The 203,737-nt window shown below is 43.2% G+C and overlaps 1 protein-coding gene, 2 long non-coding RNA genes, 1 other non-coding gene and 2 pseudogenes across 11 annotated transcripts; 2 read left to right on the top strand and 4 right to left on the bottom strand.

Annotated features, from left to right (window-relative positions):
- Positions 1-10,382: 10,382 nt before the first annotated feature.
- Positions 10,383-175,707, bottom strand: B3GNT2 (UDP-GlcNAc:betaGal beta-1,3-N-acetylglucosaminyltransferase 2). 5 transcript variants are annotated; one of them, XR_009357244.1, is made up of 4 exons: positions 175,433-175,707; positions 172,488-172,546; positions 14,978-15,220; positions 10,383-11,345 (listed from the first exon to the last, which is right to left on the bottom strand). XR_009357244.1 is itself a non-coding variant. In XM_059187785.1 (3 exons), exon 3 carries the CDS (start codon positions 150,445-150,447, stop codon positions 149,254-149,256), a length of 1,194 nt encoding a protein of 397 aa, XP_059043768.1. In that variant the 5' UTR covers positions 150,448-150,456; positions 172,488-172,546; positions 175,433-175,707; the 3' UTR covers positions 147,917-149,253. The 5 variants fall into 5 exon arrangements, 3 of the variants coding, with proteins under 3 accessions (XP_059043768.1, XP_059043766.1, XP_059043767.1); XR_009357243.1 differs by lacking the exon at positions 172,488-172,546 and adding an exon at positions 14,278-14,415 and having other exon boundaries at positions 10,388-11,345; XM_059187785.1 differs by lacking the exons at positions 10,383-11,345; positions 14,978-15,220 and adding an exon at positions 147,917-150,456.
- TRNAK-UUU (transfer RNA lysine (anticodon UUU)) lies at positions 59,814-59,886 on the bottom strand. The gene has a single exon. It is a non-coding gene; the product is annotated as a tRNA-Lys (tRNA).
- LOC131840186 (uncharacterized) lies at positions 118,496-123,312 on the top strand. The gene is made up of 3 exons (XR_009357249.1): positions 118,496-118,726; positions 121,636-121,751; positions 122,683-123,312. It is a non-coding gene; the product is annotated as an uncharacterized LOC131840186 (long non-coding RNA).
- LOC131808641 (U4 spliceosomal RNA) lies at positions 123,351-123,468 on the bottom strand (annotated as a pseudogene).
- LOC131840185 (uncharacterized) lies at positions 174,769-177,513 on the top strand. Of its 4 annotated transcripts, none has more exons than XR_009357246.1 (5): positions 174,769-174,791; positions 175,183-175,352; positions 176,031-176,165; positions 176,416-176,673; positions 176,860-177,513. It is a non-coding gene; the product is annotated as an uncharacterized LOC131840185 (long non-coding RNA). The 4 variants fall into 4 exon arrangements; XR_009357247.1 differs by lacking the exon at positions 174,769-174,791 and adding an exon at positions 174,806-175,001 and having other exon boundaries at positions 175,183-175,262; XR_009357245.1 differs by lacking the exon at positions 174,769-174,791 and adding an exon at positions 174,806-175,001.
- An 18,754-nt stretch (positions 177,514-196,267) lies between these two features.
- Positions 196,268-200,769, bottom strand: LOC131840184 (phosphatidylinositol N-acetylglucosaminyltransferase subunit P-like; annotated as a pseudogene).
- Between the last annotated feature and the right edge of the window lie 2,968 nt (positions 200,770-203,737).

The following is a 203,737-nucleotide window of genomic DNA, read 5'->3' as shown; positions in this document are numbered from 1 at the left end:
TGTGAGCCAATACCTGCTTCTGGCACCCTGGGGGACTGGGAGCTCGAAAGGTCTCCCTCCTACAAAACTGGACCATGGGTCGTGCATACACCAAATTTCTCCTTTGCGAGGAGGAGGGCTCTATGCGCCCCTTCCCTGCCTGACTCTCTGAAGACAACCAGGAGGGAGTTCGAACAGCAAGAATTTGCTTGAGACATGTTGACCTGAGACACGAAGACCTATGGACACGAAGGCCTGGAACAGCAGCAAGAGGGGAATATGAGTCTGGGACTCCTGCCATGAGGAGAGCCCTGGGGCAGCTGGTGCCTATCAGCCTACAGACCAAAGCGCGTCTTCTTTGAAAGGAAGCATTCCAGTTTAGGCCTAGAGCAGGGGCCCACAAACTAGCCATGTTCCTTCAGGGTCTCCCCAGAGGAGGCCACTGCCCAGTTGGTTTGCTGCTCTGAGACTGACTAAGCAGTTACAGTAGCAAATGCCTTTGGTCCTGAGGGAGCTTCACTTCCAGGTCATGGAAGAACCAGAGAGCATGAAACCCAGAACCTGGGAATAATTCAGAAACAAAAGGGTGCAACGGACTGTCCAGTCTTCTTCCCTCAAGCAGGTTTGTTATTTCTGTGTTCTCTCTGCCATAGGAGAAGGTTGAAAATAAGTTCCCACTTCACCTTACATAGTGTGGACCAGGCATTGCCACACTAGAAACTGTGTCCTTGGGCTCAGGTCAGTAAGTACTCACTAAACTTCCAGAAGCTAGCTTTGTTCCAGCCAGATTTGGAAAGCGGCGACAAGCCAGCGAGCTCTGCAGAAAGTTTGGATGGCAGCTCCGGGGAATTCAGCATAGAGACCAGCAGCCACTCTGCTCTTTCCATGGCTGGCTAAACCCTGAGAGCCAGGCCCCATGTGGGACCGGACAGGAAACCTGACTGTGGATGTAAGCCCTGGGGAACTTCATTCCAGCCATCAGGCCAGAGAGAGAAACCAAGGAGAATAAGGGTGGGGTGGGGGTAGGGGCCCTATTCTGACCAGAGCTGCCCTCCCTCTCCAAGCAGCAGGGGCCTCCAAGACCTTTTGGGCCTCCTTGGCCCGAGGGGTGGCTAACGAGGCATCCGTTCTGCATCACACAGTAAAGGGCAGGGCGCTGCACAACAACTGGATGTAATCAGTACCTTTGGGGGGGGCGGTGTGTGTGTGCCATAGCTGGTAGAGTCCCTTCTTCCCACTCCCACCCTGCCAGCCCTCACCAGAGCCTGAGGGCAGAGGAGACCAGCCTCCAGACTCCTCCTCTCTGACTTCTCAGCAATTTCGTCACCCGGACTGGGCAGGGCTAAGGCTGGGGATTCCTCTGGAGTGACAACGAGAGGGATCTACAGATTGACCAGAGAGGCACTTGCGCCCCTTCCTCCCTGCCCAGGGCCCACGAGCTCTCCTCCAGAGACATCTGGATACTCTCCTTTCCCTCAGGAACCTGTTCACAGGAAACCAGGGGCATCGGTTGTTGGCACCTTGGTGTGATTTCAGCCTTTCAGCCTTAGGTCACTTCTCCCACAATAATGGCCTGGGCCTCTTGTTGGGACAGCATGACCTGAGCTGACTGAGCCCCACAGGCGTCCCGCATGGTCACACTTTTCCTGAGTTGAAGAGGTCCAGGCACGGGGAAACTCTAGAGGAGATATGGGGATGGGAACGGGCTGCGGGATGCAAAGGCATCCAAAGGCGCTGAAACTGTATCATCTAACAGGATCTTGTCAGCTCAGGCTCTGACCCCCTGGTAGGATAGGCACTCCTCAGAGCCCTGTCCTCGGTCAAGGTTGCTCCTCCCCCCACGCTTCTCTCAGGGTCACCTCTACAGCCTACAGTGCTTCTATCACCATCCATGTTCTATATTCTCAAATCCTTAGCTCCCCACTGAGGTCCCTGAATGCCGTGCCTGAGTAGCAGGCTGGTTTCTACCTGACACGTAGCTTCCAGTCCCCATGGCTCTGCTCCTTCTTCCAGAGCTTGATCAATAGTACCCCCATCCTCCTCGGTTTTACCACAACTAATGCCACGAGCCATCCTGGCCTCCTGGGACTCTCCCTTGCTTCCCACAGCTGCGCCCCTGCCTGAAACCTGCTGTCTATACCCTCCTCCTCTCCATCCATTCTGCCATTGCCTTAGTTAGAGCCCTGGAACACTCACGTGTCTATGGGAATATTGAATGTTCCTATTGACTTTGGGGAGCCCTTGTGCATGGTTTCCCTGCTTAGAAAAGATTATTCCAAATAAGTTTAGTTTGGGTTTTTTTTTTTTTTTTAAGATTTTATTTATTTGATGGACAGAGATCACAAGTAGGTGGGAGGCAGTCAGAGAGGGGGGGGGAGGCAGGCTCCCCGCCAAGCAGGGAGCCCGACGCGGGGGCCTGATCCCAGGACCCCGAGACCGCGACTCAAGCTGAAGGCAGAGGCTCAATCCACTGAGCCACCCAGGTGCCCCAGTTTTTAGCTTTTTAAACATGAATTTAATATAAAGAATCAGTAACGAGGCCTCAATTTGTTGACTATCACCAATAATTATCACGCTGAGAAACTCTATTGGGCAACATTTTCAGCAAGGAGAGCTTTTAACGTCCCTGTACTCCTGGGTGCCATTTTCATATATGTCCTATCTTAACCATGTTTAAGTGGCACATTGTTCATTCAGGAGCATGAAGTGCTTCACGTTGTTGGGCAATCACCACCACAACCACCCACAGAATTCTTTTCATCTTGCAAAGCTGAAACTCTGTACCCGTGAAACCCTAATTCCCCATTTCCTCCATGTCTCTGCCTTGGGCAACCTTCCTTCTATGCTCTGTCTCTATGAGTCTGACTGTTTTAGTTACTTCCCATAAGTGGAATCACCTGAAGCCTGCTTAAAATTAAGCATCTCGAGTTTTGACCTTGACCTCTCCTTTGTCTGCAATGCCTCCTCCTGACTTTCGGGCTCCCACTCATCTTTTAAGACCCAGTGTGTTTCCTCCTTTGAAGCATTCCTTAACTATCAAAGTCAAGTTCATAACCTCCCTCCCACCCATTGGCATTCCCACTGACCTAGCAAATACTTTAGTTTGCACATACCTGCAATGATTTACTTACTGAGACAGAGCTCCATGAGGCCAGGGACCCCCTGTGCCTTTTGTTCCTCACCAAAGCCTTCACACCCCACAGAGCTGGGCTAATTAACTGAATGATGTCCCCATCTCTCCTTCAGCCCCACCAGTCAAAGATCCACAAATGTCCTGGGATCCCCCTGACCACTTAGAATCTCTCTAGGCCCTGGGCTCAAAACCTTTTTCATTTCGTTACATTGGAAAAGAACAGTTCAGCTGCCTCCCAGGGATCCCTGAGATGTCCCCAAGTGGCCTACATGGCTTCTCCTCCGGCAAGCACAACTGGTGAATTAGGTGTGGCCACCGGCCAAGATCCTGTGTTCTGTAGGGGAAGCGCAGTCAGGATGCCCACAATCCACTGATGCTGCCAAAGACGGGCGGTGCTTATGGCCTCTCCCCGCCTGGCCGAGATGGAGAGCAGGCAAATGTCTGAGTGAGGCCTAGAGCGGATCAGGCCAGCCGGTACCTGCTGGCTCTGGGGTGGCCTGTGGGCTCTGCTCATGCCCTGCTGTTGTTACCACTGTCCAGGTCGTGACCCAGCCCCGTGGATTCCTGGTGTCAGGCCAGTGGCTGAGGCATCTCATGCGTGAGCAGCAAACCTTGACCACATCTTCCAGCTTTCTAGTTGGAAATGCAGCAATGGGACACTGAACATTGGACAGAGGCAGCGAGTTTCCTATTACCAGTTCTGGAGCCTGACCTTTCTCTCAGAGGGAACAGTCCTTGCCAGAACTTCAAGCCTCAGTGAAGATTTCTACTCAGGCCCCATGTTGAAAGCCTAGGCGACTGGCCTTCACTGACTGTCTGGTTGAGAAAAATGCTCAGAGGGGCGCCTGGGTGGCTCAGTGGGTTAAAGCCTCTGCCTTTGGCTCAGGTCATGATCTCAGGGTCCTGGGACCGAGCTCCGCATCGGGCTTTCTGCTTGGCAGGGAATCTACTTCCCTCTCTCTCTCTCTCTCTCTGCCTGCCTCTCTGCTTGCTTGTGATCTCTCTCTCTGTGTCAAATAAATAAAATCTTTAAAAAAAAAAAAAAAAAAAGAAAAGAAAAGAAAAATGCTCAGAGGTTGATGGTATTTCAAGTCAAGTGCTCCTGATTCTGGCTGGGGCAGAGGTTCCTTCTTGCGAAGAGTAGTCAAAGACAGTCAGCTTCACACTTGCTGGGCGAAGAGGGGCTTGTCTGCTGACACACAGATTCCGGGGCCCCACTGGATAATCCCATCATCTGGTTCTGAACCTCTGGAGAATGGGGGCCCATAAATCCCCCTAATTAACAAGCTCCCATCCAGCCCCCGCAGGTAATTCTTGTGCTCGCTAAAGTTGGCAAAGCATTGCCTGCCCAGTCCAATAGCAGTAAATTCAACATGCTTCCCTTTCCTAGAACAGGAAGAGAAAACTCATTTCTGTCCCACAGTTCATATTTCAGCACAAGTGTCATAATCATTAAACCACCTTCCCACGAGAACCGTGGTCGTGTATTTGTCTCCAGAAATCCTATGCAGGGGTGCGTGGGTGGGCGTGGTGGAGGGTGGTCTTTGCCCTTGAAGGAGGTTATGAAGGAAGAGGCAAAGGAGAACACAAGAGGAAGGTAATGAGAAAAGAAAGGGGTTTGTCTTTCAGGCAAACCGAGAGCCCAAGACCCGTTAGCCTGTGGGGTCACAGGAAAGATGAAGACTGACAAGGGGCCTGACGGCAATATAAAATCTCATGCCACAGAAGGGCTGGATCTCAAAACATTATACTGAGTGAAAGAAAGCATCACAGAAAAAACACACAGTAAGTTCCATTTATATGTGAATTTTTGAAAACTAGCAGAAGCAAATAGCAAATTGCATAGGAAGGTATACATTGTAAAAAGCAATAAAAGAATGATGGTCCTGGAATCCAGGCGGGTCCCCTAAGCTACCTCAGTTGAGACCGGGGACGACAAGGAACCTAAAGGTACTGATCCATTTCCAGTTCTTAAGCAGGTGGTGGGTGGGCACTCAGATGTGGTGACAGGTACCTAATGTAGATGGTTTTGCATAGATGACATATGAAGGTTTTTAAACATACATATGAAATAATGAGCAACATGAATATGAACATGACTTGTTCATCAAATTCTGAAACACTAGGAAAAGGAAGCCCCTTGTGGAATTTGTGGCTGGTACTTCTTGAGTGAATAAAAGGAAGTCCCTTTCACCAGGGGACTGTGGGTGTCCTGTACTTGCTACTGACTAATCTTGCCTCTGGGACAGGGATGTGTAGGTAAATGAGGTCTTGGGCACCTGATCAGGAGAGGAAATACAGTGTCCAGGACCACAGGGTTTGGGCTGAGAGCCAGGTAGCAGAGCCATGTCTTGGAGGGAGAGGGGACAAGCCAGGGTCAGTAAATCCAAAGAAGCCAAAATGGGACAGAGGAACTCAGACTAGAAACCAAGCAAGTGGACCAGAGGAGCGGGAGTGAGAGAGGGTAATCCAGTCTGTAAGGGGCCAGCCTGTAAGAATTCTCTGAGCTGGATATGGGCTCCCTCTGGGACTAAGGGCGACCTGGTCTGTGGCAACCTTCTGGAAGCAGACCTGACACGAAGGTGGATGTCTGCCCCAAAGGTGACATTAGTAGACAGAGCCACAGATGGCCAAGAGCAGCCCCCCAGAGCAGAACCTGAGCTGGCCCCATTAATCACACCCCTGCTCCCTTCAGGGACAGAAGCAGCCTTAGAAGCAACCTGTCCACTTTGTGGCTCAGTGTAGAAATCCCTTCCCCAACTGTCACATACTTCCCAGCTCTATTTCAGAGGTTCAGGACCTCTGGAGGGTTCTGTCCCATTGCAAATATTCATGCTCTCTTATCTAATCCTTCGTTCAGAGCTGAATTTCAGCCTCCTTGGCATATTTCCCCACTTGAGTCATCTCTGCTTTCAGGAGCTATGCAAAATTAGCCAAATCCCTTCTGGACCCACCAGGTTAGCAGGGCTATGGGTTCCAGCCAATAAGTAGAACAAGGTCTGATAGGGGGATGGTTCAGTTGAACCAAAGATGTGCCAACCTGATGGCATCTCAAAGAAGGACTTCCTGCTGTCAACACACAGCCTCCAGCTGGTCAGGGCTGGCCAAGAGCTGCCTCACGGAAACCAGTGACCACGGGCAGGATGTCTAAAAGCCGCCCATAGTATCCCCCCACCAGCCACTCTAATGGACCGCATCTGCCCGTTTGTCAGGCCTGCATCTCAGCATCACCACCCTCTGTGGCCAGTCCTGCTTCGGCTCCCTGACCTTCACAGGTGTTTATCGCTAATGAATGTCCCGCTCACCAAGCCCCAGCTCAGCACCTGCTTCCAGAGAGCCCTGTCTGCTACAGAAAGGGAGTCTCTACTACAGATTAAATGAAAGAAGAGATGGTTTTGGACCCTCTAGCAAAGAAAAAAAAATAGTGTTTCCATTTTTGGATACTTTATTCTCTGTAGCCTTTGCTAAGAATCTGGGGTTTCCCTAAGAGCTCTTTCAAAGCAAACAGGCAAGGATTTTATTTAAGAAAGAATCCTCTGCAACTCTCCAACCTGAGCAGGTGGTTCCAGTGAACAGTTCAGAATGGGCCAAACTCAAACACACTCAGCTCCCTGCCCCTTGGGGGGGGGGGTTGGAAAAGCCATCATCCTCTTCTATTTATTGATGCCAGTATGGGATTTGCTAGCACAAACCAGCAGAACAACCTGGCAGTTTCCACTTACTTGGAAAGTGTTTCCTTTCAAGTTCAATTCCATTCCCAGTCCCAGAATTCTCAAAAGCCATAGCTCCCCGGTTCTCTCTCCTCTAGACCCCACAGTACTGATTGTTCTTGCCTCGTTTTATGTAATTAATTATATACCGCTATAGGACAATTTCTCAGGCTACTAGCTAGTCAGCTCATTTACTTTTCCCTTGATTATTATTTTCTACTAATAACGAAACAGCAACCAGCTAGGATCCTGGAATTTTTAAAAATTTTTATTTATTGTTTATTTATTTATTTTTTGGTAGGAAGAAGACTGTACCAGTCTTCCTCCTAGCATGGCTGTTGGCTTAAATTACAAGGAATGATTTCTTTGATTTCTAATCCTTTCCTTTTGTTTTTTCCTTAAGATTTTTTAAATTAATTAATTAATTCATTTATTTGACAGAGAGGGAGAGAGAAAGAGAGAGTACAAGCAGGGAGAGCATACAAGCAGGGGGAGAAGCAGGCTTCCTGAGTTGCAGGGAGCCCAAAGTGGGGCTCAATCCCAGGACCCTGGGATCACGCCCCAAGCGGAAGGCAGATGCCCAACCAACTGAGCCGCCTATGTGGCTTTCTAACCCTTTCTTTTTAAGTGACTTTTGTTATCACCATCTCTTTATTATTACTTAAAAAGAAGTTCATTATATTAGTTTCCTATTGCTGCTGTAACAAATTACCATGACCTCAGTGGGTTAAAACAAACCCAAATTTATCATCTTCTAGTTCTGTAGGTCAGAAGTCCAAAGTGGCTCTCACTGGCCTAAAACCAAGGTGTCAGGAAGGACCCATTCCATTTTTGGAGGCTCTAGGAGAGAATCCATTTTCTTACCTTTTCCAGCATTTCTGGCTCCTGGCTCCCTTCCATCTTCAATGTCTGGTGGAGTCTTTCTCGGAGGCACCAATCTTCTGTGCCTGCCCCACCCCCTCCACATTTAAAGATCGCTGTGACTACATTGGGTCCACCTGGATAATCTCCCTTTCTCCAGGTCAGTTGTTTAACAACATCAATTTCAGCTCAAGCCCTTTTTGTCATGTAAGCTTACATATTCACAGGACTCAGAGGCAGACATCTTTGGGAGGTCATTATTCTGCCTACAACATACATGTTCACTGTAGGAAATTTAGAAATAAGAAAAGGTATAAAGGAGAATATATAAACCACTGCCAATCCCACTGCCCAGAGATAACCAAAAGTTTAGTGGATATTCATCCAGTCCTTTGTTCCGTGTGTGGTTTATTTTTTCCTTTCTGAACTAGATTTGGATAATACTATGGTGTTTAATAGTTTTCCTTAATAATATACATATATTTCCATGCTATTTAGTATTTTGCTACATTCCATTTCTTAATGGCTATCTAGGGTTCTACTGCGTGGATGTCCTCTAATTTAACTTAGCGAATCTTCTGTTGCAAGACACATAATTTATCTCTAACTTTTCCTTATTCCTAATAGCCCTGTGGTAAACACCCCTAGAGCTACATCTTTAAACACATTCTTAGGATCCATTCCCTAAAGGCTGAGTACCAGTCATATCATTTGTCCCGCAAAGTGGGATGTTTCTGAGAATGGAAAGGGGTGATCTTAAAAATTAACAGTCATTAATAATTAACAATAAGCCAGGACTGAAGGGGGGCAAAATACGTATTCCCCACCTGGCCTCCTGAAATGTTGCAAGGATTCATCTTCCCACCAGCAGCCCCCAAGAATCCTTGCTCTAAACCCTAACCAAAACTGACTGTCCTCCTCCTGCCCCCCGGTTGCATCTTCCTAAAACTGAGAACCACACAGGGGCGAATGCCACTATAACTCTCACTGGAGCGGTGGCAGTCGCAGGCCTGTTTCTTGTGGCAGGGAGAGGACAGCCAAGTCATTCTAGGCCCTCATTCCCATTGATTTTACTTAAGGTGAGTCTATCCTGGCTCCCAATGGAGCATAGGCTGGATCAGCTTCAAGGCAGTGGTGACCGACCTCCCCTCCCTACACAAGGGTGCAGGTGTGGGCTCAGCTAGAAGAGACACCTTCCCACAAAGCTCCCCCAGGCCCGGGACGGTGTTCCCGGGGAGCCCTACAACAGGACAGTATTCTCTGAGCAAATTCAACCAACAAACTTGCCTAAGCAAGAAATACGGAGCCTGGCCAGCCAGGAGCAAGAGCCTGAAGCTGCCGTCTGTTTCCTACATGGAGAGTGTTTCAAGGACCAAGTTACACTTTCTCATCAGAGGACTTCCTTTCAGACAGAACCCTCGGAAACCATCAACTGTCTAGAACACACTGAAATAAGGCGGCTGCTGAAACCACAAAAACTAAAAGCCTAAATTCATTGTGAAGATGTTTCTTAACATTCATATGGGGACTTTTTTCCTTCTTTTTTGTATTTGCTTGTTTTGTTTTGTTTTGTTTTTTTAATTGTAGTAGAGGTTCTTTGAATCAGGCCGCCAAGATGACCAAATGCTCTCTGGGCAAAGACCCAGGCTGATGCACCAGGGTGCCTCGCTCGGCTTCTAGAGACTGAAAAACGGGCATTGTGAATGCAGACACGGAGATGAGAGAGCAAGTCCTCAGACTTCTCGCCACAGACATTTCTGACCCTCTGAGTCCAGTAACCCAGAGGCCACGCGGGTGACATTTGACTCATTCTTGTTGATTCATGGGCTGGAAAAGAAACCCAGGTGGGCCCTGGTAGCAATCTAGTTCTGGAGCAGTTTTACTTGCAAGCAACTGGCTGGCTGCCTAGAGAGAATGTAAGCCTTTGGCAACAAAGGAAAACGTTCCCGGTGACATTTTGTAAGCATACCTGCAAACTGGGCTCTGTTTGTCAAGCTGGAAAATGGCAAACTGGGCTCTGTTTGTGAAATGAGCAAGAGGCAGAGCCGGCTAGCCTGGAGCACGGACTGGCCGGTCCCCAGATGTCTAAAGCTGGGGCATTACCTCTGAAATAACTGTTCTGCTTAAATTTCCACTTTGATGTCTTAGCGCAGATGTTCTTTTGGAGATCTAGTAGGCTGTTTGATACAAGCAAAGGCAGAGTTGGGGGATCACCACCAGCCTCAAAAGAGAGCCCCAGCAATTTGGAAGAAGAAAACACTGACCTGGAAGGTGAAGTGTTTTGGAATCCTTGCAACAAAAATCAGCTTCTGTATTCAGAAGGATGGGAGCCAGAAGGTCCTGAATCCAGACCTATAGCAAGGCTTCCCACATGCTCTGTGGGCCTTGGGCACGTGGATTTCTTTTTTTCTCTCTCTCTCTCTCTTTTTTTTTTTTTTTTAAGGATTTTTATTTATTTATTTGACAGACAGAGATCACAAGCAGGCAGGCAGAGAGAGAAGGAGGGGAAGCAAGCTCCCCACTGAGCAGAAAGCCTGATGTGGGGCTCAATCCCAGGGACCCTTAGATCATGACCTGAGCTGAAGGCAGAGACTTAACCTACTGAGCCAGCCAGACACCCCTTGTTTTTTCTTTTTTTAAAAAAACCAATTTATTAAAAAACAACAACAACAAAAAACTTTATCTAAAAATAAGACCCAAATAAATGAAGAGAACAACAACAAAAAAATTATTTATTTATTATTTTAGAGAGACAGTGCTCACCCATGTGCACGCACAAATGCCAGCACCGGGAGGGAGAGGGAGAGAGAGGATCCCAAGCAGACCCTGACTACTGAGCCTGACTCAGGGCTAGATCCTAAGACCTTGAGATCATGACCTGAGCCGAAATCAAGAGTTGGTCACCTGACAGAGTTACCCAGGTGCCCCTTCCAGTGAATTTCTATAAAGATATCTTTGGATGCTAAAGACAGGGTTAGGTAGAGAAGGGATAAATGTTTAATCTATTCTTATCTCCTAGGCCCTAGACCCCTAAATTCCCAAATGTGTGTCATCTGTTATAGGTTCTGACCCTGGTGAGAAGACCGACACAGCTGGCTTCAGGCCTTTGCATCCTGTGCGTTTGCAATTCCTTATCCACTGACCTACTCTGTCTCCTCACTCAGGTCTCTGCATGAATATCACCTGCTTATAAAATTTTGCCTGATGAATTACCTTATCAGAAGTAGCCCTACCATCCCCCTGCCTGACTTCTCTTTGTCACACTTAATTAGTACTCTCCTTTATGTGATATATTTAAGTGCCTAATACCTCATCTCCCCAGTTGAAATATAAGGTGCAGAATGGAGACATTTGTATTTACAGCCAGGTCCCCAAGTCTAAGGACAGTGCCTGGCACCTAATAAGAGTGCAATAAATATTTGTTGAATGAGTGAATGGATCTTAAAGTTAAGGTAGAGGCAAGCACCAAACAGCCGGTCTTTCACCAGACAGATAGGGACTCACCTGAGAGGTATGCGGGAGAGGAGCAGGGTTTGAAGTGGCTTTGGGGATAAGATGGGGTGGGGAGAGTGCCAAGATCCATGGCTAGTGGCCCCACAGTTGTAGACAGCACAGGTGGACACAGCCCAGGGGCTGTGTTTGGCAGCAGCTCTGGTCAAACCCTGGCAGAGAACAGCCTGGTTAGAACTAGAAAAGTCTAGAGGAATTATTTGACTACTGAGCAAACTGATGTCCAGAGAGGCTTACGTGGCAGAGCTGGGAATCACGCTCAGGTCTATCGGACACCAAGTCAACTCTTCTCTCTAAAAGGCAACATGGCCACTCCAACAGTGGGAGGAGAGAATCTCAGGAAAACTGCTCTGTAAACCTTTAACCAGGGGCTACTCTAAAGGTAGAAAGCAGCCTCTAAACAATATTTCCTCTGAATTTTTACAATTCTCTATCAAACAACAACTCTGAACTTTTCTATAACAGCATTGTTCAACAGAACTTTCTACAACAATAGAAATATTCTATTTCTGTGCTGTCCAGTACAGAAACCCCGCGTCACATGGAGCTAGTGAGCATGTGTGACTGAGGAAGTGAATTTTAAATTTTAAATTGGAGAGCGGGGGGGGGGGGGGGGGGGAGAGGGAGGGGGAGAGGGAAAGAGAAAGAGGGAGAGAGGGAGGGAGACAGTGTGTTCGGGTGTGTCCTGGTTGTAATGTCTCCTCAGAGGCACAAGATGGCACCATTGCTCAGCCTCTGCTCTGAAAAGCCAATCCAGGGGTTTAGGATTCCCATCTCCTCCCTCTCTTCCTGTCTCTGCCCATCTGCCTGCTTTAGGTCTTTCTTCTTCCCCACCTCCTCTCCCCCACAACGCTCTTCTTCAGTCCTGACTTCATGACTCTCTGGTGGCCCAATATGACAGCAGAGTAACTTGTGCAAAGCTAGGAGCAACAAGGGTCCCTGAGATTGGTATTTGGCTACAGGAAGCACAGTGCTTGGCTCATTGGCCATGACTGGAAAGGCACTCCGGATCCTGCTGTGACTGCCCTGGAACCCGTCTGTGCCTTGGGAGGCCTTCAGGGACAATCTTGTTCACTCACTCTTCCCCTTACTGCATTCTCCCTATCAAGACCCCCCGCCCCAATAAAATGTCCCCCACTTAACGCCACCACGCACACACACAAATCTTGGAAGCTCCTGCCCTGGGATCCTGTCCCAGAGGTCATCACCAGAATGTCTCTGGAGAAACTATAAACGCAGAGAGAATATCCCCTGATGAGGGTTCTGTGGTCTCCTTTGTTATTTTAGCCTAAGGACAAAGCCTCCAGCTTGGGGATGGTGGGTGGAGCTTGCAATATTTTTCTAAGATTTTTGCAGTTGGGGAATCAATCCCCAGGGACAGGGCAGGGCTGCAGGCTAATTCCAGTACAGTAGGATCAGGACTCTGAAAACACAGAGGAAACTTCAAAGCTTTTCCGGGAATCTGAATGGGAAGGGGCCCTGCGGAAGGTGGCTGTCAGCTTTGCAGGAACTGCCTACTTGCTTTGAGCTGGGCCTGCTGCTCTTCAAACACATTCAGACAGTCCCTGCTCAGCTCAGCGGACTCAGGATTCACCAAGGCCCTGAAGGCAAACACAGGGAGGGCAGGGCCCCCTAGAGCTGGGGTCTGGTTCTAAAAGTTCTCTGGCCTTAAGAGTTGAGGCCGGTTTGATCTCTGCAGAGTAAGCCTGTCGCCACAGAAACTCACCCACACCTGTCCTGCCTCCTTCCCAAACCTGGTCAAACTCTGACACAGCTGCTTTGCAGGGAGTGATCAGAATTACGAATGCCAGAAGGTCATTTGAGGTAATAATTAGGACAGTCATTAATTTCTAAGGCCTAAGTGACTCATTTATCACTGATATGCACAGAAATCAAAGGAGGGTATTTATAGCTTAGAAACAAATCTCCCATTCTTTCCCTTGTTATAATAAAAAATAAAAGGCTCCAGGGCCTTCTTCCTTACCCATCTCTTTCCTGCTGGTCCTGTCTTAACTGTCCTCCTACAAAAACCAGCCTACCTCTTCCTTCTCTCTACTCTTGTTCTTTCCTCTTGAACAACCACGCCAGGTCCAGTTGCTGTCTGCCCGGCTCTGAGGGTCTTGGCTCCGGAGTCAATGAGGCTGATGCCTCTATCCCCTGGGGGGCATCAGGTGGGCTCTCCTTGGAAACTTACCTCATCTTTACTTTGCCTCGGTATATAGATCAGTGCTAGTGTCAGACTGCCTGGGCAGGTTACAAACCTGGCCCTGTCACTTATTAGCTGTGTGACCTTGGGCAACTTACTTAAATTCAGTTTCCCAATCTGTGAAATAGGGATGGTAATTGCATCTAAGTCTGGCTTATGAGAATGACAGAAGACAAAATATGTAAAATGCTTAGTGCAGAGCCTGAGACAAAATAATTTGTCAGTATTTCAAAATCCGTATTTTGTTTTCAAGAACTTGTAGCAGCTGTGCAAACTATATCTTTCATGTTCTGTTGTGGCCTCTAGGAGATGATGTAGGATGCATGGAGCCCCTTGGGGGACCCCGTACTGCCCAATTGTAATAGGAAGCAGACCATCATATGTCTGTATGCTGGGGTTAGGGTGGAGAGATGGGGTCTTCAGCCTTAAGGAGGCTGTGAGATGGGCCCAGGTGAGTTTCTCAACCTCTGCACCATTTTGGTCCAGGTAATTCTCTGTGGGGAGGTGTCATCCTAGGCATTTTAGAATGTTTAGCAGCATCTCGGGCCTCTTCTCACTAGGTGCCAGTAGCAGTCTTCTAGTCGTGACAGAATGTCTCTAGACATCACCACAGGTCCCCTGGGAGGCAAAATTGCCCTTGGTTGAGAACCACTGGTCTATGCAGGTGGGCAAGTGTGGACGCCTCCCCCCGGTGGAGCTAAGGTGAGGGGGCAGGAAGGCGCGCCATCAGAAAAGAGACTCTCCTGCCCAAGGCAGTGCACAGGCAGACTTCAGAGTTGAGGACAAAGGTTAGCCTTGGAAGATGAACAGCCCCACGGTTTTCTCTATTCAGAACAGGCCCAGTTGTTCGGGACACAGTGCCCTGCTTCGATGCGTACCTCTAGGTGGCCCATAGCCAGAGCTCAGACACATAATCCTGTCCAGCCGCAGCAGCCCTGGCGAAGGACCCCAGAGGCCCAGAATGCTCGCTGACCTTGGGCAAACTGCTCGACATCTCTGGGCCTTAGGAGCGGTATCTGTAAAATGACGACAAGAAGAGCATTTACCTCATAGGCTCATTAGGAGGCTTCAACAATGTATTATTTGTAAAGTTCTTAGAACAGAGTCGGGCACATGGCAAGTACTCAGGGTCTGTTAAATAAGTCCGAGCCCAAAAGGGAACCGCTACAGACCAGGAGACACAGGCTTCTCTGTAAGTCAGAATTTGCCCCTGCTATGACGTCAGGCCCAGCAGTTGCATTTCCTGTGGGCCCCTGGGCATCTGCTCCATGGCTGAAGGGGTCATGAATCCCTGGGGGACGCCCCTCCCCAACAGAGGTGGTTGCTCTTAAAATAAAGTTCCTTTAGACGGAAAACTCAGTGTGGACAGCTTCACAACTTCTCATTTGACAGCCCCTGGGGATTTCTTTGATTTGAGAGTGTTGGGAGGACAACCTTTCCCTCTGCCAACTTAGGTGGGAGGGATGGGGGTCCGGAGAAGATTAATAGGAGAAAAGACGGCGTGTGTGCATACACTGAGTGCGGGAGCACCGAGGCATGGGTAACTTACTGAAAAACCAGAGGTAAGGGTGTACATACCAATTTAACAAGGCGGGGAGGGGCTTAGAACTTCAAAGGACGGATGGTTCTGATGAGGCTGGTTTATACAATTTCTCTGGGAATGTCCCTGTGCCATCAGTGCCTCCCTGACTGAGGCCCCCCTGGAGGGGTGGGGGCGAGGGTTGTTGGGGTGGCAGTTGGTGCTAGTCAGATAAGGGCAGTCCAGGTGAGGCTTCTGTGCATCTGCTGTCGCGTTGTTGGTCCCTTCAACAACAGAAGAACCTGGGGAGGAAGAAGAAGTGAGGGGAGGAATCAGGATAAGTGGATGTGGCCTTTTGGGAGCCCTAACACTTCTGCCTATCAGAGGAAGCAAAACCCTAGTCAGGAAGCCTCCCAAAACCCAATCAGGAAAAGCCACTCAGAGTTGCCAACTGCTCTGCGTTAGTTGTCCATCACTAGGTAACAAATCACCTTAAAACATCACAGCTTACACAATGAATGTTTATCGTCTCCAACAGTATCCAAGAGTTAGGAACTTGGAAGTAGCTTAGCTGGATGGTCCTGGCTCAAGGTCTCTCGGGAGGTTGTAATCAGTATGTCAAATGGGGCTGCTGTCATTTGAAGGCTTGGCTGGGGTTATAGGATCCGCATCTAAGATGCCTCCTATCACCGCTATTGGCAGGAGACCTCAGTTACTCCCTGCATGAACCTGTGATATGGCTGCGTGTGTGTCTTTAGGGCATGGCACTAGCTTCCTCTGGAGTGAGCAGCCCCAGACAGGAAGGAACGCAGAAGTCATAATGTCTTTATTGAGCTGGGCTTAAAGGCATGTACTGTCACTTTCCTTGTTCTGTTGATCACCCAGATCAACCCTGGTACAAGGTGGGACACTATACCAGGCCACAAAAACCAGGAGATGGGGATCGCTGGACACTGTCTTAGAGGGTATCTACCCCACCGCCCCAAAAGAATGTTCACCTTGCCACTGGTCCAGATGTCAGCCCAGCTTAGGTACAGCCTTACAGAAGCCTCTCAGATGAAAATCCAGGGCACTAGGGTGGGATTTGGTGCTGCTGACCCCTGCCTTAGTCTGCCTCCTCACTGAAAAGCATACCCACTCAGAATTGGGTTGTGAGTCATCCCTGTGGTGGAGTAAAGACTACATGCAAGGCACTGTGTGGAAGAAGCACAGGAGGAGGGGGAGGGGGGAGGGGAGGAGGGAGGAGAGGAGAGGAGGAGGAGGGGGAAGTGGGGGGAAGGAGGAAAAGGAGGAAGAAGAGGAGGAGGAGGGTGAAAGCCATGCGGTTTTTTAATTGTAAGATGTTGGCCCAAGATCATAGAGGAGGGGACATGATGGGACTGAGGCAGTTCTGCAGGCTTCAGGGAGGAGATAGGACATGAATTAAGTCCTATCACCCAAGACCCTTCCTGAGTCCCAAGTCCAGATATGGGGAACTAGGGACAGCTTCCCACCGCTTCCTGCTGCTTCATGCCTCCCAGCCATTGCATATGCTCTTCCCTTCAGCAGCAATCCCTTTCCCCCATTCTTCCCCGTCTTGTTCACCCCATTTCTCCTTTCAGACCAGCTCAAGGAGCACTGCCTCCAATAAGCCATCCCTGATACCCTCTCATCTGATGTAGCTGCCCTCCACTATGGTCCCAAAGCATGCTTACCTCCCACAGATCTCTACCATACTTGACTCCACTCACCACCTGCTCACCATTAGACTTGAATCTTCTTGAGGGGAGGCAACAAGGTCCGATTCATACCATATGGTGCCTAGCACAGTGCCTGGTACATACTCACACTGAATATAGGTTTATAAAAGAAAAGGAGAATGCACAAGAGGAAGAGAGAGAAGGAGGATAGGCTCAGGAGATAGCAATAATGCATCATCTTTCCTCCCCTTCATTCCCAAGAGTAGGGCTTCAAGCAATATCAGAGCCGTTGGCCAGAACAACTCTCCTCTATCCCTCCACTGCCCAACCAACGTAAGCTGGACTGTTCTAGTCTAGTCATTCAACACATTGTTTGAGATAGCATGCAGAAAAGAGGAGCTGCAGCAGTATTTGTTCCCAGAATATCTTGACTTTACTGGAGGAGCTCGAGACTACCCACAGGTGGAAAGCACCCCATGGTGACAATACCTGGTGACCCACCAGGTTCCCTGAAAGCAGCCAACAGTGCTGACTGGTGAATGTCTATGATTAAGTGACTGAAGGGCATAACAGGGTGACCCCAGAATAAGCTCAACTGTTGGAGGGAATCACAGGGGACTGAAGGTTTGGGGACACCTGATGTCCCCTGGAGTAGCCCAAGGCCACTCTCTGGCTCCACTCTGCCTAGACCCCTAAGTGATAGTTCTCTCTGCCAGCCCTGGGCACATGTTAGCCTTCTGGTTATTCATAGCCACTCACTCACATGCTCTTTCCACATGCATCAGGTTAATATTCTAACTATTAACTGGTGGCATGTTTTGGTTTGCTTTGGTTTTTTGTTTGTTGAAACCTTGTGTGCTGAGAGTGAATTAGCTATACTCCTTGGTTCAAGGCACACCATCTTCATTAGCATACGTGGGGCTCTTTTTATTTCACTTTTTTTTCCTTCCCTTTGTCCCATCCCCAGCCTCATTTTTTCCTTTTACCATTGCTGTGCTTCTGTGTCCTGCCAATCCATATTCCTATTTATATCGAGACCCAGTATTGGTATTATTGGTATTCGTATTATTGGTATTGTTTTGTGTGTACTTTTTTAAAGATTTATTTATGTACCTCTACATAAGAATGAATAAAGAAGATACGGTACATATATACAATGGGATATTATGCAGCCATCAGAAAGGACAAATACCCAACTTTTGTACCAACATGGATGAGATCAAAGGAGATTATGCTGAGTGAAATAAGTCAAGCAGAGAAAGTCAATTATCATATGGTTTCACTTACTTGTGGAGCATAAGGAATAATATGGAGGACATTAGGAGAAGGAAAGGAAAAGTGAATTGGGGTAAATCGGAGGGGGAGATGAACCATGAGAGACTATAGCCTCTGAGAAAAAAACCTGAGGGTTTTGGAGGGGAGGAAGTGGGGGGGATGGTTGAGACTGGTGGTGGGTATTGAGGAGGGCACGGATTGCATGGAGCACTCGGTGTGGCGCATAAACAATGAATCTTGGAACACCAAGAAAATGAAATACAAAAATAATTATAAATAAATAAATAAATAATTTATGTATTTATTTGTTTGTTTATTTATTGACAGACAGACACAGTGAGAGGGGGAACATGAGCAGGGGGCGTGGGAGAGGGAGAGGGAGAGGGAGAAGCAGGCTTCCTGCTCCAGGAAGCCCGTTGTGGGGCTCCATTCTAGGATCCTGGGATCATGACCTGAGCCAAAGGCAAACACTTAATGACTGAGCCACCCAGATGCCCCTTGTGTGTATTTTTTAAAACTATGCTGGAGCAGTCTTTAGGGGGATATATATATATATATATATATATATAGAGAGAGAGAGAGAGAGAGAGAAATATATATATATATATATATATATTTCTCTTCTCACTCTTGTCCAGTCAGCATGATGAGATTTTGAGATGGCACCAAGTTGATTTGAATAAACATGGACCAGAGCCTTTCTTTTATCTGCTGAATAGTACTTATCATTTCATAGAACATTTATCTGCTTTCCTCTTAATGAATTTCTAGGTGTTATGGTTTTTTTCTTTTTCATTTTAATTGGCTCTCTGGTGTAAATAAATTTCTAGGTGTTTCCAAACCCTCACTATTACAAATGATTCTACAAGAACTTATTCACCTGTGTTTCTATGGGGGCTTGGGCAAGACTTTCTCTGGGTTCAGCGTCCAGGAGAGCCCAGCTGTAGGATCGACCTGTATTGTTTCACTTAATACTTCCAAACCGCTTCCCAGAAAGTTATACCTGTTAACATTCCCATGAGACTTTGTTTTCCTTCGCCTTCGGCAGCACTTGATATTACCCAACTTTTTAATATTTGCCAATCTGATGTGCATAAGACCTATACATCATAACCGAATTTTCCCCAATTTTTCCTTCCATCCCCATCTGTTGTTTCCCCGTTTAGTGTCAGATTGTTCTCGCGCCTGTGGGGAAGGGGTGCAATGGCCAAAAGCAGAAAAAGGGATTTCGCGGGGAGGGACATCATGAAAAGGAGAAGGAAAAGCAGGCATCCCCTTTGTCCCAGCCCTGCTTGACCAACAGGGAGCGAGCTGGGTGAGGAGAGCATTGGAAGGAAAGTTCCTACGGTTTCAGTCTCATAGCAAAACAGTGATGGCTGAATCAGGTGCCATAAATACGGACATGAGCCAGGTTTAAGGTCAATGGGGAGTGGCAGGGACCGTGTTTCCCTGGATGCGACCTTCCTCTAACACTTCTCAGCTCTGGCTGCAATATGGAGGTCTACCCCCGCGTTGCCAGATCTTTCCTTTTTTTTTTTTCCAAGAGAATCTAAAACCAGATTTTTTATGTGGAAGCTCCCCTTTAAAAAGTTACTGTGGAAAGCTTCAAACACATTTAAAAATAAATAAATTAGTTTAATTAACTTCCTTGTACTCCTCCCCGAGTTTCCATAAAGGCCAATTTTGTTTCCTCTATTACCCCACCCGCTTCCCCCTTACCTTCAATTATTTTGCAGTAAATCCCAAACACACCATTTTCTTTGTATCGATAAGGACTCATGTTTCTAACTATGACACAATATCGTAACTAAACAAAACCCCAATAATTTCACATCAAATAGCCTGTCAGTGTGAAACGTTACAATTTTCTCATGAAGCTCATAAATATTTATTTTCTATTGCTTTGTTTTTTACAGTTTGTTTAAAACAGGATGCAAAGTACATGCATTGCAAGTGATTGGTGATTCTAAGTGTCTTTTCATCTACAGGGTTGATCCCCATGTTTTTGTCCCTTGCAATGTATTTGTTAAAGAAGCAAGGTTTTTTGTCATATAATCTCCTACAGTCTGGGTTTTGCTGGGGTCATTTAACATGCTTCTCTGTTTTCTACATTTCCTGATAACCGGTAGTTGGATCGAAAAGCCAAAGCTCTACTTTAAAAAAAAAAAAAAAAAAAAAAAAAAAAAGTGCGTCATCTTTTGAAAAGAATCTTTAAATACTCTCTGGGCCAGACAAAATACCTGCTGGACTTGATTTGACCTACGTGCTACTGATTTGCTTCCTCTGGCTTAGATGTTGGTAATGATGGACAAAAGGCTTCAGGAACCTCCGTCCTGAGCTGAGCCCCAAGGAGAGAGCAACAACCCAAAAGAACATGTAGGATCTGAGAGCAGGAGGCCCTGCGCCTCACTTTTCAGAGAGAATCGTAGTCAGAGAGGTGGCAAAACCCCAGAGAAGGGAGGAGGATGTGCACTTGTTGAGGTCAGGCGGAGGGATTTTGCCGGCCCTCATGTGGGGGCATACAGGGCTAGAGAGATGCCCTGTGCTGAGAAAGCCTGCATCTCCATAGCAACCAAGGAGCATCTGCCTGGCTCCACCCCCATGCCATGGGAAGTCCTCCAGACCTGGACAACCCAGGGAAAAGGAGGAAGATTCCAAATGGCTAGGCTGAAGATCAGAACTTCTTGTTTGGAAAGGAAGCCTGGGTGGCTCAGTGGGTTAAAGCCTCTGCCTTCGGCTCAGGTCATGATCCCAGAGTCCTGGGATCGAGCCCTACATTGGGCTCTCTGCTCAGCAGGGAGCCTGCTTCCTCCTCTCTCTCTCTCTCTCTCTCTGCCTGCCTCTCTGCCTACTTGTGATCTCTGTCTGTCAAATAAATAAATATAATCTTAAAAAAAAAAAAAAGTCCAGTTGTAGTAAGGCAAACAGAGTAGTTTAGGTTTCTTCGACACCTGACTTTGCAGACTGAGTCTTGTACCCATCACACACGGAAGCTCCTGGGGACCCCTTAACCCCCCTGCACCACACCTCAGAGCCGAGCATTGGGGGGCAGTGGTCTCTTTCCTGTCAGAAAACGTGACAGAGGAGAAGTTCACTCAGAGACCACTACTGATCCTGGAAATTCTCCTTCTGCTTGATTTTGATGGAAATATTCATCTAACTTTCTGGATTTTGTCTTTTTAAAAAACATTTGAGTGTACTTCAGAATTAATTTACTAATGGATTTTTTTTTTTCAATCTGAACTGAGGCTCTTGTTTTTAGTAGAAGAATTATGACTACATTCATTTACCATTATGTTTAGTCATTTTCTGGGTTCATATTTCGTTTCAATTTTTGTATTTCCTTGTCTCTTTTCCATTAAATATTTTGTTTATTTGTACTCTGCAAGTAAGTATGTATGGTAAGTCATTTTTTTTTTTTTCAGCAGTCATGGGCAACTAACTTCATGAAAAAAGTCAACTTATAGAAAGTGAGATCAGGCCTGTAGTTACCAGAGGTGGGATGTGGGGGCAGGGAAGTTGGAGGAAGGTGATCAAAGGGTATCAACTTCTAGTCATAAGAGAAATAAGCACCAGGGATGTAACGTACAACACAATGACTAGAGCTAACAGTGCTATATAACACATATAAGAAAGTTATTAAGAGGGTAAATCCTAAGAGTTCTCATTATCAGGAGAAAATTGTTTTCCTATTTTTCCTTTCTTACTTTTTATTGTATTTATATGAGAGGAGGAGAGATGGTAGCTGAACCCATTGTGGCAATCATTTCATCAAGCCATCATGCTATATACCTTAAGCTTATAGTGATGGATATCGATTATTTCTCAATAAAACTAGGAAAAAAAGAAATAAGGGGAAAAATTCCATTTCTTTATGGATAATTTTTTTTAAAGATTTTATTTCTTTGAGAGAGAGAAAACAGGAGGGAGAGGGAGAGAATCCAAAGTAGACTCCATACTGAGCACAGAGCCCAATATGGGGCACAATCTCACAGTCGTGAGATCATGACCTAAGCCAAAACCAAGAGTGGGACCCTCAATCAACTGAACCACCCAGGCACTCCCTTTATGGCTAATTTCGTAGGTTAGTTGACTGATGCTTGCTTTGATCACTCTTTAAGTGTGTTTTATACTCTACTTTTCAAGTGTATGTACAACACATCCTTTCCTCTAGTAACTGATTTCTCTGAAAGGGCAGTTATTGAATGTCTTAATATTTGTGGCAGATTAAGTTTGGATCCAGGATCATAGGAAGTTCATGCATCCCGGGCAGATAAAGATATGAAGTTAGAAATTTTGTTTCCCAGAAATCCATATTGTCCAGAACTATCTAGGAAATCAGCTGAATATGCATGAAAGCACATGATCATATGGTTTACATTCTTCCATCTGGTCCAAAGAATAGTATCTGTCCAATCTCTTGCTAAACCACAATAAATCGTAATTTGCTATTCTCTGTATCTACTGGTTTAGTAATTCTGTTTAAATAGAAATCTGGCTAGTTAGGTATCCATTTATTTCTTCATTCAATTATAATTTCTAAAGATAGATAATAAGAAAAACAAACAAAAAATCCTTTCTTTTCTATATTTAGTCCTAATAACACTCAGAACTTTAAACTCTCTTCTATGGAAAAACTTTTTTTTTTTTTGGCTTTACACTCCTTACCAAAAAAAAAAAAAAAAAAAGGAAGAACTATTCAAAAGAATGAGTAAGATCATCATATAACGGAAAAGATATGTTTAACAATGAAGTGTCAGGGACTCTGAGTATATATGATCCCAATGTATAGTTATAAAACAAGCAAAGCAAAAATGGGCATAAAAACAAGGAAATTTCATTCCAGAAAACACAATTGTAGGAAGAGATCTTGCTGTGCTATCCTCAGTTATGCTTGAATTCAGTTGCACAATAACAGAAATGTAAACATGGCAGCTGAACCGAATGGAATATTTCCCCCAAGAAACAAGAAGTCTAGCATGAGGCCTCCAGGGCCAATGCAGAGGCAGTGGAAGTTATCAAGTATCCAGGCTCCTCTTAACTTCATACTTTGCTACAGCGTGCTGTTCTTGACCTTCAAGTGTAGCAGAATAGGCCTCTCTGACATAAAGATTATTTTGAGCTAAAGGCAATTGAGAAGTAAATACAAGAAAAGTCCCTTGCCCTCCCCATTTGCCTAAAAACAGGACATAAATTTGCAAAGGTGTCCCCCCCTCCACCACAAGTACAGAAGTTAATCACTGGAAACAACTTAAACCCTTATCTGCCTGAAGACAGCCCCAGAGGAATCTATATGACACCCCGACTCACTAGCTCTTATCTTCCATTACTTTCCTCAGACATTTACCTTCACAGTTTGCGGTCCTAGAAACTCACAGTCCTCTTCCTTCCTCTTGTCACTTCTCTAAAAATGTATTGTTCTTTTCTTGAGATGTTATATAAGACCAAGTTGTAACTACCTCTTTGAATTACTCCCATGTGTATGCATGAAGCAAGGGCTAAGAGACTTCTGATGGTGTTTCCCTTGTGACTCTGTCTTTTGCCAAATTTATCGGGTGCCACCTGGAGAACCTAGGAGGTAGGAGGAAGAAGAAAGTTTTTTTCCTCCTCTACAAGCTCAGTATGTAAGATGGCCCCCGTGCCTCCAACCATTGATTCCGCCTTCCAGGCAGGAAGATGGGGAAAGATTGAGGGTGGAAGTCATGTGACAGCCAAATTAGTCCCTCTTAATTAGGAAAGCAACAGCTTTCCTGGAAATTCCAAATAGCCTCTCATTTGCGGCTCACTGGGCCTCAACTAGTTCACCTGGCCACTACTCGCTGCAAGTGAGGTAGGATTTTTACCAGGGTGCATTGCCATCCTGAACAAAAGTAGTTATCTTAATAAGGAAAATGGAGAAAATGTATATCAGATAAGATATCAAGTAGCAGCATCTGCCCCACATGTATCAACCAAGAGTTCGAATGTTTGTGTTTCCCCCCACCCCAAAATTCATGTGCTGAAGCTCCAGCCCCCAGTCGGATGGTATTTGGACATGGGGCCTTTGGGAGGTTATCAGGTTGAGATGAGATCACGAGAGTGGAATCCTCAGGTTGGGATTAGTGCCCTCACAGAAAGAGGAACAGAGTGATCTCTCTTTCCATGAGCACTCACCAGGGAAACGCCATGTGAACACGGTGAGCTGTGTCTGCAAGCCGGAAAGCAGTCCTCACCAGACGCTGAAATCTGCTGTCCCCTTGATCTTGGACTTTGCAGCCTCAAGAATTGTGAATATTGCGCATCTGTTATTCAAACCACCCAGTCTATGGTATTTAATTACAGTAACCTGAGCTAAGACAACCAGCAAAAGCAAATGAGGAAAGGCAGTACAGTGGAGACATTCAGAATAAAGAAGCAGAAAAACCTAGTCTAGCCCCAGCTCCACCACTTGTTCACTGAGGGACTCTGGGAAAGTTTGCCCAAATTCCAACCCTTGTATTTCCAGAGTATGCCAGGACAACATTAGTGAGGTCTACTTCATAGGACTGTTGCAAAGGTTATATTGGTTGCCCCAGTCCACTGCCTTATACAGAGTTTGAGCTCAGTTCATAGTCGGTATGTATGTCTACTCAGGATTGTATGGCTCTCAGGAGCTGTGTCTGCTCTACTCAAAATGAATTCAGACTTAACTTTCTAAAGCACTCCAGTCTATTCAATACATATTTACAAAAGGCCCACAGTGTGCCTGGAATTGGGGAAGCCCAGGTAGACCAGGCATGGTTTCCACCTTGGGGAATATGGCAGAGACCAAGGCTACCCACCCACTATCTAGTCTCCTCTTCTTTCTTAGGAGCAGATGACTTCGATTTTGTTCAGGGTACTAGTGCACCCAGCTAAAGGATGGCATGCCCCAGCTTTTCTTGCAGTTAGGTCTGCTCATCTACGGCCAAAGAAAGGAAATGTGAAACTTGCAGAAGGACTTCTGCAGGGAGCTGATTCAGCTGGAAGGAGAGCTTTTTGTCCTTTTTGTCTTTATCTTCCTATTCCAGGAAAGCAGATATGGGAGCTGAGCTCAAACAGTCAATTCTGAGACTGGCAGAGAAGAAAGAGAGAAGCAATGTAGGTGCCCGGTGACTCTGGGAGCCACTGTTCCAGCCCTAGGCTGCTAGATGTCTTAGAGAGACAGAACCCTTATCTTTGTAAGTTACTGTTATTAGAATTTTCTGCTGTATGCAGCCAACCCAAATCCTACATAGTGTAAGGATTTTCAGTGAGATCCATACCTCTCTCTATTCCCTCTTCGACTTCTCTGCTTGCTTAGGGTTAGACTCCTGACTCATTGTGCAGGAGATGCACTATTTCTCCTTATCTCTGGCCTGTCATACCAGCTATTATCTTAACTATTTTAGTAACTTACAAGTTGTTTGAGTGGTGCCCTTCTTCACTTTTCCCGGAACCAGTGTCCTCCAAGTAAGTGTACTCAGAGATGTTATTCAACCTTTAGTTTGGACCTCCAGGCTGTCCCAGCTGAGAAAAAGTATCTTGAGATAGAGTTAATGGATAGTGTATACTCTGTATGATTTCCAACTGTCCACAGCAAAATTGCCCATATGGTCTCATATATCACATACCAGGCCACAGACATCATCTCAACTAGTTCAAAAAGATCAGAGATGATACATGCTAAGTTCTCTGGCCACAATAAAATGAAATACAAAGCAACAACCAAAACAAATAAAAAGAAACCAACTACTTGGACATCTAAAAATTCTTCCTGAATCGATAATTGAATTGGAAAGGAACTCAAGAACACCAAAGAAGTTTATTCAGAAAATAATAGTGATTAAAATACACCACAGTGATCTCCATGGAATGTGTTCAAAGCAGTACTTTCAGGAAACTTTATAATTTAAAGTGCTCTTTTTGGTGGTTGATAAAAAGAGAACATTTTATAAATAATTCAACTGAAGATATTAGAAAGGAATAGGAACACAAGCCAAACTAAAGAGGAAAAAATTAGGGACACCTAGGTTGTTCATTCAGTTAAGTGTCTGACCCTTAGTTTCAGCTCAGGTCATGATCTCAGGGTTGTGGTATTAAGTCCTACGCTGGGCCCCCAGTCCAGCCCCCACATGCTGTCCCATCTCAGGCTCCAGTTCTGCACTTAGCGCAGAATCTACTTGGGATTTTCTCCCTTTCTGTCTTCTTCCCTCTCTGCCCCTCTCCCTGCTCCCACACACATGTGCATCCTCTCTGTCTAAAATAAATGAAAATCTTAAAAAAAAAAAAAAGAGGGAAGATATGATAAAAACAAGAGATCATTTTGAAAGTGAAAAATAATTTCAATGGGCTCAATAAATAAACCAAAAGCCAAGTATTAAAAGCTATAATTCAATGACATTTAAAAGCTGTAATTCAATGGCATTTGAAATGAGAAAGGAGACACCAACCACTATATAAAAATTTAAATATAGGGGCTCCTGGGTGGCTCAATTGGTTAAGCAGCTTAGGTTGTGATCCCCAGTTCCTGGAATTGAGCCCCGCATCACACTGGGCTCTCTGTTCAGCAGGGAATTGGCTTCTCCCTCTCCCACTCCTTGTCCCTCTCCCTCTGCTGCTCCCTCTGCTATTCCCCCTATTTGTGCTCTCTCATTCTCTCAAATAAACAAGATCTTTTAAAAAATTCTCAAATATAAATTAGAACATAAAAATACAAGCTCATAACATTTGAGCATACAGACGAAAAGAATTTTTTGTAATATAAACCTCCAAAGTTAATCTAATATATGTATATATTTATATATATTTTTTAAGATTTTATTTATTTATCAGAGAGAGAGGGGGGGAGAGAGCGAGCACAGGCAGACAGAGAGGCAGGCAGAGGCAGAGGGAGAGGCAGGCTCCCTGCTGAGCAAGGAGCCCGATGTGGGACTTGATCCCAGGACCCTGGGATCATGACCTGTGCCGAAGGCAGCTGCTTAACCAACTGTGCCACCCAGGCGTCCCATAATATATATTAAAATAATAACTTGAGAAGGGGGAAGACATGTGGAAAGTTATTCAACTAGAAGTGTCCAGGTACATATAAACACGTGTTAGTTTTTTATTGCTGTGTAATTATCACAAACTTATTGGCTTAAAACAATACAGAGTTATTATCTTATAGTTTTCCTGGCTCAGGAGTCTGGGTACATTAGCTGGGCCCATGGCTCAGAGTTTCCCAGGTGATGTTCAAAGTGTTGGCGCCATCATGTTCTCATCTGGAGGCCTGACTGAGGAAAAATCAACTTCTAAGCTTGTTGGTTGTTGGCAGAATTCATTTCCTGGCGGCTATATGATTAGGGCCCTGCTTCTCATGGACTGTTGGCTATCTTCATGTCCTGTGGCCACCTGCAGTTCATTCCATGTGGTCCTCTCCATAGGTAGTTCACAACATGACAATTTGCTTCTGTCAGGCCAGCAAGAGAATCTTGCCAGTCCACCTAGACTGTCTTATATGATGAATGTGATCAAATACGGATATCTCATCACCTTAGCCATGGCGTATTGGTTAGAAGCAAATCACAGGTTCCACTGGCATTTAATGGGAGAGGATTGATTGATTATCCAAGAACATTACTCATCAGAAGTTACCTTTGATGCATCCACCACAATACGGGTGAAGGCTAAACCCTCCTACACTTTCAAAGGCTCATTTCCGACCTTGAAAAGTGGCAAGCAAGAGTTCTGTCTCTTAAGACAAGGCTGAAGATCTCAAAGAGGCGTGTGCGGCAGGCAAAATAAACCTTTAAGACCAAAGCCTCAGACTCTCATCCTTAGGCACTCATCCCAGACTGGCTATATCCCAGTCTATAGTCACTCCGACCTTGGCCCTCCACTTCTTTTCCTTCAATTTAAACCCAGCTACTATACTGTCAGTCCTTGGCTTTAGTCTTGGTTTGACAAGGAGTTGTCAAGTCCTTGGGTTGACAAGGAGCTACCTCAATGGAGATCTGCTCTCTCCCCGGCTGTCTCGCTCTCCCGTGAAGGCTGTAGGTACAATACATTCAGCTTTAGGGATCTAGTGACTTTTTAAGCCCTTGCCCTTTGGTCTCCTTTCCTGTCTTATAAGCTGTCCTTGCAAAACTGTTACAGATATTCTGAGTCACATGCAGAAGGGGCTGTCCAATGATGCTGTGAAAAATGGGATTGTGGGCTACACTTGATCAAGTCTTGCTTGGCAGAAGCTCTCTAGGGATGGACTGAGCTGGAGCTGGAAAGGTCTGAGGCTGATTTTTGTTAGTGCTGACAAAGATCAGGTGTAATTCTTGGTCTGTTTTTATGGGATGGTAAGAGAGTTGCTGAGGAACAGACTTGGTATTTACTAAAATGTAATGGGCCTTAAAGCATCTCTGCTCTACCTCATTTTGGAACCTTGAAAAATATGTCCTTGAACTATGCATAGTTCACGCTAGGTTGTAAACCTCCGTATGACTTGATCCCAAAATTTAGTAAATAAAATGCACAAATAAAGAATAGGTTTGTGTGGCCATGTGTTCTCAGTGCAGCAATAGCACCGTGCATTCCAATGGAGTCATTTGGTTCTTGAATGGGCTAAAAAAAAAAAAAAAAAAAAAAAAAAAAAACTTCCTTTTTTTTTTATGTAGAAAGTGCAGATATAGAGTATATATAGTAGATATATTGATATATATAGCTTTTTGTGGCATTGAAATTACATGGATGCACAGTTAAGAAAAAAAATGCTTAAAAGTTCTCTTTAGGTGGGAAATAATAGGAAATTTGAGCAGCACTGCTCCAGGAAATATTCACCTATAGATAGATGCCATCCACAAATTTTACATTAAAATATACAAGACATTTTATCAAGGGCATTATGCTAAGTGAAATAAATCAGACAGAGAAAGACAAATGCCATATGCTCTCTCTTATATGTGAATCAATTGATCAATAATCAAGCTCACAGACACAGAGAAGGGATCAGTGGTTGCCAGGGGCAGGGAGAGGAGGTAGGGAAAAGGGGTAAACTGTTTTTGTTTAAATAAATTCAATTAAAAAAATGTATACATAAAATGTTTCTTATGAACATGTTATGGGAAACATTATACCATGACCAAAGGGACTTTATCTTAAGAATGATGGGAATATTTGACACAAAGGCAAGTATTAATAATACCTACATTACAGGTAGTAATTAATACCACCTACATCACTGGATTAAATAATGAAAAATACAATGATTTCAACAGATGCTGAAAAAACCTTTGATAAAATTCAGTAGGTACTTCTCATTTAAAAAAGGGGGGGAATAGAAATATATTACAATAGCAAAATATAGAGCTATTTAAGACAGAGCTGGTTTATCTTTCATGCAAAGCAGAAGCATTGTTATTAAAAAGAGGAATAAAACAGAAACCTTGACCCCAGCCACCTAAAAGATCATCCGGGAAGGCTTCCTCCTACCTACAAGTCTTCCTGTAGCTATTTGGCTACTGTCCTTCATCTGGAGGGCCTGGAGGTCAACATTAACCTCCAAACTAGGAATATTTTCTTATGGCAGCTTTCTGAATCTCTGGCACCTGGGCATATCTATCTTTCTGGGTGCTTGAATCCTTGGGAAGTCTGACTTCTCTTGTTATAGTCTTACCAAGCTCATTGGCTTAACCCTGTTTCCATCCTTACATATCTTCAAGCGTCATCTAGTTTCCTCGGAATTACAGATCTTCACACCAGGCCTCAGACAGATGGCAACCCTGATCAGGGCTTTGGTCCCCCTCATCCACCCTGTTGTTCCCATCTGCTGTAGATTTTTCACTCCCTCTTGGACCTCAACAAGATTGTACTACTCTTGAAGATTGTTCATGCAGATTCTTTCCCTTACACCTTCTGTTTATTTGTACGTACTTCCATAACTGGTGATTTGCCAACACCCTTTGGGAGCTTGTACTAGTCATGGATCTTAGTTGCAAACAACAAAAACTAACTTAAGCAGAAATGAAATTAACATAGGGTATCACATTAGTTTGCTAGGGCTGTCATAATAAGCACCCACAAAGTAGCTTAAGCAACAGAAATTGTCTCAATTCTGGAAGCTAGAAGTCTGAAATTAGGGTGTTGGCAGAGTTGGTTCCTTTAGAAGACTGTGAGAGAATTAGTTTCATGCCTCTCCCTTAGTTTCCAGTGGTCTGCTAGCAATCTTTGGATTCCTTGGCTTGTACATCTTTGCCTTCATCTTCATAGGGCACTTTCTCTGTGTATGTATCTGTGTCTAAATTTCCTCTTCTTATAGGGACAAGAGTCATATAGGATTAGAGGCCTATTCTACTTTAGTACAACCTCATCTTAACTAATTACTTCCACAAAAAACCCATCTGCAAGTGAGATCACTTATTTATTTATTTATTTGACAGGCAGAGATCACAAGTAGGCAGAGGCAGTCAGAGAGAGAGGTGGAAGCAGGCTCCCTGCTGAGCAGAGAGCCGGAATTGGGGCTTGATCCCAGGACTCTGGGATCATGACCTGAGCCAAAGGCAGAGGCTTTAACCCAGTGAGCCACCCAGGTGCCTAAGATCACATTCTTAAGTACTAAGGGTTAGGACTTCAACATATGAATTTCTAGGGGACACAACTCAACTCTTAACAGATATACTATTAGTAGCTCATAGGATCAGCACCAGGGCCAGAGTACCAGGTTTGAACAGGAGCAAAGGAGGAGATGGTCAAGATGATGCATCAGGAGCAGACAGTCTAGAACTCTGGGACTCACCAAGAGGGCACATCTGCCATGACTGCTGCTAACCTCTTGCAGCTAGTCATTACAGCTGCTCTGCTAGGTCAGGTCCTTAGGAAGCCCTGCTGGGGTCTCGGGCTTGAGATTCCTATACAGCCACTTATAATGCCAGTCCAAGAGAGGCATCTGACTGGCCAAGTCTGGGCCACAAGCTCACACTCTAGCTGCTAAGGGGCAAGAAAAAGCAGACTGAGCTCTCTCTTTCTGTCGTGAGAAACAGTCTTGGCTCCATTGTATATAAAGAGTCTCTCACAGCAACAAGGGTTTTGAGATGGACAGATGTTCTGGATTTCTTTCCAGAGAAATAGAACCAAGAGATGAGTGATGATAATAGATTGATTAGACAGATAGATAAATAGAAGATATTTATTGTAGGAATTGGCTCACACAATTATGGAGACCAAGAAGTCCCAATCTGCCATCTGCAAGCTAAAAAACAAAAACAAAAACAAAAAACAAACCATAAAAAAGGCTGTGATGTAATTCAGTCTAAGTCTGAAGGCCTGAGAACCAGGGGAGTTGATAAGTCTGAATCCAAAGACCCATGAATTGGAGAACCAATGAAGAAGTCCCAGTCTAAGTCCTAAGAACCAGGAGTGCCAATGTCTGAAGTCAGGAGAAGATGGATGTCCCAGCTTAAACAAAAAGAACAAATTCACCCTTCCTCTACCTTTTGGTCCTATTTTGTCCCTCAGTGGATTGGATGATGCCTACCTCATTGGTCTTTACTCAGTCTACTGATTCAAATGCTAATCTGTTCCAGAAACGACTTCATAGGCACACTCAGAAATAATGTGTTAACAACTGTCTGGGCATCCCTTGCCCAATCTAGCTAATGCATAAAACTATCATGGCAAACAAAACAAATGTTTACAAGCTGTTTGCCAAATCCAGTTCACAGTGGTCTTCAAAGTATGGAACACCAGTGGTCTTCAAAGTATGGAACACCAGTCATGGGTATTTCCTGGGAACTTAGAAATGTAAATTCTTGGTCCTTCTCCAGATATACTGAATCAGAAATACTAGGGTGGGGCCTAGCAAACTTTTTAACAAGTCTTCCAGGAGATTCTTTCCTTTCTTCCTTTTTATTTTTTTTATAGCTCAATTGAGGTGTAATTGACATACAATAAATTAACCTTGAAGTTCACACTTCAGTGAGTTTAACATATGTATATACCCATAAAACCATCACCACAATCAAGATAATGCACATATTCATCACCCCTGATGTTTCTTCAACCCCCATTGTCCTCTCCTTCCCCTTTCCACACACACTCCCAACATCCTAAAGCAACCTCTGATCTTGTGTTGCTCTAGATTAGTTTGCAATGTTTATAATTTTACACATATAGAAGTATTATTCCTGTCTTTTATTTTTGAGATTTTATTTTTTTAGGGGTACCTGGGTGGCTCAGTCATGATCTAAGTCTTTGGCTCAGGATCCTGGGATCCAGGACAAATCAGGCTCTCTGCTCAGAGGGGAGCCTGTTTCTCCCTCTGCCTGCTGCTCCCTCTGCTTGTGCTGTCTGTCAAATAAATAAAATCTTTTTTTTTTTTTAAAGGTATTTTTTTAAGTAATCACTGCATCCAACATGGGACTCAAACTCACAACCCCAAGATCAAGAGTCACACACTTTACCTACTGAGCCAGCCAGGTGCTCCTTTGTCTTCTTTTATTCAGCATAATAAATTTCAGTTCATCCATGTTGTATTTTGTGTCAATTCCATTCCTTTTTGAAGCTGAGTAGTGTTCCTTTATGTGGATATACTTAATTTGTTTAACCATTAACCTCTTTATAAACACTTGGATTGTTTCCAGTTTGGGGCTGTTATAAATAAAGCCACTATAACATTCATGCACAAGTCTTTGTATGGACATAGGCTTTCATTTCTTCTGTGTAAATACCTAGAAGTGGAATGACTGGATTATATGGTAGGAGTATGTTTATCTTTTAAAGAAACTGCCAAACTTTATTCCAAAGTAGTTGTTCTTTTTTGCATTCCTATCACTAGCTTCCAGTTCCTCCATACTTGGTAAGATCATCACTCTTTTAAAATCTTAACCGTTCTGAAAAGTGTGTAGTGGTATCTCATTGGAGTTTTTGTTTCTTTGTTTATTTGTTTAAATTTTTACAGTACTTTTTTTTAAGATTTTATTTATTTATTTATCAGGCAGAGATCACAAGTAGGCAGAGAGGCAGGCAGAGAGAGAGAAGAAGGGAAGCAGGCTCCCTGCTGAGCAGAGAGCCCAATGCGATGAGGGGTTCGATCCCAAGACCCTGAGACCCTGAGACCCTGAGACCATGACCTGAGCTGAAGGCGCAGGCTTAACCCACTGAGCCACCCAGGCACCCCTCTCATTGGAGTTTTTATTTCCATTTCCCTAACGCCTAACAATGTTAAGCTTCTTCATGTGGTTATTTGCCATCTGTTTATCTTCTTTGGTGAACTATCTATTCAAATCTTTCACCTATTTTTTTTTATTGGATTGTTTGTCTCATTGAGTTACAAGAGTTTTTCATATATTCTAGATAAATGTCTTTTGTCCAACAGTATTTTGCAAATATTTTCTCCCAGTCTGTGGCTTTTCTTTTTTTTTCATTTGGTAACAGTGCTTTTTTGAAGAGCAAAAGTCTTAAATTTTCATGATATCTAATTTATCAATATTTTTCTTTTATAGTTTGTACTTTCTGTGTTATATTTAAGAAATTTTGCTAAACCCAAGCCTACTAAGATTTCCTACTAAATTTTCTTCTATAGATTTTAGCTCTTAAATTTAGGTCTATGATCCATTTAAAGCTAATTTTTAAAGAAACTTTATTTTGATATAGGTCAGAAGAGCTGCAAAAATAGTACATGCTTCACCCAGTTAACAACTTACATAAGCCATAGTGCAATTACCAAATGAGAGAAATTAACATTTATTAACTAAACTATTGATTTTATTTAAATTTCACCCATTTTACCCCTACTATTCTTTTTTTGTTCTAGCCTAGTTGCAACTCCTTAGTCTCTTCCAATCTATGATGATTCTTCAATCTTTCCTTGGCCTTCAACTTAATTTTTATATAAGATATAAGTCAAGGTTCATCTCTTTGCATAGGGCTCTTTAATTATTCCATACCATCTCTTGAAAAAGATTATTCTTTCCCTCACTGAATGGCCTTGAAAGTTTTGTTGAAGATCAATTGATCACATATGTGTGGGTCTATTTCTGGACTCTTTGTTCTGTTCTACTGAGATCTTTATTTGTCTGCCTTTATACCAATACAATATTGTCTTGATTTTTGTAGCTTTATAATTCTGAAAACAAGTGAAATTAGTCCTCCAACTTTGTTCTTCCTCTTTCAAAGTTGTCTTGGCTATTCCAGGTCCTTTAGATCTCCTGATGAATTATAGAACTGGCTTTTAAATTTCTGCAAAGAACCTTCTGGGATTTTGATTGGGATTGCATTGAATCTACAGATCAATTTGGGGGAGAATTGACACATAACAATATTGAGTCTTCTAATCCTTGAATTTAGAATTCCTCTCCACTTATTTAGGTCTTCTTTAATTTCTGTCAGGAATATTTTGTAATTATCTGATTCTATAGTGTACAGATCCTACACATCTTTTGTCTAATTTATCCCTAATAAGCATTCCAGGTGAGTCTGATGCACAATAAAGTCTTAGAAACATTTCTCTACATCAGCACTATTGCTGAAACATAATATTGGAAAAAATAAGTATTCAAACAGAATATGCAAAAAATGGAATATGCAAACAGAAATGGGAACTTAGGAGAGTCATGGGTTCTAATTCATATGAATTAATAAAACAGCTGAATAAAGTAGATGAATATAAGATACACTATAATTCAAAACACAGTATAATTCCCTTAAACTGATTAGAAATTTTAATTAAAAATGAGATCCCACTCACAATAGTAACAAAAAATAAAATAATGAATGAGAATTTTAATTGTATTCAGTATAATTTATATTTTCAAAAATCATATATGCTCATATGTTTATGTATATGTATGTAAATGTATTTTAAAAGGCCTAGAAATCTGAGACAAAGAGGGGAAGAAGATGGAGAAAAAGTAAGAAAGGGCTTCTCTGTTCCCTGTGAATTTCTTCCAGTGGTAAGATATTAATACAGTACTTATATAATTTTTTATTTTATTTATTATTTAAAGATTTTATTTATTTGACAGAGAGAGCGAGCACAGGGAGAGTGGCAGGCAGAAGGAGAGAGAGAAGCAGGCTCCCCACAGAGCAGGTAGCCAAAGTGAGTCTTGATCACAGGACCCTGGGATCATGACCTTAGCCAACTGAGCCATTCAGGTGCCTTTGTGCTTACATAGTTGTTTGTTTTGTTTTGTTTTGTTTTAAGTTTTTTTTATTTTTTATTTTTTAAATAATTTTGCATTTTAAAGATTTTATGTATTTATTTGACAGAGAGAAATCACAAGTAGATGGAGAGGCAGGCAGAGAGAGAGAGGGAAGCAGGCTCCCTGCTGGGACTTGATCCCAGGATCCTGAGATCATGACCTGAGCCGAAGGCAGCGGCTTAACCCACTGAGTCACCCAGGTGCCCCTGTGCTTACATAGTTTTAAAAACCTTTCCTAAGCAGCATATATGATCCCACTTTATCAATTATAGATACATTGTGTACATATTTATGTCTCAAAAGATGATTACACAAACTTAATAGCAGTTATAGTTACAGTATAGATAGTGGAATTTCAGATGATTTTCACTGTGATTTTTCTTTTTTTCTTTTTTTTTTTTTTTAAAGATTTTATTTATTTGACAGACAGAAATCACAAGTAGACAGAGAGGCAGGCAGAGAGAGAGGAGGAAGCAGGCTCCCCGCTGAGCAGAGAGCCCAATGCGGGACTCGATCCCAAGACGCTGGGATCATGACCTGAGCCGAAGGCAGCGGCTTAACCCACTGAGCCACCCAGGCGCCCCACTGTGATTTTTCTTTTTAGTGTTATTTAATGTTTTACAATAAGCATGTGCTATTTTTATAACAAAAAGTAATGAAGGTATCACTTTGGGAAAGAAAAAACAAAACCTAAAGAGTGCTGTTCATGACGTATACAAGGACACTTAAAACTAAGAAGAATATAAACAAATATAGAAAAATAGATCATGTTTCTATTTCTTTTTTTCTTAAGTAAGCTCCACACCCAATATGGAGCCCAACATGAGGCCTGAATCCATGACACTGAGACCAAGACTGAGCTGAGATCGAGTAAAACACTCAACCAAGTGAGCCACCCAGGTACCCCAGATCATGTTCCTATTTCTAATTCATATTCACATATAAATATAATAAAGACAAACTTTCCCAAGTTATAAATGGATTTATTATACTACAGTTAGCATTTTAAAATAAGAAATTTCCTGTTAGAATTTTTATTCCACTCTTCTCTTATGAAAGCAACTGAACATATCAAAAGAAATGGGAGAGAAAAAAAAAAAAGGAGGAGGAAGGCTGGAGCTCCATTTTCAATGAGGCAAGGAAACACCAAAGCAGAAACCATGAAGCTGGTTACTATAGGATAAGAACTAGAAAAGGAAAGGAGATGCCACGTGCCTCCTTGGACCCACAGTAGGACCCAGATCTCTCCAAAGGTCCATGGTGGAAGTTTAGCTGATGACACCTTTACTCCATGTACAAGGTGTAGTAGCATGGGCTACCTCTGAAGACTGGGGAATGTCCCATAGAGAGTAGGACTCATAGTACAGAGTGTCCTGGGTTGTGGGGCTACAGGAAGCACCTTACCAAACTTACCTCTGGAGAGGGAGATATGTGGGGAAGAAACAGGGAAGGAGGAAGTGGAGGCAGGAACCACAAGATTGCATCACATTGAGTCTAGAAGACTGAGCCACATGGATTTCCAAAACACCTAAAGTTGAGGGGAGATGGTCCCCACAGAAAAGGAAATAACAGAAAGGGTGTTTGAGATAACAAAACCTATAAAATTTAAGGCTCCTAGATGCTCTTCAATCTCACCAACTTCTTTACTTGTCATACCATTAGTCAGCAAGTAGTGGTCCCCATTCAAACCATGATGGGATTCACACATAGAAATTATAGGGGAAGGGAATATTACCTAAATGGCTGATTGAAGAAGAAGAAGAAGGAGGAGGAGGAGGAGGAGGAGGAGGAGGAGGAAGAGGAGAAGGAGGAGGAGAAGAAGAAGAAACCACAAGAGGAATTACCCAAGGCACGGTATTACTCAAAGATGTTCAGATAAAGTCTCCAAATTCTCAGAGAAATTTCAGTCAACACTATCTAGAAAAAGACTCCAAAGATGTAAGAATTCAAAAAAGAGATTTAAAAAATGAAAAAAGAAGACTAAAAGGCAAGCTAGTAGATTCTGGATAAAAAATGGAAGCATAAACCATGATAGAGATAGAACATACATCAGAAGCAACAAAAAATGGATACAAATAACTATGTAATTCAGACCACAGTGGAAAGATTCAGGGAAATCACATGAAAAGAACAACAAAAGATTTTTACATAATTCTAGAGAAAATTGCTATTGTTATAGAAAATCATTAATAGGGATCCTTGGCATTTCTGAAGGAGATTAGTAATTTCTGAAGAAGAATAAAAGGAATTAAATATATATTATTTTCAAAAATAGCAGAGGACTTTCTTAAAGTAAGGACGACTTGAATCTATAGATCAAAAGGAGGTATACACCCCAAGAAAAATTAATATAGACTGTTCAACATCAACATATAGCCTAATGAAGTTATACAACACCAAGGATAAAGAAAATTTCACACATGGATGGCTATATAGTTAATAAACCATGTACAGAAAGAAAAATCAAGTTTCTTTAGACTTCACCTCAATGTCAAAAAAAAAGCAGACCAACATATAAAAAGGTGTAAAGGAAAGAAAACATGATTTAAGGATTGTGTACATGCCAAATTACCTTCAAGCATAAAGGCAACAGACATGCATTCTCAGACATGTGAAATCATAGGGACCAAAGCACCCAGAAAACCATCTTGGAAAAACAACTTATGAATGAAATCTATCTAACCACGGGATGAGTCGAAATAAATTCTAGAATAGAAAACCTAAGTGTATCATTTCCTAGGTCCGCCACAACAAAGAACCACAAACTGGGTGGCTTAGAACAACAGAAATTTATTGTGTCACAGTTCTAGAGTCTAGAGGCCTACGGTCAAGTTGTCAGTAGGGCCATATTCCCTCCGGAAAAGCTAGAGATGGATCCAAGCCTTTTCCAGCATTTTAAAGCCCCACACATTCATTGGCCTATGGCAGCACAATTTCCATTTTCATGTAGCATTTTTCCTATGTCTTTTCATACAGTCTTTTCTCTGTGCTTGTCCATGTCCAGATTTCCCCTTTGGAAGGACACCAGAAGTCTTGGATTAAGGCCCACTCTAATGACCTCATTTTAACTTGATTACCTCTGTAAACATTCTTTCCAATAAGGTCACATTCTGAGATACTAGGAATTATGATTCCAACATACATTTTTTAGGGGGAAGATAAAATTGAGCCTGTATCACTGGGGTAAAACAAAGGGGTGAGCACTGGGTTTGTTTTAAATATAGAGCTAAAAGTAAACAGCAGTAAGAAGTATGGTTAGAAAACAAAATGAAAGGAGGCAAACAAGGATGACAGAACATAATAAAAATCAAGAGACAGAGTAGGGGAGTGGGATAAAGTGCAAGCGTGAGTAATTTCTTAATAGTTAGCAGGAAGTCAAGAGAAACTTGTCTTATTTTTTAAGCTTAAATTTTACTAAAAAAATTTTTGTGTGTATTGTTGACACACAAACTTCATTTTAAAAAAAAAGGCCTAGCAAATTCAGTTTCTTACTGGTTTTCTTTTCTCTTAATTCTAAAACAATTCATCTGAAAACTTGTGAATAACCCATTTAGTCATTTCCAAGTTTGTCTTCATTTTTTCTGAAAATAAATTCAACTGATTATTAATTTTTCATTTAAAATAGTCTACAGAGTGAGATCCTATCTCACAAAATTTTATTGTTGTTCTATCTTTCCACATATTGATAGAATCTTTAAGGACGTTTTATAGGTGTTGGGAATGGCTGTCTCTGAGCAGTAGTATTTATGCTGAGTTTTTTCTTTTTTTTAAACTTTGTTATACTTCTCTGTATTTCTTGAATTTTTATAATAAATAGATGTTATTTTGAACAAAAACAATAAAAATTTTCACATTTTTCTCCTAAAAGCTTTCTTTGCAGGTAATGTGGGGTGGGATTCAATTTCAGCTTCTAGGAGGTGGTGGGTCTGGGAGGCAAAAGCTGGGGTCCAAGGAAGCTGTGACAGCCAACACAAGGTTCCTGGGCTGTTAAGGGCTCCTTCTGGGGCTGGGGGTCCTGTTTTTTGCAGTTGCTGTGGCATAAAACTCCCCAATTTGAATGCCACCACATGTGTTAACGATTTTCCACAGTCAGACCCAGCTCCCAAAGAAGCCACACGTTCTTTAAGGTCAGCAACATGAGTCAGAGCTGCCTTCTAACTTTTGAGAAAGTCCAAAATTCGCTTTACTGTGACATCAGGGAAGCCAATGCTTCCAGAAACCAAGCTGGAGGTGGGCTCCATCCTTCTCAACCCCCAAGCATCAGAGTTGCCTGTGTGAATGGTCTTGAGCTCACAGCTGTGTGATCAAGGTCCCCACTCCATCCTGAAAGCTGGACTTTTTCAACAGGAAAGGCATCTGGGCACATAATGATCATCATCATATTCATATTTTATTGTTCCTCTTCTTATATCTGGTTGCCCCCAAATGCTTGGCAGGAAATTTATCTTTTATTACTTCTCTTCCTGTATTTTAATGGAAACGCCGGAGGTTTCTGTGAATACAGCAAGCAGGCAGCTGGGGCTTTGTAAGGCTGAGGACATCCCAAAAAAAGTCATTGGCTTTTGGCCTGATTTCCTGAAAGTTGATGCTGGTCCTCACATTGGAGCTTTCTAGCCTCTAAAATGTGACAGGTGTCCCACTGGGAGATACCAGCTCTGCAGCAGGGGGTACAAAGACAAGCCCTGGGGTGGTGGTAGGCCATCTACAGAATGAATGGGGTCCCAGCCTAGGCAAGCACTCCTTGTGGGGTCTGAGACCCCAAGATGGTCATCTAAACCTCAACCCTGACCTAAGGCACTGGTGGCACATAGGACTTGCACACTGGACTCTGCCAAAAGTCTAAGGATCTCATGTAGCCAGGGTCTCCGAGGGACAGAATCCCCAGAGAGGCTGGCCCAGTAACACAGATAGAGAGGTGGGTAGAGGTCTTCGGTGAACACCGAGCAAAGAAAAACCCAAGAGCTATGAGGACAACACCCACCAGCAGCCCAGAAAACTTCTTGGAAAATGTTGTCTATACTCACTTTTTTTAATTAGAAAGATCATCAACAGACAGAAAATTACTTGTTAAAACATCCAGGAAATCAATGTATTTCAAATAACAATACTACAAGTCTTCCCTTATCTGTTGTTCAGAATCTCGGTCCTAGAATTGTCTGTTGTGATCTTTTCACCTCCTCTTTGCTCCCTATGGACATCTAAGGCTTGTGTTAATCATTCAGAGAGGTGGAGTGTCTCAGAGCTTATAACCACTTAGACAAAGCAGCAGAGACCACCTTCTCACCTGCCACTGTGACCTCTGGGTCTCCTCTCACACCCTTCCCCGTGGAGATCTTGGATTCATCACCAGCTTCTCATGTGTGTCCCTGTGCCTGGCAAGGCTCTTCTCTGTTAGTTGTAATTTGGGCAGATGGCTTATGCTCTATTTACTTCTGCTCAGTGAGCTGCATTTTCTCCACATCAAAGTTTACATCTCTAGAGAGCTACAGAGTTTATTAAAAATATAATTGTAGTCATTCACTGAAAGTCAGTTATGAACAAGCAGCAAAATAAATCTGCTTTCACCACAGCCTTCCTGCAGCCTTTCAGAACCACTGCCCCCCATGGGGGCTGACGTCTCTGCCTTATCTGATGTCTGATTTTGGGTGACTATGTTTAGTCTTTTTCTGTTGAACCACTCTTTCAGCTCATTCAGGCCTCAGCCTGCTTCATCAGGCTTCTGCCCCCTCTGCTCTACTGCGAAGGAGCTTTCCTAGACCACCAGTGCGTCCCTACTCAAGCCAGCCAGGAGCAACAGGATTCACCTGTTATTTGCCTAGTCCCTCTGCTCACATATGAAACCACTCCACATTTTTTCCATCTTTAAACTCCCATTCCACTGATTCCTCTCACACCTTTCTCTCCCAGTTCTTTCTGCAAGCCAACCCATAGTTCCTCTCACCCTTTAAAGGGCATCTCTTCCTCCTCCACCCATAAGGGTTCAGGGTTCTATATTCAGTGAGTGAGCTCGTCCATCCTCAGGTTTTTTTTTAAAGATTTTATTTATTTATTTGTCAGAGAGAGAGGAGCGAGAGTAAGCACAGGGAGACAAAGATGCAGGCAGAGGCAGAGGAAGAAGCAGGCTCCCTGCCAAGCAAGGAGCCCGATGTGGGACTTGATCCCAGAATGCTGGGATCATGACCTGAGCTGAAGGCAGCTGCTTAACCAACTGAGCCACCCAGGCGTCCCCCATCCTCAGGTTTTAACTACCAGAGGTCTCCAAACACAGCTCTCTCCAGGTTTCCATTCCCATTTATCCAACTCTTAGAGGAGCTCTTAATTCGCCCTGAGTTAATGCATGATCATGCTCCAAACTCTCTCTTCCTAGATTATATACACTACAATACATTATATTTCTGCAGCCCAGGGGAATATGCTCTAAATGGAAGTGAGAACCACTCTTGGGTTCCCAAAGCAGAAGTCACTCTGCGAGCTTCAATTACTGCACTTGGTTTGATCAGGAAGCATGACCTCAAGGGATTTAGCAGATACTGACCTCAGAGAGGAAGTCTGACTGCTCCCCCTCCTATATCTGTGTCCCCTTCAAGTTCTTTATCTCCCCAGGTAGAAAATGTGGAGGAATAACTCTGCATCTCCCTTGCACTGGTAATGTCAATCTAGAAATGCGTATATGTGAACACAAGGATGGAGGAGCTCAAGTGGACGAAGAATGAATGGAATAGGATTTCCCCCCAATTCTCCCATGTGTCCTGAAAATACAACTCAAGCCAACTCACATAGCTCTGAATGCTGGAGCTTTAATCTTTCAAAAACACACTTCCTTCCCGTATTTCTAGTAATTACTGTTTCTGGAAATCCCTCCTGTCATCCTCTCTCCTCCAAAAGAATTGAGGCATAAAAATAGAACCATGAGAAAAGCTAATGTGACCCCTTTGCTCCCTGAAATGTGCTGGGTAGAAAGAGCCTGGGGCAATGGGCTGAGAGTTGGGGGGAGCTCTTCTTCAACTGGTTCTTCCATCTCAAGGAAAAATAAACTAAAGGAAAGCATAAATGTTTTATGTTATTCACCCACAGGAAAGAGATTTTTGTGGGGGGGGATTCACACTTGGACTAGTCTAGTATTTATAGAAAGTGTATTGAACGTGAGGTCCATAAATGGGCTTTATCAAAATATATGATTCTCCAGAAACTGTGAGCAATGTGTTTTTGTGTCTATATATTCTTTTTTTTTTTAAGATTTTATTTATTTATTGGACAGACAGAGATCGCAAGTAGGCAGAGAAGCAGACAGAGAGAGAGGGAAGCAGTCTCCCTGCTGAGCAGAGAGCCCGATGCTGGGCTCGATCCCAGGACCCTGGGATCATGACCTGAGCCGAAGGCAGAGGCCCAACCCACTGAGCCACCCAGGCGTCCCAGGTGTCTGTATATTCTTCTAAGGAGAGGATCCATAGCTTTTATCAGATTCTCAGAAGGGTCTGTGAAAACCTCCAAATTAGAATTCCTCCCTTTGAGGTTAATTTAGTTTATCTACTGTTATATAAACAAATTACCCCAAAACTTTACAGTGTAAAAAGCTAACATTAGCTCCCAGGTTGTGTGGGACAGGAACGGAGTGGCTTAGTGGCTTAGCTGAGTGACTCACAGGGTCTGCTGTGATGTTGTAGTCAAGAAGTCAGCTGGGGGTGCAAAAGGCCTCAGTTCCTTACTGGCTATTAGTAGGAGGGCTCCACTCCTTGCCACATGGGCCTCCTGTTTGGCTACGTGTATGTCCTTAAAACACAGCAGCTGCCTCCCCCAGACTGAGAGAACAGTCACTCCTTTTAGGACTTAGTCTCAGGAGTCATACATTGTCACTCCTGTCACATGCTATTCTATAAGCAAGACAGCTCACTCTCAAGGTGAGGTAATTAGGCTCCATTTTTTGAAAGGCGGGGGTGGAGTATTAAAGAATTTGTAAATACATGTTTAAGTTACCCAACTAGTAAAGAGGCCTTACTTATAGTTTTGCTGAAAAGCATTTCTCTCTCCCTACATAACCCTTCCCATTCTTCCATCAGATCATTTTGCAGAATTCGGGACTCCTCCAGGGTAGGGCTCCCCTATGACCTTGAACAAATTATTAAGCTTCTTTTGGGTCTCTATCTCTTCATTGGTAACTGGGGATAATAACATCACCTACTTCAGAGGATCATTATAGGAGGATTAAATGAAATTCTGGTTTAATAAATGCTAAAAACATGTTAACTATAATAATGGTGACCCGACTCCCAACCTAGAGTTCCATTTACTTTAGATAGAAGTGTATGTGTTTGGATTATAAATCTTCTAAGGAAGGATAGTGCCAGACACTTGCTTCTCAAAATATTTTAGAAATGAATAGCAAGTTGCAGAAGAAAACATACATTAGGATGTCATGTATATAAAATAGTATGCAAAGCAATATGACATATTGTTTGGTGACAGGTATAAAAAATGTATGAGATTAATAAATACCAAATTTTGGATACTTATTGCCTCTGGAAGACAGGGAAGTGAAATCCAGGATGGGTCTGCAAGAGGCTTCAGCTCTATTAGAACTACTTCATTTCTTGGGACATCTAGGTGGCTCAGTCGGCTTAGGTCCTGATTCCAGGATCCTGGAGTGGAGTCCCACCTTGGGCTCCTTGTTTGGCTGGGAGCCTGCTTCTCCCTCTGCCTGCAGCTGCCCCTGACTGTTTCCACTCTCTCTCTCTCTCTGACAAATAAATAAAATCTTTAAAAAAAAGGGGGGGGGGCGCCTGGGTGGCTCAGTGGGTTAAGCCGCTGCCTTCGGCTCAGGTCATGATCTCAGGGTCCTGGGATCGAGTCCCACATCGGGCTCTCTGCTCAGCGAGGAGCCTGCTTCCTCCTCTCACTCTCTGCCTGCCTCTCTGCCTACCTGTGATCTCTCTCTGTCAAATAAATAAATAAAATCTTTAAAAAACCAAAAAAAAAACCAAAACTAATTCATTTCTTGAGTTGGGTGGATAATACTTGGTTGTATATTGTGTTGGTCTTTGTATCTTTTTGTGTATATTAAATATTATAAAACAAATATTAAAATAAATGACATTTATTAGTTTCTGTTTTGCAGTTTTCCTCTGTTATTTCAGAGTTAACTAAAATTTTTCCAGGCCCAGGGCACCTGATTGCCTCAGTCAGTAGAGCACGTGACTTGATCTTGATGTTGTGAGTTTGAGCCCCACATTAGGGTTAGAGTTTACCTAAAAACAAAAACGAAAACACAAGAAAGTTTTTTTAGTTACTCATTGGATTAGTTTTCTGTTGCTATTTCGGCCTGTTGCTATTTAGTGGCACAGAAATTTATTATTTTGTACTCCAGGTCTCATCCGCCATCTTCAAAGCCAAAGCATGGCATCTTCAAATCTCTCTTTCTCTATCTGTCTGTCTCTCTCTATCTCTCACTCTGGCCTCTGTTTCTGTCACCAAATCTCCTCTGAATCTGACCTCCCGTCTCCCTTTTTATAAGGGCCCTGTGATTACACTGACCCATTACACTGCCCATTCTCCTGGACAATCCAGGAGAATTTTCCCATGTCAAGTTCCTTAGCTTAATCACATCTATAAAATCCCTCTGCCAATATTCACAGGTTTAGAGGATTAGGACATGGACATCTTGGAGGGCCATTTTCTGCCTGCCATACTGGCCTTAAACATTTTGTAGGCCCTAGTGTGGTGCTTTTATACCCAGTAGAAACCACACCGCAGCCTGCCTAAGCTCTTACTATGCCTCTGAATTGCTTTTCCTGCCCTAATAGATACCTAAACGGCCACAAAATTGTTAAAGGAAAGCACCTGGGGCGGGGTCGGCGGGAGGTTGGAGGGGGGATCATAGAGGCTACAAATTCCCAAGCTGGAGAATGGTCCAGAACTACTAAAACAGTTGCCCAAGACTGGAACAGCTAGACCTTAAAATATCTTCTAAGCAGCTAGACTTACCACTATGGAATAGAAATCTGTTGCTCTCCTGTGTAAAACCCCGTCATGGTTTCCCTTGGCTTTAGAATAAGGAACAAAGTCTTCCAAGTGGTCCTGGTGGACCTAGATGAGGGTTTCCCAACCTTAGCACTAGAAACATCCTGGCAGGCTAACCCTTTTGTTCTGGGGGCTGTCTTGTGCACTGCAGGGTGTTTGGCCGCCTCTTTCCTGCTGGATGCCAGTAATACCCCTACCCTCCACACCCAACCCCCCACACTCTTGTGATGACCAAGTTGTGACACCTTTCCAGATGTCCCTGAAAGAGGAAATTGTCCTTTGTCAAGGACTCCTGTGTCCGAGGAAGCCCTGCAGTATCTGGGTCCTGACCATCTTCCCACCCCGCTCTCTCTTCTTTAACCACTTCAAGGACACCTCTCATTGGAGCCAGCAGAGTTCTAACCTCCGGATTTCTGCACACACTGCTCCCTCATCCAGCATCACTCTACATCCCCTCACCTGGCAAACTCTTTCCATCTCCATCTAAATGTTTATCCTGCAGACACCCCGCCTGCCCCCTCTCAGAGACCACTACTATGTGCTGCAGCAGCCCCTCTCCTGCACTACAAACCGTCTTCACACCTGCCTCATTCATTGGCCTGCTTCTTCAGATGGCTACCTTCAGGAGAGCAGGGCCTGTGACTGTCTGGCCCCCCTGATTTCAGTGCCTACTGATGAGGGGCTACAGGTCTGTATTATCTCACGATTGGAAGACACCATCAGCCCAAACTGTTGATCCCATAATCAGATACCCAGAACAGGAATCAGACCATAAAGCCAGATAAATTCCCAAGGAAGTTCTGGGATTAATTGTCTGCTCCTTGTTGTGTCTGGAAAATGTTGGCTCCACTAAAGATTAAACAGTAACTTGGGGTGTGATCTGACAAAGAGCCTTTTCCTGAGGGCAGTAAATTCCTAGGGCTACACATCAGGAATGTTTGCCTGAGGGACTCCTAGTCAATCCTGCCCTCCTCCCCAGAGGAAGGCCAGCACCATGAACTGGCACGAACTGCCAGGACTCTTCGGGAAGAGAACCAGATGGTGGGTACTCTGCAGGCAGGGAACAGTCCAGCAGGGAGAAGGCTATCATCTGTCAGCTCTGGACAGCAGACCATTCACAGGGCAGCACTCACAAATCTGAGCCATCTAGACTTTGGCCGGGTTCCCTTTGCCCACGCCCACCTGTGGTATATAAATGCAGGCCAGGCAAAGATCTAACACACCACAGAAACTGGGTCCCATCCCACCAGAAAGGATCAGTGCTTTACCTGATTCCAAAATTGTAACTGAGACTCTGAAATGGAGCCTTCTGAACAATACTGAAAGGACAAAGAGCAGCCTCTGAGAGCCAGGCACCTAATTTCCCATGACAGGAAAGCCGTCCTTGGTCTTAGCCTGGGTTCAGCCAGCTCCTCTTTCCTCACAGTCTCCCAGAATGAGCCCTACATCAGGCGAAGTCAATATATAAATATATAGTTAAATCCACATATTCCTTGTATTATTATGTATACGTTATTACATATATGTACATTATGCATAATATATATAGAATATACACCTTCATCCATAACAAAAATAGTTATTTTCTGATTATGTAAATAACATATGCTGATTATGAAAAATGCAAACAACACACACAAAAACGAGGAAAACAAAAACCACTGTAACATAACCACCATCAACATTTTGGTGACTCCTACATCTCTTTATCCAAATGCACACATCCATATGACTTTATATACATAAAGTGAACTTCTTTGCTCAAATGCATGTATTAAAATGGAACTTTCTGGGATGGCTGGGTAGCTCAGTCAGCCAAACCTCTGCCTTCAGCTCAGGTCATGATCCCAGGGCCCTGAGATTGAGCCCCACATTGGGCTCTGGGGCTCTCTGCTCTGTGGGGAGCCTGCTTCTCCATCTGCCTGCTGCCACCACCCCCCCCCCCACTTGTGTGCTCTCTATCTTTCTCACTCTCTCTATTTCTCTCTGCGTCAAATAAATAAAATCTTTAAAATAAATAAATAAATAAGAACTTTCTGGAGCACCTGAGTGACTCAGTTGGTTAAGCATCTGACTCTCGATCTCACCTCAGATCTTGATCTCAGAGTCATGAGTTCAAGCCCCACACTGGGCTCCACACTGGGCATGGAGCCTACTTTAAACTTAATTAATTAATTAATTAGTTAATAGGAACTTGCCATTAGCACCACTAATAGCAAACTGCCATCACTTGACAGAATAGAAGGCAATCCTCCAAAAATGAATACAATGAAAATAAAACAACGTGATAAAATATTTAGTCAGATACCATAGCCCCCAAGGCTTCAAAGCCTAAAGCCCAACCTCTAGGAGTTAAAAAGGAGGTGAGCAAGTGTTAGAGAAGTTTGACCAGTTACACCAAAGGGAGTCTTTCTCAGAGACACAATTAGAAAGACTGAAAGAGAATTAAAAGAAATAAATCTTTGTCCACTTATAATATTCCCTGTCCCATACCTATATAGTAGCTTAAACTGTCTGGGGTGCCCTCAAGAACTTCCCACATTCTCTAAAGAATGCAAGGGGCAGAATCCACAATTGCCAGACCCTTCAGGGTCCACTCAAGACAGTGTGGAGGGGATAGTTCCTGTTGCACCAGCCCCTTGCCCCCAGAAGTTTCAGAAAACCATAAAAGGCTCTAATAGCACATCAAGGGCAATAGATCTATTTATCCCTCCTCCTCCAGACCCAGGCATCCCTCCTTCCTCAGCCTGGAGCAGATAGAAGATTCAAGCTTCCTTTTCCTTCTTCATGAAGACTCTCCTGTCTCAAAGAAGGACACTATGGGAAAAATCCAACAAGAAGATATAATAATTATCACTATGAATCCAACATAGGAGCACCCAAATATATAAAGCAGCTAATAATAAACATAAAGTCATCAATAGTAATATAACAATAGTAGGGGACTTTAACATCCTATATACATCAATGGATAGATCATCCAAAATCAACAGTAGTTGATTCAAATAGTAGCTTTGAATTATACCTTGGACCAGATGGATTTAACAGATATATTCAGAACATTCCATCCTAAAACAGAATACACATTCTTCAAATGTACATGAAACATTCTCCAGAAGAGATCACGTATTAGACCACAAAACAAATCTCAACAAATTAAAAAACCCTGGAGTCATATCATGCATCTTTTCTGACCACAACACTATGAAACTAGAAATCAAGAAGAAATCATCTGATTTCTCAAGAATCCACATGAAGGGGTTCCAGGGTGGCTCAGTGGGTTAAAGCCTCTGCCTTCGGCTCAGGTCATGATTCCAGGATTCTGGGATCGAGCCCCACATCGGGCTCTCTGCTCCACAGGGAGCCTGCTTCTTCCTCTCTCTCTGCCTGCCTCTCTGCCTACTTGTGATCTCTGTCTGTCAAATAAATAAATAAAATCTTAAAGAAATAATAAAAAAAAGAATCAACATGAAAAAAAATTTGGAAAGAGCACAAATATATGGACATTAAATAATATGCTACTAAACAATGAATGGGTCAACTGAGAAATCAAAGAGGAAATCCAAAAATACACAGAGGCAAATGAAAACGAAAATACAACTGCCCAAAATTTTGGGGAAGCAGCAAAAGTGGTTTTAAGAAGGGAGTTTATAGCAATTCAGTCCTACCGAAGGAAGCAAAAAAAAAAAAATCTCAAATAAAAAACCTGACTCTACAGTTAAGGGAGCTAGGAAAAGAAGAACCAGTAAAACCCCAGACCAGTAGAAGGAAGGAAATAATAAAGATTAGAGCAGGGGAAAAAAAAAAAGATTAGAGCAGAAACAAACAAAATGGAAACCAAAAAAGTGATAGAACTGATCAATGAAACCAGGAGCTGGTTCTTTGAAAAGAACAACAAATTTGATAAATTTTAAGCCAGACTCATCAGAAAAGAGAGAGAGAACTCAAAATCAGAAATTAAAGAGGAAATAATCACCAACATTATAGAAATACAGAGAATTATGAGGATATTATAAAAAATTATCCACCCACAAATTGGACAACCGGGAAGAAATGGATAAATTCCTAGAAACATATAACCTACCAAAACTGAAACAGGAAGAAATAGAATATATGAACAGATTGGATACCAGCAATGAAATTGAATCAGAAAAAAAAAAAAAAAAAAAAAAAACAAACCTCACAACAAACAAAAGTCTAAGACCATATGGCTTCATAGGCAAATTCTACCAGACATTTAAAGAGTTCATACCTATTCTTCTCAAAGTATGCCACAAAACATAAGAGAAAGAAAAGCTTCCAAATTCATCCTATGAGGCCAGTGTTACTCTGCTACCCTATAAAGGTAACCTCTATTAACCTTATAAAAACACTACCAAAAAAGAAAGGAAGGAAGGAAGGAAGAGAAAACTAAACTATAGGCCAATATCTTTGATGAATATAGATGTAAAAAGCCTCAGCAGGATATTAGCAAATTGAATCCAACAATACATTAAAAAAAAAATCATTCACCACAATCACATGGGATTTATTCCTGGGATGCAAGTGTGGCTCAGTATCTGCAAATTAATCAATGTGATACATCACATCAATATAAGAGAAAGGACAGGAGCCATATAACCATTTCACTAGATGCAGAAAAAGCATTTGACATAGTAAAACATCCATTCATGATAAAGACCTTCAACAAAGTAGGGTTAGAGTGAATATACCTCCATATAATAAAGGCCATCTATGAAAAACCCATAGCAAACATCATACTCAATGATGAAAAACAGAGTTTTTCCCCTAAGATCAGGAACAAGATAAAGAGGTCCACTTTCACCACTTTTATTCAAAATAGTATTAGTCCTAGCCACAGCAGTCAGACAAAAAAAGAAATAAAAGGCAGCCAAATTGTAAGGAAAAAATAAAACTTCCACTATTTGTGGATGATATGGATATTATAGATAGAAAATCCTAAAGACTCCACCGAAAAACTACTAGAACTGATAAATGAATTCAGTAAGTTCACAGGATACAAAATCAATATACAGAAATCTGTTGCATTTGTATAGACTAATAATGAAGTAACAAAATGAGAAATTAAGAAAACCCACTTACAACTGCACCAAAAATACTAAAATACCTAGGAATAAACTTAACAAAGGAGATGAAAGATCTATACTCTGAAAACTATAGAGTATTGATGAAAGAAATTAAAGACAACAGAAACAAATGGAAAGACGTTCCATGCTCATGGATTGGAAGAACAAATATTGTTAAAAATGTCTATACTACCCAAAGCAATCTACAGATTCCATGCAATCCCTATCAAAGAACCAACAGCATTTTTCACAGAACTAGAACAAGTAACCTTAAAATTTGTATGGACCCACAAAAGACCCTGAAAAGCCAAAGAAATCTTGAAAAATAACAAAACTGGAAGTCCCACAGATTTCAAGATATACTACAAAGCCATAATAATCAAAACAGTATGGTACTGATATAAAAATAGACACCTATGTGATCTCAGTAGAATAGAGAGCCCAGAAATAAACCCACATTTATATGGCCAGTTAATCTATAACAAAGGAGGTAAGAATATGCAGTGGGGAAAAAAACAGTCTCTTCCACAAATGGTGTTGAGAAAATTGGAAAGCTACATGCAAAACTATGAAAATGGACCCCTTTCTTATACTACACACAAAAGTAAACTTAAAGTGGATTAAGGAGCTAAATGTGAGACCTGAAGCCATAAAAATCCTAAAGAGAGCACAAGCAGTAATTTCTTTGATATCAGCCATACAAATATTTTTCTAGATAGGTCTCCTGAGGCAAGGAAAACAAAAGCAAACTTAATTATTGGAACTACATCAAAATAAAAAGCTTCTGCACAGCAAAGGAAATAATCAACAGAGCCAAAAACAAAAACAAAAACAAAAAAAAAACAAAAACAACCTACTGAATGGGAAAGGACATTTGCAAATGATATACACAATAAAGGGTTAGTAGCCAAGATATATAAAGAATTTTATGGGACTCAATATATAAACAAAAAAATAATCCACTTTATAAATGGGCAGAAGCCCTGAACAGACATTTCTTCGAAGAAGACAATACAGATGGCCAAGAGACATATGAAGAGATGCTCAACATCACTCATCATCAGAGAAATGCAAACCAAAACCACAGTATCATTTCACATCTGTCAGAATGGCTAAAATAAAAAACACAGCAAACAACAAGTGTTTGTGGGGATATGGAAAAAAGGGAACACTCATGACTGTTGGTGGGACTATAAATCAGTCCAACCACTGGAGAATAGAACGGAGTTTCTTAAAAAAAATTGAAAATAAAACTACCATATGATCCACTATTGGTATTTACCCATAGAATATGAAAACATGAATTTGAAAAGATATATGTACCCTTATGTTTATTGCAGCATTATTTACAATAGCCAAATTATGAAAGCAACCCAAGTGTCCATCAATAGATGAATGGATAAAGAAGATGCAGTATATATATATATGATACTCAGCCATAAAAAAGGATGAAATCATGCCCTGTGCAACAACATGGATGGATCTAGAGGATATAATGCTGAGGGAAATAGGTCAGAGAAAGACCAATATCAAATGACCTCATTCGTATGTGGAATTTCAGGAAGAAAGCAAATGAACAAAGAAAGAAAGACAAACCAAAAACTAGACTCTGAACTGTAGAGAGCAAACTGACGGTTACCAGAGGGGAGGTGGGGGGAATGGGAGAAATAGGTGAGGGGGATTAAGTGATAAGCACTGAGCAGTGTATAGAACTGTGGAATCACTATATTGTACACCTGAAACTAATATAACATTGTGTGTTAATTGTACTGAAATTAACATGAAGTGGGGGGCGGAGACTCGTCTGTCTCAGGAACCTAAAATCCTAAACAGGAGATCCAGAGTTTCATGTGTGTTAGAATCAGGACAAACATTTTTGCCACGGGCTGGGTTCCCTGGAAGGACAGAATGACAGCAAGGCAAGGATAAACTGAGGCAAATACGGTGCCCAAGGTACAAAAATGAAGGTGCTCACTTCAGCTTCAGTTGCTTGCAACCCTGGGAGTTGGCCCTTGGCTGCTCCCACCCTTTTCCTGGCTGAAGTGAACCAACCGTTCAGTATGCAATGCTGGGACAACTGGGTATCCACATGGAAAAAGATAAAATTATATCCAATCTGATCTTTTCTTGTCCTATACTATATACAAACCTAAGTTCAATGTGCAAAGGCTTAAAAATGAAAAATAAAACATTAAATTTTTTAGATAATACAGGAGAAATAAAAAAAACAGCTTTAGGACTTCAGAGAAGGATTTCTTTAAAAGATATCAAAGAATGAACTAAAAATGTCAATAAATTCAACTATTGCAATGATCTGATTGCTTTTCTAAAGCCACTACAAACTGAGAAAATACATTCATATTGCTTGTAGCTGACCAAAGATTAGTATCCAGAATCAATAAGGGAGGGGGAATTTTAAAAGAACATAGAGGGGGACGCCTGGGTGGCTCAGTGGGTTAAGCCTCTGCCTTCGGCTCTGGTCATGATCTCAGGATCTTGGGATCGAGTCCCACATCAGGCTCTCTGCTCAGCAGGGAGCCTGCTTCCTCCTCTCTCTCTGCCTGCCTCTCTGCCTACTTGTGATCTCTCTCTGTCAAATAAATAAATAAAATCTTTAAAAAAAAAAAAAAAAGAACATAGAGAAAAACAGACAAAAGACTGAATAGGAAACTCATAGAAGAGGAAGCCTAAATATCTGGTAAATATGGGGTTGGTAAAGCCTGCAATTCCTGATATTGGGGTCATTAGTTCAAGCCCCACACTGGGTACAGAAATTACTTTTTAAAAATCCTACAAACCCACAGGGGCACCTGAGTGGCTCAGTTAGTTAAGCGTCTGCCTTCAGCTCAGGCCCTAATCTCTGGGTCCTGGGCTCCAGCCTGCTTCTCCCTCTCCCTCTGACACTCTCCCTGTTTATGTTCTCTCTCTCTTTCAAACAAATAAAATCAAGAAGGAGAAGGAGAAGGAGAAGAAGGAAGGAAGGAAGGAAGGAAGGAAGGAAGGAAGGAAGGAAAAGAAAAATCACAATGAAATGCCAATTCACACCTGTTAGTTGGTAAAAATGTAGAGGTCTGATATTGTCAAAAACAATGAGTTTGTACGGAAATAAAAACTCTCTTAGTCTGCTGGGGAGGAGTGTAAATTTGGACAGCCCTCAGGAAGGCAATTTGATACTGTCTGGTAAGGACAAACACCTGTGCATAGCCCCTTAACTAACTTCTTTTAATCCTCAATTCCTCTGAAACTTGGCCTTCTACTTCATCAGCTCTGAAGATATCCCTTTCCCTCTTTATATGCCTTCAATGGTCTCCCCTTGCCTACAAAAGAAGCATCAAGTTCTTTAATGACATTTTAGTCTTTCCCGATGTAACCAACCCACCTTACAGTTTCTATCTCACTTTGCCCTATGTTCTTCACACCCTTCCTATAAAATTAACTGCACAGACTGAAATACATCTTTTAAATCCTTAACCAGATGATATGTTAAATAAGGGAGAGGCAGAGCTGGGAAATAATCTGAGTATCTTTATGTTACAGATGAGAATACTGAGGCCCAGGGAGGCTGAAAGTCTACCAAGGTCACTCTGTGAGATAGAACAGGAAGAGACCTCAGTTTTTCCGAGTCCCTGATGAGGGCTCTCCCCACTGTACATCCTCTCCTGGGCTGATGTAGCTCAGGCCCAGCTATGGGGGTACAAGGAGCCTGAACCCTTTGGCTCCCTTCACACCACCCTACTTGACACAGCCCAGGAGTGACAGCCACCATTTGTCACGAAGTAAAAATATGCCAAGGAGCTGGACGGGAAAGTACTTTCTGTGCTGGCAGCTCGCTGGTCCAGAAGCACTAGGTCCCTGAACTGGGATGCCCTTGGGTTGACCTTGCCAACAGGGAGCAGCCAGATCTCTCTTTTACTGTAATTGGGTTAGTCTTGTGGGTTTGCCCTCCTCCTGGCTGTCAAAAGAGATTATACAGAAATGTACTGCTGTATCAACCACAGTTCAGGTGCAGGCTCAGGACAAAGCAGAAGGAAATTTCCAAATGCATTCATTAATCACCCCAAGTACCAGGTTGCTGCTAGCTGCTCTGCTTTCTCCCAGCAGCAATCACTTTTGCTTCAACCAGAGCTCAGAGGTCACCTGCAAACTGCAAGGCCCACAGCAAGGGCCTGAGTGCAAACCCAGGGAGGGTGGGGGCTGGACCTACACTCACCCTGCAAGTGCCCCCATGCCTGAAGGGCCATGACATGAAATAGCAAATTTTAAAACACATGAAAAGTCAAGAGGGAGACAGCAGAAGCAAGAAAAAAAGCTTTTCTCCTGTTTTTTCAACAAGGGCCCTTGTATTTTCATTTTGCACTGGGCCCCACAAATTATATAGCCAACCCCACCCCCAAGGCAGCAGTGTCTTAGTCCTTTCAGGCGGATATAGCAAAGTAGTGCACACTGGGTGCCTTAAGAACAACAGAAATTTCTACCTCACAGTTCTGGAAGCCAGAAGTCCGGGATTAGGATACCAGCATGGTCAGGTGAGGGCCCTATGCTGCTGAGTTGCCAGCTTCCCATTGCAACCTCTCATGACAAAGCAGGTAGGGAGTTCTCCGGGGCCTCTTTTCCAAAGGCACGAATCCCATTTGTGAGGGCTCTACCCTCAAGACTAAAGCCCCCGCCAAAAGCCCACCTCCTCCTAATATCACCTTCAGGGGTTTGAATGTCAAGTTACAAACTGGGAAGCACAAACATTCAGACTGTAACAAGCAGTTTCTAAACTCTACTGAGTGGAAGCACAGCACCTGTTTCCTTAGGACCCCACAGGTGTCTGTGAAAGCGTAGTCTCTGGTGGAGACCAGTACAGGTCAGGCTTGGCGCCAGGAAGCCCAGCCCATTGGGCTTCCTGCATCAGTGCCCAGAGGGGTCTGCCAAGCCAGGTCTGTGAAGACCTCTGATAGTCCTCCAATTTCAGTGAGCAAAAAATTACCAAGAGGGTGTGTTAGAAATGCAAATTCTCAGGCCTTGGCCCCAGAGATTCTGCGTCAAACGGTCCAGGTAGAGCCTGAGATTTTGCCCTTCTAGCAGGCTCCAGGTGATGTCGAGGCTGCAGGTCTGTGGTCCACACTTGAAGGCACACTGATAACCCCTTTACTTCACAGATGGGAAAACAGAGCCCAGGTGCCTTGCCCAAGGACACACAGTTGTTAAAGACAGAAACCACAGGACCCTTATCTCCTCACTCCAGCAGCACTTTCCCCCCGTTGTGACCGTCATGGAGTTTGAGGCAGGAAGGTGTGAGTTAGGACCAATGTCGAAAGTTCCCATCATTGAGGAGGAAGAATTTCTTATATCCTTCAAGGTCCTTCTAGGTGGACTAAGAAGCAAATTGACATGAGACAGACTAACAGTAGAAAATCAAATTTAATAGCATATGTACAGGAATCCACACAGTCATGGAAATTCAAAAGATAGTGAGGCAACCTGATGCTTATATGAACTAAGGAGAGGGGTAGAGTCTGAAGATACAAAGGGGAGAAAGATCATTAGCAGATGTCTGGACAATAAAAGTTGCCATATTATGCAGTTAAGTTTCTTAGGTAAAATGAAATCTCTATTAATAGCTCTCTTCCTGGTACAAGCAGGCAGTTGAGGGGGAGGTAAAAATCTTTTCCTGAATCTGCTGGGTTTAGATTGCTTTTAACTCAAAATAATGTTGACACCAAAGTGGTCCATCTTGAAGGCCAGTTCCCCGGCCCCCACTATAAATGCTTCTTACACAAATGAATAAAACTGAATAAAACCCTCTTTGCTTCTCTCTCTAACCTCTGAAGCAAGGCAAATAGCACTGAGGAGCAGAAAGACAATCTTTCATCTGCTTTAAGCCTCAGTTTCCTTAACAATAGCCAATATTCATGAAGCATTTACCAGGCATTTTACCTGTATTGGTCCTCTCTGCAAACTTAAGGGATAGATACTATTATTATCCCCATTTTGCAGTTGAGGAAGCTGATATCCAGAGAGTTTAGGTAATTTGACTAATGTCACACAGCCAGGGTGCAGAGGCAGGATTTGAACAGATGCACTCTGACTCTATAGTCCAAACTCCTCATCACTCTGCCCTAAAGAAACCACATCACTGGGAGGCAACAATTCAGTTCTGGCGGCTCTTTTGGAGACCTTCCCATTTCTCCTGATCCCTAAGCTCTCCCACTTACATGGTTCTGCTCAACCAACAGCTCCCTTTAAAGATTTCCCTCAGATGTGCTGCAGTCTGCTCATTTATGCTCCTCAGGCAGCTCTCCGAGTCGGATCCAGTCCACCTGGGCCCAGCCAGTGCTTCTCAGGAGTGCAGTGCTGGCCTTAGAGTGGGCAGGAAGGGTCCCTGGCCTTGGCCTGTGCTTTGGTAAGCCTTGCTTTGTTCTTTCTCTAGCCATGCCTTTTCCAGTGGGGGTAGAGAGTCTGGGTGGGGTGGGGGGCAAGGACCTGAAGTCCCTCTCCTAGGATGTTCTGAGTACTTAGGACCCTGGAATTCCCTGCACAAAGGACCTTGAGCCATTCTCAGGGCTTGATAGAAACTGCCCTCTGGTCTGTATTCCCAAGGGCAGCACTGCTCCCATGGGTAGCACTAGCTGAGTATGTGCGTACCTCTGGGCTTAAAGGTTATCTAGGAGTGGAGAACGGGGATGACAGAACTGACATGAAAGCCAGGATATCTACAGAAATGAACATGAGGCCCCTCAAGATTTAAGATGAAGAGGGGCTGGGAAGAGAAAATGAGTAAGTGACTACCTGAGAGCCATGGCCGAAGGCCAACTCTTCCATCAGAGCCATTATATTAATTTTCTATTGTGTAACAAATTATGATAAACTTATCAACTTAAAACAGCATATTTATTGTCTCACAGTTTCTGTGGGTTAGGAATCTGGGCAGGGCTTAGATGGGTCCTCAGTTTTAGGATCTATCACAAGGTGTTGTCCAGGACTGGAGTCTCATCTGTAGACTTGACTGGGGAAGGATATGCTTCTAAATTCTTTTTTTTTTTTATTCTTAAATTTATTTTTTTTTTCTTAAAGATTTTATTTGAGGGAGCGAGCACGAGTGGGGTGAGGGGCAGAGGGAGAAGCAGGCTCTCCACTGACCAGAAAGCCCCTGTGGGACTCAATCCCGGGACTTCAGGATCATGACCTGAATTGAAGACAGATGCTTAACCAACTGAGCCATGCAAGAGCCCCATGCTTCTAAGTTGGGACAACTGTTGGCAGAATTTCTATTCCTCAAGGGTCACTGGACTGCAGGACTTGGTTCCTTGCTGGCTATTATGTGGAGGCTACCCACATTTCCTTGTTATATAGGCCTCTCCCGCCTGGCAACTTGCTTCATCAAAGCCAGAAGGGGACAGTCTGCTAATGAGAAGCCACTATTTTATTTAACCTAAACATGGAAGTGAAATTCCAACCTACTTGCCACATTCTGTTAGTTAGAAGCACTGACAGATCTTGCCCATACTTGAGAGGAGGGGATTACACAAGGGTGTAGATATCAAGAGGTTGGGGGTGGGGGACTGGATATAAGAAGATACCCACCACAGCTATGTCCACACACAGAACCCCATGGAATAAGAGGAAATTCTACACTCAAACCTGGTCTTCTCAGGTCAGTTGAAGTCATATTTATCAAAGAAATAAAACAGATAATATGTCAGTCAAAAGTGTGTTCACTTGAGTGACAGCTTTCCAATATTTAGATATATGGAATGTGAGCTTCCACTGATACTCTCATCCTGGCCCCATAAATTAGGACAAACCTGTTTATGTGCACATGTTCAGGACACCACCTCTGACAGGCAAGGTCTTGCTGGGAAAGTCCTGTCTGCTGACCTTTTGCCCCCCAACACAGCTGAGCACAGTGTTCACTGTGTGGGAAGCAATGAGGAAAGTTTACCTGGCATCGACTGGTGGCTGCCCAGCTCCAGGGCTAGCCCTTCCCCAGGTGCTGCCATGAGGCAGTTGGGCTGATTTTGAAGCCTCAGCAGTTGGGCTTCCTCTCTGGTGAGAAAGGATCCCACGTGGCACAGGAAGGAAGGAAGAAGAACTAAAGGTGCTACCCCAGCAAGATAAAGCTGACTCCTTCCAGGGGAGCCAAAGCCCTGCCTTTAGATAAAAACATGATTATTACGTTTCTATTTTTTATTTGTATTATAAAAATAATGAAGATGGCTTCTACGTTTTAAAAAGATACAAGAAATAAAAGTCATAGTTTTACCACTGAGACACGCTTTGTTGGATGTGTTTGTGTGTGTATATGTATGTGTATTTGCATATATGTATGTTTTTAAATTTTGTAATGTGATATATTCATGTAATTTTGGAGTAATGTATTTTAAACTTCCTTCCTTAGAAAACGTTTTCTATGCATAGCTCTTTGCTGGGCTGTAGTTCAATTTGTATGTGTTGGGAGCATTAAAAAAAAATGAAAGATCCTACAGTCTATTTAATTATATATCTACTTTTTCGGGACAGTAAATGCTTTTTCCAGATTAAAGAGGTAGAACTTTAAAATAACAGTTAAAAATAGATAACAGATTCACAAGGTCAAAAAGTAGGCAGTGAGAAGTCTTCCCAATGCCCAGCTGACATCCCTGGCAGTAACTAATGTTAACAATTCCTTCCAAAGATAGTTTATGCATCCTTCCAAAGATAGTATATGCATACTAATATACAGAAATATTTTCTTCTTCTATTCCATCTTCTACATGCTGGTGGCATACCACATACATTGTTCTGCACTTAGTACATCTTGCAGAAAGTTCCATATCTTTACATACCAGCAGTTCCCAGTCTCTGATTCTAAACATGAGAATTACCTCAGTAGCTTTTAAAACTCCCAGATGTACAAGCCACATCCCAGACTGATTAAATGAGAATCTATGGGGGGATGAGGCCCAGGCATCGGGATCTTTAAAAGCTTTTTCAAGAGTAGTCAAGGCTGCTTACCACCAAGACAGAAAGAGCTTCCTCAGCAAAGAAGAGGAAATAGAATAATTCCCTCATTGCTTGTAGTAGAAAATTAGGATGACCCTCTGTCCCGGTTTTCCCAGGACATGGGACTTACAGTGCTGAAGCCAGGATGAACTGCTCAACCTATAAAAAATGGGTACATATGTCTAAAGAAATAGAGGATTAAAAGGGTATCATATAATTTTAAGCCTATAAAAAGAAATGTTGTACTTAAGTCAAGAGCTGTGGGTCCTCTTCAGCCCACCCTCCTGGCTGTTCCCCAGGAGATTCAGACTCATTCTCTTTGAGCAGTTCTGCACTTCTTGTAAACTGCAGGTAAATGATAGCTATGCAAATCTGTATTGTTTGGTCCTTTCCTTGGACTTCCTTCCCCCGCTGGAAAAACCAGGGGACTTCATGTTTGTTTTGTTTTCATTTAGAAACTTGAGGTTAATTTAGGTCCTCAGAAGACTTAACTGTATTTTTTTTTTCAATAAAGATTTTATTTATTTATTTGACGGAGAAAGACACAGCAAAAGAGGGAACACAAGCAGGGGGAGTAGGAGAGGGAGAAGCAGGCTCACTGCTGAGCAGGGATCCCGATGCGGGGCTTGATCCCAGGATCCTGGGATCATGGCCTAAGCCGAAGGCAGACACTTAACGAGTGAGCCCCCCAGGTGCCCCTACTTATGTGTTTTTAAGTAGGCTTCACACCTGACATAGGGTTTGAACTCATGACCCTGAGATTAAAAGTCCCATGCCCTACCGACTGAGCCAGCCAGGCGTCCCTGTAAAAAAATAGTTCTGCCTCCAATTATAATTCAATCCCTTTATTTCATTTAAATTTGTGTTCCTTTGACTTTTCCCCTGAACCTGTTCTAACACCTGTCTGGTTCTCCAGCTAATTGAGGAGTAAAATAAAATCTTTAGCACACACCCATTCTTGTATCTGAGCAACAGTCAAGCTTTTCTTTTTTTCTGAAAATTATTTTTCAAGAAGTCTATAAAGGTATTCTAGTAGTTACCTTCCAAATATCACTAAACCTTCCAAATTATCACTAAAAACACAAACACAGGAATAAAACAAATACAACAGATCCAAACATAACGTCATACCAAGAGGTCTAAATAGGCCAAATTCACCTGTTTTGAGAGACTCAGATCACAAACTAAAACCTAATGATAAAACAAGATGATTAAGAAGGATTGAAAAGGATGAGAAAAGGTGTTTTTACAAAGTAAGTATAAAGTTTAGCAGACATCATGATCTTTTATTTTTCATTTTTTTTTGTGGGGCTTGAGTTTTTTTTTTTAAAGATTTTAATTATTTATTTGATAGAGAGAGAGAGAGTAGAAGCAGGGAGAGAGCAGAAGGAAAGGGAGGAGAAGGCTCCCCGCTGAGCAAGGAGCCTAACGCAGGGCTTGATCCCAGGACCCTGAGATCATGACCTGAGTCAAAAGCAGACGCTTTGGGGAGTGCTGTGAAGTGTGTAAACCTGGCCATTCACAGACCTGTACTCCCGGGGATAAAAATATATGTTTATAAAAAATTAAAAATTAAAAAAAAAAAAAAAAAGCAGACGCTCAACTCATGCTCCACTCAGATGCCCCAGACATCATGATCTCAATAGAAATAGAAATAGAATTCTAGAATGAATTCTGGAAAAAAATTATTAAATGAGATGAGAGTTATTCAAATAGTAAGATTATGAGAGTCCCCAAAAATATAACTTTTATGAATATCTATGTAACAATTAATATACATTAACAAAGTGAAAGCTAGAGGAAATACAAGGAGAAACAGAGACACATAAGTAAGGGAGATTAATTTACCTCTCTTTAAGGTTATAGTCATAAGGTAAGACCTTAAATAACATAGTTTTAAAAATAGAGCTGCTGGGGTGCCGGGGTGGCTCAGTGGGTGGCTCAGTGGGTTAAGCCTCTGCCTTCAGCTCGGGTCATGATCTCAGGGTCCTGGGATCGAACCCCGAATCGGGTTCTCTGCTCAGCAGGGAGCCTGCTTCCCTTCCTCTCTCTCTGCCTGTCTCTCTGCCTACTTGTGATCTCCGTCAAATAAATAAATAAAATCTTCAAAAAAAATAGAGCTGCTGATATATCAAGCTTATAATCTGAAAATTAAAAATCTATTTTATTCTCATGTATCTCCAGAACATTTTCAAAATTAGTGGACTCTGCCATCATTATTAGGTCACAAGAAACTTCAATAAACTCCAAAAATAACGTAATCAAAGGGGAGGAAAACATCTCTTCCCTTCCCCACTACTAGTTGCAATGCATGGAAATGTCACAAAGATATGTGACCCAGGGAGGTGGCCATATGATTGAGATTTATATACAACCTTAGGCCAAAAAAGGTGTCACCAACAAAACTCCAAGACCTGACCTTTACTGCCCACTGCTTGTACTTACTAACCTTTGTCTTACATTTTTCCTTAAGCTCTTCTTTCTGGCTTACCTCTAAACTCAGGCAGATGAAACCCCAGATCCCCACCCGCCACCACCTGCACACCACCCAGACCATTTCAGCTAAAACCCTGAACTGTGCCTGTGCAGATGGGCTGTGGAATGACCGGCAATTATTTCTCCTCATTATAATACTAACCTCTCCAGCTGGAGGAGGAGAATAAGCCTCATTTACATAACATGTATAGGCATATTTCCTTAAGGCACCTGTATGACCTTATGCCTGCCTCTACTTAGGATGACAAAACTTCCCTATCTTAATATTCATCCTAATATTCACCTTCTTTGGGGAGTCATGGTTTTGGAAGCTATATCCCACCATCTCCTTATTTGCTACAGATAAAGTTTACTCAATGCAACAACCCCAACAGGTGTATCCGTGACTCACCAAGGAGTGAATTTACATTGGTTTGGTTACAAGGGGAAAAAAGGTTTGAAGATTTGGGGTAGGGGAAGAGTTTAGGGAAAGTAAGCGATATAGTAGATAAGATTGTTGTGTTGTGTGGTTAAGGGTCTCCCAGGTCCTAAGAGATGTCTCCAGCAGTAGCTCTCTTAAATGGAAATTTTCTTTATGAATGTAAATTTCCTTCACGAAAGGAGAAATTTATAGTTTATTTTTAGGTACCTGGGGGAGGTAAAGAGCTTTTCCCCTCCAAGTCTCCTGGTTCTCAATTATCTTTAGCTCAAAATGATCTTTATATGCTAAAGTGGCATATTCTGGGGTGGCATATTCTGGTACTGTTTATAATTCTTCAAAAAGAATTCATCGAGGGTGCCTGGGTGGCTCAGTTAAGTGGCTGCCTTCGGCTCAGGTCATGATCTCAGGGTCCTGAGATTGAGCCCCACATCTGGCTCTCTGCTCTGAGAGGAGCCTGCTGCTCCCCCTACTTGTACTCTCTCTCTCTAATAAATAAATAAAATCTTTTAAAAAAATTCATTGAAAATTTCAATAAATTCTAAAAAAGAATAGTAGACGATGTAGTTTTTGAATGTTGGCGAGGCCCAGAGCCGGTGGCCAAGAAATAATTCTTGAGATGTCTTTGGTGCAAAAAAGTGAATTTATTAAAGCACTGGGACAGGACCCCTGGGCAGAAAGAGCCACTGAGCAGGGGTTGTGAGGGATGGCTGATTATACACTTGGGAGCTGGAGGAGGTAGGGACAAAGGGAGGTGTCCAAAAGGACCTTCATATGCCAAAGAAAACACAGGATTGTGGAGGCCTTGCTATCGTCAAGCTAAGGTTGAGTAAGGCATTAACATTAAGACAGTTGGGAGCTTCCTGGGGGAATATTATATCTCAAGTCCTCGTCAATGGGCTGCAGGTCATAAAGAAACATAATTTTGTTTACTTTCCCTTCTGCCTTGGTTTCCCACATCACTCATGGAAGAGAGTGTGGTGGTAGGGCTCCAGGAAATTGAGTTATGGGTCTCTGGAAGGTAGGGTATTGACAAGGATGCTTTTTCCTTGTAAATCACTAAGACACTGATTGGTACACTATGGAGACTCATGTCTTGTAGAACTGTGTTCTCTATCAGTTAACCATTTGTTTTTCCCTTCCCTTGGTTTTAGGGCAGTCAGGAGTTTCTGAGGAATGTCAAATATTTCCCATAGAGTTGGGAATAGGGTACAGGGTGTCAGCTTGTGCTTTGTCCTCAGCTTGCCTTCTACTCCCTCATCAACAGACACCATTTTCTAATCACAATGTAATAAAACTAGAAATTAATAATAGAACCAGGAAATAAGATCTTACTGCTTGAATACTTATAACTCTCCCTTGGTTCAAAAAAAGGAAAAGAAGGAAGAAGGGGGAAAAAAGAAGAAACTGTAGACTATTTAGACAATAATGTTAATGAAAACTATATATATATATATATATATATATATATATATATATATATATATAAAGCTACAGGATATAGCTAAACCAGTTCTCAGAGGGAAAAATATATTTAAAAATACTTCTTAGAAGGGAGAAAATAAGTAAATTAAAAACTTAAAACCCAAGGAAGTTGAGAAATGGGGAATTACTCCTAAGAAAGCAAAAGGAAGAAAGTAATAAAGGAGAAATAAATGAATTAGAACACACAAAAATTACATCACTAATAAATTGATTAGCTGATTCTTTGGGGCACCTGGGTGGCTCAGTCAGTTAAACATCTGCCTGCCTTCAGCTCAGGCCATGATCCCAGGGTCTTGGGATTGTGCCCCCCATCATATCAGGTTCCCTGCTCAGCAGGGAGTCAGGTTCTCCCTCTGCTCCTCACCCCACACTCTCTCTCTTACTCTCTCACTCTCTCAAATAAATAAATAAAATCTTTTTTAAAAAATTGGTTAGCTGATTCTTTGAAAAGGCCAAGCAAGAAAGGAAGAAAGGAAATAAGAAAGAAAGAAGAAAAAATCATCCCCAAAGAGAAACAAAGGACATAAACAATTCACAGAAAAGAACATATAGGGGTACCTGGGTGGCTCAGTCAGTTAATTAACCATTGATTTTAGTTCAGGTATTGATTTCAGGGTCCTGAGATCGAGTCCTCCCCACTTCAGCTCCATGTTCAGTGGGGAGTCTGCTTGAGATTATCTTTCTTGGCAACCCCCTCCACTCATGTGTGCTCTCTCTCTCTCTCTCTCTCAAACCTTTAAGAAGAACATATAGAAAGTTCTTAAACATACAGAAGGGTGTCTAACCTTACTCTTAAGAAGACTGACACAATTTGAAACTATATTGAGATAAGTAAGTACAGAAAAAGAAGCTCAGCATCACTAGCCATCAGGGAAATGCCACTCTGAACCACCAGACCCTATCATGCCCACTAGGATAGCTGTAATAAAAAAAAACAAAAACAAAAACAAAAACAAAAACTAAAAAACAAGTGTTGGCCAGGATGTCAAAAAAATGGAACCTTCCTAAACTGCTGGTTGAAATGTAAACTGGCCCAATCACTGTGGAAAACAGCCTGGCAGATCCTCAAAAGATTAAACCTAGAGTTACCATCAGATTCAGCAATTCTACTCCTAGGTCTATAGCCAAAAGAATGGAAGACACATGTTCACACAAAAACTTGTACTTGAATGTTCATAGCAGCATTATTCATAATAGCCAAAAAGTGGAACGACTTAAATGTCCACCAACTGATGAATGGATAAATACAATGTGTTATACAATAAAATATTATTTGGGGATAAAAAGGAATGAAGTACTTATATTCAACATGGATGAACTTGGAAACTATGCTAAATGCAAGTAGCAGAAAGGCAGAAAGTAAAGTAGAAGTCGCCTAGGAACCAGGCAACAAAAAATGGGGGAGTGACTGCTAAGGGGTTTAAAGGATTTTTAGAGGTGATAAAAAAGGTTCTAAAATTGATCACGATGATGGTTATACCACTACGTGAAATACCGAAAACCAGTAAACCATATACTTTAAATGAGTTAATAGTATGGTAGGTAAATTATATCTCAAGCTGTTATTTAAAGAAATAGAACTATGTGAGATAGCATTTTTTGAATGGTTCAGAAATCCCCCACCTTTCTGTGTTCAGAAAAAAGGCTAACACGTGCTCATTTCAACAGCACTGATGCTAAAACTGAAACAATACAGAGAAAAGGCTAACCACAAAGGACCACCTCACAATCACATATCCAAGATAAGACCTGCCTCTACTCTTCCGTAATGACTCTTGTTTCAGCAAAGTTCAAGTTCTCTTCCTCTTCCTTGAGACTTGCCTCATTAATCTATGATCTCCCCTTTGCCCAAATAAAACAATCTTCTTGACTGCTGGGTACATTTTGCCCTAGATGGTGTTTAGACATGGGGTGTTCTTTGCTCTAATCTCTTTGGTTAGATTTTGTAAACTAGATAATTAACAGAAGTGTCCGTGGTCTTACCTTGGAACTATGAATCTGAGCCAAGTGATGTACTTATCGAGTATTGCTAGTGTATGAAGCACATCATATTTTAGTCTGGTGCAGTTTACCTGTTTTGTGAGTCAAGATATCCTTGACAAATTGTGGTTTCTGTTTCAGTTCTCAATCTTCAGCATTTACCTGGTCCCTGGTAGGTACTCCATAAATTTGTGTTGAATTACCAAAAAAGACCCCACAACATAATGTAGGCAGGGGGCAGAAACAGTACAACTTCCTTGTTGGCTTTAGTCTGGCAAAATCTATAAAACATACAAATACACATTCCCTTGACCTAGAAATCCCACTTTTAGGAATTAGTCCTGCAGATAACTTGTACATGTGCAAAGGGTCACCTGATAGAATTATTAATTTTAATCACAAGAGACTACAAGTCTCCTGAATTTCCATCAGTAAGCTGAATTAAACTGGTACATACAGAACAAGAGGCAGATGTTGAAGAAAATTAAGAGAGTTCTCATGATACAGAATATCTCTGAGAGAGATATACACAGTTCCAGCTTTAGTGGCTGCCTTGTTGCTCCTCATGAAGTGCACCATGTGGTCTCAGGGCCTTAGGGCAGGATGTCTCCTCCACTTTGCAGGTTCAACTCCAGATTATACACAGGGCTCACTCCCTCATGTTCTTCAGCCCTCGCCTGAAATATCACCTAATCAGCAAGGCTTTCCCTGACCTCTCTATGTAAAATAGCAACAACCCTCCCGCCCAACACACACATACACACACATACTCCTTAGTCCTTTGTCCTGCTTTTCTCCATAGCGTAGCCCTTATTACTATATAGTTAGTTGCTTATTTATTTCCCACAGAAATGTAAGCTCCAAGAGGGCAAAGAACGCGTCGCTTTTGTTCACTGCCAAATTCCAAACACCTAAGAGTGACTGACATATGGTAGGTACTCACTAAATATTTGCTGAATAAATGAATATATTAAGTGAAGAAAGCAAGATGCTGGGAAGTGATTTTTAACATGCTTCTTCTTCTTCTTTTTTTTTTAACTATCCATGTAACTGGTCCTATGGGCATGACATAGCTTTAAAAGGTTACAGAAGAAATAGGTCGGGCTGGTTGCCTGGCTGTGACTGGCAGACAGTGGGAGGGAGGCTTGGCTCTAGACCTGTAGATTATTAACTACCTGAAACTCCAATTTAGAAGTGAAAAGGAAAGGTCTCATGTCATTTCTCTTTTATAGCTTCACAGTGTGCTGCTGCATTTCATCAGCCCTCTTTTGGTGGATGATTATTTCCAAATTTCTGCTTTTAAACATGAGGGAGTCTGGTTACTTACCTTTCACATGTCCTAACAAAGAGGGTGCTGAGGTCTTTTAAAGACGCTCGAACTTTGGTTCTAAAGATTTGCAGTTGAAAATGTCATCCGCACCCCAGACTAAACAAAAGTTTCCTACAGGATTTGATGGCTGGAAGTGGGGCCGCCTCAGGAAGCAGAGGGTCCTGGGAAAGGGAGAATGTAATTATCTTCATTAAACATTTTGTATCCTCATTGATAAACTCGCCCGATCCCTGAGCCTGAAGACATTCCACTAACTTACTGAGATAGGGCTGTCTTACAAAAGAGAGGGGGACAACAGAATAAGAAGCTCCTACCAAGGTGGGAAGACAGCTCAGTATTCCTAATTCACACAGTGGAGAAAGTCCCAACTGGCAATTGAGAGTTCTGATTCCGGTACGGAGGAGCCGTACGCCTGGAGAAGTCGTACGCCTGGAGAAGTCGTACGCCTGGAGAAGTCACGTCCCTCTCCCTTGGCCTCCACCACCTCATTCCCTGATGGCTCTGCCCCTCCAGACAAGGCCTCATTTTACTCCCTCCCATTGCACTGATTCTCTAACACTACCCTGGGTGACTTGGGGCAGCCCTCAGATGTAGCGGGTGTGGTGGGCTGGCACTTTGTGGTGGTCTCTCTAGGCAAACCGGGCACTGGGTGGCTGGGAATTCATGCACTGCATTGAGAGGGAAAAGCAAACAGAAAAGCAGCTGTATCTGTTTCCAGAAGTGGTCCTGAACCTAATCAGATGGACAGGTGAGCAGAGGCCCAGCTAAGTCCGAGGTATGGGGGTAGAGGGTGGGAACATCAGAAATGGGGCATCAGGGCCCAGCCCCTTGGGGGTGGCTCTGGCAGGAGCCAGGGAGGCTGTCTTGATTGAGTGTCCTTCGTGGCTCTTTCTCCACTCGGGGAGCCCAGAGGGAGGTGGGAGGCCCTCCCTCCTGAAGAATCTGACAAGGCAGCAGCTTCCCAGAATGTCTCCTCCCAGTTCTGCCCAATCTGAAAACAGACTCTGGGAGAGAAGTTGATGGGCATATTTTCACCACCGCAACCACGGGAAGTACAAGAGGAGGACGTGTACATTCTTAGTCCGTGGATCTGTACTGAAATCTGCATTCAGCAAAAACTGTGAAGTTGCAGGCATTTCATTCAACCTGTTCATGTCATGAATTTGAGGAGAAAAATGTTCCTGCTCATTTTCAGTTTTTATCAGTAATTAAAAGTTCACTAACAACAACCTGTAAAGTTCTCTGCTTGTAAATTTTATGAGAAACTTGCTCAATGGAAGATTGCTCACTTTCAGTGTTTCTGATTTTTAAGAACTTACGCAGATCAACTTTCTTGAATATTTTTCTTTTTTTGCCTTTTTTTCTTTTCTGAGCATCAAGGTCATATTTTCTTTCTTTCTTTCTTTCTTTCTTTTTTTTTTTTTTTAAGATTTTATTTATTTATCTGACAGAGATCACAAGGAGGCAGAGAGGCAAGCAGAGAGAGAGGGGGAAGCAGGCTCCCCACTGAGCAGAGAGCCCGATGTGGGGCTCAATCCCAGGACCCTGAGATCATGACCTGAGCTGAAGGCAGAGGCTTAACCCACTGAGCCACCCAGGTGCCCCAAGGTGATATTTTCTAAATCAATCCCAGCCTGATTTGTATTCATTCCCAATAGGCTGAGTTTACAAAATCAAGTTGTCTTTCTTCTAAAGCATTCAAAATTATTAATATTACAAAGAAAAACACACAAAATTTAATTAATAAATATAAAATTTTTAAGTGTACTTAAATAAAGCTGAATTTTCTATTTTTTTACTTTTTAATTAAATATTGCTATAAAAATAAAACTTCATAATATTAGAGTTTTAATGTCCACTTAATAAGCAAGGCAAAGAATCTGTACCACACTTCAAATATTTTATGACTATAATTACATGCACACAAATGTAAGAAAAATATGAATTCTTTAGTAGGGCAAAAAGTTTCTGAGACACAGTGGTACATTGTTATATAATTGTCTCCAATGTATTATGCCTCCATGTCCAGCTCCTTTGCAATACGATTTTTGCCATGCCTCTCTTCAAGAGATACACTCTTCCTCCCAGCTCACCCACTGGTTCTAGGTGTCCCTCAAGGCTTCATTTGGTCAATAGAATGAGACAGAAGGAACACTGAGCTGCTCCCAAGGCCAGGCCTTATGAAGCCTTGTAGTTTCTACTTCTGTCCTTTAGGAACACTTACACCATTATGTAAAGAAGCCCATGCTAGCCTAGAGAGTACAGGACTAGTTGGAGGAGGACTGAGGCATCCCAGCCAACAGCAAGCACACCTGCCAAACATTTGAATAAAGCCATCCTAGACCATCCAGGCCCAGTAGAGATGCTGGTGGATTGCAGCCACATATGTGACTCCAATGGAAAGCAGCAGAAAAATGGCCCAGCTGGCCTAGCCCAGAATTGTGAGCAAACTGCTGTTTTAAGCCACCAGCTAAGTTTCAATGTGGTTGGTTACACAGCAAAAGATAACTGACATTGATAGGGTATGCAACTATTGTGAATATCAGCTAATCCCAGAATGCCTCTAGAATCACAAATGAGAACCAAAAAAAGAAAAGAAAATGGACCCTTGACAATGTTGAGAAATAATATTTAGTTACACAAGGACCCACTGGATTCATGCTCTCTGAGAGGAGGAGTGTAGGGCACTGGAAGGTTTTAAACTGAGGAACAAATTGATTTGTCCTTTCTCTTATTTACCCACATCAGCCGATTAAATTTTTTCTCCCTCCAAAGCAGTGACTATCTCTAAGGTCAGCAGGTGCACAACCTTCACAGCATTTGGACTCAGCAGTGCTTTGTTTTGAGAATTATAGGAGGAAATGTGGAGACTTTGGGTGTTAGTTATAAGCTTTTACATTCAGGGTCATAGGTCACACGGTACCAGCCCAGCATTGAATGCAGAATCCCATGGGAGAAAAGCTCCCATGTGATCTTTAGTACATTTAATTTTTTTAAAGATTTTATTTATTTATTTGACGGACAGAGATCACAAGTAAGCAGAAACGCAGGCAGAGAGAGAGAGAGGAGGAAGCAGGCTCCCTGCTGAGCAGAGAGCCCGATGCATGGCTCTATCCCAGGACACTGGGATCACGACCGGAGCCGAAGGCAGAGGCTTTAACCCAATGAGCCACCCAGGCACCCCTACATTTAAATTTTTGTGTTTGTGACACACAGGGCCCTCTAAAGTGTGGAGGCACAGGATGGAGGCCCCCTTGACTGATCTAAAGGCAATATTACTCCAGCCCCAGTTTAGGAAAATGGTTAAGACCTTGTTTCAGGATTTGCCTGTGAACAGTGACTAAGGAAAATTGGTAAAGGCTATTAAAATTTTAAGTATGCTAGGGACGTCTGGGTTGCTCATTGGGTTAGGCCTCTGCCTTCAGCTCAGGTCATGATCTTGGGGTCCTGGGATCGAGCCCCGCATCGGGCTCTCTGCTCAGTGGGGAGCCTGCTTCCCCCTCTCTCTCTGCCTGCCTCTCTGCCTACTTGTGATCTCTCTGTCAAATAAATAAATACAATCTTTAAAAAAAAATTTTAAGAATGCCAATCTCTTCATACATCAACCCAGCTTTAGGGGAAATATCCTATAGAAATAAAAGGACCAATGTCTTAGTGTAGCTGTACAAAAGTGTTGAGCACAAGAATTGTTTAACGTAGGAAGAAGTGGAAACAATTTAAACTTCATTAATAGGGGGATGGTTAAGTGAACTGTGGTCCATCCACATCAGCAGATGTTACGCAACTGTTGAAAAGGCTGTTGTATCCTGACATATCTGACTTGTACTTAGATCTCACTTAGTGAGATTTATGCATTATTTCATTCATTGAACACTTACTGAGCATCAGCTATGAACCTGGTACTGCTCTAAGTACTAGGGCTACAGCAGGGAGTAAGACAAGGTTTGTTGTTCATGGAATTCACATCTTAATGGAGAAAGACTACAGACAAGCAAATAAGTACGTAGAACATCAGATGGTAGTAAGTAGGTGCTGTGAAGAAAAATGAAGGTGAGCCAGAAGATAAAGTCTGGAAGGGAGTGAGGGAAAGAACTTTGTGGCATTTAGGAGGAAGGGCAGTCTATACAGGAACAGCAACCACAAGGGCCATGACTTGGAAGCATGGTTGATGAGATCTGAGAGCATCAAGGAGGCCAGGGTGGCAGGGGACAGGGGCTGTGAGGTCAGGAGGAGAGCTATAGAGTTGTGTGTGTGTGTGTGTATGTGTGTGTGTGTGTGTGTGTGTGTGTGTGTGTTTATAGGGTCTTGTAGTTTCTGGCTAGGACTCTGGGTTTTTCTCTGTGTAGGACAGGAAGCCACCAGAAGGTTCTGAACTGAGAAGCACCATTACCTGACTTAGATTTTTGGAGAATCCCTCCAGCTGCCATGACAACTGACTCAAGGGGGTAGAGGGGTAGAGGAGAGAGTGAAGAGGCTGTTGCCATGACAGAGAGGAGAGCTTACCCCATGGTGGAGCAGCAAGTGGTCAGATTCTGCACAGATTTTGAAGGGGGGTCCTGCAGGATTTCCTAATGGAGTTGGATGTGGGGTGTGAGCAAGAAGCCAGGTGGCCATTAAGCGCTGTTAATGAGAAGAGCAAGCTTTAGAGCAATGTGAGCATGGCATGATCCCATTTTTGCTCAAATAAACAACAAATAAAGCACCCTCTCCACCCTATGCACGAATCTTTGTGTGGCAGTTATATGAGTGTATTTGTCAGCTAGGGCCGCAGTAACAAAATACCCAGACCAGGTGGCTTCAATAATGGAAATGTATTTTCTCACAATTCTGGAGGCCAGAAGTCCAAGGTGAAGATGCCAGCAGTGTTATTTCTGGTGAGACCTCTTTGCCTGGCTTGAAGACCTCTGTCTTCTTGCTGTATTCTCGACAGGGCTCTTCTCTGTAAGGTCCCACCCTTATGACCTCACTTAACCCTTGCTATCTCCTCACAGGCCCTATCTCCAAATATAAACAGTGGGGGTGGAGGTGGGTTGGGGCTCTAACATCTGAACTGGGTCAGTGCAGGGGACACAATTCAGTCCATAACAATAAGTACAGAAAAAGTTGTGAAAGGTCACCCACAAGCAGTTAGCACTGATCTCCTGAGGGGCTAGGGCCAGAGGAGGGTGTTCATTTTTTTCCTTCAATGGCTTCATTGGTTACAGTGAGTACATGTCAATTTAAAAATTGTTGATGAGGCATTTAATATGGAAACATTTTAAGTAAGAAAAAAAAGCCGCCTTGGCTCAGAATCCTGCACTTAGCTGTAAGGCCATCACTTAGCAGTGATCCCACTGGAGATCCCATTCCTAGCTGCTGGTTCCCTCATGGCCTTGGCAAGGAAGCATGGATGCTTAGGGAAGCCCAGCATTTGGCGGGGGGCTAAGGGGCCAAGGAGAAAAGATATGGGCACACCTGAGCCTAAGAAGTGCCTGTCCCCTGGATGTGCAGACCCATGGACAGGCATTGCTTTGTCCCTTTTGGGAAGCACCTAGGACAGTCTGTAGCCTCTAAAAACCCTGGCAGGACAGCCTCCCTGTTCCAGTCAGGGCCCTTTTAGCCAGAAGGGCCAAAGATATACTGAAGTTAATTCCTTCCCCCACTCAAAAGGTAAATAAGTAAAAGGGAGTGTATTGAAATTATTCCAATGTACTAGAACCCAAGAGAACCTGAGTTCTGTAACCAAGGCCTGTCCTAGAGTTCTCAGAGAACTGTTCTCAGTTCTTCAGATGCTCATATCTAAATTTCCAAATTCCCTTATCCTCTCAGGTGAGGCCTCAAGACCCAAGTGCTGACTGGCTGGGTCAGGAGTCTAGGCCTTGGTGCTGTCAGTCTACTCCTGGCATGTGCTGTAAAATAAGGCCCGTTGGCCAGATAAGATACTCCCAGAAGAGGAATTAGTTAGATGGGGTGACCAACCTTTGTCCGGGACTGAGAGATGTCACTAGAAGTGTGACTTGTAGGGCTAAAACCAGAAAAGTCGCAACCAAACCCAGGGGAGTTAATCATCAGTGTCACCAACAGCCACATCTGTCTCATGTCCCTCTTGCTTTAATTCTGAGGAGCATATTTCTTTGTGTGCAGTCAGGATGTGTCTTAAAATCAGCAGTGTCCTGCTGTGGCTGTTAGCCAGGATTGTAGCTGAGTTGTTTGGGACAGAGTATGTGTCTGCTAGTCACTTCTGGGACAGCAGCAACCTGAGATCACCCTACATTCATTTTCTGTTCGACATTTTTAGACTACACAGACAGTGCAAATTCAAACCTCTCTGAATTTGCGGTCTGACTTCTCAGGAGAGAATTGTTTTTCTCACTCCACATGGTGTCAAGACTAAGACATTCACATTTCCAGCCAGTCTCATCTTTGGGAAGATTTCCTTATCTCTGGTGTCCCAGCTTTTACGCAGAACCTACCTCTCTAGAACTTCCCCTCTTGCTCAGTGATACACAGAAGAATGGCGCAGCATACGGGTCATGGTGCTTCAGATTGGGTGAAACACAGGTAATGAAGGCCCAACAGCCCACATAGGGCTGAGGGGCATTGTTGGTGCTTGAAGGAGGCACAATGCTCAATGCATCAGGCACTCAGGACTGGATCCAGGGAAAAGAGAAACAATTCTCCCCATCCAGGCCTCTTAGCCTTCATGGGCCTCTCTCTGAGCTCAGGGGTCACCTCACAGACCTATGCAGCCCAACAGTTCACTTAGAAACCTTTTCTTTACCAGTTTCTCTGGACAGGTCACTATTTAAAAATATTGATAGCAGGGCGTCTAGATGGCTCAGTGTGTTAACCTTCTGCCTTCGGCTCAGGTCATGATCTCAGGGTCCTGGGATTAAGCCCTGCTTGGCAAGGACCCTTCTTCTCCCTCTGCCCCTGCCCCCTGCCCTGTGCTTGCTTGCCATCTCTCTCTCTACAATAAATTAAAAAAACAAAACAAAACAAAACAAAACAAAACAAAAAAACAAAGAAAGAAAAGAAAGGAAACATTGATAGCTTTCCATATAAACAAAGAGCCCATATGTTTGAAAGTTGATAAGCCAGGGAGCCTGGGTGGCTCAGTGGGTTAAGCCTCTGCCTTTGGCCTAGGTCATGATCTCAGGGAGCCTGCTTCTCCCATCTCTCTGCCTGCCTCTCTGCCTGCTTGTGATAACTCTCTGTCAAATAAATAAATAAAGTCTTTAAAAAAAAAAAAAAAAAGGTTTATAAGCCCCTTCTAACAACTGCCTTATATAGAAAATCCAAGGAAACAGAACTGTCAAAGAGAAAGAGGGAGAAGCAGTGTCTGAACTTGGAAACTAGCATCCATGTTTTCCTAACCCCAGATTTTCTTTCTTTTTTTTTTTTTTTAGATTTTATTTATTTCATTGAGACTGAGATAGTACACAAGCAGGGGTAGGGGCCAAGGGAGAGGGATAAGAAGACTCCCTGCTGAGCAGAGAGCCCGAGAGACAGGGCTCAATCTCAGCACCCTGGGATCATGACCTGAACTGAAGGCAGATGCTTAACCAACTGAGCCGCTCAGGTGTCCCAAACCCCAGATTTTCCTTCAGTTACCTGCTAGCATTTTCTAGATGTATGATGCCTAGTTCCTTTTATCCATTGATATCCCTGAAGGAAACCCTCAGCCCATAGCTCCTTGTCCTCAGGGCCAGATCATCCCTCCTCAGGGCTTTCTAGGTCCATAGGTCGTCTTTCCTGGTTCTAATCTCTCAGCTTCCTGGGGTAAGGTCCTTCTAGGGCCAGGGCAGGGACTGAACCCTCCTGCTGCACTCAGAGGCATCCTTTGGTCTGAAGGCCAGCCGCAGTGAAGGTCAAGCCACGTGCTAGGGCCTCTTGCCCTAGGAGCAGGTACACCTGGGCTGGGGGAAGGGGGGAGGGCAGGTATGCCAACTTTAGGCTGACAAAGCAGATTTTTTTTTTTAAGATTTTTATTTATTTATTTGACAGAGATTACAAGCAGGCAGAGAGCCAGGCAGAGAGAGGAGGAAGCCGGTTCCCTGCTGAGCAGAGAGCCCAATGCAGGGCTCGATCCCAGGACCCTGAGATCACAACCTGGGCCAAAAGCAGAGGCTTTAACCCACTGAACCACCCAGGCGCCCCCAAAGCAAAAGATTTTAAGATCACTTAGGATCTAGCATATGCAAAAAGGGGTTTACATTGCCCAATTTAACTTAACCATATCATGAGTGAAAGTTGTTTAAAAAAAGAGGCCCAAAGTAGAGTCATTTGTGCAAAGCCCACATCACCAAACCAAGACTTGATACCTAATCTAATTGTAGTTTCAACATTCCCCAGGACTGTTATCTTAACTGGTCAGTCTGGAATTTTCTGGTCAGCATTAGTGAGGTAATCTGGGTAGTCTGCCTAAAAAACCTTTTTGTCCCCCCAAATGAAGGTCACCTAGCCCCAAATAATCCTTTTTTTCATTTATGATTTCCTTGTCCCACTTCATCTCTGCCTTTAAAAACCTTTCCTTTTCTGTAGCTCTTTGGAGCTCCTTTCTATTTGCTAGATGGGAAGCTGCCTAATTCATGAATCATTGAATAAAGCCCATTATATCTTCACATTTACTCAGAGTTTTCTTATTTAAAAAGGGTGTATAAAATGAAACTGGGAGTCTGGTCTTGGTGAAGAGAATACTGGGTTTAGATTCAGAGATCTGCATCCACACTCTTTGCTTTCTGGCTTCCTGACTTTGGACGAACTGTTTCATCAGACCTCAGTTTCCCCACCTATCAAAACGGAGTTATAGCCATTTTTAGCATTGCATGAGTAAATGGAATAATGTGAACTTTCAGACCCACTTTGTAGGCATTAAAACATTATACCAATACTTATCGTAGGCCTGGGAGGTAAGAGAAGGAGCTATTATGTTTTAGTGCGATGTTTTTCAAAGAACAGGTTGTGAGCCATCAGCAGATTGTGAAAAAAATTTACTAAGTTCTGATCAACATTTAAAAACATGAATAGAATAGAAAATATCAATGTATATCCCAAGTAATAAGGATAGGTATTGCTTTTTTTATTACATTGTATGTGTGCATGTGTGTGTGTGTTTGTGTGTGTGTGTTAGTATGTGTGTTGTAAGGTAAAACAGATTTTATATCACAACACACATACTAACACTTTATCTCTATGGTAAATAATGAAACTAGAAATAAAGGGAGCTGTTTTTGCCTTGCTGTATTTTTTAACTGCAGCATTTTCACATTCCAAGAGTGGGAGAAGAATTCATCTAGGCAAAGAATTTATCTTTTGTTTGGGAAAACACTTTAATGGGCTCTTTGGTTACACAAAGGTATGAGGCCAGGTTGAAGTGGCTAAACTCTGCTTGATAAAGTCAATATTCAAGGGTTTCTGTTTCCTTTGATGGTCCTATTAGAAGCAACATTGGGCCTAGGGTTTCAGAAGAAGGGGGTCTTAGGGGAGCCCAAGGAGGGAAACCCTCAGTAAATACCTCTCTTAAGCACTGGAGGCTGTCTACACTAAGGTCTCAGAGAAGTTCTCCTTGCCTGCATGTTAAGCTCTTATAAGGATCTTCAAATCTTAAATGGAATTGATGAAGTATCCTATCCTAGTTCTCTCCAGACAGCCTTGCTTCAGGAATGATGGGCAGGTCCCTGTCTGGGAGCAAAGTGTGGGCATTGTGTAGAACCTGTGCTGGGGGAACTGGAAAGATCCAGAAGTCAGGAGCAGTATGGAGTGAGGGGATACAAACCGCAAGGGTGAACACACATCCAGGAATTCTTGGCAACATTTAAGAGGGCATCACCCTGGCCTCAGTGCATGAGTAATTTTCTTTAAATATTTAAGTAAAGGGTAATGCTGGAAGCTTGGAAAATATGGGCTCACCAAACAAAATAAGGGCTGAGGCTCAACCACAGTTGAAAATTAGAAAGGCACTAACCTGTCGCTTCAAGTGAGGCTCAGCTGAACTATGACCGGTGCCATTATTACCACCATCTCCTAGGTAGGACATTGGTTCATGACCCTGATAGGAAGGCTAATGACTCTCCAAACATCTTCACATATAATACCCAGAAACTATGATATGTTAGGGTATATAGCAAGAGGGAATTAAGGTTGCAGGTGTAATTAAAGTTGCTAAACAGCTGAACTTAAAATAGGGAGAATTTGTGCACCCAAATGCAATCGCAAGAGCCCTTAAAATGTGGGAGCAAAGAGGCAGAAGAACGAGTTTCAAAATGATGTGATGAGAAAAAACTTGACTAGCCACTGTGAGCTTTGAGGATGGAAGGTAGCCACGACCCAAAGAGTGAGGGAAGCCTCTAGAAGCTGCAACAGACAAGAAAACCTATTCTTCCCTATGAACCTCCAGTCCAATGAATCTCTGACCCCACAACTGGTAGATAATAATTGTTTTAAGACTTTAGTTTTAAGATAAGTGTTAGGTTCAAAGCAAAACTGATGGGAAAGTATAGAGATTTCCCACATACCTCTGCCCTCACACAGGAAGAGTCTTGCTCATTACCAGCATTCCATACAAGAGTGATACATTTGTTACAATTGATGAACCTGCATTGACATACCATAGTCACCCAAAGTCCATAATTCACATTAGGATTCACTCTTGGTGTTGTACTTTCTACAGATTTTGACAAATGTATAAGGACATATACCCATCATTATAGTCTCATAGAGACTATTTTCACTGCCCTAAAAATCCTCTGTGCTCCTCCTGTTCACCACCTTCCCAACCGTTGGCAACCATTGATCTTTTTACTGTTTCCAATGTTTTGCCTTTTCTACAGGGTCATATAGCTGGAATCAGAGAGTATGTAGCCTTTCCTGATTGGCTTCACTCGTTTCCTAACATGTATTTAAGGTTCTTCCATGTCTTTTCATGGCTTGCTAGCTCATTTCTTTATAGTGCTAATACTCTATTGACTGGATGTACCAGAGTTTATTTATTCATTCACCTACTGAAAAGCATTGTGGTTGCTTCCAAGTTTGGCAATTATGAATAAAGCTGCTATAAACATCCATGTGTGGATTTTTGTACAGACATAAATTTTCAACTCATTTGGGTAGACACCAAGGAGGACCATTGCTGGATCATATGATAAGAGTACATTTTGTTTTGTTAGAAATGCCAAACTGTCTTCCAAAGAGCCTATACACCAGCAATGAACAAGAGTTCCTGTTGCTCCACATCCTCACCAGCATTTGGTGTTGGCAGTGTTCTGAATTTTGGCCTTTCTAATAGGTATGTAGTAGTATCACATTATCTTATTGTTGTCTTAATTACTTTGTGTTGTTTTAAGTCACTAAACTTGTGGTTATTTGTTATGGCAGCAATAGAAAACAGTGACAATGACAATCTGCAAGGAGACACAGGGAACCAGGAGATAGGAGACCTGACCAGGAGCTACCACCAGCTCACTGTGGTAAATTATCTGATTCTTTTGGGTTTCAGACATCTTGAAAACCACACATGATAATTCCTTCCCTGACTATAGCAGGAAGCAATGAGTCAATTTGGGATATAATGGCTATAGTAACAACACAGGAAACTCCCCGTGATGAAAGGTAAACTGGCCAAGGGGATAGTTTTGTGGTTCTGTCAGTATAGGTGCTTTTTGTGAGTTCTGTCTCCCAGAGATACCATCAGCCCAAGTCATGATTCAACCAATGATGACTCAGCAAGACCACAGGCCTGCCTAGAGGAGCAAGAAGAGGCAGGAGCTGGCCTTGCTGAGATGCTCAGGAAGGGGATGAGACAGACACGGTGTGTACATGCATGAGGCTGGGCAAAGCTCCCACCCAGACTTCCTTTCTAGAGTAGCAACAGCCAAGGGTGAAGATTTGGCACAACTGCCCTTGAGTTTCCTGTAGGCTGTGCCCATTCACTGAAGATATTTAATGCTCAGCAGGACTTAAGCCAGACATAGACTAATAGAAAGTATCATTTAATAATAATGGCCTCTGGGTGTTCTCCACTCATGGTTGCTAATCTTCCCAAGAAATCTGCTTTGGTGTTCACCTTTGACATAGGTTTTAGAACTGGCATAAGGGCATGCAATTAGTAAGAGGTAGGGCCAGGATATAAACCCAGATCTGTCTGACCACAAAATGGCCTGCCCCTTGTGCACCTAGCTTAAAGGAAGCTTGAGGCCTGTCCCTCACTTTGCAAATGAAGAAGACAAGTGATTTGTCTAGGTTTACTCAGCTAGTTACAGCCAGGCATAGTTAGGACTCAGTTTCTTGACTCCTGGCTCATTATTCTTTCTAATAACCCCTGGGGTTCATAGACTTCTTTGGGAAGCTGATATAAACTGTGGATCCTCTCTCTCCCAAAATGAACATCTATACACATATATTTTCCCTTTAATTTGGGGGTGAATTTGTGAAACATCCTCCTCTATCTATAGACCCCAAGTTTAGAGGCCTTGCATGGTACCCTCTGCAGGTACCTCTCATGTGCAGGGCTATGAATAGAGTGGGAACATCCTTGCAGGATGTCATTAATGATTGTATATTAACCAAGCTTGTAAAAGAGAGAGTTTATTCTCCCTATAAGTCATACACTCAACCTCAACTTTCACCCACTTTTAATTTTTTATAACAGCTTGAAGGGGAGCGGATTTTACTACCGCCAAATATGTCTCTCTGGCATAAAGATTATTTTGAGCTAAAGACAAACAAAACCTAGCAGATTCAGGGAAAGTTCTTTACCACCCCCTCACTGCCTAAATTTACATTGGAAAGTGGGCCTGTACCAGAAGGAGAGCTATTACCAGAGATACTTTTTTACCTAAGAAACTTATCTGCATAACAGGGCAGCCTTTGTTTCACAAATGTCTCCTCTCACCTTTCTGTGAGTGGTCTACCTTCCCTTTGTATTCCCAAACCCCTACCTTTTTCCTTAACTAGGGGTGCTATAAAAACTTCAATTACCTGGTTGTCCCTTGGTGTCATGTTTTTATGGGGCTCCTGTCTGTGTGAAATTTGTTTTTCTCCTGTCAATCTGTCTTATATCAATTTAATTATTAGACAAACTAAAGAAACTAGAAAGGAAAAGTGAAAAGTTTTCCACCCCTACAATCTTCATTGAGACATAAAATCACACACCATGTAACAGGCTCTTTTGTCATTTCTGCCTTTTCCATACTTCTGGAAAATGAGAATAATTTCACAACTCCTTCCATCACGGGATTGTTAAGAAAAACCAGGCCATTTATATGTGGTAATTTTCAGTGCTATTGCCAAATAGTCATTTTCAACTGATCCCCGTCTAGACAGGTTAGCTTATACTTCTTGGTGTTGGGAAGGAAAAATTTTCCACTACTTTTCTGAATTCTATTGGCTGCTCTAAGAATCAGATTGACATGAGCCAAAGTAACAGGAGAAAAGCAAATTAATAATGTACATGAGAGGAGTCCATATAAATATGAGAGATTCCCCAAACAGGAAGAATTATGTACATATGCCATTCTGAGCAAAAGAGAAGGGTGTAGGGTTCTGGGGACGTCAAAGAGAAAGAAGAAATTCACAGGAATATGAAAAAGAGTAAATGTTCGGCAAAGAGATGTTTGCTGGTTGCACGGAAACTGTGGGACAGAGAGAAGAATTTTAACAGATTATGCTAATTTTCTCCCTGTCCACCACCCCTACCTCATATTAGCCATAGTCATTATAGCAATAGCTTCCTTCCTGGAACAGGTCCTCTATCTAAAACCCTTTAGGCAGTAAGGGGGAAGGTCACTTTCTTCCTGAGTCTTTTGGGCCTTGATTATTTTTCAGCTCAAAATAATTCACATGCCAAAGTGGCACATCTTAGGGTTTTTGTTCTGAAATCCTTCACTGGTGTCCTTGTGGTTGGGTAGAGCCATGTGGGCAGTTACAGCCAATGATTTTCTTTGGCTAATAAATTTTGAGCAGAAGTGATTCATGGCACTTTGGGGCCAAATGTTTAATTTCTGAGTGATACTTACTGTGGCATTGCCATGACCACTAACAATGTTCTGAATAGTGGCTGCTCCATTGCCCTGGGTCTTAGAATGAGGAGGCAAAAAGCATGGGAATAGAGTACCTAATACTTCTGTAATGAACCTGTAGTGTGAGTGAGAAATAAATCTTTTTTTCTTTTCTTTTTTTGCACCCAAACCCAACCTATCTGACTGATAAAATACGTGGATATGCTTTAAAAGCTACAGAACATTTATAAATATAAGGGATTGTCATTAACCCAGTTATACTCTTACTGCAGCTTTTCCTGACATTGCCAGTGTCTTCACATTGGTACAATTATATTCTGTCTAAATGGATGATTGCTCATCAATGTCTCAATGATCAACCGTAGGAATCTGATCATTTGCACAGTCCCCAGAGTATAAGTCCCCAGAGTAAAAGAGAGAGATTTTGGATTCCTTTGGGAGTGGCAGCAAAACTGACCAGCCACTATTGAAATATCTTGATTTGAAGAATATTTGAGTGGTTTCATCCCACAAATAAAGCCCCCAAGGAGTTTTGAATAGTTGTGCTGTTCATTTTACCTGATATCTTCCTGTTAACTCGGCAAAGCCACTCTTAATGCTGTCAGCAGTCTGGCAAAAGTTAAGAGGCCATCCTAGAGACAGTATTTGATATGCTATACTATAGAAATAGAGTAGCCAAACACAAGAAATAGAATGATAAAGAAAAAGAGTTTGGGGGTCAGACAGACCTCTTAGGTTCAAATCTCAATTTTGGGCACATTATATAGTCTTGGGCACATTACATAATCCATCAGGCCCTCAATTTCCTCACCTCCAGAAGCTAGTCTGCAAAGATGCCCTCCATTCAACATTGAACCCTGTCTCATATTCTTCTGTAGACCCACATTGACCTTGGCTGCTAAGTCATAAGAAGCCTTGGTCTCTTGGAATATAGCTCTGGGGAAGCCAGTGGTCATGTAAGAAGTCCAGCTGGCCTAATACTGTGATGCTGTGAGGAAGCCCAATAGGGAGAGACTTGGGAAATACAGATATTTAGCCAGCCTCCAGCTGTCCTGTCATCTGAGCTGACACAACAGACACATGAGTAAAGAAGCCACCTTAGATGTCCAGTCTAAGGTATCCAGTCTAAGATGTGCAGTCTAAGATATCCAATCTCAAGGACTCTAGTCCTAGCCTCCATCACATCTTTCACATGTGAAAGTCCAAGAGAGAACCAGCCAGCTGACCATCCCAACCATGAAGTCTAAGCATTTAATTATAAGCAGTTATTTTAATCCACCAAAGTTTTATGATTATTACACAACAATGGATAACCAAAATGTCATCTGTGAAATGGGAATAACAATACCAAGTTTACATGGTTGCATGAGAATAGAGATAATGTGTATAAAATGGCTAATGCTTTTGCACTTTATAGTAAATATTTGTAATAAAAATGATATGTCTGTATAATCGCACCCAAATGGAGCAATTTTTATAACTGAAAAATAACTGACACCTACAATGAGGTCATTTTTGTAATTTGTACAAATGTGGCAAGGAAAAAAGGCAAAAAAAGGGACAACTGGTTGAACACTGGAGCTACTGAAGGTCACAGCAGAGCTACTGAAGGAACAAGATGCATTTGGAGCTGTAGGTTTGAGGACCTGAGAGAACTCTCAAGTCTGTGTTCTTGCATATCAATAATAACAGGTGGAGATTAATACAAGCAAGAAGACCAATACAATATTTCCCTGGATTCTCCAGAAACTATGACCACTTAAGCTTAAAGTTGTTTCTCTGAATTAATGAGAAAAAGCCCTTATATTCAAACTGAATCTTGTGCTACTGTGTAACTGAAAAACAGAAATGAGAAATAGCTATGGTGGGGTTGAAATGGCTTAAATTCAATAAGGAAATAAGGTCTATCAGCCTGCAAAGGGCTGCTCCAGATAAGGTTCACACTTCCAAAGATCAAGAAGACTGCTTGCCCAGGAGCTCCCCAGTGTAACTGTTCAGGGCTAAAAGTCACATTTAATTATGCTCTGAGCTTGAGAAATTCCATGAGTAGCAGTTGCTTCTCTCAGGAATTAGGCTGAAAGAAAGAGAAATAGTGAGGCGCAGGGTGTCTCTGTCAGTTTAGCATCTGTCTGTGGCTCAGGTCACGATCCCAGGGTCTTGGGATTGAGCTCGCACAGGGCTCCCTGCCCAGCCAGGAGTCTGCTTCTCCCTGTGCCTCTGCTTGCTTATGCACATAGCATGCTCGTTCTCCATCTCTCTCCCTCAAATAAATATTTTAAAAAAGAAAAAGAAATGCTCTGTCCCATTACCCATGTTGCTAACAATTTCAATGCTGTTGTGAAAAAATGATGGCAAAGGACAGAAAGAAAGGAGAGGAAGGGAAAGTCTAGGAGTTGGTACCCTGATGTGTGAGGCAGATCGGTAGGCTTGACGTGCAGTGGAACTACCTCCTTGCATTCCTTCCATGTCTTTGGCCCACCTCTCTTAAAAGTCTCATGCATCCTTTGCTGGAATTCATGCTCTGTCCTGTAAATTCCTTGCTAAAGTTCTTCTCAGGATAAAATTTAATAAGCAAACTTCTGCTGAGGGGCAATGATTGCTATCATTTAAAATAAAGACATTCCTAAGTCGTAGGAAATCTCTGAGCAGAGAACAACGTCTCAAAGCAAAGAACTCCTTTCTCATCTTGCCTGAAAGGACAGCGAGCAGACAGGAGAAGAATGTTTGCAGAGACAGGCATCCGGTGTCCCTGAAATGATGGGGTTCTATTCTACCTGCAAAGAGCTGCTCTTTTCCTTGCTCCCTCTCTGGAATCACAGGGTGCCTCGTTACATTACTGCACTGCAATTTGTTAAAGAAATAATCCATTTCTAGGATTTCAATTTTCTTTTTCCTGCTAGACCTGTCTGATTAAGAAGCAGTGTCTTTAAATCTCCATCATAATTATCAATACAAACTTAGGGGATAAATTGCTAGTTGCTCTGTCATTACTCATTTAGATTTAGGTGTATAAATGTATATTATATATTAGCCTTCTTTCTTTTTTTTTTTTAAAGATTTATTTATTTATTTGACAGGCAGAGCTCACAAGTAGGCAGAGAGGCAGCCAGAGGGGTGGGGGTGGGGGAAGCAGGCTCCCTGCTGAGCAGAGAGCCCAGATGTGGGGCTCTATCCCAGGACCCTGGGATCATGACCTGAGCCGAAGGCAGAGGCTTTAACCCACTGAGCCACCCAGGTGCCCCTAGCCTTATTTCTAACCATTACTGTTTCCTTGCTCTTCATCTTCTCCTCTCCTGAGATTTTTCACTTTGATTCATCTGTTGCTTAGAAAGAGGCTCTTCTTTTGAATAAATTCCTTAAATGGAGTATGTGGGTGATCTACTTTCTTCACGATATCAAATCCACAAATAACTTTCACCCTGACGGGTGAGACTTGTCAGGTGGGATTGCAGAATTCCTAGGCCAAGGTCACTTACTTTCAGTTGTCATTAGATGTTATTCACAGTCTTCTAGCTTCCAGTGTTGTAAATGGAAAGTCCAATGAACAGTCTGAGGCTGCTTTATAAGTTTCTTATTCTTTTTGTCTGGTAGCTTATACAAATTCTCTTAATCCTGGGAACTGAGGAATTTTATAGGATGTTACTTAATGTGTGTCTTCATTTTCAATCTCATCCTGGAACTCAGTGAGCCTTTTGAAATTACAAGTCTTTCTTAAAGTTGGAGGCATTTTCTTTTAACATTTATTAAATTCCTGTATCAACTAAGAAATTCCTTTTCTCCTTTGTCAGTTCCTATTTCTCACATTAGGTGTTCTAGATCTATCCTACAAGTCTTATCATGGCAAAATAGATGGCCATTAAGAATGAAAAAATGTGGGCACCTGGGTGGCTCAGTGGGTTAAGCCGCTGCCTTCGGCTCAGGTCATGATCTCAGGGTCCTGGGATCGAGTCCCGCATCAGGCTCTCTGCTTGGCGGGGAGCCTGCTTCCCTCTCTCTCTCTCTCTGCCTGCCTCTCCATCTGCTTGTGATTTCTCTCTGTCAAATAAATAAATAAAATCTTAAAAAAAAAAAAAAGAATGAAAAAATGTGGGGCACCTGGATGGCTCAGTCGATTGACTGAGATCTCAGATCAGATCTTGATCTCAGGGCTGTGAGTTCAAGCCTTGTGTTGGGCTCCATGTTGGGTGTGGAGCCTACTTTTAAAAAAAGGGCAGAAAATGTGGTTAACAACAGTACTTCACAGCACGGTAACAGAAACTAGACAACGTGGGGCTGAATACCACCAGCTCTGCCCACAGCTGTGTGATCTTGGGATGGTATCTTATTTCCTGAGCCTCAGTTTCTTCAGCTGTAATATGGGTTGAAAAACAATAGTACTTAATGCCCAGGTTTTAGTAGAAACTATATGTGTTAATATATGTAAGTTTTTGATAATAATACAATTATTGTTTTCCCTCATCTCTTTGTAGTCCTATGCTAGGGTTTGAGGTTTCCTTCCACTTGATATTCCAGACCATTAATTCATTTTTCCAGTTTGCCATTATGCTCTTTGATTAATCTACTGTTATTAATTAGAACATCATGTTTTTAGTTATAGAGAATTTTAATGCTATATCTCTGTCTTCTTAAATGCTCATGGGGTAGAGTGGATCACTGGTCCCAATTATTCACTGCTCCTTTCTGCAAGGTGTTAACATTTTTTACTCCATTGACATCACACTTGAAAGATGACTTGTTTTAGCCAGTGAAATGTGAGTAGGACCCACATAGGCCGCTTCTGAAAACAAGTTTTTAAGAGTCTTCATGTAGTTCTGTCATCCCTTTTCCCCCCCTTGCATGAACTGGAAACTTCTAGACAGGGGATTATTCCTTTAGTGTGAATCCGAAATGGCAAAGGCTGGGGCAGTTTTCTTCATCCTAAGTGGAAACATAACTCACTCTTTTCTTTATTTATTTCTCGCTTTCTAGATTTATTTATTTATTTTAGATAGAGATAAAGAGAGCAGGAGTCGGGAGAGCCGCAGAGGGAGAAAATCTCACGCAGACCCCCTGGCTGAGTGTGGGTCTGACACAGGGCTGGATCTCATGACTCATGAGATCATAACCTGAGCTGAGATCACGAGTCAGATACCCAACCGAGTCACCAAGATACCCTGAAACATATAACTCTTTCTGTTAGAATTTATTGGGGCATTGAGGGGAGGCAAGAATGTGTCTGGGGACAGATTTCCTGCCAGGGGGTAAGTCAGTAGTGGACAACTGTAGTTCTAGATTAGTTCTGTGACTCTTTTTCCCTCCTTTTTATTTGGCTCTATTTTCCCAAATTATTTTTACAGTGAGCAATCACTACTTGATGGAAACAACTAGAACACTAAACTTTGAAGAATTTCCTTTAAATAATTCTTTTAAATGACAGTGTGATGATTCCTGAGAGACCCTTTTCTAGACTCAAAGAGGAAACAGCATGGCAGGGGCACTGGGGAATACCGTCTGGAAGGTTCACACAACAAATGAAAATAGCTCTGCTACCCGAAGGACACAGTTTCTTCAGCCCTGGCCTTTGGCTTAGGTGGCAGGAAGGCCATTCTCTAGATATTTCCTTTCAGAGCCACCACTTCCTCCCAGCTGCAGAGGACCAGGATGTAGCCCCTGTTCCTCTGTTTCCATTCTGCCTTAGTGGGAAAGGGCCAGGTGCCAGCTGAAGGGGGAGGTGGCCACTCCCTGCTGAGATGACATGCTTTCCTACCTTTCCTTCTGGGAACTGCAAAGATCTTAGTGAAAAAGAAACAACATGTTATAAGAATACTGGACAGGGAGTCAGAGGTCTTACTTTCAGCTCTGCCACTAAATCCGTGACCTCCAACAAGTCACTGTGCTTCTCTGAGCCTTGGCAAAATAAAGGTAACAGCCACAACCACCTCACAGGGTTGTTGGGTTTTTTGGTCTTTTCTTTTAAGGAGGACCCAATGTGATGATGGTCTACAGAGCATTTTGCAAATTGTAAAGAACCATCATCATTCATCTTGTTAAGCCTATTAGGTCTGGGAGTGGCATGGGGAGGGGAAAAAGTAGGGCCCCAGAGTCACTTGTAAATCTCATATTTTGGGGAAAAGTCTGGAGATAATAGCAATACTTTTCTGTTCTCTTGTCTCTTCATCACCACATCCTCCACCCCTTCCATGCAATCTCAGTGTGTGGGTGTGGCCACAGGTGCAAGTCACAGTGCTGTAATCACAGCACTCAGGGGGCCTCCTTCCTGTTCCCTTCTGCCCTGGCTCAGCAGGCGTGTGTGTTGTGGGAAAGCCTTACTATGTAAGATCAAGTGATTAAGTAGCTGGCAAGTGTTTCTCTGCTGGCCCACCACAAATCCTTTAATTGAAAAGGAGGCACCCCTGAATGACAACAGCTATGACATCTTCTCTGTCATTGTGTGCAGTATTTTGACACCAGAATTGACCTCGTGTGTGGCGTTAAATGGGGATCCTGTTTCATTTTTATTCATATGTATGTTTTTTCTAGTTATTGAATCGTTCAATAACTAGAACCGTTGAATCGTTCAATCTAGTTATTGAATCTAGTTATTTTCTAGTTATTGAATCGTTCCTCTTTTCCCCATTAATATGACATAGCTATTAATATTGTACTTCACACTGATTCTTCATAGGAGAACATTTTTCACTCTTAGTCTTAATAAAACATTATTTAGCATATTACTTGTAAAACATTATGTCAACATATTACCTTTTCAAAAAACTCTTGAAAAGTCATCACTTGTGGAAAATGGATTCCTCATTGGCTATGCCTCTGGTCCTTTTCCTCCTCAGCTTTCCTTATAGCATCAGGCAAGCACCTGATTGGTCTACCAGAGGTTGGAGCTAGGGAGAAGATCTGCTATTGGCCAGTTGAGGACTCACAGGTTCATCTGGATTAAAGTCAGAGACAACCTCAAACATCTGGGGGAACCAGTTCTGGGAATGCTAGTCTGGGAAGGGGCTAGCTCAGAATTAGTCTGAACAATAGGGCACTGTCATGGGTTGGGTTGAATCTGGGAATATGACCTTATTGGGTAATAGGGTCTTTGCTGATGTAACTGGGTTAAGATGAGGTCATATTGGATTAAAGTGGGACTTAATCCAACAATTGGTATTCTGGAAAAGAGGGAAATTTGAACACAGGAACAGAGGGGAGAAGGCCATGTGAAGGTGGAGTTAGTTAGTGGTTGGAGTGATGTATATACAAGCCAAAGGTTGCCGACAACCATGAGAAACTAGAAAGAGGCCAGGAAGGATCCTCTTCAGAACCTTCAGACAGACCACCACCCTGCTACCAACTTGATTTCTGACTTCTAGCCCTTACTGAACAATAGCAATGGTTAGTGCGAGCAGATAACAATGATGAACAAGTTGTCAGACTTTCTCATCCCCCTGAGGGTCTGGGCTCCATTCTCCCTAGTATTTCCTAGACCCCTCCTCTGAGGGAAGGAGCCTGCCTCTGTCAGCCATTCTTGAGATAAAAAGCATCGGAAGGGAGGAGGGACTGGAAAGAGCCAGGGCCAGGAGGGTCTGAGAGCCTGCAGAGAGCAGAAGCACCTGTGACAAGTAAGAGCAATGGTGGGAGCAGGAGAAAGGGAAGTGTGAGAAGTGCTGAGAATCTCGCACTGCCACTGGGAGAAATCAGAAGTATTGCTGAGGACTATGTGCTCACTTAGTGATGAGAAATGCAAGTGAAAGACGAGTTATTTTTAAATTACTTTTGGTTTCATGGTCTCTTGGCAGCATGGGAGCTCAGCAGGAAACTGAGCCATGTGGACTGAGGCCCCGTGAGCTTTGCTGCCTCCTCATCAAATGCTTTCTACCCACCAGCCCTGCTAAGTGCTTGGCAGAAATCTCTCCTCTCCTCCTCACAACAACCCTTTGAAGAGAGGCTGATTTAAACGACAAAACTGAGACGTTGGTGAGCCTTAGCAAAATGGCCATGTTCAAAAAGAAAGTGCCTTCTGCCTAGCTCAGAACCAGAAGCAGGCAGGAGCTCAGGGGAGCACCTGCAGCTGGTCAGCACCCTTAGCACAGCCTGGCCTCGTAGGATAATGGCAGCTCTGTCTCCCTCAAGGAGATTATGTGAGTGTGTATTTCTGACATGAAGCCTAGCTAGGCAAGGGGGGCAGAGGTGGTGGCTACAGAATGGGCACTGGATCTTAATGGCCAGAATTCCTCCCAGTTGTGCCTCTTTCCAGCTGTAAGAGCTGTTAACTAACTCTCTAGGTCTTGGTTCCTTAGCTGTAAAATGGGCATAATGGCTCCCACCTCAGAGGGTCATTGTGAGGATTAAGTGAGTTAATGCAGTAACACACTGGCAACAGCTCTAGCACCAAACTCTCAATAAAAGCTAGCTCTCATGATTATTAAAAATACGATATCCTCATCAGACCTGACAAAACCTTAGCTACAAAAAGTAAAAATCATCCTGAAGGAGACTCTAATGGTAGATTTCAGTCAGTGTAAGAATCTGTCTTGAGGCAGAGTCAAGATGGTGGGGCAGAGAGATCGTGAGGTCACCTCTTCCCACAGACTTACCATAAGTATAACTACACACAGAACAGTGATCTCTGAGAATGAACTGCAGACCAGCAGGACAGATCTGACATAACAGAGGAGATAAAGAAAAAGCCACACAGTGTGGGATAGGAAGGGCAGAGACATGGTCTAGTCAGGATCCACAGCCCCGGTACTGAGACCCACAAGCAGGAGCAGGTATCACGATAGCAGTGTGCCTCCCTGAGTAATGAGGTGTCTGAGCCCCCCACATCAGACTCCCCAGCCCAGGGGACCTGTGCCAGGAAGATGAACCCCCGTATAGTGTGGCTTTGAAAAACCACAGAGCTCATGTCTGGGAGAGCCAGAGTGTGGTGGGCAGCGAAAACTCTGTTCTTGAGGGGCACATACAACCTCATTTGCTGGGAGTACCAGCATAAAGGCAGCAGACTGAAAAGCACCTGGGTTGTACATAAAGGAGATTTAGTTACTAATTTTAGGACGTGCGCTGGAGAAGCAGGGATCTGTTGGCAAAACCTCTGGGGACAGAAGCACTGGTAGGCACTATTATTTTTTCTCTCCCTTCTACCTAGCCGGGCCAGCACAGGCGGGAGCCAGTTCCACCACCATCTATCTACCTTGCTAGCAACAATTACCCTGCTCCGGTGCAGGGAAAGCTGGCCCTGCACACTGGGGCACCTGCAGCAGGTGCAGCCACCAGGCCTGCCAGCCAGCTGCACTGAAGAACTGCCCCACCTGCCAACACCCTGGTGGCGGTCACAGTTAATCTTTATAGACAGCTGAGCTGGGGAACAGCCCCTGGCATCAGCCAGCTGGCACCAATCTCAGCCTGGCTACAACCCACACAGGGGATATCCACCCCCCAGCACCCTGCTCCAGTGATAAAGGGGGGTTTTCACTACTCAGCATCACAGGACACCCTCTACATAAAGCTAGCCCCTCAAGACCAGGGGACACAACTGACACAAGGTTTCTAATACATAGAAACAGAGTTAGGCAAAATAGGGACAGAGAGGAATAAAGTCCAAACAAAAGAACAAGACAAAACCTCAAAAAAAGAACTAAATGAAATGGAGATAAGCAATCTACCAGATAAAGACTTCAAAATAATGGACATAGAGATACTACCCAAGTTGGGAGAATAACAGATGAACACAGTGAGAACTTGAACAGAGACAGAAAATATAAGAGAGAACCAATCAGAGCTAAAGAAAGCAATACGTGAAATGAAAAATATAGTAGAGGGAATCAACAGTACATTATATGATTCAGAGAAATGACAAAGATCAAAGATATATTTATTATTATAAACCACAGTATCACAGGACTATGTGGCCCTCACCTGTAAAATGGGGGAAATAGAGCCTACCCTACCAAGCTCTTGTGAGGATTACAGGAGGTAGTCCTTGGGAAAACATCTAGTAAAAAACCAGTTAAATCTGAGGTTCCTAACCCAGGTTGTTGCTCCTTGGTTTCCCAGTCTGTAAAATGAAGACAATAGAACAGTACCACCTCCCAGTCTTACTGTGAGGAGTCAGAGTTTTGATAGCTCTCTGATCACAAGATAAAAGTTCTCTCAAACTAATCTCAGAGACCATTCCTACAAGAACGACCTAAATGCTCTGGTTTCTCTTCAGATCGTATTAATCTTTCGCCTTTTACTACAAGAACGACCTACAAGAACGAGCAGTGGGAACTGCTCCCTTCTCTTTAGGAGTACCTGGCTAGGAAAGATCAGAAACTCCCCCATAGCCTCCATACATGTCAGTCTGAGAGGCCCCACCTGATTCCCTGTCAGAGCTCCAGGACTCCTCCCCTCCTCAGGCTCAGCAGGCTGCTGGTCTACCTACCCCTCAAGAAAACCTACATGTACAGAGGATTCTGGTTCAAAACTTTTTTTTATAATGCCCCATAGATAAATACACAGGCTTTTTTTGTTTTATGGGTTTCACAGCTAATGATTATAGGAAACACGGGATGATAAAAACAGCAGCTCTGGGGAAGTTACAAAGCCCTGTCAGGCTGGTCCCTGACTTTCTGGGAATAGTTACTCCTAAAAAGACTGTAGTGACATCTGGGACTTTTTGCACTGAATATGGGTCTCAGACACACAGAAGTGAGTCACCAGTGAAGAGATTTCAGCCAGTGCCAGTGGCCTGGAAGGAAAGTCAGAAAGGAGACAGGTGGTTTCCTCTTTTCACAGAGGACACCCAGTGAGTGAATTTTACTGCTGCAGGCATACCCAAATCCCTTCCAGTCCCCACTGAAGATAATCCAGGCGACTGGTGATCTCAGGCAGCATGGCCTGTTTTCTGGGGAGGGTGGACGTGGAAGGAAGATGGGTCAGCCTGTTGCAGAGGAAACAGAGGAAGAGAAAACTGAGCCAAGAAGTATCTTCACCACAAGTGTTTTACCTGAAATACCCCCAAAAATGAGTCATGAAAAGCAAGCAGAAAAACCAGTGAGATGTGTAACCAGATTCTCTTTTCTGTTCCACAAAGCAGGGAGAAGTTGTGGCAAGCAGTGCCAGTGGAGGGAGCTCAGTTCGCTTGAGCAGTCTGCACTCCCCCGCCACACTTGCAGCTCTTGGCAGGAGTGCAGAGGGGAAACTGAAACTGTGCACAGGTAGGAAAGCCACTGCAGGAAGCCAGCCCTTGGTACAGGTTACCAGGGCAACCAGCAGATGCTCTTCTCCCTTGAGAGGGGATGGAATTCAAGATATACCCTGCCTGTTGGCCCAAATAAGAGAACTTTACTTATGACAGCATCAAAGAACAGCACTTCCTGTGCATCTCCACTTAATCCACCTCTTGAGGGAATCAGCGCCTGGGTGATTTTACTCATTTGACAGATGAAGAAACTAAGGCCTTGTGGCATTAAGTAACTTGCCTAAATTTACATGGCTAAGAAGTCGCTCAGATCTGACCTGAGTCTTTAAACCGTAAGTTCAGGGTATATTCCCCTACACAGCCTGTCTGTCAAGTCACTGGCATGTGGTCTTTTCAAGGGCTCTCACTTCTGGGAGTGCAGGCACCCCAGCTGAGACACACCAGGCACGACTCATTCCCCTCGCCATCTCCCCATGGCCTAGGAGAGCTGGCAGTGGGAGAGGACAGGACTCGTAGCAGTCGCCCTCCGTGGTTAGTCAACGCTCCAACAAAGACTCGAATCCAGCACTTTCCCCATGACACCGGCTGGCTGCTTTCCCTTCAAGGTGTCTGGAAAAAATGACTCAGGTGACAGTGGGCTACTCGTGTCATCCTCATTTATGGAAGATGCCACATCATTTATGTAGCACTGCGAAGTGCGGACATTTGCCCTGGCTTTCTCCCAGGGCTTTATTAAGTAAAGGTCATGATGTTTGTTAAAGTTTGAATGCAGGGGTGCCTGGCTCATAGGAAAGGTCAGGATGAGGTTGATTTCTGGAGGCTTCTTCACAGGTAGGCATGAATCCCACCCACACCACACACCCACAACCTCCACCTGTGGTAGGATAACAAGACTCAGGAGCTCCAGATCTCTCCTTCCTGTCTGGCTTTTGTGAGCCCCGTTTCTGATGGGGCTGTCATGTTTCTCACCTGTCTGAGATCAGTGCAGAAATGCCAACCACTGAAGACAGGCAGGAACAGAGAGGTTCAGGCCCAAAGACGATTTCCAGTTTCCTCTGGAATGCCAATTTTTCTGGTTATAAAGAGAAGTTTCTGGTCCTAACTCCAAAGAGGACCCACAACTGTTCCTCGTGCTCTGTGGCTCTTGAGTCCAGATTCAAGACCCTGAGGGGGCCTGAAGCCCCTCGCCTGGTCAGTGTACCAAGATCTGGCTCAGATATTTGGCTTCTTTCTCTGCCCAGGACAAAGTTAGCGACAACCACAGCAGTCTCTCCAAGGCAGCCATAGGAAACCTAAGCCAACCCCTTCCTGCCCACCTCTCTCCCAGCAGGTGATATTTGTAGAGGTGGTAATGGATCAGGTGGTGAGGAGCTGGGTTGAAACTTTAATTGGCCTTGAATCATCCATTGTTCCTACATTTCTTAAGTGGTTAAAATGTTCTGAGAGGGACGCCTGGGTGGCTCAGTTGGTTAAGCAGCTGCCTTCGGCTCAGGTCATGATCCCAGCGTCCTGGGATCGAGTCCCACATCGGGCTCCTTGCTCGGCAGGGAGCCTGCTTCTCCCTCTGCCTCTGCCTGCCATTCTGTCTGCCTGTGCTTGCTCTCGCCCTCTCTCTCTCTGATAAATAAATAAAATCTTAAAAAAAAAAAAATGTTCTGAGAGACCCCAGATCGGTGAGAAAAGGGGCAGTCTTTGCTCTTCTCTAGTAGGACACTGCCCCTAACAGAAAGGGGTATTCTCACTATTTGTCATCCTGTGGCCAGCAAAGAAGGGAGGGAGGGAAGGATTTCCTCCTCTCTCTGGGGAGTAAGCAGGCTTGGGGATTGCCCTTGCTGGGGGCTGATGTGGCCCCTGCCAGATGAGGCCTGTGGTATCAGTCACTTCTCCTCTGAGGCAGATGGAAATTACTCTCCTCAGCCTGCTTTCTTTCCTCCCCAGTCAGTGGAGCCTGGCTTCAGATGGGCTGAGGGGGTAAGAAGGCCCCACCCTCTTCCTGAGGCCTGGCAGCCACCAAATCACTAGTCTCATGAGCTACAGAGGCAGAATGATGGCAGTAAGATGAGAAGGCTGGAGTAGAAGAGACTTCTAGAGTTTGTACCAGGCTGTGCCCCAGAAACTTGTGTGGGAAGGAAGTTTAATTTCATTTTAGAGAGAGAGAGTTTCAACATAGGTTACTGGCATATTACAACAGACTCATTTCACAGATGAAGAAACTGAGAGTTGGAGGACTTGAGAGAAAAAGAGAGACAGACAGACAGATAGACTATGAGAAGATCTGCTGCTGGAGGGGCACGTACCACCCTCTGATAGTAGCAGTGACCCGGGATACCCTGGGAGCTTGTGAGTTCTTGAGAGCTGCACCAGCTGAGACTTTGGGGAAAGGTGGTACACAACCTCTTCCTAGCCCACACTCCTCAAAGTAATCAATAATTTAGGAAAAAAAAAAAAAAAAAGAAGAAGAAGAAGAAGCCAAAAGTTAGCCAGAGGCAACCAAATATAGAGAATAGTACAACCACACAAGACTTAAAAAGTGTCAAGAGGAAAGAAACAGAGGATCCCAGAATGGAATGTTAGTTGTCTCTCCCCCCATACACATCTGGAGCTGAACGAGAGGAGGAGGTTAAAAACTAAGATCCCAAGAAGTGTCACCAATACGTCAATCTCAGCACAAGAAGGGCTGAGAGGCTACACAGGCAATTTGAAAAAAGTCAAAGAGAAATCCTGAAGAGAAGGAGTCCCTGGTCCTGTCTGGGGGCCCTGTGATAGAATGTCCTTTCATCTCCTGGTTCAGAGAGAGTACCTCTCACATGGGAGATTCATTTACTGCTTTCTGGAAACAAAGGTAGGGGAAGTCTGAGTGTTCTTCTTACACTGGCTGTTTCTTAAGTAACTTTAATTCAAAATAATCAATATGCCAAAAGTGGCATATTTGGGGATATCCTGCCCTAGAGCTCCATCAAGGAAATCAGCAGGGTCTGGAAGAGCAGCTAGACTTGCCTTTGGGCCAAATGGTCAAAGAATCAAAGAATCAAAAGTTGTGTGGCCAAACACAAGCCATCTTCCCAGAACTGTGCAGAAATGGTGTCAATAGTTTAGGTCCACTAGCCTAAGCCATGGTCTGGAGGCAGGGTCACACCCCATGGGACAACACCAAAACCTCCCTTAAGGAAGTCCTTCCTCCATAACCCAGAGCACACGGAGAAGTCCCAAGAAAGATGATGCTCATGGAAGATGAGCCATGAGCAAGAATTATGAAATCTGTAAGAAAGTCTAAGAACACTAAATGTACTTTTTAGGCCCTCCTAATCAAGAAAAATTCATATTTTAGGAACTAGAAATAATAGACAATCTTGAAGAAATGTTATTTTTTTAAAAGATTTTATTTATTTATTTGACAGACAGAGATCACAAGTGGGCAGAGAGGCAGGCAGAGGGGGTAAGAAGGCTCCCTACTGAGCAAGGAGCCCTATATGGGGCTCGGTCCCAGGACCCTGGGATCATGATCTGAGCTGAAGGCAGAGGCTTTAACCCTCTTAGCCACCCAGGCACCCTCTTGAAGAGATTTTAAATAAAAATGTATATAAAACTTTAGAGAACTAGGGGCGCCTGGGTGGCTCAGTGGGTTAAAGTCTCTGCCTTCGACTCAGGTCATGATCTCAGGGTCCTGGGATTGAGCCCCACATTGGGCTCTCTGCTCAGCAGGAAGTCTGCTTCCCTCTCTCTGCCTGCCTCTCTGCCTACTTGTGATCTCTCTCTCTCTGTCAAATAAATAAATAAAATCTTAAAAAAAAAAAAAACTTTAGAGAACTAAATGAAAGCATAGCTACCATAAATAAGAACAGGTACTTATGAAATAAAAACAGGTAAATATTCTACAAAGTAGAAATATCAGAAATGAATAATGTAGTTATTAACTGGACAAAGCCTTATTTGTGTTTTCCAAGTGTATGAGTTGTTTTCTACTCAAGCATTCACATGTACAAACACAGAAGAGGATTTGGAAGAATATATATCAAGTTATGAATAGCAGTTAACTCTTCAAACTCTGCAAACTCTGCTATCTATGTCTCCTTTTTTTTTTTTTACAGTGAATATGTAAAAAAATGATTTTTTCTACCAAAAAAATCAACAAAAGACATATTTTAATTTAGTTTTTAAAATTTTTTAAAGATTTATTTATTTATTTATTTTAGTGAGAGAGTGAGAGACTACATGAGCAGGGCGAGAGGCAGAGGAAGACAGAGAGAGAGAATCCCAAGTGGATTCCCCGCACTGAGCATGGAGCCTGATGTGGGGCTCAATCCCATGATCCTGAACTGAAATCAAGAGTAGCCACTCAACTGACTGAGGCACCCAGAAGCCCTGAAACATTTTAATTTTAAAATAATAGGGTGTGTTGGCAGGGTATCTGGTTTAACCTATGTCACTAAATATAAGATAATCATGAATTAAACCATGAGAAATTAATAAAATTTTATCACATGAAAATAGTTAAATAAATATGGGGCAAATGTTTAGAATATATTTGGGATAGTCTGCCTTTATATAGACTAAATGTCATACCCAAGATAATTCACTTCGAAGATAGTATAATATTGTGATTTATAATAAGAATATGTACAGTTGAGCAATGCAGGGGTTTGGGGCACCAACATCCACATAGCTGAAAATCCATGTATACATTTTGACTCCCTGGTTATCTGGGAGATAGGATTTGGATTTTTCACCAAAAACTTTACCAATAGCCTACCATTGACACAAACTTTTACCAGTAACACAAACAGTTGATTATATATTTTGAATGTTAAATGTATTATATAAATGTATTATATACTATATTGCTATAATAAAGCAAGCTAGAAAAAAGAAAATGCCATTAAGAAGTCAATAAGGGGGTGCCTGGGTGGCTCAGTGGGTTAAAGCCTCTGCCTTTGGCTCAGGTCATGATCCCAGGGTCCTGGGATCGAGCCCCGCATCGGGCTCTCTGCTCAGCGGGGAGCCTGCTTCCTCCTCTCTCTCTGCCTGCCTCTCTGCCTACTTGTGATCTCTGTCTCTGTCAAATAAATAAATAAAATCTTAAAAAAAAAAAAAAGAAAAGAAATCAATAAGGAAGAGAAAATACATTTACAGCACCGTGCTATATTTATTGAAAAAAATCCCCAAGTGCAGTTCAAAACTGTGTTGTTCAAGGGTCAACTGTAGTAGTTCTGATGATGAGTCGCACATCAAAAGTCAGAGAGGCAGGTGACCAAAACTCCAAGCCCTCAGTAGGGCTCAACATGGGTGTCTTGTGGGTGAGGAGAAACAAAGTTTATTCAATGATGACTAATGAGCAACATCAGATAAGGCCACTAGTAGTAAATCAAAATGACTTAAAGAACATAACCTAAACAAATGCTTTCCAACCCCAGTATACTGTGTTTTCCCTGGACACAGCATCCTAAGGGAATGAGTCACAACTGCAGTGTGACAGAAAAATCTACTCCAGGCCCCAGCCCATGGTTCTCTCCTTCTCCTGGCAGGACTCTGGTATCTCATCAATAGCACCTCAGCTGATAAAACCTTTTTATACTTCTCTTTGGGGCCATTTTCCTCTGTGCTTCAACGGGACCAGCAGAGGGCTTTGCTATGAGAGTTATGAGTGCCAGCCTGGCTGTTTCCCAGAGCAATGCTGTTAACTCCACATGTCACTGGGACATTGGCTATGAGCAGCACAACTCCCAGTTTTTTGTAGTTGCCATCACTGCCCAGTGAGCACATCACCACATATTCTGACCATGGCCTCCATTACCCCATATTGTGCTTTTGTGCCAATTAGACCAAAGAGTACCCTTCCTCAAGACACTGGACTTCCTCTATCAGAAACCATCATGATATTCTGATTTTATTAGGATGCAACACTTGGCTGCCATTTGCTGTAAAGACTCGTCTCTAGTGTCTGTTATGTGAATGTGCTTCCTTGGACGTAGTGGAGCACAACCAGCAGTTCTCTGACCACCCTCTGGGGAGCTCTCTTAAGCAGTATCCACAGCTTGTTTATATGACTCCAAAAGGAACAGCTTTGCTCCTTCCATTTTCTTAAGACTTCTTGCTTCTTTCACCCAGGGCTGGGTCACAGCTTATCAGCAGTCAACCACCGTCCAGGGGAACATTCAGAAGATTCCGGTCCACAATTTCAAACCATAGCCTTCTAAATTGAAGGGAACATTTTGCCCACCAGGCATACTGTTAAGGAGTCAAAGTCACCTTTGTTGTTGTTGTTTTTTCCCCCTAGAGATGTAAACCTGCTCTCCCAGGGTCCAGCAGTGAATCCTTAAAATTCTTTTCATTTCTTCTGGCAGTCCTAGCACATTCTTCTGCAAAGCAGATAGCTGAAATCCTATTTGGGTCTGCCAACACACATCCCTTCCCTTGCATACAGCTGTGGTCCCAGGAGCCTCTGCCACATGACTGGGACATGTCAGACATACCCTACCCTCAGCAGTATAATCCTGATCTGCTCTGAAATGGTCCCCTTCTAACCATGGGCTACTTCTATTCACAATGGATGCTATTTAACAACCAAAGCCAACCCAACCTTACAATAAGATGTTTACACTAAACCAAGAAGGCTTTCCCTCCCCATTTGCACTGGTGTAGATTTGTTGGGAAAAGAGCATCTTTTTTTTTTTTTATTTATTTGACAGAGAGAGATCACAAGTAGACAGAGAGGCAGACAGAGAGAAAGAGAGGAGGGAAGCAGGCTCCCTGCTGAGCAGAGAGCCCGATGAGGGGCTCGATCCCAGGAACCTGGAATCATGACCTGAGCCAAAAGCAGAGGCTTTAACCCACTGAGCTCCCCAGGCGCCCCTGGGAAAAGAGCATCATAAGAAGACATCAGTGTTCATCACTGGGCATCTTCACGTGCTCTAGGATAGGCACAGAGGGGGACCTAAGGTGGATAGTCAAGGCCTATTCATGGAAGAAGCTTTCCAGTTTAATCTGGAAGATGAGAAGAGTCACCATACTGGGGTGCCTGGGTGGTTCAGTCAGTTGAGCATCCAACTTTTAATTTCAGTTCAGGTTTCGATCTCAGGGTTGTGACATTGAGCCCTGCATCGGGCTCTGTGCCCAGCATGGAGTCTGTTGGAGATTCTCTCCCTCTACCCCTCATCTGCCCTGCTTTACTCTCTCTCAAATAAATAAATAAATAAATAAATAAATCTTTTTTTTTAAAAAGGAAAGAATAGTCACCATACTTTGCTATTTGTCACCATCCCAGTTTACCCATCATGCCCCAATGTAATTAGTATTTTTATTGCTTTTCACTCTTAAAATGCCCGCGGTTTGGAGGCTAAGAATTATACAGTCACCTGGAGATAAGACATAGTTACATGAAAAAAAGAGCTTAGAAATCCAGGGTGGAACGGCTATCAAGTGCAAAAAAGGGCTTATCTCAAGGCTTCTTAGGGAGGAAACAGAGGCTCTAAGTGTTTGCGTGGCTTCCCAGACCAGGAGGCCTGTCGGGAACGGCTGGAACAAGTATCTAAGGCTACTTCTTACCAAGCCCTCCGTACACCCTTCCCAGCAGAGAAAATGGGGCTTCTGGAGGATGGGGGTGGGGAACATGGGGACAGAAACAGTGAACCCCAAGAAAGTCTGCTTCCATTGCTTATAAAGACAAATAAAAGGTTTTTAAATTTTTAAGGGTGCACTAGAGAGAGTGATGGATTTTAAAGCAAGAGGACTAGTTGGCATTTACACATACCACAGATTTGGATGCTGAGTGAAAAGGTTCTTATGGTCTCTGTGTATGTGAGAAGGAGACTGAGAGGGAGAAGGAGAGAGGATGTACATGTCGATCTGACTGCATTTTAGAGGCCCAAGTAAATTACTTAGTTTTGTCCAGGGACACCTACCTCCAGTTCCCCACTGCCATTGCTATGCACGTACTCACTCCCCAGGGTTCGCCCAGCTCCTCCCACGTGCCACATTCCCAGTTCTTAAACTACAAAGGCAACCGGGAGGGAAAAGGCTCTGTTGCCCCCAGGGTCTGTCTTTGTCTGAAATAAGAGCTAATGGGGCATCTGGCTTGGATGCCCATATTCAATTCAGTTATTTACCCTTCTCGTGGTTAGCCCCACTCATATCTTGACATGTCCCCCAAGCACCCTGCTGATTATAGGGCTTTCCTGTGTGTTCTCAAGTCTAATTCTAGTGGGTCATGGAAGGCTTGCGCAGAAGAGCGGGCGATAGTGGTGGCAGGGCAGAGCCAAATTCTGAGACCCCAAGCCTTTCCCTGCGACAGGGGCAGATAGACAGATTCCCCATAGGAAGGAAGATAGGCAGGCCGGCAACACCGTAGTCACTGACATCCTTCGGCAATTGCCAGAGAAGAATTTTCAAAAAAGTCAAAAACATGGCACAACATAGATGAACATTGAGGATATGATGCCAGGGGAGCTAAGCCTGTCATAAAAGGACAAATCCTGTATCATTCCACTTACGTGATGTATCTAAAATAGTCAAGTTCATAGAAGCAGAGAGTACAGCTTTCTGTTCTGCAAGACGAGAAAGTACAACAGTGTAAATATGACTCTGCAGGGATGGCACAAGGGAGTTTTACAGGCTGACCTCTAAGTGCAGGCGGATCCCTGGGACTAGCCCCACAGAATCCAAGGCTCTGGAAACTAGGGTCCCTGGGCAGCTGCAGGGTCTCCCTCTGTGGGGGAAGGGAAGGAGCAAAGCTGCTTTGCAGGAAGGGGAACGCAGAAAATGTGTGTGGCAGGGGAGCCCAGAACAGTCAAGGGGAGGCAGGCTGGAGAACCTAAACAAATGCCCTGATAACTCCAGGATTTACGACTGGGGACGGCCCAGGCCGGGGTTCCTCCGAGGGCAGTCAGATGCCCTGTTTACACACTGGTCACACCGGGGCAGCCAGAACTGGAAGCTGAATTCTTCACCTCCCAGGCAACAGTGAAGAGAACATGAGAGAGGGGATCAGATCCCCCTTGGCATGCAGGCCTGCCAGCCTCCTTCCTGGGCCTTAATAATTCAGGTCTGTCAACCTAGTGGGCCCCAGGCTTGCAGCAGAGCTGTGAGCTGAGGCCTGTGGTTTCTGTTTCCCTCGCTGCCTCCTGCACGAACTCCCGGGGTCTGCCTCCCCACACTGAACTATGGGACCTGGGGTGGTGGGGAGGTCTCAGGCTAAGGCTGTCCCTGAAAAGACCCTCCCTGAGCACAGCCACCAGCCTGGGGTAGCCCCGGCTAGCCTTCTGCCCTGGTTTCAGCCTGCTTTCCAGGCCCGCCCCTAGGATGCTGTCCCACAGCTCTGGTTGCTGTTCTCTGGCGGCCACTCACTCCTGGCCCAACCCCTAGGGATGCTGGAGTCACACCTCACTGGATGCAGTTCAAGGAAGGGAAGTTCTCATGACTCACCCCTCTTCCTCTCCTCCTCAGGCTCCCCTTCAACTCACCTCCCCCACCCCCCAGCCTCCTCAATTCCCAGACCTGAGCTCACTGCTATATGCCTGCGAGGCAGAGGGCAGGCCTCCAGTCCCTCCTCTCACTTGAGACTCCAGACTCCGTTCTGCAACTGTCAGGAGAGCCCCAGACTCCTGATGTGATGGGGGTGAGGGGGGGTGGCGATGGTCCTGGGGCCTGAGAGTGTGGGCCTAGCTGAGAAGGATCCCCGTGGGACCTCATACCCTCTAGGGAGGGCCACAGAAGGAGGGGGCGGGGGTGGGTTCCTTTAGTTCCTATTAAGGGCTGAGCCAGGAAAAGTAGCCATTGAAAGTGTTTCTACCCCAGACACAGGCTGGGGCGGAGGGTCAGTTGCTGACCTGGGTTCTGGGCCCCCCACCATGCACCATACTGGGGACAAGCAGGGGTCTGAACAGAGCAGAAGGAGAGGATCCCTGGCTGGTGGAATTCTTCACAGGGAGCCGAAACAAAGCTGTTGCTGTAGCAACAACAAAAACAAACAGCTCCGCGGAACAGGTAAGAAGCCTTCTGCCTTGGCACGCAGAGTTGCCAGCAGAGGCCTGGTAGACGGCAACTCAGGCCTACAGAGGAATCAGAAGAGGCCTGGGCAACAGTCAGCAGAAATGTGGGAATGTAGAGGAGACAGGGGTCCCCAGAGCATCTCCTCTCTCTTGGGCAGCAGGAGCTACCTCAAGGGGACTGAACATTTCTGGGCCTCTGCTACAAGAAAGAGCCTAGAGCCCAGCTTTGCTGACTTTGGCACCCAGACAGAACCTCCTGGGTAGGAGGCAGGGGAAATACCTCTTACATAACTTAGTTTAAGATTTAACTTTTTGAAAGCCACAGCAGACCACTAATTCATAAGATTACTTTATCTGAGGCTGCTCTACAGTTGGTCTTATATCACCTGGCCTCCTTCTCACTAGAGAGGTCCCTCTCTGCTGAGCAGCTGGGGGCCAGGCCTGGGCCAGGCCTTCATATCCAGACCACAGCCTTGGGAGGTAGGAATTGGAGCCTGAGGCAATGCAGGCTCCAAGGTTAAGCAATGACTTCTAAGTTATCTCTCTCCAACTCGGGTTTCTGCTCACTACGTTTTGGGTCCAAAATGTAGATTGTCATATTCTCCTGATAAGAGGTAATTTTGAAGCCTATCACACAAGACCACTTCTAATGTGATTCCATTGTTATGAAATGTCCAGAATAGGCAGATCTATAAAGACAGAAAGTAGGCTGGTAGTTGCCTAGGGTTGGAGAAGGGTTGGGGGAGTTGAGGGTCTAAAGGGTACAGGGTTTCATTTTTGGATGAAACTATTAGGAAATTGATTGGGAAGATGGTTGTACAACTCTGACTATACTAAAAACCATTGAACTATATGCTTTTTTTTTTAAGTTTGAATTTACTTATTTAAATAATCTTTACAACCAACATGGGGCTCGAATTCATGATCCCCAAATCAAGAGTGACGTGCTCTTTCAACTGAGCCAGTCAGGCACCCCTCTCTTGTATACTTTAGATGGGTGAATTTAGATAGATATGAGTTATATTTCAATAAAGCTGTCAGGAAATAAATAATTTTGACAGATTTTGATTCACAAGATGATTTGCCATTTGAGGTATGGGCTCTGCATCCACTCTCAGGCCAGATGTTGCTCTGACCAGCATGTCCTCCTCCTCGGATGCATTTTACTTTTTTTTTTTTTTTTTTAAAGATTTATTTATTTATTTGAGAGAGAGAGAGCGAGAGAGAGCATGTGCAAGGCAGGGAGGGGCAGAGGGAGACACTCCAGACTTTCCACCTGAGCGGGGAGTCGGACACAGAGTTCAATCTCAGGACCCATGAGATCAGGACCTAAGCCAAAATCACCAGTTGGATGCTTAACCAACTGAGCCATGCGAGTGCCCCCTCCTTGGACGCATTTTAAAAGCTCCTGGTGTGAAGGTTTGCTGTCATCTACCCTCACCCTGGTTCCTTGCCCTTACTCCAGGCAGGTATAGTAGCCTCAGGGGCAGCAGGGCCCCACAGAGTTCCATCTGACACTCCTATGTCCACTCATGTGGAAAAGATCACAAGGGCCAAAATGGCATCTCGCTGGCCTGCTCTGCCTGTGAGGATGGAAGAGAAAGGAGCTCTCCTGGATTGTCAAGAATGTGACGGGAAATCAACAGAGGTTCCCAGGGGAGGGAAGGAAGGAATTAAGGAAGACTACCTTGCATCCTATCCCAGACTTGGCCACCCAGAGCTCTGGGCTTGCGCTGGGCTAATGGTAAAATGAGACCTTCATTTCCTAAGAGAAGTCAACAGAAGATCTCTCAAAACTGCTAGTCCTCCTACCTCAGCGTGGGTGCCAAGACATTTGGCTGGTACCCCTGGACATCAGTGTGGCCTAACATATTGATGTCCTTTGTTCTGTGGGGCCTGGAAGGGCCACAGCTCTTAGGTTGGTAACCTCGGGCTGATTGCCTGGGATTCCAAATTTCCTCCAGTTTCCCCAAATAAGCCATGTTGTGCCAAGAGGTAAAAATATTTGGGTGAAAGTTGCCTGGGCGGCATCTGACTCTTGGTTTTGGCTCAGGTCATTATCTCATGGGTCAAGTGATCAAGCCCCAAGTAGGGCTCCCCACTCAGCAGGGAGTCTGCATAAAGATCCTCTCTCCCTTTGCCCCCCACCAAGAAATACATTTTTAAAAATAGTAGTTGGGTGAAATGATTGACTAGACCAGTGGTTTTTCAAAGGGTGGTCCCAAGACCAGCAGCATCAAAATCACATGGGAACTTCTTAGAAATGCAAATGCTTAGGCCACCCCAGATCTACTGAATTGGAAACTCCAGGGATAGGGCCTAGCAATCTGTGTTTTCAGCCATCTAGGGGAATCCGGAGCACATTAAAGTTTGAGAATGATGGCAAAGATCCTAAGGTCCCTGAGGTATAGGGACATTTGCCTTGTTCCAATGTGTATCCTCAGCTGGTAGTTGTACCTGCCTGGTATATAGCAAGAAATCATGAAAATTGTATTGAATGAATGAATGGTCCAGCTCCATTAGTTAATGACTGCTTCTCTCCAACCAGGGGCCAAGGAGGACATTTACAAGCTGATAAAAAGGGAAGAGTGTGGGTATATCTAATCATTCATTTCAGCTTCTAGTTGGCTCAATTTGGTGCCTGAATTATTAAGCAGGACTTAGAGCACATTTACGTTTTCTTTTTAGAGATGAGGACTTGGCTCTGAAACAAAACAAAAACAGAAACAAAAGCACTTTCTATTTGATTTCTGAACCAAGCTCTCCCCCTACACTATTCTGGCCCTGGAAGGAAAAGGAGGATGCAGCTGGAAGGATGTGTTTGCATTTTCAGGTTAAAATGTACCCAAATTATTATACATCTGGCTCCCAGGAGAACCAAGAAATACAGGCCAAGCATTTATTAGAAATCCTGGGGGCAGGCAGGTTACATACAACAAGGAGTACACCTGCTTCCCCTTCCCGTCCAGTTGGTGCCTTCCCTCATCTGATTCTGAATCACGGGCCACCTTCTTGATTCATTGCTACTGCCTCTTCCCCCAAATGCTTCCCCCAAATCCAAGCTGGGATTCCCATGGACTCAACTTCCCAAAGCCATCTACTCAGTCACCGAACCCCATTGCCTTTCTCCTGTCACCACACACATGTCAGGCAGCAAGATGCTGGCCTTGGGCCAGGCACAGTGCCAGGACACTGAGGTGGCTTCAGTTTCTGGAGCTCAGGCTGCCTCCCACTGGCCCTACCCTCACAAAGCCACCCCCTTCACTGATATGCACTGACCATGCTCTGGGGCCCTTCACCCCTCCAGACATCCAGCACCTTCTCTCTTTCTCTCCTTTTTGTTTTAGAAGAGGTCCTCCACAGCAGTATGATAGAAAAACCAGGCTGAGAAACTCACCTATCCCTTGTTTTCTGGGCTATAGGTTCGTCATAAGAAATAAAGCATCCCTTTTCCTTCTAATGGATCAGCAGGGCTTACTCCTATGGGCTTAGGTCTCCCTGTCTCAGAGGGGCAAGCCTGTATTATTTTTATCAAGTAGATAAAAGGGCTGGTGGGAAGGCTTAGAAGCATCCAGAGAGGGGGAGCTCCCCCTGGTACAGGAAAGGAAGGGGGCTTCACAGGTCCCATGATGCACGGGGATCTGCATCTCAGGAGTAGAGGTGCCTTGAGGGTGAAAGACAGAGGCACCAGACTGGTGACCTGAGTAGCCCCGCAAAGCCGTGTCCTAGCCTACTTTGAAAGAGCAGGAGTCACAGCCTGGGAGAGATCACCGGGCTGGGGACTAAGGGCACTGGGAGACCAGCCCACGCAGCATTAGAAATGGCTCTTCCCAAGCCTGTGCACCTGGAGTCCTGCGGGGGGTGGGAGGGTGAGGAGGGTTGTGGGGTCATGTGGGAGAGGAAGGACTGAACCCTAACAAACCACAGACTCTTTCCTTCCAATCCCAGTGGGCGGGACCAGATGAGATTTGCTTTGTCATTCCTCACACTTTGGGTAATCTTGAAGAAAATTTCACTTCTCCATAAGCTCCGATAGACAGGAGACAGGTCTTGAACTTTTATATTCCTGCCCCAGCACTTAACAGTGACAGGCACAGAGTAGATGATGGCTTGATGGGAATATCATCATTTCTGAGTATTAACTGTCTTCCTCCCGCTCCTCATCCACCCGCCCCGCCCTTTCTTCTCTTTCTTCTCCTTCTTCCCTCCTACTCCTTCTCCTTCTTTCTATTCTTCTTCTGCCATTTCTTTTAAAAAGTAACTTTTTTGGGTGTCATTTACACCAAATGAAATGCACATTTTTAATTTTTATTTAATTATTTTTAAATATTTTATTTATTTGACACAAGTAGGCAGAGAGGCAGGAAGAGAGAGAGGCGGAAGCAGGCTCCCTGCTGAGCAGAGAGCCCAACTCAGGGCTTGATCCCAGGACCCTGAGATCATGACCTGAGCTGAAGGCAGAGGCTTTAGCCCACTGAGCCACCCAGGCGCCCCTGGTATAGATTTTTATAGCATTTTTAAACAGCTGAATAATCACCTCTGGACTGTTATTCATAATTAGGGTATTTCAAATATTAGTGCATCTCTCTATAATCAGGACCCACCTCTGATGAGTGTATTTTCCTCCTGATAACATGTCCCTTAGCCAGGGCCAGAGGGGCCTCTGCTCCCCCAGGAGAGTCACCCCTGACTAAGTGAGGACTCCTGCCAGGATGCCTAGGACCAAACTAGTCACTCTGCCTTCAAGGGGAAAGGCCACTGTGCGGCCACATCAGACTTTATCCTGAGGCTTTCATTCATTATTACACAAGAAAGTCGTCATTGCCTATAAATCAGAAATGTGGAAAAACAGAAAGAAAACAACCTAAATCCCACCAGTGGTAAAGGATTCGAACAGACATTTTTCTGAAGAAGATACCAATAAGCACAAGAAAAGACACTCAACATCACTGGTTATTAGAGAAATGCAATTCAAAGCCACGGTGAGCTACAACTTCACACCAATTAAAATGGCTTAAAAAACAAAAGCAAAACAAAAACAAGTGCTGGCGAGGATGAGGATGTCGAGAAATTGGAAACCCATATTCCTGATGGGAATGTGAATTGGTGCGACTGCCATGGAAAACAATTTGGTCATTACTTATAAAGTTAAAGACAGAATCATCATATGATGTAGCAGTACCACTCCTAAGCATATCCCCCAAAAGAACTGAAAAATTATGTTACACAAAATTTGTCTTCGAATGTTCATAGCAGCATTCTTCACGATAGCCAAAAAAGGGGACTTGACCCCCATGTCCAGGAACTCATGAATGGAAATAATATGTGGCATATGAAATATTACCATATAATATTCAGCAGTGAAAAGGAGGAAAGCACTGACCAGTGCTATAATAAGGGTGAATCTTCAAGATATTATGCTAAATGAAGGCAGACACAAAAGGCCACATACTGTAAGATTTCATTTATATGAAATGTCTAGGATATGCAAATCCATAGAGACAGAAAAGATTAGTGGTTGCCAAGGACTGGGGAGAAGAGTGACCACTAATGGAAATGGATGATGAAACATTCAGGTGAGGAAAATATTGTGGAATTAGGTAGTGAAGATTGTGCATGATTCTGAATATGCTAAAAACTACTGAACTGTACACTTTAAAATGGTGAAGTTTATGTTATATGAATTCTATTTCAGTCACATCCAATTAACCAACCAATCACAGGCACTTAACATTTAGATAGAGATCTTTCCAGGTCTGTGTTATATAAATACTATGCTCTTTAAAAAGGGAGATTATGCCAAACTATATGCAGATGTCCAACGACAGATGAATGGATAGAGAAGATGTGGTACACACACACCACACTGGAATACTACTTAGCCATCAAAAATGATATCTTACTATTTGCAATGAGGTGGATGAAACTAGAAGGTATTAGACTAAATGAAATAAGTCAATTAGGAAAGACAATTATCATATGATCTCACTCATGTGTGGAATTTAAGAAACAAAACAGGATCATAGGGGAAGGGAGGGAAAAATAAAATAAGACAAAATCAGAGAGGGCAACAAACCCTAAGAGACACTGAACTCTAGGAAATAAACTGAGGGTCACTGGAAGTGGATGGGAAGATGGGCTAACTGGGTGATGGACATAAAGGCAGACACGTGATGTAATGGGCACTGAGTGTTATATGCAACTGACGAATCACCGAACTCTACCGCTAAAACTAGTAATATACTATATGTTAATTAACTGAATTTAAATAAAATGAAATTAAATTTTTACAAAGGGGGAGACTATACTATTTACACTATTTGTTAACATGCATTTGTCACATAACGTTTTTTGAGTATCTGTCCATGACAATATACATAGACCTATGGTGTCTACTTTTATACTACATACAGGCTGTGATGGGTTACAATAATTATTGAGCCATCTCTCATTACTCAATATTTAGGCTGTTGCCAGTTGTTACTCTTTATTAACAGCATGCTGAATCTACCTCTTGATATACTTAATCTCATTTGCCCTAAGGTAAATTTCAAGAGGGAGGGCTGCTGGATTTTTAAGTTATGGAGAAACTGTTCAAGTACCCCCCACAAGCTTGGGCAACTTCCCTGTCACTGGGAAATATGAGGGGATCTAAGCTCCCAAATAGGCTCTTCTACTCATTTTTCTCTTTGCTTATTTGCAGGTAGAAAAGTGGGAGCACATCCCTGTTTGATGTCTAACCTGCTCTTCCATTCGGCACCTAGAGAACTTGCTGCAAAGTTGTCTGTGCCATTTTCTGAAGCTCCCCTCCTAAGCCAGCTTTCACAGATAAAATAACTGAGTCTCAGAAATTATTGACCCCATAAGTGGCAGAGCCTGAATTCAAACCCATGCTATCTCGTGCTAAAGTCTCCCCTCTTTCTACTCAGGACATGGGATCATGCCCATCGTTCCCCTGAACTTTCTTCAAATCTCCCTTCCTGAAGTCTAGTGCACACCGACTAAACACATGCCACATGCTCTTTTTTAGATCCCATACCCAGGCTCACTGCTCCTTGTTGGCCAGAATTTAGTTCCAAATAATTCCCTTGACATGCCCTACATCTGGGAGAACACTGAGACCTGCCCTCAGATGTCTGGGCTCTAAGGCGAGACCTTATGGGCTCATGGGAGCCTTGCACCCCAGGTCCATTTGGATGATCATCATCAAAAACCAGGTTTAGCAAAGTGTGCAATTCAGAGCCAAAAGCCCCCATTAAAACGGAGCCCCCCCTCAAGATATCTAGAAAAACCATGAGGTTTCTTTCAACGGTGAGGTTTCATCTAAACTGTGCCCTCAAATTCTGATTTTTCTGGGGCAGATGGCACTTTTCCTGAGCAAGTCAATTTAAGACCAATGTGTGTTTAACAAGATTCGTTGCTAAGACCACAGAGCTCCAGTAAGGAAAACGTGTGCTGCTGTAGTTGGTTTGCAAAGCTGTTAGGGAGCAGAGGACAGAGCAGGTATCTGTGGGATGGATTCCAGTGTGAAGAGCAAACCCTGGACCCTCATTTCATAGGCTCCTTGGATCTTCCAACAACATGCTAAGCCAGCCTGTGTATATAGGTCATTTTAACCCTACTTCATAGGGTAAGAAATTGGGATCCAAAGTCAAAAGTGACTTGAAACTTCACCCCTTGTAAATTGAGTCTGGGCAGTGGAAATCTTTACCCTCCAGACCCAAGGCCTTTCAGGGACACCAGGAACTGGAGAACACCGATAATCTAGATTACCGATCGTTGCCCTTTTCATGGGTCTTGGCTAAAATCACCTGGGGCTGTTCTCTTCATTTGCTTCCTTCCTGGCCCTGGGGCCTTCAGATTTGGAACTCTCCTCTAGATAGGCTTTCTTAGTACATTTCACTTCATTCTAATAATCCACTGATGCAAAATAAACCACCCCAAACTTGGCAACATAAAACAACCTTTTTATTAATGCCCTGGATTCTGTAGGTTGGGATTTGGACAGAGCACTGTTGAGGTGTCTTTGTTCTGCACCCAAAGACCTGGGGCCTCAACAAGAAAGACTCAAACAAGTAAGGGTGACCCCAAGGGCTAGATACCAAAATCATTTACAACTACAGTATCCAAACAGTAGCCATATGTGGTTATTTAGGTGTATATTTAAATTAATTAAAATAAAATAAAATTCAAAATTTGGGGTGCCTGGGTGGTTCAGTCGGTTAAGTGCCTTACTTTCAGCTCAGGTCATGATCTCCTGGGATCAAGTCCCATGTCAGTCTCCTTGTTCAGCAGGGTGCCTGCTTCTCCCTCTGACTGCTGCTCCCCCTGCTAGTGCTTTCTCTCTGACAAATAAATAAATAAAATCTTTTTTAAGAAATTTAAGTTTAGATACTCAGTGCCACTGCCCACATTTTAAGCCTACAAGTGGCTACTGTATTGAACACACATGTGGCTAACAGCTATTATATTGGACAATACAGACATAAAACATTTCCATTATCATAGACAGTCCTGTTGATAAGCCTGCTCTGGAGGTAGTGTCTTTACCCACATGCCTGGCATCTAGGCGGGATCTTTGAGTGGAGAATCTACCTGAGGTGCAGGCTTCTCACAGCATGGTTTCCAAGAGGGTGTGTCCCAAGAGACAGCATCAATTGCGCAAGTGTTCTAAGAGACCAAGACAGATGCTTCAAGGCTTCCTCTCACCTAGCCTTCCTAACTCTTCTGTCACATTCTATTGGTTACCTGTGAAGAGGGGTACTGGATAAAATACAAACACTGCATGGGAGATATATATATATATATATATATATATATATATATATATATATAGTGAATGAATATATATATATATTCATTCACTGTTTATCTGAAATTAAAATTTAACTGGGCATCTTGTGTTTTTATTTGCTAAACCTGGCAACCTCACATGGGAGTCACTAAGGCCAGCCAGATTCAAGGAGAGGTGACCCCATTAGACCCACCTCTCCCCTTTTTTTTTTAAAGATTTTAATTTATTTGACAGAGAGAGATCACAAGTAGGCATCGAGGCAGGCAGTGGGGGGTGGAGGTGAGAAGCATGCTCCCTGCTGAGCAGAGTCTGATGTGGGGCTTGATCCCAGGACCCTGAGATCATGCCCTGAGCCAAAGTCAGAGGGTTTAATCCACTAAGCCACCCAGGTGCCCCTAGACCCATTTCTTGATGAGGGAGTAGCAAGGTCACATTGGAGAAGAGCATGTAGGATGAAAGATATTGTTGGGGCCATCTTTGGGAAATACAGTCAGTCTATTACCTGTGGCCATGTATTCCTCACAAAGTTCAGTAGAGACTTTCATGGCTCTCTACCACCTACAAGATAGCATTCAAGTTTTATGGCCTGGGTGGATAGAATTGAGAAAAATTATCTCTTTTACCATCTTTATACATTTTTTTCTCATCACGTTGGGCTTTGAGGCCAACTGTCTGTCCTCAAATAGGAGCTCTAAGCTCTATTAACAACAGGCATTCATCTCTGCTGATACTAAGACCAAAGTAAGCCACAAATAGTGATATTAGATACTCCATAGCACCACCATAGACAATGTTTTCCTAAAGTAAGGCCACCTGAGGTTAATAATGTGCTGTGGATAGTGAGCAATCAGGAAGCTTTGGTCAAAAACAAATGGCTTCTCAACTGGAGGTCCCAAAAATCCAGCTCACCAGGAGAGGTTTTCCCATATATGCCTCCCTATTGACAACATAATGACCCTCAGGACAAAGGTATAAGCAATGCTCTATGGAGATAGAGATTTTCCTTGACACCAACACTAGGTGTATTTATTCCTTGCACAACAGTTGGTGCCCTCACCCACTGGTTGTATGAAGATAGAGGTGTCCTGCTGAGACCAGCAAAGGTGAGGTTAGGATCCTCAAAAGTGTGGGGTCCTAGTATCAAGCCTTAGTCAGATGGAGAAGAATAGAGTATATTTTCTCTCTTTCTCTGTCTGTCTCTTTCTTTCTCAATCTAGGTGTCCTAATGTCCTGGGAGTCTGAGAGGGAGCTCTTGGGTGGAGAGTATGATGGTATGGCCCCCTATGTAGACCAGTTAGGAGCTAGGAAGTCAGGACCTTTCCAAATCAAAAGGGAATTTTAGCTCACTAATTACTGCATGGAGACTCAGGATACGATTCTCTTCTCTTCCTTTGGGCATGCTTGGAGAAGGGCTGGGACCAAAAGGGAAAAAGAAACAAGTTTATCATAAAATATTAAGGAAAAAAGATAGGAAATGAAACTAAATTATATATAATACATCCCAATTTGGGGTAATCTATATATATCCATACATAAACACACATAGTGACTTTTATTTTCTTCCATGTGTTCTATATTCTCCCCCCAGTGAGCAATCAGCATACATTACTTTTATAATAAGAAACACATAGACATTACTTTGAAACAAGAAAACGGAGGAACAGACTGTCGGCAGAATTCCAAATTAAAAAGAACACCAAATAAAGAGCTATGAGTGGCAATCATTGCTGGTTGCTACTCAGCTACCATTTCCTCTTCTCTCTTGTTAATAGAAAACTGATTTGATTCAAGGTCAGTATGCCCAGCTGAAGAAGATTAACTATAATTGGTCCAAAGCTCATCCTCTGTCAGTAGTTGGTGTAAGGGTAGGCACATGATTGCATCCTGGCCAATAAAACTTAAGTGGATGACTGCTGGTAGCTGTTAAGGAAGATTTTACTCTTTGGTTAAAAATAACAAGGAGGGGGCACCTGGTGGCTCAGTGGGTTAAGCCGCTGCCTTCGGCTCGGGTCATGATCTCAGGGTCCTGGGATCGAGTCCCGCATCGGGCTCTCTGCTCAGCAGGGAGCCTGCTTCCTCCTCTCTCTCTCTCTGCCTGCCTCTCTGCCTACTTGTGATCTCTCTCTGTCAAATAAATAAATAAAATCTTTTAAAAAAAATAAATAACAAGGAGGGGGGACACCTGGGTTTCTCAGTTGGTTAAGCCGCTGCCTTCAGCTCAGGTTATGATCCCAGGGTCCTGGGATTGAGTCCCACATCCTGCTCCCTGCTCAGCAGGGAGCCTGCTTCTCTCTCCACCTCTGCCTGCTTGTGCCTGTGTGTGCGCTCTCTCTCTCTCTCTGACAAATAAGTAAAATCTTTAAAAAAAAATAAGGAGGGGAGCCTGAGTGGCTCACTCCATTAAGCATATGACTATTGATCTCAGTTCAGGTCCCAGTCTCAGGGTTGTAAGCGCAAGCCCTGTGTTGGGCTCCACACTGGGCATGGAGCCTACTTAAACAATAAATAAGAAAGAGAATCAAAAAGGGAAAAGCCCCCCTATGGCCTTGTCTTAAGCCTTCATGTTAGGATGTTGTCCTATGAAGATAATATTCGGTGCTATAGCAGCCATCCTGTGACCATGACAAAGACATGGCCAAATTGCAGAGATGGCAGAAAAAAAAGATGAAAAGACTTCAGATCTTCAATGACATTACTAAGCCAGCAAATTCACCCTGAAACTGCCCATTACCAGATTTGTTATATGAAATAATTGACTCTATATTGTTGAAGCTATTTTAGTTGATATTCTATTATCTGCTACCAAATATGTCCTAGATATTCGCTATCAAGAGATAAGGTTAGAAACCAGGATTTGAGGATATATTCAGATGGTTGAAGTCACTAGAAAAGCTAGGAAAAGCCGCGTTCAATGGGATAAGTCAGAGATGATATTTTAAATATTTAACAACTGGTCCATCATGGACACAAAGAAATCAGAAAGGGGGCTGGCCCTGTGAGAATGGACATGAGCTATAAATAATTGATATGCCTATGCCAGCGTGGCCCAGCTGAATATCAGTCCCAGAATAGTTACAAAAGGCAAATTGGGAGACATAATTAAACCTGGTTGAGGATGAATTTTCTTGGACCAGATTCCCCACAAAGTGCCTCTTTGAAGGTTCTGGCTCTACCTTCTTGAAGCCAAGCCTTCTGTCAGCTCAAAGTGGGTCAGTGGCTGGTTCATCTCAACAACAGTACCTAGGAGCTGTCAGTTTTCACACTGAACTGCAGTCATTGTGGTGGTGGTGGTGGTTTTAAACTGTTGGTTTTTTAAAAAAAATTACTTAAAAAGTAATACATGGTATTGGTATAAAAATGCAAACTTCACAAAGTTTAAAAAATAATAATAGTGAGTCTCCCTTCCATCCTAGCGCCCCCAGAGGTACATTATTAACACTCTGTGGGGTGCCTGGGTGGTTCAGTCAGCTAAGAGTTCGACTCTTGGTTTTGGCTCAGGTTGTGATCTCATGGTGATGGGATGGAGCCCTACATCTGGCTCTGTGCTCAGTGTGGAGTCTGCTTCAGATTCTCTCTCCTTCTCCCTCCCACTCATGCTCTCTCTCTCTCAAATACATAAAACCTTAAAAAAGAAAATTTGTCACATAATTTTGCATACATTTTCTCTTCTTACACAAACACACGTATGTATGTATGCATGTATAGATCTCTCTGTATTTTTGACATAAATAGGAGACTACTTGCATTTTTGTATGTATTTCATTATTCCCACTCACTAATTCTACAACTTGTTCCATATCTGCATATGAATTTATTTCCTTCTTTCTTACAACGGCATAGCATTCCATTGTATGGATGTACCATAATTTATTTAATGAATCCTCTATTGAGTAACAGGGTGTGTGCTATTACAAATGCAATAAACACTGTTTTAATTGGAATGTTTTAGGGTGAAAGTAACAGAATACCCAACTAAAGGTTGTGTAAGCTACAGGACTGATTATCTTATGTAACAAGAGATCTAGAGCTAGGTGGTCTCAGGGTAGATTAATTCAGAGACACAAAATGTCATTAAGGGACCAGATGTCTCCCCTTTTCTCTTGCCATCTGCAGAGTGATGAGGTATGTATGTATGTATGTACATATTGACTGATTGATTGATTGCCCTGGATTTGGAAGTAAGGTGACTGCCATAGCTCCAGACATTCTACCATCATCCAACTCTGTCCAAAGAGAAGTAAATATCTCCTTACACATCTCCTTTTCTCCAGAAGGAAAGCTCTTCCCAGAAGCCATGCTGTGGATTTCCCCTCATGTATCATTGACTAGAATGTGCCAGCCATAAACCAGTCCTTGCCAAAGGGGAAAAGAACTATCATTACTGGCTTATTCCAGTCAAGACTGGTTCCCCAGGGCTAGAAAAGGACATGTCCTTCCTGAACATGGTGTTTCCTGATACATGAACCAACTCAAGGTCCTATCAGCAAGAAGAAAGGGTGAAATGTCTATTGGATAGCAACCGAAAGGGTCCTCCACTAACACTCATATCCAGCGGCATTACATATGCAAGTATATGCACAGGACAAAGTCTCTGCAAGAGATTTTCTGGGTCAAAAGAGTTTGTTCTTTCAAAATGCTGATAGACATCAATGGATGAATGGTAAACAAAATATGGCACACACATAAAACAGAATATTGTTCAGTATTAAAAAGGATAAAATTCCATCATATGCTACAACAGGGACAGATCTTGAGGACACTGTGCTAAGAAAAATAAGCCAGACCCAAAAGGACAAATATTATATAATTCCACTTGTATGAGGTACCTAGAGTAGTCAAATTTGTAGAGACAGAGAGTAGAATGGGAGTTGCCAGGATCTACAGGGATGAGGAATTTAGAGTTACTGGTAAAGTTTTAGCTGGGGGAAATGAAAAGTTCTGGAGATGAATGGCAGTGATGGTTACACAATAGTGTGAACAAACTTAATACCACTAAACTATACACACGAAAATGGTTAAAACTGTAAATTTTAGGTTATGTATGTTTTATCACAATAAAACAAATGTTGGTAGATATTGCTAAATTGTCTTCAAAGAGGCTTTAGCATTTAACTCTCCCACCCCTTAGTGGATAGGGCAGTGCTTGGATTCTCCATGTTTTGTACCTACTGCTAGATCAAGGGTCCTCCAGTGGTGACAGTGAGGGTCTTGGTAGATTTAAGAGACCAGCAATATCTTTCTAAGATCAACAATAGAAACGTGCAGTCTTAGGACTAAAACAATCCCTGGGAGAGGAGGACTGAGCAGGCATTCCCTCATTTTCCTGGAGTGGCCACCAGCTCTGGGCTTCTCTCCTCAGGTCTGATCAACCCCACTGTGCTTTCTCCGGGACTCTGACACTTTAGCTCTCTGACAGAAGTAAGAACAACAGTCTAGTCCCTCACTTCCCTCTGTTAAGAAAAATTATCCAAAAATCAGAAATTCAGCAAAAAGATGACCGGATACTCCTTCAAAGCCACATGACTGTGAGTCTGTGTAACAACCGGCCTACAAGTCATCTGATTCTCTGAGGGAGGTAACTGTTTGACCTGATTAGGCTGAGCTCTGTAAAGTTACATCGAATGGGTAAAAGACTGGCATGTTTTTGCAAATGACCTTTTCCCTCGTAGAGATGCAAATGACTTCTGTCTAGTAGAAAAGATAGACAGTTTGGTTGCCCTGTGAGGTCATCAGCTTGTCCTGTCTCTAACTCAGCCGTCTTACCGCGGCGTTCTCGTCACTGACCAGATACACTTCTGTCCATTCTCCTTGGAACTTGCTTTGTCATCATGCTGGCTTCCCCATTAGCAGCCTAAATAAATCTCTGACAAGGGCTCATAATATGTTTGTATGAGAACTGTCTTTACCTTTTGGAAAATTATACTTGGACATTCTTCAACCTGCTGTCATGGGCTTTCAAAATGACTTTGTTAAATATGAAAGGAAGGGAATAACAGGAGGAATTTATGAAGCAGAAAAACAGTCTGGGGATGCCTGGGTGGCTCAGTGGGTTGAGCCACTGCCTTCGGCTCGGGTCATGATCTCAGGGTCCTGGGATCGAGTCCCGCATTGGGCTCTCTGCTCAGCAGGGGCCTGCTTCCCTTCCTCTCTCTCTGCCTGCCTCTCTGCCTACTTGTGATCTCTCTCTGTCAAATAAATAAATAAAATTCTTTAAAATTAAAAAAAAATAAAAAAAGAAAAACAGTCTGGCTTCTGATCCTAGCCTAGTTAAGGTGTTACCTACTTGACTCCTACTTCCCCGAATTGCCAAGTGGCCACTGCAGAAGGCCTTGGTGGCCCTCCCGCACTTCCTTCCTAGCCCTACGCCACCTGCAAAAATAGGGACATCTGGCAAGCTGCCAACTCCAGGACCTCTGGCACCCCCAAATCCAGACTGTGAGAACATCAAAATCTACCACTCATGTCTGGACCCTGCTTTGCGATTTGGGACTTCTTTCCCCCTGATGTCGAGCCAGACTGAAGATGCTGGTCATGGCTGTGTCCTCCGTCAACTGTACCCCTTCTCCCCCACTGTTCGGACACGACTCTGACTCTTCCAATACCCAACAGTCTACTGCACCTTTACTACACAGGTCTTGGGGGCAGGCTGGGAAGTTCTCAGCTTCAGGGGGTCACCCTGTCCTTGAACCTTTCCATCCAAGTGTCTCAAGCTGTGCCTTCCCAAGGTTTTCCTTCTCATGGCCACTTCATTCTAATTTCCTGTTCCCATTGAATGCCTGTGTCATGCACCGTGGCTGTTTCCTTCTTTTGGTCCCAGCCCGGGAACCCAGGGCCCTCTTGCTTTCCCATCACCTGCCTAAGCAGCTGTGTGCAGCAGATCCTCATGAAGGTTTGGAGGTGATTACGTCACAACACTGCACAGCTGCCATGGTCATATCTGAGTAGAGCCCAGAGGCCTTCCTGCCAACTAGCTCTCCATTCTGGGGCCTCATGCTGTGCTATCTGGATGGTAAGTCCCTCCCAGCTCCTTTCTCTAAACCTCTCCCTCCTCCTCCCTTCTCTTCCCAACCCCTCAGGGGCTCTTTCTGGGGCAAGTGTAGTCCTGAGCTTCCAACCTGGATCTGACTGAGTGTTCACCTTTAACATAGAGGCCAGCCAAGTGGTCCCTCTGGACAAAATAAGACATTTCTCTATAATGGGAAGGTGGCAGCAGTTGGTTCTTGTTTTAAAAAGTAAAATTTTCTTCTCCCACCATACACAGGAGAGAATAATACAAATATATAGTGAAATGGAGAGAGGGAAGAGGGAATTCCTTTCTGTTATGTGGCTCTCAGGGAAATTGTTCCTAAATTTGCCATATTTGTATGCTCTCTCTCTCTCTCAGAGCCCCCCAAAAAAGAGCTGGATTCAAAATTGTCCTTTAAGGAAGAACATAGTTTTCCTAAAGGCAGAGCAAATCTTTTGGGCACAGATCATTTGTGTCCTCCCCCAGCCACATAGTCCAAGGGCACTTCACTGTATCACAAAATGGTGGGGGCCTCAGGAGATGCTCTCAGCAACTATGAGATTTTTCACTCCTGAAACAGCAGCACCTGTCAAGACAGCAAAACACTCCCTCGCTGGGTATTGTTTCATGATCTCCGTACATTAGCCAGCCAAGAAGTCCCGCAGTTAGGTTGCATGTTGCAATTTCTAAAAATAAAACTTCCTCGTTTTGAGTTTCACCAAGCCTTAGATTTGGTTTTGCAAGATTACATATGTGCTCCCTACTTCTTATACTGTCTCAACTTTCTTATTGCTTTTGGGAAACTTCCCTTTGTGTGGAGAGACTGGCCTCAGAAAGCTTCCTATTGACCTTCAATATGGGAGGATACCAGACTGTATTAGTCTCCTTGGGCGGCTGTAACAGATTACCAATGACTGAACGGTCTAAACCACAGAAATTTATTTCCCAGCTCTGGAGGCTGGGAAGCCCAAGATCAAGGTGCCAGCAAGGTAGGTTTCATTCCGAGGTTCCTTCTCTTGCCTTGTAGGAGGCTGCCTTCTTCCTGCAAGCTCTCTTCTTTTGTGCACACAGGGATGGAGAGAGCTCTCCAGTGTCTCTTTGAGGGCATTCATCCCCTCCGAGGGCCCCACCCTCATGACTTCATCTAATCCGAAACACCTCCTGAAGACCCCCACCTCCAAATACCATCACATTGCCCGTGAGGGCTTTAACCTACGAATTTGGGTGTGGTGGTTGGGGCAGGGGATGGAGACAACATTTAGTCTACAGTAGCTTCTCAGACTTTGGGGCAATCTCCCCAATTCCTAATCCTGTGATGTAAAATGACAACCAAGGCCACAGGTTGCATCTTAAACTCTGCACAGTTTTCCTTTTAGCTTCCACGAATATATATAAATATATGTATTTATATTAAATATATCAATTTATATTAAATATATATAAAATATATAAATTTTATATATATAAATAGGAAGTGTATTTAAAATTATTACCCTCATTTTTAAAAGTTTTTTAAAAATTTTTTAAATTTAATTAAATTTTTTTTTAAGATTTTATTTATTTATTTGACAGAGAGAGAGATCACAAGTAGGCAGAGAGGCAGGCAGAGAGAGAGGGGGAAGCAGACTCCTTGCTGAGCAGAGAGTCCAATGTGGGCCTCGATCTCAGGACTCTGAGATCATGACCTGAGCCGAAGGCAGAGGCTTTAACCCACTGAGCCACCCAGGTGCGCAAAAGTTTTTGTTTTGTTTTTTTTTTTAATCCTCTCCAAATACTTCATTTGAATAGTAGGTAGTAGCATTCCTCTGAATGTCAACAAGTTTCTGCCAAATGTCCTTCTACTAGAGAAAAAGAAATTCATGCTAGATACGGGAAGAAGAGGACAGTAAGTTCCTCTTTGTGGTGGTCTAAAAATAGCATAGAATGCCGCATGTTAAAATGCATTAAAAATGCACAATGGTTTTCTTTTCATCCTTATATCTCCATTTATGGACTGCGATTCATACATAAGAATGTTCTGTCACTGGAAAAGCGTAAAAATCAAATTTCATCATGGCATATTTATAATTGGTACTAGGAAAATATGCAGTGTTAAGACAGTGGGTGATTCTTTCCCCTTCAGTCTTTTTTTTTCTTTCCCATGTTCTTATAATGTTAATTGTACATTTATTTCTTGAACAATAGTAAATAATGATAGCTAATATTGGTTGAATTTTTAGCATGTACCAGCGACATGCCAAGTATATATACTCCCTGTCTCTTTTAAGCCCCACAAAAGCCCCATGAGGTAGATACTGTTATTATCTAAAAAACCACACACAGAAAGTTAAAGGTTAAGTATTTCTAACTGCCTCCCTGCTCTTCAACTCCTAGGAAGGTAGTTTCCTCGGAGGATTCTTTATTTTTCTTGGTCGGTGCTGTTGGGGACAGGTAATGGTGGAGCCGGGAGAGAGGGGCTAATTTGAAATAGAGAGCTGGAGACTCTGTGGGGCTGGAGGGAGCTGGGCTGAAAGGGAAGAATGAAGAGAAAGCGAGGGTGGATAGGAGGGCTAGCTGGAGGCTGGCAAGGGCCAGCAGGAAGGAGACACATGCCATGGTCATTATGGAGAGGAGAGGAATTTGGGGAAACAGTGGCAGAATTGGAGAGGATTGTCAAAGTTCAGGTACACAAAGTATAACTTACTTCTTCATAGCTCCAAGAAAGTCTCAATATAGACTCTGCCATATTTCATCTAATCTAAGACCACTGCCTATAAGATATAATCCATGGCAGGGTACATCATTATTCTATGTGCCAGCAAAAAGGTAGGATGGGAGGGAGGAAAGAAAGAAATTAAGAAAGGCAGGAAGGATGGGAGGGAGAGAAGGAAGGAGAAAGTATAAGTATACTTGGAAAAATGTTCTGATTTCAAAGAAACACAATAGATTTTTTTGTAATCCTCTCTCAGTGTATGGGTTTTCTTCTTTTTTTAATGTAACGTTATTTGGTGAGGTCGGATCTGAGCTGCCCAGGAAGGCTTGATTATATTTTAGTTACATGCATTTTACAGATAAATTTTTACAGATAAAATTGAACCTCAGAGAAGCTAAGTCACTTACCCTCAGGCTCACAGCTAATGGAGAGCCAAGTTTCCAACCCAAGTCAGACTGATTCTCAAACCTGTGTCCTTTACTTTTTAATTAATAGTCAATAGTTGGCCAGCATTCTATTAAACCTGTATTTAGTAACAAACATAACTTTTGAATTAAAAAATAACAGCTTTAGGGGTGCATGGGTGGCTCAGTCATTTGAGCATCTGACTCTTGGTTTCGGCTCAAGTCATGATGTCAGGGTCATGGGATTCAAGCCCTCTGTGGGGCTCATACTCAGCACGAAGTCTGCTTATCCCTCTCCTCTGCTCCTCCCCCTGCTCTCCCTAATAAATAAATAAATAAATAAAATCTTTAAAAAAAAATAACAGCTTTGGGGCTCCTGGATGGCTCAGTGGGTTAAGCCTCTGCCTTTGGCTCAGGTCATGATCCCAGGGTCCTGGGATAGAGCCCTGCATTGGGCTCTCTGCTCAGCAGGGAACCTGCTTCCTTCTCTCTCTGCCTCTCTGCCTCTCTGCCTACTTGTGATCTCTGCCTCTCAAATAAATAAATAAAATCTTAAAAAAATAATAACAGCTTTACATAACATCATTTACACACTGTTGTGATTCAGAACTTCCTATCCCATCTGGAACAAAGTGTGAGAAACCATGACTTGGGCTTTGTGACTCAAGAATTCCTCTCTCTTTTCAAATTATCTTTAATCGAATAATGGTAGGATGGCCAAACACCTAACTATTCATCGAGGCGAGGGGGTCTAAAATCAAAGCAAATTCTGCACTTATCCTAAGCAAACATTTTGTTTTAGAGACAACAAAAGGGAAGCCTTCCTGTGATTCACAGAAACAGAGAAACATCAAGCTCTAGGACCAAGCTCTGAGGACAAGCTCTAGGATCTAGATGAAATATAGAAAATATAAATGGGTGAGCAGACCATGAACATGGGAAAAAGTGTTCAATCTCACTAATAATTACAAAAATCCCAGATTCTCTGATTCCACAACAGGTATCTGACAAGACGGTTTTCCAACACTAACTGGCATTTTAACCATCTAGATCCTTTTTCATACTGGCCCTTCATCCAAGAATGCTCCCCTCACCGCCACTAATGAAAATCCTTCAAGGGAAAATCAAAAGCTTCCTTTTCGATAAATGCCTCCCAAATTCTCCAACAGGATTAATGGCTCTTTTTGGATTCTCTGATCATGATTCTGATTTTCTTCCTCTTTGGTTTACAGGGTGTTGATAAAAGACCTCTTAAGTAGATTATCAGCTCTCTGAAGACAGGCATCATTTGCTTGTTTGTTGACTTGTTTTTAATGAACGGATGCTTGTATAAAGCTTGAGCACAGTGACTGCTATGTCACTGACATAGGGGAGCTGACTGAGGCCCAGAGCAAGGACCACTGTAATAGACCAGAATATGTCACCCCAAATATGTCTCTTTGGTCTTAAGTTTTACTTTGAGCTTGTGTTTTTAAGACACAGCAGATGGAGAAGAAGCTCTGAGAGCAGGGTAGAAGTTACCATTTTATAAGGGAAATTTACATTTATAAAGGAAATCTCCATTTGTAAGGGTACACCAGAAAGAGAAGGAAGACTTTAAATCACAAGAGACTTACCAATAGAGAAGGCTCTGCCTTAAATCTATATTAATAAACCTTATCCTTGCTTACTGTACTCTTCCTGATCACATCCCATAAATTGCCTCCCCACACTTCCTTTGTTTTAGCTAAAGACAGTATTTAAGCTCAAGTTCTAGCCACCTCTTTGAACAATTCTTCCCTGAGTTTCTCCCATATATATAAGATACACATGTTAATAAACTTTGGTTTGTTTTTCTTTTGTTCATCAGTCTTTCACAACAGAGGCTCCAGCCAAGAATCTAGACGAGTAGATCGAAAAGGTTTTCTTCCCTGCCTTACACCACCTAACAGTTGAACCAGATGGACCTGAGAATGTAACCGGATTTTTCCATGGAACACTAGCTACTGCAGCTCCTCTGTGAACACTCCAGTAGCTACGCCAGTAGTACTTTTCTTTAATAATAGTAACAACAACAAACAAATATATCAAAAACCAAAAAACTAAGTACATAAGGAATGAAAGAAAACTTTGAGGGGTAATGTTCTATTCCCTTTTTCTTCAAATGTATTATAGAAATTGTCAAACAGTTGAATCATAAAGTTGAATCAAAAAGTTGTAATAGATGGCAGAATGAATTTCATCTATATTCACTGGTTGCTAACATTTTTTGCCTTTTTTCTGAACAATTTGAAAATAAATTGTACATCCAGATACCACCAGTGATTATTTCAGCATGCATCTCCTAAAAATAAGGACATACACCTATATAACCATAATAATATTATCGATTATAAAAATAATTTCTTATCCAATTCAAATGCAAATTTCCCCCAAATACCCCCAAAATGTCTTTTACAATTAGATTTTGTTTTGTTTTATTCAATTAGAATCTAATCAAGGTTTATACATTGCATTTCATTATTTCTCTTTAGCTTCCTTCAGTATAGAACAATCCCTCAATTACTTTAATTACTTATGATATTTACTTTTTAATTAGCAATAATCACGCTTCGGATAAACCTCATTGGCTACGATACTGCCACTGCGCAAAGCTGATATTTACTTTTTAAAAGTACAATCCATATCTATGTCTTACAGAATGTTCCACTATCTGATTGTGTGTGTGTGTGTGTGTGTGTGTGTGTGTGTGCCAGAGAGAGAGATGCAGTGTAATATGTCCTTCTACTATCTGTGTTTCCTATTAAATACTGAGGTTGGGTGATTCAGATTAAAACTTTTTGGTACAATTGTTTCCCAGGTGATGCTTTATATGTCATAGAGCTTCTCATCAGAAGGCACACATCAGGTGTCCCACTCTTAGTGATGAGGTTGAACTGCATGGGTGAAGGGCTGATCAGATGATCAATTGCAATGAGTAAAGAACTTGTGGAGTGACACCCTGTTCTACCTTGCTCATTTTTGTAGCTTTCACTTCCTACCACAGGCCACACCCAAAAGGTGGATGAGTTCTACCTTGGCTCTACAAACTAGAGTTGAGCACAAGCATCCAGATCTCACGAAGTTACTTCCTTTAATGGGTTATTCTGGAGTAATGGAGACCCTGCAGCCCTAGGAGATGGTGGTAGGGATCCCCAGAGCAGGTACTGACGGGTAACAAAGTTTCTGCTGATGCCTCAGGCTGAGTTTCTAGACCCATACTAAGTGCTTGGGAGGAGCTGCCTTCTTTCAGAGACCGTCGGAGGAGGCTGCCTAGAGCTTTGGAAAAGGCAGAAAAAACTTTTTCTTTTTTAACTGTCATTTCAAACCTGAGAACAGTTTTCTGTTTTGCAATAAGTGAAGACTTGGAATCTCCCTCAGTTCTTGAAAAACCACTTGCCTAGTTCATTAATGTTATGTAAATTTTCAGCAGGAAATGTTTGAGCTAAATTACTTATTAGAATGTAAGAGGGTGCCTATGCTTTTGCATAGTCATATTTCTTCAGAGTTTGTTCCCTTATGAGAAACGTTATTTTGTTTTGTTTTGTTTTGTTTTGGGATATGTGTGTGGGCTGCTTAACCATGGTTTAAAAATCCTCTGCACCTAGGGCACATATTGCATGGAGCACTGGGTATGGTGCATAAACAATGAATTCTGGAACACTGAAAAGAAATTCAAAAAATAAATAAATATTTTTTAAAAATTCTCTGCACTTGAAAACTGTTTCTCATTCTGGTGGAGCAGAGTGGAAGGGGCACCCCAAGAAACAGTGTATGTGTATTTATCATGTAATCACGAGGGCACCATCCACAGAAGCTCTTTCAAACTGAGTGAAAGAATATGAACAAACCGGCTGCAGTCTGGGCCCTAACCCTGGGCATTCCCAGAAATACCCATTTGCAGGGTAGCTTAAAATCATCTTATCTGGGTGTGAAAGTAAAACGTGACCTCCCTGTGATATAGCTTGATACAGTGCACAAAATGCTCTTATACTAATACGCACACATAAAACTTCTCTGAAAAAAACAGTGTGTGGGGGGCTCCTGGGTGGCTCAGTCAGTCAAGCATCTGCCTTTGGCTCAGGTCATGATCCCGGAGTCCCAGGATTGAGCCCTCATCGGGCTCTCTGCTAAGTGGGGAGTCTGCTTTTCCCTTTGGCCCTCACCCCACTCTTGTGCTCTTTCTCTCTCTCCCCCTCCCTCTCTCTCAAATAAATAAATAAAGTCTAAAAAAAGAAAAGGAAAAAAAGCAGTGTGGGCATAGGAAGTAGTGGACACAGACATAAGAGACACATAAAGAAGCCCCCACTGCCGTCACTGGCAGCTTTGAGAGAGAACAAAAGGGCACATGTTGGCTACCAAATCCTTTCACATTTTAAACAGGCAAAGACTGTCTTCTTTGGCCAGGAGTGGAGGCTAGCAATCTATACAATGTCACTAAAATTGAATCAGTGCTAGGTAAATAGCAATTCTGTCATCTGCTGGCCTTGATATGTTATCATGGGTCAGAATTAAGCCACATTAGAGTGGATCTCTCCAGTGGGATGAACACATGATCCAAAAGCTTCTTGTTGGCATAAAGTTGTTCATTCTTTCTTATGTTCTTGCTAATATCTGCAGACTAAGTAGTAATGTCACCGCCTTAATGCCTGATTGGTAATTGGTAACTTCGCTTATTTTCCTTATGATCTGGCAGAAGATTTATCAATATTATTAATCTCTAATAACCAGTTTTTATTTCAATGATTTTTCTCTTTGCTTTCCGTTTCATTTATTTCTGCTTTGATCTTCATTGTTTCCTTTCTTTTGCTTCCTTTAGTTTAATTCGTCTCATTTTTCTAGCTTCTTAAGGTGGATACTCAGGTCATCGATTTGAGACCTCTCTTTTATTCTAATTTGGGCATTTAATGCTACAAATTTCCCCCTACTGCTCCTTTTGCAACATCCCAAAAATTCTATCATGTTTTTATGTTCACTCAGTTCAAAGAAGAATTTCTAATGTCCTTTTTAATTTCTTCTATTACCTATGGCTTATTTAGAAGTATGTTCTTTAGTATATATGTTATTTGAGAATTTTTCCAGAAGTCTGCAATTTATTTCCAATCTAATTTCACTATAATTAAGAAGATATTTATTATGACTTTAATCTTATAAAATTTATTGAGACTAGTTTTACGGCCCAAAATATGACCTACTTGGTAAATTTTCCATGTGCACTTGAAAATGTATGCTTTGCTTTCTTACACCATATACAAAAAATAAACTCAACATGGATAAAAGACCTACATGTGAGATCTGAAACCATAAAATTCCTAGCAGTAATCTTTCTGATATCTGCCATAGAAACATCTTTTTTCTTATGTCTCCTTTGGTAAGGGAAACAAAATCAAAATTAAACAATTGTGACTACACCAAAATAAAAAGCTTTCACACAGTGATGGAAATCATCAACAAAACAAAAAGGCAACCTACTAAATGGGAGAAAATATTTGCAAATGCTATATCTGATAAGAGGTTAATATCCAAAATATATAAATAACTTATACAACTGAACATAAAACACATAATCCAATTAAAAAATGAGAAGACATGAAAAGACATTTCTCCAAAGAAGACATACAAATGACCAATAGACACAAGAAAAGATGCTCAACATCACTAATCATCGGGGAAGTGCAAATCAAATGAAATAGCACCTCACACCTGTCAAAATGGCTAGAATCAAAAAGAGAAGAAATTAAGTGTTGGCCAAGATGCGGAGAAAAAGGAATCCTTGTGCACTATTGGTAGGAATGCAAGCTCCTGTAGCCACTGTGGAAAACAGTATGGTGGTTCCTCAAAAAATTAAAGATAGAATTACCAAGGAGGAAGAGCAAGATGGCAGAAGAGTAGGAGACCTAAGTATCACCAGGTCCCAGGAGTTCAGCTAGATATCAAACCATTCTGAAGAGCTACAAACTCAACAGGAGAGAGAAGAGAAGAGGAGCAGCAATTCTAGGGACAGAAAATCGACCACTTTCTTGAAGGTAGGATGTGCAAAAGTGAATCCTAGGCAACATTTGGGAAGATAGATGGCACGGGGAGGGGCCGGCTCCCAGCACGTGAGAGAGCCACAGAGCACAAAATCAGAACTTTTAGAAGTCTGCTCCACTGAGGGACATTGCTCTAGACGCTAAGCAGCGGTGGAACCCTTACAGGGACAGTGTGGTCTCAGGACCTGCAGGGTCATAGAAAGACAAGAGGTGTCTCAGTGTGGCAGAGCACCCAGGTATCAGAAGGAGGAAGCAGGCAGCAGAGACGGAGCTGAGGAGTGGGCTCTCAGCTCAGGGTTACCTTAAACTGTAATCTGAGGAACAGTTGGGCTACTGCTCCTCAAGCAGGGACTGAACAAGCAGCAGATCCGGGGAGACTCACCTTCCTCCTCCGGGAAGAGTGGTGAGGGAGCTTGCTGCAGAAATCAGCTGGGTTTGGAGACTCCAAACAGGGCCATGCGCCAGAGATAGAAATGCTCAGTCACACACCCGGTGAGCACAGAGTGCATCTGGAGACCAGGGAGACGGGAGATATTGACTACTTTTCTCTGAGGGTGCACTGAGGACTGGGGCCCACTGAGCTCTAGGCTCCTACGGGGTCAGAGATTGGGAGGCTGCCATTTTCATTCTAGTCCTCCAAAGCTCTATGGAAAGCATTCAAGGTACAAAAGCTCCAAGGGCAAACCTGAGCAGATTACTTAGCCTGGCCCCTGGCAAGGGTGGTGCAATTCTGCCTCAGGCAAAGACATTTGAGAATCACTGCAACAGGCTCCTCTCCCAGAAGATCAGCAAGAACATTCAGCCAAGACCAAGTTCACCAATCAATAAGAACTGCTAGGAGAAAGCAACACATAGAATTCATGGCTTTTTCCCCATGATCCTTTAGTCTTTCAAAGTTAAATTTTTTAATTTTATTTTTTCTTATTCTATTTTTAAAAATTTTCCTCTTTCCTATTTTAATGTTTTTAACTATTTTATCTTATCAATACCTTTTTAAAAACCTTTTTAAATTTTCATTGTTATAGTCATATCTCATCCCTTCATTGTATTTAACCTTATTTTTATTTAACCTTATTTTTTGTATACATATAGGTTTTTTTTTCTTTAGAATTTTGGGATACAATTTCTTCTAATAGATCAAAATATACCCTAAATCTAGCATATTTGTTCTAGTCTCTAGCCTTATCACATTCTTTATTCTTTTTTTTCTTTTTCTTTCCTTTTTCAACCAACTTCTTATCAATTCCTTTTTTAGAGTATTTTAAAATTTTCATTGATACAGTCATATTCCATCCCTCAATTGTGTTTAACCTTATTTTTGTATATATATGTTTTTCTTTCTTTCAAATTTTGGAAGGTAGTTTCTTCTAACACACCATAATATACTCAAAATCAGGTGAGTGGCTCTGTTCTACTCACCAGTCTAATTATATATACACACACACACACATATAAATATGAACGACATATAACGTTCATATATATGAATGACATATATGAATGACATATAATATGTAAATTTAATATTATTTAATTTTAATAATTATTTAATCATTTTTATTTATTTATTAATAATTAAATAATTATTTGTTAATGGTTATTAATAGTTAGATTTAATAATATTTAAAATAAATATTTATATATATTTTATATGTCTTTTTTCATTTTTTCCTTTCTTCTCTCCCTGGTTTTGAGTCTCTTCTGATTTAGTTAGTGTATATTTTCCTGCAGTCATTGCTACCCTTTTAGTATTTTGTTCTCTAGTTTACCTATTCTTATCTGGATAAAATGACAAGGTAGAAAAATTCACCACAAAAATAAAAAAAAAAACAAGAGGCAGTAGAGATGGTTAGGGACCTAATCAATACTCAATATGGACATTAGTAATATGTCAGAACTAGAGTTCAGAAGGACGATTATCAAGGTGCTAGCTGGGCTTGAGGAAAGCATGGAAGATATTAGAGAATCCCTTTCAGGAGAAATAAAAGAACTAAAATCTAACCAAGTTGAAATTTAAAAAGCTATTAATGAGGTACAATAAAAAATGGAGGCTCTTGCTGCTAGGATAAATGAGACAGAAGAGAGAATTCATGATATAGAAGACCAATGATGGAGAATAAAGAAGCTGAGCAAAAGAAAGATAAACAACTCTGGATCACGAGGGGAGAATATGAGAGATAAGTGATACCATAAGATGAAACAATATTAGAATAATTGGGATCGCAGAAGAAGAAGGAAGAGAGAGAAGGGAAGAAGGTACACTGGAGCAAATTATAGCAGAGAATTTCCCCAATTTGGTGAAGGGAACAAACATCGAAATCCAAGAGGCACAGAGAACCCCCTTCAAAATCAATAAAAATAGGTCAACACCCCATCATCTAATAGAAGAAACGTACAAGTCTCAGTAAAAAAGAGAAAATCCTGAAAGCAGCTCAGGACAAGAGGTCTGTAACATATAATGGTAGAAATATTAGATTGCAGCAGACCTATCCACAGAGACCTGGCAGGCCAGAAAGAACTGCCATAATCTATTCAGAGCACTAAATGAGAAAAATATGCAGTCAAGAATACTATATCCAGCTAGGCTGTCATTGAAAAAGGAGAAATAAAAAGTTTCCAGGACAAACAAAAACTAAAAGAATTTGCAAACACCAAACCAGCCCTACAGGAAATATTGAAAGGGGACCTCTAAGCAAAGAGAGAGCCTAAATGTAACAGACCAGAAAGGAACAGAGACAATATAGAGTAACTTACATTCATATGGCACTAAATTCATATCTTTCAATAGTTACCCTGAATGTAAATGGGCTAAATGCCCCCAATCAAAAGACACAGGGTATCAGAATGGATAAAAAAAACAAGACCCATCGATTTATGCTGTCTACAAGAAACTCATTTTAGACCCAATGACATCCCCAGATTTAAAATGAGGGGATGGAAAACAATTTACCATGCTAGTGGACATCAAAAGAAAGCTGGGGTGGCAATCCTTATAACAAACAAATTAGATTTTAAGTCAAAGATCATAAAAAGAGATGAGGAAGGACACTATATTATACTTAAAGGGTCTGTCCAATAAGAAGATCTAACAATGTCCCTAACATGGGAGCACCAAATATATAAACCAATTAATAACAAAATCAAAGAAACACATCAACAATAATACAATAATAGTAGGGGACTTTAACACCCCCTCCCATGAAATGGACAGATCACCTAAGCAAAGGACCAACAAGGAAATAAAGGCTTTAAATCACACACTGGGCCAGATGGACATTACAGATATATTCAGAACATTTCATCCCAAAACAACAGAATACACATTCTTCTCTACTGCACATTGAACATTCTCCAGAATAGATCACATCCTGGGTCACAAATCAGTTCTTAACTGGTACCAAAAGATTGGGATCATTCCCTGCATAATTTCAGGCCATAATGCTCTGAAACTAGAACTCAATCACAAGAGGAAATTTGGAAAGAACTCAAATATATGGAGGCAAAAGAGCATCCTACTAAAGAATGAATGGGTCAACCAGGAAATTAAAGAAGAATTGAAAAAACTCATGGAAACAAATGAAAATGAAAACACAACTGTTCAAGATCTGTGGGATACAGCAAAGGCAGTCCTGAGAGGAAAGTATATAGCCATACCAGCTTTTCTCAAGAAACAAGAAAGGTCTCAAGTACACGACCTAACCTTACACCTAAAGGAACTGGAGAAAGTACAGCAAAGAAAGTGTAAACCCAGCAGGAGAAGAGAAATCATAAACATCAGAAGCAGAAATCAATGAAATAGAAACCCAAAGAACAGTAGAACAAATCAATGGAACGAGGAGCTGGTTCTTTGAAAGAATTAGTAAGATGAACAAACCCTTGGCCAGTCTTGTCAAAAAGAAAAGAGAAAGGACCCAACTTAATAAAATTATGAATGAAAGAGGAGAGATCACAACCAACAATGAAGAAATACAATTATAACAACATATTATGAGCAACTATATGCCAACAAATTAGGCAATCTGAAAGAAATGGATGCATTCCTAGAGATGTATAAGCTACCAAAACTGAGCCAGAAATAAAGAGAAAACCTGAACAGACCCATAACCAGCAAGGAAATTGAAGTTAAAAAAAAAAAAATTTTTTTTCATGACAAACAAGAGCCCAGGGCCAGATGGCTTCCCAGGGAAATTCTACCAAACATTTAAAGAAAAACTAATACCTATTCTTCTGAAGCCACTCCAAAAAATAGAATTGGAAGGAAAACTTCCAAACTCATTTATGAAGCCAGCATTGCCTTGATCCCAAAACCAGACAAAGTCCCCATCAAAAAGGAGAATTACAGACCAACAACCCCAGTCCACTGCCTAATATAGAGTTTGAGCTCAGTTAATAGAAGTCAGTATAACAATGAGATACCACCTCACACCAGTCAGAATGGCTAAAATTAAGTCAGAAATGACAGATGTTGGCAAGGATGTGAAGAAAGGGGAAACCTCCTACACTGTTGATGGGAAAGAAAGATGATGCAGCCACTCCGGAAAAATATGGAGGTTTTTCAGAAAGTTGAAAAATAGAGCTACCCTATGACCCAGTAATCACACTAGTGGGTATTTACCCTAAAGATACAAATGTAGTGATTCTAAGGGGCACCCGAATGTTTATAGCAGCAATGTCTACATTAGCCAAACTATGGAAAGAGCCTAGATGTCCATCAACAGATGAATGCATAAAGAATATGTGGTATACATACACAATGGAATACTATGAAGCCACCCCCCCCCCCCAAATCTTGCCCTTTGCAACAACGTGGATAGAACTAGAGGGCACTTTCTAAGTGAAATAAGTCAGTCAGAGAAAGACAATTATCATATGATCTCTCTGATATGAGGAATTTGCGAGGCAGGGCTGAGGGTTGTGGGGGTAGGGAGGGAAAAAATGAAACAAGATGGGATTGTGAGGGAGACAACTATAAAAGACTCTTAATCTCATGAAACAAATTGAGGATTGCTGGGGGCTGGAGGCAGGAATAGGGTGGCTGGATTATGGACATTGGGGAGGGTATATGCTATGGTGAGTGCTCTGAAATGTGTAAGCCTGATGATTCACAGACCTGTACCCCTGGGGAAAATAATATATGTTAATTCAAAAAGAAAAAGAAGTGGGAAAAAAATAGAATTACCATAGGATCAAGTAATGCCACTAATTCAAAAAGATATATGCACTTTTATGTTTTTTGAAGCATTATTTATAACAGTCAAGGTATGGAAGCAGCTCAAGTGTCCATCTATAGATGAATGGATAAAAAAGTGGTAATGGAGTATTACTCAGCTTTAAAAAAGAAAGAATGAAAAATAATACGCAATTGTAATAATAGGGATAGATCTAGAGTATAATGCCATGAAATAAGTCATTCAGAGAAAGATAAATACCATATGATATCATTCATCTGTGGAATTTAAGAACAAAAACAAACAATGATAAAAAATGACAAACAAACAAACAAACAAACAAAAAACCCAGACTCTTAAATATAGAGAACAAGCTAGTGGTTGCCAGAAGAGAGGTAGGTGGGGGGATGGGTCAAATAGGTGAAAGAATTAAAAATACACTTGTGATAAGCACTGAGTAATGTACAGAAGTATTGAATCATTATATTGTACACCTAAAACTAACACAACACTATGTTAATTATACTTGAATTTAAAAAAAAAAAGAAAAGGTGTGTTTTGCTCTTATTGGGTGGAACATGTTAAGTCAAGTTCATTAATATTGTTCAAATCTCTATCTAAATCCTTAAGGATTTTCTATCTTCCTGGATAGAAGGGTAACGAGATCTTCAACCACACTTTATTTGTTTATTCCTCCCTGCTTTAGTGTTTGCTTTATGTATTTTGAAGATCTGTTAGGCACATAAACATTTATGATTTTTGTATCTTCTTGATGAATTGGCACCACTGTCATTTTAAAATAACTTTATCCCTATGAAATCAACTCTGTCTGATCTTAAGATAGCCACCTCAGCTTTCTTCTCAATAAAATTTGCATGTATATCTTTTTCCATCCTTTTACTTTTACCCTAAGTAACATTATTTATTTATTTATGTATTAAAAGCCGTGTGTGTGTGTGTGTGTGAAATTTCATTTTATTTACTTATTTGAGATTTTATTTACTTATTTGATTTTATTTACTTATTTGAGAGAGTAAAGATTTTATTTACTTATTTGAGAGAGAGAGAGGGAGAGCACAAGGAGGGGGAATGGCAGGGGGAAAGGGAGAAGCAGGCTCCCTGCTGAGCAGGGGCTCCATCCAAGGACCCTGAGTCCCTCCCTGCCCATAACTAGGGCTAATGACAAATGCTTACCCAACTGAGCCACCCAGGCACCCCTGCTAAGTAACCTTATATTTAAGTGTGTTTCATGTAGGCAGCATATCATTTGGTCTTGTTTTGATAACTAATCTGACATTTTTTATCTTTTTTTTTTTTAATAGAGAGAGAGCATGCATGTGGAGGGGTTGAGGAGCAGGAGAGGGGGAGAGAAAATCGTAACCAGGCTCCAAGCACAGTGGGGAGCTCAGCCCAGGGCTGGATCTCGCCACCCTAAAATCATGACCTCAGCTGAAATCAAGAGTCAGATGCTTAACCAACTAAGCTACCCAGGTATCCCAACATAATTAGGTTTTCAGTTTATCATCTTGCTATTTGTTTTTTATTAGTCCTATATGTCCTATATTAGTTTCCTTTATTAGTCCTATATTGGTTTCCTTTTTGTCCTATTAGTCCTATATTTGTTTCCTTTTTCTGCCTACTTGTAGATTAATAGAGCATATTTATGATTCTACTGTAACTCCTTTACTAGCTGATTAGCTATAATTCTGTTTCTTTATTTTAATGGTTACTTTAGGGCTTATTGCATGTCTTTAAGTTATCACAATCTACTTTCAAGTGATACTATACCATTTCACATATCATATAAGAACCCTACGGTAGTATGCTTCCATTTCTCTCCTCCCAGTCTTTATACTATCGTTTTCATGCATTTTACTTTGACATATGTTAGTAAATCCCACAATACATTGTTATTATTTTTGTTTAAACAGTCAATTACCTTTTGAGATGTTTAGGAATATAGTCCTGCCATAGGAGAGGTTTTCTCAGCCTGTGATCCGCAATCTGCATTGGGACTGAGTCAGAACATGCCTGGGACCCAAGACTTTCTCAAGAGCTTCCTGTTAGTATTTCCCAGCCAGCATAAGAAGCATAAGAGTCAGCATAATGACAAAGATCAGATTAAGGACACACCTTCCCCGTAAACCTAATGCCTTTTTTTTTTTTTTTAAGATTTTATTTATATGTTTATACAGAGAGAACACAAGCAGGGGGAGTGGAAGAGGGAAAAGCAGTCTCCCTGATGAACATGGAGGCCAAACAAAGGACTCCATCCTAGGACCCTTGGATCCTGGCCTGAGCTGACCGCAGATGCTTAACTGACTGAGTCACCCAGGTGTTCCTTAAACCTACTATTCCTGATGGCCCCAAGTAGCTGTCCTTATGTTAAGAAAGAACTGTCACATACAGCAACCAGTAAATAAATGAAATTTCAGAATGCTGAACTATGTAAATGAGATTTTATGCGCTATTTGGCCGTAGTTATCCAGTCATACAGCTGGCAGGAGGCCAATAGCTGGAAAGCCTCCTAAGCGTCCGCAGAACTTGTACTCTCCACAAGACCACATGTCAGGCTTATAAGCTGCTCTTGAACCACAGGATTCCCAATCTGGTTGCCCCAGAGTCTGACATTTGATTTCACTCCTTTGAGCACAATCCCTTCCTCCAGGCCAGCTTTCTGTTTTACCTGGAGCCTCATACCTGTCATAGTGACAAGTCAGACCAGTAGCCTTCTCCACATTTATCACACTAGATTCCCCTCTGCTACTCCTTACAAGGTCTCCCTGACACTATTCAAGGGCCAGCGGTCTGCATGCTGGACCAGACTTACGCTAGGGTCTCCCCCCACCCCCCAGTCTCCACCCTCCCCACTGGCAAGTCCAATCTCCAGGGACCAGATCCTCTAGTTGGCCCTGAACAGTTGCCATCACCACCCAGGTGTTGAAAGAGGAGATTTGGATGAAATCCACCTACCTATTCATGCAGGGTCCTCCATATATGGTCAACTATTAGTGTTTCAATTAATTGAAGTGTCTCTGAATATAACTTCCACCTGAGCTTCTAATTCTGAGATCTTCTCAATTTATACGTTTCCCCTATTTTCCCCTCCATCCAACCACCCTTCAGACATCTTTGATCGTGTGTCCCTTTGCCTTCTCTCCTCCAAACCAAAATGTTTTTAGTTGAATGAAACTTAGAAAAAAATTATTGAGCCCTACTAAGGATATGTAAGATAGAGCTGGACTCAGAGGTGGAAAAGTAGGAAGAAGAAATTCTGATCTCTGCAGCAAGGGGTTTTTTTCCTATTTGAAGGGAAGTGGAGTAGATCAAGGCTCAGTGGATCCTGAAGCTTATGCAATTTTATGGCCCTCTAAGAGAAAGTATACAAAGCTCCAAATACACATCATTTTTTTCTTAAGGAAGAAAATCACAACAAATTAAAAACTATATAAACTTTAGAAATACAAGGATCATGAGACCCAGAAAAATTATATATTTTCATCAATTGTTTGGTTTATCTCTTGAACACTTTATCTCTACACTTTTTGATCCACACATTCTCTGGTTGCTTCTTCATATACCAATAAATTTGTGAAATAATTTTTCATAGAAAAAGCGGGAGGATAATTTAGTCTTTCCTCTACCATGTTTGAACAAAAGTTGCTTTTCCCTGTCAGTTGAGAAAAACCTCTTTCCACTTCTCCAGCTCAGCTTCACAATTCATTATTTGTAATACCATGAATATTGTTGGATTTTTCCCAAACTTGCGGAAAACTGTCAAGTTCATTTCATGTAGGAGCTATATAATTTCAGGGACTTTCAAGTTTTCTTGTTCGGTGACTCATCTTATTCTTCAACTTGACTACACTCCCTATCCAGTTTGCCACCGATATCTTCCTCATGGCTTATTATGAGTTATATATCTTTTATGTTATGTCAATGTTTTACATCAGGACAGCAAAAACTTAGTAAGAATGTACATAGAAGTGCTTGGGAGATGCCATTTCAGGCTCACAGACAGGCAGGGATCTCATGGTGTCATGGGATCAGAATTATGGAATTTCAGCATCAGGAGAGGCCTTAGACCTTTATTTTATCACCAGCACTGGGAAGTATATGGACAATTCAAGGAAGGCCTCCAGGTGTGGGGGGAGCATCAAAAGGACACTCCTTTTGGAGTGGGCAGTATATCCAGTGTAGCCTAATGTGAAGGTCTTGTCTTTTACTGGTACTGGGAGAGCTCAGAATTGATTGATATGGTCTGTGAGTTTTGGGGCAAGAATTGAAACTGAATCCCTGACATACCTTTTTTTCCCCCTTAGATTCAGCGCAATTTTATTTTTTAACAAGTTTCTTGAGATATAACACACACCATACAATACCCCTATTCAAAGTGTACAAAATCAATGGTTTTTAGTATACCCACAGAGTTATGCAATAATTATCACAATGAATTTTAGATTATTTTCATCATCCCCAAAAGAAATCCCACGCTCCTTAGCAGTCATGCCCCATTTCCCTCCCCCAGCACCTCCAAGCCCTAGGCAATCACTAGCCTGCTTTACCTTTCACTGCCTATCCAAAATTAAAAGGCCAACACGCTCTATGAGTCTGTTATCTCACCTAATAACACTTCTTCTCAGTGGCCACAAACCTTGGACAAACAGGTAAGTCTGTGAGTAGAACTCTAGGCTTTTGCCTAGTGAGTCACCAGGGCGGGGTGTGGGTCAGACTCTGGGATGACAAAGCCTGGGTGAAGCAGCTGATGGAGGCAAAAAATCCCTGGATAGAAGGGTCAAAGGCCAAAGAGTAAGTACAAGTTCATGCTGGGGACTGGCAGAAATGTCACAGCACCAGTGGCACTTTGGTGGATCATGATAGCTTCCCTAGTCACCTTCTAGAAGGCCCAGGGAGACAGTCCCACAGTGGAAGAAAGCCCTTGGGCTTTGGAGTCAGAGATCCCAGGCATAAATGCTGGCTCCTCACTTGCCAGTTGTGTGCACTTGGGCTGACATAAATTCTCAGGCCTCACTTTTCTCACTGGCAAACTGGAGAAAGAAACCGGGACTGGGAGAGGACTGCAGTGGTCAGACTCACAGAACGGCCCCCTCTACCGCTGAGTGCCTGACACACAGACAGACCCCCAACACTTTCCCCAGTGAGGGACGCAGGTCCCACTTCCCCACATCTGCCAACACCAAGAGCGTTTTTTAAAGAAGGACCCCATGATTATGAAAGCAGGGAATTGTCCTTTGGCTGTTCCGACCTTTGCAGCTGTGCTGCTGGGCCCCAGCTTGCTCAGGCCCAGGAGAATCCTGGGCAGCTTTGAGCACAGAACTTTCTAATGAGCATCCACCCGCCTTCCCTCTCACAGCTGGGCCAGGTTATTCACTACCCCCGCTATGGGGGTGCCAGGGTCTGGACACAGGCTCTCCTTCCCTCAAACGTAGGACCCCACACATAAAGGACCCACACCCCACACTCAGGTTGCACGGTCAGCTAAGCACCTCCCCCATCTCCCCCAATCTTTTCCCCCACCACCAGCATCTCCTCCCAAGAAACAGGATTTTACATGTGCAAAAACACACACAGGCACACCGTCTCCCTTTGTTGTTGTTGGCCCTTCATGTGTCACCAGAGCGAACACAAACAGAACCTATTAACCTGAACCTGAAAGGGAAGCTATACGCTTGTCCAAGGATCTCCAGACCTATACTGAATACACTCTGGGAGAAAGGAAGGACTACCCTGCTTCCCGAGTTTTTCTGCCCAAATTCTTGGTCCTAAGACAAGTCTATCAATTCTCATCCCCAGCTGCCTACCGGTGTCTCAGGGGAAGAATCTGGAGGCACTCGTGGCTGGCCTCAACCTAAAACTCAGGGAAGGAGCGAGGCCGTCCTGGTATCAGCCAGGACCAAGAGAATCAATTCCAGCAAACCTGAGCAAAAGAGGGGATGTCTTGGCTCACATGGCCAGTGAGGCAGGGGTGGCGCTGGATCCAGGGCTCCACGCCCCCAGGGGTCACCTTTGCTGTCTCTACTTCCCCCTTTCTGCTTCCACACATGTTCCCTTATTCTTTGGCCAATGTGAAACTTGGTGCAGATAGTCAGGGAGCTGGCAGGGTAACTTTGTCAGCCCCATTTAGCAACCCCAGGAAAAAGCAGCTCCCCTCTCCTAGCCCCAGGGGACTCCAACAGGCCCTGCTCAGTCACGTGGCCAGCCCTCCAGTCCTGGAGCTAGGACAGAGGAAAGTATTCTGGGCAGGCAAAAATAGTAGCTACAACAGTCCTCTACATGGCAGCTGTTTTCAAACATGAGAAACTTCTTCTCTCTGAGTAAAAATAGAGCCTAAATGCTCTAAAGTAGAGGAAGAGTCTGGAAGGCCAAGAAAGCTGCCAAGAACAGCCGTTCTGTAAATAAAGCACTGTGTGCTAGAGTAGGACAAGGGACCTCCTGAAAAGCAATTGGTAACAGGCTGTCCTTGGGCACCCTGGCATCTCCTGACCATGCCCATGTAGAAGGAACAAGGTTCCTTGAACTTGGGCAGCCTTGCCCAGTGTGGGAAGAAAGGGCAGAGCTCTCCCACATCTCTCCCACATGCTCTCTCCACCCCTGATCTGACTCTCCTCCTCTAGTGTGACCCCTCAAGGTTGCCCAGTGCTGCAACCCACCCCCTCACCAGAGAAAACTCCACACTCTCTACAGGAGGAGGTCCACTTCTGGCCCATTCCAAATCCACAAGGAGAGTGACTATGATCCTTAGGTTCTGGTCCAGACTCCCACCACAAGGGATATGGGACAGCCTCCCCTGCAACTATGGTTACTTCTGAAATAAACACATTTTTGGGGCGTCTGAGTGGCACAGTTGATAAAGTGTCTGACTCGGGGTTTTGGCTCAGGTCGTAATTTCAGGGTCGTGAGATTGAGCCCTGTGGTTGGCTCTGTGCTCAGCGCAGAGTCTGCTTGAAATTCTCTCTCCCTCTCCTTCTGCCCCGCCTGCTCACACTCTGTATCTCAAATAAATAAATCTTAAAAAAAATATAAACACATTCTTCAAAGACAGATGAGCCTTTCCTCCTCTCAGCCCAGGGGCCTTGCCCCTACCCTTCAGTAATGGTAGGCTCTTGCCCCACCCTGATCCCCACGTGCTGAGGAGCATTCAGCTCTCTTTCTTAAAAATTTGGATTTTAAGGGGGCCTGGGTGACTCAGTGGGTTAAACACCTGCCTTCGGCTCAGGTCATGATCTCAGGGTCCTGGGATCGAGCCCCACATTGGGCTCTCTGCTCAGCAGGGAACCTTTCCCCTCTCTCTCTCTGCCTGCCTCTCTGCCTACTTGTGATCTCTCTCTCTCTCTCTCTCTGTCAAATAAATAAATAAATCTTTAAAAAATTTTGGATTTTTTTTTTTTTTTAAGATTTATTTGTTTGTGTTAGAGAGAGCGAGTATGAGAGGGAAAGGAGAATCAGATTTCACATTGAACACAGAGCCCGAAGCCAGGTTCAATCTCACGGCTCCTGAGCCCAAACCAAGAGTCAGACACTTAACCAACTGAGCCCCCCTGGCACCCCAAAGCTTCAGCTATTCTGAATGAGAGTGCCAACAGCACTGTAGGAAGTGACCGATCAGCGGTGGATCAGCATGGGATGAAGACAATAATGAAGGAACAGTAAAAGTAGTCAACACCAGAGGAGGAAAACCAGAGAAACAACAGGGGCAGAGGGAGCAACAGTGGTGATGCAAAAAAGCAACAGCCACCACTCACTGAGCACTTACTCCGTGCCAGGCTCTAAGCACTTCACAAGCGTGAACTCATTTATTTATTTGTACATTTTAAATGTACAAACTTTTAAATGTACAAATGTTTCCCGAGATATTTTTTAACTACAAAGATAGAGACAGTAACTTCCAGAGGAGAAACCTGGTGAACATGTGGAAAATTACCAGGATTAGGACATTAGGGCACCAGAAACCCCCAACATGATGCACTGAGGACAAAACATCACTTCTGTTGTCTTCTTGCCCAAAAGACACAACCTCATTCTCATTGTGAGAAAATATCAAACAAACCCAAATTGAGGAACATTCAACTATTCAAAAGTATTAAAGTCATAAAAGGCAAGGAAATGTAAAGAAATTGCAACGGGTTGGAGGAGTCCAAGGAAAAATAACTTCTTGCCATGTGGGACCTTGAACAGGATTCTGGAACAGAAAATAGTGTAGACAACGGAATGTTGATTTCCTGTTGTTGGTTCGTCCAGGGCTGACTGTGACCATTGCAACACAGTTAGGGGAAGTTCGCTGGGGGAAGATGGGTACTCCTTGTACTACAACTTCTCTGGAAGTCAAAACTGAAGTCAAAATTTAAAATGTTTAATTATTTTTTAATGTAAACTTTTCTAAGTGTGAGATTTCTCCAAACACATCAACCTCCCGCAGAAGAGTAACGTTAGTGGACTGGTCTACCAGCAGTGAAAAATGCCAAGACCTTGAATAAGGCAGAGAGTATTTTTGTCTTCCGTATTGTCAGAAATTTACCACAGTTAGGATTTTACAGCTCTAATAGCCCCTATTTGTTAAGCGGGTCCTCAGGTGCAAGGACTGTACCAGCACCTGTTTCGGGAAGCACGTCTGCAGTTTCTGGAGGTGGGACCGCAAGACGGCTGCCTACAATGAGACGCTCCTCCCCAGCCTCGTGCACCAACAGGCTCACAATGAGGTTGTTCTGCATCTTCTGTCTTGTTATTCAATCCAGCAGGACGCAGGGAGTGAGAAAGTTCTCAGCTTTCTTGACAGTGCATCACAGCCCTCCTTCTTCATTCCTTCCATGGTGACTCACTTTTGGAGGCTTTCACAATCAAATAAATAAAGGCATTTCCCACCAACTTTAAGCTGGACAACATCATCTGTCAATGTCCCCCACTCCTTTCTCATATCCCACAGAGGAAAACTCTGGGACATTATTGCTGTCTAAGCAGTTGGCATCTGCCTACATTCGATTATCTTCTTTACCTTTCTCTGTGCTTCTCTGGGTTTCCCCCATCTCACCAACCAGGAGGGCAACAGCAGATCAGAGACTGCTGCTAGAATCCTTAGGCCTGGCCTTCAGGCTGACTGCAGCTCCAGGGGCAGGCACATTAGTCCCCAAGTTTCCAATGAGCAAAACAGGTGGTACTTGCACCTTGTCATTATGCAGGACCTTGGCACCTGTCATCTGGCTGCTGGGTCGCTGCCCAGTTAGGTCTCCTGCTAGGTCCTTGCATGCCTGCCCCTTGGCTGTCTTTGTGCTGAGCCAGCCAAGTTCTGTTTTCATTCCCTTCTGTCCACCCCACAGACTGGAAACAAATTATCCAATGATGTTAACACCTCATTCTTGTGTCACATTTTGCAAGGAGGTGGGACAAGTGGAGAAAGGAATTCTGACGCTAGTGCCTTGAATCCTAGAACAAGAGGAGGCAGAGCCCAGGGGGCTACTGATTTGAAGGAGGTGAGGGCTGGGCCTTCCTCCAGCGTCCAAGGACATTTTGGGTGGGGCCAAATGAGGCTGGGAGGGCTTGATCACTTCCCACCCACCCAGGAATTTCTGGCAGCTAAAGGGGTGCATCCTGGGCAAGGTCAGCTATCTGTGAATGAAACCCAGAGCCCCCTTCCAAGGTCACCTCTCTGGCTACTGAGCTTTGCACAAAGGGCAGCATGAAGCCCAAGGCAGAAGAAAACAGCTCTGGCCCAGGCCCTTCCAGACTGCTTCCAGTTGTCGCCACCAGCAGATTAACAGAGATGATAAGGGTTGCCATGTCTCACAGCACAGAGGCAAGAGTATCGAGGGGAGGAGGTCAATGTTACAGAGGTCAGGAAAGACGAGAAACAGGGCTGGAGCCTCCTGGCTCAGTTCAGGAGAACAGGCAGTTGGAAATGCTGGCCTCTGCCCCATACTAAAATGAAATGCCCCCTACCTTGAAATAACAATAAAGGAATATAAAAATGAAGAAACCCAAGACAGCACCGGCAACAGAAAGATGGGAAATATATGCAATTGTATTACTGGACAAACTGGATAAGGACCAGAACATGAATGAGAGAACACTGCAGGGATATGGATTGGCCTCCCCAGGGGAGCCCCACGAAGGCTCCCAGCTTGGAGGAGGCAGTGGGGATGACTTACTGGGGGCCTGGCTGCACGGCAGCTGCATCAACCCTTCCAAGCACACACACACACACACACACACACACACACACACACACACACACACATAACGGGGTGATCATGAGTGCAGTGCTCACATGCCAAGAAATGTTTCCTATACAGACACAATGTTCAGGTTGGGAGGAGAAGCTGAGTAGAACACCCTGAAATAGACTCAAAGCAAAAAGGAGAAAAGGCAGCTCCAGCATCTGGGGTCCAGTCTACCAGCTCAATCCCTGCAAGGGTATGGGCCTATACAGGACACAGCTCATATAGACCTACACTCGGCCTTCCAGTTCAGGCAAGTAGTCTTTGGGGCCAAGAGCCTTGAAAAGAAACCCTTCCCAGGAGCTTATACAAGTCAGTTCAGTACATTCATTCACAGAAATGGCCAAGGATCACTTAGTTTTCTCTTCCATGAAAATTAAAGTGAAAAAGAGGCGCCTGGGTGGCTCAGTTGGTTAAGAGTCCACTCAGGTCCTGGGATTGAGCCCAAGGTCAGGCTCCCTGCTTAGCAGGGAGTGTGCTCCTTCTGCCCCACCACTGCCCCGCTCTGCTCTCTCTCTCTCCCCCAAATAAATAATATCTCTAAAAAAAAATTAAGATGAAAAACAGCATAACTAAGGCCTGAGATGCTTCATTAAGAATTATCAAAATGAAACAGAGCTAATTCATCTAAGTCACTGCATCCACAAAGAACAGGCTGCTATGGAAAGAAGAGTAATAAAAAGAACAAGATAGTGTTTGGGAAATTAAAAAAGAAAAAAGGTGGCCAAAATAATTTCTACAGAGGGCTAAGCAAAAGAATGGTTAAGACTGGAAACGAATTCTTTCTTTCTGCTGCAGAACGCTTTATTGTTTCCACTTGGCCCAGGCTTCGGAGAGGAGGGCTCCAGGGTGGATAAAAGTTGCCTCGTGGCTGCTGGGACAGGCTCAGGCACCAGCTGGGTGGGAGGGACGCCAGTGGGGCCCCTTAAAGGCTGCTGGGGTCCTCGTCATGTTGGAGGGTGAGCCTCTCCCTGAGATCCTTCCCCAGCCCAGCCTGGGGGGCCAGCCGGCCTGTGGAGGTGAGTTAGGGCACGGCACAGCTTGATCGCCTTCTCATTGTGGTTCTCCAGCAAGTCCCAGAGATGGGGCCTGTGTGCGCAGAATCCAGGGTGTGCAGATCCAGACCGGTGGGGCTCTGACTCCTCTCCAGAACCAGGGCGACATCCGTGGCATCCAGGGTCTTCCCGTACTCTTGGGACCGCTTCCGCACGTCCCAGGAAAGGAAACAGCCTCTTTGCCGATTTCACATCTTCAAGAGACTCTCAGCACCCTCGTGCTCCTCCCCGCCCCACCGCTAGCATGCGGAGGAAGTGGCCCCGGGGACCTCCAGAGGCACATCGTTGAGGTCAACGTAGAAACCGAGAGAGAAGCAGGTGCAGGAGGCCTGCCAAGGCCTGCTGAGCATGGGGTGGGGGTGGGGGGGTGGACAGCGGCCTCCACCTACCTCAGTGGAATAATTCTGAGGAAACTGGGAGCTCACATCTGACGGATAATAAGGAGCTAAACTCAAAATAGCGAGTTGGTTGGTCCCGGAGGCAGAGGATGGCCAAGATGGCTTCAAAGGCTGTCACTGAGAAAAAGTTTGGAAGGGGGTTGGAGGCTGGTAGAAGGCCTGGGTCTGTTCTCTCCAAACACTACTGAAGCAACAGACAGATTTCACAGGACCTCAGAGCACACTATCGAAAACCAAATTATTTTTGTATTTGGATTGCGGTGCAAGTTACAGCACATTCTAATTGACTAAAAATCATTATATACTCAGAATGGGTCACTATCTTGGTGGGAAAATTATTCCTCAATAAAGTGGTTATAAACCAATAGCCCAGCCCCCTCAGCCTTAAGAGGGATCATTCTGGGGCATGTTTGACACTGTTCTCAAGAGTGAGCTGGGCTCACCTGGCTGAGCTCCAGCTCTGTGGAGGCAGATGGCTGCCTTCCTTCCAACATCACCTCCTCACCTAACCATGTACCCAAGAAACTACTTATAGTAGAATCCTTCTCTTAAGGTCTTTTTCTGGAAGAACCCAAACCAAGGGCAGAGTATTTTTTCATTTTGCTTCAAGTTAAATAAAGAGCAGATGGTCAAGCTGGTGCTGGGATCAGGGTTACTGATGACATTTCAATAGAATGAATGGTCAAGAAAAGCAGTCCGGGGAAGGGCTTCGTGGTGAAGAGGAAGGGAATGTTAGTTGAAGACAGGCCAGGAAAAGACATATCATGGATGGTAGGTCACCAGGGCAATGAGAAGCCCTTGCTAGCACTCCAGATGCAATTTCTTCATGTGGCTTACTGCTTGAGTAGGATGAGGACGATAGCATTCCCCTGATGTAGAGCAGCTTGTCCAGAAGCCATGAGCACCATGGTCCAACCGCCAGGCCTCTGACTTAGAAATAAGCCCTTGGATTACAATCAAATTAAAAACTCTTATTTTTGTTGCTTCAGAGCAATTAAACCTCCCCTTTCGCAACACTAGGCAGGAAGAAAGCAACTGCCAAAGCTTGAAAGTCACTATGGTTTTTTGGGTGGAAACTGCTAAGCAGGGTAAGTCACAAAGACAAGTGAGAGAAGCAAGAAATATTCCTCAACAGGACTCTATTTTTTAAATTTAAGAGCTTTTAAATTTTACATATATATGCATGTCACACACACACTAATGCTGTATTTCGATTATTCTAAGATGTTCTATTTCACATTTTAATATCTCTGCAATTGAGGCATATCATATAATATATATCATATTAAACTTTTAATGGTAAATAAAATACTACATCTTAAAATTAATAATTCATATATAATGTGGCAAGATTTTTTTGGCTCCTTAAATATTAGAAATGCCGTTGGCCTCTACCTTTCCAAAGCATTAAAATGTGAATGAATATGGACAAGTACTTCAGTTTTGCAGATTTACTGTTAACTCTAACAAGGTGAAGTTCAGCTTCAAGATTACTTGGCAGATGCCCCTAGCATTTAAAAAAATATAACCAATATACAATTAACATTAAGGAAAAACTGAATTTATCCAATAATCACAGCCCAGAGCATGAAGCATGTTTCATCTGTTCCAAACAAGAATTTTTACTTCATCTGACATTTTTCTTAAGAAGGCAAATCACATTGAATTAACATTTGGTCCAAGTAAAGGCTTGATTCATTTTCCTAGAAGTGAGAATAAGTCATCCTTTGCCTTAATAAATGCATTTTCCAGGGCACCTGGTCATTAAGTGGCAGGCTTTGGCTCAGGTCATCATCAGAGGGTCCTGGGATCAAGCCCTAGATCAGGCTCCCTCTCCCTCTGCTTATATTCCCTTTCTCACTGTCTGTCAAATAAACAAATAAAATCTTTAAATAAGTAAATAAATGCATTTTCCCCTATCTGCATTGGAGGGGACCAAGACCACCCAGAACACCAAATATTCTAGACCACTGTCAATCACAGGTAGTAGGAGATGGCCACACTTGTGGAGGTTTTTAAATTTGGATTCAACTTCCAGGGGATGCAAAGTATTCCCTCAACCTCTTGCCCTTTCTTTCCACTCTCCCTTGACCAAAATTAAGAAAGGAAACCAAGGTCAAGGATGTCTCCTTCATCCTTTTCCTCTTAAAACCTGGCAATGCTCATTCGCCCTGACCTTTAAACTTGAAATCAGTATTTGGGAGTAGCAGAGAAAAAGGTCCAAATGTGTTTCTGCTGAAGCCTCAATTGAGCAGTTCTTTTTTTTTTTTTTTCAATTGAGCAGTTCTTAATGAATTAGACTTACATCCATGAAGTGGAGGCTCAGGGGAGAACCCATCTCATAGGCATCAAGAGAGGGCTTCATAGTCTTAAAGATCAGTTGACAACCATAATGGAGTCCAATGCACATAGAAAGCTTTAAATTCAGTATATTCCATCGTTAAAAAGGACATGAACCCCAAAATGGACATGGATTAGGACAGTAGTTTTTAAGATGCTCCTTTAGAGACAAGAATATACAATGGGGAAAAGATAGTCTCTTCAACAAATGGTGCTGGGAAAACCGGACAGCTACATGCAACAGAATGAAACTGGACCACTTTCTTACACCAGACATAAAAATAAATGCAAAATGGATTAAAGACCTATATGTGAGACCTGAAACCATAAAAATCCTTGAAGAAAACATTGGCAGTAATTTCTTTGACATCTTCTTTGACCATAGCAACATTTTTCTAATAGGTCTCCGGAGGCAAGGGAAAGAAAAGCAAAAACAAACTATAGGGACCTGCACCAAAATAAGAAGCTTTTGCACAGTGAAGAAAATCACCAACAAAACAATAAAGACAACCCACTGGATAGGAGAAAATATTTGCACTATATCCAGTAAGGGATTAGTATCCAAAATATATAAAGAATGTCTACAACACCAAAAAAACAAAACCAAAAACTCACAAAAAATCCAATCCAATTAAAAAAAATGCACAGAAGACATGAATGGACATTTTTCCAAAGAAGATTTACAGATGGCCAACAGATATATGAAAAGATGCTCAACATCACTAATCATCAGGGAAATGCAAATCAAAACTATAAGAGATCACCTCACACCTACCAGAATGGCTAGAATCAAAATGACAAAAAATAACAAGTATTGGCGAGGATGTAGAGAAAAAGGAACCTTCATGTACCACTGATGAGAATGCAAACTGGTGCAGCCACTGTGGAAAACAGTATGGAAGTTCCTCAAAAAATTTCAAATACAAATACCATACAATCCAGTAATTCCACTACTAGTATTTACCCACAAAAAACCAAAAACACTAATTTGAAAAGATCTATGTACCTCTGTGTTTACTGCAGTACTATTTACAATAGCCAAGATATGGAAGTAACTCAAGTGTCAGTGCACAGATGAATGGTAAAGATGTGATAAGTACACACAATGGAATATTACCCAACCATAAAATAGAATGAGATCTTGCCATTTGTGACAACATGATTGAACCTAGAGAGTATTACAGTAAGTGAAATAAGTCAAACAAAGACAAATACCATATGACTTCACTTATACGCACTATCTAAAAAAAAAATGAATAAACAAAATGCAGAAACAGACCCATAAACACAGAGAACAAACTGATGGTTGTTGAAGGGAAGAAGGTGGGAGGATGGGCAAGAGGGGGGAAGGGAAGAAGGAGATACAGATTTCCAATTATGGAATGAATAAAATCCACAGAGATAAAAGGTATAGCATAGGGAGTACAATCCATGATATAATAATAGTGTTGTACAGTTGACAGATGGCAGCTACACTTGTGATGAGCCCAGCATAATGTATGGAGAAGTTTAATCACTATGTTGTACACCTAAAACTTACGTGACCTTGTATGTCAACTATACCCAAAAAAATTTTAAAGGTGCTGCTTTATTTCCAATTACATTTTCTACTCACCACAAATGGAAGCATAAATAAATATTTATATTCCTCTAAAGACTCTAGATGGGAAGTACTTTTAATTTTAAAGGCAAAGACAGAGAACCCACTAAGGACAGAGAAAAAGTTATAGGTCAGTGCTACTATAATAGTTTCGGGGCAGAGGGAACGGTCTCTTTTGGGAAAACGTAACCAAATACAGGAAACAAAAAGAAATCATAGATTATTACACATTACACATGAAAATTAAAAATACAGTGACTTTATTTCCATCCTCTTACAGTCTCCAGTATCACATGTCGTAATAAGCATCATCTCTATAAACACAAAAATATTTCAATAAAGCATGTTACAAGATAGTATATGTAAGCAACAGTTTGGCAGAATTTTATCAACTCTAGTAGTTTGTAGCCCCTCTCCCCCACAAAAAAGCCCAATTTTAAAATTCAAAAGTAATAGTTAGCTTTATTTAACATATGTTACACCTTAGCACTTAAAATACCATGCTCTAGTTAAATATTTCATCAACAACACTGTATACAAATAAAATATTACACAAAATATATTTAAGAAAATGTTTTGGTCTTTGATCTGAACAATAAATAAAAACACAGGCACTTCTACACTGAGACAGGGAAGCAGTCACTACTCAGAATAATTTTGTGTAAGCGGCATGTGAAAATATGGCAAGAATAGAATCCTGGAGTTTTAAACTGACAATCCACTCATGAGAAGGTCTGCAGTTTCCATCTTTTCACTTTAAAGTTCAGAAATGACAAACGCTTTCCTGGTCCACACTGAAAAATCATAAGCACAATATGTCGCCAGGGTCCATTCAATTTTCAGTTGACCGTTACAGAATCCTACTCATTACCATCAAACAATAAAATCTGAGAACTATCATGATACCACCCATCAAAACAAATACAAGAGCAGTTAAACTTTCTCCTTATTATGGCCCGAAGACCATAACAAGGTAAAGTGGATAAATGTCACACAGTGATTCTAATTCTTCAAAATTAACTGACCTTAACACAAGAAAATACTGTTGGGGTGGTGGAAAATTTTGACAGAGGTTAATTTTTCTAGGCAATTTAAAAAATTCATCCAAATTTCATGAAAATAAATGGAGTTCCAGTCAACAAAAACCGCTAGATCACATACAACAAAGTCTTCGTAGCCAAGATGTTTGTTTATAAACATCTAAATTGCAGATAATTCACTCATTATAATGGAAAGTTGGGATATGATCATATGAGGGTAAAAAATAAACAACCTAAAATGGTCAAATTCCAGAAGCTTATGATTTCAGACGAGAAGGGAGGCAAATTAGAAAATAATGGCCATTAGCCATAGGAAGGGTCAGAACCAATCATCCCACCACATCCTCCATAAAAAAAATTATAATCTGCTTTCCCTCTTCAGAAAGTACCACACTGGAGGGCTGAGAGGCCCTCAAATGGATACTACTAATAAAGGCAATTTTGATGGTTTAACATAGAAGTTACCCCTAATGTGAAAGAACACAACATGGGAACTATTCAAGATAGGTCTTTCTAGGCAAAATTTAGTCTGTATACATTTCAGCAATTTAAATGAGCATTTTGCAACCGAGACCAAATATCAATCATCTCTTGAGGTTTTCTACTATGTACTAACATCAAATCTACATAGGAACAAATGTTATTCTTGTTTTTCTCTTCTATATCAAATGTCTTGAAGCCTTTATGTTTCTCTGGAACGAGGCCGAGCTTCTGAAGGCACATCCCAGTATAAACATCATCAATGGGGTAGAGAAGGACCTGGTCAGTTATATTGTACAGTCTCAGGGCCAGGTGGCCAGAGTAAAGGAAGCCGCCTCCCCCGGCATAAGGCGGATAGACGCCAGTGTAAACAACTTCTGGGATGTAGTACTTCAGTTTCTTATCCCGATGAGGTCCAGCATTGTGAATCACATCACCTATAAACAAATCTTTGGCTTTGTTCTTGGGTAAGCTATTCAAGTAATTCAGGATGTGATGGGTGTTCACAAAAACATCGTCATCACCCTTAAAAACAAACTCGGCATTTGGGCAAGAAGTGCTCACCCACCTGAGAAAGAGCACTTCTTTCAAGGACAGGTTGAAGAAAGTGTCTCTGTAGTTCCACATAAGAATGTCTTGGTGCTTCTCACTCTCAAATTTCAGCATGTCAGACAGGTCTGGGTGGTTGTCCTCCGGCGGGGTCTGACCCAGTAAGAAGACTCTCACTACCGTCTGGTTCCCCACATTGGTTTCTCTGCCCCAAGATTCCCGAATTGCTTGCCTTCTAGCAAAATGTGGGATGAGGGACTTTATCGCCAGTAATAAGAAGGGTTTCTTTGCACATTTATCTGGTTGATCTATAAGTAGTGAATAATTTCGACATCTCAAATACAGCAGAAAGTCTTTAAATCTGTCTGGCAAATTGCTGAAACCTGAAACTACTGACATGACCCTGAGGTCAGGTTCACAAAAATTTAGATGGCTTATGTTGGAAAACCCGTACACGTCCCCTGTCTGGTTGGCCAATGTGTTCAAGATGGGATTGTACCGCCTGTTCAGCTTTTCTTGCTCTCTGTTCCAGTAGGCCACAGGGGGGTCTGAGATCTTCCAGAACTTTTCTTTGGGAATTATTACTTCCCCCTTTCCATTTTTTTCCTGGCTGCTACTTTTGGAGACTTCCACGATCAAATAAATGAAGACATTAACCATCATCAGGATACCCAACAATTTTATTCTTCGACGTCCAACACTCATTTCTCATATCTGTAATAAAAAGGAGCACTGTATTAATTAGGTAATTATTAGTTTGCATTTGTGGACATATGTCACTTGACTTTTTGTCTTTATCTTCTCTGGAATAGTGGTTTAGAAGCCAGATTCTAGACCTGTACTGCCTAGGTTCAAATCATGGCCCTACCATTCTAGCTCTGTGACTGTGGGAAAGTTGTGTAGCTAATGTCTCAGTTGATAGGAAGTCTCATCTATAAAATGGGGACAATAACCCACTTCACAGGATGGTTGTAAGGGCGCTACGATTTTATATGTAAAGATTTGGACACAGTGGCTGGTCCATAGCAAGGAGTACATAAGTGACTATAAATAGTGTGGCTGTGTAAGATACCTGAGGGCAAAGACACACATCTACTAAAAACTTCACAGATGTCCAACTTCCTTGCTTATAACAACAAACATACAAATCAGTGTGTTGCAAACTGATTTGCTCACAATTTATAGCAAATACATTTTATATTGTGACCCAGTATACACATGTATTTATAGGTGCATTGCAAAGTATGAGTTGCCATGTAATTCACAAAATTCTCCATTTCCTTCTATTTCATTTTTTAGAAAATGATGGTCCCCACCCTGAATTGTTTCTCAACCCACCATTTGACAGATGAAACCAAGTCAAGGGAGAAAGATTAACATGCTTGCCCAGGGTTGCAGGATTACTAAGTGGAAGAGACACTAACCTTATTAAATATTCAGAAAATGGTAAGACTCATACCAGCTTTAACCGACTGGCCCAAAACTGAGAACGACTGAAATACCATCAAGAGAGGAATGGATTAACAAACCGTGGTATAACCCTCAGCAATAAAAAGGAAATGACTTCTACTAGCAGCAATACCACAACACTGTGCATGAAGGACAGACCTCGGGGAGGGGGAGCCTGGTTGGCTCAGTCACAGGAGCCCTGAGTTTGAGCCCCACACTGGGTATAGGGATTACTTCAAACAAAGAAACAAGTAAGTATTTATAAAAGAATAAGGAGAAGGAGAAGTAGACCACCACCTCAGGGCAGCCGAGTGGTTCAGTGCGTTAAGAGTCTCCCCCAGGGTCCTGGGATGGAGCCCCACAGCAGGCTCCCTGCTCACCAGGAAGCCTGCTTCTCCTTCTGCCACTCTCCCACCCCCACCCTCCCCTCATGCTCATGCTCTCTTTCTCTCTCAGATAAAATTAAAAACAAAAGAAGAAGACCTGAAATTCCATTTATGTCAGGTTCAAGAAGACAAGATTAATCTAGGACCTAGAAATGTGAGAAAATGTGAAAATGATAGGGATTGACATTTTGCCTACAGAGGGGCAGGAGGGAACTTTCCAGGGCATAGAAATGTACTGTGTATGTCTTGGCCTGGATGAGGGTTTCATGGATGTATACATTTGTCAAAACTCAAACTACATACTTAAGAGCTCTGCTGTTTATAGCAAAATGAAAAAGGGAAATGAAAATGGCATTTTCGTGAAATATCAAAGGCCAAGAATAGATTCCAGGCTGTGGCCAACAGAAGAAAAGAAGAGAAAGCAACAAAATAGTTTGTGGGGGATACAGCTTCAGAGTTCTAGCACTATAGAGATCGATGACCAATAAGAGGAACCATTTAGATAAGCCTGACATTAAAAGACAACCCAAAAATGTGGGAATGGCAATACACTATAAGGAATTTTCTTATCAGGTTAATTCTACAACTGAGAATCTATACTTAGAATTCCTAAGAACAGGGGCGCCTGGGTGGCTCAGTGGGTTAAAGCCTCTGCCTTTGGCTCCGGTCATGATCTCAGGGTCCTGGGATTGAGCCCTGCATCGGGCTCTCTGCTCGGCAGGGAGCCTACTTCCCTCTCTCTCTGCCTGCCTCTCTGCCTACTTGTGATCTCTCTCTCTCTCTGTCAAAAAAATAAATAAAATTAAAAAAAAAAAAAAAAGAATTCCTAAGAACGGTTACATTCCAGACATGGTGTAGTATCCTCCTTGATATGGTAAATCTTTGAAGTAGGTGTTATTACTTTTATTCTCGTTTTATACTTGAGAAAACAGATTTAAAGAAGTTACTCTTAAGGGCAGAGCTGGGTTCCAAAGCCACCAAGTCAATGAGATTCCAAGGTCACCTAGTCAAATGGTAGCCACTCTCCTCCGACCTCTAGAAACAAAGCTGGGTGCCCATTTTAATTAAGGATAGTGTTTATTATTTCTTTAATATAAGAGGATTTTTAAGTTTACTGGGTTTTAACAAATAGTCCCAAGGTAGAAGTATTTGGCATGCTAAGAATGCTGTAAAGTTATCACAGGCCTGACAGCCCAGATTAGATGGGTTGGAATTCACAAATTCTTTTATGTCTCTTAAGATCTGTCTAGTAGATCCCTATCTAGTTGCCTCTGTTTACCACTGCTAAATAGCTTTGGCTATAGACACAACAGTAAAAGGTGTTTAAAAAAAGAAAAGCCCCATCCCATGCCCTCCCACTCCTAAAGTTTTTGCATTAACTAGAAAACACGACAGATGACAGTTATGTGGGTGCTCTTAGCTCACCCAGTTAGCAGCCCCCATCACCATCCCATTTCTCCCCTCACTTCTCAACCACTACCTATCTCCACCCCTGAAGAAACCCACCACTGAGCCACCAAGAAAGGGCCTATTTTAAAGAAGATATTTATATATTCAGAGAGTAAGCAAGCAGGGGAGAGGCGGGGTGGGTGGAAGGAGAGAGGGAGATGGAGAGGGAGAATCTCAAGCAGACTCTCAAAAGGTGGGGCTTCATCTCACAACGCTGAGATCATGACCTGAGCTGAAATCAAGAGTTGGACACAACCGAGTGAGCCACCCAGGTGCCCCAAGAAAGGGCCTTCTTAAACCTCCTCCAGAGAAGGAAGTTAAACCCACAAGATATTTCCTACTCCTTAACTCCAGTTTGAAAGGGCCCCAAGGCACACACAACCTGAATAATTCAAACACTCATACCCAAGTCTAGGGTCCGCACCCTCCTTAGGTCAGGCTCCTTTCAAATGAGCTTTTGGGAAAACCTAAGGAATAAACTGAAGGTCTCAGTTCCATACACCTTTGGCAACTTAAACCTTTTTGTTCTAGGCCTTACTTAGAAGGAGAAGAGAACTCAAATGGACACTCAGAATGTACTTGTACGGGTACTTCATACACGTAAAGAAACAGCCATCTTTTAAGAAAATAAATCATAATTTTAAGGGTTTAGTTTTGGGTTTTGTTTTTTTTTTGTTTTTTTGGCTTTTAGATGTGACAAAATGGTTTTTAAAAACAACCAATTCTCTCTAAATTGGGCTAACTCTCCTAAAGCTACAGTAGCTCTTGACCCTATATCTCTGATCTCTATGTCTTGGGTGCTTCGTGTAAACAGCTTGAAGCGAGGGCAATAAGGAAAAGTATGAGGATGAATGGAGAAAGCCCACAATGAGGAAGATTTGGAAAGTACTCGGGAAAAAACAGCACACACTGTGAACAGCTAACTACCAAAATTTTCAACTGAAAAAAGGAATATGGCTATCTGCAGACTATTTCTGAAATTTCTAGAGTAAGAGAGGTCAGCTTAAGGAAGAAAATAGGAAAACACAGAACTCTACATAACGAGTTCTGAACCTGTGAGCTGATTTTCCTAGGGGAAGATTCCGGGTGAATAATATGTGAGATGATTCCAGATAAATGAGCTCGTAGTATGTTCAGGTTATGGGGCAGGAATCCAACCATAACTGTCTGAAGTGATGGTCTGAGGTTTCTCTCATGGAAAGCACCATTCCTTCTTTTGGGAATCCTTTGAAGAAAACGTGTTTTCTGGCAAAATTTCCAACTTCATCCATTGCAATTCAGGCTTTTATTTCCACGATCAAGACCCAGCCAGGACTTCCCATCACCTCAGCCAACACAGGGCTCTGTGGTTCTCAAAGGGACACCAACCCCACCTTCCATCTGCCCAAGGATTCCAGACTGCAGAACATTTTCTTGTGCAATTCTCATCTGCATCCCCTAAGGGAAGCTGAAAGGACAGCCCCTTAACAGTGAGAAAAATGGAGGCCCAACGATGGTTAACTGAGCTGCCTAAATATACCTCATAAATACATGAGGGTGACAAGAAGCAGCTTTCTGGTTCCCAACCCAGGGCTCCTTGGATCTCCTTTTTCTACAAGGCATGGCCACATTCTTGTAACCCGACCCAGGTAGGTCAATAGCAAAGTCTCAAGGGCTGGCTCAAGACTAAAAAAAAAACCCAAAGCACAGGAAAATACTCTTTGTTAGCTCAAATGGACCCAACGTACATTTGATCATTACCAAGACTCTCCAAAGAAAGGGAAATGGGAGTGCCAAGAAGCTTCCAGCACCCCTTCTGAGAACGGGCCAGCCTTCCCAGGTCCAAATTCCCAAACATGCAGCTTAGGCTAACTCTCACCACTACTTGCTCAGTGCATTTCTTCCAACCTGAGACGGAAGGATGGGAAAACCGAGATTCTCAATTATACATTTCCATCTAGTTTAAATGTCGTCTTTTATTTGTGACCTGGGCATGGTTCCTCACATGAGAACTCGGCTTTTGGCAGGCTCTTCCAACAAACCAAAGTTCATGGAAAGGAGGATGAAACAGTGACCCCATAAAAATATCTGTGGGAAAAAGCCCTCTGAATATCTGACTAAATATTCCCATTGCAGACATAAAACCAATACATGTCTTTTTCTGAGCAGGAAGTTACATTGCTTAAAAAGAATTTGAGTAAGAAAACTTACCCCAAAGCTGGGGAAGTTGTTATACAACCCTTACTATGAAACACAGAATTTTTATGGTGAGCAAGAGAAAGAGGAGAAAATCCCATATGCAAACAAAGAATAACCTTAGCTTTTCACCTTGTGCCTGGGGGTGAAGTCTCCCCACCCCCTATAAGGACTGAACAGTTTTGAAATTTCTGAAACACTTCAGTTAGTTCTGCTTAATGGAAAAGAACTTCCTTCTTTATTTTGCAATTAAAATATTTAGAAAAGCGAGGTAGAAACAGGAAAAATACACTTGTTAGCTAAAAATGGATTACAAAATAGCACAGATGTTATGCTTAAACTATGTGAAAATCCAGATAAAATAACCACACAAAACTAAAGCCGGTTTAATCGGGTGGTAAGATTGTAGGTTATTTGAACATTCTTTAATGCTGCCTTACCATGTCTGTCCTTGAATAGCCTTGACCACACACATCGACTGCCTGTGTCATGGCCTCAGCCCCACAGTCACTCCATCACTGTAATGGACCTCGCAGGGATCAGAAGAGGCTCTAGGGACAACATCCAACCCTAACCAACCCGACAGCTTTCCTTGAGCCTGTGCTATTTATCTGAAGCCATCTATCAGAAAGGACTATGAACACATATACCCTGTTTTAATAAAAATTGAGGTACCTGCCAGGCTCCAGCAATCCCATGAGGCAGGTACTCTCAGAGAGGTGATTTAACTTGCCCAAGGTCACACAGCTGATAAATGGCAGAGCCAGGATTCAAACCCAAGCAGCTTAAACCATGCTACAAGTGAACACTGCTGCACAGGGTTATGACTAATGGGACATTAGTCTTATTTTCCATGGTTAATCTCCTTTAAAATTATTAAATATTTTAAAGCTTTACATTTATAATTTTGAACCTACAAAACTACCATGAGTCAAAATCAGATATGGGAGGCAGGGTAGTAAATAAGTAAACTTGATTAACAACTATGTATAAGCCAAATTCTGGGCAAAACACCTCACATACCTCATTTTGTTTCCCAATATGCAGTCCATGCATTTCCAGTATTTCATTCAGGGAGACTAGAGTGGGAACCATGGAATGGGATGATCCTAAAAGGTCTCCTCCAATTCTGAAAGTCCTAGAAACACTGAAACAAAATGCTGGCCAGAAAACATTTTAATGTGGCCAGGAGAAGTCATTCTCAAAACTCTGACTCCCGGACATTTACACACACACTCTCTCTCTCTCTCTCTCTCTCTCTCTCACACACACACACACACACACACACAAACTCAGAGCCAAGGAGCTCAGGGAGGTGGCTACCACTGGCTAGTCAGGGACAGAGCCAGCAATCACACCTGGCCTGACCCAAAACCTGTGCTTGGCGCGGCCCTGCAGTATTGACAAGGTTACAAAGAAAGGCAGGACTTTCTTGTGACCATTACATAAGATGAGCAGCCAGCCCTGTCCAGTCAGGCTGAGGCAAGGAGGCTGGAAATCCAGTCTCTTGGTTCAACCATGGTAAGGGCTAGCAGCCTTTGTATCCAGGAGTTCCTGCTTCCTGCTCACCCTCTCACACAAATCAGACACACAATCCTCAAGGGGAAAAGAGCCCAAGCCCACTGCCATCCCACGAGAGCGGGGAAAACATGTCCGTACACGCTTTGGAGAACAGGCACATCCTTCCACAGACCACTTCTCTCCCCCACCCTCCAGGATCCTGGGGAGAGTGGCTTTCCTAAATCTTTATCTCCCAGGCTGCTCCCATCTGTTGCCTGGTCCCTGCCAGACCTTTCCAAGCTCTGCTCTGATAAACAGAGACAGGGACAGTTTGCAGCTAAGCGGTTCTAGGGGAGAGAACAGCTTTGAGCACTGATGCAGACAGTGGGGTGACCAGGGTATGAGGAAAGCAGCTCAGTGGGACCAGAAGAGCTGGGTCATACCTAGAACTTGTTCCTTCATAGTAGCAAGAAGCCCGGCCTGGGTCCTTGACAGGGCTGGGCAGCCAAACCCAGGACTTCCCCCTTAACCTCCCCTAGAAGCTGACACAGAGAGAGGACATGCATATATCTCTGATGTTGCATTCTAATCACTAAGTCATGCAACAACTACCAGCTACATGCAAGGGATTTGGTTCATAGTATTAGTACTTAAAAGGGAAAAGAACATATAATGAATCTGCTCACCCACACACCCCCACAGGCAATATTATACATGAAAGTGTCTGGCAGGACATGTTCTCGTCCCCAACTGATTATAGTTCCCCAAAGCCCAGCATGGCTGATGTTCTCAAGTAGTATTTAGCACTTAAAATAAAATTATCACTAAGTTCCTTCTTCAAATAAACATGCACAGAACTTTCAGAAAAGGGGAAAGAAGAAAATTTTGCAAATGATGACAGGGAATTAATCCTCCCAGAGGCCATCTTGACCCTGCCTTCAGTCAAACTGACAGAGTTTTAGAAGTTTAGTGTAAAAGAGTATGGAGTGATAAAACAAGCCTAGTAGATGTTTAAGGATAGAAATGTTCCAGATCCATTTTCATTTTGAAGGTCAGCCAGGCATCTGGAGTCAGCCCAGAATTAAATTCTGGTTACGTTACCTTCTAGCTAGCTGTGTGACCTTGGGCAAGTTACTTGACTTCTCTGAGTCTGTTTCCTCATTTGTACAATGGGGAAGATATAACATACCATTCCAGTCTGTTGTCTACCACTCAATGGACATTCAGTAGTTCTCCTTCAAGGGTTCTGATTCTTCCAACACTAAGCACATTTCTCAAGTTTTGTCGCTCACTGCGCCTTTTATAATTCTCCCTCTCTAGAAACCCATCTACCCACTATCTTAAACATCACCTCCAAAAGTAAGACCACAGGTTGAGCCAATTAACTCCAAATATTAGCCACTTAATGTTTTGTAGGGTCCCTCTTCCTAGGTCCCCTATTTGTAATGGGCTAATTTCACAGGCACCTGGATGTACACCCCAGAATTACTCTGAACTGTTGTTGCTTCACCATGCTCTCCCTGTCCAACCAGCAGCCGAATCTTGTGTTCCATGTGACACACATCTCCTCGTCACCTTTCCTCTATTCTATTCAGGCTCGGCCACAATGGCTACTGTGACAGCCTACTGCCTTACTTCCCAGCAGACTCCCAAATACAGCGTCTTCCCCAACTACTCAGTCTTTAGTCCCCTGTGCACACATGCTCTCCCTGCTCATGCTGTCCCCCCACCACCCCGTTTGGTCTGACAACCACCGGCAGGCTACTGCTCGCTCAAAGCGTTAACCACCTGTGCTGTCTTCTAAAGCTCCTCTCCATAGAGCTCAGGGCCTCATGGTCTCTTCCCCTCTTCTACAAGGTCTCCTGCCCAGTGATATGCCCCAGCCTAAATACCAGCCTCAGTCCTCTCACTCACATGCCCTTCTGGTCCCAGCCAGGGCACATGATAATGATTCGGGCTTCTCTCCACCATCTCCAGCCAACATCCCCCATCTCCACACCATCCACACTTCACACTTGGAACATGTAAACACAGCAAACACATTTCTCTTCCAGAAAATCTCAGCTTTGCTCTGCCATCTGTAGAGTGCCTTCCTTTTGCTAGGCCTTCAAACATCTACTCCTTTCAAACAAATTCATTCCAATGTCACGTCCTGGCTAGTGCACCCAGCTCCCAAAGGTTAGGGCATCCTCTCCTGATCATGCTGGCCTGACCTGGGCATAGTCCATAATTGAGGTCTTCACACAATACCACCATTACCCCAGCACATGGCACCTGAGAGTCATTCTGCATTTGCTAAATGGACAGATATTTGGTCATCTGGTCAAGTTCATTGAATACAGTGAGATAGTCAGTAGGAACTGGATTAAAACATATACATTTTTTCTCCAGAGTGTATATGACACTGGAAAATCACTTAGTGTTGGCAAATGACACACACACATATTTACATAAATTCCCCTTTTCAAAGTACAATAGAAGAAGATTTAAAGGATTTTTTTTCTAGTGTTAAGAGAGAGATGAATTTCAGGAGTAGTGAGTCTGTATTAAATCTAGGAGTTTGGGAACAGGATCTAAGGCAGTAAATGGGGATGGACACTATGGCCCAGGCCCTGATTTCCCACAGTCAGCCCAGACCCACCAAAGGCAACACACTTGGGTGTGCTTTGACTGGGCGTGCCCTATGTGCAGGGAGTGCACATGCTTCCAGGTGAGGGCTCTGCCTCTCCTCTTGCAGCAGACCCCACCTCTGTCCTATCCCCAAATAGGGGAGCCTCCACACCTCCTTCCTGGCAAGGGGAGGACCTTGAGCAACTGCTACCCCCATCAAGACCATGACAATACAGGCCCAGGGAAAACATGCCTCAAGGAAGGAAGGGCCTTCGCACAGACTTAAAATCCAAGGGGTAAAAAAAAAAAAAAAAAAATCCAAGGGGTACCCACTTCCCTAAGGTGGGCTATCATCTTAGAAAAGAAATGCTGGAAGGCAGGCAGTTGTTTCCTATGGATTTGTTTTGTTTTGTTTTGTTTTGAGAAAGAGAGAGAATCTTAAGCAGGCTCTTTGCCCAGTGCAGAGTCCTAATGCAGGGCTTAATCTCATGGCCCTGAAAGATCATGACCTGAGCCAAAATCAAGAGTTGGATGCTTAACTGACTGAGCCACCGAGGTACCCCATTCCTATGGAGCTTAATGTGTGTTGGAAGCCCATGTTAAGAGCTGTACATGGCTATGCCTTGGTAAGTGTTTCCACTCCAAGCTCCGGGACCTACGTACAAACAGTACAGTCTGGCAGGCTCTCAACAGCCCTTCAGAGAAACCCTGAGATTTCTCTCTGATCCATCCTTCTGTTTGCTTAGTGGGGTTACATGGATGTACTTCAGTCTGGGTCCAACCAGGAGGCAGAAATCACACAGAAATTTAAGCACAAGTTTCAGAACCTGGTGAGTAACTATAAAGATGGAATAGAATTCTAACAAGTAAGCTTTGGCAGATGAAAAGTACTGGAAAAAGGACAAACGCAGAAGAGACGTTCAGAGCTTATTTGAGAAGGTATGGATGGCAGAAAAGTTCCTGCATTCCCAGGCCAAAGACAGGCCAGTGCCCAGGAAAGCAGGAACAACCCTCTGGGGTGCAGTCACAAAGCCTGGAATACACAGGTCCCCATCAGGAAAATGAGAGAAAACAAGTTGTAGAAACTGCTGGGTGGGCATGCAGAGGGAGTCACCATGCACAGGGAGTCAAGGATGCTGCCAGAAACAGGCAGTGGGAGACCCCCTTGTACTGCAGGTTAGCATGTCAATGTATGGCTGAGACAGAGCCAGCTTGTGGCCACAGCCTGGCACAAAGATCAGGTGGCCAGCTCACTAAATGGCCAGGGTTTGGGGCTCCAGTATGAATATACATGGGGCTAACAAGCAGGGGCAGAGAAGCAGTGACCTCGGGTGAGCCCAGGCTCCTCCAGTCCAGCACTGCTGCCAGAGTTGGAAAAAGCCATGACCCCCCTACAGGTCCCTAGGAGTGCAGTACAGCAGGTTCTACCAGAACCCGGTTCCAGACCAGGAAGGAAATCCCATACTTCTGCAACATCCTCTTCAGAGCCTTCACTTACAGAAGGTGAAGGTAAAACATCTGAAGTCCCTGATCTATTTTCATGTATCAGGCAACACAGGGTGAATTCGGAGCTGAGATGCAACAGTCAAAAACTGGCCCAAGTTCTCCATCCGTTAAGTCACCAATCCAACTTCATCTCCAAGCATACTTTTTTCTGAGTCTGAAGTCAGGAGGAAAGGGTTATTATAAAACATGGATCTGATACAGTGAATATATGTAACTGCTCATTAGCGGACAGCAGAGGTGAAGGCAGGACCTGAAGGGGCACAGGGTGTCTGCAGGCAGAGGTAACCCGGCCAGTCTGTGGGCTTGGAGGACACACTGGGAAGAGGAAGTGAGTGCTGGTGGGCCCAGGGCCTCTACCCAGAAGAAGAGGACTGGTATCTGTGCCTCACTGAACAAGTGCAGCCACCAGAGAGGCTGCTGGAATGTGTTCTCTTTCTTTCACAGGCCCTCTATGTAAAAAAATAAAGAGAAGAAAATGGATTAAATCATACAGGAATATAAAATAAGGGACAATGAAAAACTCTAAACGGATGTCTGTGTTGACAACAAACACAGCTGGCTCCTGAATTCACTGAGATTTTTAGTTTCAGTGGGAGGGGGAGGGGACAGAGGGAGAGAGAATCCTCAGTAGGCTCTGCACCCAGCACAGAGCCTGACGTGGGCCTTGATCCCATGACCCTGGGACCATGGCCTGAGCCGAAAGCCCAAATCAAGTCAGATACTTAATGAACTGAGCCACCCAGGTGCCCCACTGAGATTTAATTTCTGTAAAGCAGATGTAGTTCACAGAGGAAAGAGCATGATCTGAGCAGTCTGTCTCCTATCAGGAGAGCTCTCGTGCATCTCTGCTGGGACACAGGCATTTGTTCTGGCTTATCAATCATCACTAATGAGTTGTTGGTGATTTTCCACATAACCAAAAAAAACTGATTAAGGACCTCATAAATGCATCTTTTTTGTCTTATTATTTCCTTTGGGAAACTACAGAGAGAAAGTAAACAATCCAATTATTCTCCTTTCCTCCCCTTCCATCCCCCACCAAAAAGAAAGGCCAGATTGGTTTATCTTCACCACACACCCAAGAACACGGAGCTACCCATGTGTGGACTGTGGACGCTGTCCTTCTTTTTATCTTTACAAAGAAAGCCTATCTCCCTGTTTTAATTTATACTGTCCTTTTCACATGCTTCTTTCCTGATTTTCCTACTCTTCATGCCCTTTCCCATTTTTCTATGTCGGTGGTTCTCCTCTCACTTAATCTTCGCAAGCTTCAAAGTATGAAGCAATTAGTCTGAGGTTATGGAGCTAATCTGCGTGGAGCCAGCATTTGGGCCCTGGACCCTGACCCCAAGACTAAGCTCTCACTCTTTCTACCACCTAATGTTGTAGCTCAAGATTTCCAGAATCCCCAAATAAAGCTGGACTTAAAAAAAACAATTTAGGAATGAAAATCTCAATCAGCATGAGAAAGGAATCCTGTAGACAGAATCCCATGCTGAGAACTGTTCACCGGTTCATGGTTCATGGTGCCAGAAGTCCTGGTCTGGTAAGGCAGGTGCCTTTCCAACCAGAGTTGGAGTCCCTGCAGGTGAGGGTCAGGTACTATCCACGCTAAAGAACGAGAGACAGGTGCCTAAACTGGCCTAATCATAAACTCACCCAGGCAAACCCCTTTGTGAGATCTGTTTACACAGAGAAAATGTTGCCTTTTCATCCCAGCAGCACAGTCTGAAGTGAGGGATCCCAGCATGGCCCTGTACCCTGCTCCAGGTTGGTGCAGAGCTGGTCCAGAAGTCAGGAGAGAAGACCCCAGCCCATGTCAGAAAAGATGACCAGAGAGTAAGCGTTGGCCACAAACCGTATCATCTCACCCTTTCACTGGTTTTCTCCATCACAAGCACACACACTCCATACACACAGATCACAGACCAAGCTTATTATCAAAAAGAAGCCATAAGGATTTCCTCTCCAGGGCCTGATAGCTCATCTACGCCAATCACCTCATTTGCAGAAGAGGAAACCAAGGTACCAGGAGGCCCAGAGTCTTAGCAGATACCCCGCCAAGGGCATAATCAGGACAGTGAGTCCAGCAGTGAGAATCACTGTTAGTGACAAAGTCTTTTCCTCACAGTCTGCAGCTTCGATTCTAGGCCTTCAACATAAATAACAAAAAGGCGAAGAGGCCTGCTGCTCCAGCACTGCCCAGAGGGGCACCCTCCCTGAACCCCTCCTCTCCTGGGTGTGTTTGTATTACTTCCCCTTTGCTGCTGGAACACCTAACACACACATTTATCTGACTTATCCGCTTGTTGTTAACAAGTCTGACACACCCACAGGATGTGGACGGCCTCAAGGACAGGGGCTGGGCCAGATCCACATGCATTTTTGTATCTCTTGTGTCTGCTGCTCAAACAATATAATGAATCTGAAGACGTAAAAGGGGAGGAGCAATAAAGAAACAAGGACTAACTAAAATGTTTCTTTTTTTATCTTTTTGATCAAGAGTACACACAACTCTAAACAAGTCACTGTTGAATAATTTCACACACAGGCCATCTTTCTCTAGCCCCCCACCCCAGAGTCCCATACCTGGCCCCTGGCTATTTGTTAGTCTAGGCCATTCCTCTTCCCAAGGGTCCTAAGCTTTTTCCAATTCCAGTGCCTTCCCCCTCAGTGTCTCACCCCTCAGCCATCAGGAAGCATTAGTGGTTGTCATCTCCATGCAGTACATAACCTAAAGACATCTCAGGAAACAGTCTAATATGATTAAATAAATCTATAAAGAAACATGGACCCAAGGGTTGGAAGGCAATTACAAACTAATAAAAATGCACAAGCATAAATTATAGTACTGGACTAGAAAAGAATCCCATTATATAAACTAAGTTATCAAAATGACCTTGTATAAATGCTTCTGGAAATAAGTAGGCCATCAGCATGGCTTGGTGTAAAAAGATAGGGAAGGGAGGAGGTAATTTGGTGCCTGCTATGTGGGCTCCGTTTGTCTACAGACACTTATACGGAAAAGCTGATGAAATCGGTAAGAGAGAATATTTTCATAGAAGTACTGGAAAAGAGATTACTGTCATTTTTACATAGTCAAAATACAGGCAAGTTTTACCTAAAGACCAACATGTTAACAAAATTAAAAGCTGATTATCGTCAAAGTTTTATTTAAAACTGACTTTCAAAATTACGTCATACCCCCACCACTTAATTCCGTGGGTTGTGATAGTTGACCACAAAAAGTTGTAGAACTTTTTTATTTTAAAACGATCACTTTACTGCTAAGCACCTGGACAGCCAAATCCAATCTCCCATTTTCTCTGGCATAGAGATTTATCTATGTCACTTCCCACAAGCTCCACAGATAAACTTTGGAAGCAACCACTGCCCTTCCCAATTTTATTAAATTATATTTGGGAGTTTTTGACTCTATGAAATGTAGACTTTGAGAGCATGTCCATCAATTTCCTGCAAAATAAGATTTTCCATTTGTCTTCCTTCTAAAATAAAAATATAACCTCCCCAAATCAAGAAAATATTGTTTGAACATGCTGCAAACTGAAATTGCACATAGCGTATTAGACTCCTTTTGTAACTTTAATATTTAAATCAACACCAATGGCATTCATTACCTTAAGTGAGTTAATAAACTGCCTTGGGAAGTCTCCATTTCTTGGCTGTTAAGATGAAGGTTCCCAGGGACACGTTTTCGTGAAGAGCACGTACTCTTAGTTACAATGAAGGTGCCACGGAGGAGCATGAGGTACCATGCCTCAGCCTCAACCTCCAGAACTCCAGTCATACCCATTTAGAGTCCCTTCCCAGCCGGAACGGTTCCAGGTGAGCCTTGAGTTAACTGCCTGACTCACTGTTCTGAAAACATGCATGAAAGTCATAAAAAGTTGTGTAGAATTGGCATGTGCAGAGATTTAAATCATGTTATACTAAAATCTAAGGACTCAACACAGCTAATACCTTGCGGGGGGTGGGGAGACTAGAAACGAAGGAATGCAATGGAGGTAGCACAGGGACACTCCTTATAACAAGACTAACAAGTGCATACCAGACCCTACCCATTCACGGAGGGCCTGTCCATGTGCCAGTAAGCATGCTAAGGTCCCAACTGGGTACTCAGTCCTGTGAAATAGTTCCTGAGGTATCCTCATTTTAGAGTTAAGTCAACTGCTTCCAAACCTGGCCCGAGGTTCCCAAGATGGACAGTGAAGGGAACGAGAGTGGCAGGAACTGGGATGCCGAATGGGTTCCCATCCCTGTTGCTACCAAACTTGAAGACAAGCATGGAGCTGCGTGGTGGGCACAGTCAGGGTACAGGGGAGGTAGGCACCCCCATCCTCATTAAGCACTCTCACAAAGACCTGATCCTAGATCCAAGTATGCTACTTTCCTAATCCCATCCCATAGAACTCCCAAGCACCTGCACCCCATAAAAACAACCCTTGTCCTCCCCTCCCCCACCTTTGCTTCATGGCCATTCTCCAGCTTCTCAATCCTAGCCTCATCCTCGAAGACCTGGGTTCAAATGCCGCAGCCTCCATCAGGAGGACAACCTCTACTCCGTCAGTGCCCTGTACTGAATCTTCCCTGCCAGCACTCAGGGTTCCCCAAAACTGGACCTCTCAAAAGGAATGCCAAGAGCTAGTTACCCAGAACCTACCCCTCACCCCCAGCAATGCTTCCCAGCCGGAACGGTTCCAGGTGAGCCAAGATCCCACTCTCTTCAGCCTTGGGGGAGTGGAACCAAGACACCGCCCCCCACCATGTGCTGTAACTGAGAGATGAAAGCATTCCAATCCGAGTGCCAGCCACCGCTCCTCACACGTGAGTATCCAATTCAACAGGCCTCTCCCTGGGATGCCACCTCTCCTCCAGTCAGGGACCATCCTCATCCCAGAAGACAACCTGTCTAGTGACGAGTGACCCTGGGGTGGCAACTTCAGAATGGGGTACCAAACAAGCAAACTGCCCCCGCCCCAGTTCCCTTCTCCTAGACTCCTTTCCCTTTCCTGACTCTTTTTCCCCTCCTCACATGGCAAATTTCAAGTCACTAAAAGCTTAAGGATTGTTTTTAAGTTGCTTTTTCAAGGGGCGCCTGGGTGGCTCAGTGGATTAAGCCGCTGCCTTCGGCTCAGGTCATGATCTCGGAGTCCTGGGATCGAGCCCCGCATCGGGCTCTCTGCTCAGCAGGGAGCCTGCTTCCCCCTCTGTCTCTGCCTGCCTCTCTGCCTACTTGTGATCTCTCTCTGTCAAATAAAATAAATAAAATCTTAAAAAAAAAAAAAAAAAAAAAAGTTGCTTTTTCAAGTTATCAAAATAAATCTTATAGACTGAAAATACACATCCTCAAAACGGACATTTTGGCCTTTTATCCAGATGTTCTATTAAAAAGGGGGCTGTCTGGCCAGGATGTATGTCCACATATTTGAAGGACAGTCATTTTCTTCCCTCATGGGAACACTTCTTTCTTTGGCCACCTGCCAAGAAAAATTTATGTTGCCAAAATAAAAGAGATTATGTTTGCTCAACATATGAACTAAGGGCAGAGCCGCTTAGAAACCGGGCCTCTTTTACCAAGCAGCTTAAATCATGTAATTTTAAATATGTCTGTGAATGTCACCTTCGCTCCTACCTACTTGGAAATATCAGGGGCTGTAGCCATCTGTGATCGCCCAGCGTCCACCCTCTGCTCACCTCTCCCTCTCCATGGGAAGTCCCAACACCCCCATAGTTTCTGTTTCTCCAACTGGTGACCCGGAGGTCCACCAGGATGTGTCCTCCCACTCAGGGTGGTGCCCACACAGCCTCCTACTCATGTGTGGGGTAGGGACGAAAACAGAGAGGGCATCATACTGACACCAGTGGCAGCCACCTGAGGCTTCATCCTATACCTCTCTCTATCTGTACTGGTTTGAAAATTTCCATTAGAAAGAGGATTTTTTTTTTTTTTTTTTAAGGATCCATCAGAACCTTAAGGAAAAAAATTTAAAAGAGACAAACATTCGGTTAAAAATAGGAGTATTCATGAGAGATATTTTAAGTTCATTTGAAGAAAATAATTCCTTATGCGGTGAAGAGAAGAAAAATAAAACGGCTGCATCTCATTTACTTTAAGAATAAAAGCTACATAAGTTCCTTTTAAACAAACATCAAATTCAGCCATAAGATAATAAATCTAAAATATATTTTGTTAGTTCCAAATGTTAAATATTCAGAAATGATGGTATTTGTAACCAACCCAATTAGACCCTTGCAATGCTAAATAAATATATTTGATTTTGCAAATATCACTAGGCTTCCCAGCGAATAATCTAGAGCTAGACTTGAAGGTTTTATTTTGTTTTGTTTTGTTTTGTTTTTAACATAACTGTATTACTCTCTGATCAGGACTCAAAAAAGAAGCACTTCAGAGAAGCATCTGGATGTTAAGTGCTTTCCAAAGAAAATAAAAAACAACATAATTCTGAAGCACAAATTAAAAACCTTAGCAAGTTTATGCTCCATAGAAATAACCTTACTGGAGTGTTAACACTTTCATATTCATGACTGCATTGGATTTAAACAATCAACATGTGAGGATGTGCAGGTTTTCCCCTATTTTGCGGGGGTGGGGGAGGCAACAGAAGGCAAGAGGGTTGCCATGGTTACAAAGGTTTTGGGGTTTTTTTGTTTTTTTTTTTTTAAAGTCAGCTCTTAGCACCAAAATCTACTTCAAGTTCTCCACAAGGACCACTCTCCCCTTTCCAGTAAGTCACTCCCCAGCCCTCATAAGATTACCGTGCCCTGGGACAGCACTGTATGCTCCCCTGGGGTCCAGTATCAAGGGTGGTTCTCCATTCTTCACCTTCAAAGCTCTCCCTCCTCCCAGGAGCTCCAAGGACAAGGCCCTCTTTCCCTTCTCTGTCAACATCCTGAAAAGGTTCTGCTCCTTGTCATGCCCAGACCTTTCTAATTCCCTTCATCCTCTGGAATCTTCCTAGTCCTTGACCTCTTCTGACTTCCCAGGGCATCTAACACTGACCCCATCCCAAATTCAAGACCACTGAACCCGGATTCTCTTCCTTGTTCTCCTGCATCTTCACAGCTTTGCTCCTGGCCTCATGCCCCCACACGGGTGCTCTCCCCAGTTTTGGGCTCAAGCTTACTCCTGGGTCTTCCCTTGCTCCCATCCCCTGAACCCTCTGAGACACCACTACAACTTCCAATGTTCCAAATGTTAAAAAGATCCCCAGCATACCTATATCTGTAGATCATCCCCTTCACACTTACCTGTACTGGTTTCCAAACCCCATCCCACAAACATCAGTCCTCTTACCGCTCACTCTCTTTCAAATAAATCAAATACATACACTTCAATCCTGCACCATCCCTGGCCTGGTTTTTGGGCACCCAGTTTTCCCCCAGAAAGTGAACGAATTCAACAAGTACCAAGCACCTGTGTTAACTGTGCAGTGTTTAAAACAGACAACCAAGAATTAAGTTACATGGCCAATCATCATACAGTTGGCAAGAACTCAGACAAAACATAAAGGACAGCACAGATGATAAGGGTAAGAACAAGGTGGCAGGAGTGGGGCAGGAAGAGGAAACAGCCATTGCAAATGCCAGCAGCAGGAGAGTGCAGAGACCAGTGTGGCTACAGTCAACTGAACCAAGGGCCCGGGAGGTGACAGAAGTCCCTGCCTTTAGTCTGACTGACTTCAGTCTGAGAGGAAGAGCTACTGGAGGTTTCTGAGCAGAGAAGTTTACAAAGTAATTTCAGTTTGTACATATTCCTCCCCATTCTTTCAGAGAAGAGACTGCTGAGGGGCAATGGGAAATAGTCCTCCATCAGGAGGCTGTAAAATGACACAGGGCTGTGAACACACCTGCCTTGCATCTACCTATCAGGCTCAAGCTCACTTTCCTAAATGCAAGTCTGATCCTGACATGTCACTTCATCCCCTCTGCGGGAATGTTCCATGGCTCCCACGACCTCCATGACTATCTAGTGCCATCCGATGCATGGTCAATGGGGTTACACCATGGCCTACTACCCCTTCCTAAACACCCTGACCTCCAAACCAGCAGGATCACCTGCTATTTCCCTGACACACTGACACAAGTCTGCGATACCTGCCTCTGCCCTCCGAAAAGTTATTAATCCATCCGTTAGGGCTAAGCCCAAACACCAGTTTCTCAGGAGGCCTTTCTTGGCTGCCCCCCAAACTGCCCACTGCTTGCACCTCAACAAGAGCACCCTTTCATCAGTTCTGGGTTAGAGTTTCCAGAGACTGGTAACTCAAGGGCAGGACTGTGCCTGACCTATCTAGAACACACATGGGGCCAAGCACAGAGGCAGGCGTATAGTAAATGTTCAATTAATGCATGCTGGCTAAGTGAACAAAATGCTCATCTGATTATACAACGACTTGAGGTCTTAGGGGGAGGGGGTCCCAAGGAAGGGTTTTCTCTCTCTACTGTAATCTGGAAGACTGGGGTCCTGATGGGGGGGGGGGTGTTGGGGGACTGCATGCCCATGGTACAGTCACAAGTAGGGGCCACAGTGAGGATGGACTTGAACCCAAACCTTCAAACCCTCATGCCCTCTCAGCCAGATATATCTCTAGGCAGGCCCACCCCACACAATCCATTTTAACTTTGCCTGAAGCATCAGCAATATGTTTTTCCTAAGCCTATTCTAGAGGTGTACAGATATAGAGAAAAGAACCTAGAAGGACCGAAACCAAGTTAAGAGCAGTTACAATGTTATTTTCCTTTACCTTACTTTGATTCCCCCCCCCCCAAATAAACACCATAAGAAAAAAAGTCTTTTAGAAAGAACGCCACAGGACCACCTGAGTTACAGTTAAAGAATGGCTCCAAAAATAGAAAGTATCCAAAAAGCCCACCAAAACCCTGGAAACATGAGACCACTGAATATATACTACTGCTTACAGTATATATAAGCTGCAAATGTTTTAAAAGATTTGTCTGAGCATGCAATGGTCTGAGCCTAACAACTGGCCCTGTGCTTTCACTTCTGAAATAATTATTTCACAAAACACTGTGGATACCCCAGCCACTTACCATTCCCTCTTATTTAAACTCTTCCATAGATTTCATAATCAAGTGTGAACAGTCACCAATGCATCCTAGCTTATACTTATAAGCATCCTAGCTTATAGCTTATATACTTGCAGGACACAGCAACTGATTGGCTCTAAACAGGACATTTCAATGACTGTCATTTCATGACTTACAAAGAAAATGTCAATTAAAAATAATAGGAGGGGCACCTGTGTGCTCAGTCCATTAAGCGTCTGACTTGATTTCTGCTTGAGACTCTCTCCCCCTTTCCCTCTGCCCCACTCTCTGCATGCAATTGCCCTCTCTCTCTCCAAAATAAGTAAAATAATTTAAAAAAATAATAGGAGATCAGTTATCAAAACATAATATGTCTTATTTAAGCTGAAAGCTACATCAACAATGAATCAACAAAGACTTGGCTTCTAACTTTCAGCAAAAGACCAACATAACTTTAAGGGTGAAATAGCATATTAAAACAAGGAAGAACTAATTGCTTTAGTTACCACTTTTTAAAAAGATTTATTTATTTATTCTGAAAGAGAGAGACAACACATGCATGAGTTGGAGGAGGGGGCAAAGAAAGAGAATCTCAAGCAGACTCCCTGCTGAGTGGGGCGCCATCTCACGACCCATGATATCATGACCTGAGCTGAAACCAAGAGTTAGACACTAAACCGACTGAGCATCCCCCCACAGGCATCCCTTTAATTAGTTAGCACCTTTGTAAAGAAATAAAAGGGGGACAAGGAAACCGCACCTCAAGCACAGTGCTAGATAATCTTCCTAGTAAATCTGAGATAAGAATTTCATCTCCCCCATTTCACAAATGAAGAAATTGAGGCTCAGAGAGGTTAAGTAACTTAGTCACAGTAACCACAGTCACATAGTGGCAAAAACCAATTCAAAACCAGGTCTGTTTCACAAGACTATACACGTATGATTCTGTAATTCCACTTCTATTAGGTTCAAGAGCAGGCAAAACCAATCTATATGAAAGGAGTCACATCTAAGATGATATGAAACTTCCCTCTACTGGGTGGATATTGACTAGAAGGGGCACAGGCACCTTCTGGGGCACGGAAAATGTTTAATTCTGGAACGGGATGCTGGATAGACACTCAGGAGCCACACACAACATTAGAGCACTTCACACTTTACTGTATGCTACAGCTCAAGTTAAAGAAAAAAAACTTCATCAGATGGACTCCAAGTTCATACTCTTAACCACTAAACCACCACTCTGACAAAACCTGGCCACACTCAAGAATTGATTCCCTCAGATAATATTTTTTAAAAGTATTCTGGGAAGCAACGTACATCCTAATCACATCAGAGTGAAAACACTGGAACAATAAACCTGTTTTTAAATGCCACAGAATGAAAAGTAGAAAGTATCAACTTCCTGGCTACTGGGAATTTCCCCTCTGTAGCCACATCAGAATACAATTTTAAACCCTGCTCTAAAGGAATGTTCACAGATGCACAGAAAATAATTGTAACATCTATAGAAACACCTAAAACTAAAATCACACAAAATATTTCAAGACGTGGTATAACTTTATCAACAATATTCTCAAAAGAAATTTGAATTTTGGGGCACCTGGCGGGCTCAGTCAGTAGAGCATGAGACTCTTGATCTCAGGGTTCTGAGTTTAAGCTCCATGTTAGGCATAGCGCCTACTTTAAAAAAAAAAAAATTAAAGAAAATTTTAATTCTGTTACAAAAATTTAAAAAGTCAAGGAGACAAAGCTGATGGGCAAAGAACATAAAGTTCACAGCAGTGGCAACATACAGTACATGCAAAATCTCAGCTCAGAGTTTTAACATACAGAAAACTGGTACAATTAACTTTTTCCAGCAGTAGTGTAATTGTACCACATATGCCCTAATAACAAATTCTCTGTCAAGTACAAGTTCTTCCCACCGAAGTTCTGTTCAGACTAGCAAAGCCTCATCACTAGGTGATGATGAAATCATTACATCAATTTTCTTGAAGTCTTATACCACACACATTACACCTCTTATTCGAACGGTAATTGCCTCTCCAGAGAGAGGAATTTATTCATCATACAATTTGCAGACATCTTTGGCAAGCACCTAGTTAACAGTTATCCCACCTTGAGGAGGAGTATGGGGGAGGAAAGAGCTGTTCCTACACACCTGTTGGCTGTATGTGCTGTGGTCCTTCCTGGGTACTTTTGATGATGTCAGCCAGGAAACCCAACTTTCAAATTGTCAGAGCCCAGTTTAATCCATGTTTTAACATTCTGTATGCACTAAAATTGCCAGGCCATTGATTGCAATGATTTTAGTTCCCTCTGAGCATCTCCATAAAAGACCCAAAGGCCTTTATGAGAATTTTCCAGTATTTATAACTTATACACTACAACTGGGCATGTTGCAATAGATTATATAACCAAGTATTATCCCAGGTGCAAGAATCTTAATGTTTATAAACGTAACCATTGGCATTTATTAATTGTCAAAGTCTTTAACAAACTGTCCAACAAAACTATTCAAAAAACTAAGTAAAGTCAAATATTGTGGCTATTAAGCAAGTTAGAATGAAAAGCACTGACCCAGTATGTTAAGAACAGAGTACGCCCGTCAGGCACATTCACAGCACTGGTCAGGATCCCTGAATTATGGTTCAAAAACAAACAAAAAAACAAAACAAAACAAAACAAACCAGCATTACCAGAAAACATAAAAACTTGAAGTTTCAAAGTTTCTTTAAGAAACAATGGATTCATCTTTTTTCATATCCTGCATCAGCTAAAAAGCCTCATACATTTCTATCCAGAACATCCTAGCTTTGTACCAACAAGCAGAATTATCCTTTTTTTTTTTTTTAAGATTCTCTTCATTTCCTGATATAACTGCCTTTTTTCCAACGCATCTCTAAAAAAGGCACACATTTGGGGGCACCCGGGTGGCTTACTCTGCTAAGTGTTTGCCTTCGGCTCACGTCATGATCCCAAGGTCCTGGGATGGAGTCCTCCGTTTGTCCGTCAGTCAGTGAGTCCATCAGTCATTCAGTCCATCAGTTCACAAACTGGCAGGCTGCCTGCTCAGCAGGGAGTCTACTTCTCCCTCTCCCTCCCCCTGCTTGTGCTTCCTCTCTCATTCTCTCTCTCCCCAATAAAATAAAATTTAAAAAAAAAAATAATAATAATACATTAAAATTTAAAAGGCACACATTTGAACAAATTGTATAACGAAAAATCAACCATGAATTATCAGTTCCACTTTCCTATTTTAGCAAAACTGCAATATCTTAGAATTGGAGAAATCTAAATTGTGTTTTTTTAACAAGAAACTCTTCAAAACTACAAGCCATTACTCAGCTATCCATAAGAAACCCAGGAAAAAAATCATTAATTGTTACAAACATATTATGCTTATTTTCATGAAAAGGTTACTTCATTTCTTGGATTTTAAAAACTTCATTTGCATCTGCCAAATCTGGCTGATTTCAGTCTCAGTCAGACCAATCTAAATGGTTCCCAGTTACTGCTTTTGGTAAAGGGAAGTTGATGCCTAGAGGAACTTCCATACTGATTACACAATGACCACCACTCATTAAGTGCTTCTTAATTCCCATGATGCAGAGCCAGGAGTTTGACAAACATTATCCTATTTGTCCTCAAAAACAATCCTGCAGAGCAGGTACTTCCAAAACCCGTTATGGAAAATACGGCTGGGATGATCAACCTGCCCAAGGTCACAGAATCATATGTGGCAGATTCAAGACCAGTGAACAGTGAGGGTGGGAACTTGGAACTTTTATGGAGAATCAGGCCTTTCATCAACACACATGAAATTAAGAGCAGTGACCCCCTGCTGCTGGGAGATAGCCAAGGGGAAAGCAGTATTTCAAAATGAACAAGTTATTTCAAACGTTAGAGCCAAAGATACAGACATTCACAAAGCTGGGCAGGGGGATAGGTTTACCCCTGTAGAGAATTCTATAGTGTTCTGTACTTCCCTGGTCTTAAAATCTAATCTAAGAGACCAGGGACTGTGTGTGTAACACTCTCCCAAATTCCACCAGGCTTAATAACCTCTATTCAAAAGAAAGAGAAGTGAGAACTAGGGCAGTGGGAAGATGATCGCCCAAGCCTGTCCTCCCACCAGGGTAAGCTGTCAGATCCGCATGGGAGCAACCAGGAGACAGCTGGGCTCGGGAGCCTTCGGCTGGGTTAGGCTCGAATCCCACCCCCACCCTCCAGCCTTCCTGCTCCCGATCCTGACCCTGTTGACCACCTCCCGAAGCAAAATACACCGGAAGAATTTGTTGTAACAGGTAGACGCCCATATTCACCAACTGGTTTGGCAATCTACCATCTACAGCAAGGCTCCAACAAGGGAGGGGCAGAAGAATATGGTATAATTGTTCTAAACTATCTTTCTACGAAATTGGGAAGGTTCACGAGGCCATGAGTGATAGGGGAGCAAAGACAAACACCCCATCCCTGAGTTTTAAGCAGGAGAGGGAGCCTCTTCGCCACCCGGGCTTACAATGTATTAATCTCAGAGATAAGCTTTCATGCCCTGACACTTGTAGGGAGATATTGGGTTCTGGGGCTCCCCGGTCCTAAATGAAAAATACCGTGGCCTGGATATTAAGGAGACTTGATTTTACTACCTCGAGGAGGGTCCGCCTGCTGTTCCGGGGCAGCCTCCAGGATCTCCGCCCGCGGGGTCCCACCGAGCGCCCCCACGCCCACCCTTCCAGCGAGGTGTTTGGCCAAGGCCTGCCTCACGGGCTCCGGGCAGCACCCACCCATCCCCCTCCCCAGGACTCAGACAAGCAGCCTAGTTAATCATTCAACGCCGGCGGCGTGAAACAATTTTTTAGAGGTCAACGCGAAAGGTTCTCCGTAAGTTTCACAGAAACCAGCCTTTGGGGACCCGGAGGTGGCAGCGGTAGGCAGATGGGGGTGGGGAGCGGCGGCGGGCGGCTCTTTGGCTCACAAAACACCTGATCTCCCCATGCGGCAACCGAGACCAGCGCAGTGCGAGGGTGGGGTGACGGGGTGCGAGTGAGAAATCACACACGGCCCCCTCCCCAAAATGCCCGTGGAAGCCAGGTGAGGACGCCGGCCCCAAACGCCCCTTCCCAATGCCTACATCAGCCCCGCGCGGGCTCCCCCGGAAGTTGGGGTGCAGCGAGGAGGGGGGATGTCCCCGGGCCCCGTGGGGGTGGGGGTGAAACAGGACAAGAGACTAAAAAGACATGCTGCTCCTGGTTTCGCTGTCCTCTTCCTCCAGGGTAAGGAAGCCAGAGGGAAGCGGGGACGCCTAAAAGCGGCGGGAGCCACCCGGGAACGGTTTCCTCCTGGGGCGCGCCGGTACGAAGCCGGAACCGGCGAGGAACGGGACTGCGAGGGAGAGGAGTCAGTGCGGAGCAGGGGGAAGCGCGAAGCAGAGATGGAAAGGAGGTGGCGCGGGCTGGGGGAGACGCTGGGGTAGGGAAAGAAGAGCGGGAGGGGGCGCGAGCGCACACCCGCCCCGGCCCTACCTTGTCCGGGAGCAGCTCCTGCTCAGCGGGGCGGGGGCGGGAGATCCCGGCCGCATCCACGTCCCGGCCGCTTGGCGCGGCTCAGCCCGGCGACCGCCGACGCTCCCGCTCCATACGTTGCTCCGCGACCGGCGGCCCGGGGGTGTCGGCGGCGGGGGAGTCACCGGCACCGCTTGTCTCCGGCACTTGTTGCCGCCACCGCCACTGCGACTCTCACTCCCGGCTCCAGCTCCCGGCGCCGCCGCCGCCGCCGCCGCCGCCTCTGGGCGCCCGGGTCCGGCCCCGCCTTCGCCCCCGCCCGGCGCGCCAATCAGGCCCGGCACCACCCCTCACGTCACCGCCCAGCCGGGCCCGCAGCCCGGCGCCCCAAGTTTGGGGAAGGCCGAGCTCCAGCCTGTCTGCCAGTTGGCGCCCGATATTCGCCCAGGCTGGTGCTCCTCCTAGCTTCCAGAGACCCTCCGGGGCCTCCAGGTCCACACGTGGAAAGTAAAGGGTTAAATTGGGGGAAAGGGGCCCCCAGGAAGTAGACCTCCTCGGAAGAACAGGACAGTTCGACCCTGTTCCAACCCCGGTCTAACCGAAATCTCTCCAATTGCAGGTCGCCCCTCTTGCGGTGCGCCTGATGTTGGGGGACTAAGCCTACAGCCTGGGTAGGACTCCAGTGATCTTTTCCAGCCAGAACCAGTTTGTGAGTGGGCCTAGACTGGACCACAGCGGGCGTTCCAGTGCTTGGGTGCGTGCACCCCTGCAAAACCCGGAGTTCCACTGGGGAAGGGGGAACCAGGGCCAGAGTGGGACTTGACCATTGCTCTCTGCCCACCCAATACTTGCCACCATCTCTTAGATCCCCCAAATAACGCCGTAGAGCCCAAGGCCTACACTGGTGCCCTACTTGGCACTGCCACCCGATCTTCGAATTTGTGAAGCTGCCCAGGAACTGGTGAGGGGGAAGTTTTAGTTCTGCTCCTTGTGGTGTCTTACAGAGAATTTCCTCGAGGTTCCACGCGCGTCTTGGAAGCCAGAAAAGCAAGGTGTCCAGACGCTGCGCCTTCAACCCGCGCCGCCGCCCAGAAGGGCAGGGCAGACACCTAGGAGCTGAACTCTGACACACACCTTCGGCTCCCCACTACCAGGTGAGGACTTGGCTGGCGTCTACGACTCCCGCCGGCCGAAACACCTGGAACCACAGACGCACCTCGGCCCAGCGCCCCTGCTGGCTCGCCAGAGCACTGCATTCTAAGGTGAGTCCCTGACTCTGGACCCGAGTTTGGGGACCCCAGGTAAGCCTAGCGCAACCGGATGGGGAGGTTGCGCAGGTCTGAAAGGCTGGGCGCAGCCAGCTTGTCACGCGCGTGCTCCGTGGGGAGGCAAGCTTGGCCCGAGGCCCATCACAAAGCACCTCCGTATGTTGGTCCTTATCTCTTCAGGAAGAAAGAGATCCCCTTTACCTGACCAGACCGACCAGACCCGGCAATTAAGGACACTCCACCTTCAAATATGTGCATTTTTCAGAAGGCTTTCTGAGGAGGAATTAGCCGAAGGGGAAAGAAATGTAAATGCAGGGATTTCGGGCACCTAGGAGTTCAGCCTTTTCCACTGTGGGCCCTTACTCTGATCCAAGCTCCGAGCAAAAGAGTATTTTGCAGCTGGATGCACTGAGCCACGTGGGTACATGCTTTTAGAAACAGGAATTCGGAGTCAGATCTGGGAAAATTTTTATTTTCAGCCTTCAGACCTTTTTGCTTTTATGTTGATCCCATGATTCTCCTAAGACTGAAATATGAAAGTTCAAGAAACAAGTAGGATTTTGTATATTCATAGAAAAACAAAAAGGATGCACTCTGACTGCTAACCACGGGTATCCCAAGTGTGGGATTGGAGTGTGGGAAGGAGGGAGATAAATTTTATACCCTTATACTGACTCTGCATTTTGTATTTTTCCAGTTATATTAACTGTCACAATTTAGAAAGGTAATAAAACATTTTAAGAAATATAGAAATTAAAAATTCTTCAAGAACTCTGGAGAAAGTATAAATTAATAAACAAATGAAGCCTCTGCTTTCATTCTACATCAAAGTAATTATTCCTGAGTCCATGTTCCTTGGTTTAAATAAAGATATCTCTAGGCTGCTATTCTGATTAAATGCTGTGGTGGGACAAGACTGACATCTGAAGATTTTTCTGTGCTGTCAGATTGACATACTGTTTCTATGCCTGTGTGTCTTCCCTTTAAATGGGTACCCGGTAGCCATACCTTCTTCCCTTTAAATGGGTACCCGGTAGACATACCTTCAGCTGCCTGCCAAGGTGTTTTTAGTAAAGGAACTGCTACAGCGTAAGTTGAAATCCAACAAGGAAATTAAGCTTGTGTCCTTTGTATCTGCCCAGGCCCCAAAATTTAAAAATAAGGGCATTCTCTCCATCCTGCCATTAATTAATGCAGCTGGGAGTGTATCTGTAACAGTTAACACTGTTCCTTTGGGGGAATTACTCAACACTAAGTTCCACACCCACTTGGCTGTAGTCTTTACTCTTGGGTTGGGGCCTGGGTCCATCATCAGTAGGTAAAGATGTATTACTTATTTGTTTAACAAATATGTGTTGACACTGGAGTGGTGACCATGACAGACAAACTCTTCCCTCATGGAGCTCACAGTTTAGCTGGAGAGAGACAGGTTCACAATTCAATGCACTGTCAATTATATAACTGACAATTGCAGAAGTTCACGGTGGTGGGATCATTTGGGGGAGTCCAGGAGGAGGTGACATTTGAGTTGAGCTCTGAAGGGTGAGCAGGACTTACTCAGGCAAAGAGATGAGTGGAACAGAGTTCCTGGCTGGTTTATACCGCAAGGGGGATGTGGTTGAGGGAGAGGTTGGAGAGGTAAGCAGGGGCTGCATTTTGCAGGGCCTAGAATACCATGTTCTATAAGATCATTCTGACCAGATGTGAAGAAGGAAAAGGGTAGAGGGAAAAAGGGGGTTGAGGGATAATTAGGAGGCTGTTGCTAAAATATAAATGAAAGTGCTGTTTATATAAGTGGTAAAGCAAATGGAGAGAAGAATACCAGCAGGATTTGGTGATTGCTTAATTAGGGAAGAATCAAGGAAAACTCCCAGTTCTCTGTTTCTTCAAGCAGAGGGACAGTGGTGCCACTTTCTCAGTTGGGGGACTCTCAGGGAAGAGAATTGAGAAAACCTTCCCAAGGTTCACATTTGGTCAAGGTGGGTCTGAGGTGCCCATGACATGTCCAAGTGAAGATGTTGAGTAGGTTGTTGGTTGTAGGGTCCTGTTCTCTGAGGGGAGACTGAAACAGAAGTAGTAAGTAGCGGTGGTAATAAAGCCAGGAGAATAAGGTGGTCTCCCAGGAGAGTATAGAGCTTTACCAGAAGAGGGCCTAGGACTTATCTAAAGGCTGGACAGAGGCAAACTACTGGCAGATGAAGTGGAGCAGTTGCCAGAGAGGTAGGAAGAAAATTAGGAGCTTGGGGAGGTAGGGATTTCCCAGGGAAAGAACATATAATAAGGAGGCAGTAGTCAACAACACTCAAAATGGCTGAGAGACCCAAGGGAAATGAGGACTAAACAGCCACTAGATTGACTGACCTTGGTGTCACTGGGAGTTTCACAGAGCAGTGACTCGTACAGTGAAGGGCAAAGAGATAGACTGTAGTGGATTGAGGAGTGAGTGAGAGGTGAAGAAATGAAGAAAGGTACTTCATGCAGACAGAAAAGTTTGAAGGGTCAGAGAGAAGAACAGCTGGAGAGGAAATGTGTCAGCAGTGGGTTTAGGATAGAATAACTTGAGTGTATTTAAATGCCCATATGGAGGATCCTATAGAGAAGAGGAAGATGAAGGTATAGCAGTGAGAGAACAATGGACAATAAAGTTCCCTGTGACCATGGGAGAGGACAGAACCAGAGTATGGGTCGAAAGGCTAACCTCTTGCAGGATGCTACCTCCTCTATTATAACGGGAGGGAGGAAGTTAGAGCAGGACTGAAGTAGGCAGATTTGGTGTGGGACATAGAATCCTTCCACAGGATAATTTTCTCTTGCTCTGTGACAGATTTGAAGAGAGCGGAGAAGGTGTGACAGAGTCATTGCAGAGCGTGGGAAGGTTGGGAGGTGGCAAGATGATAAGGCAGCATGGCAAGACAGCATGCAACCCACTTGAGGTTGGTGGTGTCAACTTATGAGGTACCCTTTGGCTCTCCTGTGTGATTTCCTCCAGCAGAGCTCAGGTGTTTGCTCTGGTGCAGGTTCAGGTGGGAAGAGGAGCAAATTCCTTTTGCCAAGGAATTGAGAACCTTGGCAAAAGTGAGGTTGACATGATGAATGGTAAGAGAGAAAGGACAGAAATCAATGGGCTGGAGGTGTCAAAGGAGTCAATGTTTAGTCATGTTGGAAGAAGAGGAGGTTGCTGACTTGGGTCAGCAGTCTGGATGCTTAAGTTAGTAGTTCAGGAGGTGGAGAGCTTTAGGTCATGGCGAAGCCAGGATATGATAGGGGAGAGTAGAGGAGAAAGTCACTGGAGAATATGAGGCCACCAAGGAACTGAGAGGCAGGGTATTGGATAGGTCATCCGTGTGGGCAGTGAAGCCACCCAGGAAGATATGGGCAGCAATTAAAGTCAGGGTCATAGTGTGAAGGTTATGGAGGTGGGAGCTAAAGTCTTAAGAAAGTGAAGAAGGAGGAGGAACCAGGAGTTGGGAAGATGGGAACCACCAGAAAGGAAGAGGAAATACGGCTCGCAGCGGTCTCCTCAAGAGTGGAGGAATAAGAGTGTTTACAAGAGGTGGAGGAGAAATAATCAGAGAAAGAGGACTAACCCCACCTCTGGGCCCTGGGGGACACACAGATGAAATAGTGAGCACCTTCATCTCCTAGAGCTTCAGGGAAAGCAAAGAAGGTGGGATTTCATTCTGAGTAGAGCTTAAAGATATATGGAAGGGTGGATGGAGCCACCTTCAATTTGGTTTGCTTGTTGAAGTCTACAGTCCCAGAGGATTACATAAAAAGATTTGGAGGGTGGGAGTGAGTAGAGGTGGGACGTCAGATGCCAGGAAAAGCAAAAGATTGTGCCAAAAAGATGGTGGCTAGAGAATCCACGAGAGAATGATAATGGAAAGAGAAATGAATGGTCTCTATGAAGCCCGACCCCATAGCTCTATAAGCCAGGGCAACATCCCCCTCACTTGTTTTGCCCCAAGATTTCCATCAGGGAAAGGTATATGAGGCCTCCCTTCTCCTTCCTCCTCTTCTCCACTAGAAACTTTGCTGTCAACGCATGAGCTCTTACGGGACTCTGGCCACAAGTCAGGAATCCCAGGCTTATCTCTCCTCTGCTACTCACCTTGCCTCTTCCTCAAGCAGGTTGTTGACCTCTCCTGTCTCAGTTTCATTGTCTGTAGACGCTGAAACACACACACTTCTCAGGGCAAGAGTGGAGACAAAAACTTAAGTAAAAGCACTTTCTAGGGGCACCTGGCGGCTCTGTTGGTGGAGCATGTGACTCTCGATCTTGGGGTCATGAGCTTGAGCCCCATGTTGGGTGTAGAGATTAGTTTAAAAAAAAAAAAAAAAAAAGCACTTTCTAAACTTTAAATCACTGTAGGGATGTGAGTGATTTCCCTTGTCCAGAACACCCTCATCTACATCCATATCTCTCTCCCAGGAGCCCTCCCAAAAAGACTGTGAGTCTCTGCTCTGGAGGAAGCTGTAATCTTGCCCAGAGACAGGACAAACACACCCAAAACAATTAGAGAGGAATGCACAGCTGTGTCTGATTAAGTGCTAAATTGTAAGGTGCAGACAGTAAGAGCTCTGAGATCAGAAAAGAGAACAATTAGCCAGACTTGGGAAAGTCTGGGAGGCTTCCTGGAGAAGGTGGGGTGAAAGGCACCCAGGCTACTCACTGAAGCTGTGAAGAATACTGGCAAATGCCCATTCCTTTGTGGCTGCAAAGACTGTCAGTCTGGCAGTCTGACATGGGTCCACAAAAAGCTTCTAGGTCACAGATGCTCTTTTGGCACCCCTGCTGCCCAGCCTGTTGTCACCCCGATAGCCATGCACCTTCTCAATTACAGTCCTGTGTGTGCGCCCCCCACCCCCACCCCTGGTGGCTGGGCAGCCTGGGCAACACAGCAACACGTATGTTCTTTGCCCTGGGCCTCTCATGTTTAGGTCTCCCTTGTCCCCTGTTTGCTTGGTGAAGAAACAGAGTTTGATCTTTAGCAAATTTCCTGGACCATCCTTGGTGCCAGCACACATCTAGCATTTTTGCCTGGCCAGACCACAGGCTTTGGAAGAGAAATGCTGCTGTTTGCCTCACTGTACCCAGCCAGCCTGGGGGACCTACATGACCACCAAATCAAAGCCCAGCACCGGCCCCACACCTGCCTCCTTTCCTCTTTACTGCCTCTGCTTCATGACCCAGGAGTACCCATAAACCCACCATTAGGATACCACCCCACAGAGCTGCCACCCTAGAGCCCGAGACCTGCAAGGCGGGAGATGGCTTCAGCCTCTGGGGCTGTATCAGAGCCATGGGAGCCAACTCCTGCAGCCCTCTGGACATGGTTCAGAATGAAGGCCTTCTTCCTCAGTAACTAGCCTGGTTGGTGCCCACGCTCTGTAGTTCTCTCCTCCCTTTTGCACAGATCTGGAAAAGATCCCATCATGCTTCAGGGGCAAGCAGACATAGGCAGCAGCCACAGCAGAAATCCCTAAATGTTGTATATGCTATGGACTTGGGTTGCTCCAGAAGGACAGCAGTGTTTTGTGAATCTGTTAGTCCCAGTTGGGGCCATAAACAACAACCCTCTCTATCAATAGCTAAAATATTAATTACTGATGGAAAGTATGGAACCTTGGCACTGGAATTCTTGGAGCTCCAGTCCAAATCCCTTGGAACTGACAAATGAGAAAAATGAGGTCTGATAAGTAGGTTTTGGGAGGCCAAACACCCGATACTAGAGATAATCTCTTGAGTGTTTGTCAGTTAAGTCACAGGTTAAAAATCACCAGCCTGAAGCAGACCCTTTATCCCAAGATTACTTTGACTTTGCAACAGCAGAAAGACATAAAACCTCATTATCAGATGCAGATATCAGAAATCAATGTTATGATTCCCTGGGGATTTGCTCCATCTCCCACAGAATCCTGATGCTAGAAGAACCTAGAATTCCCAGGTGAGTAAAGACCAGCTTGTGCATGATGCCGTATAAGGTCAGTAACTTGAAGGGGCACAAATAGCCATCTCTGTTAGGGTCATAATATTGTTTGGGGAATGAACTCTCCTTAAAGAGAAATGCAAAATCATACTTGTAATTATTATCAAACTGCAAAATTATATTCAAGAGGAGAGGCCCATAATTGCAGCATCAAGCACGAGACAGTGCCATTAAAATGATTATCAAGGCATAAGCCTATTAGAGAGCTTAATGCCTCATTGCTGGCATCATCCCTCTAGCTATCCCAGGTCTGGAAACCAGCTCAGTTGTAAACACAACTGTTACAAAACAGTGATTTGCAAGGGGCATAACAAAGATCTGCTGACCTTTACCAAAGGTCACAGCTGCTTGGCTAAGGAGAACAGAGAACATTTCTGAAAAATGAAGATTCGTCTGCCAACTCCAGTTGGCTCTTACTGAGAAAGAAAGTATGCAAATCTTCAAGTCCTTCCCAGTTGTTCAGCCATCCAGATATGGGTATAACGGTGAGGTCTGTCACCTTCAGATAGCCAGGTGCCGCCTCAGATGGATACAGGAGCCTAAGTCTTGGCTGCTCGTGGCGAAAAATCATGATATGGAAATCTGCAAACCCAAGTTCAAATCCCACTCTGTGTCCTCATGGATAGAGCAAAATCTATCTCGAAGAGTTCCCAAGAAGGGAAAATAAGGTTATTTATGACCAAGTAACTATAGATAATTGGTGCTTACTAAGTTTGTTTCACCCTTGGCCTTGACAGTGGGACCAAGGCCTCATCAGGATGAAGTACAGGTGGTATCTTGGCATAAATCTTAGGGATTATCAACATTTGTCCTGGGAGCCCACAAGAGGAACTGCTACTCTCTCTTTATTCCAAAGTGTTTGTATATCATTAATCAGCATCACAATTGAGAACAGGAAAATCAATGGGCTGTATCTGGGAGGAGCCACCTGCTTGGTCTTTTAGGACCCAGTGAATGTTGAAATTCACTTGGCAAGCTGTGTCAGCAAAACCATCGCCAGGAGGGGCAGGGCCTTTTCCTTAAGGATGATAGAGAAATCAGAGAGCAGTGGACCCCACAGATGGTTCCAGTTACTTTCACTGTCAGCGTCTTTGCTGTAGATATCTTTGTTGTGAGCATTTCTGTCAAATAACTAAGTAGCAATAAGGCAATTTTGCCATTAAAGATTAAAAAGTAGAGGTGCCTGGCTGGTTTAGTTGGTAGAGCATATGACTCCTGATCTCAGAGTTGTAAGTTGGAACCCCATGCTGGGTGTATAGATTACTTAAAAAAATAAAATCTTAGGGGTACGTGGGTGGCTCGGTTGATTAAGTGGCCAACTCTTGGTTTCAGCTCAGGTCATGATCTCAGGGTCATGGGATGAAGCCCAGTGTGGGGCTCGGTGCTCAGTGTGGAGTCTGCTTATCCCTCTCCCTTCCTCTCTGCCTCCTCTCTCTCTCTCTCTCTTTTTCTAAAATAAATCAATAAAATCTCTAAAATCTTTTTAAAAAGATAAAAAAGTAATTGGTTGACAGTCTGGTTTGTTTGACAGTTTGGTTTCATTTCTCGAGGCAATTCTCCCTTTTTTAAAAAATATTTTATTTATTTATTTGACAGACAGAGATTACAAGTAGGTGGAGAGGCAGGCAGAGAGAGAGGAGGAAGCAGACTCCCCGTGGAGCAGAGAGCCCAAGTGGGGCTCCATCCCAGGACCCTGGGATCATGACCTGAGTGGAAGGCAGAGGCTTTAAACCCCTGAGCCACCCAGGCACCCCTCCCATTTTTATATGATGTAAATCTTAGCTCTCATAATGGCATAATGGTCTATATGGTCTATATGGTGGCATAGAGTTTTGAACCCACATTTCCCTAGAACTCTGGGACCTCTAATAGTGGACAAGTGACAGTATACCAAGAACAAACGGCAGTATGGAAGGCTTTCACAACATCATTGGAAGTCCAATTACCGATGTGCATTTGTACATGCACAGTACTTGGAATCTGATGCCTCTCTTAATGAAGGAAGAAATCTTAGCAAAAAAAGAAAAAATGAGACGCCAAGAAATGGGAAACAAATCAACGAGCAAAATAGTAATAATAATAATAACAATAATAATAATTCTCTGAATGAAAGACTTTGAAGACAACTACTAGGTACAATCTACAAAATAAAATCAGTTATTGAATCATGAATCAACATTATACATTTTGAATGTAGTCAAGTATTTGGTATTTTGCGATAAAGTCTTTTAAATCTATTCATTTTCCAAGTTTCATTATGTTCTTTTTAATGGATGTCCTTCTTTTATTTTTTGCCATTTTACCTTTTATGTCAAAATTGTCTTACAGCCAATAACTCATATGGAGGAAATGCTTGCAGCAAAGATGCTTAAGGCAAAAAACTAGCATGCCTGTGGATTGTCTTAAAAGGGAAGCAGGGTACCTGTAACAAGGTGGATAAATCTCAAAACATGTTGAGTGAAAGAAACCATACATAAAAGAATAGACATGAAGTACAAGAACAGGTAAAAACTAACCTATGGTGATAGAAATCAGAACACCAGTTGCCCCAGGGACAAGAAGGGAATTAAATTAAAAGAGGTATAAGGGAATTTTCTGAGATAAGAGAAATATTCTATCTGTTGATTGGAATGATTGCTAAATGGGAACACACCATTGTCAAAATTTACCACACTGTACACGTTTTTTTTTTTTTTTTAAGATTTTATTCATTTATTTGAGAGAGTGAGAGAGAGAGAGAGCACAAGAGGGGAGAAGGTCAAAGGGAGAAGCAGTCTTCCTGCTGAGCAGGGAGCCTGATGTGGGACTTGATCCCAGGACCTTGGCATCATGATCTGAGCTGAAGGTAGACACTTAACCAACTGAGCCACCCAGGTACTCCCACACTGTACACTTTGAATTTGTGCATTTTACTGTTAATAAATTAGACCTCAGCTAGCAAAAGAAAGAAAGAAGAGAAAGGAAAGAATTAAGGAAGGAAGGAAGGAAGGAACAGCATGTAGGTGGAGGGAAATAGAGACAAGTAGGCTCCCACCCACAGCCATGCTGGGCAGTTTCCTCAGCACCAAACTGGGACAGCTATGAACTGACATTTCAAAATCAACTGCAGAAAGGAGAGAATACATTTTTCTAAAAATTAGTACCCTCTTCTGAGCCAAACGTTAGGTTTAAGCCCTTGTTCCTCTGCAAATTAAAATGCTTTTCATCACATTTCCTTCGCTTCTCGTCTAAAGCCTTCCAGGGTGTGGTTTTCCTGAGGCAGCACCCTTTAGGAGTCACCTTCCCTCCACTTCGCAGCTGCATGGAGACATTTTTGGATTTCATTAACTCTAAAAACTTTGTGCCCATGACGCTGTAGAAAAAGGATGCAGAGTTTAATTGACTGGCCAAAATCAAATTAATGAGCATTAGAAGTAAAAAAAAAAAAAAAAAAAAAAAAATTGGGGTCACCAGGAAACTTTCTGGAAGAATCTTGACAATCAAACATTTCAGAAAGGGGGTGCCTAGCTGGCTCAGTCAGTGGAACATATGATTATAGATCTAGGGGTCATAAGTTTGGGCCCCATGTTGGGCATGGCATGTACTTTAAAAAAGAAAAAGAAAGCGAAAAAGGAAAGGAGAAAAGAAAAAAGAAAGGAAAGTGAAGGGAAAGGGGAAAGAAAAGAAAAGAAAAAAAGAAGCCTACGTGATCTTTCGGGGAGCTCTGGTTGCTGGGATGTCTCAGAGTTGTCCGAAAGTGGGGTGACAAACCTGGGCCTTTTCACTCTTGCATCAACCAGATATTAGATGTGAGCTGCCCTTGGGAAAGGGAACATGACCATGGGCAAGGTGACTCTTTTCAGCAGAGAAGTCTCAGAAAAGGACTCAACTGATGGTGGCTGCTATGAACCCTTCCAGTAGATGGGGAAACAAGTGCTTCAGTCTTGGAGAGGGACCTGGGGGGCCCAGCATGTCATCCACTATAGGTCGGATGGATGTGCATTTGTAGTCCCACATGTCTCCTAGAAAGTCTCAGCTAGGAGTCCATACTCATGTCCAGAGAAAATGCTGTATATCAGCCTTTACCAGGACTGTCCCTGGAACTCAATGATCTCACTACCCTTCCACTTCCTTAGGAAGAGGTGATAGAAGAGCCTTTGTCAGCTCCCAACCTAGCTTTTAAGAGTGGGACAGCTGGGAGGTGGCTGTGTGGACTGATTTTGGGTGGGACCTAGGCTCTCAGACTTATGGAGCATGATGCCCATAAGAATGAAAATCCACAGGATTAGTCTTGAACAAGCCGAGATCCTGCTAAGGCTTGGCATCTGCTGAACTTCCCAAATTACACACATTAAGCTGTTCAGTTCCACATTTCCATAGTGTGCTTCCTGCCAAGCTTCTTAGCGCAGTCTACACAATAAGAAAATCAAAACGAGCAGTTAGAGCAATTCTGGATACGACAGGTCAAACAAATAAGCCTTTATCTAGGACTTCAACAGACATAGTCAACAAGGGCCTAATCCAAAAATGAGACTTGGACAAAAACGACTTTGCAAAACAAAAAGAGGGGGATGTAGAGATATTTTCATGAATTTTTTTCTCTCTTTCCTTGAAAATACTAAAATAACGTATTATTCGGCCTCCCAGTGCTGCTCTGTCCCACCATCCCTCACCCCTAGCTTCTTCTTCTCTAACTCCATTACTAATCTGGCTATTGGGCCAACTCATAGGAAATGTTATGCTAGGGTATGAAAATAGTCACCACTGAAAAAAGCTGGGAAACTTACTTTGTTCATTGTTATCTACCTAATTAAATACTGAAGGATTAAAGCTGTTAAGTGTGAGTGTTGTATATGAATTCAGGAAGTACAGAGACTATGTACAGAAACCCTAAGCATTCCAGCTAAGTAGTGCCACTAGTGTAGTGGGGAGCCAAGATGCGACAGAACTTTATTATTTAATTATTATTATTTTAACAAGAAAAAGCAAGTTTGTAGTTACTCCTCATTCTAGCAGTAGAAACCTCTTGTAGACACTCACTGTTCTGTAGAAGGGGAAGTACGAAACAACTCTTTATCCTTTTTCCCTCTCTGGAGTGATAAAGGCCATGCCTTCTCATACAGGTCCGTAATCCTGTGCAAACCCAAAATCCATATAGCTCTGGAAAATGGGAGGCACTAAAACTAACTTGATGGCAAAATCTGACTAGAATTTTTGAGAAGGTAGTTCTAGTTTCTATTTATTCTATGTTTCACTACCCATATGTTAATGTATTTGATCGTAGGTGCTGCTGCAGACATATTAATATGAATGATAATACATATTTTGGGGGAATTATCAGCATATAGATTGTAACTGAAGTCATGGGAATGGCGGAGATGGTAAGGGAATGAAGAGACTGAGAAGAGAAGAGGGCCTAGGACAGAGCACCTGGGACCCAGATATAATGAAAGGGCCAAAGGGAGGATCTAGCAGAAGGAAGTCAAGAGGAAGTGAGACAGGAAGGAGGAAGACGAGGAGCAGCGATGCCGCAACCCAGAGAAGAGACGGTTTCGCCTGGCAGGGCGGTTATCAGCACCAGCTTCGGGGGTCAGTGGTGGACCAGCAGGCTGCTAAGCCTCAGAGAGCTTGTCTTCTGCAAGTCTGAGAACATGTCTTAAACCCATATTCTCTTTTTAACAGCATGGAGCTGTGCTTTGTTCATTGTCATTGCCCAATAAAGACTTGTTAATTAATTGATTATGTCAGTAAAAGCCCTAGGTCAGAGAGGCAAACCTGCTTTTGTGAGGCCTCATTGCAGATAAAAGCCTGGGAAGACAACAGAAGGAGCACAGACAAAGAGCAGGAAAAATGACAAAGGAGTGAGATGGTAAGTTTGCTCACACAGGAACAACTGGAAAAGAGAACATGCAGGGAAGAACAGTAGGGCTGGGTAACAAGAAACAGTAAAACGGGTAAGTCTTTAAGGTGGAAAGAGTAGGAACCGTGGTGGAGAGAGAAAAATAGGTTAACCAAATAAAGAATTATTCTTAAACTATGGGTCAGGGCAATGTATAGAAACTTAGAGATAATCAAATCAACAATTATTTCACAAATGATATAATAAACAGAGTCTGAGATACTCTTTTAAGGGAACAGCTAGTTACTGGAATCAAACCTGGAGTCAAACTTAGGGCTCTGGGTCCAGTCCAGTGCTATTTGATTAAACATAGAACCTCAGTACCAGGGGTGCCTGGGTGGCTCAATCAGTTAAGGGTGTGCCTTGGGCTTAGGTCCTGGTCTAAGAGTCCTGGGATCAAGTCCCACATTGGACCCCCTGCTCAGAGAGGATTGTGCTTCCCCTCTGCCTGCAGCTCCCCTTGCTTGCACTCTGTCTCTTTGTCTCTCTCTCTCTCTCTCTCTCACTCTGACAAATAAAATCTTAAAGAAAAAAAAAAAAAGTGACTGTTGCCTACTCTATCATCTAATACCCAGCACAGTGCCTGGGCAGAAAGGACTCAATCAACCTTCCCTGAATGGAAGAATGAGATGTCCATACTTTTTTTTTTTTCCTTTTAAGGTATTTTTTTTTTTTTTAAGATTTTATTTATTTGTTTGACACAGAGAGATCACAAGTAGGCAGGGAGGCAGGCAGAGAGAGAGAGAGAGGAGGAAGCAGGCTCCCTGCTAAGCAGAGAGCCCAATGTGGGGCTTGATCCCAGGACCCTGGGAACATGACCTGAGTCCAAAGCAGAGGCTTGAACCCACTGAGCCACCCAGGCATCCCTGAGATGTCCATTCTTAACCCACTGAGCCACCCAGGCGCCCGAGATGTCCATTCTTGAAAAGATGCAGCATTGGGATGTCTGGGTGGCTCAGTCCATTAAGCATCTGCCTTCAGCTCAGATCATGTTTCCAAGGTTCTGGGATCAAGTCTTGCATGCAGATCTCTGCTCAGTGGGGAGTCTGCTTCTCCCTCTCCCTCTGCCTATCTCTCTCTCTCTCTGTAAAATAAATAAGAAATCTTAAAAAAAAAAAAAAGAGAGAGAGAGAGAGAGAGGGAATTCAGTCCTAGGCCCCTCTCCCCATGTCCTGCCTTTCTATACTTTCAGCAGTAAAATCTGGTTAAAGTAAACATCTGGGCAGCTGCAAGCATCTGCATGTAATCACAGACCTGGGACTGAAGCACTTTCAATGGGCAACAGGCACCACGATGGAATTATGGAATCAAGGACCAGAGATAGAGGGGTTTACTCACTTGCCTCGGCTGGAAACCCCTGGAAAGGAAGAACCAAGCAGAGCTTCAGAAATTTACCATGGAAATTAATTTTTTAAATGTATTAGGGTGGAGAAGAGTGTCTTATTCTCTTTTCCAAATGGGATTTACTTTTTTTAATAATCAGAAAACATTAATTAATTTTCTTAAATATTTATTTGTTCATTTTTATTTATTTTTTTTTAATATTTTATTTTTATTTATTTATTTGAGAGAGAGACAGTGAGAGAGAGCATGAGCGAGGAGAAAGTCAGAGAGAGAAGCAGACTCCCCATGGAGCTGGGAGCCCGATGCGGGACTCGATCCCAGGAATCCAGGATCATGACCTGAGCCGAAGGCAGTCGTCCAACCAACTGAGCCACCCAGGCGTCCCTATTTGTTCATTTTTAAATGAGTGGGGAGTTGGAAAGGAAGAGTTAGGGTAGAACAAGCTTTTTGCCAGTTTGACTTAGAATCAGGTCATGCCAGGTGAAACCAATTCTACTTTCCCTACCCTTCCTGTTCTCCTTTGGTGGTTTATAAGTGAACTTTTGCGCAAGGCAGCAGCTTGCATAGAAAAGACAATGAAAGCATTTTCTTGACTTGGTGAGATGGGAGATCAGTTAAAGGACAGAACCAGAGAGAAAATGAACACTGGAGAATGGGTGAAGTCATGTGACTTGGTGGAGAACCACTTCAATGAAATAGTACCTGAGTTCCTGTTACAAGCAAGACTAACGAAGGTAGAACATGGTGCTCACTCTTAAAATATGTGACTGTTTCTGGGATGCCTGGGTGTCTCAGTTGCTTAAGCATTTGCCTTTGAGCTCCAGTCATGATCCCATGGTCCTGGGATGGAACCCCATGTTGGGCTCTCTGCTCAGCGGGGAGTCTGCTTCTCCATCTCCCTCTGCCTGTGCCTTCCCCTGCTTGTGCTTTCTCTCTCTCTTTTTCTGTCAAAAGAATGAAAGAAAAAAGAGGAAAAGAAAAGAAAGGAAAGGAAAGAAAAGAAAAAAGAGAAAAGGTACAGCACATCCTTTCAGGTAGAAAAAAAGTTCTCATGCTCTTTTCCTTGACTTCTTTAGATCCATTAGTCCCAACAAGTAATTTCTGCTTTAAGATGTCAGGAAGCCCAGGCCTCATGGTACCATTTCCTCTCTCTGCCCAGTTGGTTATTACATTCACCAGCCATCTCCCAAAGTCCTAGGCACTGGGAAAAAGACCTAGAGCCTACTCGAGCATTGATGGCAATCAAGCAGTCTGTTCCAAGACCTCCAGGTCCTCATGTCTAAGGTCAAACGTGCCATTCTGGCCCTAAAAAGACCCCAGAGACAGTTTCTCCTCTTCAGTGGCAGGTTCAGGCCTGGCTGATATGTGGTGGTATCAGAGGCCAAAAGCTGTTCTTACTTTGCTTCTAAAGGTACTTTTAGATGCCAGAGAAAGGAGGTTTTAACCTCTATAGCTTAGAACACAACATTCTAAAAACAGTTGAAAAGGCCTTGGAAAGTTCTCAGATGAAGTTAATTAAAACCTTCCCCTGTCCTAAGGGTCAGTCCTGCTGTTTCGAGTTGTTATCCAACTGAGTCTCTGGATAAGCAAGTCTCCCAAGGACTGGTGGATTCAGTTTAGAAGCTATGCCACGTGGAAAGTGCCAACTGCCCCTGCAAGGGAAACATTTGTTTTCTGCCTTAAAATCTCTAAGCAAGAACTGTAGGAGAGCACAAAAATATTTTTTAAAAAGATTTTATTCTTTTATTTGACAAAGAGAGAGAGGGAACATGAGCAAGAGGAGGGGCACACAGAGAGAGAGAAGCTGGCTCCCTGCTGAGCAAGGAACCTGATGTGGGGCTCCATCCCAGGACCCTGCGATCATGACCTGAGCCTAAGGAAGATGCTTAAACAACTGAGCCACCCAAGCGCCCCTCAAAAACATTTCCACTAGTAATCTGAACTCTAGCTCATACTGCCAACTATCAGCCAAAGGAATCCTATCCCTCAAAAACGGTCAGGAAGGAAAACTCTCTGATACACAGCATGGAGTACGATGCTTGCCATCAGAAGGGCTAGCTTTGTTCTGGGAAGAGGTGATGGCGTCAGTCTCTCTTTACAATGTCAGTAAGCTCATATCACTGAAATGGAATAAGAGAGTTACCATAGCAGGAAGGCAGTGCCCTCTCTTGCTCTCAGGCTACACTAAGAGATTTCTTAGTACAAGGAACTGAGCCTAGCCCTGGCTTGGCCACACACAGCTGGGAGGCATTTCAGGAAACAGGGAGCCATTGTCCCCAACAGGATGCACACTTCGCCAGTGTGTCTATTCATCAGCCCAGCACAGGTTGGCTTTGCCGCCTGTGGATCAACAAAGTCCTTCTCAACAAATGTCAAATGGCTTTGTGCTTTAAGATTCCCAAAAACAGATGTAGTTGAGGTGGCTAGTTACAACTTAGGGGTTATTATGCCCAGTCTACTCTGTAAATAGTGACTGAGTGACTGACTTAAAAGAAACAATGCCATGTGCTAGTGGAAAACCAATGTAAGACTCAGATCCTTGACCTCTAAGAGTTTGTCATCTAGTAGAGGGGGCCCTGGGAATGTCAGCCAGGGGCTCTGCCAATAGCCAGGGTCTCCTATAGAGGGGAGATGCCCCCCCCCCGCCCCCCACCCAGAGCGCTCTACTCAGAGATAGCACCAAGCTGTTCTATCCCAGGAATGGCCATTATTAGGCTGGGGACAGGGGGTTAGGCCAAGGGCCACCTGCATAGTCTAGGCAGTGCCTCAGTGGGCCAGCATAGAAAGATGGGCTGAGCCAAACTTACAGGAAGAAGAGCTAGGATCTGGGTGCACATGGAGGAGGCAGAGGGCAGACATGGGTAGGAGGTGGATGCTTGAAGGCCATGCCCTGCAGAGAAACTCCTGTGACCTGACTTTACCTCTGCTCCTGTCTTGCTTCAGGCCCAGCTATCTTCCTTCTTCTGGGTTCCTCCATAAGTGCCCTTCTAACACCCATGCCTTAACACACACCCACTCAGACACGCTACCAGTAGTTATGGTAGCAAGAGAATCTTTTTTCTTTTTTCTTTCTTCCTTTTTTTTTTTTTTGCTTGTTTGACATTTTATTTATTTATTTATGGTTTTATTTTTGAGTAATCTCTACACCCCATGGGATTCGAACTTGCAACCCTGAGATCAAGAGTTGCATGCTCCACCAACAGAGCCAGCCAGGTGCCCCTCTTGATTTATTTAAAGTGGAATTAACGCATAGAACAAGAAAATCTTTATTCCTGACCAAGAGGGAAGCGGGATAAGAAAAGTCAGGCAATAACCATGGTACACATTGGAGGGCTTGTGATCTTGAATGTTCAGTCTGGATGTACTTTTCAGCTTTGCCTAGGCCTGACATGGCCAGAGGGACTGTCCGCTCTATGAGGACTGCCTTGCTTACTGCTGCGTCTCCTAGTTCGGCACCTGCATAGAGCTGGTGATCGGTAAGTGCTGGTTGAATGAATGAATAGACCAGAAGCCAGGCAGATGAAGCTAGGTTTAGCATTTCCTGTTTTCTGTGTGTTACATTTCTACATTCAAGGATTTCTTGATCCTCTGACTTCCAGTGGGTTTCAGCCAAATGGTGAGCCCTTGCCGGAAATCAGAGGGAAGGAGGCAAATGATGTAGGGTTCTCCTTCCCCCGACTGACAGCTACACTGTGTAAGGTGGCCCGCTCTATTCCATCCCTCTGCCTGTCAATTCTCTCACTCTGCAGGCTGAGGCATGGGAGTGACTCCCAACCCAGTGTGATCAGCCCCAGGTAATACCTGTCCTTTGTGGTTTCCCCACCAACCATTCTAAATAACCCCTTTATTAAAAGTTACTTAAAGCATCCAGTGTGAATATAACATCTGTTTCCTGCTGAGACCCTCACGGACAGAGTTTCCAGAAACCCACTGTGTACATTTTGCTCTCTGGTTTTCTCTGCGTACCAGCACATTCTGCTCCACTCTGTCGGCGGGTACTCGTTGCTTCACAGAGGAGGAGGCTTGCTCAGACTGGCCTAGTATACGGTGAACATGGTGGAGTGGCAGAAGGGAACAAGGGAATATCCTGTCCCAACACCAGCAAATACATTGCATAAGTGCTAAGTGAGGAAGACCACTGGTCGCTACTTTGCCCACCACAAAGTCTCACCTTCTGCTGGGCAAGAAAGCTTTCCTTCTCAGATAAAACTAGTTTCCTCGGCTAAAAAAAGCTTTATTTTTAATTAGATTTTATGGCACAACTACAAAATAATAATCAAAGATTCTTTTGGGGAGAAGGCCACTGCTCCTCCCTGACCACAAATTAATTTACCCAAATTAATGCAGCAGAAGTAGGGGGGCAGTGGATGGGGGAATCCACTCTTCTCTGTCATGTTTTGCCTTTTAAATTTGATAAGCCCTTGAAGAGAAAGAGTTAGTGAGCATATCAAGCTGGGCTCCTCTTTCAGCCATTAGTGCTGGGTTAAGGAGAGTAGGTGGAAGGGCTATTTTTATTTTTATGATAACTTATCTTCCCTGAACATACTAATGGGGAAAAGTGCATTTTAAATTTTCTAAAAAAGGAGACTAAAAGGGTCTCATGTGATCCAAGCTTTCTCTCACTTCTAGGAAATATATCCTCCCTTGGCTCTTTGGTACATATTATCTCGTCTACTTGGGATCTGGTTTTAAAGCAGGTTTCCTACTAGGGAGAGTCAACAGCAGTCTAAGAGAGAAAGGCTTGATTTCCTACCTAATGGAAAATGGAAAAACATGGGATCTGTACGCATTTGTTCTCTTTCTTCCCCGCCCTTACCCCTTTAAAGAGGGGTATACTGGTTCCCTGTCTTTCGGCAACAGCCACTTGAAAGAATCATGTGGTGATTATTAATTTTGCATGGGATCAACTCTGGCCTCAGCTTTCATTTGAGATGCAGTTACATGAAAAACAGACTGAGTTAATTTCATCCCCTCCAGGGTTGCTTGGCAACAAAGCCTAGTTCCAGATCATCTCTCCTCCTTGGCCCAGAGTGATCTCTTTGGGGTGCCGCTCATGCTAAGGCAATCACCACCCTGTTGCTGTTGCTCCTGAATGTGTCCCTGTGGTCTTGATGGCACAGAGGGTTTGTGGCTTTGCTCCAGTCACACAGCTTGGGGTCTATGTAAGCCCTGAGCTTGTTAGCACAGAGAACATACTACGCTTGGGGAATTTGGGATTCAAACAATTGAGGTTAGACAGGAAAGAGAGGGAACATGAGCAATATCTCAGGTGATGCTGGAGGGCAGGGGGCTGAAGTTCTTCTTCCTTTTTATTTTTTTAAAGCATTACTATGTTCTGATTTGGAAATCTTTCTAAGCTACATTGTTAAGTGATAAATGCAAAGTCCAGAAGAGTATGCATAGGATGCTGGTTTGGGGGGTGGGCAGGAAGAAGGAGAAAAGTGGAGGTATGAAAATATTTTGTTTATGTTTCCTTAAAGAAAAACACAGATGGCCCCCTGTAAGTGTTTGTGAGGTATGAGAGTAATGGGCTGGAAAGGGCAGAGGAGGTGGGCTCCGTCTACTGGCTAGACGGGATGCTGCCCAATTCATGATTCACTTCACAAAGTCAATTAGATCTTCAAAAAAGAAAAAAAGAAAAGGAAAGAAATAAAGAAAGGGTAGATGCAAGAACAAGATTTTCCATCTGTGTACCTCTTTGTACTATTTCTCTTTATAAACTAAAAGAATGTGTTGTCCAATCAAAAAGATTTAAAATAAACATTAAACGAGTGTTAGAACCCCAAAGCAAAGTGTTAATGTTCGGTAGAGTTGAGGAGGTTTGTTAAAGGTATATGGGAACTTTTTGAAATGTTTTTATTATTAGTAACCCCAACAAATGTTCTAGGCTTCCCTTCCTGTTTTAACACCATTCTTCCTATCTTTTATAAAGGAAGTCAGTAGCTACATTTTGAACATTTTGAATGACTTGGTAGGAGATAGGCTATCTCTAAGAATTCTGAGTTGCAGAGAAAAGCTGTCAGCTAGGAATATTAGCCTTAATCAGGATGTGCATCCATCTCTGTCCCAAATGGCTTCAGCTGTGGTCCCTGAAGATCAGAAGGCAGAAGTGACAACCTTGTCAGGGATTGGCCTAAGAATGGAATTCCCATGGTAGAAGCATAGCTCTTCAATTCATACAAGCCCTCAATTGTACCTTTGTGAGGGTTTTCCTGGATATTCTTCAGTGTCTTCTTTAATCTCTGCAGCAAGCAGCATCTCCTCATCTTCCAGATCATTCTGTTGGTAGTTTGCTCCACTAGACTAAACTCCTTGAGGAAAGATATAATGACCAAGTCATCACCACACACAGCTCCCTTGGTAGAGCAGAAGTACATACTTTTTCTTAAAATTTTTATTTTGAAGTAATACTTGATTCACATGAAGTTGCAAAAAATATACAGAGCAATAAATGCCTGTTTAAAAAGAAGAAAAAATAATCTTACATCAGTAACCTAACTTCACACCTAAAATAACTAGAAAAAGAAGGGCAAATTAAATCCAAAGCAAGAATAAGGAAAGACAAAAAGATTAGAGAGGAAATAATGAAATATAGAATAGAAAAGCAGTTGAGAAAATCAGTAAAACCAAAATTTTGTTCTTGAAAAATCAATAAAATTGATAGACCTTTAAGCTAGATTGATGATGATAAAAGGAAAGAAGACTCGAATTACTAAAATCAATAATAAAAGAGAACGTTACTATCAACTTTACAAAAATAAAAAGGACTGTAAGCAAAAACTAAGAACAATTGTATACCAACATTAGGTAACACGGATGCCATAGATAAATTCCTAGAAAGACAAAAGCTACTGAAATTGAGTCATTAAGAAATAGAAAATCAGGGCCACCTGGGTGGCTCAGTAGGTTGGGCAGCCCCCTCTTGGTTTGGGCTCAGGTTATGATCTCTGGTCATGGGATCAAGCACTGGGTGGGGGCTCTGTGCTCACCAGGGAATCTGCTTGGGATTCTCTCTCTCTCCCTCTTCCTCTGTCCCTTCCCCTGCTCATGCTCAATCTCTTTCTCTCTCTCAAATAAACACTAAACTTTTTAAAAAAGGAAATAGAAAATCAAAACCACAATGAGATATCACTTCATACCCACTTGGACAGATATAATAAAAAGAAACACAATAACATGTTAGCGAGGATGTGGAGAAATCAGAATTCTCATACACTGATGGTGGATATGTAAAATGGGGCTGCATCTTGGAAAACTGTGTCAGTCCTTCAAAAAATTAAAGAGAGTTATCATTTGACCCAAAAAATCCACTCATGGGTATATACTCAAGAAAACTGAAAACATATGTTCAAAAAACCCATACATAAATGTGTATAGCGACCTTATTCATAATAGTCAAAAAGCAGAAACCACATTAAGTAATGAATGAACAAAATGTGGTATATCTATAGGATGAAATATTATTCAATCACAGAAAGGAATGTAAAACTCGTACATGTTACAGTGTGGATGAATCTCGAAAACATGCTGGTGAACAAGGCCAGACACAAAAGAACAAGTATTGTATTGATTCCATGTAAGTGAAGTTTCAAGAATAGGCAAATCCACAGAGACAGAAAGTAGCTTAGTAGTTTCTAGAAGATAAAGGATGGGGAAAAGGGGAGTGACTACTGAGGATAGCGTTTCTTTTGTGGTGATGAAAATGTTCTAGAATTAGTGGTTATTGTTACATATATGTGGCCAATATACTAAATTGGACAATGAATATACCAAAGTCCATTGAATTGTACATTTCAAAAGGGTGAATTTTGAGGTATATAAATTATATGTAAATTTAAAACAGAATGAATAAAAGCAGCAGCTAATGCCTTTAAATATGTGATAGGAGATTCCATTTACCTTCACCCAGTGGTGTATTACTGTATGTCATATCACAACCAGGAAAATGACATTAGTACAATGCAAAAAGCTTATTTAGAATTCATCAGTTATACATGCCCGTGTGTGTGTGTGTGTGTGTGCGCGCGCATGTAGTTCTATGCAATTTTCTCATGTGGAGATTCATGCAAATACCACCACAATTAAGATACAAACCTGTTTCATTATCACAGGTGTCCTTCCTGCTACCCATTTTACTCATGTTCTCCCTCTCTTCCATCCCTAGCCCCTGCCAACCACTGATCTGTTTCCTATCTCAATAATTTTGTTATTCCAAATTTAATATAAATTGCTACATAATACATAAATGTAACCTTTTGAGTTGGCTTTTTTCACTCAGCGTTCAGCGTAATCCCTTAGGATCTACCCAAGTTGTTACATGTATTCACAGTTCATTCTCAATTTTTCATTTTTCTTTGGTAATACAGCATTTTATTTATTCTTTCTGTTAATAACTAATATTTAAAAACATTTTCAATATTAGCAGAGCTTAATCACCTGGGTGGCTCAATGGGTTAAGCTTCTGCCTTCAGCTCAGGTCATGATCCCAGAGTTCTGGGATCAAGCCCCGCACCGGGCTCTGTGCTCGGCAAGGAGCCTGCTTCCCTTCCTCTCTCTCTGCCTGCCTCTCTGCCTACTGGTGATCTCTGTCTGTCAAATAAATAACTAAAATCTTAAAAAAAAAAAAAAAGAGAGAGAGAGAGAGAAGTTCAACTTACTTTTTTTAAACATCTTGATACTGTGTATTAATAAAAGATAGTCAAAATAATTATGGTCAAAATCATTATAGCAAAGATCACAAATAAATACTGGGTGTCAGTATGTCTACATACAACTCAGTCTTTGGTGTAAAGGTCTTCGGCTGCAAAAAAGAATATTTGGTTTATGTCAGTAACAGTGATCTCTCTTAATGCTGAGATAGCCTCTTGGTATTTCTTCTGCTGTTGATTTTTAGCATAGTTATCTGTGCCTATAGGAATGGAATTGAATAAAGAGGTACTCATCATGTAAACTCCAAATTAAAGTACATAGCTGATTATTGTAGGAGGTAAGCAGGCAATGCAAGTGTCCAGTATTTCTAAGGCCAAAAGGTTAAGCCTAAGAAGTCTAATCAAGATTCAGGAATAATAGTCCACACAAGATATCATATAAAGCCAAACAGGGAGCTCAAGAGTAAAGCCATAAATCACTCTTTCTGGCAGTGATGATAGTGAATTTTCCATCATTTTCCTCATGAGTTTAGACAATCAGACAGTCTCAGCACTAAGTCCTCTGTTCAAACACTGCAGAGGGTAGGGGTAAAGAGAGAAAAGTGAAAGGCCAAAGTGTGAAGGTACCTCTAGCCCAGGCACAGTTGTACCAGAACTCTCCCTGGGAGTGGTAGTACAGGGGACACATCTATTTCCCTTATTTTAAAATAAGTTTTTATTTTCAGAACAGTCTTAGATGTTCAGACTTATTTAGATAGTACAGAGAGTTCTTATATACACCACACCCAGTTTCCCCTACCATTGGCATCTCTCATTAGTACATTAGTATGGTACTATTAATGTGCCAATCTGGATACATTCTTAGTAACCTAAGTTCGCATTTTAGATTTCCTCAGGTTTCCCCTAATGCCATTTTTCTGTATCAGGATCCTATCTAGGATACTATATGATGTTTGCAGTTATGTCCCCTTAGGCTCCTTTTGGCTGGGACTATTACTCAGACTTACCCTGTTTTTGACAACACTTGAGAGTTTTAAGGACTTCTGGTGAGATATTTTGTGGAAGGTCCTCCAACTATGATTTATCTGATGTTCCCTTATGATTAGACTGGGGAAATGTGTTTTGGGGAGGAAGGCCACAGAGAAGAGGCGCCATAATCATCACATCTTATCAAGGGGTCATACTATCAACATGACTTCTCACTACTGACGTTACTTACCCTTGATCAGCTGACTGGGATAGAGTTGTCAGAATTCTCTACTATAAACTTTCTCTCTTTTTTCTTTCCATACTATATTCTTTGGAAGAAAGTCACCATGCACAGCCCACATTTAAGGAATGAGGAATTATATTTCTCACCCTTAAGGGTAGAACATCTACATCAATTATTTGCAGTTCTGCATGGGAAATATATCTAATATCCTCAATGTATGTATTTACTTAATCACTTTACTTATATCTGTATGGAGTCATGAATGTTTATTTTATACTTAGGGTTATAATATAATACTATTTTGCTCATTGTGTTTTTCACATTGTTCCGGTTTTGGCCATTATGAGCTCATCCAGTTGGCCCCTATGTCCCCATATGACCATCACTATGAGGTTGGTTTTGGGTTTTGGGGTTGTTTGTTTGTTTGTTTGTTTGTTTTTTGTTTTAGCACACTACTACTTTCTGGCACTACAAGATGCTCTAGAATCAAACTGCAAATTTCCTGTCCCATTCCTAGAATCAGACTTTTCTCCAAGGAGGGGCGGAGGGAGGAAGGAAAGGAGGAAGAAAGAAAGAATACAGAGAGTTGCACCTGGGTGGCTTAGTTGGTTAGGCATTTGTCTTTACCTTGTCTTTGGTTATGGTCCTGGGGTCCTGGGATCAAGCCCCATGTCTGGCTCCTTGCTCCCTGTACTGCTCCCCTGCTTATGCTTTTTTGCTATGTCTCTGTCAAATAAATAAATGAAATCTAGGGAGAAAGAAAGAAAGGAAAAAAAGGAAGGAAGGAAGGAAGGAAGGAGGGAAGGGAAGAGGAAGGAGAAAGAAGGAATTCAGAGATATCCATGTATTGTTTACCAGTTCATCCCAGTGCTAACAGCTTGCAACACAATATTAAACCAGAATATTGACATTAATACATCCACCAATCTTACTCAGATTTCTCTAACTTTTTACTCATTTGAGTGTTTATACAGTTTAATCTCATGAAGAGGTTTATATATCCGCCACTACGTCAAGATACAAGGATCTCTTTGGCTTCCTTTTATGGTTATACTCATTTCCATCCACCACCTCTTCCCTACATTCCTAATCACTGGCAAATACCAATCTGTTCTCCATTTTTATTTATTTATTTTTAAAGATTTTATTTATTTATTTGACAGACAGAGATCACAAGTAGGCAGAGAGGCAGGTAGAAAGAGAGAGAGGAGGAAGCAGGCTATCCGTGGAGTGGACAGCCCAATGCGGGGCTCTATCCCAGGACCCTGGGATCATGACCTGAGCCGAAGGCAGAGGCTTTAACCCACTGAGCCACCGAGGCGCCCCTGTTCTCCATTTTAAAAACTTAGTTATTTGAAGAATATTATATAAATTGAATCTTTCAGTATGTATCTGTTTGGATGGGCTTTTATTTGGACTCGATATCATTTCCTTGAGATCCATTACATTGTTCTGTGTATCAGTAGTCGGTTACTTTTCTATTGTTCCATAGTATTCCACGATGTAGAAGTACTCAAGTTCATTTAACCATTTCATCTGGTTGAAGGACATTAGGGTTGTTTTTGCTTTTTGGCTTTTATAAATAAAACTGCTATAACCAACTCATGTACAAGTTTTTGTGTGAGTACAGGTTTTTAATTACTCTAGGATAAATATTCAAGGAGTGCAATTGCTAGGTCATGTGGTAAGGGCATGTTTAGGTTTGTGAAAAACCTAATTTTGTCTCAGTCATTCTGACAGATGTGTACATACATTTTTTTGGAAAGCCATAAATATTTTAAAACAATTGAACCAGTACCTACTGGCTAACATTGCCTGTATGCCCAGCTCCAGGTTAGGCTCTTTGCATATGGAGGAAACCCAGCTTACGTACAAGGACTGGGGAGGCAAGACCAGAGTAGGAGAGGATGCCTGAGCTCCTGTCAAGTCATTCTGACAAACCCAGTGAGCTCATCAGTATTGCCGGGTGTTGGATAATAAACCCTGAGTCCCTAGCAGAAACCTGTGTCAAGGAAATCTCCATGGAGTTCAGAAGGGAAAACAAAAACAAAACAAAACAAAAACAAAAACGAAAACCCAACAATTCTGTGAAGGAGTAGAGGAAAGAAAATATTGGATCCAGTTTGGGTGTTTGAAAACTCCATGTAAAAAGAATGGCATTTACTCTCTGGGTTTCCAAAAAGAGGTTCAGATTCTGCCTGTGTTTTGCAAAGAAATAGGACAAAGCTAACAAAGGCCCACCTGTGGCAAAATGAAACTGATTTTCAACCTGAGAGACCATCCTATCTCTTTCTAGTAGCTGTTAAAGAAGAGTCCTAGATTATCATCCAAGTTCTCATTTTCCTCAGCTTCTGTCTATTGTATTAAGCTTAGGGCATTAAGTTCCATTTACTGAGAACTGTGAGTATGGACTGTGCAGTTACTGAATCTCAGTAATCTAAGGAGTAGATGACCTTGATATATCAAAAATATTTAGCTTTTTTTTTTTTAAGATTTTATTTATTTATTTGAGAGAGGGCGCATGGAGTTAGGGGGAGGGAGAAACAGAGAGAGAGAGGGAGAAGCAGGCACCTCACTGTGCAGGGAGCTGGCAAGGGGCTTGATCCCAGCACTCTGGGATAATGACCTGAGTTGAAGGCAGGTGCTTAACCTACTGAGCTACCTAGGCGCCCCCAAAATATTTAGCTTTAAAAAAAAATAATGTTTTAGGGGGCACTTGGGTGCCTCAGTGTTAAGTGTCTGACTCCTGATTTTAGCACAGGTCATGATCTCAGGGCTGTGAGATGGAGTCCTACATCTGGCTCCACATTGGGTGTGGAGCCTGGTTAAGATTCTCCTTCTCTCCCTCTGCCCCTCCTCTCTCTATTTAAAAAAAAAAAAAGTCAACTTTGACATGACACAGAACACTATGCTCAGGACCACATAGAGGAATAATACTATCAGGGGACTTTCTGTCCTTCCTGGCATACCTTTCTCCACCCCTTCCCTTCCTGGCCTTCACCCCAGGGGACATCTATTGTCTATACTCTGCTCTGATTTTGCTAAAAAGTATTTATTTATACCCCACCCTATTCCAAAAAGGCTTTGAAGAAATTTAAAAATTAAAGTATTTTCCTATATAAAACAGAACAACAAAAAGGAACAACAGAACCAAAACTAGTTAGTTAAAAGGAACAGAAAAAAATAGATATGGCCAAGTTTGTATTTATCATCCACAGCAATTATATTTTGCTTTACAAAGAATGCTCTTAGCCTCTAATACTCAGAGGCAACAATACTCTTTTTAAAAAGCCATCATTTGAATTTCCCATATGATGTCTTCAAAGTTTTAGGTTCAATTTATATGCCCTTATTTTCCATTTCACTATTTCGTTCTTCAATTATTGAGCTTTTAGTGGCTTATCCACTTAAATAAACATCTTAAAAAGTATTTTCCAATAGTCTAAGACTCCAGCTGATGGCTATTAATCCTCAACAGATGGTCCCTCTGTTGCTCCCATAGACAAGCATTATTCATCTGAAAAACTTTCTGACAATAATTTGCAAAGATGTGATGAAGCCAGTTTTTCAGAGAGAAAACTCAACTGAAGAATAAATACATATTGAGGTACTCTTGTTAATATATGCTACCTGAGGTTAGGGCCCTTGTCTCTCTTGTCCACTAATGTGCCTCTTATAGTGCCTGGAACATAATAGACATCCAAGTGGTTACTAAAAATTACTGAATGCCCTCTTTGCATAGGAGACTCTTCTCAGACATTCTGGGAAAATGCAGAAATAATAATCCTGGAGTTCATGACCAGCAATCTTTCATAAACACATCCAAGTCCTATGGCAGAATATATATCTATTTAATGGTGGGTAAAAGCTTTAACTTTCTATGCAAAGGGTTTTCAGAAGACCTAAGCTTCCCTTTGTGGTTTCCCTCTTCTCTGGAGATCATAGAAACACCGCCCAGGTCCATGATGGGAAAGTAGGAGAGCAA

This window comes from Mustela lutreola, chromosome 9 (genome assembly GCF_030435805.1).
Source record: "Mustela lutreola isolate mMusLut2 chromosome 9, mMusLut2.pri, whole genome shotgun sequence".
In the NCBI taxonomy this organism is placed as follows: Eukaryota; Metazoa; Chordata; class Mammalia; order Carnivora; family Mustelidae; genus Mustela; species Mustela lutreola.
The sequence above is the reverse complement of the archived record's forward strand: the minus strand, read 5'-3'. Positions and strand labels throughout refer to the sequence as shown.

Excerpts from the sequence above, each read along its gene's own strand:
- B3GNT2 (XM_059187785.1), bottom strand. The coding sequence starts at position 150,447 with ATGAGTGTTGGACGTCGAAGAATAAAATTGTTGGGTATCCTGATGATG.